General features: G+C 42.6%; 4 protein-coding genes and 1 long non-coding RNA gene across 14 annotated transcripts; 2 read left to right on the forward strand and 3 right to left on the reverse strand.

Moving 5' to 3' along the window:
* The first annotated feature begins 7,294 nt into the window (after positions 1-7,294).
* kansl1l (KAT8 regulatory NSL complex subunit 1-like) lies at positions 7,295-107,405 on the forward strand. Of its 7 annotated transcripts, none has more exons than XM_073046363.1 (16): positions 7,295-7,376; positions 20,063-21,271; positions 53,682-53,823; positions 56,930-57,124; positions 57,398-57,510; positions 59,871-60,057; positions 80,480-80,624; positions 87,827-87,970; positions 90,665-90,817; positions 91,509-91,681; positions 92,879-93,003; positions 98,217-98,271; positions 101,844-101,956; positions 103,411-103,567; positions 104,994-105,442; positions 106,783-107,405. In XM_073046363.1, the coding sequence occupies exons 2-15, from the start codon at positions 20,106-20,108 to the stop codon at positions 105,219-105,221; spliced, it is 3,096 nt and encodes a 1,031-aa protein (XP_072902464.1). In that variant the 5' UTR covers positions 7,295-7,376; positions 20,063-20,105; the 3' UTR covers positions 105,222-105,442; positions 106,783-107,405. The 7 variants fall into 7 exon arrangements, with proteins under 7 accessions (XP_072902464.1, XP_072902470.1, XP_072902463.1 ...); XM_073046362.1 differs by lacking the exon at positions 7,295-7,376 and adding an exon at positions 12,141-12,465; XM_073046364.1 differs by lacking the exon at positions 7,295-7,376 and adding an exon at positions 12,141-12,465 and having other exon boundaries at positions 104,994-105,272.
* Positions 107,406-108,435: 1,030 nt separating this feature from the next.
* Positions 108,436-142,422, reverse strand: rpe (ribulose-5-phosphate-3-epimerase). 2 transcript variants are annotated; one of them, XM_073046370.1, is made up of 6 exons: positions 142,250-142,419; positions 135,717-135,796; positions 134,073-134,212; positions 121,691-121,825; positions 120,950-121,036; positions 108,436-108,737 (listed from the first exon to the last, which is right to left on the reverse strand). In XM_073046370.1, the coding sequence occupies exons 1-6, from the start codon at positions 142,369-142,371 to the stop codon at positions 108,615-108,617; spliced, it is 687 nt and encodes a 228-aa protein (XP_072902471.1). In that variant the 5' UTR covers positions 142,372-142,419; the 3' UTR covers positions 108,436-108,614. The 2 variants fall into 2 exon arrangements, with proteins under 2 accessions (XP_072902471.1, XP_072902472.1); XM_073046371.1 differs by lacking the exon at positions 120,950-121,036 and having other exon boundaries at positions 142,250-142,422.
* Positions 142,423-142,601: 179 nt separating this feature from the next.
* On the forward strand, positions 142,602-182,279 carry LOC140728142 (uncharacterized). Its single transcript, XR_012099005.1, has 2 exons — positions 142,602-142,720; positions 181,238-182,279. It is a non-coding gene; the product is annotated as an uncharacterized lncRNA (long non-coding RNA).
* Positions 149,116-200,824, reverse strand: ftcd (formimidoyltransferase cyclodeaminase). Of its 2 annotated transcripts, XM_073046372.1 has the most exons (14): positions 200,629-200,823; positions 187,039-187,222; positions 185,868-185,996; positions 183,264-183,352; positions 179,042-179,221; positions 173,593-173,730; positions 172,199-172,330; positions 167,753-167,814; positions 165,624-165,753; positions 163,321-163,482; positions 158,095-158,138; positions 156,419-156,557; positions 151,590-151,685; positions 149,116-149,367 (listed from the first exon to the last, which is right to left on the reverse strand). In XM_073046372.1, exons 1-14 carry the CDS (start codon positions 200,680-200,682, stop codon positions 149,269-149,271), a joined length of 1,638 nt encoding a protein of 545 aa, XP_072902473.1. In that variant the 5' UTR covers positions 200,683-200,823; the 3' UTR covers positions 149,116-149,268. The 2 variants fall into 2 exon arrangements, with proteins under 2 accessions (XP_072902473.1, XP_072902474.1); XM_073046373.1 differs by lacking the exon at positions 163,321-163,482 and having other exon boundaries at positions 200,629-200,824.
* A 9,563-nt stretch (positions 200,825-210,387) lies between these two features.
* Positions 210,388-228,904, reverse strand: LOC140727368 (uncharacterized). 2 transcript variants are annotated; one of them, XM_073044643.1, is made up of 4 exons: positions 228,703-228,904; positions 225,326-225,691; positions 211,720-211,871; positions 210,388-210,799 (listed from the first exon to the last, which is right to left on the reverse strand). In XM_073044643.1, exons 1-4 carry the CDS (start codon positions 228,902-228,904, stop codon positions 210,476-210,478), a joined length of 1,044 nt encoding a protein of 347 aa, XP_072900744.1. In that variant the 3' UTR covers positions 210,388-210,475. The 2 variants fall into 2 exon arrangements, 1 of the variants encoding a protein (XP_072900744.1); XR_012098831.1 differs by lacking the exons at positions 211,720-211,871; positions 228,703-228,904 and having other exon boundaries at positions 210,684-210,799; positions 225,326-225,441.
* Between the last annotated feature and the right edge of the window lie 215 nt (positions 228,905-229,119).

Raw genomic sequence — 229,119 nt, forward strand, 5'->3', positions numbered from 1 at the left:
TGACCATGTGCTCATCCAGACTCTCTACCACAGATTTCTCCAACTTTCTGTGATTTTTCTTTCCTTTCCCTCTTCCTTCTTCTTCAATACCACGTTCTGGCCTCCTACCACTTCTCCTCATCTGCCATCACCTCCTCCTGGTTCCGCTCTTCCTCCCCTTTCTCCCATGATCCGCTCCCCTCTCCTATCGAATTCCTCCTTTTCTAGCCCCTTGCCTTATCCATCTATCACCTCCCAGCTTTTTACTTTCTCCCCCTTCTCCACCCCCCTGATTTCACCTATCACTTTCTAGCTTGTCTTTCTTCCTCTCCCCCCACTTTCTGATTTTGGTATCGTCCCACTTACTTTCCAGTCCTGATGAAGGATCTCTGCCCGAAATGTCGACTGTGTATTCATTTCCATAGATGCTGCCTGACCTGTTAGGTTCCTCTAGCATTTTGTGTGTTTTGCTCTGGATTTCCTGCATCTGCAGAATCTTTTGTGTTTTATGAGTTGTATATATATTTGTATTTTTTTTAATGCTGCTTTGGATCCAGAGCAACGATCATTTTGTTCTCTTTTGCACTCATATTCTGAAAAATGACAAACTATTTTGAATATCAAATCTCCTCAAACTCTTAGTGAAACATAGCTTCTTTGTAATTGCATTAATATATCAGCTTCAGGATAGATCTGCTGAGTTGACCTCACTAGGAACTCAAAGCTGCTCACCCTTTCCACTGCTGACCCCTCAATGAGGACTGGTGTGTATACTTCTGATTTCCTTGTCCTGAAGTCTTTGGTCAACACATTCATTCTGCTGATGTTGAGTGCAAGGTGATTGTGACACCATTCAGCCAGCTGATCTATCTCGCTGCTGTATGCCTCTTCGTTGACTGGAGGAGCCTGCTACACATAAGGCAAGCTACACTCAATTTGTTAAGGACAGATCATGTTTCACCAATCCAATTTGATAGTTATATTTTGATGAAGTAAGAGATATATCAATGAGTATAATGTAGTTGAGATGGTGTCCATGGATATCCAGTAGGTTCTCATGTAATAGGCATATCAGCAAAGTTGAAGCCATAGTTGAAAAGGAATAGTAATGGCACAGATGCAATGATGGCTAAGTTACAGACACCAAAAGGACATGGTAAAGGATTGTTTCTTAGGCTGGGGGAATGTGAATAGTGGAGTTTCCCATGAATCATTGTCAGTACCATTACTTGCTTTGATTAACAGCTGGATTTTGGAGGGCAAACCACATTTCTTAACTTTGCAAGTGGCACAAATTTTGGCAGTACTGTGAACATCAGATATGATAAATTGCCGCACTATTTGAACCGGCTGGTGGAGTGAGCAAATGCATGGTAGATGAAAATTAATGCAGAGAATGGTGAGTTGATGTGTTTGACAGGATGAATGTTGGGGTGAAGTAGAATAAAAGATCCTGTTATAAAAGGGGTGCTGGAGCAGAGGGATCTGTGGGGATGATGCACTAGTGATTGAAAGTAACAAGATAGAGAATGTAGTTAAAAGGTATACACAATTACAGGCTTTATTGATAGAGGCAGAGTAGAAAGACAGGCAAGAAATGTTGAATCTTTATATGTCTGGCTTATCTACTCTGGCAGTCACAGCCTTTGTGACCTATCTTTGTAAATTAAATCATTATTTTCTCAAATCTTTTTTGGACTTCAACATTGCCACATCTCTCATGTAATGTGATGACTAGAAATGAAAACATTACTATAGTTGAGGCCAGAATTTTATTTTTATAAAAGTTCAGCATTCAGCTTTCTAGTCTGTGCCTCTTATCAACAACAACCACCACCATTTTGTGCAAAGAGTTTTTTACCTTTGATATCCATAAAATGCAAAGGTATGGAGTAATAAATACATCGTGGAAAAAGGTCCTTCTGCTCAATTTGTCCATGCCAGCCATAGTGCTCATTTGCCATTGTTTGGCCCATATCTCGCTAAATCCCTCCTATCCATATACTTATAGTCTTTTAAATGTTTTTATGGTACACTCTCTCTGGCAGCTCATTCCATAAACGCACCAGCCTCCGTGTGAAGAAGTTGCCCCTCAGGTCCTTTTAAATCCCTCACCTTTCACCTCAAATCTATATCCTTGAGTTTTTAGTTCCCCATCTCTGGGGGAAAAAACTGTGCTTTAATTAGTCTGGTGTATATTTCCCCCTCCATCTGTAGTATTTTTAATCTTCCAACAAGTGGATTCAACTGCTTTATTGGTGAATTGTGGCTGTCTTGGTCATCAATTTTCCTCACTGCCACAATGAGTCAATTACTGCCTTGTCACCATAAGATGTAGGAGCAGAATTGAGCCTTAATTCTGCTCTGCCATTTGATCATGGCTGATTTATTTTCCCTCACCACTGCTTTCTCATGCCTTCTCCTCGTAACCTTTGACAGCCTTTTTAAGCAAACCTATCAACCTCCACTTTAAATATACCTAATAATGTCCTCCACAGCCATTTGTGGCAATGAATTCCATAGATTTTCCACCCACTTGCTAAAGAAATCCCTCCTTACCTCATTTCTAAAGGAATGTTCTTGTATTCTGAGTAAGTTCCTCTGGTCCTAGACTCCCCCACTACAGGAAACATCCTCCCCCTGTCCATGCTGTCTAAGCCCTTCAGTATTTGGTATGTTTCAGTGAGATACTCTTCTCCCCCCCACCCCCATCATCTAGTGAGTACAGGCACCGGGCCACCAAATGCTCCTCATATGCTAACCCTTTCCTTCTCATGAACCTCCTCTGTACCCTCTCCAATGCCAGCACATCCTTTTTTTTAGATAAGGGGCCCAAAACTGCATACTCTGATACTCTAAATGTGGTCTTATAAAGGCTCAACATTACATCCTTGCTTTTATATTTTATTCCCTGAAATGAACACTAACATTGTATTTGCCTTCCTTACTACTGACTCAAATTCAAGTTAAACTTTAGGGAATCCTGCACTAGGACTCCCTAGTACCTTTCTCAGTTTCTGAATGCGTTCCCCATTTAGAAAATAGTCTATGCCTTTATTCCTTCTACCAAAGTGCGTGACCATACATGTCTATCTTCCACTTCTTTGCCCATTTCCTAATATGTCTAAGTCCTTCTGCAAATTATTCGCTTCCTCAGCACTGCCTGGCCCTCCACCTTTCTTTGTATCATCTCCAAACTTGGCTATAAATCCATCATTACCATCATCTAGTTTATTAGCATATGATATGAAAAGAGACACACACTGACCCCTGCAAAGCACCACTAGTCACCAACAGCCAATCAGAAAAGGACCCCTTTATTTTCCCCTCTTTGCCTCCTGATAGTCAGCCATCCCCTGTCCATGCTAGTATCTTTCCTGTAATACTTTTATCCTGCTACATGCGCAGCACCTTGTCAAAGGCCTTCTGAAAATCCAAGTAAACAACATCCACTGATCTGTCTATCCTGCCCATTATTTCATCGAAGAATTCCAGATTTTGTTAGGCAAGATTTTTCCTTAAGGAATCCATGCTGACTTTGGCCTATTTTATCACGTGCCTCCAAGTACCCCAAAATCTCATTCTTAAGAATGGACTCTTACATCTCACCAATCACTGAGGTCGGGCTAATTAGCCTGTAGTTTCCTGTCTTTTGCCTCCCTTTTTTTTAAGAGAGTGGAGTGATATTTGAATATTTCCAGTCCTCCGGAACCATTGCAGACTTTAGTGTTTCTTGAAAGATCGCATTTAATTCCTCCACAATCTCTCTAGCAACCTCTTTCAGAATGCTGGAGTGTAGTCTGTTTGGTCTAGGTGACTTACCTACCTTCAGACCTTTCAGCTTACCAAGCAATTTCTAAGTAATAGTGACTACTCACTAATGCCCCCCGATACTCTTAAATTTCTGACATACTGCTGGTATCTTTCATAGTGAAAACTGATGCAGAATACTTACTGAGTTTGTCTGCCATTTGCTTGTCCCCCATTACTACCACGCCAGCGTAATTTTCCAGTGCTGAGACCCAATATAGACTGGGGGACCTCTTTGTTCGGCACTTCGCTCTGTCCGTCACAAAAATAATGAGATTTCCTAGTGCCCACCTATTTAAATTCTACTTCCCATTCTGACGTGTTGATCCCTGGACTCAACAGTTACCATGAGACCACTCTCAGGTTGGAGAACCAGCACCTCATATTGCATTTGGGTAACCTCTAACCTGATGGCATGAGCACTGATTTCTCTAACTTTGGGTAATTCTCTACTCCTCCTCTCTTTTTACATTCTTTATTCTGGCACCCCTTTCCTCCGCACCTGCCCATCTCCCATGGTTCACTGCCCTCTCCTATCAGATTGCTTCTTCTGTATCCTTTTACCTCTTCCACCTATCACTTCCCAGCTTCTCACTTCATCCCCCTTCTTGCCCACACACCAATCGTCCCCCTCACTCGGTGTTACCTATAACCTGCCAGCATATATCCCTTCTCCTCTCCCCACCTTCTTATTCTGGCTTCTTTCCCCCTTCCTTTCCAGTTCTGATGAAGGGTCTTGACCTGAAGCATCCACTGTTTATTCCTCTCCATAGATGCTACCTGATCTGCTGAACACTGTTACATTACTTTGCTGATGATTGACAGTCAACTGATGGGCATTCATTTGAATTAACTGATGGGTTTTCTAAAGAAGCAGTCGTTTTCCCACTTTTACTCATCTTGGAAATGAAATGGAAGATCACCCCTTAACTTTTGGAATTGGAAGGTTAATTGATAAAAATCATTTTTCTCAAATGCATTGTTATTTTTGGCAGTCTAACTGTAAGTTGCTTTATGAAAGAACAAATTCCATTGTTTGCATCACTTTTGAAATCATTATTCTGTTGATTTTATGGAATATTCAATTGGAAGATTAGGTTTGAGTTATCTTTAAATGGAGATAGAATGCTTTAAAGTTTTTTAGACCTGTATTAGCCTTGAATTGTTGTTGAAGTTATAAACAGTTGGAGAGGGATATATCAGTCCGGCATGCCTGTGCATTTTGATAAGCAGTAACTCTCTGCCAGAAGTGCACATGTTAATGTTGAAGGACGAGATCAGACATGGTTACAGTGACCCTGTGCTCAGCCCGCCAGCATTTGTTCAGTTGAATACTTGGCTCAAGGTCTGAGGCGCTGGAGGGGTCCCAATGACCCAGCCCAGCAGCCTGCAACATCAGCAAGTGAGAAAAATTAGTACATATCCCATGTGCAGGTGGTTATTTCCTGCCAGGATGGAAGTGAGCATAATTATGGAAAGTTTCCCCTGCATTTGTTGAGCTTAACTTTCATGTTATAAACTTCAACACAGAAATGTCACTGGTGCTGAACCAATATCCACAAACAACTGTTTTTTTTAAATTAATGGTGTGATATGTCGTAAAGTGTCAGGGAACAATAACAGAAGAAAGCAATAGGCACAGTCGTTTACATAAATTATGTAAAGCATGATAGGCAGCATGGCCGTGTAATGGTTAGTGGAATGCTTTACAGCACCAGTGATCATTGATCAGGGTTCAAACCTCACCATTGCCTCTAAGGAGTTTCTGTATTCTCGCTGTGACTCTGTGGGTTTCTCTCGAGTGCTCTGGTTTCCTCCCACATCCCAAAGCTATATGGATAGGGTTGGTCATGGGCATGCTGTCAGTGCCAGAACACTTGCAGGCTTCTCCCAACACGATCCCCGGACTGTGTTTATCATCAACCCAAACTTACATATTGCACTGCATGTTTCGATGTACATATGGCAAAAAGCTAATCTGTATCTTAGATTATAAAGCTGATCTGCTAATTCTAAGTATGACACGAGTGTTGTAGGGTGGGATGCGAATGGCTGTACTCACAGGTCAGATTTGCATCACCAGAAGCAAATGAAATAAATCTATGATATCATTGGCATGGTCCAGACTGATATGATATTCAGAGGCCTAGGTTAGAAATTCAGAAAGCAATGATTCGAATCACAATCGAGCTGTTGGACCATTTGTGATTTATCTGGAATAGAATAATGTTGCTATCAATAAAACTGACCGTGGAGTAATCAGAGACTGCCAAAATAACAACTGCTGCGATTAGCACAGGGTAGCAAATAATTGCGGTCGTTGGTAATTTCTTAAATTATTCCTAGGGAGTATCCATACAATATCTGTGCCATGGTTCATTAGTTATGGAGATGATATGATCTGAACTTGTTGAAGCAGCCTAGCTGGATTAAGTGGTGCCCCAGCAACCAAAACAGCTGTACAGCCCAGGAACAGGATCTTTGTCCCTCATTGTCCGTGCCAACCGTGATGCCAAATGAAATTAATCCCCATCTGCCCTGCATATGGTCTATCACCCGCCGTTCCCTTCATGTTTATCTGCCTATTTAAGTGCCTCTTAAATGCCACTATCATATGTTTCCATCAGCACTCTGCATAAAGCAAAGCTTGTGCCATGCATCTCCTTTAAACTTACCCCCTCTCACTTTAAAGCAATGCCTCCACAGTAGTATTGGACATTTCTACCATGGGGCAGGAGAGCAAATGACCATGAATCATCCAAATAGTTTAATGCAAAAAAATGTTCAAATTGGTAAAGGCTGAACACACAGAAGAATGTAAAATAACTTATTCTATTTCTTGCCTAAAAAGATCTTTATTACGGCCTGAAACAGACTGCATAGTAAAGGCTTAGCTCTCAGAAATTCTACTTGACTAATGGGCCTTTGCTCTGTTGTAAGAGAGTGTCTATTTACAAGGAGGCACAAGAGACTGCAGGTGCTGGAATCTGGAATGACGCACAAAGCACTGGAGGAACCCAGCAGATTAGACAGCATTTTATGGAGGAAATAGCTAGTCACTGTTAAAGCTTGATACCCTTCATCTGGATTACTGAATATGAATAAAATGCAATCCGGATGAAGGGTCTCGACCAAAATGTTGACTGTCCATTTCCCTCCATAGAAGTTGCCTGACCTGAGTTTTCCCTGCACCCCGTGTTGATCGAGTTACTCCGTCTCCTTGTACTTGATGCAAAATATATTGTTGGTGCTGTTTTCAGTAACAGGAACACCTGTCCTGAAGGGATGACTTGGGCAACAGTTGATAGCTGAGCTGAATCACTTAAGTCATTTCAGAGATGAATTGTTTATCTAATACATCAAGTTTAATGATCCTATTTCATTCCACGGTTTCCACATAGTTCTTTTTCTCTTGTGCAACAGCCAGGCAGTTTGGCACTGGCATTGCCTTACACGATAAATAGAAGCAGGAGTCAGTCATGTGGTCTCTCAAATCTATCTACTATTCAGTAGGATCAGGGCAAGTCTGATCTTCATCTCAGCCCGGAACTCTTGACTCTTCAAATTTCAAAGTAAACTTAACTACGGTAAGTACAGAAAATGAATCTTGGTATATGGTGACAGATATGTACTTTGTAGTAAATTTACATTGAACTTCGAACAGCAGAATGGTTTTAAAATTGTAGTACAATATGAGGTAATCCAAAAAATGCTAAACATACAGGAATATGTCCTGTATGTACATACAGGAGAGGTAGGATTAAGGGTACAAGGATGTGGTGACACCACCAGGAAATAATATGAAAAGGATATTGTTTTGGAAGTTTGATGGCAGCGGGGAAGTTCAAGTTCTCAAGTTCCTGCATCTATTTCCAGAAGGCAGAAGAGAGAAAAGGGAGTGGTATGAGAGAGGACTTCTAAAGTGGATTCATATGACAGGGTAACAAGCCTTTAACCCAACTCGTCCATACTCACCAGAGTGCCTTCCTGAGCTAGTCTCATTTGCCTACACTTTACCCATGTCCTTATGATGCTCAGAGACGGGTCAGTAGATATTCAAACAAATGAACTTGTAGCATATCTAGATTTTCAAAGATTATTTGATAAGGTGCCACTTAAGAAATAGGTGCATAAATTAAAAGTCCATAGTCTTGGAGACAGTGTGTTAGAATGGTTTTAAAAACTGTCTTATATAAAACAGAGAATTGGAACAAATAGGCCCTTTTCAGACTAAAAGGAGGTAGCTAGTGGAGTACCATAGAGATCAGTTCTTGGACTGCATTTAGTTCGCTATTTACATTAATGAACCAGAGGAAGGAACCGTCTGAGAAGTTTCTATATTGGTCAAAGCACGTTGTGAAATGGAAATTATGATTCTGCAACAGGAGATAAATTGAGTGAACGAGTGGGCAAGTGGAGCATAATGTGGGAGGGTAAGGTCATGCAGGTTATTATCCAGCTGGAGGCTGATTGCAGATAAATGAATTTAGGTGTCCTAATGCAGGAATCACAAAAATCTGGCAGGCAGATCTAACAAGTAATTAAGACTACAGATGACATTTTGGCCTATGTTGCAAAACGGTTGGATTTTTTAAATCCATTAACTAAAAAGTTAGTAACATTGGAGCAGTATAAGGGAGAGCCCTGGGATGGTACCAAGAGACAGTAGTTTGAACCTGCATTCAAGATTGTTTAATGTCATTTCCTGAACATAAGTGTAAAAGAGAACAAAATAATTATTACTCCGGATCCGATGCAGCACAAGTAAAAACACAATGAACAGAAAAATACTAATTAAAATATTAAATATAAATACATGTGATAGCTTATATACTTTGACTGTATGTCTATAAAGTGACGCTAGGAACAGGAGTGTTTGTACATAAGGATATGATAAAGTAGTGGTTGGGAGCATCTACCATAAACGCTGCCTGGGCAGGGCGTAAAGCATTATCAAGGATGCATCTCACCCTAACCATGGGCTTTTTATTCTCCTCCCATCCGGTAGGCGCTACAGGAGCCTCTGCTCCCGCACCAACAGGCACAGGAAGAGTTTCTTCCCTGAGGCTGTGACCCTGCTGAACCTCACATCACGGTGCTAAGCAGTATTGCACCCAGATTGTACTGTCTCAGTACTTTTATATTTGTGTGCTGTAACACTTACTTTTTATTCACAGTTATTTTGTAAATAACACTATTCTTTGCATTTCTTTTGGCTTTGTATCTGTACTCAGCACAATGACAGTAAAGTTAAATCTAATCTAATGGAGGGGTGGGTTAGTGGGTGGAGGTGTTTATCAGCCTTGCTGCTTGGGGAAAGTAGCTGTTTTTGAGTCTGGTGGTCTTGATGTGGATGCTACATAGCTTCCCCACCCCCACCCCGCAATGGGAGCAGGCCAAACAATTCATGAGCAGGGTGAGTGAGATCCATCATGATATTACTGGCCCTTTTTCAGCACTTTTCTGTGTATATGTCCTTAATAGCAGGTAGGCTGGTGCTGGTGATGTGATGGGGAGTTTTGACTACTCAATGTACAGCCTTCCTGTCTGCAGCAGTGCAGTTTCCTTACTGTACAGTGGTGCAGCTTGTTAGGATGTTCTTTACTGCACATCTGCTGAATGATATGACTATAGATGTACATAGTCAAGCTCTCTTCAGCATCCTCAGAAAGTGGAGGCATTGGTGAGCTCTCCTGACAGTGGAACTTGTATTTTAGAAAAATGTTGGGTGACCTTATCCAAAGCTTATAAGACTGTGAGCGAGCTTCACGAGGTAGCATTTGGTGTTTTCACTAGTGGCTGTGTTGAACAAAGGGACACGCGTACAAGATAAGGGGCCGATCGTTTAAAACTGAGGGACACAAAAATTTCTTCTCGTGGAGGGTGCTGAATCTCTGGAATTCCCTGTCCTATTGGGGGGTGGAAGCTGGATGATTAAAAGTATTTACATTGGATGGAGAAATAGGGGTGTGGAGAGGTAGAGTCGATATCAGCATAGGTCAGCCATGATCAAATTAAATTGTGGGCTTGCCTGAAGGACTGGATCGCTGACTCCTGCCGCTATTTTCTTGAGCTTCCGTTCTTCTGAACTCCAAAAAGTACAGGCAGAACCTTTCTTATGAAGAACAGCCTTTAATCCCAAGTGTGTACACCTAGTGTGTATTCTCCCAGCAGCCTCCAATGAAAGCCTGTACTTCCTTAAATAAACCAACACTGGGTGTCTCACCACTGTACAGTGCCACCTTCTTTACCTAAGCCATAGTAGGCCTTCCTAGTTACTTGCTAAAACATGAACTACATAGAACATTACAGTATAGTATAGTACAGGCCCTTCAGCCCACAAAGCTCTGCCGACTTTTTAACCTACTCCAAGATCAACCTTGTGTTTCCTCCCACATAGCCCTCCATTTCTCTATCATCCACGTGCCTTTCTAAGAGTTTCTTAAATGCCCCTAGTGGGTTTACCTATAACACCAACCCTGGCAGGGCATTCCTTGCACCCATCATACTCTGTTTAAATAATTTACCTTTGGCATCCCTCCCTCTTATACTTTCCATCAATCACCTTAAAATTGTCCTGCCTTGTATTAGCCATTTCCACTCGGGGAGTGGGGGGGGGGGGGGTGGAGGCTCTATCTATGCCTCTTATTACCTTATGCACCTCTATCAAGTCACCTCTCATCCTCCTTCACTCTAAAGAGAAAAGTCCTGGCTTGTACAATCTATATTCATAAGACATGCTCTCTAATCCAGGCAGCATCCTGGTAAATATCTGCATCTTCTTTTAAAGCTTTCACATCCTTTTTATAATGCCTCTAGTGAGGCTAGCAGAACTGCACACAAAAAAAATCTATTCAGGATTTTATGGGGCTGTTTCCGTCAATGGCACCAAGATCTTCATGTATCCAGCATCTCTCCTTTCAGTTCTCCTACTAAATGGAAGATTAAATCGTTAGACTTCACTCTACTGCTCCATAGGTCGACCGTGTGCGTCAGATAGATCGGCAGATTAGAATGCTCCCATCGATATTTTAGAGAAAGTAAAATCGTTGTAGTCACGAGATCCTGGGAATGGAGAGAGAGAGAGTCCTTTGTTTCCGTGGTGGAAGATTTTACATGGTTTTTGATGTGATTATGTTGGTCGGGTGTTAAGAACCAGAAGATGGAACGAAAGATTTGAACGGATTTTAAAGATCCATTAGGTGTTTAACGGAATTCACCGAAATCCGTTGGGGATCAACCGAACGCAATTTCTACAGCCAAGATGATAAATTAAAGTCAAACTCAACTTTTCCCGATTCTCGTTTCTAGTGACCTCTAATATTTTCAACATTTTTTATTTGTAAGAAGACCTGAACTTCGACAATAAGTTTTAAAAATTCGTCATTTTTGTGTCTCGGCGGCTCAATTTGAACTTCATATTGCTTCTGATAAGAAAAAAATATCGAATTTTTTTGGGGGGAGGGAAGTGGCTTCCATCAGTGTGAAAGCGAGTTGAGTGAAAGTGAAGCACTTCCACACGGAGGCGGTGAGATAGAGAAGAAATGTCGTCAAACCTTTTAAAAATGAAATATTCATCTGAACTTTTTCACTGCAAGTATACAGAATCTGTTTTTGTCTCGTAATAAAATTATATATTCTGTATGTGCGTCGTATTACTTTATGAAATGTAATACTTTACAATTGTAATTAAGGGATTGTTACTTTTAGTATCACAGTGCGTTTGAAGTTGTGAAAATCACATCACGAACAAATTTAGTGGATTTGTCGCTAATTTTGTAAATTAAAAGTGGTCAACCAGTCACGTTGTTACTGCCGTTCTGTTTTACAGGTGAATTTATTTTGAGTATAAGCATGCTTATACTCAATAACATATTGTAATAACATATATTAGAAAATGTGCAATTTGGGAGAGTATTGCCTTTTTTTCACCCACGCATACAAGTTCTAGTTGTTGGGTAAGGTTAACTTCCGAAAATGCAAAACAAATCCTCGACGTGGTTTTTCTAAATTGTATTTTAAGTTGAAAACCGCCAACGGTTGCTTAACACGGAGCGTGCAGAGATGGTGGGGGGGGGGGGGGGGGGTATTGTTAATGTTATTGAATAGTGTTGTCAAGTGCAGCTCCACCTGTGCAGTTCATTAACGCTGCAAGTCATAGAGGGCGGGGTTGAGTGGAGTGCTGTCATTCGCCGGTAACTGGCTCTGAGGGCGGTGATTGACGGCTTAACGTTCCGCCTTGTCGGCGACAATTGGGCGATTTGTAGCATCATGTGGCGGGGTGGTGTCTCCCTACTGGACGGCGCGGCGCATCAATCGGTGGCGTCATGGCTGGCTGCTCCGCCCCCTAGTAAAGCGCGGTGACGAGGAGAAGGTGATGATAACGACGGGCGCTGGCGGCAAAGGACGGCACGGCAGGCGCCATTGCTGTCCGCTCAGCAACATCGGACTGCCCTCGCCACTGGGTCCTCCAAACGGGCATGGATAGCGTCGTTGTGTAGCCGAGGGGTCTTCCCGCAAAAGAATTATCTTGTGGGGGTCGGCGGAGACCGAAGTGCCTGCGTGTTTATGAGCCGAGGAGCCGAAGGCGAGCGCGGCACGTCCGTTTTTTTTCGACTCTGCTGCTCGCCGTGTGAAGCCCGGAGGGCGGGGCCTGGCCGCGCGCCGTGTCACGTGGTAAGGTTTATCTGCGCTCGCTCGGGTCGCCGCCTTCAGTCCGTCGCGGTGCAGTCGTGAAAAGGTTTGTTTTGCTAGACTTGGGGCGGCACTCTGCGATGTTCCTCACACTGATAATTACTTCCCAAATGCAGTGGAGATCGGGAGAGACACTGGCTAGGAAGCATATTCCTCTTGCAGTCTTCAAAATCAGGTTGCATGATAAAATAACGAGATAGAAATACTGTAAATCCTGCTTCCAATTATAAATGTATAGGTTCCCAGTGATCTTGCGTTACTGAAACAAGAAATATTAAATTCCTTTAGAGTTAATTGTTTTTACTTTGTACCTTATACTCGTAGGGTAGAATTACACCTTTTAATTTTGTGAAATATCATTGAGTAATTACATTAAGAAGTTTGATTTTTACATATCAGTTCAAGTCAAGTCACTTTTTATTGTCATTTCGACCATAACTGCTGGTACAGTACATAGTAAAAATGAGACAACGTTTTTTTCAGGACCATGGTGTTACATGACACAGTACAAAAACTACACTGAACTCCGTAAAAAAAAACACAGAAAAAAATTACACTAGACTACAGACCTACCCAGGACAGTTTAGGAAGTATAAAGGGCAAGTTGGGACCAGAATAGGTAGGTTGTCACTGGAGCTGTCTCATGAAGGAGGATGAGTTCTACAAAGATCTCAGTGGAACACTGAGCTTGGGAACTTTGACAGGGCTGGTACTGAGTGACTTTTACTTGTGCTTGTGAGTCTAGAGCTGGTGGGGGGGTGGTCATAACCTGAAATAAGAAATTACCTTATACAGATGTTTAAAATCATCTGCTGTAGAGGAAGGTATATGTATAGTATGGATTAATTTGAAGATTGAGACTGAATCAACTGGGAGGAGTGAAGGAAAGTTGAGCCAAGGTCGTTTGACTAATGATTGATATAGAAGTACAGTATTGAAATGTTGATTAAGCGGCGTCTTTATTTCGTATAGGAAGTATCAAACGGTGGTTGAAAAGGTTGGGATGAATATCTTCTGGAACAGAAAGCACACAGATAATAGTTCTGTTGTGAGGTTTCAGTAAATGAGTTAAATTGCTAGCATAATGGCATATTATAGAAGCACAGCTCTAGTGACCCAAAATTAATGTTGACTGTTGCTGCTGTCTGTGTGGAGATAGAACTTATTCCCCTGACAGCATGCGTTGTTTCCCTGCACTCCCATTTTTCTCCCACTCCCTATAAATGTATTGGTGGTTAGGTCATTTCACTGCTGTAAATTATCTCTAATGCAGGTGGATGGGGGATGGTGGAAGAGTTGTCCACCATGTGAGAGGGAAAGAGGTTACAGCAATATAAGTGGAATTTCTTAGAGCTAGGTTAAATGATGTTGAGAAATGAGAATTTTACTTTAGGAAAACAGTAGCAGGCCTTTCAGGCACGTTCTGTCATAGTGTTGGACCGTGGCTATTGTGTATCTGTTAACCAATCATATACAGTATGAATACAGGCCCTTAGGCCCAATCAACTTATGTTGTCCACCCAACTCATCCCAATTTCCTGCATTTGTCCTATTTTTTAAAAAACCCTATCCCACTGTGTACACATCGAAGTACCTTTTAAATTATGTTATTGTACCTGCCTCAACCAATTTTTCTAGCAGCTCATTACACACTGTGAAAGTGTTGCATCTCAGATCCCTTTTAAATAATTTTCTCTCTGACCCTAAACCTATTCCCCCTAGTTTTGCACCTTGGAGAAAAGGGTGTTACCATTCACATTATCTGTCCTCCTCATCATTGGGTGCCACAGTAGCTTAGCGGTTAGTGTGACGATATTGCAGCTCGGTGCGTTTCAGAGTCAATTTGAGCATTGTTCTATAAGGAGTCTGGCATCCCACCTGTAGAATGTGTGGGTTTTCCCCGGATGCTCTGGTCTCTTCTCACAGTTGGGTAGGCTAACTGATCATTGTAAATTGTCCCGTAATTAGCTAAGAGTTAATCAGGCTTGTTAGGAGTGGCTTGAAAGGCCAGAAAGAGATGAGATTGCTGGGCCCTTGACCAGTATCTTTGTGTTCTCTCTAGCCACAGGTCAGGTCCCAGAGGACTGGCAAGTGGCTCATGTTTGAGAAGAGAAGGGAAAATCCTGGGAATTATAGAGCAGAGAGTCTCAGGTCAGTTGAAGGTAAATTGCTGGAGAAAATTCTTAAGGATAGGAAATTCAAACATTTGGAAACCCATGGTCTAATGAGCAGGAGCTAGTATGGCTTTGTGCGTGGCAAGTCGTGCCTTACCAACTTGATTGAGTTTTTTGACAAGGTGACGAAAGAGATTGAAGAGGGTAGGGCAGTGGATGTTGTCCACATGGATTTTAATAAGACCATAAGACATGGGTGCAGAATTAGGCCATTGACTCTGCTCTGCAATTCCATCATGGCTGATCCCGGATCTCACTCAACCCCATACACCTTCTCGCCATATCCTTTGATGCCCTCACCAATCAGGAAACGGTCAACTTCTGCCTTAAATATACACCCGGACTTGAACTCCACTACAGTCTGTGGCAGAACATTCCACAGATTTACTACCCTCTGAATAAAAAAATTCCTCCTTACCTCTTCGGAAGGGTCACGCCTCAATTTTGAGGCTGTGCCCTCTAGTTCTGGATACCCCACCATAGGAAAAACCATCTCCACATCAACCATATCTAGTCCTTTCAACATTCGGTAGGTTTCAATGAGATCCCCTGCATTCGTCTAAATTCCAATGAGTACAGGCCCAAAGTTGCCAAACACTTCTCACATTAACTCCTTCTTTCCTGGAATCATCCTCGTGAACCTCCTCTGGACTCTCTCCAATGACATCCTTTCTGAGATATGGGGCCAAAAACTGTTGACAATACTCCAAATGCAGCCTGACTAGCGTCTTATAAAGACTCAGCATTATCTCCTTGTTTTTATGTCCTATTCCCCTTGAAATAAATGCCAACATTCCATTTGCCTTCTTTACCACAGACTCAAACTGGGTTGTTTTTGTTTTCTGGAGGCTAAGGGGAGATCTGATAGAGGTTTACAAGATTATGAGGGGCATAAATAGAGTGGACAGAGAGTTTCTGTTTCCTAGGATTGAAATACCAGAGAGCATGCATTGAAGATGAGAGGGGTTAGGTTCAAGAGGGATGTGAGGGGTAATTTTTTTTTTACTCAGAGTCATGGATGCTTCAAATGTGCTGCCTGGTGTGGTGGTAGAGGCAAATACATTAGAGGATTTTAAGAGACATTTGGGTAGGCACATGATGTAAGGAAGATGGAAGGATATGGAGATGGTGTAGGTTGGAGGGATTAGTGTTTGGGTGTTTTTGATTTGCTTTTTAGTTGGTTCAGCACAGCATTATTGTCCAATGCTGTACTTGTTCTATGTTCTAGCCTGGCAGACCTCTCACAATAACTCAAGCTCTCTAGTCTTGACAACATCTTTGTGAACCTTTTCTGCACTCTTTCCAGTTCAACATCTTTCCTGTAACAGGATGAGTAAAACTTTACACAGTACACCCATTGCAGCCTCACCAATGATTTGTACAATTGCCACATAATGTTCCAGCTCCTATACTCAGTGCCTTAACTGATGAAGGCCAGTGTGCTAACCACCCTGTCGGTCTATACCGCGCCCTTCAATGAACTGTGCAACTGTTCAGTTCCGTTACAATTCCTAGTAACATACCATTCATTGTATAAGTCCTACACTGGTTTGAGAGTCCAGCGTTTTTCACCTCACACTTATCTGTATTGAAATCCATTTGCCACTCCCTGGCCCACTTCCTGAACTGATCACCATTTCTCTGTAATCTAATTTTGTGACATCTGCAAACAAGCCTTGTGTGTATTCGTATCTAAAAAATTTCTTATCAATAACATATAAGAAGGGTCTCAACACCAACCCCTGAAGCAGACCAGCTTCCATTTGGAGAAGTGACCTTCCATCATCAGCCTCTGCTTCCTATATTTCAAATCCATTCAATTAGCTTTCCCTGGATTCTATGTTTGCCATGTGGGACCTTGTCAAAGGCCTTGCTAGAGTCCAAATACACACCTTTGATTACCTTGCCCTTCTTTAAAGAACACTGAAACGTTTGTGAAAAACAAATTCCCATGCACAAAGCCATACTGACTCCTAATTAAATTGTCTATTCAAATACCAGTAGATTCTGTGCCTCAGAATTCTCTCTAGTAACTTCACCACTGAAGACTGTCCTGTGATTCCCTGACTCTTAAACAGTGGAATGGTTAGGGTAACATAGCAGCTAGCTTAACACTTTACATTACTAGCTGTAACAACAGAGTTTAATTCTAGTTGGTGTCTGTAAAGTGTTTGTACTTACTTCCTCCCACATTCCAAAAATGTGTGAGTTCGGGTTAATAAGTTGTAGGCATGCTATGTTAGCAACAAAAACACAGTGACACTTGCGGGTTGCCCCCAGTACAGCTTGGAATGTGTTGGTTATTGACACAAGCAACATATTTCACTGTATGCTTCAAATTACACATGACAAATAAAGTTATTCTTTCTTTAAATAATTAAGTTAGGCATATTCCAGTCTTTGGGAACTTCACCAATGGCCAGTGATGAAGCAAGTCCATAAGGGTGTCCATAATTTTTTCTCTAGTCTCCCACGAAGTCCAAAGCTGTACTTGGTTCAACTCGGAGGATTTATCCACTTAATACCTTCTCCCTATTAATATGAATGTTCTGTTTTCCAAAACATCTACACTTGTTTCACTTTTCTCTTGAGTAACCATGATTTTCACTTCACTAAATACAGAGAAGAAATATTTGTTTAAAGTCCCACCCATCTCCTGTGCTTAGATATTACACCCTGTGGCCTCTTTATCAGGTACCATCTACACCTAATAAAGTGGTCATTGAGCATATCTTTGTTTTCTTTTGTGGATGTAGCGCATCCAATTCAAGGTGTAATGTGTTGTGCATTCAGAGATGCTCTTCTGCATGCAATTGTTATAATGTGTGATTATTTGAGTTACTGTTGCCTTCCTGTCAGCTTGAATCAGTCTTGAATCCTCTTGACCCCTCTCATCAACAAGGCATTTTCACCTACAGAACTGCTGTTTGCTGGATGTTTTTGTGCAACATTCTCTGTAAACACTAGAGACTGTTGAGCATGAAAATCCTAGAAGATTAGCAGTTTTGGAGATCCTCAAACTACCCCATCTGGCACCAACAATCAGATGCATGGTCTGTCACTTTGATCACGTGTCTTTCCCATTCTGATGTTTGGTCAGAACAACTGAACCCCTTACTGTATGCATTGAGTTGCTGCCACATGATTGGCTGATCAGATATTTGCACTAACGAGCGTGTACCTAATAAAATGACCACCGAGTGTAGGTGGCTGTGCTGATTACTAAGGGGGCCTACTCTCTCCCTAGTAACCCTTGTAATATATCTGTAGAACCTCCTGGGATTTTCCTTAATGCTTTTAGATCCTCCACAGTCACTTTGATTCCCTCAAATGTATTCTTAATCTTTTTATAGTCACAAAAGGTTTACTCCTCTGACCTCCCAAATCTAGTCTATCTGGTGCAATCCAAGTACAAAGTTCAAAGTAAACTTATCAAAGTACCTTAATTTGTTACTATATACTAGCTTGAGGTCCGTTTTCTTGCAGGAATTTACAGGAAAAATAAAATGCCTTAGAATTTATGCAATACTATATATGAACAGACAAAGACTGAGAAACAGTCAATGTGCAAATAAAAGATACTACTAAGAACATAGTAAGTAAAGAGTCCTTGAAAGGGAGTCTTTAGAGAATCAGTTCAAAGAAGCACTGATTTGAAGTTGGCCAAACTGGTTCAGGAGCTTGATGGTTGTAGTGTAGTAACTGTTCCTGAACCAATTGGTGAGGGAACTCAGGCTTCTGTACCTTCTGCCTGATGGTAGTGGCGAGAAGATGTCATGGCCTATATAGTGGGGATTTTTGATGGATGCTGCTTTCTTGGGCAGCGCCCCATGCAAAGGTATTCAGTGGTGGAGAGGGCTTTGCTTATGATTGACTGGGTTTTGCAGTTTCTGCAGCCTTTTCTATTCCTGGGCATTGGTGTTTACATGCCAGGCCATAATGCACCTGTTAGGATGCTCTCCACTGTGTACCTATAGAAGTTTGTCAAAGTTTTTGGTGACAAAATCATTGCAAATTTCTGAGAAAGTAGAGTTGCTGTCATGCCTTCTTTATGTTGACACGAGCTTGTCCCAGGACAGGTCCACTGATATGTTAGCGCCAAGAAATTTAAAAATACTGATACTCTCCACCCCTATTCCCCTAATAAGGACTAGCTCATGCACCTCCGCTAGTCCATAATCATATCATTGATTTCGCTGATGTTTTGTGAGAGGGGATTGTTGTGGCACCATTCAACCAGATGTTCACTCTTTCCTTTGTGACAATTTGCATACCACCTTTAATTTAGCCAACAATAGTGGTGTCAATTTAAATATGTCATTAGAGCAATACTTGGCCTCACAGTCGTAGGTGTAAAGGGAGTAGATTGTGTATTCAGAGTGTTAAGTTTTTAGCTGATCTTCTTGCATGTTTTTTGCAGTGTCGTTCCAGATTTAATCTCAGGTCAATGTTTTGTTTGCCCTCTGATTCTAAATGGTAGCTCTGGATGTGAGGGATATCTAAACAGATTCAGTAGCTCATCTAATGCTCTTTTAATATAGCTCAGGGGCAGGCTTCATACATCATTTTAGCTTATGTAAGATACCACATACTTCTAATTGTCACTGGATTGGAAGTTTATTTTTACTTTTTTTTAGACTAGAGAATTATTCAGTTTGCTCATTAATCCTTTCTCCATTATTGAGCAGCGTAAACTGGACGTGTATGTTGACTGCACCACCTATTTGACCATTCAGAGGTGATTCACTTCAGAAGTGTAAAAACTGATTTTACAGTACAGTCGGCCCTCCTTATCCACGGATTCAACCAGCTGCGGATCGGGAAAACCTGGAAGTTCTCTCTCCAGCACTTGTTGTTTGAGCATGTACAGACTTTTTTTTCTTGTCATTATTCCCTAAACAATACTGTATAACAACTATATACATAGCATTTACACTGTATTAGGTATTATAAGTAATCTAGAGATGATTTAACGTATACAGGAGGATGTGCATAGGTTACTCCAGATCGGGAATCGAAAAAAAAGCAGAAGTTCTCTTAAGTCGGAACAGGTACATCCGGTATTATTTAGTGTCAGTTAGTCAAACGTTTGTCTTAATATATAGTGTATATTTTACCTTTCTATGCATAATAAAACACTTAAGAAACGTATGTATTTCAATAATTAAACCACTGCATTGCTTAGTAATAATTGTAGCTTTCATCGGGGCTGGGCCTTCACATGCTCCATTATTCTCACTTATTGACTTGAGATAAACAAATCCAAGTATTAAGCAATTAAAGTTGTGTTGATTGGCACAATGTTTATAAAGAACAGTTTTGAGACAAGTTTAAAGTTTGCTCGCCAAGAAATTGAATAGTTTTGCTGTATCATTGAGGTTTTATTTCCTTTGGTTGTTTTTTAGGGGCAACTTTGCGGCTGCAGTAGGGCTGGTGAGGTAACACTGCATGGCTGCAATGGCTCCTGCTCTGACAGAAACGGCTACAGAAGGACATGGATTCCAGCTCTCTTCATCATCTTTACCATCCAGTTCCATGGAACCTGACACATTCATGCACAAAGATGATGCTAGTGTAGAACAGAAGCTCAATGGTAACATTGACACACAGGCTGCTTGGTGTCATTTGGCATATCCCTGTGTGGCACCCGGGCACGGCCATGATGCAACTGAATTGAAGAATGTACCTTATGGATCTACAATAGTGCACTCCTCAACCCCTCATAATACACCCTTGTTAACCAGTGCTAATTCTCTATTGGACAGATTGTCCTTAAACTTAAATCTTCCTAGTAAGAAGTTGTTCAACAAAGACTCACCGAACATCATTACCAAAAATAACTCATCTTGTGACAGAATTAAGCAAGCATCTGGTTTTAATACTGGCAAAACATATGCTGTACCTGAAGCAAAGCTAAGTAGTAATAAAAATGGCATGACAGGGTTGAGCTGCCAGAAAACCAGCCCTTTGAAGTGTAAGAGAACTTTAACTGAAGTCGGGGAGATGAATAAAACTTGTGTCTCTGCTTCACTAAACTTTACTGGTCAAAATGACATAACTTCAAATCAAAAGGCAGAGTTGAAACCAGCCAAACGAAATTCTGTATCAGCAGCGAATGCTGTTCATGCTGAAAAGTTCATGAGTTGTTCCAGGCAGTCATTGCAAGAAGAAAACCAACTCATTAGTTTCACAAGTGTATGGAAAACTGAAAGAAATGCTCAGCTGCTTGAGTGCCTTGACAGGCAGCAAAAACTAGCTAAAAAGGCCAGCAGACTCAAAAAATGTTTGCAGATAATACAAGCAAAACACATTACACACCATATTAAACAGAGAATGCAGCAGTTGATAGAATCAGATTCCCAAAGGCAGGAGCCACGTGGCAAATTAGATGGTTCAATACCCAAACTTGCCTATTTGGATGGAATAAAGTGTGATGACAGTGTGCAGACTGGATTAGATCCAAAACCTGTCATTTCTGAACTTTGCAAGTATACACGTTTTTCTAAAGCACTGCTTTCGCACATAGAAGAAAATGTGGATTCAGATGCAACGTGTAGTAGCACAGATGAGGATTCAGATATGGAAGATACTTCATCAAGGAGGAATATCTCTGTGTAAGTAGAATTGCTAACACTAATTTTAGTCATGAATTCCAGCAGAATGGGTCAGCTGCAACTCACAGGAAAAATAAAGTTGGTTTTTATCATCACTTCAAACAACTTGTTGAATCTCATGAGTAGTTACAGACATTTGAATAATTTTAAATGTTGAGATATTGGATGTGGGTGGTTGCCTTATGTTGCTAGGTGCCAAAAATCCCATTTAACTGATCCTGATGGCAGCTGACATACAGAGAAAGGAAAATCCATGACTTAAGATAGTTAGGTCTATGTAGGCAGCTATATGGAAGCTTAAAGCAGGCATTGTCACTTCAGTGCAGTCAGTAAAATCTGAGCTTTTAAAAAACGTAGTTCGCTACAGCACAGGAACTGGCCCTTCGGCTCAACGTTGTAGAAATAATTGAGAATGACACCTCATTCTTTTTGTCTGCACATGATTCATATCCCTCCATTCTCTAAGTATTTTATGTGCCCATCTAAGAGGCTTTCAAATGCCTCTATTGTATCAGTCTCTACCACCACACCCGGTAGCACACCCACCATTCTACTTTCCAAATCATCTTTGAACCTACACCTGTGTCACCTTAAAGAAATGTCCTCTAATGTTAGACATCTTCACTTTGAGGAAGAGGCTACCAACTGCCTATCCATGCCTCCTTTCAGGTATCTGCTCAGCCACCTTTGTTCCAGAGGAAACAACCACATTGACCTGAAATCCGAGCAGCATCCTGGCAAATCTATTCTGCACCCTCTCCAAAGCCTCCGCATCCTTCCTATGAAGGGGTGATCAGAATTGAATGCAATACTCCAGATGCAGCCTAACCAGAGTTTTATAAAGCTGCAACACATCTTCCTCACTCTTGAACCCAGTGCCTTGACTTAAAAGGCAAGCTTGTCATACCACATATTGTGCGGCCACTTTCAGGGAGCTAAGGACTTGCACCCCAAGATCTCTCCATACATCAATGCTGTTAAGGGTCCTACTATTAACTATGTATTTTTACCTTTACATTTGGTTTCCCCAAGTGCAGCAACTCACACTTGACTGGATTAAACCCCATCTTCTATTTCTCTGCTGCTTATATCTGTAACTTCTATACCCTACTGTGTCCTTCGGCAATCCTCTGTACAGTCTACAGCATTGCCAATCTTTGTGTCATTAGCAAGCTTACTAACTCACCCAACCTTTTTTTTCATCCAAGTTATTAACATGCGCATGTACTGAATATTACAAACAAAGGAGGTGCCTGCGGAACAGCACTAGTTATGGACCTCTAGCTGGAATAAGAAACATTGACCACTACCTTATGTCTTCTATGGGAGAGCCAATTCTGAATCCCAACAGTCAAATCACCATAGATTCCTTGTATTCGTAATCTTCTGAATGAGACTACCTGAATGCCTTACTAAAATCCATGTCAACAAAATCGAGTGCTTTATCTTCATCACCTCCTGGAAAAACTCAAATCACATTACTAAGATGTTACCTGCCCCACAGAAACCCATGTTGGCTAAACCTAATTGGATCATGCTTTTCAAATGCTCATAAATCCTATCCCTGAGAATCCTCTCCAATAGATTCCCTGGCATTGACACAAGGAAATGTAGTTTTCAGGATTATCCCCAGTTCCCTTCCTGTATACAAGTGGTCCTCATTTTCCGAACGTTTGCTTTACGACACCTCGCTTTTATGAAAGACCTACATTAGTTACCTCTTTTCGCTTTTACGAAAAAATGCAGCACACACCCCGAGCAGCCTGGCTCCTTCCCCAGAACTGCATTCAGCATCAAGCCGCCATAGCTTAAACATGTGTCTGTGGGTATCTGCTTTATCTCGATTTATTTTGTGCATCCGTTAGCAAGATGTGTCCTAAGGTATTGGAAAAGCCTAGGAGAGCTCGTAAGGGTGTTACGCTTAGCATAAAACTGGACGTGATTAAGCATTTCGATCATGGTCGACGAAGTAAGGACATTGTCCGCACATTGAACTTGCCTGTGTACGCCATTTGCAATATTTACACGCAGAATGAAAGAATCTTGAAAGCTGCCGATATTACTATTAGTTCTGCTTGTAGCAAAGTGGTCTCTCTTAGTCTGCTGGGAACTTTTCAGCAGCTTCATAGTTTAATGTTTACTGGAGAGAGTGCTTCGGCTGATACTGAAGCTGCAGAAAACTTCCCAGCAGAACTGAAGAAAATAATTACAGAAGGTGGTTATTCGTATAAGCAAGTGTTTAACTGTGACGAAACTGCAACTTATTGGAAAAAAATTCACTGAGCACCCCAACCTCCAATGACTCAGCCTAACATATCATCATCAGTGTGCTCACTGTCTTCCCGATTCTGGTAAGTGAAACTACACTGTACATACATTATTTCTACTTTATATAGGCTGTGTATTTTTATGTGTTATTTGATATGATTTGGCAGCTTCATAGCTTAAAGGTTACTGGAGAGAGTTCTTCAGCTGAGAGTGCTTCCACTACGCTAGTAGCACTACGTAGTGAGATTTTCACTAAGCTAGACAGTGCTGCAATGATTGCAGGAAAGTATTTCTACTTTATATAGGCTGTGTATTTATCATATCATTCCTGCTTTTACTATATGTTACTGTTATTTTTGGTTTTATGTGTTTTTTGGCATGATTTTTGTAGGTTATTTTTTGGGGTCTGGGAACACTCTCAAATTTCTCCCATATTAATAAATGGTAATTGCTTATTCACTTTACGACATTCCGGCTTGCAAACCGTTTTATAGGAACACTTTATCTTCAGATAGTGGGGCAAACCTGTAATGGAATGTTACTTGCTAGTCCTCTGGAACCTCGCCTGTGGCTAGAGAGGACCAGAGACCTTGATGAAGGTCTCTGCAACCTGAGGTATATTCCACCAGGCCTTGAGGACTTATTCATCTTAATCAAGAGACACAACATTACTTTCTCCTTTTGTCTGAAAATGCTCTAGCATAATAGCATGATCCATGCTGATTTCACTATCCTTCATTCCTTGCTCCTTGGTGAATACCATTGCACGGTACTCATTTAGGGTCTTGCCCACATCCTCTGCCTATAAGCAGGTGTTCTTGAGTGGTCCAAGCTTTTCCCTGGTTATCTTTTTGCTGTTGACATACGTATCCCTTCTTGAGTTCTTATCATGCTTCTGGAGATCCTCAAAGGCTGTCTGATTTTAGCTTCATGAACCTTGCATAAAATTCTTCTTGACTAAATTTACAAACTCTTTCGTAATGCAAGGTTCCCTTACCTTGCCTTACTGGATCTTACCTGCCTTGAGATCTGTGCAGTTAGTCTTTAAACACACTGCATATGTAAGAAATGGATGCCCAAAAACAGCTGTTCCCAATTAAATTTTGCTAGTTCCTGCCTAAACGCTCATAATTTGCTGTTCCCTAATTTAATACATTCCCACTATGCCCATGCTTCTCTTTATTTGAAGCCATATTAGAACTTAAGGAGTTGTGATCACTGTTTCAATGTGACCTCAACGAAACGTCAGTCACTTGCTTAGGCTGATTTACTAACATTAGGTCTGGTATTCTCCCCCGACCCATAGTTGGACTTCCTACATTCTGATTTAAGAAACCTACTTAACAAAGTCTGCCTTGTCTAACTCTCTTGCACTAAGGAGGTCTCAGTCTACATTGTTAAAGTCACCTGTTGTTTTCACATCCTTCATTTGCCTGTATATCTGATCTTCAGTGTCCTGATAACTAGTCAAGATTCGAAATTGTTTATTGTAATTTGTCAGTGCACAAAGGTAAAGGAGAAAATGTATGATTGTTACTCCTGATCTAATGCATCATTTAAAAAACAGTAGAAAGAATACAATAAAAAGCAATAAATATAAATACATAAGATAGCTACTATATATAGACTATGTACATAAAGTGACGCTAGGTACAGGAGTATCTGTGACTGATAGGAAACAATAAAGTTGTGATGGGGTGGGTTAAAGGTTCAAGGTGTTGATCTGCCTGACAGCTTAGGGAGAAGTAACTGTTTTTACAGTACTTTTTTTTTCCCTTGTTCATCATACATTTTTTGTTGATTTTATTGATAGTCAAATGAATTCATCAGTTCATTCCTGTGAATATAAAGGGAATGCTATTTCAGATTATGCTCCTGTATTTCTATATTTAAATCTCCCTGGTCTTCCTCAAGCAAACAGAATTTGGCATTTTAATACAAATTTGTTATCTGATAAGGAATTTTTAAAATTTCTAGAGAGGCATATTATTTTGTTTTTTGAAGAGAATACAAAGGAAGAGACTTCTAATCTTACTGTATGGGATACTTTCAAGGCCTATATTAAAGGACAAATTATTTCTTATATTGCGAGTGTTAAGAATAAAGCTAATAAAGGAAGAATTGAATTAGCCAAACAATTGAAACAATTAGATCAAAAATATGCTATAGCTCCAGATCCTGTTTTATATAAAAGACGTGTTGAAGTTAAAACTAAATATGATCTTCTGTTAACATATCCCATTGAAACTCAACTTCTTAAAGATAAAACTCAATTTTATATTCATGGAGATAAATCAGGCAAAGTATTGGCCAACCAATTAAAAACTTCTGTAGTTAAACGACAAATTAAAGAAACTTGCAAAACTAATGGTGATAGGACAACTGATCACTCTGAAATAAATATCTTTAAAAAATTCTATTCTAAACTTTATAGTTCTGATTCCCCTAAAGATAATACTGTAATGAATAATTTTCTAGATCAATTAAATATCCCTGCACTTTCTGCAGATAATTGTAAACAGATGGATCAACCTATTTCTTATGAGGAAATTGCTGAGGCTATACATTCATTACAGTTGGGGAAGGCTCCAGGTCCAGATGGATTTTCTGGAGAATTTTATAAGGCTTTTTCTTCATAATATGCCTCAATCTTTCTATGAAGCCTCTATTTCGCTTATCCTGAAGAAGAACAAGGACCCAACTGTATGCTCTTCATATAGGCCAATTTCATTAAATGTTGATACTAAAATCCTTTCTAAAGTTCTGGCTTGTAGGATTGAAAATATTCTACCTTCTATTATTTCTGATGATCAGACTGGATTTATTAAAACCTGACATTCCCATTTTAATATATGCTGTGTATTAAATGTTATTTACTCTCCCTCCCAGGAGATATCGAAATGTGTGATATCCTTAGATGCTAAGAAGGCCTTCGATCGGGTTGAATGGAATTATTTATTTAAAACCTTAGAAAAATTTAATTTTGGACCAGATTTTATTCAATGGATTAAATTACTTTATATATCTCCTTCTGCTCGGGTTCTTACTAATTTTCAAAATTCCAAACCATTTAAACTTCATCGCAGAACTAGACAAGGCTGTCCGTTGATCCCTTTGCTCTTTGACCTAGCTTTAGAACCCCTTGTCAAAGCTTTTCGAGAATCTAATGATATCTGTGATATTTTAAGGAGAGGTATTACTCACAAGATTTCGCTTTATGCTGATGATATATTGCTTTTTATCTCTAATGTTGAGACCTCGTTACCTTGTATACTTACTCTCCCGTTTTAGCCATTTTCAGGATATAAATTGAACCTACATAAGAGTGAATTATTTCCTTTAATAATTTGGTATCAATTAATCTCCCTTTTAAAGTTGTAAGGAATCAATTTACTTATTTGGGTGTAACAGTCACTAAGTTACAAACACCTGTATAAAGAAAACTCTTACTTTATTGATTCATGTAAAAAGGATATCATTACATTGGTCACCTCTTTCAATATCGTTGATTGGATGAATTAATTCTATTAAAATGAATATTCTACCTAAATTTATATAGTTTTTTCAGGCTTTATCCATTTTTATTCCCAAATCCTTTTTTGACTCTCTAGATTCTATTTTATCCTCTTATATATGGAAAAATAAACATCCTCGTTTAAATAAAGTTCATCTTCAAAAATCTAAAAAGTCTGAAGGTTTAGCCTCACCTAATTTTAGGTTTTATTACTGGGCAGTTAATATACGATATCTTTCATTTTGGCTATATTATATTAATTGTGTAGACTGTCTGGTCTCTTTAGAAGCTAACTCTTAATAAATTTTCTATTATTTCTCTTCTCGGATCCTCACTTCCTTTATCTGTAAGTAAACTAACTGATAATTTAATAGTTAAACATACTCTGAGGATCTGGATACAATTTAGAAAACACTTTGGTTTATTGAGATTTTCCCTTTCAAGTCCCATTTATTCTAATTTTTTAAAAATCCTCCATGATTGATTTAGTTTTTAAAGAATGGGACAGGTTAGGTATTAAATGTTTTTGGGATCTATTTGTTGGAGGAAACCTTTTTTCGTTTGAGCAATTGTCAGCTAAATATAGCTTACCCAAAACTCACTTTTTTAGATATTTACAAATCAGATTTTTTAAGACCTCAATTATGCACATTTCCTATAAACTCAGATAAGAATTTACTAGATGTAATTTTTAGTTTGACACCTTTTCATAATGGTTCAATATCTAATATTTATGGTATGTTACTGGAGATGAATGTTCCTTTAGACAAAATTAAGAATCACTGGGAATAAGATTTACAGACATCAATATCTGAGGAAACTTGGAATGAAATTTTTAAACTGGTTAATACTTCATTGCTATGTGCTTGTCATTCCCTCATACAATTTAAGGTGGTACATAGAGCTCATATGACTAAGGATAAGCTATCTTATTTTTATTCGGATATATCTCCCTACTGTGACAGATGTAATAATGGACAAGCTTCATTAATTCATATGTTTTGGACTTCTCTGAATCTTGAAAAACATTGGAAGGAAGTTTTTCAAACTTTTTCCTTACTTTTTTGAAGTCAATTTTAAGCCTAACCCTCTGATGGCCCTATTCGGTATTGTTACAGGACAAGATATTAAGCTGAAGGCATCTGATTTACAGATTTTGGCCTTTAGCTCTCTTATAGCTAGGAGGATGCTTTTGTTTAAATGGAAAGATGTTTTCCTCCTACTCGTACTCAATGGTTATGCGACGTTATGTCATGTTTCGATTTAGAAAAGATTCGTTGTTCAATTTCTGAATCTCATCAAGACTTTCAAACATTGTGGGGACCTTTTCTGAATTATTTTCAAAGCCTTTAATTCATTGTTTAAACTCAGATGTTGGCTAATATTAATTTTTATTATATGAGAAGACATTTTACCTTCTTTTCTCCTTAATGAACAGCTTCAGTCTTGGTAGGGGTTAGATTCTTTTTTTGTAATAAATTAGTATATTTCAATATAACTATTGATGAACTTATATGAATGTGGGGTAATGAGATTGTTATTATGAATAGATATAATGTAATTGGTAATTTAAAAAAATCTTTTTTTGACCTTTTATACACTTTCTTGTACTCTGTATTCTTCTATGTAGAGGCTAATAAAAAAAAATTGGGAAGTACTCAATACCCTGACTGTTCACGACCAGCATGACAAACATAACTTTAAGTGAACTTTGTTTTGTACTCGTATATCCCTTTGTTACAAAGCACTCCCCAGGATCCTTGGATAGAAAATGTTTAAAATCCTCAATTAGTTAAACCTAAACTAAATAGGATAACCAAACGTAAATGCAGTGAAGTAAAATTAAGATTTAACGTCAGGATGACATTCTTTATACAACATGTTCTCAATTTCTGAAATTTTTTTTTACTAGAGCAGTGTAGCTAAACTTCTGCAATTATTAGTGGTCACTAAATCATGTGCAAGTGGGCATTGTGGAACACCCATTGCCATTGGTATAGCTTTTTTTAAATAAGGATTTCCACTTCAATGACTTTCCAATACTAATATCTGGTTATAACCTATCATAAATAAACACTATTTCCAGTTCATTACACAAAGTAATTATTTGGAAAATAAAGCATAAACAGATTGAGTTTTCTTATTCAATACTTTAGTGAAGTTGATATTTCTCTGTCAAACATCTACATTTATACTACACCTTTCTTCAATAATTCAGTTTGCAACAAGTGCACGACTGTATTTAATAAACAATGCTGCATCCTAGCTCATATTTTGTTTTTTATATGTAACACTTCTATGCACTGGATTTTAAATATTATCCAACATTGCACAGTTCAAGCACAGCTATACATGGCATAAACTAGTGCTGTAAATGGTTGGAACAAAAGAATAAATGAGTCCATGTGTTTACAGTAAATGCTTTTTCTCTACTGTTATCTATAATATGTACGTACTCCTTATCCATGAGAATAGTCAAGGACCAACACCCATCTGTGTCATTAACAAAAAGTTATTTGTGTCTTGTAAAAGTAATAATATGCCAACTCCTATGCACCATTTAACAAAGAAATTTTACTTTAACCATCTCCAATATGAAATTTATTTTGTAAAATTAATTTAGTAAATGTTTTCCATTCCTAGCAATAAATGTGCCCTATATTCTTTGTTTAATGTACAGTTTTATATGGTTAACTCAGTTTTATGGTAGAGTATTTGTGTGATCAAATTACTTGAATTTTACAAACAATGCAAAATTAAACAAAAATGTAGTAGTGCTTAGGGAAAATCAGTCAATGATCTTTGGGTTTGCATTTTTTTCCAAACAGACCATGATATTTTCTTTAACTATTATACATATAAAAGGTGGAATTTTTTGTGTTCTGTACTTTTATGTGCTAATCATACAACAGTCATAGAAAATTAACTCAATTAACATCCTACATTTGACTCTTGATAATTGTGCCAAGCAGCTATAGCTTCTTTTAAAGTCAATGTAAAGTTTATTGTCATTTGCACAACTATACCTTTGTAAAGGTGAAATGAAAAATTTAAAATTAAAACTATTTTTACAAGTCTCTGCTCATCCGGCAAGCAATATCTAATGGCGAGATGCTGCCCCTACTACTAGCCATGGGAATTCACTTGCACTATCCTGACAACAGTCTATGTTCTACCCCAGGCAAATGTGAACCCTGCACTCAATGAACTATCCTCTATTGAAAACAACCTTGAAACATGACACTCCGTAATCGTAGTTGATGGCTTCAACCAGGCCAACTTCAGAAGCCTGCTACCACAATACAGTGGATCCTGGTTAATTGGTTCATTGATTAATCGGGGCAGCCACTTATTTGGGACACTTTGCTTTATTGCGACAGGACTATTGCCGAACAGTTTTAACTAGTGTCAGTTGCATGCACGTGTGTGGCACTACACCACGCTTAAATGGTGTCAGTTGTATGTGTATTCAAAAAGCAGTGATTTTTATCACTGATAGTTGGCAACAAATAAGCAGTTAGACAATTCGGAACTGTTTTGCTCATCGTGGTTTCAAGCATTCAGACTCAGAAATGCCATGAACAGCCAAGAGTGAACATGAAATAATTTCTCTACTTCAACAAATTAGGACCTACAAAGATTTTTAAGGTATTGTCGATCATCTTGAATGTTACCTTTGGTACCCACTGGGCACTCAGCTCTCACCTGTGGCTCCAAGTAGCTGTTAGCGTGTGACAGTGGCCACATCCCAGTACACCACTTCAACGGATGAGCTAAACCAGGTGAAAGTAACTTGTGAGTCTCATACCCTGGTGAGATCCTAGCATGCAGAGTTAGCTCTGGCAGTCTAGATATATGAGATGTACAGTGAGATCAAATGGCCAGGATGGCGATTCTGCAATGCTACATGAAGAGCAAAGGGCATTACGAGACTAAGTAGTAGTCATGGTCATGTACTGGATCCTTACATCTAAGGTTGAGAGAGTAGAACTGCCCCAGTGCAACAGCACAGTTTCCAAAAAAACCTGCACAGGTTTTCTGTCATTGTCAGATATGACAAACATTCACCAACAATATTGGTAGTGTTCTAATTTGTTCTACGTTTCATTTAAATATATAATTTATTACTCAGTTAAACCATAGTTTGTCATTTTTACACCTTTTTTAACCATTCCCATGAAACATCAGCTAATTGGGATAGTTGCTTAATTTGGCCAAAATATACTGGTCCCAATGTGTCCCAATTAACTGGAATCCACTGTACGTATAATATATCTCCTGTCCCACTAGGAGTTCAAATACCTTTGATTGTTTCCACATAACCATAGGAGACTTCCATTAATCCATTCCCTACCCACATTTTGATAAATCAGACCATCAAGCTGTGCTTCTTCTACCTGTGTACAAACAGAAATTGAAATTCAAGGACCCAGTCAAGAAATCGCTCAGTGCTAGTCTGAGGAAATAGATTACCTTACACGTGACTGTTTTGAGTAGCTAGGTTGATTCATATTCATTTAGGTTGGTGACCAATCTAAATGAATATGTCACCACTGTAATGGACTTCTTCAACAAGTATGTAAGTATGGACTTCAGCGAACTGACAGTTCGCTGAAGTGCCCATGCAGATAGATAGGGTTGTGTTCTCTTTCATTCACCTGCTATAGGAGAGACATTGTTAAGCTGGAGAGGGTGCACAAGAATATGCTGCCTGGTCCGAAGGGCCTGAATTATAGGAAGAGCTTGACCATGCTGCATCTTTATTCCTTGGAGCTTAGGAGAATGAGAAGTGACCTCATAGAAGCTTATAAAATCATAAGGTGTATAGATAGGGTGGATAGTTTTTTCTCCAAAACAAGAGGGCACAGATGCAAGATTACAAAGGAGAGATTTGAAACAGATAGTTTCTTTACACCAAGTGAGCAACTGGAATGAGCTACTAGGGGAAGTGGCCAAGATAGGTATACTTGCAAAGTTTAGAAGGGTATTTGGATAGGCACATTGAGGGAAGGGTTTAGAGGGTTATGAGCTGAATACAGGCAACTAGGACTAGCAGGAAGGATGCTGTGGTCAGCGTGGGCCAGTTGTGCCGAAGGGCCTGTTTCCATGTCTCTGACTATAGGAGAAATCAGTGTCAGTAATGACTTAAGAAAACAAGGTGGTGTACATGTCCCTGTATATATCAATCTTGCTGAGGTAGTCATAGCTGAGAGCTTCAGGTTCCTCAGTGTAAATGTCACCATATTTGTCCTAGCCCAACCACGTTGATGCCAGGGCCAAGAAAGGACACAGTGCCTCTACTTCCTCAGAAGGCTAAAGAAATTCAACATCCCCATTGACCCTTATCTATTTTTGTAGATGCTCCATAGAAAATATCCTACCTGGATGCATCAGAGCTTGGTATGGCAAAACAAGAAGCTGCAGAGAGTTGTGGGCACAGTTCAGCGCATCACAAAGCCAACCGCCTACACTTCTTGCTGTGCCAGAAAAGCAGCCAAAGTAATTAAACATCCCTCCTAACCCAGTCATTCTCTTGTTCTCCCACTCCCATCAGGTCGAAGATACAAAAGCCTAATAAAAGCACGTATCACCATGCTTATCCCATGGATACAGGACTCTTGAATGGGGCCTTTTGTGCAATGAAGATAAACTCGTGACTTGACAATCTACCTTATCGTGGCCCTTGCACCTTAGTATCTGCTTGCACTTTCTCTTTAACTATAACACTATATTCTGCATTGTATTATATTTCTCTGTACCACCTATATGTACTTTTGTTCAGAAATGGTCTGCATGACTGACATGCAAAACAAATTTTCACATTGTATCTCAGTACATTCAGACCATAACAGAATAAAAGTCCACCATGTGGGTCAAAAACAGTGAAGCCTCTCTTCCTGATAGGCTGAATGTCTTCTGTGTATGATTTGATGCATGGAACGATGTGCCGGCAAGGAAGACTCTTGCCCCCCTCCCCAGTGCCTGAGGAGCAGGTACTCTTGGCCGTTGCTGATGTGAGGAAGACCCTAGCCAGGGTCAACCAACATAATGCTGCAAGGCCTGATAGTGTACCTGGATGGATGCTGAGAGACTGTGCAGCCCAACTAACAGAGGTTCTGACAGGCATCTTCAGCACCTCTCTGAAACAGTCCACTGTCCTTGTGGGCTTCAAAGAAGCCAGCATCATCTCGGTATCCAGAGAGTGATAGTAACCTACTTCAGCAACTACCGTCCAGTGGCACTGACCTTAACAATAATGAAGAGCTTTGAATGGCTGGGTTATGAATTACATTAAATCCAATCTTCCTGTAACATTGGATCATTTCTAGTTTGTTTATCATTTAAATCACTCCACCAATGATCCCATATCCTCTCCCCTCCATTCCATCCTGTCACACCAGGAGAAAGGTGCCTTATATTCCAAGATACTGTTTATTGGCTTCAGCTTGGTGTATTATACAGTTATCCCTCAGAAGCTGGTGGTTAACCTGCCTTCATTGGATCTCAGCACCTCTCTCTGTAACTGAATCTTGAACTTCTTGACAGAAAGACCTCTCAGTCAGTCAGTGTTGGAAACAACATCTCTAGCTCCATCACACTAAGCACTGGCCCCTGCAGGGCTGTGTGCTCCATCAGCTGATGATGCATAACTACTGCTAGATCCAGCTCAAACCAAATCATCAAGTTCTCTGACATAACAGTCATAAACAATGATGGTGTACGGAGATGAGAGAGAGTGGCTTATAGAATAGTGTGAGCACAACAAGATAGTTTGAGATGGGTTAAGATGGTGCTACTCTGAACATGGGCAATAGCTTACTGGTGGATTTCAAAGCAAGAAATTCGACTAAATACTCTATTAATAATACTTTTTAATATGGAAAATTTTGGTAAATGATCACCGCAAACAGTGAAGAGGTGAGCAAAGGAAAGGCTGATCCAAGGGTAGAGGCGTGCAGTGAGAAACAGAGCCAGAGTGATGTGAGGGTGTGTTCCAGGAGAAGATGGAGTCTGAGTCTGAATCGGAGGCATAGTTGGAGTGAGTAAAGTGGAGAATAGCTGAAGTGGAGCTGCTTTAGAGCCCATCCACTTAAACCAAGAGCGAGGTTTGATCCATCTAAGCTGATCTGGAAAGGTCGAGTATGGGTTGGAAGCGGCCCACAGTGTATTCAGGCCTGAGTTCAGGGGACGGCCTGGTGTTTGGACAATTTAAATGCCAGGCCAGATTGACTGAAAAGGCAGTGTGTTGAGACCGGAGGCAGGGTCAAGCTGGTTCTGCTCCATGACGTTTTTCTCTGCTCTTCTCAGTCCTGAGGTGGTGGTGTGCCCTGGCTGCTGTGGGCTTAGTGTCCGTGAGCTTCGGGCGATTTTCCTCTGTTATGAATTTAGACTATGCACCCACTCTAACTGCTCTTGGCTTTGGGTTTGTGGACTCAGTTTTGTTCTGAATGCTGATGCTTGCTTTATTATGATTTGATTTGATTTGTTTTTTTCTCTCTCGCTCTCTCTCTCTCTGCACATTGGGTGTTTGCCTTTTTAAATTGGGTTCTTTTAGGTTTCTTGTTTTGTGACTGCCTGTTAAACAGAAGAATCTCAAGGTAGTATAACTTGTACATCCTTGATGATAAAATGTACTTTGAACATGGACAGGACTAAAGAGATGATTGTGGACTTTAGGAAGGTACAGGCTGACCATCCTCACAGCACATAAATGGCTCCCGTGGAGAAAGTTAGGAGCACCAGGTTTCTAAGAGTGCACATAATGGACACCATCTCTGGAATAAAGAAAGCACAGACTAGGAACAGTTTTACAGTGGCAAATTAACCTACCAACCTGCACAGCTTGAAACATGCTGCATCAACCTAAAGCATTTTTTTTTCTTTTCATAGATACTGCCTGACCCGCTGAATGTTTCCAACATATTTTACAGCATTGCAAGTCTACAACTTGCCTCCATTTCCTTTGGTTACGGTGAAAACAGTTGCCCACATTTACTCTTTTCAAAACCTATTATAATTTTGAGCATCTACTAGATCTTCACTTAACCTTTACTATATGAAGATGGGCTGTGTCTATTACTCCAACTGGGACAAATTTGCATCTTTTTAGGGAACAGCAGCTGACTCATGCTGTGGCTCTCTCCTGTGCTGCCTGCAGCCTAGGAATATCTCCACTGTTTTTCTGCAAAACACAACAGGCATTGACACATTCCAGGAAAGTACCTGACTGAGGAAAGAATGGGATTTCTTGGTAGGGTAAGATCAAAATCCTATTTTTCACTCTGTTCCTATCACTACTGAAATTAGGATTGTCTGCTGTTGGCAGACTTTGTAAAAATATGCTTTTGATTAACATTTTTCATTATTCTCATTCTGGGAGCTAGAGGTTGAAAGTTTGCAGCTAAATTAAGTTCCAGTTCAGTTTATTGTCATTCAACCGTGTACTTGTATACTTCAAATGAAACAACGTACCTCCAGACCAAGGTGTACAACGCAATATATGCTCGTAACCTCACATACACACAACAGAAAATAATATTGCCACAAATGAATTGACAAATAATAAGATACATTTACGATACAAGTTTAAAAAGTAAGCAGTGTAACACTAATGGTGCTTCATATGTGATAAGACCTGGGTGGTGGCTGGGAGTTCAAAAGAAGCTGTTGGCCTTGGAAGAAGCTGTGCCCTATCCTAATCATTCTTGTTTTAATGCTGCAGTACCTCCTACCTGACAGTGGGGGGGTGGGGTCAAAGAGATTGTTGGACTGTTGGGAGGGATCATTGACTATGCATATGCAGCACTCCTAATAAATAACTCTAATGAACAAAAAGAGAGACCCTGATTATTTTTTCTCAGCAGTTCTCGCAATCCTTTACAGGGACTTGCGGTCAGGTGCCTTTCAATCCCTATATCAGACAAGTGATGCAGTTGGTCAGGACACTCAATGGTGCTCTTGTAAAAATTGGTTAAAATGGTTGCAGGGGCCTCACTTGCCTCAATCTCCTCAGGAAGTGGAGATGTGCTTTCTGGACCAAAGAGTGGTGTTGAGGAACCATGTGAGATCAATGATTATGTGCACTCTCAGAAACTAGGTGTTCCTAACTCTTTCCATAGAGGATCCATATGTGTACTGAGGGATGGACATCCTGCACCTTCCTAAAGTCCACAATCATCTCTTTGGTCTTATCGATGTTGAGGCTGAAATTGTTGTGTTCGCACCATTCTGCTGTTGCGTGAACAAATTCACCGGAGAGCTTGTGGATATAGGAATGTTTTATTCAGCAAAAATGAACAATGGACATCATATTGAGACACTCTTTGAAGAAGAGGCCTGGTTGACCTAATGTTACATGACATTTTTATATGCTAACAATCAAAGGTAGCAGGGCAATTTTATAGTTACAATATATCTACAATGCTTCCTTTGAATTACATACAGTTTTCAAGCACCTCCCTACGACCGTGTCTTCAAAATAATCCTGTAATGTTGAGGATGCACCTACTAGCCAGGGCTCTATCTCCCTTTGAACTTGTTTGACATGTTTAATCAGTGGTTGGTTTGCAGGAATTAGCATAACAGATTAGTAGCCGGAGAATCTGATGTGAGCAGCTTTGTATGCACCAGGATGTTGGTATAAACCAGGTCTAATGTGTTCTCACCTCTGAAGGCAAGGTCAACATGCTGAGAGAATTTAGGCAGGACTGATTTTAAGTTAGCATGGTTGATGTCACCAGCAACGGTAAAATTCGGGTGGGATGTATACAGCCACAATCACCAATGGAAGTGAGCTCCCTCAGTAAATAGAAGGACCTGCACTTCACCATTGGCGAACAGTAGATCGTCACTAAACGAAGCATTCATACACTGGTTCTTATTAACATACAAACGCCATTTCCAGAAAAGTTGAGATATTTTCCAAAATGCAATAAAAACAAAATTCTGTGATATGTTAATTCATGTGAACCCTTATTTAACTGACAAAGGTACAAAGAAAAGATTTTCAATAGTTTTACTGACCAACTTAATTGTATTTTGTAAATATACACAAATTTAGAATTTGACGGCTACAACACACTCAACAAAAGTTGGGACAGAGGCATGTTTACCATTGTGTTACATCACCTTTCCTTTTAATGACACTTTTTAATTATTTTGGAACTGAGGATACTAATTGTAGTAGATTTGCAATTGGAAATTGATGCACCATCAATAACTCCGAGACGTGAGGCCGGGCTCAGTCTCCAATTGCCTTTATACCGGGGTCCATGGGAGGAGCCACAGGAGCAGGTATATGTAGTTCACCACAGAAATTTTGTCCATTCTTGCTTGATATAAGACTTCAGCTCCTCAACAGTCCGTGGTCTCCGTTGTCTGATTCTCCTCTTCATGATGCGCCATACATTTTCAATAGGAGATGGATCTGGACTGGCAGCAGGCCAGTCAAGCACACGCACTCTGTGTCTACAAAGCCACGCTGTTGTAGCCCATGCAGAATGTGGTCTGGCATTGTCCTGCTGAAATAAGCATGGACGTCCCGGGAAGAGACGTCACCTTGATGGCAACACATCTCTCTAAAATCCTAATATATGCCTCAGAGTCAATGATCCCTTCACATACATGCAACTCACCCATGCCGTGGGCACTGATGCACCCCTATACCATCACAGATGCTGACTTGTGCACCTTTCGCTGATAACAATCAGGATGGTCGTTTTCATCTTTGGCACGGAGAACTCGACGCCCGTTTTTTCTGAAAACTAGCCGAAATGTGGACTCATCTGACCACAGCACACGGTTCTACAATCTTTCGGTCCATCTGAGATGAGCTCAGGCCCAGAGAACTTGCCGGCGTTTCTGCATAGAATCGACGTATGGCTTCCTCCTTGCGTAATACAGTTTCAAGTTTCAAGTTGCATTTCTGGATGCAGCGACGAACTGTGTTAAGTGACAATGGTTTTCTGAAGTACTCCCGAGCCCAGGTGGCTATAATTGTCACAGTAGCATGACAGTTTCTTAGGCATGCCACCTGAGGGCTCAAAGATCACGTGCATTCAACAGTGGTTTCCGACCTTGCCCTTCAGATGTCTCTGAATTCTCTGAATCTTTTCACAATATTATGTACCGTAGATGTTGAAAGACCTAAATTCTCTGCAATCTTGTGTTGGAAAATGTTCCTTTTGAACTGACAAACAATTCTCTCACGAATTTTGGCACAAAGGGGTGAGCCATGACCCATCCTTGCTTGCAAAGACTGAGCCTTTGATGGACGCTACTTTTATACCTCGTAATGATACCTCTCCTGCTACCAATTAGCCTGCTTAATGTGGAGTCTTCCAAACCGCTGTTACTTGAATATTCTGTGCACTTTCCAATCTTATTTTAACTCTGTCCCAACTTTTGTTGAGTGTGTTGCAGCCATCAAATTCTAAATTTGTGTATATTTACAAAATACAATTAAAAATCACAGATTTTTGTTTTTATTGCATTTTGGAAAATATCCCAACTTTTCTGGAAATGGGTTTGTAGATACATACAACTCCACTGTGGGCCTTGCCAGAGATTGCAGGAATTCTGTTGACCTGAAAAGAAATGAAGCCTTCTCACTGTGTGTCCGCTTCAGCGATGATATCCTGGAGCCATGTTTCTGTCAGAATGAGTGTGCAGCTGTTCTTCATGTCATGCTGATTCAGTCTCAGGCGCAGGTAATCTAGTTTATTTTCTAGCGATCGAACATTTCAAATCAGAATCAACAGGAGAGCTGGCCTGAAGGGTTTCGTCCTTATTCTTGCACGAATACCTACGTTCTTTCCTCACCTTTGCATCCTTGCACACTGCTTCTGATGATGTCTCCTTGTGTGGCTGTAGCAGGCCACAACACAGTGTGCAGTAGTCCCATGTTGCAAAACTTATTTGCTATCGAGCAACTTATTAGTGAGGTAGACTTGCAATAGTTGGAGTTCTTAATATCCAGCAGTGTCATGTGGTCATGAGAAAGAAATAAAGGTCAAGAAATTACACCATTAATTGGAGCCAGAGTGGCCACTTCATCTGGAGCACTGTCATCTTTGGTTGCCTAGTGACATCTTTAAGGAAGGTTTATGCTAATTTATATTCATTGGCATGTTAAGACTTTTAAAATCTCAGAATTTACAGGACTGTGATGATTCAGAAAAACTGGAATTATAAATAGATAAGTTTAGAATAATATTTTTAAGTTCAGTCAAATTTTTGTAAGGAAATATTAGGCTCCTTTAACATTGCTATATGCTCTGCAAGATTAATCAATTTTTCCAAGATTATTACAGAGATTAGCAGTGATTTTGTTGGAATCCTGCCCCAATTTATAATGTCCTCAATTGAGCATCTGACACAAAATATGAGGAATACACAATATTTTTAATGAAAAAATTACTTCCATTAAGGAGAGTATAGCTACAGATACTGGTAACCTCTACAGCCCTTCGTAAGATGACGGCAACTACGTCAACATTTACAAGTATTTCTAATTCAGAACTTTATAAGATTGTAACAAAGAGTAAACCATCTACTTGATATCTTGACCCTGTCCCTACCACACTTTTTAAAGACTCTTAATAGTGTTTTCAATTCTGTTGGGAAAATTATTAACACTTCTTTGAAACTGGAGTTTTCCAGATACCTTCAAAACTGTGGCTGTCAAACTCCTACTTAAAAAGCCAAACCTCGATAGTGATGTACTATCTTATTACAGGCCTATCTCGAATCTTACCTTCCTGGACAAAAATCTTAAAGTCAGTTTCATCCAACTGTACTTTCTGAAGGAGAATAATACTGTAGAAAAGTTTCAGTCAAGTTTTAGAGAAAACCACAGCGTTGAGACAGTCAAAATTATTAGTGACCTTAGGCTTAGCACTGTTGCCAATAGAGTTTTAATTCTTCTAGATCTAAATGCTGCCTTCAACACAGTTGACCACAACATTCTCTTAAGTTGCCTTGAGAACTGTGTTGGCCTCTCTGGTAGTGCCTTTAATTGGTTTTGTTTATATCTCTTAGAGAAATTTTGTTTGTCTTGGAAACCAATTTTCTAAAAGATACAGTGTACCTTTTGATATTGCTCAAGGAAGCTGGCTTGATCTCCTTCTCTTCTCCTTGTACATGCTTCCCTTGGGAGCCATAATTAGAGAGCATAAACTTGAATTCCACAGTATTGGCGCGTGGCCAAGTGGTTAAGGCGTTCATCTAGTGATCTGAAAGTCACTAGTTCAAGCCTTGGCTGAGGCTGCGTGTGTGTCCTTGAGCAACACATTACTCTGCTTCAACACTGGTGCCAAGCTGTATGGGTCCTAATGCCCTTCCCTTGAACAATATCGGTGGCATGGAGAGGGGAGGCTTGCAGCTTGGGCAACTGCCGGTCTTCCATAAAAAAACTTGCCCAGGCTTGCGCCCTGAAAACTTTCCAAGGCGCAAATCCATGGTCTATCGAGACTTAACGGAGGCCTACTACAGTAGCAGATGACACACAATTGCATATCTTGATGGTAACACCCTATTTTCTCTGACTTCTGCTATGGCTGGAATAAACAAGTGGATGAACAATAATTTCTTGAAGCTAAATGAAGATAAAACTGAAATACTTTTGGTTGGTCCTAAAGCCAAAAGAGAGAAACTTCTTGATAAACTTGGGAACTTGGCTCTCCTTGTAAAATCAGAAGTAACTAGCCTGGGTGTTATCCTTGATTCAGATTTGAATTTTAAATCCCACATAAAGAAACTAACCAGAGCACCATTTCTACAGTAAGAAATATTGCAAATGTATGTTTGTTTCTGTCACGTAATGATGCTGCACAAGTATTTCATGTTATAATGAATAAACTAGATTACTGCAGTGTACTTTTTATTGCCCTTCCAAAGCAATCTATTGACGAATATCAGCTCTTTCACGCTGCTGCTAGACTTTTAGCCAAAACCAGAATGAAGGAACATATTACTCCCATACTACCTACTCTGCATTGACTGTGTGTGTTAGAATTGATTTAAAAGTTGTTTTAAAAGGTCTTCGTGGTCTGGGGAAAGAGTATATCACAGAATCATTTTCATTTTATAATCCTGCTCTAGCAGTTACACCTGTAAGGATGCAGACTGAGTTGACACCAGCTCAAAACCTATTTGTTTAACCTTGCTTTTAACTATCATCTTATTGTCTTTTATTTTCATGTTTCATTTTATTTTTATATTTATGCATTTATCCTATTGTAAAGCACTTTGAACTACACCATCTGTATGAAAAGTGTTCTATAAATAAAGTTGTTATTATTATAAATAGAAACCATGTGGTGCTGGAAAATTCTGGAATGCCTGAGTATGGAAACCTAGTACATAGTATGTTGAAAATCATTTTTCAAAGTTGGAAAAGGACTCAGATGATTATTTTAACACTTTGACCTCATTTTGTAATGTGAAGAAAATAAGAGCTTGGATTTAAATTTGTTGATATTTAAATGCTTTTAAAAATTAAAATGTGACTGTACCCAATAACTGAATGTTTTTTTTCATTGAGAGCACAGAAAATAAGTGGTTTCTCTTATTCATTCCAGTCAGTGTTACACCATTGTCTTCCACCACTTCTGTCCCAATCTCTTCAGGTCAGACCTCCATCAATCCTCCTGCCATTTCCAGGTTTCTTGATTACATTGTGCCTCTGGTTGACACCCTTATCTTTCATATTGTCCAGATCCTATTTTATATTTCACCTTTCCATTCCTATAACTGCAGTCATTAGTGCTTTTTCCTCTTTACATCACACAAAAGGTAGCCTTGCTTTTATCCAACATTGCTTCATGTCCTGTCTAAACCCCCTTGCCTTGACCTTTTATATTTAAAAGTAAATTTGGAATTGAGCTCCAAACTCCGAAGTCCCGAGCTGTAATATTGTGTTTTGTTCAAACAGTAGATTTGCAGATCCAACTTGACGAGACAGAAAGACCCCAATACCAGTTATCTACTTATAACTACAAAACTACGTTTATTAGGATAGAACAGAGCAAGCATTAAAACTAGTTGTGTATGGACCCCTCCCACTGCAGCACTCCTCCCATTCTGCTGATCTGCGGGGCTGTTCACGACTAGCCCATCAATGAAGCCCTTAGAAACTATCCCAAGCCCTGCAAATGCTCTATTTTTATACCCTTTGCACCAATATGAAATGCTGCAGCAACTAGACCAATACATAGCACCATTTCAAGCCACTGGATTAGAACAACAATTGGTTCTAATTGTCATCGCTCTTCGCAAGTCCCACCCCTGCGATCACCGTGTTTCCATGGCTATTCCCATATTATTGCATTCTCGTGGTGTATTCTCATAGTAGTAGTCGAAGCTCCTGCAGCCAACCAGTTCCTTTACATTGCAGGCCACAGTAGTGGTGAGACATTTGACAAGCATAAAGATTAACCCTTTAAAATACATAGCATGCCATTGTTTGATGTCCACTTATCCTAGCCAGTATGGTAAGTATAATATCATACTTATGACCTGTAGATGCTGGAAGCACTTTCGAGCATCAAGAGGTGAATCATTTGATCTGGGATTCCCCAGTTACTGATCTGTTCTTGTAGCCTCTTGTTTCTGACAAGTAACAACTAATCCCTCATCCAGCCAATTCTCGGGATGTTGATAATGAACTGAAGGCAATTCAAATGAATGCAATTGCAGTATGAAGGGAGAGTTCGCTTAAAGTGGAATGCAGATTAAAAGCCAGATGGTGAATAACTAGTGGCAGACTAGTTATCATAATTCTTAGCAAAGACACGTTGCATTTTAAAATAAAGATCATGAGGAGATGATCCATTGAGGCTAATTAAGGAAGTCAAGGATGGTATCAAATTCAAAGTAAAGACATAATGTTGCTAAGATTATAATAGCCCAGAAGCTGGTAAATTTTAGAACCTAATAAATTAATGTCCAAAAAAAGGGGAAACAGAGATTTAAATTATTGAGCAAAAATGAAGACCGGCGTTAGTAGCTTCTGCTTAACGATGCATGGTTTGTGCTGCTGCCTTAGAGTTCCAGTGACCCACTTAATCCTGACCATGGGTGCTGTCTGTGTGAATCTTGAACTTGCTCGTTATGACCATATGGGTTTCTACCAGATCTCTTGTTTCCTCTTGTATCCTGGAAATGTGTTTGGGAAGTAAGCACAAGAGATTCTGCAGATGCTGGAAATGCTGAGCAACACACATCCAAAATGATGGAGGAACTAAGGAACTCAGCAGCTCAGGCAGTATGTGTGGAGGGGAATAGGGCTCACATTTTTGGCTGAAACCCTTCATTAGGATGTTCTGTAGCTGAATTCCTGCAGCATTTTATGTTATTGGTAATTGAGTTATTTGCTGCATGTCTCTTCATTCACCTATTGGCTACCCACATTACTGGTACAGCAATGGGCAATGGGCAAATGGGGGGGAGCTGATGGGCACGTGAGAGAGAGTGGAATTGAGGTATATTAGTGGAGGGATGGTATAGTTCTGAGAGCAAAGACTTAGTAGACTGAATTGCCTCTTGTGCTGTAAGGAAATATGAGAAATATCAGTATATGAAAAGAGTACCTAAAATGCTAAGATAGCAATCTCAATGGATAGCAGTGCCTCCCAATAGCAATAGAAAATCAAGGGTTGAAAGGGAAGGACAAGAGGAAAGGTGCTAGGCAACTTAATGGGGCTAAAGTTTGACTTGGGAAGATTGGGCAGGATAAGTGACTAAGATGATAGTGGGGGAGCACTTTGGGACCAATGGCATAATTTTATTAGTTCTAAATTAGTCATGGAAAGGAACAAAACTAGTCCATAGTCTGAAGTTCCAAATTGTGGCTAGGCAGATTTTGGCAGTATTGGGCAAGGACTTGCAAGACGTGATTGGAATGTCAAAAATGAGAAAATCTGCAAATGCTGTAATTCAAAGTAATACACACAAAATGCTAGAGGGACTTAGTAGGCCAGACTGCATGTATGGAAAAGAGTAAATAGTTGATGTTTCATAGATGTTGTCTGACCTGCTGAGTTCCTCCAGCATTTTGTGTTGATTGGAGTATTTTGTTTACAGGAACAGGGGTGTCTGGCAATTGGAAGGCTTTTAAAAGTGAGGTGATGAGAGTTCAAGGTCTGTATGTTCCTGTTAGAATGGAGTACCAAGCTGGAACACTGGATGACAAAAGATATTGAGCTACTAATCAGGAAAAAGGATTGAAGCAGACAGCTGGATTAGGTGAATCCCTGAAGGGTGCAGGAATATACTTAAGGAAATAAGAAAGGCAAACAAGGGGCATAAGGTATCTTTGGCAGAGAAGGTTAAGGAGAATCCAAAGAGGTTTCATAAATATTTTATGGAAAAAAGAGAAACAAGGGAGAGATCAGTGCCCCCCAAAGACCAAAGTGGACATCTGTATGTGGAGTCCCAGAGGTCCTTAATAAATACTACTCTGTTTCTACCCTGGAGAATTACATGGCAACTTTGGAACTTGAGATAGTTAATGGGGATGATTTGTGTGGTAGTTCAGGACTTTCTCTGCTGTAATGTGGATGTTTTAAAATCTATGAAGGTAAATAAATTGACAGGACCTAACCAGGTATATCCAAGAATACTATTGGAAGCTAGAGAAATTGTGGGAGTGCTAACTGAGGTGTGTGTTTGTTTGTTTATTTATTTATTTGTTTACGGGATATAGGTGTTGCCAGCTAAGCCAACATTTATTGCCCATCCGTAGTTGCCCTTGAGAAGGTGGTGATGAGCTGTCTTCTTGAACTGCTGCATCCCTGAGGTGTAGGTACACCCACAGTGCTGTTAGGGAGGGAATTCCATGATTTTGATCCAGCAACGGTGAAGAAATGATGATATTTTTCCAAGTAAGGATGGTGAGTGACTTGGAGGGGTATTTCCAAATGATGGTGTTCCCAGAAATCTGCAGTTCTTGCCTTTCTAGGTGATAGTGGGAGTGAGTCTGGGAGGTGTTGCCATGGGAATTTTATGCATCATCATTACCAGCAATGGAAGTCTTGATAATGGCTAATATTGTGTCTTATTTAAGGAGGACTGAAAACAAAAACTTGAAATCTAAGCTCAGTAAGCCTAACTTCTTTGGTAAACACAAGGAAATCTGCAGATGCTGGAAATTCAAGCAACACACACAAAATGCTGGTGGAACGCAGCAGGCCAGGCAGCGTCTATAGGGAGAAGCGCTGTCGACGTTTCGGGCTGAGACTCTTCGTCAGGACTGACAAAGGGTCTCGGCCCGAAACGTCGACAGCGCTTCTCCCTATAGACGCTGCCTGGCCTGCTGCGTTCCACCAGCATTTTGTGTGTGTTGCTAACTTCTTTGGTAGTTAGTTACTATTGGTGATTCTGAGGGATTAGATATACATGCACTTGAAAGTACATTTGCATGGGAGATCATGGCTCATGAATTTGAGTGTTATTTTTTGATGTCACCAAGAAAGCAATGAGGGTAGAGTGGTAAATGTGGTTTATATTATCTTCTGTAAAAACTTTGATAAGATTCCATCAAGTAGGATTCTATGGAAAGTTAGATTACATAGGATCCAGTGAGAGATAGCTAATTGGATCCACAATAGGTAGGAAACGGTAGGTCGTGGTGGAAGGCTGTTTTTCATACTGGAGAGAGCTGTGACTAGGGATATTTCACAGTGCTCAGTGCTTGGTCATGTGTATCAGTAATTTAGAAGAGGATGTACAAGACATGATTTGCAATTTTGCAGAGATACTAAATCGGGCAGTGTCAGAGACGGTGAACATGATTATCAAAATTAACAGTGGAATATTAATCAGCTGAGTAAGTGGGCCAACTAGTAACAAACAGAACTTAATTCAGATAAGTGCGAGGTCTTGCATTGTGGGAAGACGAATTGGAGGAGGACTCTCACAGTGAATGGTAGGACCTTATAGAATAGAAGGATCTAGGAGTACAAATACATGGCTACATTAAAGTGGCATCACAGGTAGACAGGTTGGTGAGAAGACTCTAGGCACACCATCCTTTATCACTGAGTACATGAATATAGAAATTGGGATGTTATGTAGCAGTTGTATAGGATGTTGAACTTTTTTTTCTCAGCCTTTGGTCACTATCTACAGGAGAGATTACAGAGATTTCCAAGAATGTTGTCAGGTTGCCAGGACTTGAGGCATAGGATTATAAAGAGAGAAGCTAAGTGGATTGGGACTTTTTTTGAGTGTAGGAGAATGAGGCTTGATCTTATTGAAGTGTATAAAATGTACACAGTCTCCCCCACCCCAGTTGTGGTATCAAGAACTAGACATGTTTAAAGTGATATTTGAAAGATATGATAGGAACCTGAAGGCAACTTTTTCATTCAGAGGGTGGTCTGCATGTGAAATAAGTAGTCAGAGGAAGTGATGAAGGTGTGTACATTAGCAGTATATAAAGGCACTTGGACAGATACATGGATAGGAAAGGTTCAGATGGATTTGCAGGCAAATGGGACCAGCTTAGATGGGCATCTTGATCGGCATGAATCATTTGGGCTGAAAGGCCTGTTTATGAGCTGGATGGCTCTATGGTTAATTCTCCTGGACTGGATGGCCTATGTCTAGGGAAATTGCAGGGATAATGAATACACTGATTGTAATCTTGCAAAATTTCCTGCGTTCTGGAGGGGTTAGGCTTGGACTGTCTCAAATTACCCCATTCTAGAAAATAGGAAGTTGGAAGAAGCATAGGCCAACTACCCTATCTTGTCACTTAACTCAGCGTGTATTTCCAGAGACAAAAATGTAAATGGAATCTGTGCTAAACAGAGTCATTCTAACATATTTAGAAAAGTATTGCCAACAGAACTGCTGGCTAGGAACTTGTTGTGATATACTACCCTCCCTTCTGCTGCAAGCTACTCTGCTAGGAATGTTTAATGAACCCCAAGAAAAAGCGTTGCTGGGCATGGCAACAGCAGTGTCTAATGTTGATTGGGCTCTTGGATGTCATTGGTGCCTGCCCTTCTCTTTGTTTGGCTGTGTAGTTCTCCCTGAATGGAGATTTCTCTATGGTAAAAAGCACAAACTGAAAAGAAATCTCAGGCTGGGTCATATGCTCAGCCAAAAAACTCCAATTTTCATTATCTCCAAAAGCAATTGAGAGAGACCATTGTACCTACAGTGCATGGAAATGGTTGTGAGGAGTGGTACGTTTAAATACACAGGAGCTGCTGGGTGTGTGGAAGGCAGAGGTCAAAACTGTGTTTGTCATATACAGTACACAAATACACATGCGATGTGCACAAGAGCAATGAAAAACTTAACTTTCAGCAGCATCACAGGCATATAATGTCATATAAGCAGCATTCACAGGATAACATAAATTAAAAATAGATTGTACACAATTTTTATGAAAAAGAATACAATTGTGGCAAAACAGCATGCAACCTAGAATCAAAACAAGTGTCTGGTTTTTAAAGTGCAAAGTGTGACTAGAGAACCAAGGGCACCAGAATGAATTAGAACTTCAGGGGCACTGCTGAGCATGGTACCGATGCGCTGAGAAAGTAGTAACAAGACCTATAGAAAATTGGAGGAGAATTTTGGTCAACAAGGTTTTAGGGAGAGGGAGATGGTGTTGGACAACTGACAATGTGAATAAAGGAACTGGTTGATGTGTGCTTGGAGTTTCACAACCCATTCTGTAACTGTCCACACCAGAGAAAATTGCATGAGATGAAGAAGTGTTGGAGCAGGTAGCATAATAAAGTCTGAGAGTAATAACAGCACAGAAACAGACCCTTGAACAAACTTGTCAATGCCAATTATGGTGCCCACCAAACCAGTCCCACTTGCTTGCATTTGGCCCATATCCCTCTAAACCCTTCCTATTTGTGTTCTTAATATCCAAATGTCTTTTAAATGTTACTGTTGTATCTGCTTCAACTGCTTCCTCTGGCAGCTCATTCCACGTACGCACCACCTTCTGCATGAAGAGGTTGTCTCCTAGGTCCCTATTAGTTTGTTCATGTCTCATCTTCGCTCTATGCTCTCTATCTTTTAGTTCCCCTTCACTGGAAAAGAAAAGTATGTTCACCCTATCTATGACATTCATGATTTTAAACATCTCTATATAAGGTGTTTGATGGATCTATAGCTCATCCTCTACGTATCAATGAATAAACGTTTAGCCTGCCCAACCTCTCATTGTAGCAGTCCCTCGAATCCTGCTAGCATCCTCATTAGTCTTCTCTACATTGTTTCCTGTTTAATGTTATCTTTCCAAAAACAAGGTGACCAAAATGGACCATTTTGTACAGCTGTAATCATGCCTGGACAACTGGCTAATGAAACCATCAATATTTGACTGTTGAATCTGTGTTGGGACCTCAGTTGCTTGCCAGCCATACAAAAGACCTAGTTGAAGTGAGTGGATGTATTGTGGCCAGATTTGCTGATGACATAAAAATAAGATTTGTAGTATATTTATTATCAAAGTATGTATGCAGTATACAACCCCAAAGATTCATTTTCCCGCAGACAGTTATGAATCAGAAATCCCACAGGACCTGTTCAAAGAAAGCATCAAACACCCAACACACACAAAAAAAGAACAAATCATGAAAACGGCAAAAAACAAGTGAAAAACAGAAAATAAAACATTAGACATCATCACTGAAACAATTTTGGGATGTTCAGAGTAGTTCAGTTCAATTTAGCACTGTGTTGTTTGTTGACTACAGGCTGCAGAGCCAATATAAAAAAAGGTGTGACCAGAAACTAGAACTAGAGTCCAATCCACAAACCACATTGACTAAACCTTGCCCAAGACCACTTTCAGCATCGAGTGAGAGACTGGTCAAACACAGTCACAATTAGGAATGAAAGCATATTGTTAAGTAGTGAGTTTCAAAGGGGTCAGAGATGGATAAAGTTAATGGACAAAAAATGAGCAGATGGAGTACTAGGTGCTATGATAGTAAGAAACCTGATTGTGCAGGGTTGTCATATTTTAATGGGAATAACGTTCGATCTACATGAACAATAAGGCATAGGTTTAAGGTAAGAGGAAGGAGTTTTCAAGAGGATTTGATGGGGGAGTTTTTTATGCAGAAAATTGTTGATATCTGAAATTAATCGCAGAGAAGGTGGTGGAATATGATTCAATCACTGATAAACATTTAGACAGGCACTTCAGTAGTCAAAATATAGAAATTTACAGACCTAATGCAAGCATTTGGAATTAAGTGTCAAAAAGTATTGTATCTCTGGATCTATAAATATTATCTCTCACAGTGTATTTATGAAGTACTCATCTTCAGTGATTGCCAGCAGCTTTTGAGTCTGTTTTTACACAAAAATATAGGTACTTCATAATGGAAAAACCTAAAGCTTCATGTAATCCAAAAATTAAAAACACTTCACACCTAGGAAAGTGATAGATCAAAGATTTATTTCTTTATATTTTATTTTGACTGATACATCTGAATTTTTGAATTAATATATTTAATATGGAGGTTTGTGTATTTTTGTCCATGTGTATGACCTTATCGTATTGATAAAGAGTCATAGAGCAATACAGCGTGGATAACAGGCTCTTTGGCACAACGAGTCTAGACCGAACATGGTATCCACCAGCTAGTCTCAATTTCCTGTGTTTGGCTCATATTCTTCTAAGTTCTGCCCTTCCCTGTACCTATCCCTCTTAAATAATACTATTATACCTGCCTCAACCACTTCTGGTAGATCATTCCATATACAGGTTTCCCCTGCTATCCGAAGGTACAGCGTTCCCATGAAAAGGTTCGTAAGCCGGAATGTCGTAAAGTGAATAAGCAATTACCATTTATTCATGTGGAAAAAATTTGTGAGCATTCCCAAACCCAAAAAATAACCTACAAAATCATGCCAAATAACAGGTAAAACCTAATAGTAACATATAGTAAAAGCAGGAATGATATGATAAATACACAGCCTCTATAAAGTAGAAATACTTTTTTGCAATCATTGCTGCACTGTCTAGTGTAGTGCTCTCGGCGGAAGCACTCTCTCCAGTAACATAGCTGCCAAATCATACTGAATAACCCATAAAAATACACAGCCTATATAAAGTAGAAATAATATATGTACAGTGTAGTTTCACTTACCGGAATCGGGAAGACAGCTGTCACACTGATGATGGTGTGTTAGGCTGAGTCATCAGGTTGGGGTGGTGGGAGGTACAGGAGACTGGGGTGTCATCTCATTGTCATCTGTGTCCTTCAGGGCAGGCAGATCACTAACATCTTCTGTCTGCCTGCCTCGATGTCAAAGGCCGAGGTTCGTCGTCTGCTGTGGCTGATGTGGAAGGCTTGAAAAATGACAGGATGGTTGACTGCTTAGCCTCGCGCATTTTTCTTTCATACAGTTCTTTGTAAGCATTCAAACCATCCTGCAAATATGCCCTAAACCTACGTACCCTTTCAAAACTAACGTCATAATTTTCTGCAGTCATTGCAGCGTTGTCAATCGCAGCAAAAATCTCATGCAATTGCTTCATGTTCAGTTCCTGGACAACTTCACTTTCGGGCCGTTTGTTACTGCGTTCGGTTTCAATTGGTATCCTTTCCTCTTGCAATTACATCAGCTCTTCATCTGTCAGTTCTTGGTCATGGGGTGCGAAAACCTCTTCAACATCATCTTCGTCAACTTCCACAAACCCAGCCTCCTTAGCCAAACTCATTATTGCCGTATTTATTGTTGATGGTTCGGGACGTAGTTTCCTCCAAACACCATTTCTCATCAAGACTGTTAGCCTATCAAGAGCATCTCCAATGTTGCCGATTGCCAGTTTTATATTGTACTCTTTCCAGATCTCTTGCAAAGATGCTTTGGAGTTGCCCTCTCTGTCAATGGTGCTTACAATAAAATGCATCACATTTTGCTTATAGTAAGCCTTAATTGTGGCGATTAGGCACATGTTTAAGCTATGGCAGTTAGAATGCAGTTCTGGGGGAGGAGCTGCCTTTTTTCATTAAAAGTGAAAACATTCTTCAGTTAGCAAAAACAAATAACTAATGTAGGTCTTTCATAACAACGAGCTGTTGTAAAGCAAACATTTGAAAAACAGGGGCCACCTGTACTCATCATCCTCTGTATGAAAAAATTGCCCCTCAGGTCCTTTTTAAATGTTGCCCCCCCCCCCCCCACCCACCCTTAATCTGTGCCTTCAAGTTTTGGCCCCCTCTATCTTGGAGAAAAGATTTACCAATCCCATTATCTATGCCTCTCATTATTTTTAAAATTTCAATAGGGTTGCCCTTCATTCTATTAAGTTTCATGGAATGAAGTCCTAGCCTGACCAACCATTCCCTATAATTCAGTCCCTCTAGTTCTAGTAACATCTTAGTTAATCTTTCCAGTTTAACTACATTTTTCCTGTAACAGACTGACCAAAACTGTACACAGTACTCCTATCAACGTTCCCTCTAACTTTTTTTTTGCAGCTGCGTGGACCAGCCATTGCTCTGAGCAGGAAATTTTTACATGGCCTGAAAACTGCACGTCACTTTAATATGCATATAATGAATATTTAAAATGAAAATTGAAAAATCACATACTTTTTTATTTATTGATTGAAGGATATAATATAATACAGTATAACAAAAATAGTCTTTCATGTTTCGTAAACTTTTAAACTTAGATGTCGTTCGGCAGGCCGGAGGTTTATTAACAATGAGCTATTGACTTCCATTCTGTGTTTATTGTTACAATTTGTAACAGTGGTGTAACTTGAGACACTGTAAATACATTGATGAAGCTCTAAGATGATTCAGAGATTGTGTTATGTATATTTAGAAAATTTATGGATTATATTCATTAATATATAATTAATTACAGGGTATTTCACTATTATCTTAGCATTATATAAAAGAAAATTCCAACAACAAAGGCTTTCTGCGTGGGAACGATCAGAAGTGGGGAGAGTGAGCAGCTTTAAGTCCCTAGATGTCAAGCTCTCTGACTGATCTAACCTGGTCCCAGCATATCAATGTAGTTATAAAGAAGGCAAGACAGCGCCATACTTTATTAGGAGTTTGAAGAGATTTAGCATGTCAACAAATACACTCAAAAACTTCTATAGTTATACAGTGGAAAGCATTCTGACAGGCTGTATCACAGTCTGGTATGGAGGGATTACTGCACAGGACCGAAAGAAGCTGCAGAAGGTTATAAATCTAGTCAGCTCCATTTTGGGTACTAGCCTACAAAGTACCCAGGACACCTTCAGGGAGCAGTGTCTCAGAAAGACGGTGTCCATTATTAAGGACCTCTAGCACCCAGGGCATGCCCTTTTCTCACTGTTACCATCAGGTAGGAAGGACAGAAGCCTGAATGCACACACTCAGCGATTCAGGATCAGCTTCTTCCCCTCTGCCATCCAATTCCTAAATGGACATTGAACCCTTGAACATTACCTCACTTTTTAAATATATATTATTTGGTTTTTGCATGATTTTTAATCTATTCAATATACATAATTGATTTACTTGTTTATTATTATATTATTTATTATTTTTTCTCTGCTAGATTATGTATTGCATTGAACTGCTGCTGCTAAGTTAACAAATTTCATGTCACTTGCCAGTGATAATGGCTGCACACACGCGCAACTTAGAGGGAACAGTACTCCAATACAACCTCACCAATGACTTATACAACTGCAACATAAAACAAAATCGTTTAATTCAATTCAATTCACTTTATTTTACGTATTTATGTGAGGAACTTTGTGCAGTGTTAAGGACAACATCACTGAACTTAAGATGCACAATACCACACTATGTATAGTTAAACATTCACGATAGATAATAAATTCTCAGAATGAATGCATGTGATTTAAACTACAAATACAGATAATAAAACTGTTTTTACTGTCAAAGGTGCTATGCATACTATATATTCAAAATTGAGTGTTGAGGCGAATGGAGGAAGGCACAAAACCTGGAAGAAGGCTCTTCTGGTAATGATGGGCAGGGACCTGTAGCGGCATCCAGATGGCATGAGAGTGTAGTACACATAATGTATGTGTAATGCTCTCTGCTATTTGTTGAGCCTTCTTTATTGTCCGTCTCTTATGGATGCTGCTGAATGTTTCTTGTTCCTGACCAATGATTTTACTACTTTTTCTGACAATTCTGTTGAGTGGGTTGAGGTTGATAGTGTTCATTTCTCCAAACCATGTCGTGATGCTGTAGGTTAATATTGATTCACTGAAACATTTATAAAAATGTCTGGAGAATTGATGGCTGGGAAACTGGAAAAATAGCTGTTCTTGGCACTTGGAGATTATTAACCCACCATTGGTCTTAAAGGTGATTTTGTTATCTATAGTTGTGCCAAGGTACTTCTAGTCTCCAACACGCTCTATTGACCGACCACTTATTTCCAGGGTTGAGACAGTGTACTGTTGTTACCATTTCCTTTACTTTTATTAGGATTCAGATCCAGATAGTTGTTTGTGCACCATCCAGCAAATTTATTGATTTCTTCATTGATGCAGTCATTGGGAGCTTTAAACTGAAATAAATACAATGTTGTGAAGTGAGTTGCAAAATATAAGTTACAGATAAGTAAAAGGATTCAAAATATCTTGTTTTACAGCAAGCACAGAGCAGAATTGGGATGGGCTGTTGATCGTGCCAAAATTGCAAGTCGATGGACATGGCTTCAAGCACAGATATCAGAGCTGGAGTACAGAATACGACACATGAATGAAATCTACAGGCACATACGCTCTACCAAGGTACAGATCATGTGAAAAACATGGTTTTTAATTCAACAAATATGAAGAAAATAGCTGATGTGATATATGCTAGTCCATTTAAGAACATGATTTTATTCACTTGCTTCACTGGCATGCTGCCATTTTGTCTCTTTATTAAATTCAAATGCTGTGCAATGTTATTGACCCCACTAGGCACAACGGCTAGATGTAAAATGAAGCTTCTTTCACTTTGCCCTTGCCTCACCTTATATCCCACATTAGTCATCGTGTTATTGTCAATTATTTCCAAATGATTTGACAAAAGGTCCTTGCCCAATATGATAAAGTGGGATTTCTAAATTTTTTTCTCTCCGCATTTTATTTTCATTTTTGACATAAGATTGCCAAGTACTTTGTTTTAAATCTATTTCAGCAGTGTTCTTCTTCCAAAGTAAATTCATCGTACTTTCATTGATGGAGCAATTTTATTATTTAGAGTTGCACACAGGTGTTTGTGGCCCAATGAGCTTGCTCCACCCAATTACATCCATTGATCAAGTAAACTAGTAACCCATACGTCTTTGGATTAGGAGAGGAAGCGGGAGTACCTGGTTGAAACCCACAAACTCCTTGTAGACAGTGATGGGATTTAACCCAGGTCACTGGCATTGTAATAGCATTATGCTAATCACTATGCACCATGCCACCATCAGAAAAAAAAGGTGGTGGGTACAAAGGGCAGGGACAATCAGCGTCAGCTTATGATTCACACTGGGAACTCCTTGTCCATAGGATATAAATGCAACTACTGATCATTACTGACATTTGGCAGCATAACGAGGGGACACTGATCCATTCACTGTAGTGTGGTTGTATGCCACTTACCTCTCTTAAGAAGTTGGATGCTGACTGTTCAGAGGTTGAGTAACTATTTAGCATGTGGAATTCTCATTTGTCAATTGAAATTAACCAGACAAACTGCACCACCAATTTACTTCATTAACAGTTTTGATTTCTAACTCTCACTATGTCAAAGGTTCAGATGAGCATTATTGAAACCAATTTTGTCGAACCACATATGTGATATTATGGGTTATTGCCAAAACCTTGGCTAGAGAGGATGGTTTAAAGAATGGAAGATATAAAAGCATTCCAGAGCATTTGGATATCGCACCCTGCAGTATTGATGAAGCGATTGAGGTGGGGAATAAACTTAAGGCCAGAACTGAAAAGTGCAGTCATCTCCAGTCTCAGGCTTGAGGAGAATAGAGTTAGGATAGGAACTTGAAAACATGGGTGAGAACTTTAATATCGAACCATTACTTACCTAAGAGCCAATGTAAGTCAGCAGCCACCAACATAAAGGGTGATTCACATTTTGTTTGTGTAAGTTGAGTATTCTGAAGAATATCAGTTTACTCAAAGAGGAAATTGAGAATCTGCCTAGCAGTGTGTTGGGGTTATTTTGGTGATCCATTAATCCCATTGGAAAGCAGATTTTTGATGAGGATAAGGTGGGACATGTTTGTCCTACAGTCACAAAAAAAGTTGTGAACCCTTTGCAATTACCTGGTTTTCTGCATTCATTACACATAAAATATGGTCTGATCTTCATCTGTCACGTTTTTAAACAAACATTATCTGTCTAGACTATAAAACACAAACAATTGTACTTTTCACATCTTTATTGAACACATTGTTACAGTCCAGGCTGGAAAAAGTATGTGAACCCTTGTATTTAATAACTGGTAGAATCTTCTTTATCAGCAATAACCTTCACCAAACATTTCCTGTAGCTGCTGATCAGACTTGCACAATGGCGAGGTGGAATTTTAGATCATTCCTCCATACAAAACTGTTTCAGTTCATCAATATTTCTGGGATACTTTGCATTAACAGCCTTCTTTAGGTCATGCTGCAGCATCTTATTTGGGTTAAGGTCATGACTCTGATTTGGCCATTCCAAAACACGTTTTTTTTTCTTCTTAAACCATTCTGTTCTTGATTTACTCTTGTGTTTCAGATCATCATCTTGTTTCATCATCCAACTTCTATTAACCTTCACGTTAAGGACTGCTGCCTTGACATTCTCCTGTAAAATGTCTTGATACAATTTTGAATTCATTGTTCCCTCAACCATTACAAGCTGCCCAGGCCCCAAGGCAGCAAAGCAGCTCTAAACCCTGTGCTTCTTCCACCTTGCTTCACAGTTGGGATGAGATTTTGGTGTTGGTGTACAGTGCCCTATTTCCTTCAAACATAATGGTGTGCATTTCTGCTAAGAAGTTCAACTTTTGTCTTATCTGTCTATAGAACATTGTCCCAGAAGCATTGTGGAACATCCAGGTGGTCTTTTGCAAGCTTGAGACGTACAGCAGTGTTTTTTTGTTTTGGAGAGCAGTGGTTTCCTCCATGGTTGCCTTCCATGAACACCATTCTTCTTCAGTGTTTTTCTTATAGTGGACACATGAACAGAGACTTTAGCAAGTTCTAGAAATTTCTGCAGATTACCCTTGCGTTCTTTTTCATCTCCTTCAGCTTCATGCATCTCTACAATTCTTCTTCTAAGACCCTCTGAAAGTTGTTTTGTCCAAGGCATGGTGCACATAAACAGATCTTTCTTGAGAAGAGCAGACTGACAGTAACCTGACTTAGTATGTCTTTTTTATAGGGCAAGGCACTTCTACAACCCACACCTCCAATCTCATCTCATTGATTGGAGTACCAGACTCCAAATAGCTTTTGTAGAAGGCAATACCCCAGGGGGTCACATACTTTTTGAACCTAGATTGTTGTTGTTTAAATGGTGAACTCAGTATTGACAAGAATTACAATTGTTTATGTGTTATTAGTTTAGGCAGATTGTATATGTCTATTATTGTGACTTAGATGAAGATCAGACCTCATTTTATGAGTAAATCATGCAGAAAACCAGGTAATTGCAAAAGGTTCACAAACCTTTCCTTGCAACTGTAATCCATTGGCTGGGATCTCATTTCCAGAAGATCAACTAGGCAATGGAAACTATAATATTTAATTTGTGTCGCCTTGAAAATAACCTGAAGATCAGTCTACTGGCTGTTGAAGACATTTGATAAGCCAAATGCTTTCTAACACCAGCTTTTTTTTTGTAATTGTTGTCTAGGGAATGGTAGTCCTGGATGATTCTCAGCCTTCCAAAGGCATTCTCAAACAGCAGATGCAGTTGACAGAAGCAGCTGTTTCATTAGTCGCAGCAGATAATAAAACTCCTGCAGAGATAACGTATTCAACCCTGGATTCCAATCTGGAAATGTCACCAAGCAGCCCTTCACTTCTTCTAAAGAATATAGATAAGCAGGTAGAAAGAAAATGTCTAAAAGTTTAAAACTGGTGCCATTTGATTACATGCACTGCCAGGAGTGTTCTGTTATAATTTGTCCCAGTCTGTTTATGCAAAAACATATTGAATAAATGAGGTCAAGAAAGTGTTTTGTAAAAATTGTATCTGGTTCAAGATGTATGTTAAGGCTTGTTCAACCTAGAAAACTGCTGTTTAGATATTTGCTTCAGATTCACCGAATTGTGCTCTTAGAGGCAGAAGTTGAAAGGATTGTTTATTAATTGCCTACAGAGTGCACAGCTAACAGAATCAGTCAACAGTTTGATTCCTCCACTCAATTTATCTCCTGCTTCTTCTCCTGTATCCTGTAAGGCATGCAGCCGTCTTGAGGCCCCCGTCTGCAGGTAGGGCATGTGTTTTTTTCATCTTTTTAACTCTCATATTAATGATTTATTTTACTTTTCCTATGTAAGAATAGGTATCACAGATGATTAATAAATTCCAGTCTCAAATTGATTATGGTTGTCAATGTAGTATGACTAGAACTAGAGCTCATGGGTTAAGAGTGAAGGTTGAAATGTTTAAGGGGAACAAACTGACAGTGGAAGTGGTTGATGCAGGTTTGATTTCAATATTTAGGAGAAATTTAGATAGGTACATGGATGGGAGGGGTATGGAGGGCTATGATCCAAATGCAGATCGATGGGATTAGTCACTATGATAGTTTGGCACAGACTTGATGGGCAGCATAAAGGGTCATCAAGTAGTGTTGTAGTGTTCTGTGACTATGACTAGCACTGATCAAGTGCAACTCTGATTTTAAATGGTATCTGAGTTGGAGGTATAAAATGCATTGAAAAGGTACATAAATAAATTTATACTGTCTAGTTCTTTTTGATCTCCTTGAATTCAAGTTCTTCTGAGTTATGATGGTGTCTTTAGAGACTGCTACGTTGGTCCTGAGATTGTAGTGCTGTGATTAGATTTGTCATCATAATTAGTACATCTTCCTTAAACTATATATCCATAATCCATTTCAAAATGCAATCTGTGACAATAGAAATCATTGTATACCTATCATAAATCTAATCACATTTAGCAAGTATTTGAACTGTTTAATTTACTCTCAATCACTATAGCTTCTGAAAGGCAAGGAGTTCAAAAGACAACAATAATAATTAATGCACTTAGATCATCCAGCTGTTGCTCAGTTTCTGGGTGATAAGACTGAAAGAAAAATTATCATGAACCTAATTTAAGTTTGACATGTGAAGTGAATTGGAGTAGAAGTTAGAATGTGTTTTGGTCAGTTTCCCAGGTAAGTAGAATAATGAAATGCATCTCAGCTTCACTTATCTTAAAATTGATTATCACTGTGCATCATATTCTGTCCCCAATTCACCATTATTACATTGTCAGCTTTGGGGTATCTGCAGGGAGCTCACTTAACAAGAATTTCAGGTGTTCACAAGAAAGTCTTTCTGTAAAACACTGTAAAATGTTATATATTATTGCATTAGATTTGAGAGCTTTTAATAATATACTAACTATAATTTCTCTGGCCTGGTAAAACCTCTTTATGAATGTAGATTGTAAATTTTTCATTTACTTTGGAAAATAATTAATACTTTGTTTCTGTCCAAATCTGTATTTAAGTTCCAGTCTTTTATTAATTTTTTTTCAAAAAGCTACTTGTGTCTCATTTTTATTTGTTTATGGGAATTAGTTAAAATGGTTAACCTGTCAATTAGTTTAATAACTTAGCAGTTGCTGAATTGGAAGGTTCCTACTTTGAAGCTGAGCAGTTTTGCAGGAGAAGCTGTGCCACAGAGATTACCAATTCTTTTTAACTAGAAATCTTTGCACTCAGATGCTACCATCTTTGCTTCACTGCTAACCGCAAAATCCAGGCCTATGAGTCATGGCCCTAGGCTACAGTCAGTACAGCATGTTTCTGAACCCAGAAAGGCCAGTGATCACATTCAAGTTTTAGCTAATAAGACTGCTGCATTTAATTACATCTTTTCTAGAACAAGAGTGAGTTGGAGTTTTCTCAGCTTAAATTATGGTGACGTTTGCACCAGCCTCTCTAACAAATTATTCAATGGCATCATGTAGAAACTTCTTAGGAACCTTGTTACTTAGCACCTAAATCTACAAATAAGTATCATTTAAACATCCAGAGATTCAGGGTTGCACTTTAAATTCCTCTTCATTTGTTTTAATATTATGAAAGCTAAGGTTTGAAGACAAACTGATCATTTGTATGCATTAGTTTATGTTTATAAAAATGTACTTGGGAGATTTTTAATTTTTTCATTGTAACAAATTCTGATGCAACATGAATTGTATACACACTACAGTGTCTATTTCAGTAAGCATAAAGGAAACAAGCTGACAATGAAACTTGTATAACATTGCAGATCAGGATCTCCTGATCATGGAAATGAAAGCAAATCATGCATCATTTATAAAATTTCACTTATTGAGATTGCTTGCTTTCAAATATTGCAAAATGTTAAACCTGACCTCATCAATTCAGTCCTGCTGTGTGTAAATATGCTTACTTTCAAATTTGTACCTATTAGAGCCATGGTGTAGTTTTATCATTCATCATAAATAGGGTGAAAACAATCACTCCTGTAATTGATGTAAGTACATCCAAACCTTTAGCTTTTGCATTAATTGTATCTTTTTAAAGTATAGAAATAAAATAATCTCTTGTGTATAAATTACAATGCTCAAAAATAACTGTGGCTTTTAGCATTTTAGGTGATGGTAAACCTAATTGTTCAAAGAGTCCTGGTTCTGAGGAAATTCTGTTCAAGAAAAGGCAGCTAAGGAAGACTGAGCAACAACTTTCTCCACATGACACATCAGCAAGAGTTAGGCCTCTCCGAGCGCACAATAAACGGAGACTTTTCTTTTCTGTTTCTAACGCGAGTAGAAAGGTAAGCTGAACTACTTAAATATAGCAGGAAAAAATTGATTTGTGGTCAAAACTTCAATATTTTTAATAGGAATTTTATATTTATGAAAACAGCCCTAGGATTGGAATTCCTCCTGTTTTGGTGTCAAAAAATAAATTATAGATAGTTTTCAGAAGTTGGCCACACTCTGTAGGTACAAGAGCAAAACATATTTTAATTGGGACAGAGGCAGGAATCATTTGCAACAAACCTAGGGCCTATAAGTAAACATCAGTGTGTAAATCACCATGTCATTCTTCATCTTTCAAACTTCTCTGTTTTTTCAGAAACTGTTTATCTAATTTACTTAATTATTATCATTAATACTTTTTTGTATTTGAAGTTTGTCAGTTTTTGTGTATAGTTTTTCATTGTTTCTATTATATTTCTTTGTTCTATTGTGAATGCCTGCAAGAAAATTAATCTCAGGGTAGTATATGGTGACATATACTGTTGGTACTTCAATAATAAGTTTACTTTAAACTTTGAAACTTAAAATTCTGCCCATTCTTTCTCATTGAAAGCCTCACTTGTTTACTCTTATCCACACTCAGTGAAATCACTCACTACTCCTGAATAATGCTTCTTGTAAGGAGCGTGGGCTGTCCTGGGTGGAGCGGATGTCTGCTGTCTGTTAGCAGCATTGCAGCCAGCCTGTAAAGTATTTATTTTACTTGTACATTTTATATATATGGATGTAGATGGTAAAATTAATGTTCACAGGTGATATGAAGATTGATGGAATTGTTGACAGTATGATGAATAGATGTGGAGTGATAGCAATATGTTGGTGCTATGGTCTGAGAATTGGCAGGTGGTGTTTATTCTAGATCAGTGTGAGGAGGTATTGCACTTTGGGAGTACTAACGAGGTTAGGACATACACCAAGAATGGTCATGTCCTGGTGAGTATTGAGGAACAGAGGGACTGTGGTGTGCAAGTCTAAAGATCCTTGAAGGTTACAGTGCAAGTAGACAGCCTGGTAATAAAATCACGTGAGATGCTGGCCACCATTGGTTGGGACAATGAACATAGAGTGGTGGTGGGGAGGGCGGGGGGGATGATGCTTCAACTTTATAAAACAGAGGTCAGATCTCTGTTGGACTACTGTGTGCACCACATGACATGAAGGATGTGGTAGTGCTGAAGACAGTGCCAAAGAGATTCATCAGGATGTTGCCTGGGATGGAGCATTTCAGTTATTGAGAGGAGGAGCAGGAAGTTGAGGGAAATAATATAAAATTGAGGGATGTAGATGGGGAAGAGTGCAGGAATCTCAGGTGGCATGGTAGTGCAGTAATTAGTGATGTGCTATTACAGTGCCAGTGTCCAGTCACTGTCTATAAGGAGTTTGCATGTTCTCCCTGTATCAGTGTGGATTTCCTCTAGGTGCTCCCATTTCCTCCCACATTCCAAAGACCTATGACTTAGTAGGTTGATTGATCAGATGGATGGAGTTGCATGGGACATGCTCATTGGGCCAGAAGGACCTGTTATGTGCTTATTAACTAAATATAAACAAATTATCAGAGCTAGTAGAACTAGAGGACTTGAATTTAGGTTAATGGTAAGAGATTTTAAAGGGATTTGAAAGGAATTTTCACCCAGAGTAGTGAGTACCTGGAATGATGTAATGAAGAGTTTAGTGGGAACAGAGTCACTAACAGCAGTTATGAAATGTCTGTGCATGCACCTGAATCATCCAATCATAGGAGGGTATGGGCCAAATACTGAAAGATGGGATTGATCTAGATCGGTGTCCACCTGGTGGTGTCTTTTGGAAGACTATGGAATCAATACCTTGTTTCTTGAAGCATCATCAAAATGGAGAATGTGCTGTTCATCCGAGCCAGCTGGTGGTGTAGTGGCATCAGTACTAGACTTGGAGATATATGGTCCAGAGTTCGAATCCGGTTGGGTCCCAACCTGGGTAGCAGCAATATCTGCATGGAAGAAAGGCCTGGCAATCTACTTCCATATCTTGCCATGAAAACACTGTGAACAACTACACTATCCATAGGGTCGCCATGAGTCAACGATGACTTGATGACACTCAGCAATAACTGTTCTTCCACTGAATAGTCTGGACTTAAAGTCTAGTTTCTTTTGAGGTAGCCCAATTTACTTTAATAATTACATCTATTGCATAATGTAAATTTCTCAACCGCTTTAATCAGTTGGGGAAGGAAATACAGATAATTCAGGTTCAATAGAATATTTTAGTAGGCCTTATGTTAAAATTACCCTGATTACATCTTTAGTATCAAAGCAGCAATTATTAGGAGTGGGAACTCCCAACAGCACATCCTTATTCACAATATTTAACATTTGCGCAGACTCCCATTGTATCCCTTACCTTCTCCATGAAGGTATTCTGAACATTCCATCAGCCTACACTGGTGATTCATTCAAAAGCCTATTAAATGTTAAATACACCAGAAAGGATTTCTTGACTTCCCTCATTCTCCAAGAAAGATGCTGTTGTCACAACTCATGGATAGTCAAAAGTGAGTAGAAATATAGCCACCAAGGTATTAAGTTTGCCACTGTTGCGATGTTTAATGTGCTATATTATTTTAGAACTATTGGGACATTGTGTTTTCTCTGGATCAGTGAACTTGTTCACTATGTACCATGTAGAACAAAAAAAATAATGAATCCATAGTCTCCTCTGAAGTGAAAATTTTAAAAAAACTGGGTGCTGGAAATGTGAAGTAAAAATACTACTGGAAGTAACACAGCAGTTACAGAGGGACAGAATGGATTAGCATTTCAGATGTTTTGTCTCTAACACTGGGAGGTGCTTTCATGAGAGCTTAGGAGAATGAGGAATGATCTTACAAATGTGTATAAAATCTTAAGACCACAAGAGATAGGCAGAATTAGGCCACTCAGCTCATAGCAACTGCTCCGACATTCCATCACGTCTGATTTCAGATCCCACTCAACTGCATACACCATCTCGCCATATCCTATAATGCCCTCACTGATCAGGAAACTATCAAATTCCGTCTTAAATATACAGATGAATGGCTTCCACCACCGTCTGTGGCAGAGCATTTCACAGATTTACTACTCCCTGGCTAAAAAAATTCTCCTTACCTCTGTTCTACAAGGTTGCCCCTCAACTTTGAGGCTGTGCCCTCCAGTTCTGGATAACTCCCAACATAAGAAACATCCTCTCTACATCCACCCTAACTAGTCTTTTCAAACTTCGGTAGGTTTCAATGAAATTCCCCCACCCCCCCCCCCCCCCATTCTTCTAAATTCCGGTGAGTATAGGCCCAAAGCTGTTAAATGCTCCTCATGCATTAACCTCTTCATTCCTGGAATCATCCTTGTGAACCTCCTCTGGACTCTCTCCAATGAGAACACATCCTTTCTGAGATATGGGGCCCAAAACTTGACAATACTCCAATTGCGGCCTGACTAGTGTCTTATAGAGGCTCAGCATTATCTCTTTGTTTTTATATTCTACTCCCCTTTAAATAAATGCCAACATTGCATTTGCCTTCTTTAGCACAGACTCAACCTGTAAATTAACCTTCTGGGAGTCTGCACCTCTGATGTTTGAACCTTCTCCCCATTTAGGTAAATTCACATTATTGTTTCTTTTACCAAAAGGCATTATTATACATTTTCCAACACTGTATTCCATCTGCCACTTTTTTGCCCTCTCTTCTAAATTGTCTAAATCCTGCTGCAATTGCATTGCTTCCTCTGCACTACCTACTCTCTCCACCTATCTTTGTATCATCCACAAACTTTGCCACAAAGCTATCAATTCCATTATCTAAATCATTGCCAATGTGAAAATTAGTGGTCCAATACTGCACTCTAAGGAACTCCAAGGCCCTTTTTATTCCCACTTGCTGCCTCCTGTCCATCAGCCATTCCACTATCCATGCCGGTATCTTTCCTGTAATGCCATAGGATCTTATCTTGTTCAGCGGGCTTATGTGTGGCACCTGATCAATCGCCTTCTCGAAATCCAAATAAATGGCATCACAACCACCAAGGTTAGGCTAACTGGCCTATAATTTTCTTTCTTTTGCCTTACTCCCTTCTTAAAGAGTGGAGTGACATTCTGGCACTACAGTATGATGCTGGGTGACAATTCAGCCGTCATCTCCTCTGTAGTTGAATAATCTGCTGACATATGGGGATACTGGGAATGGGGGCATAGCACAAAAGAAGCTGAGAAGTGGCAGGGGTTCTTTATAACTGTTCGTGAGGTGCCCGTGTAAGCATGATTCAACAGGATGTTGCCTGGAATGGAGGGTTTTACATAAGGAAATTTGAAGAGGCTGGAATGTAGGAAACTGAGGGATGACCTTGCAGAAATTTGTAAAATTGAGGGGCATAGATGGTCTTCTTCCTCTGATGTGAAATCTCCAACTCGAGGGTTAGGGTGAAAATTAGGTGATCAGAGGGATACGTTTGTCATATAGTGTGTGTGGGTATCTGGAATGAGCTGCCAGGGGACCCGATAGAGACAGGTACAAAAGTAGCACTTAAAGACATTTGGACAAGTACTAGGGTAGGAAAGGAGTAGACAAGTACAGGCTCAATGACGGTAAATGGGATTAGTGTCAGTGAGCATTACAGTCAGCATGGATGAAATAAGCCAAAAGCTCCCTTCTGGACTGGAAGGCTCAGAATCAGAATTAGGTTTATTATCACTGACATATGTCATGACATTTGTTGTTCTCTGTGCCTAACTGTATGATTTTTATGTTGAATGTACAGAGTAGGTTGCAACTGGGAGGTGGGTAATCGTCATGTCTTAAATGGTAATTTTACAATTTTCCAATTTTAATTTATGTTTGGGTTATTTCTGGTGGATAAATGATATAAAACAAGCAACTTTAGAATTTTTGTTGAGGTTGTGTACTGAAGTGTAGTTTGGAAACTAATGGATATTTGTGTACTAGCGCTGGCCTGTTTAGAGATACTATATATATACAGCCTAACTCATATGTAACTGATCAGGGCTCTGATTGATGTCATGGGTAAGCTCCTATTTGAAAATGAGCTGGTGGCAATATAACTAGAGTACAGGCTTGTGTTGCTTGCTTATTTGATGGCAGCTGCTACAGAAAGGCAATATTAACCATCGGGGTATGACTCATTGTCATTGATTTTTAGCAGAATCATATCCTGTGCATGAAAACTTTAGAAAGATGAGGCAATACATGGATATGTTCACTTTCAGTGGTGTGATAAGGAGATAGGTACTGACTTTCACATTCTCTGTATGCTGTACTCTTTCACAATGAGTGAATGTGTTTTGAAGCGCAGTCATAATTGTCATTTGGGAATATGGGGCAAGAGTTCAGTATGTAACTTCGTCTCTGAATGGAGTTCATATCCACAGTTTTTTATACTTCACCATAGGGAATAACCTTTGTTCATGATTATAATCTCTTCCTGCCCCATCTCAGTGGTTTGAATTTCATATAAATTAAGTGTAACCTACATCCACATCTGGAAGGAGTTTAATTTCTTGGTGGCAGAGCACTAAATGTGCCACTGAGCATTACTTTTTGCATTATTTTAATATAATCCTGAGAAGGTACAGTGAATCAGAGGAAATGGAGCTACACCAGAATAGCAAATTAAAATCCCTCTTGTGTTTAACGTAAATCAACATGGCAGAGCATTGCTTAAAGTTCTTTTCATAAAGATATTATCTAGTATCAAAGCCTGTTTCCTCAATGAGAAACATATGGGCCCATTGCTGGCCTGGTAACTTCTAATGGCCATTTTACTATATTGTATTTGGAAAGCATCTCACTGCAGAGCTAACAAAATTCACTGTTGAGTCTTGAGTTAGAAAAGCACCGATCAAAGGAATTTGGAGTTCCAATTTATTTCTTTATTTCCACCACAAAGTGATTGCCAGTATTTATTAATTTCTTTATTCAGTGATATAGTGCAGTAACAAGCCTTTCTGGCCCAACAAGCTTCTTGCCACCCAATTAACCTACTAACCCATACATCTTTGGAATATGGGAGAAAAGTGGAGCACCCAGAGGAAACCCAAATGGTCATGCGGAGTACATACAAACTCCTTCTAGACAGCGTGGAAGTGAACTGGGGTCACTGGCGCTGTAATAGCATTACACTACCATGCTGCTCAGTGTTATGAAATTTGTAACAAAATATTGCGACTACTTTGAAACTGATCCCATGGTACATTCGCTCTACTGGTCCTTTAGAAACTGGACTTTCTGAAGTTGGCAGCCAAAATATAAACTTCAAAAGAAAATGTCCTGCAGATTTAGAGAAAGCCATTTGAGCCTGTATTTCACCCAGTTAGTCATTACCTGCAAAAGAAAGTGGGAGAAAAAGGTAGTATTCAGGTTCTGCTCCTGAAATGATTTGGGTTCTTTGTCTGAATCATCTATGAAGGGCTTTCAGCACTTTTTCCTCTCCTTTTTAAGTAAATAAAATTCATCAACTTTGAATATAATAAGTGTATTATGATTACTGCCAACTGTGAGAAACCAGCATGTCAGCCTCCAGTTGTACCAATCCATTAAAAAAATACTGTTTCCTCTATTCATTGAACTGACATGTTCAATTTACTGTAACTGCTATTTATCTGTAAGCTCACTAGAATGGAATATGTAGATACTTGAATACTGTGCACTTACTCTTGCTATCTACAATTGCTATTGTCTATAGTAACAGTACAGGCAGTCCCTGGGTTACGAATGGGTTCCGTTCCTGAGTCCTTCTTTAAGTCAGATTTGTATATAAGTCAGAACAAGTACATCCGGTATTATTTAGTGTCAGTTCGTCAAACATTTGTCTTGGGTATATAGTATATATTTTATTTTTCTATGCATATAAAACACTTAAGAACGTATGTATTCCAATAATTAAACCACTGCGTTACTTAGTAATAGCTTTCATCGGGGCAGGGCCTTTCACATGCTCCATTATTCTCACTTTATCCTTTAAAATTATTCTGATCATTGACCGACTGTAGCCTAACGCTTTTCCAGTGACCATGACGTTTCACCTCTTTCCAAACGCTTTATTATTTTCACTTTATTTTGAATCGTGATCACTTCCTGTCAACAGAACAGAAACACTGTGAGCGGCGGGTCCCGAGCTCTGCGGGGTCATAAGGACCATCTCACTGAATTCCCTGGGTCCTAAAGTCTACCGCACCGAGACAGGTTAAATGGGACAAGTGGGGGCTGTGCTGGGTTTGGGTATTTGATCCTCCACGATATAAACTGGAGGTGGCAGTGTTTTTTTTTTACGAGGTCGAGTTGCGAGCTCGACATCAATCCCTGGCACGGATGGAGAGCACGCTCAGGAGCGGTCTGACTGGATCAAACTCAGGAACCACCATTCTCGAGCCCAGCACTGATCTCACTGTGCCACCAGCTGACCAGAAAAGTGTGTGTGGGGGGGGGGGGGGGGGGGGTCATGGTGAATCTTGCTAAGAAAAATATAAGCCAAATACAAAGTTACACACTCAACACAGTGTCAACGGTAACGACTTAAAATAACGGACGGCATTCTCCTTCCTCAGTTCGTAAGTACAAGTTGTTTGTAAGTCGGACGTTCGTAGCTCGGGGTCTACCTGTAATTAATACATGTACAATTGTTAGTGCTTTCCAGAGTTGTTTAAAGCTGTCACTGTGTGGACGTTATGTTGCAATTATGAGACCTCATTGGTGAGACCATACTTGGAATATTGTGACAACAACACACACAAAATGCTGGTGGAACACAGCAGGCCAGGCAGCATCTATAGGGAGAAGCGCTGTCGACGTTTCGGGCCGAGACGTCGACAGCGCTTCTCCCTATAGATGCTGCCTGGCCTGCTGTGTTCCACCAGCATTTTGTGTGTGTTGTTGTTTGAATTTCCAGCATCTGCAGATTTCCTCGTGTTTGCTCTTGGAATATTGTGTATAGTTTTGAGAGTGTAGAAGGGATTTTCAATGATGCTGCCTGGACAAGAAGGCCTGAGTTATAGGGAGAGGTTGGCCACATTGGATCTTTATTCCTTGGACCACAGAATGAAAGGAGACCTCATAGAAATTTATATAATCATGTGAGGCATCGATAGAGTGGATTGTCATCAACTTTTTGGCAGTGTTTTGGGGTCCAAAATTAGCGGGCAGGGCATAAGTACAAGCTAAGAGAGGAGAGATTTAAAAGAGGCCTGAGTGGTAAACAGTTCAACACAGACTAGATGGGCTGAATGGATTGTTTCTGTCTTTAATACTCTGTGACTTCTTTACACCAGGAATAGTGAGTACCTGGAATGAGTTACCAGGAGAAATGGCCATAGTAGGTGCAAATGCGACATTTAAGAGACAGTTGGACAGGTATGTGGAGGGGAGAGGCTTGGAGAGTATGGATCAAACTTGGGAAATTGGGACTCACAGGGAAGATGTTGTGGTTGGCATGGACTAGTTGGACCAAAGAACCTGTTTCTCTGCTATTTTACTCTTGACTCTAGTCTTACATATAAGGTTATGCTATTTGTAGCATACCAGCATGTCTGGCAGGGAAGGATTATTTAAACATGCTGGTGATCTACTTTAACAAGTGTGACAGAAAGATTTTCACTGTGAGGCTGTTGCTCAAGTGGATTGCACAACAAATTTATGATTCTTTTCCCATGTCTGGATTGTATAACAAATGCCTAAGTCACGTCGTCAGCTGACAGTAATATTCTTTTATCATTAGAGATGCCAGAGTAGACAGCCTTTGTCTGAAGGTATCATGATTCCTGTCCATAGTGACCTGTAGAGTTTGTTGCCGTTGCTGAATAAGGCAGAACAGGTGTGGAATCCTGTCAGATTTGATCTACTGTGTTAGCAATACTATGGGGAAGTCAGAAACCTTCATGAAGTCTCATGCAGTCTACAGCCCTTTGTGTTCTTTGCACTGAGTGCATCAGTACAATATGATACGAGATTGAATTATGTGCTTAGAACACATAATGATGAAATGTGCAGGCACAAGTTCAGACAACTTCCACAATATTCTTCATAGATGTTGGAGTAGGTAATTTATTTTGTATATCTCAGGTAATACATCTCTTCATTCTAAGTGGCCTTCTGGAAGTTTGCCTACTATCTCTGATACGATGTATTCTAAGGGGGCCTCCTCCTAGTGCATAGTAATGCACACAAAATGCTGGAGGAATTGAGCAGTCAGATAACATCCATGGAAAGGAATAATGAGTTGACATTTCAGGCCAAGACCCTTCATCAGGACTGGAAAGGAAGGGGGGAAAAGCCAGAATGAGGTGGGGGAGGTGAAAGAGTACAAGCTGATGGGTGAAGCCGGGTGGGGTTGTGAAGTGAGATGCTGGAAGGTGATAGATGGAGAGTTCAAAGTAGAATTTATTATCAGAGTGCATACATGTTACCACATACAACGCTGAGTTACTTTTTTTACTGGCATACTATAGAACCAATCTGTAGAACAGTAACTGAACTATAAACTGTGAACAAGCTGAAAATGCAGATATAAATAAATATCAATAAATAACAAGCATGAAAAAGCAATATAGCAGAGTCCTTAAATGAGTGTAGCTATCCCCTTTTGTTCAAGAGTCCGATGGTTGAGGGGTAATAACTGTTCTTGAACCTGGTGGTGCAAGTCCAGAGACACCTGTACCTTCTACCTGATGGCAGCAGTGAGAAAAGAGCATGGCCTGGATGGTGAGGATCTTTGGATGATGCTTTTCTACGGCAATGCTTCATCTAGATGTGCTCAATGGTTAGGAGGATTTTACCCATATGTACTGGGCTGAATCCATTACCTTTTGTAGGATTTTCCACTTAAACACATCGGTGTTCCCATACCAGGCCGTAATGCAGCTTACTACCACACATCCATAGAAATTTGCCAAGCCTCTGCTATCATGCTTTCTTCACAATAATATTTATATAATGGATCCAGGACCGGTCCTCTGAGATGGTGACACCCAAGAATTTAAAGTTGCTGACCCTCTCCACCTTTGATCCTCCAATGGTTACTGGCTCATGGTCCTCCAGTTTCCTTCTGAAATCTACAATCAATTCCTTGGTCTAACTGACATTGAGTAAGAGGTTGTTGTTATTACACCACTCAGCCAAGTTTTCATTCTCCTTCCTGTATGCTGATACATCACCCCCTTTGATATAGCACACACAATATCACAAACTTGTGACGATATGGTGTTGGAGCTGTACTTAGCCACATAGTCATAGGTGTAAAGCGAGTACAGCAGGGGGCTATAAGTACACAAGCCTGCAGTCCCCCTGTACTGATGGAGATTATGGAGGAGATATTTTTAAGGAAATCCGGGATCCAATTGCATAAGGGGGGTACTGAAGTCCAGGTCTTGGCATTTATTGATTAGTTTTGGAAGGATGATGGCATTAAATGCCGAGCTGTAATTTATAAAGAGCATCCTGATGTCTGCATCTTTGCTGTCCAGATGTTCCAGGGTTGTGTGAAGAGCCAATGAGATAGCAGAAGGAATTTGATAGGAGATGACAGTGGACCGTTGAAGAAAGGGAAGAAGGAGAGGGGAATCAGAAGGTGGTGATAGGCAGGTAAGAAGAGGAGGGCGGCTAAGGGAGGAGCCAGAATGGGAAGGGGAGAGAGAAATTAGAAGTTTGAAAAATCATGCTGTCAGGTTGGAGACTACCCAAACAGCATATGAAGTGTTGCTCCTCCAACCTGAGAGTGGCCTCATTGTGGCAGTAGAAGCCTTGGACAGACATGTCAGAATGGTTCATTCATGTCAAGTAGCATCTGGTTTGTCCAGAAGCTTTAATATCAAAACTCATGTGACTTCATTTCCTGTGGACCTGGGAAGCTTTGAACCCACTCTGGAAACCACTAACACCTACATAATTGAAAAAACAGATATTCAGTGTGGCATGCCTGTTCCTCATACTCCAGATTTTAAGTGGAGTGGACTTCATCTTATTTTCAAACTGTGTGCTATGGTTCTTAATCTTTAGTTCCATTAGATCTGGAGATGATGTTGTCCAGTAGGTTCTTCAGAAGTCAAGAATGAGGTGAAAATCTCATGGTTACAGCTGTTTTATTAGATGTTGATTGATTTCAAATACAGCATTTGAATCGGTACATCTGAAAATTTAGAGGTAGAAAAAATTGCAGTACCAACGTTGAGTATAAGACTTAACCAACCTTGAGTTATTAATGCAGCTATGTCATTATCAGGTAGATTGTCCTTGTTGGTAGGGAGGCTCATATGAGGTTGAACAGCTCTATTAATGAATGGCCCTTAAATGATTAATTAACATATATAAAATACAATAAAGCATACCAGAGTTAACAGAAAACATAACAAGTCATAACATTAAGTAGCTCCAGCGCCCTGGAGTTGATCTGATCCACTTGGAAAAAATATCACCTGTTGGATAGATGTATTTTTACTACTTCCTTATGAATATGTTCAGGCAAATTAGATATGGCTTCAGACTCAACAACACTCTACAAACTGCACACTAACTAATGGCTCATAGAAACTCCAATGCCATACAGTTTTGAAGAGCCATTTGATGTATTGAAGCCATTCCAGCAATGTCATTGCTTGCCCGATCTAAAGCAGCAACATTTTAATTGCAATACCATACATTGGAAATAGGATTGCTGTAAATCAATTTCCTATCTAGATGTCACATTTGTATCTGGATTCAGGTTAGTAAGATAAGGTTTGTGTGTGTATCAAAGCAGGGAAGACATAACCCAAACTAAGACCATAAGACATGGGAGCAGAATAAGGCCATTTGGCCCATCAAGTCTGCACCGCCATTCAATTATGTGCGAATGGGTAACTATGCTGTTGTTGGGATAACGGAGACATGGCTGCAGGGAGATCAGACCTGGGAAATGAATTACAAGGGTATACGTGCTATCGTAGGGACAGAAATGTGGGCAGAGGGGGTGGGGTGGCCCTGCTAGTGAGGAATGAGATTCAGTCCTTTGCAAGGGGGGACATAGGGTCAGGAGAAGTAGAGTCTGTGTGGATAGAACTGAGGAACAGTAAGGGCAAAAGGACCCAAATGGGTGTTGTCTACAGGCCACCAAACAGTAGCATGGATATTGGGTGCAAGTTGAATAGGGAGTTAACATTGGCATGTGGCAAAGGTAATGTCGCAGTAGTTATGGGGGATTTCAACATGCAGGTGAACTGGGAGAATCAGGTTGGTGCTGGACCACAGGATAGGGAGTTTGTAGAGTGCCTACGGGATGCATTCTTGGAACAGCTTGTACGAGAGCCGACCAGGGGCAAGACTATTCTGGATCTAGTGTTATGTAATGAACAGGATTTGATAAGCTATCTTGCAGTAAAGGAGCCATTAGGAGGTAGTGATCATAATATGATAAGCTTTTATCTGCAGTTTGAGAAGGATAAGGGCAGATCGGAGGTGTCAGTGTTGCAGATGAACAGGGGAAACTATGGAGCCATGAGGGAGGAGCTGGCCAAAGTTGACTGGACGGATATCCTAGCAGAAAAGACAGTGGAACAGCAATGGCAGGTATTCTTGGGAATAATGCACAAGGTGCAAAATCAGTTCATCCCCCAGAGAAGGAAGGATTCAAAGGGGGGAAAGAGACCACAGTGGTTGACAAAGGAAGTCAGAGATTGCGTAGCATTAAAAAAAAGGAAATATGACAGAGCTAAGGTGAGTGGGAGGACAGATGATTGGGAAGTTTTTAAGGAACAACAGAACTTAACTAAAAAGACAATACGGGGAGAAAAAATGAGGTACAAACACAAGCTAGCCAGGAATATAAAGGAAGATAGCAAAAGCTTTTTTAGGTATATGAAGAGAAAGAAGATAGTTAAGAACAATGTTGGGCCCTTGAAGAATGAATTGGGTGAAATTGTTATGGGAAACAGAGAAATGGCAGAAGAATTTAATGAGTACTTTAGATCTGTTTTCACTAAGGAAGACACAAGCAATCTCCCAGATGTATGGATGGGCCAAGGACATAGGGTAACAGCGGAAATGAAACAGATTGACATTCGGAAGGAAACGGTGATGAGAAGACTGATGGGACTGAAGGCTGACAAATCCCCAGGTCCAGATGGTCTGCACCCTAGGGTACTAAAGGAGGTGGCCCTGGAAATTGCGGATGCATTGGTAATCATTTTCCAATGTTCCTTAGATTCAGGATCAGTTCCTGAGGATTGGAGAATGGCTAATGTTATCCCACTTTTTAAGAAAGGAGGGAGGGAGAAAACAGAGAACTATCGACCTGTCAGCCTGACATCGGTGGTGGGAATGATGCTAGAGTCCATTATTAAGGATGAAATAGTGGCATATCTAGATAGCAGTGATAGGATTGGGCCGAGCCAGCATGGATTTACCAAGGGTAAACATGCTTGACTAATCTGTTGGAGTTTTTCGAGGATGTAACCAGGAAGTTAGACGGGGGAGATCCAGTCGATGTAGTGTACCTCGATTTTCAGAAGGCATTTGATAAGGTCCCACATAGAAGATTGGTGGGTAAAATCAAAGCTCAGGGCATCGGGGGGGAAGGCATTGACATGGATAGAAAACTGGTTGGCAGATAGAAAGCAAAGGGTAGCGGTGAATGGGTGTTTCTCAGAATGGCAGGTGGTGACTAGTGGGGTGCCGCAGGGCTCGGTGTTGGGACCACAGCTGTTTACCATTTACGTTAACGATTTGGATGAAGGCATAGAAAATAACATCAGCAAATTTGCTGATGATACTAAGCTGGGTGGCAGTGTGACATGTGATGAGGATGTTAGGAGAATTCAGGGTGACTTGGATAGGCTGGGTGAGTGGGCAGATACTTGGCAGATGGCGTTTAATGTGAATAAGTGTGAGGTTATCCACTTTGGGAGTAAGAACAGGAAGGCAGATTATTATCTGAACGGTGTAGAGTTGGGTAAGGGAGAAATACAAAGAGATCTCGGAGTCCTTGTTCATCAGTCACTGAGGGTGAATGAGCAAGTGCAGCAGGCGGTGAAGAAGGCTAATGGAATGTTGGCCTTTATTACAAAGGGAATTGAGTACAAGAGCAAGGAAATCCTTTTGCATTTGTACAGAGCCCTGGTGAGACCACACCTGGAGTATTGTGTACAGTTTTGGTCTCCAGGGTTAAGGAAGGACATCCTGGCTGTAGAGGAAGTGCAGCATAGATTCACGAGGTTAATTCCTGGGATGTCTGGACTGTCTTACGCAGAGAGGTTAGAGAGACTGGGCTTGTACACGCTGGAATTAAGGAGATTGAGAGGGGATCTGATTGAAACATATAAGATTATTAAGGGATTGGACAAGATAGAGGCAGGAAATATGTTCCAGATGCTGGGAGAGTCCAGTGCAAGAGGGCATGGTTTGAGAATAAGGGGTAGGTCATTTAGGACAGAGTTAAGGAAAAACTTCTTCTCCCAGAGAGTTGTGGGGGTCTGGAATGCACTGCCTCGGAAGGTAGTGGAGGCCAATTCTCTGGATGCTTTCAAGAAGGAGCTAGATAGGTATCTTATGGATAGGGGAATCAAGGGATATGGGGACAAGGCAGGAACCGGGTATTGATAGTAATTGATCAGCCATGATCTCAAAATGGCGGTGCAGGCTCAAAGGGCCGAATGGTCTACTTCTGCACCTATTGTCTATTGTCTATTATGACCACTCCTTTTATCCCCTCCTCAGCCCCACTCCCTGGCCTTCTCCCCATAGCTATCAATGCCATGGCCAATCAATTTCTGCCTTAAACACATGCAACGACCTGGCCTTCACAGCTGCCTGTTGTACCAAATTCCACAAATTCACCACCCTCTGGCTAAAGAAATTTCTCTGCATCTGTTTTAAATGCATGCCCCTCTATCCTGAGGCTGTGCCCTTTTGTTGTAGACTCTCCCACCATGGGAAACATTCTTTTCACATCTACTCTGTCAAAGCCTTTTAACATTCAAAAGGTTTCAATGAGATCGCTCCTCATCCTTCAAGCCCAGAACCATCAAACATTCCTCATATGATAACACTTTCATTCCCGGAATCATCCTTGTGAACCTCCTCTGAACCCTCTCCAATGCCAGCGCATTTTTATGTGCAAGGGCTCCATCTCCACGGATAAAGTATGTGTTGTTCCATGAAATAAAGCTGATTCTAAATGATTGAGAAGAACTTGCTGGATTGTGGTATTCTTATAATGAGCATTGTCAATGAAAATACCAGATACATTCTTACATTTAGGACAGTATAGTTACATGAACTATACCCAAGTGGAAGGATATACATAAAGGCATTAAAGACCGGGAAAAGGCAAGAGAATGGGGTTGAGGGGGATACTAAATCAGTAGACTCAATGGGCCAAATGGCCTAATTATGCTCCTATGTCTTACAATACCTTCTGAAGTGATGCAAAAGGTAGTCATTACAGTGAACTCCTGAAAGGACTTGACTGCCTGATTTGTCACAGACTCCAAGTTTAGATGTAGATGTCCCAGGTGAAAACATGGGTAAATTGTTAGATCTGGAGATGATGCTCTCTAGAAGGTTCTTTGGAAATCAAAATTGAGGCAAATATCTTACGGTTACAGCCATTCTATTAGATGTTCATTATGGGCACCATGGTAGCGTAGCGATTAGCACAACACTACTACAGCTCAGAGTGTCGAAGTTTAATTCAACGTCATCTGTAAGCAGTCTGTATGTCCTCCACATGGAATGCATGAGTTTTCTCAGGTGCTCCGGTTACGTCCCATAGTCCAAAGAAGTACCAGTTAGTAGGTTATTGATCTGAATGGACTTTAATACTTCATTCTTCGTATACATGAGCAAAAATCTTTACGCTACGTTTCCATCTAAATGTGCAATTTATAGTAATTTATAATAAATAGTATGTAGAACAGGACAGTCAATATAACATAGAAACACAGTTGTGTCAGCATGAGTTAAGCAGTCTGATGGCCTGGTGGAAGAAGCTGTCCCAGAGCTTGTTAGTCCTGGCTTTTATGCTGTGGTACCATTTCCAGGATGGTAACAGCTGGAACAGTTTGTGTTTGGGGTGACTCGGGTCCTCAATAATCCTTGGGGCCCTTCTTACACACCTGTCTTTGTAAATGTCCTGAATAGATGCGATTGAGAGAAGTACAGTTCCCATACCATGCAGTAATGCAGCCAGTCAGGATGCTCTCAATTGTGCCCCAAAAGAAAGTTCTTAGAATTTGGGGTCCATACCAAACTTCCTCAACTGTCTGAGTTGAAAGAGGCACTGTTGTGGCTAGCCTGTCTCCATTCCTCCTATAAGTCCACAACCAGCTCCTTTGTTTTTGCGACATTGAGGGAGAGGTTGTTTGCTTGACACCACTGTGTCAAGGTGATGACTTTTTCTCTGTAGGCTGCCGTGGTGACAGTGTCATGAGTATACAGAGAGTAAAGGAGAGGTTGTAAGTTGTTCAGTAGTTAGGCTAGGGTTAAATTGGGGGTTGGGGGTTGCTGGTTCGAAGGGCCAGAAGGGCCTATTCTGCGCTGTATCTCAATAAAATAAATACAAACAAGTGATTATTCAAACAAAAACACAAAATGCTGGCAGAACTCAGCAGGCCAGACAGCATCTATGGGAGAAGGTAGTGACGACGTTTTGGGCCGAAACCCTTCATCAGGGGTGAAGTAACATGGGATGGTGGAGAGGGGATAAGAAGTGGGGGGAGGGATGAAGTAGAGAGCTGGGAAGTGATAGGCTGGAGGGAAATGGGCTAGGGGGAAGGTGGAGAATTATGGGAAATAAAAGAGAAAGAAAGGTAGGGTGGGGTGGAGATTATAGTGAGGGGGGAAAAAAGAGAGAAAGAGAACCAGACTAAAATAATAGATAGGGATGGGGGTAAGGGGGGGCAGGGGTATCAACGGAGGTCTGTGAGTTGGATGTTCATGCCGGCAGGTAGGAAGCTACCTAGGCGGGAGATAAGGTATTGCTCCATCGACCTGCGTGTGGCCGCATCTTGACAGTAGAGGAGGCCATGGACAGACATGTCGGAGTGGGAGTGGTCTGTGGAATTGAAGTGTGTGGCCGCAGGGAGATCCCGCCACTGCTGGAGGACTGAGCGCCAGTGTTCGGCAAAACGGTCTCCCAGTCTGCGGCGGGTCTCCCCAATGTATAAATGGCCACATCGGGAGCACCGGATACAGTATATCACCCCAGTTGACTCGCAGGTGAAGTGGTGCCTCACCTGAAAGGACTGTCTGTGACTGGGATGGTGGTGAGGGAAGAAGTGTGGGGGCAGGTGTAGCACTTCTTCCGTTTGCAGGGATGAGTGCCCGGAGGGAGGTCGGTGGGGAGGGATGGGGGGGAATGAATGGACAAGGGAGTCGTGTAGGGAGCGATCCCTGCGGAAAGCCGAGAGTGGGGGGGAGGGGAAGATGTGGCTGGTGGTGGGATCACATAGGAGGTGGCGGAAGTTACGGAGGATTATACGTTGGATCTGTAGGCTGGTAGGGTGATGGGTGAGGACCAGGGGGACTCTATCCCTGGTGGGCTGGCAGGGGGATGGGGTGAGAGCAGAGGTGCATGAAATACGGGAGACGCGATGGAGGGTAGAGTTGATAGTGGATGAAGGGAAGCCCCTTTCTTTAAAGAAGGAAGACATCTCCTTTGTCCTAGAATGAAAGGCCTCATCCTGAGAGCAGATGCGGCGGAGGCGGAGGAATTGAGAGAAAGGGATAGCATTTTTGCAGGAGACAGGGTGGGAGTTAGTAGGTTTGTAGTAGATGTCGGTGGATAGGCTGCCTCCAGAGATACAAACAGAGAGATCTAGAAAGGGGAGGGAGGTGTTGGAAATATACCAGGTGAATTTGAGGGCGGGGTGAAAGTTGAATGCGAAGTTAATGAAGTCGACGAGCTCAGCATGTGCAGGAAGCAGCACCGATGCAGTCGTTGATATAACGCAAGAAAAGAGGAGGACAGATACCGGTGTAGGCTTGGAACATAGATTGCTCCACATGGCTGACAAAAAGGCAGGCATAGCTAGGACCCATGCGGATGCCCATGGCTACACCTGTAGTTTGGAGGAAGTGGGAGGAGCCAAAGGAGAAATTGTTAAGGGTGAGGACTAATTCCGCGAGGCGGAGAAGAGTGGTGGTAGAAGGTGACTGGCTGGGTCTGGAATCCAGGAAGAAACGGAGAGCTTGGAGACCTTCCTGGTGGGGGATAGAGGTTTATAGGGACTGGACATCCATGGTGAAAATGAGGCGGTGGGGGCCAGGGAACTTGAAATCTTTGAAGAGATGTAAAGCATGGGAAGTATCACAGACATAGGTGGGAAGGGATTGAACAAGGGGAGATAAAACAGAGTCGAGATAGGCAGAAATGAGTTCAGTGGGGCAGGAGCAAGCAGAGACAATGGATCTGCCTGGACAGGCAGATTTGTGAATCTTAGGTAGGAGGTAGAAATGGGAAGTGCGGGGTGTGGGAACTATAAGTTTGGTGGCCGTGGATGGGAGATCCGAGCTGATGAGATCGAAAATGGTTTGGGAGACAATGGACTGGTGCTCCCTAGTAGGGTCATTGTCCAGGGGTAGATAAGAGGAAGTGTCAGCAAGTTGTCGTCGTGCCTCCGCTATGTACAGGTCGGTGCGCCAGACGACAACAGCACCCCCCTTATCAGCGGCTTTGATGGTAAAGTTGGGATTGTTGCAGAGGGAATGGAGAGCAGAGCGTTCAGAGGGGGTAAGGTTGGAATTGGAGCAAGGGGTGGTGAAGTCGAGATGGTTAATGTCCCGACGGCAATTAGAGATGAACAGATCCAGGGCAGGTAGAAGTCCTGGGCGAGGAGTCCATGAGGAGGAGGAGGAGGGTTGGAGACGGGAGAATGGGTCATCAGTGGGGGTGGGAGAGTCCCTACCGAAGAAGTGGGCTTGAAGACGGAGCCGGCAGAAGAAGAGCTCCACGCCCTGGTGCACGCGGAACTCACTAAGGTGAGGGCGAAGGGGGACAAAGGTGAGGCCCTTACTAAGGACAGAGCGCTCAGCCTCAGATAGAGGAAGGTCGGAGGGGATGGTGAAGACCCGGCAGGGTTATGTATTATTCAAACATATAAGCAAGCACATAGGGATGAATGCATCATTTTGATACCACCTGTTTTTATTCCTGTTTTTCCAGTGCAGTATTGCATTGTTGGAAGTGCTGGCTTTTTGCATTAAATGCTCAGCTGAGGGTCCTCTTTGCATATTCAGGTGAACATGTTTAGAATTCATATTGAAGTTTTGCTTAAGTCTTAGCTAGTTAAAGATTAACTGTAATTGTCAGATCTACAGTGTAAAGACACAATGCAGCATGACAGTTACAGGCCCTTTAGCGCTATGAGCCTATGCCAACTATGGTGCCCACCCAGCTAGTCCCAAGTTCTTGCATTTGTCCCATTTCCCTCTAAGCCCTGCCCCTCCATGTACTGTACATAACAAATACTTCTTAAATGATACATTGTATCTACTTCAACAATTTGCTCTGGCAACTCATTCCATACAGTCACCACCAGCCTCAGTGTACAGAAGTTGTCCCTCTGGTCTCTTTTAAATCTTGCCCCTCTCACCCTAAACCTATATCCCTAATTTGAGACTTCCCTACCCTAAGGAAAAGAATGTTGCCACTCAGCCACTCATAATTTTAGACTTTTCTATAAGTTTATCCCTCATTTTCCCACACCTGTCAAATGATCATCTCCCTAAATCTCAAGCCCTCTAGTTCTGCAAACATCCTCGTAAATCTTTTTTGACCTCTTTCCTTTAACAGGGTGATCAAAACTGCACAATACTCCCAAGTGTTTAAATGTAATCAAATAATTCATTCATGACTAAATAGTGAGCTCCTGAAGATAGGGGCATCTTTAATGTGTAAGTAATGAACGAAGAGCAGTCTGGAAGGAAAATGCTGTAAGGACTTGGTATCCAGAGATGTAATCTATAGTATGCCCATTGTCCATACAATATGGGTAGATTCATTGAGAATTTGTTTAGTTACTGAATTATTGGAATGTCATTTATACATCAAACTAATTGTTTCCTTCTTTGTGTTAAACTAATTTAAGCATTTGATTGCATGGTAACGTGGTAGAAAACATGTACCATTAGGCTCAAGGACAGCTTCTACCCTGCTGTTATAGGACTATTGAATGGTTCCTTAGTACAACAAGATGGACATTTGACCTCCTAATTTAGCTTATGCATCTTATTGTTTACCTGTTTTTACCTCAAGGCACTGCATAATGATTTGATCTGTAGAAGCGATGTGCAAGACAAGCCTTTTTTATTTCCATACATGTGACAATAGTAAACCAATTGCAATTCCAATTCTAATTCCAAATTAATGTTGGCTATAACTATAGTGAAGCCAAAGTTTACGGATTTGTTTTTTAACATAGCAATTGTATTTCCAGGATCCAGCTGATGCTCTGCACTGCCAACATACCTCGCCAGTAAGCTGCAAAATATGTAATGTGGTGGGCCCAAGGACACTGACACGAGAAGATCAAGTGGCTCTACTGGACCCATGCTTTCACCCAGTATTGTCACTAAATTATGGTATGATTAGTTGTATATTTTTTAGTAGTTTTTGTTTGCAGAAATAAATCTGAATTTTTTTATTGTTATCTTCTGTTACATTTCTGTTTCCCCCCCCCCCCCCCCTTTCTCTGCTAAATAAAGTGGCTCTGCCTGTGGTTCTTGACTAGCAGCCTTCTGGTACGCCATCCAGAAATGATGGGGTATTTGAGTGTGAATGCTGCCATGAGCTCTATTTGCTATTTATGAGTCATGATAGGAATCATGAGCAGAAATCCTGGCTTTTTCCCCTTATCCTTTGCCTCTCTAAAAGTATTTATCCCCTGTGAGGAAGTGAAATCGTACAGTACCCAAGGATTCTGCTTCAAATTTCTAACATGCACTCCAACTCCCATGTCTGGGGTGAACTATATCAGCACCAAACCAAAAGTTAGACAAGTATTCTGTGCCTCAGTGCTACAGAGATAATACTTTTAGTCAGTTTGCTATCTGAACTTGATATATAGTGGTTAATTTGTCCATTGGTTAATTGGAGCAGCCGCTTATTTAAGACAGCTCTTTAAGAACAATAATTGAGAAAATAACCAGGATTCCCTTCATAACTTGAGACACTATGCCACATAACTGGTACAGGTGACTTGCTGAACAGTTTCTAGCTAGTGTCAGTCACGTGAAATTATGTAGCTGTTAAACACCTCACCTCACCACTTTTTAATTTTTAATGGCATCAGTTGTGTGTGTTTGCATCACTGATAGTTGGTGAGAAATAAGTAGTAAGAGGCTAGAGTGGGGAATAGAAGAGGGAAAGGGAAAAAAATTACTGGAAGGGGAAGATGATGTTCATGCCATCAGGTTGAAGGCTACTTAGACGGAATCTGGGGTGTTGTTCCTCCACCCTGAGAGTGACCCCATCGTGATAAAAGGGAAGACCATGGACCGACATGCCAGAGTGGGAATGGGGATTGGAATTAAAATGGTTGATCTCTGGGAAATTCCACTTTTGGCGGATGGATCCTTCCCCCAATTTACATCAGTCTCATCAATGTAGAGGAGGCCACATTAGGAGTAGTGGAGACAATTCACAGCTGAAGTGTTGTCTCACCTGGAAGGACTGTTCAGGACCCAGAATTGAGATAAGGGAGGAGGTAAATGGGCAGTTGTAGCATTTCTTTCACTTGCAGGGATATGTGCTGGGGGAGATTAGTGGAAGGGATGGATCAATTAGAGTAGGGGGAGGTAAAGATGTGTTTGGTGGTATGATCCCGTTGAAGATGGTGGAAGTTGTGCAGAATGATGTGTTGGATGTAGAGGCTTATGGGTGGTAAGTGAGGACAAGTGGAACTCTATTCTAGTTAAGGCAGCAGGGAGATGGAATGAGAGTGGATATCCAAGAAATAGAGCAGATGCAGGTGAGGGGCAGTGTCAGTAGTCGAAGAAGGGAAACCCGTTCTTGAATCATAGTCATTAAGACAAGTTACTACATTCTTCTTGGGCCTATGATTGAAGCCTGTTTGAAGCAGCCATTTTGCTCAGACAGCCAAAGCAAATAATTAGATACTTGTCTTCATTAGTCAGAACATAGAGTACAAAAGCACATAGGTTATAGTACAACATTATAAAACATTGGTTAGGTCACAACTGGAGTTGTGTACAATTCTGGTCTTGACGCTTTAGGAAGAAGGTGGTTGCAGAGGATATTCAACAAAATGGTTGCTGGGAGGCAGTGCCTCTACTATGAGGAGAGATTGGATGGGTTGTTTTTTTTCCTTAGAGTGGAAGAGGCTGGAGGAAGAACCTGACTGAGATAAACATGAGGAACATAGACAGGATAGATAGAAATTCTCCTATACCGAAGATGTGTACAACCAGAAGCCATGGGTTTGAAACACAGAAAACCTACAGCACAATGCAGGCTCTTCGACCCACAGAGCTGTGCCGAACATATCCTTACCTGAGAAATTACCTAGGTTACCCATAGCCCTCTATTCTGAGTTCCATCTACCTGTCCAGCAGTCCCTTAAAAGACCCTATCATATCCACCTCTACTACCGTTGCTAGCAGCCCATTCCACACACTCACCACTCTCTGCATAAAAAACTTACCCCTGATATCTCCTCGGTACTTACTTCCAAGCACCTTAAAACTGTGCCCTCTCATGCTAGCCATTACAGCCCTGGGAAAAAGCCTCTTGACTATCCAAAAAAATCAATGCCTCTCATCATCTTATACACATCTGTCAAGTCACTCCATCGCTCCAAGGAAAAAAAAAGCCGAGTTCACTCAACCTATTCTCATAAGGCATGCTCCCCAATCCAGGCAACATCCTTGTAAATCTCCTCTGCACCAGCACCCTTTCTATCATATCCACATCCTTCCTATAGTGAGGCGACTAGAACTGAGCACAGAACTCCAAGTGGGGTCTGACCAGGGTCCTATATAGCTGCAATATTACCTCTCAGCTCCTAAACTCAATCCCATGATTGATGAAGGCTAATGCACCATATGCTTTCTTAACCACCGGGTCAATCTGCGCAGCAGCCTTTGAGTGCCCTATGGACTCGGACCCCAAGATCCCTCTGATCCTCCATACTGCCAAGAGTCTTACCATTGCTATATTCTGTCATCATATTTGACCTACCAAAATGAACCATCTCACACTTATCTAGGTTGAACGCCATCTGTCACTTCTCAGCCCATTTTTGCATCCTATCAATGTCCTGCTGAAACTTCTGACAGCCTATCCACACCTCCAACCTTTGTGTCATCAGTAAATTTACTAACCCATCCCTCCACTTCTTCATCCAGGTTTCTTCTTACTGCCCGTTATGCCTACTGGCACGTAGGGCAGCAACAAAGGTCCTCCACTCCTGTTTGTTCTGGGCTAGCTTCTGAATGGTATCCCAGGTGTAGTTCAGGGTCTTCAGCTCTCCCTCTACAGTTCAATGCCAGGTATTCTTGGGTCTTCCTCTTTTCCTCTTTCCTTCTGGTGTCCAATGAAGGGCTATATGTGTGATGTTATCAGGGTCCCTTCTAAGCATATGCCCGATCCAGCTCCATCGCCTTCTCATGAGGATGGTTTCAATGCTGTCTTGATGGCATTGAGCAAGTAGTTCGTCATTTGAGATGATGTTTGGCCAAAATATTAAGATTCTTCTCATGTTCTTTGTGTGGAAGACTGACAACTTAGTGAGGTCACTTCCTGTCATTCTCCAGCATTCTGATCCATAGAGGAGGGTAGAAAGAACACAGCTCTGATACATTTTTAGCTTGGTCTTGATGTTGTACTGTTGGGACCTCCATACATTGCTGAGCATTCCGAAGGCATTTCTGGCCTTGCTTAGATGGTTCTTGATGTCGTTGCCTGCTACTCCATCATGTCTGACAGTGCTGCCCAGGTAGGTGAACTCCTCTGTTGTAGAAAGGTCTTCTCCATTTACTTGGATTGTTGAGGGGTTTGGAGAGATTTTAAAATGGTTGAGATCTGGAATGTATTCTGTGAGGTGATGTTGGAGGTAGATACACTGTCATTTTAATTCCACTCTGGTTAAGAATTTAATTATGTTTTTTCTAAATTCAATTAAAATGAAAAGATTGAAAATAGTTCAGTAAAAATGATAAACCCATAGTTTATCACTTAACTTCAGTAATTGTTATACTTGTGTGGAGAGAATTCAGTGAAGGTTCACCTAACTGATATCTGGGACAGCATTACTGTCATATGAAAAGAGTTTGAGACAATAGCCTTGAATTCACTAGAGTCATACATAGAAAATAGGTGCAGGAGTAGGCCATTTGTGATCATCCAACTCAGAACCCTGTACCTGCTTTCTCTCCGTACCCCCGATCCCTTTAGCTGCAAGGGCCATATCTAACTCTCTCTTAAATATAGCCAATGAACTAGCCTCAACTCTTTCCTGTGGCAGAGAATTCCACAGATTCACCACACTCTGCGTGAAGAAGTTTTTCCTCATCTCGGTCCTAAAAGGCTTCCCCTTTATCCTTAAACTGTGACCCCTCGTTCTGGACTTTCCCAACATCAGAAACAACCTTCCTGCATCTAGCCTGTCCAACCCCTATAGAATTTTATACGTTTCAATAAGATCCCCACTCAATCTTCTAAATTCCAGCGAGTATAAGCCTAGTCAACCCAATCTTTCTTCATATGAAAGTCCTGCCATCCCAGGAATCAACCTGGTGAACCTTCTTTGTACTCCCTCTATGGCAAGAATGTCTTTCCTCAGATTAGGGGACCAAAACTGCACACAATACTCCAGGTGTACTCCAAGGCCTTGTACAACTGCAGTAGAACCTCCCTGCTCCTGTACTCGAATCCTCTTGCTATGAATGCCAACATACCATTTGCCTTTTTCACCACCTGCTGTACCTGCATGCCCACTTTCAATGACTGGTGTACAATGACACCCAGGTCTCGTTGCACCTCCCCTTTTCCTAATCGGCCACCATTCAGATAATAATCTGTTTTCCTGTTCTTGCAACCAAAGTGGATAACCTCATATTTCTCCACATTAAATTGCATCTGCCATGAATTTGCCCACTCACCTAACCTATCTAAGTCACCCTGCATCCTCTTAGCATCCTCCTCACAGCTAACACCACCGCCCAGCTTCGTATGATCCGCAAACTTGGAGATGCTGCATTTAATTCCCTCATCTAAATCATTAATATATATTGTAAACAACTGGGATCCCAGCACTGAGCCTTGCGGTACCCCACTAGTTACTGCCTGCCATTCTGAAAAGGTCCCGTTTATTCCCACTCTTTGCTTCCTGTTTGCCAACCAATTCTCTATCCACATCAATACCATACCCCCAATACCGTGTAATACCGTGTGTTTTAAGTTTGTACACTAATCTCCTGTGTGGGACCTTGTCAAAAGCCTTTTGAAAAACCAAATATACCACATCCACTGGTTCTCCCCTATCCACTCTACTAGTTACATCTTCAAAAAATTCTTTAAGATTCGTCAGACATGATTTTCCTTTCACAAATCCATGCTGACTTTGTCCGATGATTTCACCTCTTTCCAAATGTGCTGTTATCACATCTTTGATAACCGACTCTAGTATTTTCCCCACCACCAATGTCAGGCTAACCGGTCTATAATTCCCCGGTTTCTCTCCTTCCTTTTTTAAAAAGTGGGGTTACATTAGCCACCCTCCAATCCTCAGGAACTAATCCAGAATCTAAGGAATTTTGAAAAATTATCACTAATGCATCCACTATTTCTTGGGCTACTTTCTTAAGCACTCTGGGATGCAGACCATCTGGCCCTGGGGACTTATCTGCCTTTAATCCCTTCAATTTACCTAACACTACTTCCCTACTAACATGTATTTCCCTCAGTCCCTTCATCTCACTAGACCCTTGGTCCCCTACTATTTCCGGAAGATTATTTATGTCCTCCTTACTGAAGACAGAACCAAAGTAGTTATTCAATTGGTCTGCCATGTCCTTGTTCCCCATGATCAATTCACCTGTTTCTGACTGTAAGGGACCTACATTTGTCTTAACCAATCTTTTTCTTTTCACATATCTATAAAAGCTTTTACAGTCTGTTCTTATGTTCCCTGCCAGTTTTCTCTCATAATCTTTTTTCCCTTTCCTAATTAAGCCCTTTGTCCTCCTCTGCTGGACTCTGAATTTCTCCCAGTCCTCAGGTGTGCCGCTTTTTCTGGCTAATTTGTATGTTTCTTTTTTGGAATTGATACTATCCCTAATTTCCCTTGTCAGCCACGGGTGCGCTACCTTCCCTGGTTTATTCTTTTGCCAAACTGGGATGAACACTTCTTGTAGTTCATCCATGCGTTCTTTAAATGCTTGCCATTGCATATCCACTATCAGCCCTTTAAGCATACATTTACATTTGCCAGTCTATCTTAGCTAATTTACGTCTCATATCTTCAAAGTTACCCTTCTTTAAGTTCAGAACCTTTGTTTCTGAATTAACCTTGTCACTCTCCATCTTAATGAAGATTTCCACCATATTATGGTCACTCTTACCCAAGGGGCCTCGCACGACAAGATTGCTAACTAACCCTTCCTCATTGCTCAATACCCAATCTAGAATGGCCTGCTGTCTAGTTGGTTCCTCGACATGTTGGTTCAGAAAACCATCCCGCATACATTCCAAGAAAATCCTCTTCCTTAGCACCCTTACCAATTTGGTTCACCCAACCTATATGTAGACTGAAGTCATCCATTATAACTGCTGTTCCTTTATTGGATGCATTTCTAATTTCCTGTTTAATGCCATCCCCAACCTCACTACTACTGTTAGGTGACCTGTACACAACTCCCACCAGCGTTTTCTGTCCCTTAGTGTTATGCAGCTCTACCCATACCGATTCCACATCCTCCAGGCTAACGTCCTTCCTTTCTATTGCATTAATCTCCTCTCTAACCAGCAACGCTACCCCACCTCCTTTTCTTTCCTGTCTATCCCTCCTGAATATTGACTATCCCTGGATGTTGAGCTCCCATCCTTGGTCACCCTGGAGCCATGTTTCTGTGATCCCAACTATATCATATTCATTAATAACTATCTGCACATTCAATTCATCCACCTTGTTATGAATGCTCCTCGCATACAAAACTGGGTTTGTAGGGCTGGACAAACTGGAAACAGTAAAGATGTTCCTGATGGCATGGGACCCAGATTGAGGGATCTCTGCAAGAGGTTAAAGAGGTAAACCTTTTAGGACTGCGATGAAAAGGAATTTCCTCTCCCAAAGAGTGGTGCAGTTGGGGAATCCTTGAACATGGAAAGCAATTTAATGTATTCAGGGAGGAGTCAGGTTATGATCCTGGGCTAGAAAGATCATGTGATGCGGGAGAAAAAAAGTCAGAACAGGGTACAGAATTTGAATGGCATATTCAAAAGACCAAGATGGCTACTTCAATTTTCTATATTTTTTTATATTTAGCAATTGACTTATTCATGTCTAATGGTACTTTTGGATTTTTTTAAGAATAGCCTCTCCATTTTAGCCATATGATCCAAGCTTGACTAAAAATGGATATTAACGCAACATTACATACTATTACAATTACTTGAATTTTACTTTATTTGGCTCATTTATATACTTTACCTAAACCAAGTGATGGATACATGGGTGGAGAAATTAAGGATTTCAAATAAATACATGTTTTTATGCCCGCTAGTAGTGATGTTGCGCTGAAGATATAACTTCTATTTTCTGCAGATGTCCCTCTAAATGTCCACTTTCAAGCCTTATTGAAAGAGGAAGAATGGAACCAAGGACTCTTTTCCCCAATAATGAATGCTTCCTTAACAAATAGTGCGCTGTATAAAAGACATCCACGTGAGAGCAATTTGGATTCAGTGGGTAAGTGATACTAATTAAGGAATCGTTTTTGTAAGAAAGTGCACAGTATCTGAGCTATACTACTTTGTTTCACAAAAATTGATAAGCATTTCATGTTATATAGCAGGCCTTGATCTATTATTATTAAACTACAAATATTTTGTACATGTTGTAATATTTTTGATTGAATTACAAAATATGGTTATTTAGAACACAGGTAAGCTGACTGATGGCCACCTGTAATTTGTCCAACAGTAGTGTCTGTAGCAAATTTGAAGATGGCATTTGAACTGTGCCTCACCACACAGTCGTATGTATAGAGAGCAGAGCATGGGTTAAGCATGCAGACTTGAGCTGCACCTGTGTTGATGATTAAGGTCTGCTGATAAGGTTGAGTAACCAGTTGCAGAGGGAGGTACGTTGAGCTTAGATGAAATGATTGAATTTAACGCCAAGCTGTAGTCAATGAACAGCAGCATGATATACATGTTCCTGTTATCCAAGTTGTCCAGAGCAGAGTGAAGAGCCAGAGAAATCTGCTCATGCCCTGTCGTGATGGTAGGCAATCCAGGTAATCTCTTAGGCAGGATTTAATTTATTTAATTACCAATCTCTCACAGCACTTCATTTGAGTTGAACATAGAACACAGCACACTGCAGCAAAGTACAGGCTCTTCAGGACACAGTTTTATGTCGACCTACACTATGATCAGTCCAACCCTTCCCTCCCCTCCAACATAGCCCTCAATTTTTCTATCGTCCATGTGTCTATCTAAGACTTCCTTAAATGTCCCTAATGTATCTACCTCTACCATCACACCTGACAGGGCATTCCACACACTTACCTGTGACATCATCCCTATACTTTCCTCCAAACTCCTTAAAATTATGCACCTATATTAGCCATTTGCACCCTGAGAAAAAGCTTTTGGCTATCCACCTGATAGAAACATAGAAAATAGGTGCAGGAGTAGGCCATTCGGCCCTTCAAGCCTGCACCGCCATTCAGTATGATCATGGCTGATCATCCAACTCTGAACCCTGTACCTGCTTTCTCTCCATACCCCCTGATCCCTTTAGCCACAAGGGCCATATCTAACTCCCTCTTAAATATAGCCAATGAACTAGCCTCAACTGTTCCCTGTGGCAGAGAATTCCACAGATTCACCACTCTCTGTGTGAAGAAGTTTTTCCTCATCTCGGTCCTAAAAGGCTTCCCCTTTATCCTTAAACTGTGACCCCTCGTTCTGGACTTCCCCAACATCGGGAACAATCTTCCTGCATCTAGCCTGTCCAATCCCTTTAGAATTTTATACGTTTCAACAAGATCCCCCCTCAATCTTCTAAATTCCAGCAAGTATAAGCCTAGTCGATCCAGTCTTTCTTCATATGACAGTCCTGCCATCCCAGGAATCAATCTGGTGAACCTTCTTTGTACTCCCTCTATGGCAAGAATGTCTTTCCTCAGATTAGGGGACCAAAACTGCACACAATACTCCAGGTGTGGTCTCACCAAGGCCTTGTACAACTGCAGTAGAACCTCCCTGCTCCAGTACTCGAATCCTCTTGCTATGAATGCCAACATACCATTTGCCTTTTTCACCACCTGCTGTACCTCCATGCCCACTTTCAATGACTGGTGTACAATGACACCCAGGTCTCGTTGCACCTCCCCTTTTCCTAATCGGCCACCATTCAGATAATAATCTGTTTTCCTGTTCTTTTCCTGTTCCCGATCTATGCCTCTTTTCATCTTGCACACCTTCATTAGTCGCCCTCTGTTCCAGATACATGGGAAGAAACCTGAAATGCAATAAAATAATCCTTGGTATCAGAAAGTGGTGAAAGAGTCAAAAAGGAGAGTTGATGGGCAAGTGATGGCATTTACTTCTGATCACTCCATTACAGACAATGTTAAGGCTTTGGAGTGGGTGCAGATGAAACTTATAAGGATCCTGTCTGGATTAGAGGGCATGTACTATAAGGAGAGGTTGGACAAACTTGGGTTGTTTTCTGTGGATCTGTAGAGACTGAGGGGAAATCTGATAGGTTTATAGATTATGAGAAACATACATAGAGTAGATAGTCACCATCATTTTCCAAGGGTTGGTATATCTAATATCACTGAGGGCATGGATTTAAGAAGAGAGGGGCTAAGTTCAAAAAGAATTGCGTGTCATGATATTTTTACACAGAGTTGTGGGTTCGTAAAAAATGTTGTCTAGGAGGTTTCTGGGGGCAAATAAAATAGAGCCATTCAGGAGGGTTTTCGATAAGCACATGAATGTGCCAGAAATGGAAGAATATAAACATTGTGTAGGCAAAAGGGACTAGTTTAATTGGACATTTGATTACTAATTTAATTAGTTCAGCACAGCCAAAGGGTATGTTCCTATTCTGTTCTGTTCTGTAAATGATGATAATTTGCAGGCAGTACAGATGAGTGAGACTGTTGGGATTGCTCTGCAGGGAGCTTGCATGGATCCAATAAGCTGTAACACCTCCTCCTATGCCATAGTAAAGAAAATTAGATGCAAGCAACTGGGTAGGCGTCTTGGTCAGCTTGCAAGAGTTGTCTAAAGGGCCTGTTGACTGTGATCACCCAATCCTTGCCAGGTTTGTCAGTAATTATGTATGGATTTTTATTTTGATTGAACTTGTGTTTATTTGAACACAATCCAAGATCTTTATGTTTATCATCAAATTAATCCTCAGGTTGCAACGTTAATAAAGACCACAGTGTAAAGGCACTGGGACAACACTGGAACCAGTCATCTTGTACCTCTGAGCTAGACACTCCAACAGAAGCATCACAGAAGCCCTTCAGAGAGTTAAGGAAAAGAAGGCATTCAAATGAAAAAACTGCCGGTGAGCACATGACAGTGTTTCTGGGAGATCCTTTCTGTGGACCTAACAGCATTGTTTATGAATTCTCTAGTGATGACGTTGCTCCCAATTGACATTATTGCATTTTCAGATTTACTTGTCTCATCAACTTCTCCTCCAGGTATAGATGTTGTGTGAACCACATTGTAAGAGAAACATTGTAGTCATCCCTCCCTGCTGTGAAAGATTTTTATAAAATGTAGTTCAGATTGATATGGTTATTTTTGCAGTATTCCTCAAATGAAACTGCTTCTCTCTTGTCTTTGTCACCACTGATTCCCATTACACTATGGATATTTTCTACTGCCAGCCCCTACCCAGATCCGTTTCTTACACTGCTTCTTCTATACATGTTCCACTTATTTTGCACTGCATAATTTTAGTCTCAGTGCTATCATCATGAATTTGCATTTTTCAACAGATGAACAACATCTTCAACTTGTTATTCCAGTTTTTTTTTTAAACTTGTTGAGATCTCTTTCTACTGTTCACTGCCTTCCCAATTTGATGTGATGGCAAAGAGCAAAATAAATCACAGCTAAAGATCACAAAATGGGCATTTGAACAGTTTTTAGCACTACTACTTGAAATCAAATACATTAAATTGCCTTGGAGAGAATCTTACCTAGATGTTGTCTTCCACAAGATTCTGCATATTTATTTTCTATTTCAGTTGTAAATAAAAGACACTGCACTCTGCTGAACTGTGGTGATTCGCCTTCTGGATCTTCGGTGAAAATATTACAGATGCCAGGCCTTGGTCAACAAACTCAATGTTCCAATTCAACAGACAGCTGGGTGGCCAAATCAACTCCATTGCAAAGAGCACTTTCGCAGACAAAAGATGTAAGATGTAATTGACAAGATTCAGTAACTTATTGCATTAATCTGAACCTATCTTTATGCAGTTGTTCAGTTCTTAGTGGTTTATTTATGAAAGGTTTTTCACTGTATTCTTCCCTGCAGTGGATTGATGAGAGGAAGACAATAACCAGTCTCTTAAGGTTATAGATATGTTTAGTTCTGTGTTTTCAAAATAGCATGGAAAGAGATTTACTTAGTGATATGGGTATTTTCTATATTGATAATGTTTGCTATTTTGTTTTTATTCTTTGTCTATGAAAATTTCTCCTTGTTAAAAAAATGCTGTCATCTGACTTGGGAAATGGGAGGGGTATGGAATGGTTTGATAAAAGCACCCTCTTCAAATACCCAGCAGCACTATTTGTCAATAAACTGCAAAGTACAGGATTAATGGGGAGCAGTTAGGTTGTACCTGTGAACTCTTCTGAATATATGTTTTTACAGAATGATACAATAAAACTTATTGTGACTGTGTGATATTTGTGTAACCTAAAGTCTGTATCAGCTAAGTCTTTGTTGATTTACTGGAGTGGGTCATGATAATAAGGAAGGACAGATTGTCAATCCCATCACTTTTGTCAAAACTTTGTGTCACTGGCCATCTCAGTGCATAATAATATTTGAAATGTGATGTACTGAGGCTGGCTTGGTGATATGGGTAGCATTCCAACTCACTTCTGAACACTCCCAGAGACTACAGTATCACAAAACCTATGACCTATAACCTCTGTAATCTAGATCATTCCAGTAGATCAACAAAGACTCAGCTGACACGGCTTTTAAGTGACATGAATGTCATGCAGTCATGTATGTGACATGTTGTGGGGCGTCTAGTGTAGCAGTTAGCATGGCATTATTACAGCTCAGGGTGTCAGACTTCAGTTTCAGTGTCCTCTGTATGCAAATTTATACATTCCTTCCATGTGCACATGGGTCCTCCAGTTGTTCCAATTTCCTCCCACAGTCCAAAGAGATACCTGTTAGTAGGTAAATTGGTCATTGTAAAATATTGTCCTGGGATTAGGCTAGAGTTTAAATCAGTGGATTACCAGGCAGTGGTACAAGGGCCTATTCCACGCTATATCTCTAAATAACATAAATTTTTAAAATGAGTTGTTAATGTAGATTTCTAACTCAAGCCACCATAATAAAAGATTGTAATATATTATATATTTCTAGATTCCTTTACGGCAGAGGCAGCAGAGTGAATGTTGTTATGATATTGATAATATTGTGGTGCCCATGTCATTAGTTGCCACTTCCAAGATTGAGAAGCTCCAGTATAAAGAAATAATTACACCAAGGTACAGAATTTCTTCATGATTCCATCTCAAGGTATTTTTTTTGCATGCACAGCAGCCTTAAGGTAATATACATGCTTATGGAGTTGTGCAGTGACAACTTAATTCCTAATGTAACTTTAGTAAGATCCTAGATTAATATGTCTTACAAATAATATATGAAACAATAATAAAATTATTCAGGACATGATTTGGTCAATAAGTAAACTATATGGTAAGGAGCATTATTTAATTGAAATGCATTTGCAGTTATTGAAAGATTTGCAGTCATTTTATTATTGATGCACATTTTTCAACAAGAAAAGTTGGGTTACTGAATCTTGTTCATAAAAAAAATGCTTTGGGGAACTGAGTTCTCATATTATCTCATTATGGGTAGTCTCAAAGTGCAGTATCATCATTCAAAGCAGTTGTGCCAAACATTTCTATCTTCACAAATGAATCAGAATCAAATTACTGAATCTCCACAGCTGTGAGGAAAGTTTAAAACAATTTTCCTGCCAATGTGCAAGTGCATCTTGTTAAATATTGTATGTGAGAGTCACTGGGTAAAGTCAAGGGTTTGAGCTCTGCCATGGTCTCTGCAGAATCCTGACAGAATCAGGGAACTGAACAGCAGAGGAGCTTGCTCCAGATCATCAAAGAACTTTTCACTTTGTGCCATTCACCTTATCCTTCATTCTAGCTCTGCAATCCTTTCCACGTATGTGTTTCATTTCCTTTTGAAGTTACTATTGAACCTGCTTGTCCCATTTTCAATGTTTCCAAATCATGTCTTAGTCCTCATCTCCTCGTTGGTAAAACTGAGAGTCTATTTCCTCTAGTTAACAACCCTCCTGCCTGTGCCCATCTGAAGAAGGCAAGCAGACCATATACACCATCAATTTGTCTACCTGAGGCACTAATTTCAGGGAACTTTGTCCTTATACCCTCAAGTACCTGTTATTCACTGTATGCCCTACCCAGGTTTAACTTTCCAAAAATGCATCAGTTCACAGTTGTGTTGAATTCCACCTGCTGTTCCTTTCCCACTTTCCCAAATGATATAAAGCATGTTTTAAATTAGACAACCACCTTCACTCTCTATCACACCACCAATGTTGGTGTCATCCTCAAACTCACTAATCATACCACTTACATTCTGATCCCTGTGATGATTAATTCTCTTTAGCTGTATGATATTTGTGAATGATAGGCAGACAGGTAATAAGTAGGGGGCACAGTTTTAAGTGGTTGGTCCAGGATTAGAAAGTTAATGTGGTGGAAAAAGAAAGAGCAACCTCATCACATTTACAAGGTACCCTGGTGAACATATGAAGAGCTATAACGTAAAGAACCTGGCACTGAGACAGTGGCAGTATCCAAGCACAGATCTGAGTTCAGCTCAAGGCTACTTTTCTAGTTTCCAGTAACATCCTTGGAACAATGTACAAGTCAAGCCTCATTTGTCTGACCTTGGTGGTGATGATGATCAGATCATTCAGAGCCCACGTGATTTTCATTATTACTCCTGATCCTGCCTACCACTGCAGTTCTTTCTCATTCTGTATAAATACAAAACTGCTGAGTGTCCTGCCATTTTTGTTTTGTCTGAGAGTTTGGAGTCCTCCCAGATTCGTGTGGTGTTCCAGCTTTTCCAATGGTCTTGTCAATTTCTGTGTCCAAGGAGAGGTTGCCCCTGATGATGGACCCCAGGTATGTGAACTGATGAACATCATCCAGTTCCTATTTATCAATGGTAATTATTGGGGGTGCCTCTCCATTTTGTCCAAAGACATTTGTCTTTTACAATTTGTCAGACCAAATTCCTTGGAGGTCTGGGAAAAGTCATCCACCAAGTTCTGGAGGTTACAACTGCTGCATCATCAACAAACAGTACGTCTCTGATCATAGCCTCACACATTTTGGTTTTGTCTCTTTGGCGGGTGAGGTTAAAAAGCCTGCACATCTGATCTAGTGTGGAGATAGCTCCCCTCTGTTGCAATGCCAAATGCAAGAGAAAGGCAAATAAGATCCCAAAAAGCATTGGGGTGCAAACACACCCTTGCTTGGCGTCACTCTTCATGTTAAAAGGCTATGAAGAGCTGTGGTTGTACTGTATAGTCCCCTTCATGTTGTGGAAGGATTCGATTATGCTCTGTAGTCTTGGCAGAAGAGGATCTGAAAGAACCTGTCTTTGCTGACTGAGTCAGATGCCTTGGTGAAACCAATAAACACAATGTAGAGGTGCTTCTTCTCTGCTCTTCTGGAGTTAGCGGAGGGAGAAATTCATGTCTGGAATGGACCTTCCAGCACAAAAGCCACTCTGGGTAGACACATTCAGCCATCTTCAGGGTGAAGACTGTGGTTATGCAGTGCTTGATCAGGTGTACGGCTATCTCATCAGTGCCCAGTACCTTTTTGAGGCCATGTTGTCAATAGCCTTGCTGAGCTCCTCTAGGGTCGGCTCTGCATCTAGTTCTTCCATTGGCAGCAGACACTCAATGGCATCCAAGTTTTCAGTATTCACTCTGGTGTAGAGGTCAGAGTAATGTTCTCCCATCTCACTCGCTGTTTGCTGCTGTTTGTGATTACTCTCCCATTGATGATTTTTAGGAGAACCATCTTGCTCTGAGAGGAGCCAAGGGCTTTCCTGACACTTTGATACATACCTGTCTGTGCTCCGATCTGGTTGTCTTCATTGAGCTGCATCCAGTAATCGGTACAGTGCTTGGCAGTCTGCTGATCATTACTTCTAGCAGCCCTGAGGATCTGTATGTTCCTCTCAACTGGTGAATACTTATACTCAGCTAGGGCAGCATTTTGACTTCATTATTCAAAAGAGGACACTCCTTTACCTCATGGCGTTGACACAACACAGAAAACAGTTACCAGTTATAAACCACTGTGCTCGATTAATGTAGAGCACAGTGCCAGTATTTGCTTCTGAAAGTGGGAGAGGTTCTTGGATCTCACTGGACAGCTACCCACCCCTGCCTTAAGCTGAGCAATCCCCAATCAAAAAGGTGTGGTCCTGCCACAGTCTGCTTTCCTTATTGGGTACATGGAGATTAGGTATTATTCAAACTGAAAACACTGCACCAGGCAAAACAGCACAACAGGAAAGAACTGCTCTAAAACTGGGATGTTGGAATGTTCAGACAATTATGACTGGCCTCTCTGATGATCTCCAAGACATCAGTGATGTCAGGAAGACAGCTGTAATAAATGTGGAGCTCAAGTGACTTCACTTGGACACAGCCATCCCCTAGTCCTGCTGAAGTGTCTCGGCCCAAAATGTCAACAGTACTCTATTCCATAAATGCTGCCTGGCTCGTTGAGTTTCTCCAGCATTTTGTGTGCGTTGCTTGGATTTCCAGCATCTGCAGATTTTCGCTTGTTTGTGCTCTAGGAGACGCTGACTTGGGCATATTAAAGGAGAAAGACTATACTTTTACCTGACAAGGGACACACTGCTGAAGATGGTGGAACCAGGCAGCAGTGGATCTGACTAACATCTTACCTCTTTGCCCCAACACCACCAAAGGTCCAGTTACTCTTGTCATGTGTGTACTGCCATGCTGTGCTCCACATCTGAAGCAAAGGATGAGATTTATGAGAACCTTGCAACCACCATCAGGAATACTCCCAGCAAGGAACATCTTGTTCTCCTGGGTGACTTCAATGCCAGATGGGTGCAGATCATGACTCGTAGCCCTCCTGCCCAGGTCACTTTTGCATGGGCAAGATGAACATGAACGGATAGCGACTGCTGGATCTGTACCTATCATAATCTATGTATAACCAGCTCATACTTCCAGAGTAGTTTCAATACAAGGTTTCCTGGAGACACCCTCGCTCCAGACACTGGCAGCAGCTGGATATGATCCTGGTCAGGCTCCTTCTTCAGCAGCATACTTTTCCATTGTTCCTACCATTGTGTTGACTGCGACACAGACGACTCACCAGTGTGTAACACACAATCAAACTGCAGTCAAAGGAATTCCATCACGCAAAATAAGAAGGAATCCTCGCATTGATGTCAGCAAGATGTCTCACCCAGGCCTGCTAGAGCAGTTTGCTAGGTCCTTTGAGAAAAAACTGAGTGCCCAACAGTCCAGAAACTTTGTTACAAAGAACATCTGCAGAATGCAATCTACAGCACAGCCATAGCTACCTTTCAGAAGAAGACCTTGAAAACGAATGATTGGTACGAAGCCAAATCTAGCAAGATGACTGATTTGTATGATAGCAAACTGAGAACCACAGAACAGTACTGTGCATAGACCCTTTGACTCATGGAGTTTGCTAAACTAATTAAACTACTAGTTAAATGCTTAACAAAACTGATCCCTTCTGCATATAGTGTCCATATCCCTCCATTCTCTACACATCCATGTGCCCTTCTAAGAGGCTCTTAAATGCTCTAGTACCTGTCTCCACCACCACCACCCCTGGCAGTACATTCCAGACATCCACTACTTTCTGTAAAATAAAGCTTGCCCCCTCACCTTAAATACAGGCCGTCCACTATTTGACATTTTGACCGTGGGTAAAAGATATTGACTGTGCCTCTCATAATCTTATAAACTTCTGTCAGGTCTTCCCGGAACTGGAACAGCTGGTTTTCTGAAATTGTTGAGTCCTGAGAATTGTAACATGCTGAGTTTGAAGATAAGACACTTTCCCCTGTAATGTTAACTGTTTCTTTCTCCGCTGATTTTGCACCTCAGTTCGAGCTTTTCTTGATTCTTATTCCCTCTCCCAACAGTAACTGCGACTAACGTTTCCACCAAACTTCCTTGGTTAGCACCATACTTGTATGTGTCTGCACCCCATCACAAACATTCCTGTTTTCTTTGCAACTTTAAAAGATAATTTCCAACATTTCTTTGACCATTAATGCTGCTTGACCTGCTTTTCTGTTTTATTGCCAGATTCCCAGCATTTGTAATGTTATTACTTTGCAAGTTTTGATAGAGCAGACAGGGATAAACTTCCCAGTGATACCAGTCTGTAACCACAGGGTAGCTGGTGAAAGAACACAGTTAAGATGGGCTTTCTTGTGATCTGACTTGAATGCACAAAGGTAGTTGCAATAAATTTAATAGTATCTTCCAACATTTGATGGGAAAGTGTTTAAGGAAAGATCTAGAAGGTGGAATTGGAAAGTTTGAGCTCAGTTGAGAAAAAGGATCATTCGGTGAGTAACATCAAATTTTCCATTGCTTCAACAGCTGGCGAATTATGACCTTCCAACCAATAATGGAATTACACTTGCAAGAAAATGAGGTAGGTTTGAGGTGGCATTACTGGTGACTCTTTAATCATGCTTACGGGTTTCTATTATCAAATTGACCTGTTCATATTTTCCATATGTCACACTAAGTCATTTTGTACTGGCACACCCCTGGTTTAGCTTGCAGCTCACTGCCCCATCTTGCAAGAACAATGGGTCAGGCAACATCTGGAGGAATATGGACAGTCGATATTTCAGGTCGGACCCCTCATCTGGACTGAAAAGGAAGAGGGGAGATAGCCTGTATAGAAAGGTAAGAGGAAGAGGCAAAGCAAGAGCTAGGTGAAAATGGGTGGTGGGGCAGATGATGAAATCTCATGGGAAAGGAAGATGGAGAGTGGAGCTACAGTTGCAAGAAAGTTTGTGACCCTTTGCAATTACCTGGATTTCTACATTAATTACAGGTGTCCGCCCTTTACAAAGGTAGAGCATTCCTATGAAACTTTTCTTAAGCCAAAATGGTGTAAAGCGAAGAACCATTAACTTATATGGGAAAAATTCTCATAAAAGCGAAGTGGCGTAAAGCGAACATTCGTAAAGCAGGGAACACCTGTACTCATGAAATGTATTCTTATCTTCATCTAAATCACAATAATAGACAAACACGATCTGCCTAAACTAATAACACACAAACAATTGTACTTCTCCTTGTCAATACTGAGTGCACTATTTAAACAATCAAAGACCAGGTTCAAATAAGTAACGTGCACCTCTGGGTTAATGTCTTCTACAAAAACTACTTAGAGTCAGGTGTTCCAATCAATGAGATAAGACTGGAGGTGTGGGTTGTAGATGTGCCCTGCCCTGCAAAAAAAGACACACAAAGTCAGGTTACTGACAATCTGCTCTTCTGAAGAAAAATCTGTTTATGTGCAACATGCCTCGATCAAAACAACTTTCAGAGGACCTTAGAATTGTAGAGATGCATGAAGCTGGAAAGGGCTACAAAAACATTTCTAAAGACCTGACTGTTCATCAGTCAAGAGAAATTGTGTACAAATGAAGGAATTCAGAACTGTTGCTACTCTCCCGAGGAGTAGGAGTCCTGTAAAGAGCACTACGTGCAATGCTGAAGGAGGTGAAAAAGAACCCAAGGATAACAGCAAAAGACCTGCATAAATCTCTAGAACTTGCTAAAATCTCTGTTCATGTGTCCACTATAAACTGAACAAGAATGATGTTCATGGAAGGATACCACGGAGGAAATCACTGCTCTCCAAAAAAATCATTGCTGCACATCTCAAGTTTGCAAAAGACCATCTGGATGTTCCGCAACACTTCTGGGACAATGTTCTGTGGACAGAGGAGACAAAAGGTGAACTTTTTGGCAGAAATGCATACTGCTGTGTTTGGAGGAAAAAGGGCACTGTACACCAACATCCCAGCTGTGAAGCATGGTGGAAGGAGCATCAGGGTTTGGGGCTGCTTTGCTGCCTCGGGGCCTGACAGCTTACAATCATTGAGGGAATCATTAATTCAAAATTGTATCAAGACAATGTCAGTGTAGTAGGCTGACACCTGAAGCTGATAGAAGCTGGATGATGCAATAAGATAATGATCCAAAACACAAGAGTAAATCAACAACAGAATGGTTTAAAAAGAAAATTTGTGTTTTGGAAAGGCCAAGTCAGAGCCCAAACCTTAAGCCAATTGTGGTGCTGTGGCACGACCTGAAGATGGCTGTTCATGCAAGGCATCCCAGAAATGTTGATGAACTGAAAGTTTTTAATGGAGGAATAGTAAAAAAATTCCTCCTCACTGTTGTGCAAGTCTGGTCAGCAGCTACAGTTATTAAATACAAAGGCTCACATTTTTTCAGCCTGGACTGAATAATTAAACAATATGTTCAATAAAGACATGAAAAGAACAATTGTGTGTTATTAGTTTAGGCAGATTGTATTTATTATTGTGACTTAGATAAAGTTCAGACCACATTTTTAGAGTAATTAATGCAGAAAACCAGGTAATTGTAAAGGGTTCACAAACTTTCTCTTGCAACCATATACAAGGAAGGTAGAGGTGGGACATTCCTTATTTATTTGTCATCTGTATTAATGATCTGGATGAGAATATCATTGGCATGGTTAGCAAGTTTGCAATTGACACCAAAATTGGCAGTATAGTGGACTGGTCGGCTAGGATTACAATGGGATCTTGATAAAGTGGGCCGTGGAATGACAATTTCAGATAAATAAGGTGTTGCATTTTTGAAAGACATACCACAGCAGGTTTTGCACAGTGCATGGTAGGATCCTGTGGAGTGTTACAGAACAGAGAGCTGAGGGTCCAGATACATTGTTAGTTGTAAGTGGTGACACCGGGCATTGAAAACATTTGGCACGCTTGCCTTCGTTATGCAAGGCATTAAGTACAGGAGCTGGAACAGCATGTTACAGCTGTACAAGACATTGGTGGGACCAGATTTGGAGTACTGTGTGTTGTTCTGGTCCTCCTTTTGTTGGAAGGATGTCACTAAACTGGAAAGGCTGCAAAAAATTTTTACAAAGATGTTATTGAGACTGGAGGGTTTGAGGAAAGGTTAGATAGACTGAGACTTCTTTCCCTCTAGAGCATAGGAGGCTGAAGGGTGACTTTACCATAAGGGGCAGAGGTGAGGTGGATGGCCATGGTTTTTCCCCCAGAGTTGAGGGGTCAAAAATTAGAGGGTGTTGGTTGAAAGTAAGAGGAGAACTTAAAAGTTCCCAGAGGAGCAACTGGGGGTGTGTGGAACAAAGTGGCAGAGAAAGATACAATTATGACATTTAAAAGAGATTTGGATAAGTACATGGATCAGTAATGTTGAAGGGGATTCAGGCTAAATACAGGCAAATATGATTAGCTCAGATAGGCATTTTGGTCACCACAGATGAGTTGGGCCAAAAAGCCTGTTTTCTGCAATATACAATAGCTCTATGTCTCTATCTGCCCATCACCCCTCGTAACCTGCTGTTTGCTAGCTCTTGCCTCACCCCTATATACAATCTTCCCTTTGTCTTGTAGTCCAAGCAGGAAGGATCTGAGCCTGAAACATTGACTGTCCATTTCTTTCCCTCCATAAATGCTGCCTGACCTGCTGAGTTCCTCCAGGTTTGCTTTATTTATGCAGCAGACTCCAGTATCTGTAGTCTCATGTCCACTGCCCCACCTTATTTTCTGTCATTGATGTTGGATAAGCAGTCCATTTAATAATTATAAAACACTGATTCATAAGCATCTGACCATATAGATCTTTTAAGATCTTATGATCTCTGTAAATGATGCTAATAAGAGGAGGGTTGGCAATGAGGTGGTTTTTAAAAAAAGGTGGGGAGGGGTAACTTGCCAGGTGCTAAAGAATGATAATATGGTTCTGACAGTATTCACAAAATACCTCTACTCCCCGTCCATACCATGTTCTTAAGCTTATTGCACTCTTCATGTCCTTCTCAACACAAGTTTCATATACAAAAAAACATTTTCTGTATCTTCCCTCTTTAAAAAATTCTCCAGTGGATTTCTGAAAAGGCTTTAAATAGGTTCTACTTCAGAACAAGATACCAATTCTATTGGTCACTCTGTTTTACAGTTAGAGGACACTTCAGATGAAGCATTTGCTTTACGACATAAAAAGCACGAACTAAAGGAGCAAGCGAGGTGGCTGTTGTGGGAACAAAGCAGATGTCATCGAAGGGGCAACAGGCAGGTGTACTGATCCATTAAGTATGCCTCTCTCTCCCACCTTACAATATTGTGGAACAAATGTTTTTGGAGAGTGAGAATTAAATCAAGTCGTGTTTAGTGCTGCTCTGAATTGTTGGTAATATAAAAGAAATGTACATCTTTTTTGTTTACTGTATTTCCTTAGACTATACAGTCAGCCCTCCTTATCCACGGGGGATTGGTTCCGGGACCTCCCACGGATACCAAAAAATGCTGATGCTCAAGTCCCTGATTTAACCTGTCACAGTGCAGTGGTCTTTAGGACCCGGCGGAACCCCGGACTTTATTTAACCTGTTTCAGTGCAATGGACTTTAGGAGCAGGCGCAGCTCTGATGTTTCTGTTCACGAAAATAATCATGATCACGATTGAAAATAAGGTGGAAGTAATAAAGCGATCAGAAAGAGGTGAAACGCCATCAGTCATTGGAAAAACGTTAGGCTACAGTTGGTCGACGATCAGAACAATTTTAATGGAGCACGTAAAAGGCCCCGCCCCAGTGAAAGCTGCAATTATTACTAAGCAATGCAGTGGTTTAATTATTGAAATACATATGTTTCTTAAGTGTTTTATATGCATAGAAAGATAAAATACTATATACTAAGAAAAACATTTTACTAACTGATGCTAAATAATACCAGATGTACCTGTTCCAACTTCAAATCCGACTTAAAGATGAACTCAGGAACAGAACTCATTCATAACCCGGGGCCTGCCTGTACTTTTAAATCATCTCTAGATTACTTTTAATACCTAATACAATGTAAATGCTATGTAAATAGTTGTTATACTGTATTGTTTAGGGAATAATGACAAGAAAAAATAGTCTGTATATGCTCAAACAACGAGTGCTGGAGAGAGAACTTCCGGGTTTTCCCGATCTGCGGTTGGTTGAATCCGCGGATAAGGAGGGCCGACTGTAGTCATTGATCTGCCACAAGTTTATACTTAGCACAATCATACTGTGAGTTTTCTTCATAAACTTTCACTATATTGTGGTTGCCTAAGTTTGCTATTCCAATCAGTTGGCCGCTTCTGTGCAAGCTACACTAAATGCCAGTGCAGTTTTGGTGTACAGATCCATATTTATATATTTAGTTTTGAATGATTGTAGATTACAAAATATGATTATCTGGAAATCTGAATACCTTATGTCATTGTAAAAATGAGACAAGCTCCTGTGGTTTCGTATCCAGCTAGCTTACATTATTTAGGTGCACTCCATAGTCACTTTAAATTATAATGTAATTTCTTCTTCACAAAGGGGGGAAACTTATCTCAAATGAGGTGATCTGCAGTCTTTCAATCTCTGATTTAAAGCAATAAATGCATAGGATGTAGCGTGTGCTGGAAGCCACAAGACTTCAAATTTTGAAATTCTCTATAATTTTTTTTGTTAGCAGTTCAGCTTTTTACCTCAGTGTTTCCCTTTAGGTTATCATCATTCACAAAGAATAATGAGGAGCATCTGAATCCTCATCTTTCACCTTCAGAAACTGAAAAACCTCACAGTTCCATTAATTGCTTTTCTGAACTGGCACAAAATGAAGAGATTCAGGAGTTACTCGTGGAGAGGGAACCTAGTACAAAGGTAAGGAAAGTAATTGCGTGAGCATTTGCTTGTAGAAAATGTTACTCCTTTAGTGCACTAATGTAATGCTTTTGTTGTATATCTGTGCTGTGTAGCTAGTTCACATTTTGAACTGGTGTGTGGGCAATATACAAGGTTGACTAAACAAGCTGTGGCAAATTCACAATTTACTTCAGTTGTACTTTGAAAGCATTAAAATTATAGGCAGTACATACAGCACAAAGATGCAGCCCTGTAGGCCAAAAGTTAATGGTCCACACAAGTGTCCAGCCACTAGGCAATTCAGATCCAGCCAATTGGGATCAAGCATTAAGCCCAGCCCACACCTTGCTTACTTGAGAGGGTATATTAGGAAGTGTTTCTAGGGGGACTTGTCATCTGACTAACTTGTGCCTCAGGAAGCCTGTCTGGTTTACCGTTGAAACTTTGGAAGTATGTGACTGTTAAGGCCGAAGGATAGTATGGATGATTTGGTAATCAATCACAAAACTTCCATAGCCAGCCACCTTGGTCAAGATGGTCTCTTTCTCCTTTGTTATTCAGCTTCCTTTTCTATATCTGCACTATTCTCCAGCAGTGACCACAAGGCACAAATGCAGAATTACACCATTTAGCCTATCAAGTCTGCTACACCATTTGATCATGGTGGATTTATTCTCCCTCTCAACCCCAGTACCCTGCCTTCTTTCTGTACTCTGATGCCCTTCCTGTTCAAGAACCTATTAGTCTACTCTATATACCCAATAATTTGGCCTCCACAGCCATCTGTGGCAATGAATTCCACTGATTCACTACGCTCTGGCCAAAGAAATTCCTCCTTAAAGGGATATCCTTCCATTCTGAAGCTTATAGGAAACATCCTCTCCACAGACCCCTTGGTTAATGGCAGAAGTATAAATCCTTGATGATGATTACTGCTTTCCTTTGACAGCAACTCAATACATAAAAACAGGCAGATATAGTAAAGAGGTTCGGTTGTTCAGACCCTCAGAATGAAGATGAAATCTGTGACTTGGTGCCAGACTGTGCGGTTTGAGTATTTCAGAAATTGCCGATCTGAGATTTTCATGCACAACAGGCTCTAGATCAAGAGTTCACAACCTTTTTTATTCTATGGACCACAGGTTGAGTTACCCTCCTCTACAATTATAGAGGATGGTTTAAATAAAAAAGATACAACCAGTGAGCAAAAACCTCACGTGTGAGATCAGAGAAAAATGGCTAGACTAATTCAAACTGACAGGAAGGTGACAATCTCAAATAACCACGTGTTTAAACAATGGTGTGCAGAAGAGCACACTGTGCTCCACTCCTGTACACTAATGAAGTGGCTACTGACTGTATATATATTCTGTGATATTTCCGCAGCACCAGTCAAATATGGAAATCAAATAAATCTGCCTGTTTTTGCTTTACTTTATTGCAGGTTGTTCTACCATGGAATTCTCGTACATTCCCTCTGTGTGAGGAAGAAATGAAACACTTAAACCATTCAGAGGAAGGGTCTGCAGTTGAGAAAGGTGCTTCAAGACCTCTCACCAGATTATACTCAGCAGTCAGTGAAAATGGCCAGGCAGCTTCAGAGCAAGTGCCATCTTCTGGAGAAGAACAGTGTAAACTCTCAGCCTGGGGACAGAACAATGCAAAGCAGTAGTGCCAATGAATCTGGGGTTGTTTAGAAACAAGCTTAAAGAATTATCATAAGGTGATTTTACAATAATTTTACATTTTCTTTTTGAATATCTTCATAGTTCTAGCCAAATCTTCGTCAGTATTGTGATGCAGGTTGCCTGAGAAGTTGTAGCAGGACTAAAGAAAACCTCAGAATCAATACCAAAGTCAAGATCCTGACCTTTATCTCTTCTGGGGTTGAAAGTAAGATTCTACGTTTCATTCCTGTCTGAATTAAGTGTGCAAAACCATACTAAGACGTGGCTCCTGTCTGCTCAGTGTATCCTGCTTTGTGTGGATGTTAGTAAAAGCAGAATTCTATCTCTATTTTCAGAATGAATAGAAACAAAGACCTGTTTTTTAAAACAAAACTATGAAAATACTATCAAAGTTGAAAACCATTTTGTGATACTAAAATATGCATAAACCTAGTGCCCCAGTTTGCTTTAGAGCTCCAAATTCTCTAAATGCTTCAATGGAGAAAAAGGATCAAGTTACTTTTTAACATACTACAAACCCAGCATTGTAATATCAGACTGTTATGTAGTTTATTAGTTGGCACAACTTAAGGTTTCTAATTTGTTGGTGTTATTTAAAAACCATGGATTTGTTGAACATCCAGTTAAAATCAGTTGTGTAAGTAGCACACATTGAGAAATTCAGAGCCTGCAGACAATCCTCCTGCACGAACATAATCCCCAAACTACACATTGGAAAAGATCAGAAAGATTTTAAAATGGATTCTGTAATTACGGAGACCACATAAATGTCTCCTTCCTACTGATTTTTATCCCTTCCTTTCCTAACGGTATTGATTCTTGGTGTACTGTTAAAGGACACTGGAAGCCTTCTATCATTTTGACCTTACAGCCATGGGGCAAGCAAATATGTAACAGTAGACTATAATACCAAAAGACATAGGAGCAGAATTAGGCCATTTGGCCCATCAAGTCTTCACCACCCTTCCCTTTATGGCTGATTTCCCTTTCAACCCCATTCTTCAGCCTTCTCATAACTTCTGACACCCTTACTAATTCAAAAACCTATCAAACTCCACTTTAAATATATCCAGATGACTTGACTTCCAAAGCCATCTGTGCCAATGAATTCCATAGATTCACTGCTCTAGTCACTGGAGTTTGTATGTTTTCCTTGTGACTGCATGAGTTTCCTCTCACAATCCAAAGATGTACCGGTTGGTAAGTTAATTTGTCATTGTAAATTGTCCCGTGATCAGGCTAGGATTAAATCGAGGGATTGCTAGTTGGCGTGGCTCAAAGGGCCGATTCCTGGAGCTGCAGCTCCTGGTCCCAGATTCCCTACTATTGGAAACATCCCCACATCCATCATCTAGAGATTCTAGATTATTCTATTGTTAAAAGAACCTGCTGTATTGGCCTTTCTAACTGAGTGGAATGCGTGACTGATTTATTCACTACTTTCATTTTTGTATGTGGAATTAACTGCAGGCTCAAATTGTTAAATAGCATTTCTTGTTTAATTATGTCAAATTCAACTAATGCCTTGCATGTTATTTCCATCAGGTGTTCATTTGAAGCCATTCACTTCAATAAACCATCCTATGGTATTGACTGACACCTCAAAATCTTTAAGCAAACTGCACAAAGAAGATCAACAGTTGCAGGAGTATCGCAGCAAAGCCCTGGAAGTTTGCACTTGGGGAATCAACATAGACTGTGTTAACAGACTGCACCCTGATTTTGCAACATTGCTCAATCCATGAGACATTCTATATCCCAAGATCATTTGACCAACAGCTGGCTGAGGTCTTAATAATTTGATCATATGATGTTAAGAATTGTTCTAAAATTGCTCATTTTCTTTTTCACACCCAATTGCCTTTATAAAAAGTAAAATTATTTTAGTAAAATGCTTCTCTTATTGGCCTGACTTGTGCACAAGAGATTTAGATCCTCAGCAGCTGTGCTGCAAATCTGAAGGGGGGGGGGGGGGTGGTGACTGGTCAAATAAACAATACCTTGAGCACAACAGGTAGGCCCTGATGTTCAAGGTCAGATCCAGTCAGCGGTTGAAACCTTAACAACAACTACTGTGTACTTTAAGCACATTTTATGTTTACTACTTTACTATAAAAAAATCCATTTGTAAGTTAGTTTGGAATTATATTCCTCGTTACAGATTGAAACTATTGTTGTGCCACTTCATTATTGGAAATGTTACTATGTACCATGAGCTTTCATTCATGGCTAACATACAAAGCAGAAATTATTTTCTGTGGGTGGGACTATTGTTTCAAACTGAACCAGCCTTCATACACTGCATATTATTTATGTCCACAATACACTCTGCAAGAAAGAACAATTTACGGATGGCTGTTATTTCGACTACATTTTTTTTTTAAATAGTGGGCACCTTTCTTGAGCAGACCAGAGAGGAAATCAATCACAGATTCCTACTTTCCAACCACCTGATGACAGTAGCATTCAGCTAGGAACATGCTTAAATAGAAGTAAGCAATTCAGGTTGTAACTGGTCTGTACTGCAACCCATACCCCCTGTCCTGCCCCCACTTCACTAAGCACTTAATGACAGGTTTAATTTGGATTGATTTTATTGCAGGAAAAAAACAAGCTTGTCATTCGAAGAATACAAATTGATTAAATCAATCAATTTAGAAACTAATTTATTAAGAAACAATTTCATAAATTAGAAACATCTATTTGAGCATTCATTTTCTAAATCGGTTCACTTCACCCATGGGGCTCAATTTAAAAACTCCACTTTCAGTACTACAACCTTAGCATTTCTGAACTTTATGGGCATATAAACAAAAAAACTGTTTGTCAGCCTTCTTGTCACTGTTGATAGCAGTTCAACTGGTATAACTGTGAATGTATCCCTAAGAAACATTCTTTTTGTTCAGTTACTTTATAAGGAAGCAACATGGTTGAATACTGATTCGTGCCGAATTAACAAAATTTCCATGAGCCAAGGAGGTAACAAATATGAAGCCCCAGCATCACACAGCAGGCTTCTGCATTCTGCCGTGAATGTTTTCTTTAAACCTTGCCCGAAAACTAAACCCTTGAATGAATTGTGACACGTTGCTACTAGCAAACCAAAAATTGCATCAATATTTAAAGAAAAATTATTTTGTATGCTCCTGCCACAAGACAATGAATACTAACTCACATATTTTACTCTTCAAAATATAATGTGGTACTAGAGAGACGTTTATTCAAACCAGCAAAAAAACTCAGGGCCAGCCACAGAGTATTAGTAAGTATTGCAAAGTACCAAATGAACAATGATCAAAAGCTGGTCACATTGTGAGAACAGCATTAATACCCTCCACCACAAGCAGCAGGCATTGCGTTCTTGCCCTGCTGAGATATCACCTGTCCAGACATCGCTTTTGAATAGCTTCCACGCAAACGTTTCGAAGGAGGTTAATCACTGATCTGGGATCATCACTCTTCATGACAGCGCTGCCAGACACAATCATGTTTGCTCCAGCCTGAAAAACCATTAAAATGTAAGTCAATAAAGCGTTACAGTTCCTTCTTCAAAGCTGTATTCTACAGTTGGTTGAACACCATTAATGGGGGGGTATTAACTTAATATAAGCAGCACTGTATCCTAGGAATGAGCACTGACGTGTCATCAGTTCAACAGAATGGAGAGAAATGCAGTTATTTAAAGCATAGCTTTGTTAAGTGCAAGTGACTTGCAGGAAAACAAGAGCAGGATATCCTAGAATGCTGAGCTGATGAAGTACCTTTGAAGTTTTGCCACTTTTTTTAAAGGAGGAAATTTTGCAGTTTACAGCAAAGTCCCATACAGCAACAAAATATGCGCTCTCCACCTTTTCTAGTAGGAAGAAACGTGATTAGCATAGATTAATTTCACTCTGATATAATGCAATTAAATCTTTTTACACCCAACTGAGGGATTGATTAATTTTGTTTAACATCTCACCCATTTTTGACTAATGTTTTAAATAAAATCAGCCAATCATGAATTGAAAAGTCATAAAATGTTGCACCAAAGGAGTTCAGAGTCAGTGGTTGGGCACAGCTCTCTGATATAGCTATGTGGAAAGGCACTATGAGTAAGCAGAAAACCATAAAGGTTAATCAGTTCTCGCTAAATGCACAAATGGCTCATCTTGGCCACCTCAAGTTCAGGAAACAAACATCCATCAGCCAAATACAACCCTATCATTTTGGGGCAGCTAATGCAGGCTGGAGCATCATAGTAAAAATAGTGATTATATCTGTAGTAAGTGCTGTCATCTTGAGGAACTTCATTTTGGAGTTAGTGACCTAGAGTTTGTTACTGCACATATCGAAGGAGGGAAAATTACCTGGATGTTATTTCAGGAGAGAGTCATGCACCTTAGATGAGAGACAAATGATCTGAAGAAGAGGCAGGGAGAGGAATCCAGAGGATCAGGTGGGCTGTTTTCAGGCAAAGGTGTATTTGGAAAGTGGAAGGCTTCAAAAGCAAAATTTTTAGAGTACAAAGCTTGTATGTGCCTGTCAAATAAAAGGTAAAGGTAACAGGTTTAGGGAACCTTGGTTTTCAAAAGATAATGAGGCCCTGGTTAAGAAAAGGAGGAGTTCCTATCGGCAGGTAGGAACAAATGAGTTGCATATGGAGTGTAAGAAATGCAAGGGAGCAATTAAAGAATTTAGGAAGACTAAAAGAAGACACGAGGTTGTCTTAGCAGACAAGGTGAAGGAAAACTCTCATCGATTCTACCAGCAGATTAGGAGCAAAAGGATTGCAAGGGACAAAATTGATCTTCTGGAAGATCAAAATGGTAATCCATACATAAAGCCCAAAGAGATGGAGGAGATCTTAAATGAATTTTTTGCATCTGTATTTACTCAGGAGATGGACAAAGTATATAGTAGTGAGGCAAATTAGGGTTCACTTCATGAACCCTACACAGATTACAAGAGGAAGAGGTATTTTGCTGTCTTGAGGCAAATTAGGGTGGATAAGTGTCCAGGGCCTAATGATGTGTTCCCTCAGCCCCTATGGGAGGCAAGAGCAGAAATTGCAGGGGCCATAGCAGAGATGTTTAAATTATCCTTAGTGATAGGTGAGTTACTGAAAGATAGCCAATGTTGTGCTGTTTGAGAAAGGCTCCAAAAAAAACAGGTGGGGAAATATTCTAAGGAACCGGATATGAGTACTTGGACTGATTACAGATGTCATAGTGGGTGGTAGGTTATGTCTAACCAATTTTATAGAGTTTTGAGGAAGTTAACAGGGAAGGTGATGAAAGCAAGGTAATGGATGTCTACCAAGGACTTTAACAAGGCATTTGACAAGGTCTGGCGTGGGAGACTGGTCATGAAGATTCAGTCGCTTGGCATTCAACATGAGGTAGTAAACCGGATTAGACATTGGCTTTGTGGGAGAAGTCAAGAGTATGGTGGTAGAGGGTTGTCTCTCTGACTGAAGTGCCACAAGGGGATCAGTGTTAAGTCCACTGTTTATCATCCAGATTGTTGATATAGATGACAATGTGGATAACTGGATCAGAAAATTTGTGCATGACACCAAGACTGGGGATGTAGTAGACAGCAAGTAAGACTATCATGGTCTATCATGCCTTACTGAAATCCATATATACGACACCCTTCACTGCTCTTCCTTCAATGTGTTTTGTTATTTTCACAGAAGATTCAATCCGGCTCGTAAGGCACAACCTGCCCTTGACAAAGCCATGCTGACCATCCCTAATCAGATTATATCACGGCAAATGCTCATAAATCTTGCCTCCCAGGATATTCAACAACTTGCCCACCACTGAAGTCAGACTCACTGGTCTATAGTTTCCTAGGTTATCTCTACCCCGTTTCTTGAACAAAATTTGCAAACCTCCTTTCCTCTGGTACTTCTCCTGTCCCTATTGATGACACAAAGATCATTGCAAGAGACTCCGCAATCTCCTCCTTCGCTTCCCACAGTAGCCTGGGTATATCTCATCTGGTCCTGGTGACTTAAACTTTATGGTTTTCAAAAGCTCCAGCACATCCTCTTTCGTAATGTCCATATGCTCAAGCATTTCAGTCTGCTGTAAGTCATCCCAACAACCGCCAAGGTCTTTTTCCCTGGTGAATACTGAAGCAAAGTACCGATCAAGTACCTCCGGTACCTCCTCCAATTCCATGCACACCTTTCCACTATTGCATCTGATGGTCCTATTCCCACACAGCTCATCCTCCTTGCTCTTCACATATTCACAGAATGTTTTAGGGTTTTCCTTAATCCTACTCAGCAAGGCCTTCTCATGGCCCCTTCTGGCTCTCCTAATTCCATTCTTAAGCTCCTTCCTAGCAATCTTGTAATTTTCTAAAGTTTAACAGTAGTTTCTTGAACCTTTTGTAAGCTTTTCTTCTTAACTAGATTTTCCACATCCTTTGTACACCATGGTTCTTTAACCCTAGCATTCTTTCCCTGCAACCATGGAACATACCTATGCAGAACTCCATTTACCACATTTCCCTGAGCACATCTGCTCCCAATTTATGCTCCCAAGTTCTTACCTAATAGCAACGTATTTCCTCATACCCCAATTAAATGCTTTCCCAAACTGTCTGCCCCTATCCCTCTCCAGCACTATGATGAAGGAGATAACAGTTGTGATCACTACATCCAAAATGCTCTCCCACCGAGATCCGACAACTGATCAGGTTCATTTCCCAATACCAGATCAAGTACAGCCTCTCCTTTAGTTGGCTTATCTACATATTGTGCCAGGAAATTTTCCTGAACACACCTAACAAACTCCACCCCATCTAAACCCTTTGTACTAAGGAGATGCCAAGCAATATTAGGAAAGTTAAAATCTCCCATCACAACAACCTTATTATTATAGCACCATTCCAGAATCTGCCTCCCTATCTGCTTCTTGATATCCCTGTTATTATTGGGGGTCTAATAAAAAAACACCCAGTAGTTATTGCCCCTTTCCTGTTTCTGACTTCCACCCACACTGACTCAGTAGACCATCTCTCACTTACTTCCTCCTTTTCTGCAGCCATGACACTATCCCTAATTAGCAATGCCATACCCCCACCACTTTTGCCTCCGTCTCTGTTCTTTTTAAAACATCGAAAGTCTGGTACATTCAGCAGCCATTCCTGCTCCTGAGACATCCAAGTCTCTGTAATGACCACATCATAGTTCCATGGATTGATTCATGCTCTAAGTTCATCCGCCTTGTTTACGATACTCCTTGCATTAAAATAGACACATCTCAAACCATCAGGCTGAGTGCACTTTTGCTCTAACATCTGCCTATCCTTCCTCACAAGCTCCCTAAAAGCTGTCTATACTTGTGCACCAACCTTCCCATCCTCTGCCTCTTCACTTCGGTTCCCACCCCTCTGCAAATCTAATTAAAACCCTCCCCGACAGCATTAGCCAACCTCCCAGCCAGGATATTGGTCCCCCTTGGATTCAGGTGCAATCTGTCCTTTTTGTACAGGTCACACCTGCCCCAGAAGAGGTTGCCAATGATCCAAAAATCTGAATCCCTGCCCCCTGCTCCAATCCTTCAGCCACACGTTTACCCTCCACCTCACTCTATACCTATACAATGTCACGTGGCAAAGGCAGCAATCTTGAGATTACTAACTTTGAGGTCCTGTTTCTCAACTTCCTAACTCCCTTTATTCTGCTTTCAGGACCTCCACCCTTTTTCTACCTATGTTGTTGGTACCAATATGTACCATGACCTCTGGCTGTTCACCCTCCCATTTCAGGATATTGTGGCCACACTCAGAAACAACATGAACCCTGGCATCTGGGAGGCAAACTACTATCCTTGTTCTTTTTCACACCCACAGAATCGCCTGTTCTCGTAACTATAGAGTCCCCTATTACCACTGCCCTCCTCTTCCATTCCCTACCCTTCTGAGCCACAGGGACAGATTCAGTGCCAGAGGCACAGTCACTGTTGCTTCTCCCAGGTAGGTTTCCCCCACCACCAAACCACTCAAAATGGAGTACTTCTTGTTAAGGGGGACAGCCACAAGGGTGCTCTCCACTACCTGACGCCCTCCCTTCCCTTTCCTGACAGTCATCCACTTACCTGTCTCCTGTGGCCCGGAGTGACCACCTGCCTGTAGCTCCCGTCTATCACACTGGCCTTCACAAATCAAAGTATTGAGTACAGGAAATAGAATGCTATGTTTTACTTGTGTAAGACATTAAGGTTAGGGGAACCCAAACCCCAATACCCAATTTGTAGTGTTGGGTGCAGTTTTGGTCACCTATCTACAGGAAAGATGTAAGTAAGGTAAAAAGAGTACAGAGAAAATTTACAAGGATGTTGCTGGTACTGGAGATCGTGAGTTATAAGGAAAGACTGAATAGGTTAGGACTTTATTCCTTGGAATGTAGAAGATTGAGCAGAGATTTGATAGAGGCATACAAAATAATGAGGGTTACGGATAGGGTAAATGCAAGCAGGGTTTTTCCACTGAGGTTGGGTGAGATTGCAACTAGAGGTCATGGATTAAAGGTGAAAAGTTTATGGGGAAATTGAGAAGATACATCTTCACTCATGGTGATGAGTGTACGGAATGAGCTGCAGTGCAAATGATGATGCAAACTCGATTGCAGCATTTAAGAAAGGTTTAAATAGGTATATGGATGATAAGGGTATGGAGGGCTAAGGTCCCTATGCAGGTCAATGGGAGTAGCCAGCTTAAATGGTTTGGCATGGACTATGGGCCAAAGGGCCTGTTTCTGTGTGGTACTTTTCTATGACAGTTACAGAAGAGCCTTGGTCCTTTACCTTGTTCAAACATTGAGGTTTTTGCTTCCTAGAGGGTGAAGACGAGGGATAATGTGTGAACTGTATAGCAATAAGGCATACAGAGCCACTCAAACAGACAAGGAAAACATGTAATAGTCATAAGGGACTGCATAGTTATAGGAACAGATACTGTTCTCTACAGCAAAGATGGGGTCCCAAAGGCTGTGCTGTTTGTCTGATTCGAGGCTTCAAGGACATCTCTTCTGGACTGGAGAAGAACTGGAGGATCCAGTGGTCATGGTCCATGTAAGTACTTACAACATAGCTAGGATGAAGAGGGATTATGAGAAGCACAGTACAAAGATGAAAAGCAGAACCACAGGGGTGATGATCACATTATTATCTGAGTCACGTGCAAATTGACAAAGGGTGAATCAGATGAGTTACAATGTTCAGAGAAGTTGATGCATTGCTTAAAGGCTGGTGTGAGAGTAGTGTGTTCTAGTCCAGGGACACTGGCACCAGTACTGGGGAAGGAGGGAGCTGCTCCCTTGGGATAGGTTCCACCTGAACTTTGCTGGGACCAGCGTCCCAGCGAATCCCATAACTAGGGTTGTAAACAGGACTTCGACTAGGACGGAGGAGAGACCAGTGAAAGGAAAGTTTAATAAATTAAGGAATGAAAAAGCAGTGGTACAGAATAGAGAGTAAAACTGACAGTTCTAGACTAAGACATAGGAGCAGAATCAGTTCATTTAGCCCATCGATTCTGCTCTCTCATTCCATCATGCTTGATCTATTATACCCTTCTAACCTATTCTCCTGTCTTCTCGCCATAACCTTTGATGGCCTTTACTAATCAAGAAACTTATCAACCTCTGATTTAAATATACCCAATGATTTGGTCTGCACAGCTGTTCGTGGCAATGAATTCCAAAGATTCATCACCCTCTAGCTAAAGAAATTTCTCCTTACCTGTTCTAAAGGAACGTCCTTGTATTCTGAGGTTTTGCCCACTGGTCCTAGACTCCCCCACTACAGGAAACATACTCTCCATATCCACTCCTTCAAGGCCTTTCAATATTCAACACATTTTAGTTGAGATCTCTGCCCTCATTCTTCTAAACTCCAGAGCAATTAAACGCTCCTCTTGCATTAACCCTTCATTCCAGGGATTATTCTCATGAACCTCCTCTGGATCTACTCCAATGCCAGCACATTCTTTCTTAGATAAGGACCAAAAACTGCTCGCAATACTCTGTGCAGTCTGATCAATGCCTTATAAAGCCTCACTATTACATTCTTGCTTTTTATATTTTAGACCTCTCGAAATGAATGCTAACATTGCATTTGCCTTCCTACTTTTCCTTGCTTCTGACTTAACCTCCAAGTCCCTTTGCACCTCTGATTTCTGAATTTGCTCCCCGTTTAGAAAAATAGTCTACACTTTTATTCCTTCTACGAAAGTGAAAAGTAATAGAGTAGGTCAAGGCAGAAGGCAAACAAAAATATGCAAAAGAGCAAATTTAGTGTTGTAAATATCTGTGTGTAAAAAAAAATCAATCTTAATGTTCTTTACATAATGCACATGGCATTTGCAACTAGATGGCATGAATAACAATATACAAATAGTATGTAATGGCTATAACAAAAACATTAGTGCAGGGTGACCAGGACTGGGTGCTCAATATTCCACTGTTCCACAAGAATAGGTAAAGGGGCAAGGAGAGCAGCAGAGCACTGCTGAGTGCAAGACATAAAGGTACTGGATCGTCTGCAGGCAAGACAAATGGGAGTGCTCTACAAACCACAAAGTGTGTCCTCTCAGTAGCACAGAACATAAATGGGCAAATATCAAGCACATTTGAAGGGAACTGCAATTATCAGTTGCTTCAAAGTGGCACAGTTATAAACTGGAATATATTAGGCTTGCATTATACATCAGGGTGCTTCCCTTTTGTTAACTGTTAAAGTAACTGTAGACTTCAGTCAGGAGCAGATGTCGTCAGGTGGTGCCCAAGTGTTTCAACCCCTAACCAATACATTCTCCAGTTGCAGGGTCAGCAGTGATGGCAAGTCCCTGCCCATCTGCTCCTGTCTTCCAGTTCAACTCCCTCACCTGCTCCATAACCAGCAAGAGGTTCTTTCTACTTCCTCCCCCATCCTGCGAGCTGCTTGGTTCTTGCTCTTTTCATCAAGGCCCAGCGCAGACAGCAACCTCCATGCCGATCTTGCCAGGAGCCCTCTACAGCCAATCTCCATGGGATCTAATGCTTGGGAAGGTCCCATATTGTCCAGGCGCCCTATGACCCCAACTCCACTGCCTTCAATATTCACCTTTAGTCCTCAGGGTTCTGTGCCCCTGCCTGGACTATGTCACACCTATCCCTTGCACTTGCACTCCCCCATTGTTGGAAATGTGCAGAGCCGACGCACGGGTTGCCGATAATGTCTCTCAATTGCAAGGAGCTCACTACCTGGTCCATGGCTGTGTGTCGTGATCTTGTTGTGTCTCCTGTTTGGTTTCTTAGCTTGTCATCGGAGCCCCTCAGTGTTAACACAACTCTATACTTATCCACCTTGAACTCCTCCACTACAGGAGCTGTAGCTGGCCTGATCTTACGTAGAGCCCCACTGAAGAAAAACTAGTTGGGGGGGGATCCTCAGCCATCTCCACAGGTGCTTGTCAACTGTCCTCCCTTTGCCTTCTACAGTGGTCATGGGGAACTCGTACACCATGAAAAGCCAGAGCAGCCTCGGCAGAAGGCCTTGTTCGTACAACCATGTCTTAAATGTACCAGTTTTGTCGATCCTCTTCAGCCGCTTGTCAGTCTACTTTACAGTGTTGGCGATGTTGGTACTGTCACTGCTGCATTAAACTACCTTCCAAGACACTGTACTGGGCTGTCCTCTATGGATCCAATGACTTCTCCCTGTACTTGAGACTGACCTTGCTAGTAACCTTGCCCTTTCTGATCACCATGCATCTGGACTTCTTGGCCTTGAAGGTCATCCTAGCCCAGTTAGTTATGTTGTCCAGGGTTTCCAATACACATCTTGCTTGGACATGGGTTACAGTGGTTACTGTGATGTCATCCATGAACCCTGCATTGCCGGTTGTCGGATCCCGGGCTCCAACGCTGGGCCTAGGGTTACATCTACTGCTGCTGTTCACACCCATGACAAATAAGATGGGGGAGATGATTCAGCCGATTGGAATCACTTTTTGGAGGTCTTGCCAACTGGTTGTAAAGTGGACTGAAGTGAAGCGTAGCTTGAATCCTCCTAGGTAGCTAGTGATCATATCCTGCATTACTGGCAGGATGTGTTAGTGGTTCAGGCCATGTGGAATTGATCTGTAGGCTTTGGCTATGTCTAACCAGATGACTGTTAGGTCACCTTTCTTCTGCCTTGCCTCACGAATCAATTGGCTGATTATTGAGGTGTGTTCAAGATACCCAGAAAAACCTGGGATGCCACCTTTCTGGATGGATGTGTTGATATAGTGGTTTTCCATTAACTAAGTGGTCAGCCTCCATGCAAGCACCGAGAAGAATATCTTGCAATCCACACTAAGGAGGGAGATTGTCCTAAACTGGGTGATTGTAGAAAAATCTTCTTCGTTGGGAACAGAGCCATTTTCTAGCTTGGTGGGATAGAGGCTTTGGTCTAAATCTTCCACAACCTCCAGAGGAGTTTTAGGCATTTCTTATATACCCTTATAGGGTATACCACTTGGCCCTGGGGTGGCAGATAACTTTGCTCGCTTGATGTGGCAAATCCCCCTCTCCCTCCTGTTTGGTTGCCATTATGGTTTAAGATCCCCTTTTTTCTCCATTGGACTGAATCACTCTTTAGCAAAGCTGAACACAATGGCTGTGAGGGATCGACTTTCCTGCAGACAGGACCTGCCCATGTAGCTTCCAAGATGCAATCCAGGTGGTCATCGAACTGCTTCCAAAATACACTGATGATCTAGGCCATCTGATCCTCTCTTTCCTTGATGAATGGATTAGGTGTCCGAGGGGGCACTCACTTGATCTCTTCTTTGGCACTGGGGCGGCACACAGTGCAGAGAGATCTTAAGCTCTGTGGGGTGCTGGAGTTCTCCATCAGCTAACTGGATGCTGAGTCCATGTGTTGCACTTGAGTGGCCTTTGTTCCGCAGCTGGACCTGCTTTGGTGTATCGAGGCCGTCGACGTTCTTGTAGATTTTGCCGCAACGGCACTTTGCAATGAATGCCTCCCTGGTCAGCATTGTTTGCCTGAGCCTTCTTGTTATCGTATTTCCAGTCCTGGCCATTGCCATTACATCCGTCCTACTGAGTCTCTCATCCTCCCCACCTCTCGGGAGACTCTGGGGGTATTGTGTAGTTAGCTCATAGCTCATCTGTAGCTTGCATGGTGCCCTCTTGTAAGTGCTACACACAAGGTTGCTAGCTTTGTGTGCCCGTGCCAGTCTTTCCTGGTGGTCAGCTGTCTGCCCAGCATCACCGACCTTTCCTGGTTGCCATCCAGTTTTTCCTGGAAGTCACCAGTGAACGAGAATGGCTTTTGAAGTATATTGCAGAACCTACCCGGAAACGGGCTGATTTAGATTTGATCTTATATAATGAGGGCTTAATCAGGGTCACGGTGATTATAAATATAATTCCAAATGTATTTTGAGCATGAACACCATGGATCCATAATCGGTACCATCTATTGACACAAGAGCAATCATGCAATAAGGGAGGACTGATCTAGGGCAGACTGGGTACACAAGTGAGAGAGAATTCATTAGATGGTCAATGGCAAATATTTAAACAGTTGGTCTATATGTTGAGAGATTTCATGAGACACACAATCTGGGGTTAACATAGGGAGTGAAGGAAAATGTTTAATTGAAAAGTATGGTATATTTTCCAGAGCCAGCAGTAAATTAAAGGACTGGAAAGTTTGAAGATCTAGCATAAGACTATAAAGAATTTTGAGAGAAAACCTGCATGTAGTTTGAAAACAATACAAGTGTCTAATGATATAAAAGTAGGAAGAGACTGCCTACAGTAATAGTGGAGCCTCTAGAAAATAAGGCTGGTGAATCAATAACAGCAAAGAAATGGCAGATGTGTGTTTTGTTTTTGAACGAGTCTTCACCGTGGAGGATGTTGCTAATATCCATATCAGGCATTCTAATTGCAAAAAAATTGTCAACTTACAAAGATCCCAATTACAAAGGATAAATTATTGGAAAAACTCAGGCGAGGTGCCAGAGAATTGCTAACATTGTTCTGTTGTTTAAGCTGGGTAACTATAGATGGGTAAACTTGATGTCAGTCGTGGATAGGTTTTTGGAAGATATTCTAAGGGACCGAATTTATAAGTACGGTATTTGGATAGACAGGGCCTGGTCTATATGGCTTTATAGTCAATATGGCTTTTTGTATGTGGTAGGTTAAGTCTAACCAACTACTGAGGAAAGTTGATGAAGGAAAGGCAGTGATGGACTTTAGCAAAGCCTTTGACAAGGTCCCACAGGAGTGTTTGGTCAAGATGATACAATGGCTTGGCATTAAGGAAGAGGTAGTAATTGGATTAGATTTTCAATTCAAAGGAGAAGCCAGAGAGAGGCAGTAGACTGTTGTCTCTCTGACTGGAGATCTGTGGCATGCCACAAGAATTCGTACTGGATCCATTGCTTTTATCAATGATCTGGATGATAATGTAGTAAACTAGCTCAGCAAATTTGCAGATGACACCAAGATTGGGGTCGTAGGGGACAGCAAACAAGGCTATCAAAACTTGCAGTGGGATCTGCACCAACTGGAAAATGGGTTGAAAATGGCAGATGAAAGTTAATGCAGACAATTATAAGGTTTTCAAATTTGGAAGGACAAAACAGCTTAGGACTTACAGAGTGAATGGTGGGGCATCTAGGAGTGCAGTAGAACAGAGGAATCTGGGAATACAGTTCCATAATTCCTGAAAATGGCGGCACAGGGAAATGGTGTCATAAAGACAGCTTTTGGTATGCTGGCCTTCATACATCAAGGTACTGAGTACAGGAATTAGATGTTATGTTGAAGTTGTACAAGACATTGGTGAGGCCTAATTTGGAGTATTGCATGCAGTTCTGGTCACCTATCTACATGAAAGACATTAATAAGATTGAAAGAGTGCAGAGAAAATTTACAAGGATGTTGCCAAGACCTGAGTTATAGGAAAAGATTGAATAGGTTGGGAGTTTTTTTTTCCCCTCTGGAACATAGAATGAGGGGAAATTGATAGAGATAAACAAAATTATCAGGGGTATAAAGACAGTAAATGCAGGCAGGCTTTCTCCACTGAGGTTGAGCAACACTAGAACTGCTTTCAAGAAAGAGTTAGATAGAGCTGTTAAAGATAGCGGAGTCAAGGGATATGGGGAGAAGGCATGAACAGGTTACTGATTGTGGATGATCAGCCATGATCACATTGAATGGCGGTGCTGGCTCAAAGGGCCGAATGGCCTACTCCTGCGCCTATTGTCTATTGTCCAACTGGAGGTCATGGAGTAAGAGAGAAACATGAAATATTTAAAGAGAACCTGAAGGGGGAGGGGATTTCTTCATGGAATGAGATGCCAGCAGAAGCGGTGGATACAGGCCTGTTTCTGTGCTGTAGTATTCTATGACTCTATGATACAAACATAGGCTGAAGAATATGAGATATGTATGCTGTGCTTCTGCAACAAGATATAGACAGAGTGGGTGAGTAGGCAAGACTGATAAGTGTAGTTCATGTGGGAAAGTGTGCGGATATGAACTTCAGCAGATTATCTACACTCACATCCAGCTACCCAACCCTGGTCCGAGGCATAGAAGACCTGTGTGGTTGCAGTGAAAATGAGTAAAGTAGAGAAGAGTGGAATTTATTTGAAGCTATTGATCAACCATATATCTGGATTTCATTAGTTAAGGGTGAAATACCTCTGCACATTTGTGAATAGTGTCTGGTCCTACACCTCCATCAACTTCAATATCCAGAGAGGGAAACTGTGTCCTCAACCAGTGCACCTGAAACAAAATTTAAAGTTGTTTTTTATGTCCCAAAGCTATTTCATAATTTTTCAGCAAAGGATGGCTAGATAAGGAAAGAAATATCCCACGTGACCCAACGCCAAACAGGAAGACCTGCAAATGGTGTATCAAGTTGTATCACAACTGAACTTGGTTCATTTTAGTAGTTACAAATTAACCCGTGTTGTGTAAAACATAGAACAGTACAACACAGGAACAGACCATTCAGCCCACAGTGTTGTACCAAATCAACTAAATTAGTAAAATGGGCAAGTAAACTAATCTCTTGCCTATACAATGTTCAGATCCTTCCATTTTCCTCACATTAATGTATCTATCTCTTTATAGTCCCTTATGCATCTGCCTCTACCATCACCCCAGGCAACACATTCCAGACACCCACCACTCTACAAAAAAGTGCCCCTCACATCTCCTTTAAAGTTACCCCCTCACCTTAAATGCATGCTTTCTGGTATTAGACACTTCAACCCTGAGGGGAAAAAAAAAATCACCATATTGTCTCAACATATATTTCTATGCTTACGTAACAAACCTAACCCACAGAAATGTTGCTCATCTACATTTTGAGTACTCTTCACTGTTTAAACAGCACAGCAACCTGCTAAATATCTTAAAAACATAGCAAAATACCTTTGGCATCATATCACTCATGAACTTCTGACCACCGAATCCTGGCTCCACAGTCATTACCAGAGCCATATCGATCTGATTTGCCCACGGAGCCAATTCTTCCACAGATGTTCCTGGTTTAATCGCCAGTCCCACCTGAAGAGGAAACATACATTATTGCATTACGACACCCAGGTCACAGCCTCGGTTATGGTATGTCTGGGCAGTAGTCAAAGAACGAAAACTTGTGGAAACAGGTAGTAGTTATCCTTCACTTTTGGATTGAGAAACACCTCATATACATGCACAGTGATGGAATGGGTCTCCTGTGGCAAGAAATGCAGAGGATGGATTTGGGCACTTACCCGTTAACACCAGACAACAAAGATTGTGCTTCCTGAATACTTTTGGGTATATCTTATGGATTTTGGGCTGCTGATCATGAAAATCACCATGAAATTCCCCTATCGCGCACTATTTTTGAAATTGCCTATGTTTGGTATTTCAATTCAGAATAATTGATGGCAAGCAAGGCATTTTTACTGATCCACAAATCTAACAATGCACTCTTCTCGCTACTACCATTGGGGAGGAGGTACAGGAGTCTTAAGTCCCACACCACCAGGTTCAAGCAGACAGACATACTTTATTGATCCCGAGGGAAATTGGGTTTCATTACAGTCACACCAACTAAGGATAGTGTAGAAATATAGCAATATAAAACCATAAATAATTAAGTAATAATAAGTAAATTATGCCAAGTTCAGGACCAGCCTATTGGCTCAGGGTGTCTGACACTCCGAGGGAGGAGTTGTAAAGTTTGATGGCCACAGGCAGGAATGACTTCCTATGATGCTCAGTGTTGCACCTCGGTTCAAGAACAGTTATTACCTTTCAACAATCACACATTCTGAAATAGCATGGTTAACTTCACTCAGCTCCATTCTGAACCAATTCCACAACCTGCAGACTCACTTTCAAGGACTTGACAACTGCTGTCCTCACTATTTATTTATTTTATAATTTGCACTGTGTCCACTTTTGCACGTTGCTTGGTTTGTCAGTTTCTTTTTATTATATAGTTTTTCACAAATTTTATTGTATTTCTTTATCTCCCTGTAATTGCCTGCAAGAAACTAATTTCAAAGTAGTATGCGTTCTTTAATAAATTTACTTCGAACTTTGAAAAAATTCACAAAACAGTGCAATCCCTCAGCATCTTACCAGGCTGTGATGCACCTGTTGGGTCACTCTTAAGTATGCATCTGTTACGGCCCCGTAACTGGGTCACTTACCAGCAAAGATAGAGAGGTCCGTTGAAGTCTGATGGTACTATTTTTAACAGTATTTATTGATAGAAATACACAAAAATAATATCAATGCAAACACACAGATAATATACGTCGTCAATACTAAATCTAAAAGCGCGGGTATAATAATAATCAGTAAGAAATAGCTCTATCGTTGTCTAGGGGATAATGTATTGTCCGATGGAAATATAAAAGTCACTTTAGTTCAGTCAAGCTGTAGGCTGCAGCCTTTGGTTGGAGAGAGAGACGGGTTAAAACTTGCCCCATTCCTTTTATGATGTCAATCCTTCGAGAGTCGTTGGAAGTTGATTTCCCCGTTGTTAGCTAAAAACCGTTCTTCCATGGTAAAGGCCACCGATTCTGGGGCAAATGGAAACGGACACACGTGGCCTTCCACTGGTTTTTGCTATTACGGGATCGCTAGCGTTTCTTCTGGTGCGTCTGAGGGGTTGTTCCCACAGACCCTCTTTTTATCCTGACTCACAGGGTCTCAGGTGTCAATCAGGTTGGGATGATGCAATCCTTCCACCAACCTCCTCCTTGGTTCATTGCCTGGGGCTTCGATTGCATCGTACTGGATGCAATACACAAGTCCGTCTCCAAGAGACAATAGCCGGTATTAATGGGTCCGCCTTTTGGAGGCCAGGACACATTCCAACCCTTTTGTGGATTCTGCATGTCTTTCTCTCATTTCCTGTGTCCCCTGAACTGACTTAATAGTGATCTTGCGATTCTCACAAAGGAGGGGGCTACCCCGCACCCTTCGGCCCCTCAGAGCTGTGGCACATTCATAACACATCTAAAAGTTTGCTGACGTTTAATCAATGCAAACTTTTAAAGAAATAAAGGCATCAAAGGCTTCTTTATGATGGCCCCAGGATAGATCCTCTGATAAGATAACACCAAGGAATTTAAAGTTACTGATCCTCTCCACCTCTGATCCTATCACGAGGACTGGCCCGTGAATTTGACAAGTTACCACACAACAGGCTGCTAAACAAGAGGCCCTAGTATTACAGGAAAGATATGAGCATGGATAGAAGATTGGCTGATTGGCAGAAGGGAGCCTTTTCTGGTTGGCTGCTGGTCAATAACAGTGTTCCGCAGAGGCCAGTGTTGGGACTGCTTCTTTTCACTTTAAATGTCAATGATTCAAATGATGGAATTGACGGCTTTGTGATCAGCTTTCCAGATGGCCTCCAAGTGGCCTCACTTGGCGTACTATGAGCAGTTTGGGCCCCGTATTTAAGAACACATATGCTGGCATTGGAGAGGGTTCAAAAGAGACTTACGAGAATGGTATCCGGAATGAAAGGGTTATATCATACAAGCAGCAATTGACGGCTCTGGCGCTGTACTCACTGGAACTTAGAAGAATAAAGGGCAATCTCAATGAAATCTATTGAACGTTGAAAGGCCTAGATAGAGTGGATGTGGAGAGGATATTTCCTTTTGAGGTTATGACCAGAGGGCATAGCCTCAAAATAGAGGTACATCTAGATAGAACAGAGACAAGGAGGAATTTCTTCAGCCAGAGGATGGTGAATCTGTGGAATTCGTTGCCACAGGCAGCTGTGGAAGTCAAGTCACTGGGTGCATTTAAGGCGGAGGTTGATAGGTTCTTGATTAGTCAGGGCATGAAAGGTTATGGGGAAAAGGCGGGGAAAAGGCAGGAAAATGCGGTTGAGAAAGATTTGGATCAGCCATGATGAAATGGCAGAACATATTCAATGGGCCAAATGGCCTGACTGCTATTTTTATCGTCTTATGATATAAAGATAGGTGGAGGGATAAGTTGTGTTAAGGAAGCAGGGAATCTGGAAAAGGACTTAGATTAGGACAAGGGACAAAGAAGAGGCAGATGAAATACAGAGTTGGGAAGTGTAATTCACTTTAGTAGAATGAATAAAGGGGTATATCATTTTCAATAGAGGGAGAAAATTCAGAAATCAGAGGTGCAAAGGGACTTGGGACGTGTAACCTGCAAGTCGAGTCTGGTAAGGAAGGCAAACGCAATGTTAGCATTCAGTTAGAGAACAGAAGAGCAAGGATGCAATGCTGAGGGTTTATAAGGCATTGGTCAGATTGCACTTGGGAGTATCGAGAAGAGTTCTGACCCACTATCCAAGAAAGGACGTGCTGGTATGGAGAAGGTCCAGAGCAGGGTAACGAGGATTTACAGGAATGAAAGGGTTAACGTTTAAGGAGCATTTGAAGGCTCTGTGCCTGTACTCAGAGGAGTTTAGAAGAATGGGGGGGGGGGGGGGGGGAATTTCATTGACACTTATTGAATATTAAAAACCTAGACAGAATGGAATGGAGAGGATGTTTCTTACAGCGGGGAGTTTAGGACCAGAGGGGACAGCCTCAGAATAAATGGACATTCCTTTAGAAAAGAGATGAGGACAAATTTCCTTAGCCAGAGAATTGTGAACTTGTGGAAATCACTGCCACAGACAGCTGCGGAGGCCCTTACTGGGTATATTTAAAGAGGAACTGATTAGAAAGGTGACAAGGTGGTGGCAGGAGAAGGGGGTTGAGAGGGATAATAAACCAGCTATGATGGAAAGGCTGAACGGACTTGATGGGCTGAATGGCCTGATTTTGTTCCTATGCCTTAATGTCACGCTGACTGCTAGGCTACTGTGCCACCTGCAATCAAGAAAACTAATTGAGAACATAAGAATATCTTTAGTGTTCTAAGACAAAGACTGGTTGGTCTCTTACCAAATTTCATAGTCACAAGGGCATCGCTGGACTGACGGCTGGAGTTAAAAGGAAAGACAGGATAAGCTGAGGCTGTTTTCCCTGGATTGAAGGAGACTATGATGGTGACCTTGTACAGGCTTCTAAAATAAGGGGTGTAGAGATGGTGGATGACCAGTTTTTTTCCTAGAGTAGGGGAGTTTAAAACTAAAGGGCATAGGTTTAAGGATAGGAGAAATATTGAAAGGGAATCAAGAGATTTTCCAGAGAGCAGAGTGGGTATATGGAATGAGCCACCAGATCAGGTGATAGAGGTAGGAACTATTACAATATTTAAGATATTGGACAGGTACATGGATACAAAGGCTTTATAGCAATATGGGCCAAACACACCTAAGTGGGATTAACATAGAACATAGAATAGGTCAGCACATTACAGGCCCTTCAGCCCACAATGTTGTGCCGGCCCTCAAAACCTGCCTTCCATATAACCCCCTACCTTAAATTCCTCCATATACCTGTCTAGTAGTTTCTTAAACTTCACTAGTGTAGCTGCCTCCACCACTGACTCAGGCAGTGCATTCCATGCACCAACCACTCTGAGTAAAAAACCTTCCTCTAATATCCCCCTTGAACTTCCCTCCCCTTACCTTAAAGCCATGTCCTCTTGTACTCAGCAGTGGTGCCCTGGGGAAGAGGCGCTGGCTGTCCACTCTGTCTATTCCTCTTAATATCTTGTACACCTTTATCATGTCTCCTCTCATCCTCCTTCTCTCCAAAGAGTAAAGCCCTAGCTCCCTTAATCTCTGATCATAATCCATACTCTCTAAACCAGGCAGCATCCTGGTAAATCTCCGTACCCTTTCCAATGCTTCCACATCCTTCCTATACTGAGGTGACCAGAACTGGACACAGTACTCCAAGTGTGGCCTAACTAGAGTTTTATAGAGCTGCGTCATTACATCACATCGCTTAAACTCTATCCCTCGACTTATGAAAGCTAACACCCCATAAGCTTTCTTAACTACCCTATCTACCTGTGAGGCAACTTTCTGTGGACATGTACCCCCAGATCCCTCTGCTCCATCAAACTACCAAGTACCCAGCCACTTACTTTGTACTCTGCCTTGGAGATTGTCCTTCCAAAGTGTACAACCTCACACTTCTCGGGGTTGAACTCCATCTGCCACTTCTCAGCCCACTTCTGCATCCTATCAATGTCTGTCTGCAATCTTTGACAATCCTCAACACTATCTACAACACCACCAACATTTGTGTCGTCTGCAAACTTGCCAACCCACCCTTCTACCCCCACATGCAGGTTGTTAATAAAAATCACAAAAAGTAGAGGTCCCAGAACAGATCCTTGTGGGACACCACTAGTCACAACCCTCCAATCTGAATGTACTCTCTCCACCACGACCCTCTGCCTTCAGCAGCAAGCCAATTCTGAATCCACCTGGCCAAACTTCCCTGGATCCCATGCCTTCTGACTTTCTGAATAAGCCTACCATGTGGAACCTTGTCAAATGCCTTACTAAAATCCATGTAGATCACCGTGAGGCGAGATATAGGCTTTTATTGACCAGAAGAAAGAACAAGCAGTGAGTGACCACCATACTACATCCTGGAGACTGAGACCAGGGCTCAGGGTCCAATCGCCTTTATACCGGGGTCCATGGGAGGAGCCACGGTCAGTGGGAGGAGCCACAGGAGCAGTCAGCAGAGGGGCGTGTCCAAACAGGTATATGTAGTTCACCACATTCACCCCCCCCTTGTTTTAAAAGAGAGTCTCCATGGGGCGAAGTTTCTTACAAGTATATTTACAGGTTAAGTCTATCAGGTGGTCCAATCTGTCGCTGCGATCTACGTAGCACCGGCTGTGATTGCACAGGTGCCGGTGGTGATTGCACTGGAGACGGTGGTTGTGCTGGTTCCGGCCTAACTGGAGGTATCAGCCCACTAGGCGTCAGTGATCCCTCATGCGTGTGCGAGGCGCCTGGTATATGCCCAGTATAGGAGTGTCGTGAGGGGTCTGTGTAGGGCTTGGTGTGCGCGGTGTCACCTCGGGTACAGCGTTCATAGTTACCGTGGAGTGTTCGGGGTAGTGGTCTGCTGCTCCAGCGGGCGCCAGGTCGCGGACGGATACCGTGTCCTCCCGCCCATCAGGTAAGACCACGCAGGCATACTGGGGGTTCGCATGTAGAAGGTGAACCTCACATCCACTGCACTACCCTCATCTATATGCCTGGTCACCTCCTCAAAGAACTCTATCAGGCTTGTTAGGCACGATCTGCCCTTCACAGAGCCATGCTGACTGTTCCTGATCAGACCATGATTCTCTAAATGCCTATAGATCCTATCTCTAAGAATCTTTTCCAACAGCTTTCCCACCACAGACATAAGGCTCACTGGTCTATAATTGCCTGGACTATCCCTACTACCTTTTTTGAACAAGGGGACAACATTCGCCTCCCTCCAATCCTCTGGTACCATTCCCGTGGACAACGAGGACAAAGATCCTAGCCAGAGGTTCAGCAATCTCTTCCCTTGCCTCGTGAAGCAATCTGGGGAATATTCCGTCAGGCCCCGGGGACTTATCCGTCCTAATGTATTTTAACAACTCCAACACCTCCTCTCCCTTAATATCAACATGCTCCAGAACATCAACCTCACTCATATTGTCCTCACCGTCATCAAGTTCCCTCTCAGTGGTGAATACCGAAAAGAAGTATTCATTAGGACCTCGCCCACTTCCACAGCCTCCAGGCACATCTTCCCACTTTTATCTCTAATCGGTCCTACCTTCACTCCTGTCATCCTTTTGTTCTTCACATAATTGAAGAATGCCTTGGGGTTTTCCTTTACCCTACTCGCCAAGGCCTTCTCATGCCCCCTTCTTGCTCTCCTCAGCTCCTTTCTTGCTACCCTATATTCCTCAATAGACCCATCTGATCCTTGCTTCCTAAACCTCACGTATGCTGCCTTCTTTCACCTGACTAGATTTTCCACTTCACTTGTCACCCATGGTTCCTTCACCCTACCATTCTTTATCTTCCTCAGCGGGACAAATTTATCCCTAACATCCAGCAAGAGATCCTTAAACATCAACCACATGTCCATAGTACATTTCCCTGCAAAAACATCATCCCAATTCACACCTGCAAGTTCTAGCCTTATAGCCTCATAATCTGCCCTTCCCCAATTAAAAATTTTCCTGTCCTCTCTGATTCTATCCTTTTCCATGATAATGCTAAAGGTCAGGGAGCGGTGATCACTGTCCTCACCGCTGCTCACCCACTGACAGATCTGTATGGCATTCCTAGATACTATAGATCTAGTATGGCATTCCTCCTAGTCAGCCTGTCAACATACTGTGACAGGAATCCATCCTGGACACACTTAACAAACTCTGCCCCATCTAAACCCTTGGAACTAATCAAGTGCCAATCAATATTAGGGAAGTTAAAGTCACCCATGATAACAACCCTGTTATTTTTGCACCTTTCCAAAATCTGCCTCCCAATCTGCTCCTCGGTATCTCTGCTGCTACCAGGGGGCCTATAGAATACCCCCAGTAGAGTAACCGCTCCCTTCCTGTTCCTGACTTCCACCCATACTGACTCAAAAGAGGATCCTGCTACATTACCTACCCTTTCTGCAGCTGTAATAGTATCCCTGACCAGAGAGAGGAGAAATGGGCTAAAAATTCTATATCTGAATGCACTAAGTGTCAGAAATAAGGCGGATGAGCTTGAAGCCCAGGTGCGAATGGGTAACTATGATGTTGTTGGGATAACGGAGACATGGCTGCAGGGAGATCAGACCTGGGAAATGAATGTACAAGGGTATACGTGCTACCATAGGGACAGAAATGTGGGCAGAGGGGGTGGGGTGGCCCTGCTAGTGAGGAATGAGATTCAGTCCTTTGCAAGGGGGGACATAGGGTCAGGAGAAGTAGAGTCTGTGTGGATAGAACTGAGGAACAGTAAGGGCAAAAGGACCCAAATAGGTGTTGTCTACAGGCCACCAAACAGTAGCATGGATATTGGGTGCAAGTTGAATTGGGAGTTAACATTGGCATGTGGCAAAGGTAATGCCGCAGTAGTTATGGGGGATTTCAACATGCAGGTGAACTGGGAGAATCAGGTTGGTGCTGGACCACAGGATAGGGAGTTTGTAGAGTGCCTACAGGATGCATTCTTGGAACAGCTTGTACGAGAGCCGACCAGAGGCAAGACTATTCTGGATCTAGTGTTATGTAATGAACAGGATTTGATAAGCGATCTTGCAGTAAAGGAGCCATTAGGAGGTAGTGATCATAATATGATAAGTTTTTATCTGCAATTTGAGAAGGATAAGGGCAGCTCGGAGGTGTCAGTGTTGCAGCTGAACAGGGGAAACTATGGAGCCATGAGGGAGGAGCTGGCCAAAGTTGACTAGACGGATAGCCTAGCAGAAAAGACAGTGGAACAGCAATGGCAGGTATTCTTGGGAATAATGCACAAGGTGCAAAATCAGTTCATCCCCCAGAGAAGGAAGGATTCAAAGGGGGGAAAGGGGCCACAGTGGTTGACAAAGGAAGTGAGAGATTGCATAGCATTAAAAAAAAGGAAGTATGACAGAGCTAAGGTGAGTGGGAGGACAGATGATTGGGAAGTTTTTAAAGGAACAACAGAACTTAACTAAGAAGGCAATACGGGGAGAAAAAATGAGGTACGGACACAAGCTAGCCAGGAATATAAAGGAAGATAGCAAAAGCTTTTTTAGGTATGTGAAGAGAAAGAAGATAGTTAAGAACAATGTTGGACCCTTGAAGAATGAATTGGGTGAAATTGTTATGGGAAACAGAGAAATGGCAGAAGAATTTAATGAGTACTTCAGATCTGTCTTCACTAAGGAAGACACAAGCAATCTCCCAGATGTATGAATGGGCCAAGGACATAGGGTAACAGAGGAAATGAAACAGATTGACATTCGGAAGGAAACGGTGATGAGAAGACTGATGGGACTGAAGGCTGACAGATCCCCAGGTCCAGATGGTCTGCATCCTAGGGTACTAAAGGAGGTGGCCCTGGAAATTGCGGATGCATTGGTAATCATTTTCCAATGTTCCTTAGATTCAGGATCAGTTCCTGAGGATTGGACAATGGCTAATGTTATCCCACTTTTTAAGAAAGGAGGGAGGGAGAAAACAAAGAACTATCGACCTGTCAGCCTGACATCGGTGGTGGGAAAGATGCTAGAGTTCATTATTAAGGATGAAATAGTGGCATATCTAGATAGCAGTGATAGGATTGGGCCGAGCCAGCATGGATTTACCAAGAGTAAATCACGCTTGACTAATCTGATGGAGTTTTTCGAGGATGTAACCAGGAAGTTAGATGGAGATCCAGTGGATGTAGTGTACCTCGATTTTCAGAAGGCATTTGATAAGGTTCCACATAGGAGATTGGTGGGTAAAATCAAAGCTCAGGGCATCGGGAGGAAGACATTGACATGGATAGAAAACTGGTTGGCAGATAGAAAGCAAAGGGTAGCGGTGAATGGGTGTTTCTCGGAATGGCAGGTGGTGACTAGTGGGGTGCCACAGGGCTCGGTGTTGGGACCACAGCTGTTTAAGATTTACATCAATGATTTAGATGAAGGCATTGAGAATAACATCAGCAAATTTGCTGATGATACTAAGCTGGGTGGCAGTGTGACATGTGATGAGGATGTTAGGAGAATTCAGGGTGACTTGGATAGGCTGGGCGAGTGGGCAGATACTTGGCAGATGACGTTTAATGTGAATAAGTGTGAGGTTATCCACTTTGGGAGTAAGAACAGGAAGGCAGATTATTATCTGAATGGTGTAGAGTTAGGTAAGGGAGAAATACAAAGAGATCTAGGAGTCCTTGTTCATCAGTCACTGAGGGTGAATGAGCAAGTGCAGCAGGCGGTGAAGAAGGCTAATGGAATGTTGGCCTTTATTACAAAAGGAATTGAGTACAAGAGCAAGGAAATCCTCTTGCATTTTGTACAGAGCCCTGGTGAGACCACACCTGGAGTATTGTGTACAGTTTTGGTCTCCAGGGTTAAGGAAGGACATCCTGGCTGTAGAGGAAGTGCAGCGTAGATTCACGAGGTTAATTCCTGGGATGTCTGGACTGTCTTACGCAGAGAGGTTAGAGAGACTGGACTTGTACAGGCTGGAATTAAGGAGATTGAGAGGGGATCTGATTGAAACATATAAGAGTATTAAGGGATTGGACAAGATAGAGGCAGGAAATATGTTCCAGATGCTGGGAGAGTCCAGTACCAGAGGGCATGGTTTGAGAATAAGGGGTAGGTCATTTAGGACAGAGTTAAGGAAAAACTTCTTCTCCCAGAGAGTTGTGGGGGTCTGGAATGCACTGCCTCGGAAGGTAGTGGAGGCCAATTCTCTGGATGCTTTCAAGAAGGAGCTAGATAGGTATCTTATGGACAGGGGAATCAAGGGATATGGGGACAAGGCAGGAACCGGGTATTGATAGTAGATGATCAGCCATGATCTCAAAATGGCGGTGCAGGCTCAAAGGGCCGAATGGTCTACTTCTGCACCTATTGTCTATTGTCAAAGAACAAATCACAATGGAATGTCATTTTTTTCCCAGAAGTACCTACAACAAAGATTGGATAATGTATATTGGATAAAGATTGGAGCTAAGGAGCTAATGCTGACTCCTTTGCTTGCATCATTAGAAACAGCTCTATTTCTATCTTTAATATCTCTATTTTTCCCTTTCAGGTTCTTTTGAAGACCCTGACCTGGAGTTACATATTGACTTCGGTTCCTTGTGGGAATGGGATCCGCTCACGGGGTCCCATGACTGGCCGTTATTCGAGATAGCAAGGATGCGGCCTAGAAGATTAGCTTGCCTTCAGAGTTCTGAGATTTCGTAGCTCTGAAGGTGAGCGAACTCATAGTTGGTGCCTCTGCAGGAAATTGGTGTGTCATGGGAGATGTTAGATCGAAAGCAGCAAGCTGGCTGCTGGCTGTCTGCCCAGAGACCCGAGTTCTTTGGACACAGAGCTTGGAAAAAGCGATGCAACGGACTTTTAACATCACAAATCAGTGAGTTGTTTGTTATGTCTCCCCTCTTGCTGTGATAACAGAGACACCTCTTTCTCCCTTATTAGGGGGAGAGAGAGAGAGTCTGTGACATGTCGAATTACCGGGTGAACGAGTAGTCTTTGGGGTACTGCAAGTCTGTGTCTTTATTGATGCTTTGCTGCACGCTTCAGTGCTCGGTGGGGGATGCCAGTGCTTTTTTTCTTGCTGGTGGGGGTGGGGTCATTGCTTTGCCGCTACTTAGACATAGGAGGGGGGAGCTGGGGGTGTGCTTTGGGGTTCTAACATCTGTCATTCATTATTTGGGGCACTCCTCTGTTTTTGTGGATGTTTGCAAAGAAAAAGCATTTCAGGATGTATATTGTATACACTTCTCTGACATTAAATGTACCTTTGAAACCTTTGGTTTTAGTTTGCACTGACTTTCAGCAAACATTAAGGTTCCGGAAAGGAGATAGAAAACAAAGGCTCCTGGTATCAATTGAAGTTCACATAAACGAAATCATTGTATCGACACACTGGAAAGCAGAAAGTACAGATGACAATATAACACATTGAAAGGAAGAGATTACAGATCGGTGCCAAGGCCTCAATTACTCACTGTGTTAAATGAATTCAAAAACACAATATATTCAAGACTATTGATAACACAATGATCAAGACGTGACGAGTTCAGAGGCACAAACACTTTCAGCACTGAAGCCAGGTTGATTTTATTCAGATCACATGGATTGAATGGAATTGGCTGCTGGTTGTGTTCTACTATTCGCCACAGAAGATGTAATTACTTTCAAAAGACCACAAGACATGAAAGCAGAATTAGGAACATTGTGCTAATTGATATTTCATTAACATGTAAAGCAATTAGCAACTTTTCCCTGAATGTCAGCAAAGTGCTGGTTATGGACTTCAGGAAGGGAGGCAGTGCATATGCTTCTGTCTACATCAATGGTGTAATACAGTGACAGACATGTCCCCACCCTACGGCACATCCCCTCCTGTGAAAACAGACCTGTCTTAGGTACCTATACAGTACCTATTCTCTGGAACAACTTAAAATGCTGGCAATACATAACCAGTTCAGAAGGACACATTCCAGGGCATTATTCCAACTGTTATTCCACAGTAGGGAACACGACCAGCAACCAATTCCATTCAATCCATGTGATCTGAAACTAACAGCTAGCTACACAAACAAAATACTCTGAAGAACAGCAATTCATCAAACTCACGTGCGCGCGCGCGCACACACACACACACACACCGCTGCAAATAGCATTTCCTCTCATCTTACCTTCATACAGTTTTCTCTGATGTCTTTGATGAGTGGACCTGGGTTGTCTGTAGCTTCCAGGTGGAATGTGTACTGATTTGCCCCAGCTACTGCCATCGGTTTCACCCATTGCTCTGGCTTTGAGACCATCATGTGCATGTCTGGAAAGCAAACAGTAGCTGGTAACACTTCTCCAAAAAAACATTTCTTATCACTAGCGTTTGTGAAGATCAGATCTACAAAACTCAGGTCCTGCAAATATAAATAGCAATTGCTCTGCAAATGATAAGCACCATTTTCACTCTACATCCACAAAGTTCATAAAAGTTATTCACTCAATATGCACAACCCACATGCACTCAATCACAGCTGGGTTTTAAGGGGAGTCTTAAAGAAGAACCTTCTTTACGATGACCACAACCTTGTCATGGGTGCCTTAACGCCCAGAGAGCTATGTTGGCTAGAGTCAAGAACTTGTGCTTTGGCTCTCGGTAGAGTCACCCATGCCAAGCAGGTCATAGGGTAGAGGCCAGACAAAGAGTGGTCCACCAGTCCTTCAGGTTCAGGGGTTCAGGACAGGACTAACAACCCTGACTGGTAAAACAAAGCTGTTATGGAACAGCAATGAAGAATCCTTCTACGTCTGTGTGTGACTGTATCTCCAACCCAGGACTTGCATGGCTGACAGTAGTGAAAATTGAGAGGAAGCTACTGGAAGCTAGTGCGTCCTTGTATTCTGTGCCCTCTGGTCCTAGACTCCTCCACTATAAGAAACATACTCTCCATGTCCACACTATCTCAGCCTTTTAATATTTGATCAGTTTCAATGAAATGTCTCATCTCTGTTCTAAAACAGATTTATTTTTTACAATCATTCTTCTCTGTATCTCTAACCTCCTTTAACTTGCTGCTCATTCTGCTGCTGAATCTCTGTCCGGTGTTCAGCCTGAACATTGCAGAGATTGAGGAGATTGTGGAAGATGGAAGGGCCCATGCAAGTCTTTGGCAAATAAGAGTAAAGGGAATTCCCACGCATTCTATACATCAAAGGCAAGAAGATAACCATGGAAAGAGTAGGCCCGCTCTACCTGTGATAGAGTGGACAATGACAGCACATTTCCTACAGTGAGGGATTCTGGGACCAGAGAGCACAGCCTCAGAAAATAAGGGTGTCCCTTTAAGAACAGAGATGAGGAGGAATTTCTTTAGATAGAAATTGGTAAATCTATGGAATTCATTGCCATAGATGGCTGTGGAGGCCAAGTCATTGGGTTATTTAAAGTGGAGACTGATAGGTTCTTGATGTCAAAGGTTACAGAGAGAAGGCAGCAGAATAGGGTTCAGAGGGATAATAAATCAGCTATAATGGAATAGCAGAGCAAACGCAATAGGCCTATTGACCTAATTCTGCTCCTATGTCTTATGGCCATATGTACTTGTGCACATGACAATAAGCTCAATTTTAATTTTGGGCACCCCAACCCTCACAACACAAACAGGGCTATAATTTACAATAAGTTGATCAATTGGAAGTGTGTGGCTGCATTACCTACTGCTTGCAATGGAAATGCCACTTATCATTTTGGTCTGTGTCACCATTTCATGAACTTCACTTACACAACCAAGCATAACTGCACATCGAGACACTGCTGGTGCAAGTCTTACCAAAGAAGGGCTCTTGTCCAAGTTCCTTCCGAAGACATTCTACCACAGGGTGACCGAAGGTGATGTTGGGCACAAAGTGGCTAGAAGAATGAGTACAGAAAGTTTTCAGATATAAAGTTTGAATCATGACATTTCCTGGAATCAGACTATTACAATACACATTGAAACCATTCAGAATCAAAGTCATGGAATACTACAGCACAGAAACAGGCCCTCTGCCCATCTTCCATTTCTACTCCCACTGACCTGCAGCTGGACCATGGCCCGCCATACCCTCCAATCCATATAATTATCCAAATTTCTCTTAAAGGATGTTGAACACGCATTCACCACTTCCACTGGCAGCACGTTTCATACCCACTCACTCTGAGTGAAGTAGTTCTCCCTCGTGTTCCCCTTAGACATTTCACGTTTCACACTTAACCCAAGACTTCTTGTCCTAGTCTCAACCAGCCTCAGTGGACAAAGCCTACTTCTGTTTACACTTTCTATACCACTCATAATCTTTTACACCTCTATCAAATCTCCCTGTCTCCTTCACTCCGGGGAATAAAGTCTTGGCCTAGTCAACCTTTCCTTATAACTCTACACTCCAGTCCTGGCAACATCCTTGTAAAATTTCTTGTAAGTAGATGACCAGAACTGCACAAAATACTCCAAATTAGGCCTCACCACCATCTTATACAACTTCAACATAACATCTCAACTACTGTATTCAATACTTATGAAGGCCAATGTGCCAAAATTTTTTCTCTTTACAACTTATCTACCTGTGATGACACTTTCAAGGAATTATGGACCTGTATTGCCAGATCCCTCTGCTCTACTGCACTCCTCAGTGTTCTACCGCTTACTCTGGCGTGTTCTTTCGAAGAGCAATACCTCACACTTGTCTGTATTAAATCCCATCTGCCATTTTTCCAGCTGGTCCAGATCCCACTGCAGCACTGATACCTTCCTCACTGCCCTCAATCTTGGTGTCATCTGCAAACATGCTGATCCAGTTTAACACAGTATTATTCAAATCGTTGATATAGATGGCAAACAACAACGGACCCAGCACTGATCCGTGCAGGACTCCATTTACCACAGTCCTCCAGTCAGAGAGCCAACTATCGACTATTGTGAAGCCAGTGCTGAATCCAATTTACTGCCTCATCCATAATGCAAAGCAACTGAACCTTCTTGACTAGGTTCCACAACGGGACCCTGTCAAAGGCCTTGCAAAAGTCCATGTAGGCGACATCCACTGCCCTTCCTTCAATTTCCTCAAAAATCTCTAAAATTGTTCAGACATGATCTACCTTGAACAAGGCCCTTGTTGACTATCCCTTATCAGTCCAAATTGGTCTCACATCCCAGCTCTGCGTTTCAGACCAGGAAGCACACATCCCCTCCTCCGGAGCCTGCATCCACTGCCCATCGGATGATGCATTCCACACACCAACTTCCTTTGCTTTGCTGGGAAAAGGAATCTATTTTTGCTGTCTTCTACAATCATCTCTCTGTTTTCAAGCTTGGTTTCTGAGCAAACAGTTTCTCAAGAGTTAACACAAAAATGCTCCTCTAGATCTCCCACCTCACTTTTGTGGTCACTCCTAGAATATTAGAACGTTTAAAGCTCTACAGCAGCGGAACAAGTTCTGACATCCTTGGAATCAAACCTGCAGAATCCAACTAAGACCCAAATAGTGTGTTGTAAAGATTTAGTGTTAAACCATCTACAAGCATGTTCCCTTACAGCATATATGTCAAACTCAAGGCCCGCGGTGGAATTATCTTTGGCCCGCGAGATAATATCTAATTACTATTAAAGCTGGCCCCAGTAATCGAAGCGCCTATGGCGTATGATATGGCTAATGCTGAGTTTATTCAGGTACCAGGTTTTCAAGGTTTTTAGTGTTTATTCGGCAGTCTTCTTCATAAGAAACGGAATTTGTAAAGTGAAACACTTTGTAGTTATAGCAGAGACTGAGACACATGACAGCAGGCTGAAAAAACGGAGGCAACGAAAGCTGCGTTCGCACGCGTCCGACTGATCCAGCCCGCATGAAGCTGCATTTTGCTCAATCCGGCCCGTGACCTAAAATGAGTTTGACACCCCTGCCTTACAGCCTCCCCATCAAATGCTATCATTTACATCAACTGATTACCCACGTTTATCAGATTGCCCCATCCCCCTGAATTTTGTAATGATCCAGTTTACTTCCTTTCTGTTAAAAGTTGTACTTCACTCAACCCTCAAACCTGTATTCCCTACACGCTAGTCCATGGTAGGCCATCTAAAACATGGCCAGTACTACAACAAACCCTACGCGGAAGGAGTGCAAACCTCTGCCCAGTCACAAAGTACTTATTCATTGCTAGTCTACTGCATTTTGTTCAATTATGTAGTAACAAGGTTAATTTAAATGTGGAGATGCAGCACTGGCCTTCCAGAGCAACAAGCTCGTGCCCCCCAATTACACCCACGTGACCTATTAACTTACTAATCCATATGACTTTGAAATGTGGGAGGAAACTAGAGCACCCACTGGAAACCCTTGTACAAACTCTTAACAAACAGTAGCAGGTATTGAACCCGGATTGCTGGCACCATAATAGCATTGCACTAACCGCTACACTACCTTGTCACCCCTAGATAGGGTAAACGTAAGCAGGCTTTTTTGACTGAGAATGGGTGAGACTAGAACTAGAGGTCAAGGGTTATGGATGAAAGATAAAATGTTTAGGGGAATATGAGGAGGGACTCCTTCACTCAGAGGGTGGATTGAGCTGTCGGCAGATGTGCCTGATGCAAGTTTGATTTCAACATTTAAGAGAATTTGGATAAGCACAAGGACAGGAGGGCTATGGTCCAGGTGTGGATCAATGAGACTAGGCAGAATTACAGTTTGCACAGACTGGCAGAGGGCCTGTTTCTGTGTCATAGTGCTCTATAACTATGTTACCACCTATAACTAATACCAGGGGATTCTCTAACACTGGTGGGAAGTACCGTACAGATCTGAATCACTACAGCAGAGTCACTTGTACAGTCCCCCACCAAATACAAGTGTGCCTTGCTTGTCGGCCCACGTCTGTCCCCATATAACACAGGTAAACTAAGGACAGTGAGTTCCATATAGCCAGCTGATCTGGACAATAAGATTACATGGGACTCAGGATGGGATCACCATAACTAGCTTGTTGGGAGCTGTTAGTGGTTTGGAGTGGAGGGCTGTTTGGCTCATGAGCAGAGGGCAGAGAGGGAAAGGGACCTGGGGAGACAGGAGGAAGGGAAGGAAAATGAGATCAAAATCCAGGAGTGTTTTGTTAGGGGTTATTGAGGAGTTGAAGAAATGTGGATAGAAGGCATGAATCCTGTCATCAATAAAACCTGTTCTACTGTAAGATGCAAGAAATAATCAGTTATAATCAGACTCAAGATGGTTTGCAAGTTCACAAAACTGTGAAATGCTCTCGGACGTGCCAGCCAAACACAAGACAAAGGGGCTACTTTAATTGGCCTACAGCACACCAGGCAGCAGATACCAGTTCAGTTATAGAACACTACAGCACAGTACAGATGCTTCAGACCACAATGTTGTGCCAAATTTATAACCTACTCTAAATTTAATCTAACCCTTCCTTCCTACACAGCCCTGTTTTCCGATCATCCATGTGCCTGTACAAGAGACTGTTAAGTATCCATAACATATCTACCTGTACATCCTGAAACACCCTGCACATCCAACATTTGCCCCCCCCCCCCTTACAAGCTAATGTTGTTCCATTGTCAGCAAGTTCAAGGGAGTTTCTATGCCAGACTGATTTCATCACTCAGCACATCAAATCAGCTCATGAGCATTATGCTCCATCAATAATTGGGATGAACCAGCCATGTTTTGGTGTCTGGGTTCGCAGAAGCTTTTAGAACTTCCGCGTGAATTACTTTGTCACAGCAAAGGCGTCTTCTCGTCTGTTAATACTGTGTTCCCATTGTAAAAATGTAGATGAATGAAACTATTTGTCAGATATCTAAGTAAACAGTATCATTATAGCTATTAAATTGTATTGAATCACATGCTCTTTGTTCTTAAAATACAAATATCTTGATGTACTTTGAATTCAGGAAGATTCCACTGGGATGCTCTCCAAGAGAAATTCTGCTTGTCATGATGAATAAGGACTTGTATCTACCTGCTTCAGTGTCCCCAACCAGTTCAGTCACAACAGTTTAAATAAATACAGTGCCTATACAAAGTATTCACCGCTTGGATGTTTTCATGTTTTATTCTCTTAAAATACAGAATCACAGTGGATTTACTTTGCTTTTTTTGACACTGATCAACAGAAAAAGACTCTTATATACTGAGGTATACTGAAAAGCTTGTCTTGCACACAGATCGAATCATTACACTGTGTTTTGAGGTAGAACACAGTAAGACAATAACAGCACGCAGAGTAAAGTGGAACTGCTACAGATAAATTGCAGAGAAGGCAGACAATAAGATGCGGGGGGGGGGAAAAGGTTAATTGTATGGTTAAGAGTCAGTCTTGATGTATTAGGGAACCATTCAATAGTCTTTTAAAAAAAACAAGAAACTGCAGAGAGTTGTAGACACGGCTCAGCACACCATGAAAACCAGCCACCCGTCCATGCACTCTATATACATTACTGCCTCAGTAAAGCAGCCAATGTGGCCTGACCCATCCTGGACATTCCCTCTTTTCACATCTCCCATCGAGAAGATACAAAAGCCTGAAAACACGTGGAGTGACTGGAAAGGAGGAAGGGCTTTAGAACCCATTCTCAGGAAGGTTAAATAAATGCCAGAGCTGGAACCGATGTCCTTGAGCAGCGGTTCACTAGTGCAGTGGGATTGACCTCAAATAATTTCACGGGGATGGGGAGGTGGAGGTGAGTTTAGAAAAGTAACACTGGAAAAGGGAAAGGGGTCGGAGGAAAGTACTGTGGGGATTTGCAGACTCCAGCATCCACATTAGTTGTGTGACTGAAACCATCAATAGTTAAAGGCCGAGTCTGGAGGGATGAATGGGAAACAGACCATTGCAGACAATCAGAAGGCAGGGAAGCACGTCTGGAAGCAGCAGCAGCATCAAGCCACCCTCTAAACTGCAACCGCCACATCCTTTACCTCCCGAACGCAATCCGCCCACCCCTGTTGTTGTGTCCTGGGACGCACACACACTTCTCTCCCCCTCCCCTATGTCCAGCAAAGACCCCTCATCCTCTTCTAACCCAGGGGACACACCACCCCACCCCCTTCCAACCCGGGGACAACCCCATCCCCCAACCCCTTCCAACCCAGTGGTAACCCCATCCCCCACCCCCTTCCAACCCAGTGGTAACCCCATCCCCCACCCCCTTCCAACCTGGGGACAACCCCATCCCCCACCCCCTTCCAACCCGGGGACAACCCCATCCCCCACCCCCTTCAAACCCGGGGACAACCCCATCCCCCAACCCCTTCCAACCCGGGGACAACCCCATCCCCCACCCCCTTCCAACCCAGTGGTAACCCCATCCCCCACCCCCTTCAAACCCGAGGACAACCCCATCCCCCACCCCCTTCCAACCCGGGGACAACCCCATCCCCCACCCCCTTCCAACCCAGTGGTAACCCCATCCCCCACCCCCTTCAAACCCGAGGACAACCCCATCCCCCACCCCCTTCCAACCCAGTGGTAACCCCATCCCCCACCCCCTTCAAACCCGAGGACAACCCCATCCCCCACCCCCTTCCAACCCGGGGACAACCCCATCCCCCACCCCCTTCCAACCCAGTGGTAACCCCATCCCCCACCCCCTTCAAACCTGGGGACAACCCCATCCCCCACCCCCTTCAAACCCGGGGAAAACCCCATCCCCCACCCCCTTCCAACCCAGTGGTAACCCCATCCCCCAACCCCTTCCAACCCGGGGACAACCCCATCCCCCACCCCCTTCCAACCCAGTGGTAACCCCATCCCCCACCCCCTTCAAACCCGGGGACAACCCCATCCCCCAACCCCTTCCAACCCAGTGGTAACCCCATCCCCCACCCCCTTCCAACCCGGGGACAACCCCATCCCCCAACCCCTTCCAACCCGGCGACAACCCCATCCCCCACCCCCTTCCAACCCCATCCCCCACCCCCTTCCAACCCCATCCCCCACCCCCTTCAAACCCGGGGACAACCCCATCCCCCAACCCCTTCCAACCCGGGGACAACCCCATCCCCCACCCCCTTCCAACCCAGTGGTAACCCCATCCCCCACCCCCTTCAAACCCGGGGACAACCCCATCCCCCAACCCCTTCCAACCCGGGGACAACCCCATCCCCCACCCCAGCAACTCGGGGGCCTCCACCGTCTACTCTCTTCCAGCCCGGGCGAACCCCCACCTTCTTCTCTCGTACAGGGGGACCCCACTCTTCTTGCCTTTTACAGCCCAGGGAGATCCCCTTCTAACTTCCCTTCCCAACCACATTCCCAGTCCCTTCACCGCTCCGACTCCCTGTTGCCGTCGGCCACAAATCGCTCTTTACCCATCCATCACGTCCAGGTGCAGGTAATCGGCCCCACACCCCAACATGCGGCGGCACTCGGAGCCCAGACAAGACAGGTCACTATTGAGGATGGACGGTCCGATCCGGCAGCCCTGCGCCATCCTGAAGCCTATCCGCGCGCCGCCTTCACTAACGAACTACAACTCCCGACGTACCGCGGCAGCCAACCACCTTCTGGAATACCACCCTCCCCCCTCACAACTACTCCCGGCCTAACCAATGGCCGCGCTCCGCCTACAGGGATAGCTTCGAACTACAAATCCCGGCGTTCCCCGCGACCGCGCGCATGCTTGGTACCTGCGCAGCCGTCGGGTCATTGATTGATCAGATATATTAAGGCTCTGGTAAAGAAAATGAGGGAAACGTACAATGGATCAAGGATAAATGAATTCCTTGATAACTAAAGATATTACAAGGGAGATCAGGCGAACAAAGAGATGGATCTAGCAGGTAAGGTTAAGGAAAGTCTAGGAAGTTCTATCTCTATTTTAAGAGTAAAAGGATGGCCAGAACAAGAGAATATTTGCCCTTAGCAGGTCTTCCTATGTCTCGAGCTGCCTGAAGTGGTTGGAATTTTTAACGACTTTGTATGCACTGAGGGAGCAAATCGTGGTTGTTGAAGAGATAGGGGTACAAGTGGAGATGTTTTGGAGAACGTTCATATCAGGGAGGAGGAATAGGCAGCCTCACAGCATATTAAGTAGGATAAATCACCAGACCTGACAGAGTGCATCCTCAGACCTTGTGGGAAGTACAGAAAAAAGGTGGAGATACCTGTTTTATTGTTAACCTCTGGTGAAATGCCAAAAACTGCTAATGACATGCCAGGGGACTACAGAATGATCAGCCTGCCACTAGTGGTGGGCAAGTTACTGGGGGAAATTCTGAGGGACAGGATCTACCAGCATTTGGATAAACAATTTCTGACCAGGAGTCAGCATGGTTCTGTGAGAGGCGTCATATGTGACAAAGCGTTTATAGTTCTTTGAAGAGTTAGCCAAAATGGCAGATGAGGGTAGGGAAGTGAATGTTGTCTATTTGTAACTCGGCAACCTTCTGCATGGTAAGCTAGTCTGGAAGGTCAGGTCCCATGGAATTCAGGGAGAGCTGGTTAGGTGGATCCAAAATTGTCTTGAAGTTAGGAAGCAGAAGCTAGTGACTGAAGGATGTTTCTCATATTAGAGACCAGTGACTAGTTGTGTGCCGAAGCAATCGGGACTCTTTTTTTGTTTTTTTTACATAAAGGATTTGGCTGTGAATGCACAGCAGGTTGCCAGATTTGTTTCCACAAAATCCACAAAAAGTTGTTGTTAATAGTGACAAGCGTTGTACAAGGCAAAGCCTAACATCATGAATGGCTGTGATGCTTCACTCCCAGATGAACTCACATGGAAAGGGAGAATAAAACTACACTTGTGCAAATCCCTGCAGCATCTGGTGACCCTGCGATCTGTTTCGGAGGCCGACGTCAGAATATCATTCAAGGGGATGAACCCTCGCAAGGCCTCAGGCCCTGGCGGCGTACCTGGTAGGGAACCGAAAACCTGTGGCAACCAACTAGCTGGAGTGTTCAAGGACATCTTCTGTCTCTCACTGCTGCAGTCGGAGGTTCCCACCTGCTTCAAAAGGGCGACAATCATACCAGTGCCCAAGAAGAGCAGGGTGAGTTGCCTCAATAACTATCACCAGTTCCACTCACATCTATTGTGATGAAGTGCTTTGGGAGGTTGGTCATGGCTGGAATTGACTCCTGACTGAACGAGGACCTCAACCCGCTGTGGTTTGCCTACCTCCACAATAGGTCTACAGCAGATGCAACCTTACTGGCTCTCCATTCAGCACTGGATCACCTGGACAACAGCAATACCTAATTTAGGCTGCTGTGTATTGACTACAGTTCAGTATTCAACACCATCGTGCCCTCCATACTATTCAACAAGCTCCGAACCCTGGGCCTCTCTACCTCCCTCTGCAACTGGATCCTTGACGTCCTCATCTTCCTTGGAGACCACAGTCAGCATGGATCAGAAATAACATCTTCTCGTTGACAATCAACAGTGGGACACTTTCAAGGATGTGTGCTTATCCCACTGCTATAATCTTTCGACTCCCATGACTGTGTGGCAAGGCACAGCTCAAACACCGTCGATAACGTCATGTGGATTTTCTGGTGTAGTCTATTTTGTCATGTGCTTTGTTGATATCATTCTGGAGGAACGTTGTCTCATTTTTTTAACTGCATTGCATTTGTGGTTTTTAAATGACAATAATCTGAATCTGATAAATTTGCCAATAACACAACTGTTAGCTGAATTTCAGATAGTGACGAAGATGTGTACTGAAATACGATAGATCAGCTGTTTGAGTGGTGTCTCAGCATCAGTAAGACCGAGGATTGTGGACTTCAGGAAGGGAAAGTCAAGGAAACACACTAGTTCTCATTAAAGGTGAGCAGTTTTCACAGCGTAGGGGAGTCCAAAACTAGAGGGCAAAGATTTAGGGTGAGAGGGAAAGAGTTAAAAAGGACTTAAAGAGGCAACTTTTTCATGTAGATATTGGTGAACGTATGCAATGAGCTGCTAGAGGAACAGGTTGAGGTGGGTGTAACAGTATCATTTAAAAATCAAATGGAGAGGACTGGCGCAGAGGGATAAGGGCCAAATACAGGAAATTGGGACTAACTGGGTGGACAGCAGGGGCTCATTTGGTCGGGGGAGAGAGGGTGAAAAGGAGTAGGTTCAGATAAGGCCCGAATTTTTCTGTTGCATCGGCGCAGTAAGTGTTCGTGTCGCAGGCTTAAACTCAATGGCAAATAAAAGGAAGGTAGGGTCAAATGGAGAGGCCATTGTTGGAGTGGGCCAATGACAGAGTGAGAAGGCTTTGCCTTAATAGGCTTCATCGAGAATAGGCGGAGGCACGGATAAGAAGTGGTAAGCCTTTTTTTTAGTAGAGAGTAGTCAGGATGGAACGCTCCTCCTGTCAGATGTGGGAACTCAGGTGGGAATGCCTGTTTCCCTGACGACTACATCTGTGGGAAATGCACCCAACTTCAGTTCCTGACCGATCAGGTCAGTGAGTCGGAGCTGGAGTTGGATGTACTCATGATCATCCAGAAAGCCGAAGACATTATAGATGAGGCTTTTGAAGAGGTGGTCACACCCAGAGTACAGGCTTTAGACAGCAGATGGGTGACCACCAGGAGAGGGAAGGGGCTTAGAAAGCCGGTGCAGGGTTCCCCTGTGGCCATTCCCCTCTTTGTATACTGCGTGGGCGGACGACCCATCCTGGCACAGCAGCAGGAGCCAGGCCAGTGGCATGGTGGCCGGCTCTGAGGCTCAGCAGGGCAGAGTGATAGTGATAGGAGGCTTGATAGTTAGGAGGGCAGACAGAAGATTCTGTGGCCACAAAAGAGACACCAGGATGGTGTGTTGCCTCCCAGGTGCCGGGGTCCAGGATGTATCGGAGCAGCTGCAGGATATTCTCAAGGGGGTGTGTGAACAGCCAGAGGTCACGGTGCATATTGGCATCAATTGCATAGTCAGAAAAGGGGAAGAGGTCCTATACAGTGAGTATATAGAGTTAGAAAAGAGGCTGAAGAGAAGGACCTCCAAAGTAGTAATCTCCAGATTACTCACGGTGCTAGAGGCGAGTGCAGGTAGGAATGAGGTGATGGCACGAATGGCTGAGGAGATGGTGCAGGGGGCAGGGTTTCTTGGATCATTGGAACCTTACTAGGGAAGGGGGTGACCTGTACAAGAGGGATGGGTTGCACCAAAATTTGGTGGAAACCAATATACTGGCCTGAAGGTTTGCTGATGCTACTTGGGAGAGTTTAAACTAGTTTTGCAGGGGTCTAGGAACTGAACACCAGGTCAGTAAGTGAAGGATTGGACAGGAAGGTAGATGTCAGGGTAAATATTGAAAGGCAAAATTGAAATAACAGGTATGGTGGGTCGGATAGTTTGAAGTGTGTGTATTTCAGTGCTAGGAGTTTTATGGGTAAAGGTGATGAACTTAGAGCATGGAACTACGACTTTGCCGCTATTACAGAGACTTGATTGAGAGAGGAACAGGAATGGGTGATTAATGTACCAGTTTTTGAAGTTTTAGAAATGGAGAAGGAGGTAAAAGAGGAGGGAGATGGAGTTGAACTGCTGATCAGAGACAATATCACAGCTGGGTCAGACAGTGAGTCCATTTAGGTGGAACTCAGGAATAGGAAGGGTGTAATCACACTAATGGGGTTGTACTACAGATCCCCCCCCCCCCCCCCCATAGACACTGGGACATTGAGGAACAGATACGTCATCAGGTTAAGGGAATGTGTGAAAATAATAGAGTTGTTGTCATGGAGAATTTCAACTTCCCTAATATAAACTGGGACCTTCTTAGTGTAAGGGGTTTAGATGGGGCAGAGTTTGTCAAGTATATCCAGAAAAGTTTCTTAAATCAATATGTGGATGGTCCAGTGAGAGGAGGGGCTGTACCAGACATTGGGTAATGAGCCTGGCCAGGTGACTGACCTTTCCGTGGGTCTACAGTGAGGGAACAGTGACCAGAACCCATTAACTTTCAGGATAGCTATAGATAAGGATAGGCATGGTCTTTGTGGGAGAGTTTTAAATTGGAGTAGGGCAAATTATGAGGGCATTAGGCACAAACTAAGAAGCATTAATTGGGATCACCTTTTTTTTCTGATAAGTTCCCATCAGCCACGAGGACTACGACTTTAAAGATAATCGCACAGAGTGCAGGGAAGTTATGCTCCTATTAGAAGGAAGGAAAGGGATGGAAAAATTTCGAGAACCTTGGATGTCCAGAGAGGTGATGTATTTAATCAAGAAGAAAAAGGAAAAATATGTAAAGCTTCAGAAGTTATGATCAAATGAAGTACGTGAGGATTATAAAGAAGCCAGAAAAGAACTAAGGAAGGGAATTAGGGAAGCCTGGAGGGGCCATGAAAAGTCATTGGCAAGTAGGGTTCAGGTGAATTCCAAGGCATCCTATGCATATATCAACAGCAAGAGAATAACTAAGGAGATGATGGGACCACTCAAGGATAAAGGGGGGAATATTTACTAGAATACAGAGAATGTGAGTGAGGTACTTACTGAGTGCTTTGCTTCAGTGTTTACCAAGGAGAAGGACACGGGGGAACAGGAGATCAGTGCAGAGTGTATAAATATGTAAGGGTGTTTAGAGGTCAAGAAAGAGGAAGGCACAGGTGAGGTCGCAGTGGACTGGTGAGTGGCTAATATTGTATCTCTATTTAAAAAGGAAACAATGGAAAATCCTGGGAACTATCGACTAGTGAGCCTCACGTCAGTTGCGGGGAAATTACTGGAGTAAGTTTTTAGGGATAGGATATGTGAGCATTTGGAAACCTGTGGCCTAATTAGGCAGGTCGTGTCTTACCAGCTTGATTGAGTTTTTTTTTGACAAAGTGATGAGGGTGATTGATGAAGATATGGTAATGGATGTTAGTAAGGCATTTGACAGAGTCCCTCATGGAGGCTAATTCAGAAGATTAGGATGCATGGGATCCATGGCGAATTGGCTGTTTGGATTCAGGTCTGGCTTATACACAGAAGGCAGAGGGTGGTGGTTGAAGGGACTTTTTCAAGCTGGAGGTCTGTAATTAGTGGTGTTCTGCAGAGATCTGTCCTGGGACCTCTGCTGTTTATGATGTATATAAATTACTTGGATGAAAACGTAGATGGGTGGGTTTGTAAGTTTGCAGATGATACCAGGATTGGTGGAGTTGTGGATAGTGTAAAAGACTGGCAAAGAATACAGCGTGATATAGATCAGTTGCAGTAATGGGCAGAGAAATGGCAGATGGAGCTTAACCCAGATAAATGGGAGGTTTTGTACCTCAGTAGGGCAAATGCAAGGAGACAGTACAGTCTTAAGGGCAAGATCCTCAACAGTGTTGCTGAGCAGGGATCTTGGGATCCAAGTTCATAGCTCATTGAAAGTGGCTACACAGGTGGACAGAGTGGTTAAGAAAGCTTATGGAATGCCTGCTTTTATTAGTTGAGGCACTGAGGTCAAAAGTCAAGAGGTTATGTTGCAATTTTATAAAACTCTACTTAGGCCACATCTGGAGTATTGCATACCGTTCTGGTCGCCCCACTATAGGAGGGATGTTGAGGCTTTGGAGAGGGTGCAGAAGAGGTTTACTAGGATGCTGCCTGGTTTAGAGGGCATGCACCATCATGAGAGACTGGATAAACTTGGATTGTTTTCTTTGGAGTGACAGAGGGTGAGGGGAGATCAGTTGGGGTTTAATAGGTTATGAGAAGCCAAGATAGAGTAGGCAGGGAGTCTCTTTTTCCCAAGAGTAAAAATGTCTAATACAAGAGGGCATGCATAGAAGGTGAGGAGGAGTAGGTTCAAAGGAGTTGTGAGGGGTAAGTTTTTTTACTCAGAGTGGTGAAATGCTGGAATGCTCTGCCTGGTATGGTGGTAAAGGCAAATACGTTAGAGACTTTTAAGAGACACTTGGATAGGCACATGGATGTGAGGAAGATGGAAGAATATGGACATTGTGTAGTAGTTCTTGGGCTTTTTTTTTGGATTTGCTTTTTAGCTGTTTCAGCACAACATTGTGGGCTTAAGGGCCTGTTCCTGTGCTGTACTGTTCTAAGTTCTATGAATATATGAACATAGTCAGGAGAGAGAGATATGGAGGATATCTGGCACCTGTAGCACTCCTCTTCTGTAAAGGATCAAAGCTGTCGAGAAAATATAAAAATGGACCTTCTCAAGACACTTCCTGCATTCTCTGCACCAAATGTTTGAAGTTAATATGTCCTTTGAGGCTGAACACACTTCACACACACTGTGAGTAATATTATTCTTTATTCACCTCTGCTGATGCACACAGACACTTCAGTTGGGGACATATGCAGTTCAGTAGGGCAGCTACTGAAGAAAGCTTCAGTGAATTCACTGCAGGTGTCTCGAAGAGTCTCAGCAGCTGCAGTCTGATCTTCTTACTCTTTTCCCGTCTCTTTCCGTTTATCGATCAGCTCCAAAACTTGCACTGTGTTCCTCTTTGCCTGTTCCAGGAGGTCATAGGCTCTCTGCCGAGTCTGTGAACAGGCAGAGAGAAATGTCAGTGTAAGAAAGTGTAACTGTCCTATATCAGTCTGTACGTGGAGTCTTCGAAGCTAAAAGAGAGTCAGAAAAGTTTGCATCTGCTTAACAAGATAAAATCTCATGGCGTTACAGGAAAAATTCTGGCATGGAGAGAGGAATGGTTGACAGGCAGGAGGCAGTGAGTGGGAATAAAGGAGGCCTTTTCTGGTTGTCTGCCAGTGACTAGTGGTGTTCCTCAGGGTCAGTATTGGGCCTGCTACTTTTCACATTGTTCGTCAATAATTTGGATAATGGAATTGATGGCTTTGTGGCAAAGTTAGCGGATTATAAAAGGTAGGTGGAGGGGTAGGTAGTGCTGAGGAAGCAATGCGATTACAGCAGGACTTAGACACATTAGGTGAATGGGCAAAAAGGTGTCAGATGGAATACAGTGTTGGGACCACTAATCACCGGCAGCCAGTCAGAAAAGACTCCCTTTTTCCCCACTCTTTGTCTCCTGCCAATCAGCTACTGCTTTATCCGTGCTAGAATCTTTCCTGTAATACCGTGGGCTCAGAGCTTGTTAAGCAGCCTCATGTGTGGCACCTTGTCAAATGCCTTCTGAAAATCCAAGTACACAACATCAACTGATTCTCCTTTCTCTATCCTACTTTTTCCTTCAAAGGTTCCAACAGATTTGTCAGGCAAGGTTTTCCCTTGAGGAAACCATGCTGACTACGGCCTATTTTATCATGTGCCTCCAAGTACCCTGAGACCTCATCCTTTATAATCAACTCCAACATATTCCCAACCACTGTGGTCAGACGAACTGGCCTGTAGTTTCCTCCCTTTTACCTCTCTGCCTTCTTGAAGATTGGAGTGACATTTGCAATTTTCCAATTTTCCAGAACCATTCCAGAATCTAGTGATTCCTGAAAGATTATTACTAAAGCCTTCATGATCTCTTCAACCACTTCTTTCAGAACTCTAGGGTGTACAGCATCTGGTACAGGTGATTTATCTACCTTCAGACTTTTCAGTTTCCCAAGAACCTTCTCTCTAGTTATGGTAACTTCACAAACTTCATACCCCCTGTTACCTGGAACTTCCACCAAACTGCTAGCACCTTCCACAGTGAAGACTGATGCAAAATACTTACTCAGTTCATCCGCTATTTTATTGTTCCCTCATTACTACCTCTCAGGTTTTGTTTTCCAGCAGTCCGATATCCACTCTTGCCTCTCTTTTATACTTCATGTATCTGAAGAAACTTCTGGTATCCTCTTTAATATTATTGTCTAGCTTACTTTCGCATTCCATCTTTACCTTCTTAGTGACTTTTTTAGTTGCCTTCTGTTGGTTTTTAAAGGCTTCCGGATCCTCTAACTTCCCTCTAATTTTTGTTCTAATATATACCCTCTCTTTGGCTTTTATGTTGGGTTTGACTTCTCTTGTTAACCATGGTTGTGTCATCTTCCTCTTTGGGATATATATATCCTGTGCCTTCTGAATTGATTCCAGAAATTCCACCCATTGCTGATCTGCCGTCATCCCTGCCAGTGTTCTTTTCTAATCAATTCTGGCCAACTCCTCTCTCATACCTTTGTAATTCCCTTTACTCCACTGTAATATTGATACATCTGACTTTAGCTTCTCTTTCTCAAATTTCAGAGTGAATTTGATCATATAATGATCACTTTTCCCGAAGGGTTCTTTTACCTTAAGCTCTCTAATCAATTTCCAATCCAGAATAGTTGATCCTCCAGTGAGTTGCTCTAAAAAAGCCATCCTGTTGGCACACTACAACCTCCCCCTCCTGTAATCCAACACCAACCTAATTTTCTCAATCTACCTGCATATTGAAGTCCCTCATGCCTATTTAACGTTGCCTTTTTGGCATGTATTTTCTATCTCCCATTGCAATTTTTGGCCGCGTCCTTACTACTGTTTGGGGATCTGTATACAACTCCCATCAGGGTCTTTTTACCATTGCAGTTCCTTAGACATGTTACAACAGTGGTGTGCAGAAGAACATCTCTGAATGCACAGCACCTCAACTTTGAAGTGAATGGGCTACAGCAGCAGAAGGTCACAAGCATACCCCCTGTACCTGATAAAGTGGCCACTGAGTGTATAAACCTACGAACTGTTCATGTTCTCCTATACTCTGTAACTGTCCTCCATCGTTCCTATCCATCTCACATCCCAACCCTGTGACCTCCACTCAATCCAATACCTTGGCATTGAACTCTTCCTCTTTGATGTCCTTGAGGTTTGTCATGATGTTGTAAAAGGCCCCATATACTCCCAACTCCAGGGCTTTGGCAGCAACCTGGAAACAGACAGACATCTTAGAATGGAGAACTGCCAAGTGTCATTCCAATGGTTTGAATATTTGTTACTGGATAACCAAACATCCACAATAAAATTCAAAATTCAAGATTGTCAGTCTTCAGTACTTGAGTGTAAGGGAGGATGAATTGATTGTTATTCCGGATCCAATGCAGCATAAAAAAACACAGTAAGCATAAAGTACAATATAAAAAACACAATGTAGGAGTCACTAGAAACACAAGAGATTATGCAGGTGCTGGATATCTAGAATAATACACACTAAACGCTGGGGGAGCTCCGCAGACATTTCAGGCTGAGACCCTCCATCAGGTCCTCATGAAACATCAACTCTTTATTCCACTCCATACCGTAGATGCTGCCTGACCTGCTGAGTAAATGTTGAGTGTGGCCACATACACATTAGATTAGCTTATATACATAGAATGAGTGTGTGTATATAACGTGACGCTAGCTTCATGCATATCTGTACATACAGTGACTCTGACAGGAAATGATTAAGTGACAGAGTGACACTTGGCAAGAGTAACTTTTCTAGGTAGCAGCAGGGCATATGAAATCAGAGTAGGACAGTGACTGTGTCAGTGTAGGTGTGAGGTGTAGAGTGTAAGCGTAAACTGGTCGTGCACGGGGGGGAATGAATGGTGCCGAAGGGCTGTGGAAAGGAATGGACTTGTGTTGGTGGTATGACCAGTCTGACAGTGTGGGGGAGCTAACTTTTTGAGCCTGGTGGTCCTGGTGTGGATGCTGCACAGCCTCTTCCCTGATGGGAGTGGGACTAACAGTCCATAAGCAGGGTGGGTGGGATCCTTCACAATATTGCCAGCCTTTTCCCGGCACCTTTCTGTTCATACGTCCCTGCTGGGTGCCGGTGATACATGGGGCAATTGTAACTATCCGCAGCAGAGCCCTCCTGTCTCGCGTACCAACCAAAGCTAGGGCTAGGGCCATACTGGGGCATGAGCCCAGCCCAGTGATCAAAGTTTCAATGGGAGAGCATTCTAGAAGAAACAATTACATAAATATTAAGATTTATATGGATCAGAATAAAAGTAGTCCTCAGGTGAAAATGCTGATAAGGAGGGAGGTTAATTACAGAGACAAGTAATGGAAAAAGCAGATTGTGAGCTGCATTTTGAGTTCTTCAAAGGCTAATTAATTAGCGTTCAGGGCAATCATGTCCCTGTAAGAATGACAGCATTCTTTACAAGAGATATTGTAAATTTAGTCTAAATGAAAAGAAGAAACATATGCAAGGTTTAGGAAACTGAAATTAGACAAAGTCCTCAAGGATTATAGAGGAACCAGGAGAGAATGTAAAATAAGAAGGAGCTGGGCTGAAAGAGGCCACCAGATTTACTAGACAGGTAGTGTTAAGGGGAATCACAAGGCATTTCATACCTATATCAGCAGCAAGAGAATAGCTAAGGAAAGTGCAGGTCTGCTCAGGAATGTTAGGATGGAATTTGTACATGGAGCCAGACAAAATGGGTGAGGCCCTTAAAGTAAATAAATTCTCAGGGTATGGTTGAATCGCTCCTAAAGTACTGAGGGAGACAAGAGAGGAGATTGCTGGGGCCTTATCAGAGATATTTGTATCCTCATTAGTCATGGCCAAATTCACGGAAGCCAAAGATGATCCATTGTTTAAGGAAAGTCATAGAGAAAGTGCAAAAAATCATAGACTGGTGAGCCTTACATCAGTTGTGGGGAAATTACAGGAAAAGATTTTTAGAGAGAGAATTTCCTTGTGTTTAGAATAGTATGTACTTATCCAAGATAGTCATCATGGCTTTGTGTAGGGGAGGTTCTGTCTCACAAATCTGCTTTGGAGGTGTTGAAGGTGATTGAGGGTAGGGCAATACATGTTGTCACTTTAGTAACCTGTTTAACAAGATCCCTTATAGTGGACTGCTGCAAAAGATTAATTCACATGGTGAGTTAGATAAGAAATTGTTTGGTCGTGGAAAACAGGGTTAGGGTGGAGGGGTAATATTCTGGCTGGGGGTCTATGACCAGTGGTGTTCTGCATGGATCAGTGCTGAGACCTCTCTCTTTCAATCCACATAAATGAATGGAAGAGGAAGGCAAAGCACAATGTGGCTGGATAACATCAAGTATTGGACCAAGCCGGACAAGACTGGGGATGTAGTGGACAAGTGTCGGGGCAGAGCGGCATGGAGGGAAATCATCCACCAACTGGAAGTTCCAGATGTGACCTAACGATGACGATAAATGATTTGGATTGAAATGTAGATGGTCTGATTAGTAAATTTGCAAGTGACACACACGTTGGTGGAGTTGCAGATTGTGAACATAGTTGTCAAGCCAGTTTGAAATGCAAGTGGAGAAAAGGCAGGTGAAGTTTTTTTCTATTTAATGATACGGCATAGTAACAGGATTTTCCAGCCCAACAAACCCACGCCTCCCAATTACAGCCATGTAACTAATTAAGCTACTAATTCATAGATCTTTGGAATGTGGGAGGAAATCTACATGGTCACTGGGAAAATGTACCAACTCCTTACAGACAGTGGCAGGAATTGAACCTGGATCACTGACATTGTGATAGCAATACACTAACTGCTACACTACCATGCCGCCCCAGCATGGGACCTCATACACGTGGAAGGCACGAGCTCTTCCACTGAGCTACATTCCCACTCCCAGTCTGGATAAGTGTGAGATATGCATTTTCGGAGGTGGAACACAGTAGGAAACTATACAGTGAATGGCAGGACCCTTAGGAGCACCGGTGTGAAGAGGGTTCTTGGAGTGAAAGCCCATAAGCTTTCTGAAAGTGGTAAACCAAGTGAATATGGTGATGCAGGCAGCATCTGACATGCTTGCCTTTATTGATCAGAGCATTTAGTGTGGAAGTTAGTGAGTCATGGTTTGATTAGACCATATTTGGAGTAGTGTTGGCACGTGGCCAAGTGGTTAAGGCATATATGTCAAACTCAAGGCCCGCAGTGGAATTATCTTTGGCCCGCGAGATAATATCTAATTACTATTAAAGCTGGCCCCAGTAATCGAAGCGCCTATGGCGTATGATATGGCTAATGCTGAGTTTATTCAGGTACCAGGTTTTCAGGGTTTTTAGTGTTTATTCGGCAGTCTTGCTCGGCAGTCTTCTTCATAAGAAACGGAATTTGTAAAGTGAAACGCTTTGTAGTTATAGCAGAGACTGAGACACACGAGAGCAGGCTGAAAAAACGGAGGCAACGAAAGCTGCGTTCGCACGCGTACGACTGATCCGGCCTGCATGAAGCTGCATTTTGCTCAATCCGGCCCGTGACCTAAAATGAGTTTGACACCCCTGGGTTAAGGCGTTCGTCTAGTGATCTGAAGGTCACTAGTTCGAGCTTTGACTGAGGCTGCGTGTGTGTCCTTGAGCAAGGCACTTAACCACACATCGCTCTGCCACGACACCGGTGCCAAGCTGTACGGGTCCTAATGCCCTTCCCTTGGACAACATCGGTGGCGTGGAGTGGGGAGACTTGCAGCTTGGGCAACTGCTGGTCTTCCATACAACCTTACTCAGGCTTGCGTCCTGGAAACTCTCCAAGGCGCAAATCCATGGTCTATCAAGACTAACGGAAGCCTACACATTTGGAGTAATGTGTGGAGGTCTGGTCACCCTATTGCAGGAAGAATGAGGAGGTGCAGAAGAAGTTTATCAGGATGTTGCCCAAATTGGAGAATATTTACTCTAAGGAGAACTTGGTTTGTTTTCTCTGGAGCAGCAGAGGCTGAGGGGTGACCTGAATGAAGGAAACAAAATGGTGAGATAGGATAGATACAGCCAGTCTTTTCCCCAGGATGGAGATGTCAAATTCTCAAGGACATCAGGTTAAGGTGAGAGAGGGAAGTTTAAAGGAGAGTTGTAAGGTAAGTTTTCTTTTTAAACAGAGTGGTAGGTGTTTGGAATGTGCCACATGGGGAGATGGTAAAACAGAAATGACAGATTACAGTAGCAATGTGTAGCAGACATTTAGACAGGCAAATGATCAAATGCTGTTCGATTAGCATAATGACCGATGCAGGCACATTGTCTGAAACTTTGACAATCTCCTATAGATGCACAGTGGAAAGTATCCTACCAGGCAATGGAAACACCATTGCCCAGTAACAGGAAAGTGTTGGATACTGCCCAGTCCTTCACAGGCAAAGCGCTCCCCACCAACGGGCGCGCCTACAAGGAGTGCTGCCACAAGAAAGCAGCGTCCATCATCAAGAATTCCCACCATCCAGGGCATGCTCCCTTCTTGCTGCCGTCATCGGGCAGGAGGTACAGGAACCTCACGTCCCACACACTTATTACCAGGCCCCTACCTTCACTCACCTCAACTCTGAATTAACTCCACAATTTACAGACTCACTCTGCAACTTTTGCTCATTGCTTGGTTTGCTAGTCTTAGATTATGTACAATCTTCCATAAATTCTATTGTACTTTATTTTCCTGTAAATGCCTGCAAGAAAATGAATTTCAAGGTAGTATACGATGACCTATATGTACTTTGATAATCTACTTTGAGTTAAACCTCGAGGTCCTGTTCCGGTGTTGTACTGCTCTGTATTCGTTGTTCTATAATAGAATTGGTTCTCCCATTATATTTGCAGCTGCCTCAGGAACAGGACCACTGGCTCTATGGGCTGTGGGCTGAGAACTACCACCCCACTCAAAGTTTTGTGCCCCTGAGCACGTCTACCTGCAGATCAGATTTGCAGCCGATGTTTCCGAACGTTGCCATCTCTCGTAGGTGTGGCCAGAGGCTGGTCACTCTCTCTGCCAACGTCAGTGGCACCAGGACGGCCTCCTTCAAGCCTTTCTGCATTGCTTCTTGGCGCCTGCAATAGGACAAAAGGTGAAGGTCCTGTCACTAGGAACCATGCTGAACAGTCAGAATGGGGCTGGCGGATTATCCTCGGTGTTCAGGATGGTGTGGGCAGTGGGGATTGTGTCTGAGAGAGGGACGCCTAGAGGGGTGCAAGTGATTAAGTAGATGAAGTGGATCCTTACTGACTTGGGATTCTATTATTGGCTGGGAACTGTTCACGGTGATCTCCTTTATGTCAAGCTATAGTACGTGCAAGAATACTTGCTCTGTAAAAGTAACGAGCAAAACATCTAAAAAGTCAATTGTGCAAGGAATGAGATGGCATGAGACTGATGCTGAAACACCTGAACAGAATCAGGGTCCGCACACCAGCAAGGAGGTTAACTTAACGCTATTGAAGTACCAACGACCCAGGTTCAGTTCCCGCCACAGTCTGTAAGGAGTTGGTCCCTGAGACCCCTGGGTTTCCTCCCACATTTAAAAGATGTTCTGGTTAGTAGGTTAATTGGTCACATGGTATAATCGGGCGGCACAGGCTCATTGGGCCAGAAGGGCCCGTTACTCTGCTGTATCTATTTTAAAAAAATTAAAGAGAGAATAACTGAATCTTCAAACCACTGCAGGGCCCTCAGCTTTGATAAATGGAGGCAATCTCTCTGGGATTGAGTTTCTCGAGCATCTCTTTTTCTCTCGCCTCTGCTGAAGATCTGTTACTCCACTGATTTCCATTAACTACCATTTACACGTGTGCCCACTCTCCTAGTTCATGCCCACCTCCATAGAGAACATAGAACATTAAATAGTACATGCCCTCAGCCCATGATGTTGTGCCAACATTTTTAGCCTACTCTTAAGATCAATCTAACCCTTCCCTCCCATATAACCCTCCATTTTTCTATCATCCACATGCCTACAAAGGGATTTCTTAAGTACCCCTAATGTATTTGCCTCTATCACAACTCCCGGCAGTGCGTTCCACACATCCACCAATCTCCATGTAAAAAAAACCTCTTACCCCTGATACGCCCCTCTACCTTCCTCCAATCTGCTTAATAAGAAACCATGTTTTCCGCGGCAACCGAACGGTGACACGGGGAGCTGAGGGCAGCAGCGCACGGCACCCCGTGGCTTGCGGCATCTTGTCACCGCTGTGTCCGGGACGCCACAGGAGTGCAGGCCGGCGACAGTGAAGGACAGCGTCCTGGCGGTGAGTTCCCTGTGCTGCCCTCGTCACAGGTCACTGTGTGCAAGGGAGCACAAGGTCAGGGATGCAGAGCTGCAGGATACTGAGCACTGTCCGGGTGATGCGAGTGTGCAACGAGCTGGCAGAGGAAGCGGCGGATGCGGGTACAATCTCAACATCTAATTTGGGTATTTGGATGGGGTGGGTATGGAGAACTATGGTCCAGGTGTTGGTGAAGGGACTGGGCAGGGTAAGAGATTGTCGGGGACTAGATGGGCCAAAGGGTCTGCTTCTGTGCTGTCGTTCCCTGTGACTAACAGTCTGGAGGGCCATACGTGTCATGAATCTGGATAGTATGGCTCACCTTCCTTGTTCCTCTGATGTTGATTTGGGCATTTTGAGGGCAGCCTGAAGAAAGAAAAAACACGAGACCAGTCTGATGATGCAAACATATTCACTCAGTGGATGAAAGCACAGGTCACTGAGGGGCAAATAGTAACCCACCAAATATTGAAAAGCCATCTCCTCATCGGTTAAAGAAGGTCACCAACATTGTAATGGAAATGTTAGACGTGTAGTTTCGGATCCACCACACTGTGATCCTCCTTCATTCTCTCTTATACCTGGTAACACACTGCCCATGCTGCGAAAGGTGTTGCCTACACTAAGGCTGCCTCTCGTTTTATACTCAGGGGCCACTTTATTAGGTACCTCTTATATCTGCTGAAGTGGCCACTGAGTGTATGGTATGTCTGTGGTCTATCCACTTCAAGATTCAATGTGTTTTTGTGCGTTCAGAGATGTTCTTGTACACACCTCTCTTTTAACACACAGTTTTTTGAATTACTGTCACTTTCCTGTTAGCTCGAACCATTCTGGCCATTCTCCTCTGACCACAGAACAGCCACTCAGTGGTTGTTTTTTTGCTTTTCACACCATTGTCTGTAAACTCTAGAGACCATTGTGTGTGAAAATCCCAGGAGGTCAGAGATTTCTGAGATACTCAAAAACTCTATCAGTCAGTCCATGGTCGAAATCACTTAGATCACATTTCTTCCCAATTCTGATGTTTGGTCTGAACAACAACTGAATCTCTTGACCATGTCTGCATGCTTTTTCGCATTGAGTTGCTGCTACATGATAGGCTGATTAGATAATTGCATTAACAAGCAGGTGTACCTCATAAAGTGGCCACTGAATGTGTGAGATGAAGTGCTATACATTAGAACATAGAGACGAGTCTTTGATCCAGCCTGTGTGTGCTCCATCTCAACTTATTTATTTAGAGCCAAACAGCTAAAGAGCAGAGATGCTCTTCCTCCCTGACATTTTTTTTTTATCCAGCTGTGAGTAAACATACTTCTTTTGGATCCTTGACTGGATTTATTCCAAAGATAGAAGCCTGAAGTAGTCATGAAATCCAAGCCTCAAGAATGCTTTGGGCTTCAACTTTGCAGCCTCTACCTCAGGACTCGCTGTTCTCTGGACTTCATTTTCACCTTTGCCCTTTGGACTCTGCCAAATCTCTGTATCAACCTTAAGAGTCGCCAGTCTCAGTTTTGACCTTCTGGCCTCAACATTGGGACTTGCACGGATCTCCAACCCTGGGTTCTTTGGCCATCCCCTTAGACTTTGCTTTTCCAGAGTAAAGAGCTTAAAACCTATCCAATCTTTTCCAGATTTGCTTAATGTCTCACTTCCAGTGTTATCCTTGTAACGCCATTTTGCATCTTCTCCATTGACTCTACCATTTTTAGATCCACTGTTGTTTGTAATAAGGGAAGACAGGTCGAGTAGGTTGGACATACATTCTTTGGAGTTCAGAAGAATGAGAGATGATCTTATGGGGTGTGTTGGGAGAACGTTTCTCCTAACAGGGGTCCAATCTCTGGAATTGTCAGCCATAGAGTTCTGGAGGCTGAAGTGTTATCTATATTCAAGGCCACAAGAGACACATTTTCAATCTAAAGGATAGTGAAGACTTCAGGGGAGCAAGCTGGAGTTGGAGCTGAGGTCAAGATTATGTCAATCAAAAAGGAAAATAGAACCTGCTGAAAATACTCAGCAGGTCGGGCAGCATTTGTGGAAAGAGGAACTGGGTTAATGATGAGTACTCATTTATCGGGTCACACATGATCATTTGAAATGGCAGAGCAAACCCAGTGGGGTGTAAAGCTTTGTTTCATTTCTTGTGCCCTTGTATTGCATTTTCACAGCACCACTCACATCCCTTTTGCTGCATTTTAAACCCTGTGATGAAGATGTCATGCTTTTGAAATAATATGATCATTCTGAAACATGCTGCCAATTTATACACAACCAGCTCCAATAAACAACATAGTAACTAATGAGCATTTAACATGGTTGACAAATGCTGATTAGCCAGGGCAGGGGAATAACTGTCTTGCTGTTTAGAATAGTGCTATGGGATCTTCTATCAACATCAGGTTAGATCAGGCATGGGCAAACTACGGCCCGGGGGCCATATGCAGCCCGTTAACGTTTTTTTTCCCCGCAATTCTGGCGTTTTCACCACAACAAAACTAAATCCGGACTTTGATGCGCTGGCTAAAAAGGGAGACCAACAACACTGTTCCCACTGAAATTTAAAATAAGTTTCTTCGTTGTGTTATGTAAAAAATGCATTTGAAAATATTTTTCTCAATAAGCCTTACATGTTACATGTCATTTCTGTTAAGTGATGGACATGAGTAGTGCGCAGGTGCACGTACGTTCTCAAAATAAAAAATGCGCTCCAGATCAAATAACGCGCTCGGCATACTGGCGCGCTGTCACTGTTCTGTCCTTGTGCTGGTCGTTGTTGAGTTTTGGCACAGGGGACAATTGAATAAGAAGGAGCAGGACAAGTAGACCTGCATCTCCTACCGTTTTTGAAATAAAGACAGTCAGGAGGAGAGTGATGATGATAATATCTTGAAGGATAACAGAATTTTCAGTGCTTTAAAATAATAACTGTTACTATTAAAAAAAGCTGTATTTTATTCATTTAATTTTCAGTGTTTTAAAAGTCATTTCAATAAATAGCTAAATACCATGGGACTTCAAAGACAGATATTTTGTTGTAATGCATTTGTTCATTTTCAATTGAAATTAAAGCACATGTTTTCTACATATCCCATGATATTTTATTTTCTCTTATGAGGTGTATTACCAAAACACACCGTCCATCTGCTCCTGGTCTGGCCCCCCTGTCAAATTTTAGAACCCTTTGTGGCCCACAAGTCAAAACGTTTGCCCACCCCTGGGTTAGATGGTTTAAACGTCATGTGACACAAGTACAACAAAACTCTTGACTTCTTTCAAGGTTCTCACCCTTTTCACTGCTCTGGACCTCCTCCTATGGGAAAATTCAGATAGACTCAGCTTGTATCCTTGGAAGAGTAAGACAACGTTCAAGGATACAGTTAGGGCAGTGCCATAGCGTAGTGGTTAGCACAATGTTTTACAGTACCAGCAACCCATGTTCAATTCTCACCACTGTCTGGAAGGAGTTTGTACGTTCTCCCCATGACCATGTGGGTTCCATTTAGGTGCTCTGGTTTTCTCCCACATGGTTGGTAGGTTAATTGGTCATTGTAAATTGTCCCGCGATTAGGCTAGGGTTAAATCGGAGGATTGCAGGGTGCTGCAGCTTGAAGGGCTGGAAGGGGCTGTTCTGCACCGTCTCTCAATAAATAGAAATAAATAAACTTGATTAAAATATATAGTGGGGAAGTCTAGAACCGAAGGGCGTAGCCTCACAATACAGAGATATCCCTTTAGAACAGAGATGAGGAAGAATTTCTCTAGCCAGAGGGTGGTGAATCTGTGGACTTCATTGCCCCGTAATTGGGTAATTTTAAGTGGAGGCTGATAGGTACTTGATTGAACAGGGTGTCAAAGGTTACGGGAAGAACATGGAAGAATGGGGTTGAGAGGGTTAATAAATCAGCCATGATGGAATGACAGAGCAGACATGATGGGCCAAATGGCCCAATTCTGCTCCTATATTCCTATAAGGAATCGTGACAGGATGAATGTGATGAGGATGTTTGTTCCTGCAGAAGAATCTAGAACTGGGGGTGTCTGTTTAAAAATAAGGGATCGTCCCTTTAAAACACTTTAAGGTAAAATATTTCCTCTTACTGGGTGCCAAGTCTCAGAGCACTGGAAGCAACAATATCCTTAAGGTAGAGGTATAGAGGTATTGTAAATAGACTCCTGATAAGCAAGAGAGTGACACATTATCTCATACCTTATATCTACTTTTGCTTCTGCCTTCAGGGATCTTTGAACATGTGCAGCAAGATCCTTCTGTCCTCAGTATTTGGAGGGTTCTCTTTAATATATTAGACTCATTGGTCTTTCCAACATACAGTATATCACCTCACGTTTTTCAGGATTGAATTCTCCCTACCATTTCTCTGTCCATCTTACCAACTCATCAGTGCTGTTTCATAGCTGAGGTTGACTCTCTCACTATAAACATCATCATCAATTTTCTTGTCATCTGGGAACTTATGATTCAAATCTCCTACATTCAGATCCTCAATGTAGTGTATCTAACAATTGTAAGGGTCCCAGTGATCCCTGCAGTAGACCACTGTTTACAGGCTTCCAATCTCAACATCAACCTTCCTCTTATCACCAAGCCCTTATGGTTCTTATATTTTGGACCCCTACTTTCTCAGGAGGCTAAAAATATTTGGTGCGTCTGTTTAAATCCTCACCAATTTTTATAAATGCACCTTAGAAATTATCCAAGTTGGATGCATCATCACTTGGTAAAGAACTGTTCTGCCTGAGACAGCAAGAAACTACAGAAAGTTATGGATACAGCTCAGCACATCACGGAAACCAACCTCTCCTCCATGGACTCCATTTTCCACAGCTTTGGTAAAATAGTCAACATAATTAAAAGTCCCACCCGCCTGAGACATTCCCTCTTCTGCCCCCTTCCATCGGGCAGAAAGTATAAAGCCCTGAAAACACATACCACAACTTTCATCAGATGAGTATTCAGACAGGATTTCCTCTGAACAAACACTTGCTTGGGTTTCTGGGTAGGCTTATGGCACTTCTAGGTGTTCTGGATAGGTTTGTCCCTTTGAGGCAGGGAAGGGTGGTAGGGTGAGGGAACCGTGGTTGACAGAAGATGTAGAAATCCAGTCAAGAGGAAGAAAGAAGCTTTCTTATGGCTTAGGAGGCAAGGATCAGACAAGGCTCTACAGTTTTACAGGGTAGCCAGGAAGGAGCTGAACAATGGACTTAGGAGAGCTAGAAGGGGGCATGAGAAGACCTTGGCACTTTAAATAAGAAAAGCCCCAAGGTGTTCTACGTGTATGTGAAGGACAGGGCAACTGCCAGAGTGAGGGTAGAATCGATAAGTGATAACAGAAAAAATGTGTCTGGAGTCAGAGGAGGTACGAGAGGTCCTTAATGAATACTTCGCTTCAGTATTCCCCAGTGAGACGGATCTTGACAATTGTGAGGACTGCATAAATCAAGCAGATATGCTTGAACATGTTGATGTTATCCTGATGCGCCTGCCGAACTGCAAACTCTTTATCACTTTATCAACATCACTCACCATGTAGCTGTTGAATGCATTGGAGTCATCATCCACCATAGAGATAAGCTCGCTCATGACGTGATGGAATGGAGCTATCAGTCTTCTCATTGTTCCATCCAGATTTTCAAACTGCCGCTTCCCGTAGGTCATTAGTCCGACCATGGAGCCCAGTGCTGCGCCCTGGTGTAACACATTGCAACAAGGAGCAGTGAGTGGCAGCTATACCCTGACATAGTACCCAAACTTCATCACAGAGGGATTTCTGGGGTTACACAGCCAGACAGGTGAAGGGGAACAGGACCCTCACTTATAAGATGGTGCCAGCGAACAACAGTACCACAGGCGACATCCTCAAGATGGGTGACGAAGCAACTCCTTTCACTTCTTTTACATCTTTTTATTTCGGATGTGGTTCTGCTACTTTTGGAGTTTGTTATCTGTATTCTGGCTGTGTGTCAGTCAGTTGATCTGTCTCCGAGAGGGTTCCACAGTGCGGCAAGCGAAGTGTGCATTATGGAGACCAGGAAGTCAGGAGACGGGGCATGAGCCCATGATCGACTCCGTCTCTTGCCAAGGAAAGCGCTGAGGAAGATTGAAATCGTCAAAGCGGGTGCAGTGGGCGAGCGAGTGTTTAGCATCGTCTCCCAGCCTCGCGCTCGCTGCTGCCGGAACAACGTGTCTGTGTGTGTGAGACGGTCTCCCTCACCCTCCCAGTCACTGCTCCTGAGGGAAGATCCTTGTGCTTAAATGATCTCTCTCCCTCCATCGATGCAGTCGGAGGATGGTGCCAGAGCAAGGTCTGGATTGTGGACTCTAATTCAAGTACGATATGTTTCTGGTTTCTGCATGCTCCTATTTTTGTTGCTGGTTTGGTTGATTTTGAATCAGGGTGGCCTGGTGACAACGAACACTGAGCTGAACTGAATATGCCTTTTAATCTTGTGTTTTTTATACTCTATGTTTTCACTCATGATTATTTGTTATTTTTTGCACATGGGAGGGGAAGTTTTTTTTGGCAACACGAGTGAATCTGCAGATGCTGGAAATAAATAAAAACACAAAATGCTGGCAGAACTCAGCAGGCCAGACAGCATCAATGGGAGGAGGTAGTGACGACGTTTCGGGCCAAAACTCTTCATCAGGAGTGAAGGAACATGGGATGGTTGAGGGGGGATAAGAAGTGGGGAGAGGGATGAAGTAGAGAGCTGGGAAGTGATAGGCTGAAGGGAAAATTTGTTCAATGGACAAATCACACATACATTAGATGCAGCTATCGATAACTTTCGGATAAAATCACACCCATTGAACAACCGACAGAGTCACTTTCAGGCCCAGTTCACCTGAGTATGCGTGACACCTGCTCTGTGTCAGTCAGGAACTCCTCTTGTTACCACCATCAGAGAGGAGGTACAGGAGCCTGAAGAGACACACTCAATGTTTTAGGAACAACTTCTTCCGCTCTGTCATCAGATTTCTGAAAGAACAATAAACCAACCCATGAACACTACCTCACAATTTTTGCTCTCTTTGTGCACTAATTTAATTACATTTCTTATTGCAATTTATACTATATTTTATGTATTTGCACTGTATTGCTGCCACAAAACAACAAATTTCATGACGTGTCAGTGATAATAAACCTGATTCTGACATCATAGGTTATGTTCTCCCCTTGCTTGCTCATGTTGGAGCTTCTGGACAAACCACCAAGTGCTTTTGAGAAGACTATGCGCGTATTGTGCTAAGCCTGACAAATGGTTGCTAGTTATAGGGTCCACATCTTGTTCAGTGTCCACCACCCTTGTCACTGGCTGCATCCTCTCCATACTACACACACCTGCGGCTTGGGACCAACAATCACACGGGGGGAGGGGGGGTCTTATGCACACAAGGGAGCTCCGAACCTTCCCCAATCTCCCACCCTCCTGCATTTCCCCTGAAATCCAGGGAGTTCCTTCAACGTGTGACAGCCTCCTAGGGATCAAGATAGGCAAGTTACTGCAGCTGGCAACTACGCAGAGCCAATTTTGTGTGTAAACTACCAAAACAGTGTTCGATCTATGATTTTTTTTTCGCAGGAGATCTGATGGATCTGACTAGGAAGTACACGTTGTGCACAACCCACATCCACAGAAACGGGGTGACAAACAAGTTCTAGAGAGGCATGTGTTCTAAAATCATCATTCCCCATTCATGAATCATACAGCTAGACTATCGCGAGATTAAACAGATCATAAAAATGACATTGTCCTTTGGAGATACATAAACCCAAATGCACCAGTCGCATGTAATTTTCAGCCCATCTGAAACAATGTACCAACCATGGCGGCCACAGCAGCAGCGACGGAGCCCCCCCCAGGGGCCGCAGTCCGTGCTCCAACGCTCCGGATAAATTCCCGCAGAGGCAGAGAAACCAGCCTGCCCTCCTCCTTCTCATCTGGCACCATGTATCTGACAAAGATAATAAAAACAAGAAACAGGAATACAATAAAAACTGAAGGTAAACAAAAGACTCAGCAGCTGTGGAAAGGAAAACGGGGTTAGTTTTCTCTCTCCACGGATGCTGCCTGACCTGCTGAGTATTTCTAAAATTCTCTTTTTCTTAGGGTTTTCAACATCTGCAGTTATCTTTGCTCTTCAATAAACTTAGAAGCCATCGCTTCCTCCACCAGTCATGACTGATTTTTATCTTAGTGCACTTTCCTATGCTAATTTCATGTTGGAGACATAAGAGACTGCAGATGCTGGAATAAGGAGGAGCTCAGCAGGCCAGGCATCCTTCAGGCAGGTGAAGTCACGGACAGCGGACACGAGAGCATACAACAGGAGAGTGAACACATGGGAAGTATCTGGCCCAGGTGGCGTACCTGGCTGAGTACTGAAGACCTGTGCTAAGCAACTGTCATCTTCAACATCTTGCTTCAGCAGTCTGAGGCACCCACCTGCTTTAAGCAGTCTTCACTCACACTGGTGCCCAAGAAGAACGTGATTATCTGCCTCAAGGACAATTATCCAGCAGCCCTTACATCCATTATGGTGAAGTACTTTGACAGGTTGGTTATGAAGCACATCAACCTCCTGCCTGAAGAATGACTTAAATCCATTCCAATTTCCCTGCTGTCACAGCAAGTCAACAGCAGACACCATTTCACTGGCTCTTCACTCAGCTCTGGAACATCTGGACAGTGAAGATGCATACACCAGGATGCTCTTCATTGACTACAGCTCAACATTCAACATTATCATCCCCTCGAAACTAATCACTAAGCTACAAGACCTAGACCTTGATACCTCCTTGTGACACACTTGCTTCAATAATAAATATACTTTGAAGTACTCTGAACTTTGAAATGGACGTCAGTGTTTTGGGTCAAGACCCAGCAGACCAGATGAAGACTGAAGTTCCTCCAGCTTCTTGTATGTTACTCAACTTATATCCTTTGATTCCCTTAATATTTGAAACCCTATCATTGTCTTGAATATATACTCAGCAACTAAGCTTCCACAGTCATCTTGGTAGAAAATTGCTGAGATTCACCACCCTCATGGGGATGAAGTTTCTTACCTTCACTGTCCTGAATGATCATCGTACACAGTAAATGAATGGGCACTAAGGAGTATGATAGGACAGAAGGATCTGGGATCCATCATTCCTTGAAAGTGGTGTCACAGGTAATTGCTGTTGTAAAGAGAGCTTAGGCACATTGCCTTTATAAATCAAAGTTCTGAGTACAGCAGTTGAGATGTTATTTATTTTGAAGTTGTATAAGACGTTGGTGAGGCTTATTTGGAGTATTGTGTGAAATTTTGGTCACTTACCTATAGGAAAGATGTAAATAAGATTGAAAGAGTACAGATAAAATTCATAACAATTTTGCCAGGATTTGAGGACTTGAGTTATAGGGAAAGGTTGAATAGGTTAGGACTTCATTCTCTGGATCATAGGAAAATTTGACAGAGGTATACAAAACTATGAGGAGTATAGATAGAGCAAATGCAAGCAGGCTTTTTCCACTGAGGTTGAGTGAGATTAGAACTGGAGGTCATAGGTTAAGGGTGAAATATTAAAGGGGAACTTGAGTGGGAACCTTGTCACTCAGCGGGTAGTGTTAGTGTTGAATGAGCTGCTAGTGGAAGTTGTGGATGTGGGTTTAATGGCTACATTTAAGAGATGTTTGAATAAAAACATGGATAGGAGGGGTTTGTAGGGCTATGGACCAGGTGCAGGTCGTTGGCACTAGGCAGAGTAACAGTTCAGCATGGACTAGATGGACCAAAGGGCCTGTTTTAGTGCTGTGGTGCTCTATGACTCCATGACCAGCCCCTTACTGTGACTTTTTAAAGACAACAATCGTACAAGAATTTCTTTCATTTCCGTGGTTGTCCATTGGATGTTTGAAGAAAGAATGTGTATCAGACATACATCAGTGATTTCCTGTACAAAACTTACTCAATTATTCTTTCCTTGGCATTGAAAGGAGTAAGAGAATCCAGCCCCAGACGGCTTATGACCTGCAGTAAAATAGATAAGGCAATGTTAACAGACCACAGGAAATTGACATAGCTATGCAACCTCTCAAACCGATTCTTTCAGTTCAGTAAATAGCTATTCTGTACTTTAACAATCTTACTTTAACATCATGGTGTAACTTTTAATACCTCAGCCTAATAACAAGTTTAAATGGTTGAAAATATAGCTGTATATTAGCAGCACTGATGTCACCAGTCATTCAGTACTGAAACAGACCATTTGGCCCCAACTGTCTGGTGGGCACGCCTCTGTGTTAACCCCATGTCCCAACACTTGGCTCATAGCATAGTATTGGGAGTTTGATGAGATTCGGTATGCTACCAAAGACCCTTACAAATTCCTACAGTGGTACTGTGGGGAGCAGAGTAGTTGCAGAATAGTTCTGCCTGTTACAGAGACTCCAATGCACCAGATCACAGGAGGCTGCAGAGGGCTCCAACTCAGGCATAACCCTCCCCGCCATCTTCAAGAGATGGTGCCTCAAGAAGGCGGGATCCATCATTAAAGAGTCCCACCGTTCGGGACAAGCCGTCTTCTGATTACTACAATCAGGGAAGAACCCGAAGACCCACACTCATTGTCTTAAGGTCAGCTTCTTCCCCTCTGCTATCAGATTTCTGAACAGTCCATCAACACACAAACACTGCTTCACTATTATTTTGCTCTATTTATTTTATTTAGAGTAATTCTGTTATGTCGTGTACTGCTGCCACAAAAACAACAAATTTCATGACACATGTCCATGATAATAAACTTGATTCGGATTCCTTTATCATGGTGACTAGAATTGCACACTGTACTATGGCTGAGGTCTGACTAAGGCTTTATTTAAGGCAGAGCATAACTTCTTTGCTCTTATATTCATTGCCCCATCTAATAAAGAACAATATCCCAATCTTCTCCTCAGCAAATTATCTGTCAGTGTTGCCACTTTCACATATCTACTGAGTATTTCCAATATTTTCTGTTTTAACTTCAAATCTTCACCACTTGTTATTTTACAATAATACAGATGGAAACAGGCCTTTCAGGCCAACATATCCATGCCAACCATAGTGACCACCAAACAAATCTAATTTTCCTGCATTTGGCCTATATATCTCCAAAACATGCATCCAAATGATTTTTAAATGTTGTTTTGTACCTACTTCAACAACCTCCTCTGGCAGCTTTTTCCATATACAAACCACCCTCTGCATGAAGAAGCTGCCCTCCCACCCACCTATGTCCCTTTTAAAACTTTCCTCATTCATCTTAAACCTATACCCTTCAGTTTTTAGTTCCCTCTCCCAAGGAAAAAGGTTATGTGCATTAACTCTATCTATACCCTTATGATTTTATACACATCTGTAATGTCTCCCCTTGACCTCCTTGTTCTCCAAGGAATAAAGTTCCAGCCTGTCCAACCTCTCCCTGTTTCTCAGACCCTCAAGGCCTGGCAACATTCTTGAAAATCTTCTTTACACCCTTTCTGGTTTAATAATGTCTTTCCTACAAGAGGGCAAGCAAAACTGTACACAATACTCCCAAGAATGGTCTCACCAACATCTTGTACAACTGCAGTATAATGTCCCAACTCCTGTACTCAGTGCCCTGTCTAATGAAGGCCATCGTGCCAAAATCTTCTTCACCCACCCTGTGTACCTGTGTGCTGCTTTCAGCAAAGTATATACAGTGGATTCCGGTTAATTGGGCAGCCGGTTATTTGGGACAACTCTTAAAGAACAAAAACAAATTGATCAATTGTCAGGATTTCTTTCATTTATTTGGGACACTATGCCGCTTAATTGGGGCAGGAACTTTGCCGAACAGGTTCTAACTAGCATCAGTCGTGCGCCCCTGTGTGGCCGTTAGATGCTACACTGTGCTTAGAGTGAACAGTTCGTAACTAGCATCAGTTGTGTGCCTTTGTGTTCAAAAATAAGTGATTTTTGTCACTGATAGAAGATGAGAAATAAGCAATAAGAAAATTCAGAGCTGTTTTGCTCACTGCGGTTTCAAGCATTCAGGTGTGGAGTTGCCAGAAATGGCTGGGAGTCAAAATGCAGCAATTTTACTACTTCAAGTTGGGAACTATGAACAATATGAAGGTATCAATGACCATTTTAAATGTTAGAATGAAAATGAAGATTTGGAGGACGTAATTATCGATAGCATTGTATGAAGGCAGTCCATTATCTGCACTTGGTGCCTGAGTTCATTTTGTTCATTGTATGCACTGGATCAATTCCTCTGTCAATAACTATTAGAAACTAATACACAGTTTTGTAGTACTGTAATACAATTGATAGTGTTCTAATTTGTTCTGTATTTTATTTAAATACATAATTTGGTACTCAGTTCACCTTTTTTATACCTTTTTGACTATTTCCATGAAACTTTGGCTAATTGGGGCAGGTATTTAATTGGTTCAAAATGTATTGGCCCCAATGTGTCCCATTTAACTGGAATCCACTGAATTCATACTCATCGCTCCCTCTGCCCAGGGCCTGACTATTCACTGTGTAAGCCCTACCATAGTTTGTCTTCCCAAAATGCAGAACTTCACACTTATCTAAATTGAAAGCCATTTGCCAGTCTTCTGCCATTTACCTAGCTAATCAAGATCCACCTTTAATTTTTGATGTCTTTGCTGTCGATGATACCACCTTTCTCAATATTATCTGCAAGCTGGAAACACGCCTTGTACATTCATATATTTACATAAATTACAAACGATAAAGGTCCCAGCACCAGCTCCTGTGGCTCTCCATTAGTGGCAGGCCTCCAGTCTGAGAAACAACCTTCACACAGTACTCTCTGCTCCTGCCTTCGAGCCCATTATGAATCCAATGATTAAGTTTCATTATCTGTCTTTCGTAGATCCTGTGAAATCTAACCTTCCGTAGTAGCCTGTCATGCAGGACCTTGTCAAAGGCCTTCAGAATGTCCATACACAGTAGATACCCTCTATTGCCCTGACCTCATCTATCATCTTGATTACCTCTCCGAAAAACCCTGAGGTTTGTCAGACATGATTTTCTGTGCTGACTATCCCTAGTCAAACTGTGTTGATCCAAATGCTGGTAGATCCTGCCTCTCCGAGTTCCCTCCAATAACTTACCCACCTTGTGGGTGTGCTCGTGTTTATGAGATAATAAATTGCTTAATTTCGATCAGTGTTACAACTTCTACAGAACTTCATTCTGTTGTTTTTGCAAACCTGTGAACCTGTTTGTTTTGTTTGAAAAGCAAAACTAGTTACCAAACTATTTTGATGAGAACTAAAATCATCAGCCCTGAGTTTTGGGAGCCCACAAAACAACCTGGCATCAAAAGTTAATCTCAGGATGGTAAGTGTGGCAGACGTTGGACAATGGGAGGTTCTGTAGTGTAACTCTGTGCCTGATGTTCAGACACATTCCCAGCACAGAACAGCAGGTAGGTACTACGTGTTACACCTGACCGAGGGGTAACTGAAGTTGAAAGGGTCAGCAAGGGGTCAATGCCCTGAAAATCCACACGTAACTATGATGCATCCACCCTGCATCATTGTAGCCCTCCCAGCCATTGTGCGCTGCCACAAGAAAGCAGCATCCATCGTCAAGGACCCTCACCATCCAGGCCATACTCTCTTCTCGCTGCTGCCATCAGGAAGGAGGTACAAGAGCCGAAGGTCCCACACAACCAGGGCCAGGAACAGTTCTTACCCTTCAACCATCAGGCTCCTGAACCAGAGTGGATAACTTCACTCATCTCAACACAAAACTGATTCCATAACCTAGTGAATCACCTTCAAGGGCTCTGCAACCCATGTTTTTAGTGACCGTTATTTACCTATCATTTGCACAGTTTGCCTTCTTTTGCAAATTGGTTATTTGTGATTCTATTGCATTTCTTTGTTCTACTTTGAATGCCTGAAAGAAAATGAATCCCTAGTATATGGTGACATTTGCATATTTTTGATAATACATTTACTTTAAACTTTAATTTACATCACACTTCTAAAGACACACAGAGTAGGCCATCCAGCCCATCAAGTCTGTGACAATTCCAAGGAGCCTCTTTCATCTCATTCCTCCCTCTTTACCTGGTTCTACCCCTCACTCGTTTTCTGCCTCACTCGTCCATCAATTCGCCTTTTATTTTACTGTTAATCTGCACTGTTTTATGAAAATGAGAACTAGGGCGTTTTCTGTACACGCTCCCAACATAATGACCAGCTGTTGTTAGAGCCTTGGAAACACGTTGTTCTATCCAAGGACTGGAGTCAGGAGTTGACTGTGTGGAACAGTTTGATCCGCAGTACAAATATCCCTAACATTAATATGTGGTTGAGTTGTAAAACTCCATCGCAGTGAAAGGGATTCAAGTTGACACACGTACCAGTCGAATCTTGTGCTCCTCCTCCAGAATAAACAAGTTTTCCTTCTTCATGTAAAACTCTGCAGCATCCATCATGGCTTTCAGTGGGACGAGGCCTACAAGCTGAGAGCCCACCACAGGCAAGTTCAGATCCTAGGGGGCAAGCACCATTTATCCACCGTGAAAATCAATTAGAAAATAATGCCATAAATCTCTGACTTGGAGTTGAAACTCAAGTATGGCTCCAGTTGTTAAACTAATATCAGAACATTGTGTTGGATTTGGGCATAAAATTGTTATTTTTCTGATATTTTCCTTGTAATTTAACATTACAGAGAACTGTACTGTAATTGTATTTGTACATATGTATTCACCTTATATACATGTAGAGATGGCACATGATGATATGGATGTAATTGTTCATTAAATTTTCTAGCAATTGCAGTACAGTTGTTACCGTATTTTTCTAGAAGCTTCTTAGTGTACTGCAGTAGGTGTCACACCACTTGAATCTGGCTATTTTATAGGTTAATTGTTATCACTGGAATTCTGTTATCTCTAGTCTGAGGTTTCTTGAAGCTCCTACTAACATGGCCCAAGGCATCAAATTTTAAGTCTTGATCTTGAGTGTCTTTTGATCACAAAAGCACCATGATCCAACAACTGAGACCGCAATCATCAGCTATTAGGCAATCGAGCTACAGTAGATTGTCTAATAGGAAGCGTGATTAAGCTGGAAAGGTACACTGAGGATGTTGCTGGAACCTGAGGGCTTGAGTGGGAAGAAGGCCGTTGAGGTGTGATCATAGAGGTGTATAGAATTATGAGGGACATAGATAAAAGTATGCTCACAGACTTTTCCCAGATAGAGCAGTCCAATACTCAATAAGAGTTCAAAGTGTGTTGGTTTATGTTGAGAGGGGAAGATTTAAGGTGGACCTGAAGTGCAGGTTTTTAACACGGAGGGTGGTGCATAAGTAGAATGAAGTGTTGGGCAGTAGAATGAGGGTCTGGGCAGTGTGGTGGTTAGCACACTAATACAGCTCAGGGCAGGCCCATCTCCCCGTGGTCATGTGGCTTTCCTCCGAGCACTCTGGTTGCCTCCCACATTCCAAAGACGAACGGGTTAGGAAGGATGAGTGGGCGTAAGTGTTGGCACCACAAGTGTGTTGACGCTTGTAGGCATACGTGACGCTTCTGTACAGAAAGAAGTGGGAGAAGAGGGTACAATCACAATGTTTAAAAGACATTGGGACAGGTCAAAGGATAGAAAAGGTTTAGAGGGATATGGGCCAAATGTCGGCAACTGCAATCAGCTCAGGAAGATACCTTGGTCAACATGGGTGAACTGGGACAAAGAGCCTGTTTCCATGAGCCTACACGACAGCAAGTATGTGCAAGTATTTCCACAGTACCTCAGCATCCTTGCGGACTTCTTCAAATACCGTGTGCAGTGCAGTCACTTCGAAGTCAAGCAGGTTAGTGGACACCTGGGCAATATTGGCCTCTTCCAAGTACCAGCCAATAGCTTGCACTTTGCTCAGACGTCCTGGCTGCACAAAGCAAAAGAACATGTCACTGAAAGAGGGTCAGCATAGGTGCAGGATAAACCTTAGTCTCCATATAAATGAAATCTGGGTTCAGGTGACAAGAAGGTGTACCGGAGTGAGATAAATCAGCTGGTTGAGTGGTGCCATAATAACAATCTTGCACTCAATGTCAGTAAGACCAAGGAATTGATTGTGAACTTCAGGAAGGGGAAGTCAAGGGAACACACCCCAGTCCTCATCAAGGGATCAGTAGTAAAAGGGTGAGCGTTTCAAGTTTCTGGGTGTCAACATCGCTGAGGATCTATCGTGGGCCCAACGTATTGATGCAATTACAAAGAAGGCACGCCAGTGGCTATATTTCATTAGGAGTTTGAGGAGATTTGGTATGTACCAAAGACTCTAGCAAATTTCTACAGGTGTACCATGGAGAGCATTCTAACTGGTTGCGTCACCATCTGGTATGGAGGGACCACTGCACAGGATTGGAAAAAACTGCAGAGGTTTGAAAAATCGGCCATTTCCATCAAGGACACCAGCCTCCCCACAATCAACAACTTCTTCAAAAGGTGATGCTTCATCACCAGGACGTACCCTCTTCTCATTGCTACCATCAGAGAGGAAGCACAGGAGCCTGAAGACACACACTCAACATTTTAGGAACACCTTCTCCCCCTCCGCCATCAGATTTCTGAATGGACATTGAACTAACACATGAACAGTATCTCACTATTTTTGCTCTTTTTTGGACTAGTTATTTAATTTATATTTACATATATATTTCTTATTGTAATTTAGAGTTTTTAATGTGTTGCACTGTACTGCTGCTGCAAAACTACAAATTTCATGCCATACATCGGTAATATTGAAAGCGATTCTGATTCTGATATTTCAGAGCCACCACCTCAACTTCACCAGTACTGGCATTCCCTTTACATCTGGAGCGTATCAAGTGAGTGGGCAAGGACATGGCAGAGTGCAACTTCATCCATTTTGATTTACACAATCGAAATGTGTATTACTTGTTAAATTGCTAGAAATTGGGTCTTGCTGGGGGCCCAGATGGGCTTGTGCACAAGTCACTGAAGACCCACAGGAAGGTGCAGTAAGTGCGTGGTTGATTAATAAAGTCTGTGGCAGTGTGGGATTGGGATGACATCTGCCTACATCAATACAGACCTGGAAGGCTGAAGGATCCGTTAGCATAACTCCTCTATTCGCGGGTATCTTGAGTATTATAGCTCAGCATTCATGAGGGTATGCACTGTAAACAGTGTAATATTAACAGGTAGTGAAGGGGGGATTAAATTACATTATTACTGAGTATTTGAGGGGTTAAAAGAAGGAGTGAATCTCTGGAATTTATTGCCACAGACAGCTGTGGAGGCCAAGTTATTACAGTAGTTATATTTAAAGCAAGGTTGATAGGTTCTTGATTAATCAGGGTATCAAAGAATATGGGGAGAAAGCAGGAGAATGGGGTTGAGAGGGATAATAAATCAGCCATGATGGAACGGCGAAGCAGGTTCAATGAACTGAATTGCCCCTGTGTCATATGGTCTTATAATACAGTATTAATGAATATTTGGGAGTTATTGGCCGGTATTCGTAGGATTCTAGGGTCTATTGTACATTACTGGGATTTTCATGGGGATCTGAGAGTTATATTATTAGTGGCCATCTGGGAGTTAAAGTACAGTAATACCAGGGGAAATAATTTTAAGGTCTTTGGACAAACGTAAAGGGGGCATGGCAGACATAAATTCTTTACACAGAGAGCAGTGGGCGTATGGGACATCCTGCCAGGCCTGTGATAGAGGCAGATACATTAGGGATCTTTGAGAAACTCTTAGATAGGTAATGAAAGATAGACAAATGGAGGGTTAAGCAGATTGTCTCAGAGTAGGTTGTGGGCTAAAGGGTATGTGGGCTATGGTGCTGTGGTGTTCTGTGTTCTAATACTGGCTGTTGGGGCTATATTCTACTACTGGCTATCCAGTGTTACTGGGTACTGGGGGTTATGCTACAATGTTTCTGGATAAATGGAGGTTACAGTAGTTGGTATCTGGAGTTATAATCCAATATTAGTAAATAGCTGGAAGCTATAGTCCAGTATCTCTTGATATCGCAGGGTTAGAGTACAGTTTTACTGGCCATCTGGAAGTTATCATGCATTTTACTGAATATCTGTCCGCTATGTTACAGGATTAGTGAATATCTGGAAATTATAATGCAATAGCTGTATATCATAGGATTATGCTCCCATGTACATTGGTAAAGGGAGTTATAACACCACATTACTGGATATCTAAATGCTACAGTCCGGTATCTGTGGATATCGCAGGGTTAGAGTACAGTTTTACTAGCCATCTGGAAGTCATCGTGCATTTTAGCGAATACTTATATTCACTAAATTTCAGGATTAGTGAATATCTGGAAGTTATAATCCAGAAGCTGTGTATCATAGGATGATGCTCCCATGTAGGTAGGTAAAGGGAGCTATAACACCACCTTACTGGATATCTAAAGGTTATAGTCCAGTATCTGTGGGTGTCTGCAGGCTCTAATACTGTATCAGGGGATATCCAGGAGCTGTGGTAGAGTTTCTGAGAGTAACTGGGGGTTATAGTTCAATAGTACTAGGTACATGGGGGCTGGGGTTATAGTGGTGTGTTACACAGTATATAGGAGGTGGGGTATATCGTTCAGTATTACTGGGTATTTGATGATTATACACACAAGAGATTTTGCAAATGCTGGAAATCCGGAGGAACACACACAAAATGCTGGAGCAATTCAACAGATCAGGCAGCACCTATGGAGAAGTATAAACAGTTGACCTTTCGGATAAAGATCCATCATCAAGTTAGTTCTGATGAAGGATCTCTGCCCAAAACATCGACTGTCAATAGACGCTACCTGACTTGCTGAGTTCCTTCATCATTTTGTGTGAGTTGCTCTGATGGTTATAGCACAGACTTTGTGTCTGCGACCCACATAGTTCAGCTAAGCCAGCCATCCATATGGTATGGACATGGTTTGGGTTGCATTTACTCTCATAAAGATCGGTATAGGTGTTAGCAGATCCCTTGGAGCTGTAATTTCATCCTGGATGCAAATTATTCTTCTGGGTGTTGAAACCAAAGGCATTGGACAAAGTGAAGACAGAAGAGGCTGGAGATGCTGGAATCAGGATGAGCATACAAGATAATGTGGGAACTGAATGGCTCGAATAGCATCTGTAGGCCAAGCACAGCTTCAGTGACATACTCAACTTTGCTGACGACACCACTCTCACAGGCCGAATCGAAAGTGGCGATGAATCAGCATGTGGAAGGGAGATTGAAAATCTAGCTGAGTGCTGCCATAACAACAACCTCTTACTCAATCTCAGCAAGACCAAAGAGGAAACCAGAGGGCCATGAGCCAGTCCTCATCGGAGGATCAGAGGTGGAGAGGGTCAGCAACTTTAAATTCCTCAGTGTAATTATTTTGGAGGACATGTCCTGGGCCCGGCATGTAAGTGCAATTACAAAGAAAGCACATCAGTGTCTCCAATTCCTTAGAAGTTTGGATAGATTCAGCATGATATCTAAAACTTTGACAAACTTCTATAGATGGGGAATGGAGAGAATATTGACTGGCTGCATCACTGCCTGGTATGGAAACACCAATACCTTGAACAGAAAGTCCTACAAAAAGCAGTGGATTTGGCCCAGTCCATCGCAGGTAAAGCCCTCCCCACCACTGAGCACATCCACATGAAATGTTCTCTCGGGAAAGCAGCATCCATCATCAGGGACCCACACCACCCAGGACATACTCTCTTTTGGCTGCTAACATCACGAAAAAGGTACAGGAGCCTCAGGATTCACACCACTAGATCAGGAACAGTTGTTACTCAACCATTAGGCTCCTGAACCAAAGGGGAAATTTCATTCAACTTCATTTGCCTCATCATTGAAATGTTCCCACAATCTATGGACTCAACTTTCAGGGACTTCCTATCTCATGTTCTTGATATTTCTTGCTTATTTGTTTTTTTATTATTATTTTTATATTTGCACAGTTTGTTGTCTTTTACACATTCATTGAACACCCTGTTGGTGCAGTCTTTCCCTGATTGATGGATTGATTTATTGAGCATGCTCACAAGAAACTGAATCTCAGGGTTGTGTATGGTGACAGATATGTACTTAGATAATAAATTTACTTTGAACTTGGAAATGGACACTTCAAATTTCAGATTGAAATCCTTTATCCAGTGAAGGGTCTTGACCCAAAACATACAGTCCAATTCTGCCCAGAGATACTGCCTGACCTGCTGAGACCTCCGGCATCTTGCTAGTTACATTGGGTTCAATGAAACCACTTGCTGCAACTTTTCTTCGATATTAATGGAAAAAATGAAGCAGGTGGTAGAATTGATGTCCTTGCCAGTGTCACCAGCTTCCTATATGACCATAAGACCACAAGATATAGGAGCAGAATTAGGCCATTCAGCCCATCAAATCTGTTCTGCCATTTCATCTTGGCTGATTTATTATTCTTCTCAATCCTATTCTCCTGACTTCTCTCCATAATCTTTGCCCCTCCCCCTTACTAATCAAGAACCTATCAACCTCTGCTTTAAATATACCTAAAGACTTCACCTCCACAGCTGCCTGTGGCAATGAATTCCACAGATTCAGCACCCTCTGGCTAAAGAAATTCCTCATCATTTCTGTTCTAAAGGGATGTTCTTCTATTCTGAGGCTGTCCTCGCTGGTCCTACCCCACCCTCATCCCACTATAGGAAACATCTAGGCATTTTAATATTCGATAGGTTTCAATGAGATCCCCCTTCATTCTTTGAAACTCCAACAAGAACAGGCCCAGATCCACGAAATGCTGCTCATACGTTAACCCTTTCGTGACTTGGATCATTCCTGAGAATCTCCTCTAGGCCCTCTCTAATGCCAGAACATTCTTTCTTAGATAAGGGGCACAAAACTGCTCACAATACTCCAAGTGTGATCTGACCAGTGCCTTATAAAGCCTCAACCTCAGAACTTACCAGTGTCTTATAAACCTCAGCTTTATAAAGCCCATCCTGCACTACAGGTTGGTTTAACATTGATTTAGATAAACTGATCAGCTGCAGACTGGTTAAGAGGTGAACCTGTTAAACATTCTCTTTTGCTGCTCAGAAGGTTGTTGATTTGTTGCCAACAAACCAGAACTTCCCAGCTATCGTCTGGAGAAAGCCATGGCTGAGTAGATTTGCTTTAAAGAATGGCCTCAAGCAGCGACTGAGTTTTCACTGAAGAGTACCAACCTGGCCCTTCCCTCGGCCCTGCTCGCGGATATCGAGTGCGAGGCGGTGAGCTTGCTCCTTTGTGCTCAAGAGGTTGATGTTGTATGCAATGAGGAAATTCCGCGCTCCGGTTACGGTGGCTCCCCAGTGTGGAACAAAGGTTGCTGTACCAAAATCGGGAGCCCATTCAGGATCCTGTAACTGGAACACAACAGGATGGGTTTAGTAGCACATAGAACATGGAACACTACGGCAACAGACAACCCTTCGGCCCATGATGTTGTGCCAATCTTTTAACCTACTCTAAGATCAATCTAAGCCCTTCTTCCCCCATTGCCTTCCATTTTTCTGTCATCCATTATACACAAGCTGTTGAAAATTGTGGCTTTTCCAGAATGGCACACGCCAGTTGAAGCTAAATTGCATTGCTTTATGTCCATATCCAAGAGACTTCCAGACCCAAACGTCACCCTGCCCCTCTCCCACCTTACCCGGTCTGTAAAGAGGACCACAAACTTTAGTAGGTGCTGCCTGACCGGCTGAGTTCCTCCAGCACTTTGTGTGTTTTACTTTAAGTCTGAAAAGTAATTTCTAAGGGTACTGTGGTGGAAAGGGCTGGGATATTGGAGGGAAGCAAACACAGGAGTAGTGTGGAGTGAAAGACTATTCGGTGTGATTGCTTATACAGTGTTATGGTTATCTTGTCTCAATATTGTCATAGTGACATTCCCCAGGGCTCGGATTTGAACGAAGGGCCCATAATTAAAAAGTTTGGAAAACTGACTCTGAGGAGAGTTCTCTCTGTGCAGGAAGAAGCCATTGGACTGGTCAGGTGAGAACAACAGTGACAAACAGAATGTGGAGAAGTGTGAGGTGATGGAGGCAAAAAAGGCCAGTGAATGTACAACAAATGGTGGGATACTGAGAGCTGCTGGGGACAGAGGATCTTGGAGTCCAGTTCCACAGATCTGCTCAGTAGTGGGACTGGTAGATAAGATGGCTCAGGAGGCAGACAGGACATTTCCCTGGTCAGCTCCTGAGCCATCCCTAGAGCGACGAAGGTGCTTTGTCAAGCAACTTTGCTCTGTCCGCTGCAACGGCAAAACCTTCCAGTGGCTACCCACTTCATTTCCACTTCCACTTCCCATTCCTAAACGGATGTATCTGTCGAAGGCTTTCTCTATTGCAATGATGAGGCCAAACTCAGGTTTGAGGAGCAACACCTCATATTCTGTGTCCCTTCCAACCTAATGGCATGAACGTCGATTTTCGATAAATTCTGATAATTTTTCACTCCTTCCCCTTCTTTCTTTTTCCCATTCCCCATTCTGGCTTCCATCTTAATCCTGCCCTTCTCCTCATCACCTCCCTGTGGCTCCCCTTCCCTTTATTCCATGGTCTATTGCCCTCCAATTAGGTTCCTCCTTTAACACTTCCATCCATCAACTCCCAGAGCATGCCCCTACTATCCCCCTCACCGGGCTTCACCTATCACCTCCCAGTTTGTCCTCATCCCCCCTCCCCCACCTTCTGGCTTCTGCCCCCCTTCCTTTCCAGTCCAAAATGTTCACTCCATAGGTGCTGCCTGCCCTGCCGAGCTCCCCCAGCATTTTGTGTGCATTGCTCAAGATACCCAGCATCTGCAGGATCTCGTGTTTACATGGGGCATCTTGTCAGAATACAGGCGCAGTGAGGTTCTGCTCGGCCACATGTGCACAACTTTGGTCACTGCACCAGGGGAAGAATATGTCAGGATTAAAGAGGATACCAAGGAGATTTACTGAGGCAGGGCTGAAGAATCATAGCTATGAGGAAAGTCTGTCTCAGCTGGGGTTCTCGCTGGAACAAAGGAGACCAAGGGGAGACTTAACTGAAGCAGATAAATTGATGAGAACCCCTGATAGAGTGAAAAGAAAGACATTCATGTCCATAGAGGCAAAAGTTTTAATTAATTCTCAACCATCAGGCTGATTAACATCTCCACCCATTAACACACCCCACCCCTCTTCCCACCACCACTCCTATATTATTTCCTGTCAGCCACCTTATGTACAGACACTCCTGCACCTAGTATCACTTTATGTACGTACAATCGGTCTATGTATATAAGCTAATCTTATGTATTTATATTTATTGTTTTTTAATTGTATTCTTTATTGTGTTTCTTTATGCAGCACAGGATCCAGAGTAACAATCATTTCTTTCTCCTTACTGCAGAATGACACTAAGCAGTCTCAAATCTTGAAAAGATTAGTGTGGAGTTGTAGAAATATTATTCACAACAAAATGGTATAGCACACAAGAACTGAGAAGAGGAAGTAACCAAAATAGCTCTATTTTTAGCCGGCAAGATACAATGAGCCAAATAGTTGCTGTAGCCTCAGTCAGTCCGCCACCCCCGAACGACACGGCAGCTGGTTCCCTCTGTTGCCAACGAAAGGAAGTCTGGATAACAACACCTGCTCGTTAATGCAAATGTCTGATCAGCCAATCATGCGGCAGCAACTCAATGCATAAATGCTTACAGACACGGTCAAGAGGTTCATTTGTTGTATAGACCAGACATCAGAGTGGGGGAGAAATGTGATCTAAGTGACCTCGACTGTGGAATAATTGTTGATGCCAGACGGGGTGGTTTGAGTATCTCTGAAACTTCAGATTTCCTGAGATTATCACGCACAGCAGTCTCTAGAGTTTAGAGAAGAACGGTGTGAGAAACAAAAAACATCCAGTGAGCGGCAGTTCTGTTGGCAAAAGTGCTTTGTTCATAAGTGAGGTCAGAGGAGAATGGCTGGACTATATCAAACTGACAGAAAAGCAACAGTAATTCCAATAACCACATGTTACAACAGTGGTGTGAGGAAGAGCATCCCTGAACACAGAACACGTCGAATCTTGGATGGTTGCAGGAGCTACCTAATAAAGGATCACTGAGTGTATGGCAGCACTTGTTCTAATCCAACTCTGCCAGCTGCATTCACCAACCTTCCCTTACACTGATACTGACATCTTCAAGGAGTGATGACTTAGGAAGATGGCATTCATTAAGGATCTCCACTGCCCAGGACATGCCCTCTTCACACTGTTACTGTCGGGAAGGAGGTACAGAAGCCTGAAGACACACACTCAGTGATTCAGGAACAGCTTCTTCCCCTCCACCATCTGATTTTGAAATGGACACCACCTCACTACTTTGTTATTTCTGTTATTTTGTACTACTTATTCTAGCTTTAATTAATAATTAAACTTAATGTAACTCCGTTTTTTCTTTATATTTATTTATCATGTTTTTAATTGTGCTGCTGCCTTGAAGTTAACGAATTTCACAACAAATGCCAGTGATAGTCAATCTGATTCTGATGTTGGCACAACCAGACATGAGTGCCGTTCTCTTCATTCACAGTTTAGCTAATCACTTCCCTTTTCAGGCTTTGATCCCAGCCAGTGTTTAGAATGATGGAGATTGTGGAAAAAAAGTGGCAGTGTTTACTCAGCACCTTAATATGTCTGCTTAAAAAACTCCAAAGCACGATGATGCTTTATAAGACGTTGATCAGATCACACTTACAGCACTGTATGCAGTTTTGGGCCCCTCTTCTAAGGAAAGATGTGCTGGCGTTGGAGAGGGTCCAGCAGAAATTCACAAGAATGATCCCAGGAATTAACAGGTTAACAAATAAAGAGCATTTGATGTTTCTGGGCCTGTACTCACTGAAGTTCAGAAGAATGCGGCAAGATCTTATTGAATCCTATTGAATATTGAAAGACCTAGACAGAGTGGATGTGGAAAGGATGTTTCCTATAGTGGGAGAGTCTAGGACCAGAGAGCACAGTCTCAGAAAAGAGGAACATACAATTAGAACAGCGATGAAGAGGAAATCTTTTTAGCCAGAGGGTTGTGAATCTGTGGAATTCATTGCTACAAATGGCTGTAGAGGCCGGGTGATTGAGTATTTTTAAAGCAGAGCTTGATAGGTTCTTGATTAGAAAGGGCATCAAAGGTTAAAAGGAGAATGGGGTTGAGAGGGATAATTATCACTCCAATGCCAGCATACCTTTGTCGACAGGCATTCTCAGTGGGAGGAAAGGAATTGTTGATGTTTCAGGTTGAAACCTTGCCAGAGGTCCTTGACAGTTCCTTTCTCCCCTACAGATGCTGCTTGACCCACTGAGTAGATTGCATATTGCTCCTGATTCCAGCATCTCCTGTGCCTCTAAATACCGTCGATCCTCCTTTGCCTACCTTTCCCTGTAGCCCTTCGTATTCACCAGCTCGAATGCTGGGCAGTGCTCTGCGACGCTCCTTTCGCGCTGCTTCTCCGTATAAATAGACTGTAAGAAGAGTAACAGTGTTATTCAATCAGACACGAACAAGCTGGGTAATTAAAGAAACTGCAGAGAGGGTTTTCCAGGATGCTGCCTGGATCAAGCTATCTCTCTGGAACAAAGGAAGGTAAGAGGTGACTTAATAGGCATGTACAAGAGTCATAGGTCAAGAGGGCAGCCAGAGACATTTCCCCAGGGCAAAAAATGGGTAATACAAGTGGACATAATTTTAAGATGATTGGAGGAAAGTATAAGGAAGGTGACAGAGGTACGTTTTTTTACACAGAGTGGTTTCTGTGTAATGTCCCGCCAGAGCTGGTGGTAAAAGCATTTAGGTAAGCACATGGATGATAGAAAAATGGAGGGCTGTGTAGGAGAGAAGGGTTAGATTGATTTTAGAGTAGGTTAAAAGGTCAGCACAACATCGTGGGCCTGTACTGTGCTGTAGTGTTTTATGTTCTCTGAACACTGGAGAATGATAAGCCTGGTCCTTCGGCTGAGATATCTAAATTGGAGGAAGGCCAATTTTGATGGCCTGTACAGTGCTGTAGTGTTTTGTGCTCCACATGTTCTTCAGGACGCTGCCTTGAGTTCTGGTCACGCTAAGTAAGTATCACCTAATGGTGAGTGGGTCAAAAACGTGGAGAACAGAGCTCCAGGTGATAGCTGGGTCCACAAATGGCCAGGCACACTTTTTAACTGCTGACAAGTGGAGAATTCAGAGGAAGAAGGAGATATGACAGCCTGTGGAGAAAAATCACTAAATGTAAATGCACAACTAATTAAAGGCAGTTGAGAAGGTTGACATAACGTTTGGTGTCAAGAAGGCTAAAGACTCAGTCTAAAGTGATGGTTCCATCACACAGCCACTGCCACACCCATCTCGAGGACCACGTTCTGCTGTGGCACAGAGGCTGTGGCGGAAACGGAACAACACCAGAAATTTCAGAGGAACTCAGCAGGTCAGGTAGCATTGCAGGAGAGGAATAAAGAATCAACCTTTCAGACCGAGACCCTTCGTCCAATTCCGATGAAGGGTCTCAACCCAAAATGTAATTTCTCTCCCTAGATGCTGCCTGACCTGCTGAGTTCCTCCAGCATTTTGTGTGTGTTGCTCTGGATTTCCAACATCTGCAGAATATTTTGTGTTTATGAGCAGTATTTAGGGACTTGAATGATGAGGTCAGGTTCTGTGGCCCAAGTTGCCTGTTCCTCTGAATTCTCTGTTCCTCAACAGTTAAGTAGATTTCCCAGCCCTCAGTGATCCCAGCTGTCATTTGCCCACAGAGCTCCCTCCACCTTTTGCCTCTCGCCAATGAGTGATATTTTAAATAGTGCAATCAAAATCCAGGCAACAGCAGATGTTTGGTGTTCAACCTAAATGGGGTTTTATTAAAACGGAAAAAGGACATGGAATTGAAGCTGCAATAAAGTATTTTCTTTAGTTGCTGAAGTAATGCACAGAGCCATAATCTTAAACACTTGAGGAGGGAAACATTTCTTCATACGAAGATCAGCACGACATAAATGAGTTCCCTCCCTAAGCCCACCTCCCCCCAAGTCGCCCAAACCCCTTCCCCCATTCCCTCCAAAAGCTCCAGAGGTGTTCACGCTGGAGAGGCTGCGGGGGAGAGGATGGAGTTGGAGATTTCATTAACGGGCAGAGGTGGGGTAGTCTGGTCTTGTTTTTGCCGGGGCAAGGTAGAAAATATGGCTGATCTCTGGAACATGCTGCCAGGGGAGGTGGTGAAATCAGATACAATAACTGTTTAAAAGGCAAGGCATAGAAGGATAGTGCCCTATTGTGGGCATGTTAGGTAAAAAGGGCAGCACAGCAATGGTGGTTGAGGGGCTTGTTGAGTGCTGCTTAACTTTTTGACTCTCAATTGGGATGTGAAACATTCACATCTTGAACTGGGGGCTTTCTGTTAGGCAAGTTACCGATCGGCCACCAAGTAATCTTGTTCTATTGACCACAGCCTTTGGTCTTCATAAATCAAAGTATTGAGTATAGGAGTTGGGATGTTATGTTGAAGTTGTATAAGACATGGGTGGGGCCTAATTTGGAGTATTGTGTGCAGTTTTGGTTAGCCACCTACAGGAAATATATCAATAAGATCAAAAGAGTGCAGAGAAAATTTACAAGAATCCTTGTAAGGACTTCAGGACTTGAGTTATAGGAAAAGTTTGAATAAGTTTGGACTTTATTCCCTAGAGTGTGGAAGGCTGAGGGGAGTTCTGATAGCGGTATACAAAATTAGGAGTGGTATAGATAGGCTTTTTCCACCGAGGTTGGGTGGAACTAGAACTAAAGGTCATGGGTTAAGGGTGAAAGGTGAAATATTTAAGGGAAACATGAGAGGCTACTTCTTCACTCAGAGGGTGGTAAGGTGCGCTCAGGGACCAGGTTGTGTGCCCATCCCTCTCAGACACCCACAGGGACCTGATTGTATGCAACTACCCTCTTTCCAACAGGGTCCTAAAGTTCCTCTCATGGTTCGTCCAAGCAGTATTCACTCACCAGGTACCTCCAGCTTCTTCGCAAGCCGTTTCCCAAACTCAGTTGCACACTGGACACATTCCTCCATGCGGACGTTACGCACTGGGATGAAGGGACACACATCCAGAGCTCCCAGCCTGGGATGTTCACCTGCCGGTAAAACTCAACATATTAAGACGAGAGCTGAACATCTCTCAAAGCCACCACAAAGTCTTATGAAGATACGTTGAGCAAGCTGGGGTTTCTCTCTCTGAAGTGGAGGAGGAGAGGTGACTTATAGAGATAAGAGGCATAGATTGAGTAACTCTTAGATAGGCACATGGATGAAAGATTAAGTATGAAAGATTAAGGATGAAAGAGGGGAGGGTATGAGACCACAATCACAGAACACAGAACATTGTACAGCACAGAAACCCTTCACCCCACTATGCCTGTGCCATGTTTAATACCAAATTAAATTAATTCCTTCTGCCTTTGTATGATCCTGTGCTCATAGAAAACCTACAGCACAATACAGGCCCTTTGACCCACAGAGTTGTGCAGAACATGTCCCTACCTTAGAAATTACTAGGCTTACCCATAGCTTTCTAATTTACTAAGCTCCATGTACCTGTCTAAAAGTTTCTTAGAAGACCCTATCGTATCTGCCGGCAGCCCATTCCATGCACTCACCGCTCTCTGAGTAAAAAACTTACCCCTGACATCCCCTCTGTACCTACTCCCCAGCACCTTAAACCTGTGTCCTCTTGTGGCAACCATTTCAGCCCTGGGAAAAAGCCTCTGACTCTCCACACAATCAATGCCTCTCATCATCTGATACACCTCTATCAGGTCACCTCTCATCCTCCATCGCTCCAAGGAGAAAAGGCCGAGTTCACTCAACCTGTTCTCATCAGGCATGCTCCCCAATCCAGGCAACATCCTTGTAAATCTCCTCTGCACCCTTCCTATGGCTTCCACATCCTTACTAGAGTGAGGCAACCAGAACTGAGCACAGTACTCCAAGTGGGGTCTGACCAGGGAAAAACAAATTCCAGCCTCTCCATGTAACTCGAGCCCTCGTTGTGAATCTTTTCAGCACCCATTCCTGCTTACTGGAATGCCACACACAGAGTTCTCTGTGTCGGCATCACACAATCCCCACGAGTACACCGATCCCGAAGCTTTATACAATAAACCAGCATCCACCTACCTCGGTGTGTTACCATGTCAATGAGCTGATAGGCCACCTCAGCAGCGTTCAGCGCTCCGTTCACTACAGCCTCTGGAGAGCCAACGAATGTGTACACTGTCCGATTCGTGGACTGGCCAGGGTCCACATCCAACAGCGAGCAGCCCTTGGTTTGTGAAATGGCGTCAGCAATGGCATCAATGACCTACCAGGAAAACAATTCACGGAGCCGTCTGAGTTCCTGAATTCATTCTTCACAACGGTATCCACCAAGGAGAAGGACATGGGCAACGGTGCGATGAGGTAGAGCTATGTTGATACTTAACACATGTTGATGTTAAGAAGGAAGAGGTGTTGTGTGCATTAAGACACATGAAAATAGATAAATCACCAGGACATGATAGGATATGTGCCAGGATACTGAAGGAGGCAAGGTGGGAGATTCCTGGTGTCCTGACAGAGATCCTTGTATCCTCTAGCTCCAGGCAAGTTTCCAAAAAGCTGGAGAACAGCCAATATTGTCCCACTATCCCTACAATCTTCCTCCAGTGTTCCAGTTTTTTTCTCTGTTCCTGCCATCCCCCTCCCCTCCCAGCCTGTCCGTCACCCATTCCATCCCCCTCCCCTCCCAGCCTGTCCGTCACCCATTCCATCCCCCTCCCCTCCCAGCCTGTCCGTCACCCATTCCGTCCCCCTCCCCTCCCAGCCTGTCCATCACCCATTCCATCCCCCTCCCCTCCCAGCCTGTCCGTCACCCATTCCGTCCCCCTCTCCTCCCAGCCTGTCCGTCACCCATTCCGTCCCCCTCCCTTCCCAGCCTGTCTGTCACCCATTCCGTTCCCCTCCCCTCCCAGCCTGTCCGTCACCCATTCCATCCCCCTCCCCTCCCAGCCTGTCCGTCACCCATTCGTGGTTCTGTACACCTACTACCCACACATTTCACCCCTTGGATCCACCCACCATAAACCTCTCCCCTGATGGTTCCCATTATCACCTTTCTCACTTTCCAGACTTAGACATTTATCATATAGGTGGTGGGTGGAGATACATCTCCACCAAAGGAGGTGTAAGACACTCCGTCCCTCTGCTAGCCTGCAGTTCACCCTTGGGCAAGGTGTAGCACCTGCTTCTCCCTCCAATCAGGGCCACGTGAAGCCATGGAGGCAGGAGGTGGATGGTCATATGAGGAGCTGGCGCCTATCACAAGTCCTGGTTATGTGACCACTGAAGCCAGGCAGACAACCTCTGAAGAATATTAATAATGGCAGGGGCCACCCCCTCTTGTAAACACATTACCCAGAAGAAGGCAATGGCAAATCACTTCTGTAGAAAATTTTTCCAAGAACAGTCATGGTCATGGATAGAGAATGCCATGGATATGACATGGCATATAATGATGACATTCAGCATTGCTGCTTTTCACCTCCAATATTCCCCCTCCCCACCACCTAACTCTATTTGCCCCTTTGACTGATCTACATCTATCATCCACCTGCCATTGTCTCAAATCCTCCTCCACTCCCCTCTCCTACCTGGCACAACCTGCCAGTCATCTTACGCCCCTCCTCAGTCCACCAGTCATCTCGGACTACCATCTCACGCCAATATTGGTCATCTTCCCTCTCCACACTCAGTCCTAATGCAGATTCTCGACCCCAAAAGTTCAAGGTAAATTAACACCACCGTATACTACCCTGAGATCTGTCAGGGTATAAAGTTGACAGTAGATAAGGTCATAAAGAGGTGTTCTGGCACATTGACCTTCATAAGCCAATACTTTGAGAACTGGAGTTGAATGTTACGTTTAAAGTTGCATAAGATATGTGAGGACTAATTTGGAGTATTATGTGCATTTCTGGGTCACCTACCTACAGGAAAGACAGAAACATAGAAAACCTACAGCACAATCCTGGCCCTTTGGCCCACAAAGCTGTGCCGAACATGCTTTGCCTGAGAAATTACCTAGGGTTACCCATAGCCCTTTATTTTTCTGAGCTCCACATATCTGTCCAGGAGTCTCTTAAAAGACCCTACTGTGTTTGGCTCCACCACCATCGCTGGCAGCCCATTCCACGCACTCACCACTCTCTGCAAAAAAAACTTAACCCCGACATCTCCTCTGTACCTACTTCCAAACACCTCAAAACCATGCCCTCTCATGCTAACCATTTCCACCCTGGGAGAAAGCCTCTGACTATCCACACAATCAATGCTTCTCATCATCTTATTCACCTCTATCAGATCACCTCTCATCCTCAGTTGCTCCAAGGAGAGTTCACTCAACCTATTTTCATAAGGAATGCTCCCCAATCCAGGCAACATCCTTGTAAATCTCCTCTGCACCCTTTCTATGGTTTCCACATTCTTCCTATAGTGAGGCAACCAGAACTGAGCACAGTACTCCAAGTGGGGTCTGACCAGGGTCCTGTATAGCTGCAACATTACCTCTCAGCTCCTAAACTGAATTCCATGATTGATGAAGGCCAATACACCGTATGCTTTCTTAACCACAGATTCAACCTGCGCAGCAGCTTTGAGTGTCCTATGGACTCAGACCCCAAGATCCCTCTGATCCTCCGATCCCTCTGATCCTCCACACTACCAAGAGTCTTACCATTAATACTATATTCTGTTATCGTCTTATCCTCTTGCTCTTCACATACTTGTAGAATGCCTTGGGGTTTTCCTTAATCCTGTCCGCCAAGGCCTTCTCATGGCCCCTTCTGCCTCTCCTAATTTCTTCCTTGAGCTCCTTCCCGCTAGCATAATCTTCTAGATCTCTATCATTACCTAGCTTTTTGAACCTTTCGTAAGCTCTTCTTCTTGACTAGATTTACAACAGCCTTTGTACACCACGGTTCCTGTACCCTACCATCCTTTCCCTGTCTCATTGGAATGTACTTATGCAGAACTCCACGCAAATATCCCCTAAACATTTGCCACATTTCTTCCGTACATTTCCCTGAAAACATCTGTTTCCAACTTATGCTTCCAAGTTCATGCCTGATAGCCTCATAATTCCCCTTACTCCAATTAAACGCTTTCCTAACTTGTCTGTTCTTATCCCTCTCCAATGCGATGGTAAAGGAGATAGAATTGTGATCACTATCTCCAAAATGCTCTCCCACCGAGAGATCTGACGTCTGACCAGGTTCATTTCCCAATACCAGATCAAGTACAGCCTCTCCTCTTGTAGGCTTCTCTACATATTGTGTCAAGAAACCTTCCTGCACCCACCTAACAAACTCCACCCGATCTAAACCCCTCGGTCTAGGGGCATGCCAATTGATGTTTGGGAAATTAAAATCTCCCATCATGACAACCCTGTTATTATTACACCTTTCCAGAATCTGTCTCCCTATCTGCTCCTCAATGTCCCTATTACTATTGGGTGGTCTATAAAAACACCCAGTAGAGTTATTGACCCCTTCCTGTTCCTAACCTCCACCCACAGAGACTCCGTAGACAACCCATCCATGACTTCCTCCTTTTCTGCAGCCGTGACACTATCTCCGATCAACAGTGCCACATCCCCACCTCTTTTGCCTCCTTCCCTGTCCTTTCTGACACATCTAAAATCCAGCGCTTGAAGTAACCGTTACTGTCCCTGAGCCATCCAAGTCTCTGTAATGGCCACCACATCATAGCTCCAAGTACTGATCCACCCTCTAAGCTCATCCGCTTTGTTCACAATACTCCTTGCAGTAAAATAGACACATTTCAAACCATCAGTCTGAGCGCGTCCCTTCTCTATCACCTGCCTATCCTCCCTCAGACACTGTCTCCAAGCTTTCTCTATTTGTCGGCCAATCACCTCTTCCTCCGTCTCTTCAGTTTGGTTCCCACCCCCCAGCAATTCTAGTTTAAACTCTCCCTATTAGCCTTAGCAAACCTTCCCACCAGGATATTGGATTCACGTGCAACTCGTCCTTTTTGTACAGGTCACTACCTTTATGGTCCTGCTTCTCAACTTCCTTCCTAACTCTCTGTAGTCTGTTTTCAGGACCTCCTCCCTTTTCCTGCCTATGTCGTTGGTATCAATATGTACCATGACCTCTGGCTGTTCTCCTTCCCACTTCAGGATATCGTGAATGTGATGAGAAACATCCCAGACCCTGGCACCTGGGAGGCAAACTACCATCGTGCCTCTTTCCTGTGTCCACGGAATCGCCTGTCTGACTCCCTAACTATAGAGTCCCCTACCACTGCTGCCATCCTCCTCCTTTCCCTACCCTTCTGAGACACAGGGCCGGACTCTGTGTCAGAGGCGTGACCACTGTTGCTTCCCCCAGGTAGGCCGCCCCCCCAACAGTACTCAAGCAGGAGTACTTATTGTCAAGAAAGAATACTGAGAAAATTTACAAGGATGTTGCCAGGACTTGAGGACCTGATTTTTAGGGAAAGTTTGTAAAGGTTAGGACTTTATTCCCTAGAACATAGAAGAATGAGGGAAGATTTGATAAAAGTATACAGAATTAGGTGGGTTGTAGATAGGGTACATACAGGCTTTTTCCACTGAGGTTGGATGGGACTAGAACCAGAGGTTGTGACTCTAACTCTTCCCCCCCCCCCCCCCACAGAACCTGCTGGACCCCCTGAGTTCCTCCAGCAGATTAAGGTGCTGCAGACTCCTCCTATCCAAACACGAGATATCTCAGACCTCGATCAAAGGCCGGGCTGCTTGTCGCTTTGTCCAAACATAATTCCCCAACGAGGATGATAAAATCATTCAGGCAAACATGATTGCCGCACTTGTCCAATGTAGGAGATCTCAATGGGGCAGATTATCTAAGTTGTTGTTTGTTTGTGTCCAATCTTCAATTCCTTTTCAGGCCCTCAAAGTCAGGCCCCTATTTAATGTTTTGTTTAAAACATAGAACAGTACAGCACAGGAACAGACCCCACACCTCGACAATTAATACAATGCCAAATTAGTCTATTTAGTTCTGTCTGTGTATGATCCATGTCTCTCATGTGTCTATCCAAGAGCCTCTATCGTATTTGCCGAGACCAACAACCCAGCGGCACATTCCAGGCACCCAATCCTCTCTAAAACACTCGAGCACACAGCTTTGAACTTTGAACTTACCCCCCTTATCTTAACTGGAGGCCCTCTGATTTAACATTTCTACCCTTCGACAGAGATGCTGACTATCTATTCTGACTGCCTTTATCCAGAACAGTAACAAAGGGTAAAGCATTTGACTTGGAGTCTAATGAGCTCGGGGCCTCAACTCTGAACTGATTTTATAACCTATGGACTCACTTTCAGAGACTTGGCAGCTCATGCTCTCAGTATTATTTATTTAGTTCTTTTGTACAGTTTGTCCTCTTTTGCACATTGATCGTTTGGCAGTCATCGTGTGTAGCTTTTCATTTATTCCGTTGTATTTTGCTGTTCTCCTGTGAATGCTTGCAAAAAATGAATCTCGTGATGGCATATTTTGATAATATATTTATTTTGAACTTTGACATTTGTTCTCCATCCCCTGCGAAGCCCATAGGCCCTGAGAGCCCTTCAGCGAGCTAGTGGACACCATGTGCTCTTTCTCCAGGGATAAGCCAGCACCAACATATCCTCAGATTGTGGGAGAGGGGTCACCTCAGACAGACACTTTGATGACCTGCTGCCTGGACCTGTGAATTGCTACCGTGCCCAGGCCCAGGACCAGATGAAGAGGGCCTCCCCTAAGTGACTCACTCTCTGCCACATGGGTTGGCCAAAGGTCAGGAGCATGGGACAGAAGTGCAACCAGTAATCTCAAGTCAAGTCACTTTTTATTGTCATTTCGACCATAACTGCTGGTACAGTACACAGTAAAAACAAGACAACGTTTTTCAGGACCATGGTGTTACATGACACAGTACAAAAACTAGACCGAACTATGTAAAAAACAACACAGAAAAAAACTACACTGGACTACAGACCTACCCAGGACTGCATAAAGTGCACAAAAACAGTGCAGGCATTACAATAAATAGTAAACAAGACAATAGGGCAGTAAGTTGTCAGTCCAGGCTCTGGGTATTGAGGAGTCTGATAGCTTGGGGGAAGAAACTGTTACATAGTCTGGTCGTGAGAGCCCAAATGCTTTGGTTCCTTTTCCCAGACGGCAGGAGGGAGAAGAGTCTGTATGTGGGGTGCGTGGGGTCCTTCATAATGCTGTTTCCTTTGCGGATGCAGCGTGTTGTGTTAATGTCCGTAATGACGGGAAGAGAGACCCCGATGATCTTCTCAGCTGTCCTCACTATCTACTGCAGGGTCTTGCGATCCGAGATGGTGCAATTTCCAAAGATCTGAAGAGCACTTCCCACAAACACTGAAACAGGAGCCGTAATCTCTCACTCACCATTGGCACATGAAGCACTGACTCCTCCAGGCCGTGAATGAAACAACGTCAGGGACTTAATGCAGGGCAGTGCCCAGAGCACCATTCCCCACCCCCTGTCCCCAAATGTAAAGTTGAGTCCAAGAGCCAGCACATAATGTTGGAGCTATATCACACCCTGGTTAGACCACACCTGGAATAGTGTGCTCAGTTCTGGTCGCCTCATTATAGAAAGGATGTGGAAGCCTTAGAGAGGGTGCAGAGGAGATTTACCAGGACTGGAGGGCATGTCTTATGAGGATAGGTCGAGCAAGCTAGGGCTTATCTCTTTGGAGCAAAGAAGGGTGAGCGATGACCTGACAGAGGTGTACAAGATGATAAGCATAGATAGAGTGGAGACCCAGAGACCCTTTTCCAGGGTGGAAGTGGCTAATACATGAGGGCTTAATTTTAAGCTGAGTGGAGAAAAATATAGGGGGGGATGTCACAGGTAAGTTCTAAACACAGAGAGTGGTGGTACCTAGAATGCTGTACCGGGGGTGATGGTAAAGGCAGATACATAAGGAGCATTTACTAGTCTCTTAGAAAGGCACATGGATAATAGAAAGCAAACACAAGGAAATCTGCAGCTGCTGGAAATTCAAACAACACATACAAAATGCTGGTGGAACACAGCAGGCCAGGCAGCATCTATAGGGAGAAGCACGGTCGACGTTTCGGGCCAAGACCCTTCATCAGGACAGATGATAGAAAAATGGGTTATGTAGGAGTTAAGATTGAGCTTAGAGTAAATTAAAATATGGTGGGTGAGGAAAATTGGAGAATGGTCTGTTCAGGAATCGTCTTCAAACAGGCCACTTCTGACAGACGTGGTGGGTAACTGGTTCTTGAAGGAGAGTTTCCGACAGATGTGGTGGGTAACTGGTTTTTGAAGGGGAGTTTCCGACAGATATGGTGGGTAACTGATTCTTGAAGGGGAGTTTCCGACAGATGTGGTGGGTAACTGGTTCTTGAAGAGGAGTTTCTGACAGACATGGTGGGTAACTGGTTCTTGAAGAGGAATTTCCGACAGACATGGTGGGTAACTGGTTCTTGAAGAGGAGTTTCTGACAGACATGGTGGGTAACTGGTTCTTGAAGAGGAGTTTCTGACAGACATGGTGGGTAACTGATTCTTGAAGGGGAGTTTCCGACAGACATGGTGGGTAACTGGTTCTTGAAGGGGAGTTTCCGACAGATGTTGTGGGTAACTGGTTTTTGAAGGGGAGTTTCCGACAGATATGGTGGGTAACTGGTTCTTGAAGAGGAATTTCCGACAGACATGGTGGGTAACTGGTTCTTGAAGAGGAGTTTCTGACAGACATGGTGGGTAACTGGTTCTTGAAGGGGAGTTTCAGGGTCAGGATCCAGTGAGCGACTGGGCGCAGTCAATCTCAGCCCAAACCCACGAGCCCCCATGTATCGAGACTGCAGGAAGCTTCCGGCATGGGTTCTGAGTAGAGTAGCGTTCAGCACGTCACTTTACAGCACCAGCAATGACCGATGCCCACCGCTGTCAGTAGGGAGTTTGTAAATTCTTCCCGTGACCAAGTGGGTTTCCTTCAGGAGTCCAGTTTCTCCCACATTTCAGACATACAGATGGGGTTAGTGAGTTGAGGGCATGCTCTGTTGGTGCGGGAAGTCTGGCCACACCTACAGGCTGCCCCCTGAACAATCCTCGCTGAGATGACGCAAAATCACACATTTCACCGCATGTTGCAATGTTTCAACATACGTGTTGCAAATAAAGCTGATCTTTAATAATGAATCTTAACTCACCCCTTCCCTGTCCAGTCTGCCACTTTGTCTTGCTATCTGAGCAGCCAGAACGTCTCACTGTGCTGTTGGGTTGGGGTTTGGGGGTTCTGACTGGAGCTGATCATGTGCCAGACCCTGAAAAGGCCCCAATAAAAGACAGGCAACTCCTGAAGAACAACATGGCTAATGCCTGCCACTGAGAAACGCAGGCCTTCCTTCCCCGCACAGCATCTGGGAGGATAGTTAATGTGCAGTGTGTAAACATCAGCCACGTGGACCTGTGGCTGAGAAAAGGCACCCAGTGCCTCTGCCACCTCAGAAAGCTGATGACCTTCACCAACTTTTATCGATGCACCATGGAAAATCCTATTGCATCACAGCTTGGGATAGCAACAGCTCTGCCCATGATAGCAAGAAACTGCAGAGTTGTGAACACAGCTCTCTGCAGAAGTCTTAACCAAAAAAAAGAAAACCTGAGCACAGTTCACTGGTTTGGCATCATTACGCTGGCTGCCTGTGTCCTTTAGGATCAGTGTTAAAATATTCTTGATTATATATACAGCTCTGAATAATACAACTCCTCAGTGTATTTTGGAGAGTCTAACCCCTTACATTCCTTATCTTAAACTGAGATCCATGAATACTGATTTACATGGTGTTCCTAGAGCCAAGCATATAAAAACTGCTGATGTGGCCCTTTGCTCTTGTGGACCAGAAATTTGGAATATTCTCCTGGCTGAAATATGCCAGACTAGTACTGCGGAACATTTCAAAACACTTCCAAAGGCCTACTTTTTAATTTGGCCCAGTTATAGGATTACTTAATGCCCCGAGGGTTGATTACATTTATCTAATTTGGTATATTCAATTACATTTTATTCTATATAATGTTTGTCTTATGATTTTTACTTTTGTATTTTTATGACTATATTGATTTATCTTTACACTCTATGTAAAGCACTTTGAACTTGCATCTTAATGTATGGTACTATATAAATAAAATTATTATTGTATTTTTGTTTTTTCTTAGCTCAAGCTGGTAAAACCTGAGGTATGGGCGTAGCCAAATGCACTCAATTGCTAGGAACTTTTGGACTATTCTGGTGGTGTTTAGTATTGTGGCTTTCTGAAGATTTACATAAATATTGCTGCGTTGGCCTAATTGTTTAATGCTATTGTGTAGTGAGTTTGGGATGACACCAGTTGTAGATATTACTAATAAGACAATGTACACCCTATTCATGTTCCATGGTCTTTCAATTTCCTCTTTTAATTCAGTATTTTTCTGGTGCTTTTCACTTACAGATTTCTGTATGTTGTGTGTGTTTGGAATGGCTAAATCTATTAAGTAAGTTGTTTTTGTTTGTTTTTCCTGTATTGTTATATCCAGACAGTTATTATGGATTGTCCTATCTGTAATGTCTGATTGGTCGTAATATAATTTTGAGAGTCTCTGACTGTAAACTGGACCAGGCTTGTATTTATTGTAAGGTACGGTTTCTTTTATGAGTTTGTATTTTAAAGTAAGATTTTGGTGAATAGTGTTTGCCATTTGATTGTGCCTGTTTAAGTAATCAGATTGAGTTAAACTGCTACAGGAACCTGTAATGCTTTGGATAGTTCCTGGTTCTCCTGGCATTTTCTGTGTTCATTGTCTTGAATTTGTTGGTCTTTTATTATGTATTTTTGATTATTTTTTTGTATTAACCACCTGGTCCTGTATTACCACAAGGAATTCCTCTGTTTCTGGGAAGAGGTCTCCAACTCTGAGCCAGGTGTTCCTTGTTGACACCTAGTCTGCTCAGATTGTGGGGATGTCTTCCATGGAGGCTCATTGGTTAACTTTTCCTTCAATAGTGATAATTTCTTCATTTTTCTGATTTGTGCTTTCATTTAAGTTTAGTGGTGAGTACTTCTCACCAGAATTGCAGATGTTCACATGGAGTGCTGAATCCTGTTTTGGTTGATGAAAATATATCCTTAGGACTTTTATCTGACTGTTGTGTAAATTTTTTATATCTGTTATTCTTCTTGCTCCTCCTGTCCTAGGTAGTGTTAATAAAAGTGCATTCGAGTGTACATAGTGTTTTTTAAAATTTGTTATTTCTGGTCTTATTTTTCTTTGTGAATTTTCCAGATCAGTTTCAGACCAAGATATTATGCCAAAAGAATACATCATTATGCGTATAACAAAAGTGTTTATTGCCTTGATTATATTTTTACTGTTGAGCTCTGTTTGCCAGATTTTCTTAAGCCTTGAGGTAAATTCTGTTGAAAATTTTCCTTTCATCACACTATATCTATTTTCTTTGCTTGTCTCCTGCTGCTCTGTTTTGTGTTCTGTTAGCTCTATTGCACCTTTATGTTTAATGTTCTGCACTTACTCAGTACAAAGCTCATGTTTATATCTTTTAAAAATAGTTCTACTATTTGAATTAATTGCTTTAGTTTTACTGACGAAGGAGCGTGTAATTTCTAATTGTCCGTGTATAGAAGATGTGTCAAGGAGCAGTTCGTTTTGTTGTTTCTAATTTGATGTCCGGTTTTTGTTTGATGCAGGAAATTAGAGAGGTGGTTTAAAGCTAGACAGAACCATAGTGGGCTTAGCGAGTTGTCCCGGAAAATGCCTCGGGTTATTTTGGTAATCGTGGTTGTTCTTTTTTTGGTTGCTAATAGATAGGGTGATTATAGTACACCAATGCTTCTTTAGATGTTGAAGGAATTTCACAAGTATTGGGTGTAGTTTATATATATTAAGAACTTCTGTTAACTAAGAGTGTGAAACAGAGTCAAGTGCTTTTTGGTAGTCAATAAAACAAATTGAAGGATTTCTGCTTTTCCACTGGGCTTGATTTAGAATTATAGAATCTATTATCAGTTGTTCTTTACATCTGCTCTTCTCTAAGTACTGTATATTGTGGTATCTAAGTCAGTGGTGGTTAGTTGTGAGATACGTGATGTTACAATTTTATATACAGTTTGTAATCAAGTAATAGGATGATATTTTGATGGATTACTTGTGATTTCTCCTTCCTGTGAACAAATAAAGGGAGGACCAGAGCCTCAGTGTCCCTCCTTTAGCCACTAGTCTTCTCCTCCAACAGCAATTTTTCTTGCTTTCCTCATTCTCTATCTCCTCTCCTACATGTTAACACCACAGTTTTCCAGACTCGACACAATGAAAGGCTCCTTTCATTGTAGCTCCTTGGCCACTTGTAGGGATAATTGCCAGGAGGGAGGTTAGCAGGGAGGGATGAACGGACAAGGGAATCATATAGGAGCATTCTCTGCAGAAAGTGGTGGAGCAGGGGGAGAGGTAAAGGTATGTTCAGTTGTGGGACCCCTTTGGAGATGGCGGTAGTTGCAGAGGATGATGTGTTGGATACGGAGGCTGATTGGTTGGTAGGTAAGGACATGGGGAACTCTATCACTGTTACAGTGGATGTGGAGAGGATGGTTCCTACAATGAGGGGGTCCAGACCAGGCACAGCTTCAAAATAGAGGGATGTCCATTTAGAATAGAGGTAAGGAGGAATTTCTTTAGCCAGAGAGTGGTGAATCTTGCCACAGACAGCTGTGGAGGCCAGGCCATTGGGTATATTTAAAGCAGAGGTTGATAGGTTCTTGAATAGTCAGGGTGTCAAAGGTTATGGAAGGAAGGCAGGAGAATGGAGTAGAGAAGGTTAATAAATCAGCCATGATGGGGAATGATGGAGCAGACCACATGGGCTGAGTGGCCTAATTTTGCTCTTCTGCCTTATTGTCTTGTGGTTCCACAGTATCAGAACTAGCAGTTCCACTGTAGGTCACCTATTGAGAATATTACCTCATTTCTTCTCTCTTCCCTGACGAATATTGACGTGCTGGGAACTTCCTACTGTTGTAACCAATCTGAAGGAACAGATGGCACCATGGCAACATTTGCAAATGGATGGAAGGGCAAACAGTGTCACAGAAGCAGAGAGTCTGAAGAAGGACTTGTGCTGGTCGGGAGAGTGAGCGAAGCGACAGATCAAAGTTCAACGTAAATTTATTATCAAGGTACATACAGTATGTCACCATATGCTACCCTGAGATTCATTTCCTTGCAGGCATTCACAGTAGGAGAAAGAAATACAATAGAATCAATGCACAAACAGCCAATACGCTAAAGAAGGGAAGCCGTGCACGATGCTGCACGACACCTTACAGTGCCAGCGACCTGGGTTCAATTCCTGCTGCTGTGTGGGTTTCCTCTGGGTGCTCCTGTTTCCTTGCAGAGTCCAAAGACCTACCAGTTGGTGGTCTTTGTAAATTGTCCCGTGTTTAGGCCCGGGTTGCTGAGCGGTGCAGTTTGCAGGGCCGGAAGGGCCAATTCCGTGCTGTATCTCAATAAGTAAACACCTACATATACAAGTGAAAAAATAATACCGAGAACAGGAGCTGCAGAGTCCTTGAAAATGAGTCCACAGGTTGGAATACAGTGTGGGGTGATGCACTTTGGTAGGAAGAATAAAGGTGTGGACTGTTCTCTAACTGGGGAAAGAATTCAGAAATCAGAAGTGCAAAGGGACTTGGGAGGCCTCGTTCAGGATTCTCACGAGGTTAGCTGGTTGAGTCATTAGTCAAGAAGTCAGATGTAATATTAGCATCCATTTTGAGAGGGCTCGAACAAGGATGTACAGCTGAGGCTTTGATCAGACCACACATGGACGTTGTGAGCAGTTTTGGGCCCTGTTTTTAAGATGTTCAGCTCCTGGAGAAGGTGTAAGTGAAGGTTCACGCGGATGACCCCTGGGTGAATTGCTTAATGTAGGAGGAGCCTACATTTGATGTCCTGTACTCGATGGAGTTCAGAAGGATGAGGGGGGACCTCACTGAAACCTTCAGGGTTCTGCAATGTCTAGGTTCCAAGGGCACAGTCCCAGAATAAAGGGACATCCCTTTACAACGGAGAAGAGGAGGAATGTGTTCAGCCAGAGGGTGGCGAATATGTAGGATTTGTTGCTGCAGAGGACAGTGGAGGTCAAGTCATTGGGTGTATTTAAGACAGGAATTGATAGGCTCTTGAATGGTAAGGGGGTTAAGGGTTACAGGGAGAAGGCAGAGGAATAGGGTTGAAAAAAATGGGGCGATATCCATTTAAATAATTGAAATTCCGCAGATGCTGGAAGCCCTAAGCAACTAACAGAAAGTGCTGCAGAAGTCAGTAAGGCAGGCAGCATCGAAGGAGGGGAATAAGTCATCGATGCTTCAGGCCAAGGTCCTCCACCAGACCTCCTGATAAATCCTGATGAAGAGACCCGGCTCGAAATGTCGACTGTTTATTCCCCTTGTATGACTGATTTCCCCCTCAGCATGAATTACAAGATGTTCACCTGGATACTACTTATCCATCTGGGCTCCATGCTGACGGCTGCTTCATTCATTTGGATCAGTTATTTCTACTATTTACCCTTCTATGAGGTGTAAACACACTGCCAGTCACTCACCAGGCACATCCTTACCATTTTGTCCTGCCCATTGGAAAAATTTGGCACACACTCCACCAGCTGGGCCATGTTCCTTCAAACAGAAGTCAAATAACACTTCAATTAAATAAAATGTGGAAGCAGTCCCCTCGGTAACTCAGGACACAGTGGACCTGAAGCTGATCACAATCACAGCTCTCAACTGGAGGGTATCAGAGCTCAAATTCCAGCCTCATTGGACTTTCCACAGTCTGTCAATCAATTACTCGGAAGGACAGGACCCTGCTGTACCACATGACACACAAGCTAGTACAGGACAGCAGATCTTAAAGGTACACAGATATCAAACACATCTTAAAGCAAATAAATAGTTCCACCCTACAAACATGACGTCAATATAACCATTTCTTTTCTCCTAGGCTCAGCAGCTACACAATTTTATTCTGCATCAGCTCAGGGCAAAGCCAGAATCACCGAGGAACTCTCCAAATTCTGTCTTTTAACTTCACCACACTATTTCACTATTCACACCGTCCAGTTCACCTTGCTTCTTACTTGACACAGGTCAGGAGGGTTTCACAAATAGCTACTTGGGCAGCACTCCCGCTGCCTTGGCTGGAGAGCTCTGTCACATCGTTGCCAATGTCCGTGTGACATTCAGCTCAATTATTGTCCTAGAACAAGGAACATAGACAGCCCAGGAACAGGCCATTTTACTAATTAAATTAGTACTCAAATGCCTAACTGAACTAATTCCTTCTGTCTACACAATGCTCATATCCCTCCATTCTCAGCATATTCATAGAACATAGACCAGTTCAGCACAAGAACAGGCCATTCAGTCAACAGTGTTGTGCTGAACCAATTAAATTAGTACTCAAATGGCCAACTAAACAAACCTCTTCTCCCCACACAATGTCCATATCTTTCCATTTTCCTCTCATTCATGCACCTATCTAAACATCGGAAGTCCCTAATGTTTCTACCTTTACCACCAGCCCAGGCAGCTCATTCCAGGCACTCACCACTCTCTGTGTAAAAAACATGCCCCTCACCTTAAATGCAAGCCCTTTGCTATTGAACATTTCAACCCTGGGATAAAGATACTGTTTGCCTAATCCATCTTATAAACCCCTATCAGATCTCCTTTTAGTCTCCCCCGCTCCAAAGAAAGCAACCCAATTGTCCAACCTCTCGTTATAGCACACACCCTCTAAACCAGGCAGCTTCCTGGTAAACCTCTTCTGCACCCTCTCCAAAACCTCCACATCCTTCCCATCATGGGGTGACCAGAACTGTCTGGTCAATACTCCAAATGCTGCCCAACTGGGGTTTAATAGATCTGCAACAGAACTTCCTGACTTTTGAACTCGATGCCTCAACTAATAAAGGCAAGCATGCCATAAGCTTTCTTAACCACTCTATCAACCTATCTAGCCACTTTCAGGGAGCTATGAACTTGGACCCCAAGATCCCTCTGCTCTTCAACACTGTTAAGTATCTTTCCCTCAACAATGTATGGTCTCTTTACATTTGACCTACCAAGGAGCAACACTTCACATTTTGCCGGGTTAAACTCCATCTGCCATTTCCCCGCCCATCTCTGCAAATGATCTGTATCTCACTATATCCTTTGCCAAATTTCTATACTATCCACGGCACCATTAATCTTTGTATTATCTTCAAACTTTCAAACCAAACCCATCTACATTTTCAGCCAGGTCATTTATATACATCATAAACAGCAGAAGTCCCACAGATCCCTGCAGAATACCACTAATCACAGATCCCCGCAGAATACCACTAATCACAGATCCCCACAGAATACCACTAATCACAGATCCCCGCAGAATACCACTAATCACAGATCCCCGCAGAATACCACTAATCACAGACCCCCGCAGAATACCACTAATCACAGATCCCTGCAGAATACCACTAATCACAGATCCCCGCAGAATACCACTAATCACAGATCCCCACAGAATACCACTAATCACAGATCCCCGCAGAATACCACTAATCACAGATCCCCGCAGAATACCACTAATCACAGACCCCCGCAGAATACCACTAATCACAGATCCCTGCAGAATACCACTAATCACAGATCCCCACAGAATACCACTAATCACAGATCCCCGCAGAATACCACTAATCACAGATCCCCAGCTAGAATAAGAGCTTCCCATGAGGGACTTTGTCAAACACCTTATTAAAATCCATATGGACAACATCCACAGCTACATCAATCACCCTCATCACCTCTAATCCAAAAGATTAGGATGCATGGGGGTCTGCATCAAACTGGTTGTTTGGATTCAGATCTGGCTTGTGCATAGAAGAGAGAAGGTTGTGGTCGAAGGTACTTATTTGAGCTGGAGATCTATAATCAGTGCTGTTCTGCAGGGATCTGTGCTGGGATCTCTGCCGTTTGTGACGTATATAAATGACCTGGATGAAAGAGTAGATGGGTGGGTTAGTAATTTTGCGGATGATACCAAGATCTGTGGAGTTGTGTCGAAGACTGGCAAAGAATACATGGCAATGTAGATCAGTTGCCGATTCGGGGCAGAGAAATGGCAAATGCAGTTTAACCCAGATAAATGTGAAGTGTTGCATCTTGGTAGAGCAAATGCAAGGAGACAGTACACTGTCAAGGCCAAGGTCCTTAACAGTGTTGCTGAGCAGAGAGATCTTGGGGTCCAAGTTCATAGTTCTTTGAAAGTGGCTACACAGGTTGATAAGGTGGTTAAGAAGGCTAATGGAATGCTTGCTTTTGTTAGTCAAAGCATTGAATTCATAAGTCAGGATGTTATGTTGCAACTTAATAGAACTCTGGTTCGGGCACACCTGGTGTATTCCACACAGTTCTGGTTGCTCCACTATAGGAAGGATGTTGAGGCTTTGTAGAGTTCACCAGGATGTGGTTATCATGAGAGGCTGGACATCTTGCTTTGTTTTCTCTGGACGGATAGAAGCTGAGAGGAGATCTGATTGAGGTTTATAAGATTATGAGAGGCATAGAGAATATCTTTTTCCCAGAGAAGAAGTATCTAACACCAGAGGGCATGAATTGAAGGTGAGAGGGGGGTAGGTTCAAAGGGGATGTGAGGGGTACATGTTTACTTAGAGACTAGTGATGCCTGGAATTCATTTCCTGCTGTGGTGGTAGAGGCAAACACATTAGAGGCTTTTAAGAGGTGTTTGGATAGACAGATGGATATGACAAAGATGGAGGGATATGGACATGGTGCAGGTAGGACAGATTAGTTTCTGGGGTTTTTTGATTTACTTTTTACCTGGTTCAACGCAGCCTTGTGGGCTGAAGGGCCTGTTCCTGTGCTGTACTGTTCGATGTTCTATGTTCTAATACTCTCCGCATTAAAGTACACACACTTCAAACTATCCATCCCATTGTATCTATTACTTTGTTCCTGCCAGTTTTTACTGGCCCTGACATCTACCTTCCCCTTCATCCCTCCTGTGTTAAAATCTTGCCACACACATCTCCTTTGAACTTACCGTCATCCCCCCGACACACACACACACACTCACACTCACACAAACACACACACATTCACACACACACACAAACACACACACACACACACACACACTCACACAAACACTCACACAAACACACACACACACACACACACACACACACACACACACACACACACACACACACACACTTTAAGTGCAAGCTTTCAAGTGTTAGATACTTTAATCCTTGGAAAAGGGTTCTGACTGTTTGCTCTACCTATGTTTCTCTTAATAAGATATAGAAGCAGAATTAGGACATTTGGCTCATCGAGTCTGGTCTGCCATTTCAGCATGACTGATCCAATTTTCCTCTCAACCCCATCCCCTGCCTTCTCTCCGTATCTCTTCATGCTTTGACCAGTCAAGAATCTATCAACCGCATCCTTAAATTTCCATTAAAACTTGGCCTTCTCATCTGCCTGTGACAATGAATTCCAGAGATTCGCCACTCTCCAGCTAAAGAAATTCCCCCTCATCTCCATTCTAAAAGGATATCCCTCTATTCTGAGATAGTGTCCTCAGGTCCTAGACACTCCCACCAAAGAAAACATCCTCTCCACATCCACTCTATCAAGACCTTTCACCACTCGATAGGTTTCAATTAGGTCACCCCTCATTTTTCAAAATTCTAGTGAATACAGACCCAGAACCATCAAACGCTCTTCATATTAGAAACATAGAAAACCTGCAGCACAATACAGGCCATTCAGCCCACAACGCTGTGCCAAACATGTACATACTTTAGAAATTACCTATGGTTACCCATAGCCCTCTATTTTTCTAAGCTCCATGTACCTATCCAGGAGTCTCTTAAAAGACCAAGCCATTCAACCCTGCAATCATTTTCGTGAACCTCCTTTGAACCATTTTGGCATGCATTGTAATTTGTAGGCCACTTCTTTATTACTGTTTTGGGGTCTGTATACAACAGAGCCACACCGTCCCCTCTGCCTACCTGTCTGCCCTTTTGATACAGTGTGTGTCCTCGGACATTAAGCCCCCAGCTATAATCTTCTTTCAGCCACGATTCAGTGATGCCGACAACATCATACCCACCAATCTGCAACTGTGCTACAGGGTCATCTGCACACGTTCAAAAATAACACCTGCAGTCCAGTATTCACCCTTTTCGACTTTGTCCGCCTTTTAACCTTATAATCTCTGTCAGGTCCCCCCTCAGCCTCCATTGTGCAGAGAACATAAACCGATAGCCTGGCTAACCTCACTTTATAGCACGATACCTTTTCAGTGCTTGCCTTCTGCCACCCTCAATCGTTATATAAAGTAATTCCACTTGTCGTTCCCCTAACGTGGCTGCACAAGTTGATTTGGTGGTTAAGGTGTATGGCATACTTGCCTTTATTATTCAAGGCATTGAGTTCCGGAGTCAGCAAGTAATGTTGAAAATTTATAAAATTCTGGTAGGCCACATTTAGATGACTGCATTTCACTCTGGTTGCCACATTATAGGAGGGACATGGAGAGGCTGCAGAATCGGTTTATGAGGATGCCGTCTGGATTAGAGGGATGTACTTTAAGGAGAAATCCTAATTTTGTTTCTTGTATAATATTGTATAATTTATTTTTTTTGTTTTGTATTTATCTCTCAAATCCCCTTGTCCTTCTCTCCTAAATCTGTGCTCTCTAGTTCTACCATAAGAAGCTGATATCTCCAATCATTTTATATACCTCCCATCATGTCATGCCTCCTTCACTACAGGGATAAGAGACCCAGTTTATCCAATCTATCACCATAACTAAACACAAAGTACACTGCAGATGCTGTGGTCAAATCAACACGTACAAAAGCTGGATGAGTTCAGCCGGTCGGGCAGCATCTGTTGAAAGGAGCAGTCAACATTTCGGGCCGAGACCCTTCGTCAGGACTGAAGAGGGAGGGGGCAGGGGCCCTATAAAGAAGGTGGGGGGAGGGGGGAAGGTGCCAGGTGAAAAACTAATCAGAGAAAAGATCAAGGGGTGGGGGAGGGGATAGGCAAGAGAGGTGAAGAAGGAATGTAAGAGGAAAGCACTATGGGTTGTAGAAGGCGGCAGAATCATGAGAGAGGTGATAGGCAGCTGGAAGAGGAGGCAGAGTGAAGGTGCGATGGGGTAAGGGGGAGGGAGGGAATTACCGGAAGTTGGAGAATTCGATGTTCATACTAAGGGGCTGGAGACTACCCAGACGGTAGACCATAACTTGTGTCTCCAAGTTCTCTGGTTTCTTCCCATGTCTCAAGGGCATGCAGTTTGGTAGGTTAATTGATCATTGTAAATGGCCTGTAGTGTGTAGGTGAGTGTAGAATCTGGGGCTGTTGATGAGAATGTGGGGAGAATTTAAAAATAGAATTAATGTAGAATTGGTATAAATGGGTAGTTGATGATTGACATGGGCTCCATGGGGATAAAGGCTTGTTTCTGTGCTGCATCTCCCGATGACTCTACATGTCCTTATGTAGCTCAGTGGACAGTGTGTGATATTTGTTCCATGTAGGTGCTTGGTTCCTGATGTAACCTGTGCCTTGTATCCTCACTGGTTAGTATTTTATATTGCTCTTTATATAATGTAAGAGTTAGGATGATGTCAGCTGAAAGTTGAGGAACTAGTTCAATTAAACTTTCTGGATCTATCTAGGACCATTGCCTGCACCTCTGGGCAGGAAATACAGCCACAATTTATGTGGAAAGTTAGCTTTGGTAAATCAATCGGGTTGATGAGCCAATACAAAAACTGTTGTAATTTTTGTATTTGATGGTGACCAACGATTTGTACTTGAGGGGATTTCCATTGAAATACGTGTTTGATAGGAAGTGTTGTACATGAGTAAACCAAAGCATCAACTTTCCAATCATCATTTAAAATCTGGATTTTCTTTTAGATTTTAAAGACCTGTTCTGCTCAGCTGAATGATTTCAATGTGCATGTTGTTTTGAGGAGTGTTTGATGGCTCTGGGCCTGCATTCACTGGAGGGTCCTGACGAAGGGTCTCGGCCTGAAACATCGACAGTGCTTCTCCCTGTGGATGCTGCCTGGCCTGCAGCATTTTCCACCAGCACTTTGTGTGTGTTGCTCTTTCAGAACAGAGATGAGGAGGAATTTCTTTAGCCAGAAGGTGGTGAATCTGTGAAATTTATTACCATAGACAGCTGTGGAGGCCAAATCATTGGGTATATTTAAAGTGGAGGTTGACAGATTCTTAATTAGTAAGGGTGTCAAAGGTTACAGGGAGAAGGCAGGATAATGGGGTTGAGAGGGATAATAAATCAGCCATGATGGAATGGTGGAGCAGAAATGATGGGCCGAATCACCCAATTCTGCTCTGATGTCTAACTGTTTTCAGGAATATAAAGGAGCCAGAAGGGAACTCAGGAAAGAATTTAGGAAAACTAAAGTGGTCATGAAAAGTTGTCAGCAAGTCGGAGAATCCCAAGTCATTCTACACATTAGTCAGGAGCAAGAGGATAACTAGGGAGAGGACAGGACCACTCGAGGCTAAAGGAGGGTGCATGTGCTCGGAGGCAGAGGGCATGGGCAAGTTCCTAAATGAGTAATATGTGCCCGAGGAGAAGAATGTGTGGGATAGTGAGATCACAGCGGAGCATACCAAGGTGCTGCGGCATTTCAAGATCCGGAAAGTGGTAGGCTGGGTCTCGGAAAACATGCAGGTTACTCAGTCCTCATGACCTGATGGGATCTAGCCTAGTTTATTGGGAGGAGCAAGAGATGAATTTGCTGGGGTCTTGATATTTCTATCTTTGCTTGCCTCAGGCGTGACGCTGGAGGACTGGTGGACAGCTTTTGTTGTTCCTTTGTTTAAGAAGGGAAGTAGGGACAATTCTGGAAATTATAGACCGAGTCTCATGGCAATATGGGGAAAATAATGGCGAGGAGTTTAGTGCAAGGATTTATGAGCATTGGAAGAAGCTTGACCTAATTAGGGGCAATCAGTGAGGCTGTGTGCGGGGCAGGTTACGTCTGCCTAATCTGATTGAGCTTTCCGAGGAAGTGAAGTGGATATTGTATACATGGATTTTAGTAAGAAATTCAAAACGGTCCACATGGTAGGTTCATGCAGGAAACTGGGATGCATGGGATCCATGGTGATTTGGCTGATTGGATCCAAAATTGCCTTGCCTATAGAAGATATATATACTGTATATATATGATTTGGATGAAAATGTGGCGGGATGGGTGAATACGTTTGCAGATGGCACAAAGATTGGTGTTGTAGGATGCATAGACGATCGCAAAAGGACATAGTGGGATAGGGATCAACATGGGCAGAGAAGTGGCAAATGGAGGGTAATCCATACAAGTGCGAGGTGTTGCACTTTGAAAGATAAAGGGAGACTACACAGATAATGGCAGCATCCTTCACAGCATTGATCTCGGGAACCAGCTACATGGCTCCCTTTAAGTGGCCACATTTAGTGTGTGGTACAGAAGGTACATGGTACACTTGCCTTCAACAGTCACGGTAGGTAGTTATGTTCCAGATTCGTGATAGTCTGATTAGGGCAGATTTAGAGTTTCGTGTGTGATTCTGATCACCTCATTAAAAGAAGGTGCAGAAGAGGTTTACCAGGATGCTGTCTGGTTTGGAAGACCTGTGCTTTGAGGAGAGGCTGTACAAGCTGGAGCTGCTTTCTCTGGATTGGCAGAGGCTGAGGGGGAGATTTAATAGGAGTTTTTAAAATCATACAAGGCACCAACGGAGTACACAGCCAATATATTTTTCCCAGGATTGAAATGTCTAGTTCTCGAGGACGTGTTTTTAAGTTGAGCGGGAGTAAGTACAACCTAGAAAAGTGTGAGGAGATTCACTTTGGAAGATCGAATTTGAAGGCAGGATTCTTAGCAATGTGGAGGAAGAGCGGGACCTCGGTGGCCACATCCACAGATCCCTCAGAATTGCGTTCAAGTTGTTAGTGTGGTTAAAAAGGAGTATGGTGCGTTGGCCTTCATTAATCAGGGGACTGAGTCCAAGAGCAGTGAGGTAATGCTGCAGCTCTCTAAACCCTGGTTAGACCACACTTGGAATATTGTGTTGAGTCTGCTCACCTCATTCATGGAAGCTTTAGAGAGGGTGTAGAGGAGATTTACCAGGATGTGCCTGGACTAGACGGCATGTGTTAGAATCAGTATCAGAATCAGGTTTAATAACACCCGTGCATGTTTTGAAATTTGTTGTTTTGCGGCAGCAGTACATAGTCATAAATAACAATAAGTAGTATAGTTAAAAGTACATTAAGTAACGAGTGCAAAATGAGAGGGAAGGAAATGAAATACTGAAGTGTTCATGGGCTCATTGTCCATTCAGAAATCTGATGGCGTAGGGGAAGAAGCTGTTCCTGAAACATTAAAGATAGGTTGAACAAGCTAGGACCTTTCTCTTCAGAGGACGAGAGGTGACTGAATAGAGATGTACAAGATGATAAGAGGCCTAGATAGAGTGGATCATCAGAGCGATTTCCCAGGGCAGAAATGGCTAATACAAGGGGGCATAATTTTAAGGTGATTGGAGGACACTATAAGGGATGTCAGAGGTAAGATTTTAATTTTTTTTTATAAACACAGTGAATGGTGGGGGTGTGGAACACCCCGCCAGGGGTGGTGGTAGAGACAGATACATCAGGGACATTTAAGAAACTCTTAGATAGGCACACGGATGGGATGGATGGCTGAGTAGGAGGGAAGGATTAGATTGCTCCTAGAGTGGTTTAAAAGGCCGTACAGAGGTCAAAAGCCCAATGGTCCAATACTGTTCTGTAATGTTCTATGTTCTGTATTCTATGCCCCTACAGAGCAAATGCACAAGGCAAGTTGTTTTTTTTTTTTTTTTACACAGAACCTGGTGAGGCCTGGAATGCACTGCTATGATTGGAGGCAGAGGTAGACAGCATTTAAGAGACTCACATGAATATGCAGAGAAGGGAGGGATATGGTCAACGTGTGGGGAAGAGGGGTAAGATGAATTGGGAGGCGTTGGTTTATCTAGTTTGGCACAACAAAAGAGTCTGTCCTGTTTCGTTTTCCATGTTCTATGTAATTTGTCTCCAAAATGGCTACGAAACACAAAGATACAAATGTAAAGGCTCTTGGGTCAATTTGGACTGAATGCACGTTAAAAGCTATTGAATCATACCCCCTCAGATTTGGCAAAAACGTTTCTTTCTAAATGCATAGATTTATTTATAACTTCTACACTTCAAGTGCTAAGCACACATACAAAAGAGTAAAATGGGACATTATTTCAATAGATATATATTTTAAAATAACATAATCACAATACAAGTTTTAATTTAATCTTATCAATAGCATTAGCTGCTGTGGTGGTCACCATGCAAGCAGAGGTTTCTTGTCATTGTGGGATAGCTGGCATAGACAATTGAGCAGGATTAGGGCATCCTGGAGGAACTTGGCAGGCACCATATCAATGAACAGCCTGCGTAGGACCACAGGGTTGCATGTGTTGTTGGAGTAGGTGTTGGGACGTTGCTTGAGAATTCCATAGGTGTTCACCAAGAATTCACTGAAGCCTGCGTGGATGCCTGGTTTGTAGCTGAGCTTTTCCAGTTTTGCTAATAGAGCTGTGTAACGCTGTATCATTTCCTTCCACTTCGCCTGGTTCATTGTTCCATCGAGGGGGTTAATAGCAGTCTGTGAGGAATACACACGGAATTAATGTGCTATCCTCTCTCTTAACTTACGTGCAAATGACCCCCAGTGAGTCAGTACATCAGTGGGCACAAGCAGGTCTTTAGAATCACACAGTCATAGAACACTACAGCAGAGAAACAGGCCATTCAACCCATCCAGTCCATGCCAAACTGTTCTTCTGTCCAAACCCATTAACCCCCACCTGCACCACAGCCTTCCATACCCATCCCATCCGTGTACCTATCCAACCTTCTCTTAAATGCTGAAATCGAACCCGCATCCACCTCTTCCACCGGCAGTGCGTTCCACACTCTCCCCACCCTCTGAGTGAAGTTGTTCCCCTCAGGATCCCCGTAAATATTTCACCTTTCACCCTTAACCCACGACCTCTAGTTCTAGTTTCACCCAACCTCAGTGGGAAAGCTTGCTTCCATTAATCGTATCTGTTTATGTACAGAACAGTCCGTTCTGACCCATTGAATCTCACTGCCCACCGATTTAACTCTAGACAAATCACAGGGCAATTTTACAATGGCCACTTAACACACACACACTTTGTACAGACTTTCTTACAGAACATACCGGAATTGAACCCCGAACTTCAACACCCTGAGCTGTGATAGCACGTGTTACCGTGGTGACTCTAATACCCCTCATAATTCTGTATTCCTCTGTCAAATCTTCCCTCATTCTCCTACTCTCCAGGGAATAACATTCTAATCTATTCCACTTTTCCCTATAACTTGGGTTCTGAAGTACCAGCAATATCCATGTAACATCCTTGTAAGATATTCATCCTATTACAATGTTACAATTCCACTAAAGTATTCTTGGAATGTACAACCCAAGTTCTAATTTCTTTAATCAGATCAAACTTTCTCTGTGAGACATGACGTGTAAAGGTGGACAGGCGGAAGTACCTGTTTGATTTTCGATGGAATGTTGGATACCGTGTATCCATACAGCCTGGTTAGCTCTGGGAAGACGTGCATCAGGATCCTCCGATCCAGCTGGAATGCTATCTCCCCGATCATTCGACCGTTCCTCTCCTGGCCTGAGAAGGAGTTCACCTCTGCAAGAGTCGCCTGCTGTAAGTGCGGATTCAATGGAGGGATGGCCTTCAGAGGACACAGCCATATTAATGAAGTAGGTGGAGACACGACAGTGAAGCTCCAATGCAGGAGTGGGCCATTTGGCTCCTCCTGGCTGCTGTGCCATTCGATAAGGTCACGGCTTATCCTCACCACCATTTCCTTGCACTGACCATGTATAGAACATAGCCCATCAAATGCAGAATATATGGTAGACCGTTACAGCACAGGAACAGACCCTTGGCTCAAAACATTGTGCCAAACTAATTGAGCTCTCGACACCGAATCCACTCGGTCTGCACCCCTCCATTCTCTGCATGTTCACGTGCCTTTCCTAACCACTTTATCCCTTAGTGCATGGGTCACTGAAGGGGGACATGGATTATGAATGCACACAGTAGTTTTCTGCCCCCACAGAGAAAGTGCATCAGAAACCAGATTTAGGGGGAGAGGGGAAAGATTTAACAGGGTACCTGAGGGATAAGCTTTTCACCTAGAAGGAACAAGCTGCCAGAATACAGCAGGAAGGGACAACAACAATGTTTAAAGGACACATGGAAAGATACATGGGCTGGAAAGGTTTAGAGGGAAATTGGCCAAATGTGAGCAAATGGGACTAGTTTAGATGTGTGTCTTGACAGCATGGACAAGTTAGGCCGAAGGGCCTGTTCCATGCTGTATGTCTCTATAACTCTAAAATTCCACAGGTTCACCATTCTCTGCATCTCAGTCCTAATTGTTTTTCCATGCATCTTGAGACAGTAGCCCTTTTTTCAAGACCCCCAACCAGGGAAAACAAGCTTTCTGCAAACCGTCTATCAAGCTCCATCAAAGTTTTGTGTAATTCATTGAGGTGGCCTTTCATTCTTTGCAGAACACAGGAGTCAATTCAATCTCTTGCTGCCTTCCCAGGGTTCAATCCAGTGAACATTTGTTGTATTCCCTCTATAGCAAGTGCAAACCCACAGTAAGGCCTAATATAATCATAGCAAAATGTAATTGCTCCTGAACTTAAAGCTTTTTGCAATGAAGACTAACGTATTCTGTGCTTTCTTAACTGCTAATTGCGTATGCATGCTTTGTTTCAATGACAGGAACATACAGAACACCCAGGACGTGTTGTACACCTAGAAACAGCAAGAACTAGAGCACAGAGGCCTAAGGTGAGAAGAGAATGAGTCTTTAGGAACGTCAGGGGCATTCTTTTTTATCCCAGAGGGTGGTCACTATATGGAATGAGCTGCCAGTGGATGTGGTTGAGGCAAATACATTACAACATTTAAAAGGAACTTGGATGGGTATATCCCCAGGAGAGGTGTAGAGGGATACGGAGATATAGGACCGGGTCAGATGGACATCTTGGTCAGTGTTGACTGGTTAGTCTGAAGGACCTGCTTCTGTGCTGTATGATCCTTTGACTCTGTTTACCAACCTCTCGCCTTCACCATTTAAAAAACACACCGCCTGATGCACCAGACGTAGGAAGCGAGGTATCGGCTTTTATACAGGGGTCTGTGGGAGGAGCCAGACAGGTATATGTAGTTCACCACACCGCCTTGCTGCATTTCTTACAGCCTTTTCTGCCTCTCTCTCGCAACTCACAATCCAAACTAGTTTTGTGCTGTTGACAAATTTTAAAACTTGACATTCAGCCTCCTCGACCAAATCACTGTGAACTGGGGCCTGATCACTGATCCTTGCATTTCCCTACTCAACAGCAGCTGCCACCCAAGAAAAATGCATTTATTCCTCTCTCTCTTTCCAGTTTGTTAATAAATGTTCAGTTCTGGCCAATACCTTATACTCAGTCCTCTGAACTTTGCACACGTTCCTCATCAAAAGTCCTCTGAAAATTCAAATGCACCAATAGTTATTTCTTATCTATTCTACACACTTTTTCCTCTAAAGGATCTCCACTAATTTTGTCAAACCCAGTTCTTTATGAAGGATCTCAGCCCAAAATGCTGACTCCTTATTACTCTCCATAGGTGCTGCCTGATCTGCTGAGTTCCTCCAGCATTTTGTGTGTGTTACTCCAGATGATCAGCATCTGCAGAATCTATAGTGTTCTTCTTCAGAACTCATGTTGACTTTATCTAACTCTTTATAAAGGATATGTTCGTACAACAGCCTTTTTAATAGAATCCAATCTGTTCCAAAATGTGTAGAATGTTGGAGGATAGGAAGTTTCAATACCTTCATGGCTACCTCTTTTAGTAATTATGAAATACTGGGGATTTATTATTCTTTAATGTCACGCAGTTTTTAATGAAGACTTGTTTCTTTTAGTTCTTCCTTTTCATTGGATTCTTAAAAGTGTGAAGTGATTCACTTTGGAAAATTGAATTTGAAGGCAGAATATGAGGTTAATGCCAGGATTTATGTCAGTGTGGAGGAACAGAGGGATCTTGGGCTCCATATCCACAGATACCACAAAGTAGCCACACAAATTGATACGGTTGTTAAGAAGGTGTATGGTGTGTTGGCTTTCATTAGACAAGGGATTGAGTTTGAGAGCAGCAAGGTAATGTTGCAGCTCTATAAAACCCTAGTTAGACCACACAGAGTTTTGTGTTCAGTTCTGGTCCCCTCATTATAGGAAGGCCTTAGAAGCTTTAGAGAGGGTGCAGAGGAGATTGACCAGGATTAGAGGGCATGTCTTTTGAGAATAGGATGAGCAAACTAGGGCTTTTCTCAGTGGAGCGAAGGAAGATGGGAGGTGACTTGATAGAGGTATACAAGATGATAAGAGAAATAGAGCAAATGGACCACCAGAGACAGGGCAAAAAATGGTTAATACAAGGGGCATAATTTTAAAGTGATTCGAGGAAAGTATAGGGAGATGTTGGAGGTAGGTTTTTTTTAACCCAGAGAATCGTGAGTGCATGGAACACCTTGCTGGGGGTGGTGATAGAGGCAGATACATTAGGGGCATTTAAGAGACTCCAGCAACCATTCAGTCTTTTATCTTTTTCTTGTCTCCACAGACCCACAATTTCATCCCTTCCTCTCCTATTACTGGGCACAACCTGCCCATCACCTAACACCCCTCCTCAGTCTACCAGTCGAACTCCTACCTCATCTGGGTATGTACATTACACGGAGCGTGGATGTGCCAGGATGGTGGTGGAGATCTCAGAGTAGGTTAAAAGGATGGCAGAATATCCTGTGCCAATGTGCCTGTACTGTGCTGTAATATTCTATGTCCTATATTCCCAAGCATTTCTGGCAAGTTATTTGTGTCAACTTCCACAAAGTCAAAACCAAAGTATGTGCTTAGTTTGCACAACCATATCTTCCTCGCTGCTAGGTTCTACGTTTATCTTCACAGAAATACTCCTTGTGCACACTCAGAGCAGCTGTTAACATCAACTTTTATGTTTCTTACAAGCTTACTCCATACTTCCTCTCCTAACCAAACTCTTGGTCCCTTTCAGCCAAACTCCGAACTTGCTCCTAGACCTTAAAACACAAAACCATAAGATTATAGAAGCAGAATTAGGCCATTTGGCCCATCCTGATCTGCCTCTCTGACTTGGTTCCCTCTTATCTCAATTCTCCTTCTTTTGACTTTCTTAATATTCAATAAACTATTAACTTCCACTTTATATATACCCAATGACTTGGCCTGCACAGCCGTCTACAGCAATGAAGTCCACAAATTCACCGTCCACTGGTTGAAGAAATTCCTCCTTTGTTCTGAAGGGATGACCTTATATTCTGAGGCTGTGCCCTCTGGCCCTTGACCTCTATAGGAAAACATTCTCTCCATGTCTGCTCTTTGTAGGCCTTTCAATATTCAATAGGTTTCAATGAGATTCTCCTCTCGTTCTCCTAAACAATGAGTACAGGCCCAGAGCTATCAAACACACCTCTAAGTTAACCCTTTCATTCCCTGGGATCATTGTCATGAACTTCCTTTGGTCTCTCTCTAATGCCTGCACATCCTTTCCTAGATAAGGGGTCTATAACTGCTCACAATACTCCAAGTGCGGTCTGACCAGTGCCTTATAAAGCCTCAACATTACATGAACACAAGATAATCTGCCGATGCCGGAAATCCAGAGTAACACATACAAAATGCTGGAGGAACTTGGCAGCTCAGTCAGCATTGATGAAAAGAAATAAACAAATAAATGTATCCCTTTCCATAGATGTTGCCTGAACAGCTGAATTCCTCCCACATTTTGTATCGTTACTCAGCATTACATCCTTGCTTTTTATATTCTAGTTCTCTCTAAACCTCAACCTGAAACTTTAATTTCCACCTTTCTGTGTCTCTCTGCTGTGGCTCCGGCAGAGAATTTATTATCTTCATTAGTCCCAGATAGGGTTCTGGAAGACATGGTTAATGCCATGCCTTTATTTCAGAAGAGCACTAGAGACATTTAAGAGACTCTTAGACAGGCACATGGATGATAGAAAGGTGGAGGGCTATGTGGGAGAAGCATTCGATTGATCTTAGTGTGGGTTAAAAGATCAGAAAACCAACGTGGGCTGAATGGCTGGTTCAGTGCTGTAATCTTCGCAAGAGATTGTGCCTTGATGAGGCAGTGTGAGGTTTAAAAAGAGCTCAGGGATTTTCGGAACTTTTTGGTAGCTTGCAATCCTCACAAGAAGCCATTCATTGGTGAGGCAGCGTGAGGTTTAAAAAGTGCTCAGGGACTTTCGCAACTTTTTGCAGGCTTGGGCTCGATGGGGTTCAGAAAGAACAGGTGCAGGCTAGAACTTAAGGTTGAGAAGTTTTAGAAGCATAACGAGTGTAGTTAAGGCAGTGTAATCCTCTCCTGTGAGAGGTGGGATTTCATGTTACCTGGCTGTCTCCCTGAGGACTCCATCTGCAGGGAGTACCCAACTTCAGCTCCTCACTGACCAGGTCAAGGAAACGGACGGAGCAGGAGCTGGAAGCTCTTAGGATCATGCCGGAGGCAGATCCAGGACATGAGACTCTTACTGAGGAGGTCACACATAGTAGACGGGTGACCACCAGGAGAAGTGAGGGGAATAAGCAGTCAGTGCAGGGCTCCCCTGCAGCCATCCCCCTCAGCAACAAATATACCTCTTTGGATACTGCTGGGGGTGGGTGAAATGACCCATCCGGGCTGGTTACACTGTGGTTGGCTCCAAGGCTCAGCAGGGAAGGATGATTCAGGTAGAACGATAGTGATAGGACACTCAGTAGTTAAGGGGACAGACAGGAGATTCTGTGGCCATGAAAGAGATGCTAGGATGGTGTGTTGCCTCCTGGGTGCTAGGGTCTAAGGTGTCTCAGAGCGGCAGCAGAAGATTCTCAAGAGGGAAGGTGAGCAGCCAGGTGCTGTGGTGCACATTGGCACCAATGGCAGATGTAGAAAGGGGAGGAGGTCCTGTGCAGTGAGTTAGTGAAAAGATTGAAGAGAAGAACCCTCAAGATAATCTCTGGACTACTCCCAGTACCACATGTTAGGGCAGGAATAAGATGATAATATGGATGAATATGTGGCTGAGGAAATGGTGCAGGGGACAGGGTTTCAGATTTCTGGATCATTGGGATCTCTTCTGGTGAAAGGTGTGATCTTCAAAAAGGATTGGTTCCCCTGGACTAAAGCGGGAACCAATACCCTTGCAGGCAGGTTTACTACAGCTGTTGGTTGGGGAGGGTTTAAACTAGTTTGGCAGGGCGATGGGAACCAAAGTGATAGAGCTGAGGATGGGACATTTGGTATACAAATAGGTGAAACTGTGAGGAAGGACAGGCAGATGACAGGTCAAAATTCAGTCAATATGATGAGTTGAATTAAACATGGGGGAGAAAAATCGAGTAGGGTAATGAATACAGAACTGAAGCTGTTACATTTGAGTGCATGCAGTATACAGAATAAGGTAGATGATCTTGTAGCGCAGTTAGAGATTAACAGGTAAAATGTTGCAGGCATCACTGAATCGTGGCTGAAAGGAATCACAGTTGGCAGCTTAACAGCCAAGGATACGCATTGTATCGAAAGGACAGGCAGGGAGCTCTATTGGTAACAAATGAAATCAACTCCTTAGGAAGAGGTGACATAGGATTGGAAGATATAAAATACTTGTGGGTAAAGAAAAGAAACTGCAAGGGTAAAAAGACCCTGATGCCTCCAAACAGTAGCCAGGATGTGAGATATAAATTACAATGCGAGATAGAATAAGGACAATGTTACAAAGGACATGGGGGATTTCAATGAGCAGATAGATTGGCAAAATTGGGTTGGTGCTAGATCCCAGGAGAGGGAGTGATTAGGAAGCTTAAGGTAAAGGAACCCTTAGGAGGCTGTGATCATAATACAATGGAATTTGCAGTGCAGTTTGAGAACGAGAAGATGAAGTCAGATGTATCATTTTTACTTTGGAGAAAATGGAATGACAGAGGCATGAGAGAGGAGCTGCCAAAATTGATTGGAAAGAGACATTAGCAGGGATGACGATAGAACAGCAATGACTGGAGTTCCTGGAGGCAATTCTTCATCCCAAAGATGAAGAAGTATTCTAGAGGCAACCATGACTGACAACGGCGGTCAAAGACAGCATAAACGCAAAAGAGCGGGCATATGGTGTTAGAAAAATTAGTGGTAAATTAGAGGATTGGGAAGCTTTTAAAGACCAACAGAAGACAACCAAAAAAAGCCATAAGGAGAGAACAGATGAAATATTAAGATGAACTAGCCAATAATATAAAAGGAATACCAAAAATTTTTCAGGTATATAAAGAGTAAAAGAGAGGTGAAAGTGGATATCAGGCCACTGGAAAATCACGCTGGACAGGTCGTTTTGGGGGACAAAGAAATAGCTGAAGATCTTAAGAAGTATCTTGCATTAGTCTTCACTATGGAAGCTACTAGCAGTATGCCGGGGCCAGAAGTTGCTGTTACTAAGGAGAAGATACGTGGGAAGCTGAAAGGTCTGAAAGTAGATATGCCACCTGGACTACACCCTAGGGTTCTGAAAGAGATGGCTGAAGAGACTGTGGAGGCATTAGTAATGATCTTTCAAGAGTCTCTAGATTCTGGAATAATTCTTAAGAAATGGAAACTTGCAAATGTCACGTTGCTCTTTAAGAAGGAAGATAGGCAGAAGAAAGGAAATTATAGGCCATTTAGCCTGATTTCAGTGTTTGGGAAGATGTTGGAGTCCATTATTATGGATGTCCCTCTATTCTCAGGCTGTGCCTTTTAATCCTAGACTCACCCACTACAGCAAACTTCTCTATGCCCATTCTATCTAGGCCTTTCAATACTTGGTAGGTTTCAATGAGATCCTCTGTCATTTTTCTAAACTCCAGTGAATATAGGCCCAGAGCTATCAAATGCTTCTCATACGTTAACCCTTTTGTTCTTGGAATCATTCTAGTGAATCTCCTCTAGACTTTCTCCAGTGCCAGCTTATCCCTTTTTAGATAAGGGAGCCAAATTTGCTCACAATACTCCAGGTACAGTCTAACCAGTGCCGCAGCACCATATCCTTGCTCTTAAATTCTAGTTCTCTCACAGTGAATGCTAACATTGCAAATGCCTTCCTTATCACTGACTCAATCTGCAAGTTAACCTTTAGGGAATCCTGTCTATAGACTCCCAATTCCCTTTGCACCTCTAATTTTTGACATTTCTCCAAGTTTAGAAAATAATCTGTGCCTTTATTCCTTCTACTAAAGTGCATGACCATGCACTTCCCTTCATTGTATTCCATCTGCCACTTATTTGCCCATTGTCCAGATCTGTCTACGTCCTTCTGCAGATTTCCTGCTTCCTCAACATGACCTGCCCTCCACCTATTTTTGTATCATCCGCAAACTTGGCCACAAAGCCAACAATTCCAAATTGTTGACAAATAATGCGAAAAGAAGTGGTCCCAATACCAACCCCTACTGAAGACCATTAGTCACTGGCAGTCAACCCCCATTATTCCCACAAATGTACGTGGTATGATTAGGACGTCTTTAGGTGGCACAAAAACTTGCTGGTGTGACGTACAGGGAACAAGGTCGCCTGGGGTTACAAGAAGATGTAAATCATCTGGGGGGAAAGGACAAGGCAATGGTGGTCACTCTCTCCAGGTCTGGATCTACTTGCCCGAGAGGGGAGCAAGTAGAGGTTCATTGGACAAGTTCTAAGGATTGATGCATGAGATGAGAACAGATTGGGTTGGTACCTCTAGAGTTCAAATGCTCAAAAAGAGACCTCTTCAAAACTTCAGAGCTTCCAGAATAGTTAAAGAGCTTAACACACTGGATGCAACTAGATAGACAAATTGAGTGGGTGACAAATAGTATAGCAGTTGGCGTAAGGCTATTACAACACCATCGACCCCGGTTCAATTCCCACCGCTGTCTATAAGGAGTTTGTACGTTCTCCCTGCGACTGCATGAACTTCCTCCGGGGGCTTTGGTTTCCTTCCACATTCCAAAGACCTACGGGTGAGTAGATTAATTGGTCACATGGGTGCAACAGGGTGGCTCATTAGGTTGGAAAGACCTGTTACTGTGCTGTATCTCAAAAATAAAAACAGATGTTTCCATTGAATGAGAAGTCTAGAAGCAAGGGGCCAGGTCACCTAGGATGGAGAAAAGGTTTTCCCCACCATCCATAAGATCATAAAACATCAGAGCAGAATTAGGCCATTTGGCCCATTGAGTCTACTCTACCATTCCATCAAGGCTTATTTATTGCCCCTCTCGACCCCATCTCCTGCCTTCTCCCTGTGACCTTAGACCCCTTACTAATTAAGACCCTATCAACCTCCACTTTAAATACATCTAAGCCACCCAGGCCACTCCCTGCTGTTGGTGCTGTAGGCAGTACAGCCTTCAGGTCTCATGCTCCTGGCTGCAGTGGACACTGATCACCTCCCCCAGCTACAGCATCTTACTGTCCTTCCCTCTCTCCAGCCTTCTTGTCCATCCAAGTTGCCCACTCATGTACCAAGGGCTGCAAGAATTTCAAATCCTTCAGACAAGAGCAGGGACTGAGGCTCCTCTCAGATCCCTGTTATCTAATTCACTGACAGGCACGCCTTCCTGCCCCTGATGATGTGTAAATTCTGAAGAATCTAATCCAAGGTGAAATGTTTAAGGGGAACATGAGGGGGTTTTTCTTCACTCAGACAGTGATGAGAGTGTGGAATGAGCTGCCAGTGGAAGTGCTAGATATGGATTCAATTTCAACACTTAAAGGAAATTGGGACGAGTACATCGATGGGAGGGCTATAGAGAGTTAAGGTCAGGGTGCAGATTGATGGGACCAGGCAGGGTAATAGTTCAGCATGCGCTAGGTGGACCGAAGGGTCTGTTTCTGTGATGTAGTGCTCTGTAACTCTAAGGGGTAGAAGGTCAGGATGACTTTTTCCTTTATATCTGTCACTCCCCATAGCTCTAACTCCTGCTTCACAATTCTATTTATTATTCAGTGTGGAGTAGACCCTTCCGACCCTTTGAGCCACGTCACCCAACAACCCCCGATAACCTCAGTTTTTAACCCTAACCCAACCATGGACAAGTTTACAATGATCAGTTAACTGACCTCAGTACGTCTCTGAACTGTGCAAGGAAACGGGATCCAGCGAGGAAAAGCCAAACGTTCCTCTGTATAGAGATTCTGTACAGAGGATGCCGAGATTGAACTCTGTATGCCGACGCTTTGAGCTGGAATAGCTTAGCGCTAACTGCTACACTACCGTGGTGCTCTGTCTGTTTCATGATTGGTCATTTTTCCAATAAAGACATTTTCCCTCCACTATTAGCACACGTCGCACTTCATTGTCATTTTCCATCTGTCCCCACTAACACAGCGACCCTGGCCTTAACTTGTCAGAGGTATTTCCTATTTGTACATAAAATGCTGGAGGAACTCAGCAAGTTAGGCAGCATCCATGGAGGTGTGAGACCCTTCATCAGGACTGGAAGGGAAGGGAGCAGAAGCTAGAATAAGAAGGACGGGGAGAGAGGTCCCTCCAAAGATGCTGCCTGACTTGCTGAGTTTCTCTAGCATTTTGTGTGTGTTGCTCAAAATTTCCAGGATCTGCAGAATCCCTTATGTTTATTATTTCACATCCATAGCCATAAATCTATACAATGCAAAAACAGGACCTTTGGCCCATCACATCAAGGCTGACGAGGTTAGTTAGCAGTACTTGTTCCATTTACCGAATTCGGTCTACCACCATCTGTATCTTGGCAATTGAAGTGTTTGTCCAGGTGCTTCTTTAATATTGTGGGATTTTTTTTCCATCTAAATCTACCTCTCTTTCCCAATTCTGATGAAAAGTCTGTGACCTGAACACATTAACTCCATTTTCTCTTTCCATGGACGCTGCCGGTCTGCTGTTTGTAGCATTTGATAAACCGATATATTATTGTCTCATGTCCCAAAGTATCATGGAAAACTTGTCATACATACCATCCAAGCAGATCGATTCATTATAACAGTGTAGAGGTGGTACAAGGGAAAAACGATAACAGAATATACACTCAGTGGTCACTTTATTAGGTACCTCCTGAGTGTATGTTCATGGTCTTCTGCTGCTGTAACCCATCCACTTCAAGTTTCAATGTGTTGTGTGTTCAGAGATGCTCTTCTGCACACCGCTGTTGTAACACATGGTTATTTGAGTTATTGTTGCCTTCCTGTCAGCTTGAAGCAACCTGTTCATTCTCCTCTGAACTCTCTCATTAACAAGGAGTTTTCGCCCACAAAACTGCCGCTCACTGGATTTTTTTTTGTTGCTTTTTTTCATCATTCTCTGTAAATTTCTTTCACACAAACAATCATTCCATGGCCAAAGACACTTTTGATCACAGTTCTTCCACATTCTGATGTTTAGTCTGAACAGCAACTGAACCTCTTGACCACATCTATGTGCTTTTATGTATTGAGTTGCTGCCACATGATTGGCTGATTAGATATTTGCATTAACGAGAAGGTGTACCTAATGAACTGACCACTAAGAGGAATGTTGCAGTTCCAGAGGAAGTGCACTGCAGGAAGATAATAAGGTGCAATGTCATGACAAGGTAGATTGTGAGATCAGGAATCCATTTGCTGTACTAGAGGACCTCTTGATAGTCGTAGAGCGGCAGGACAGAAGCATTGGAGTGTTTTCAAGCTTTTCTATCTTCTGCTCAATGGGAGTGAATGCCTTTTAACATGCTCTGGCTCAGCCTCAGAATAGAGGGATGTCCATTTGGACCAGAGTTGAGGAGGAATTTCTTTAGCCAGAGAGTAGTGAATCTCTAGAATTCATGTCCGCAGATGGCTGTGGAGGCCAAGTCATTGGGGATACGTAAAGAGGAGGTTGATAGTGTTTTGTTTAGTCTGGGTGTCAAAGGTTACAGACAGAAGGCAGGAGAATGGGGTTGAGAGGAAAAAAATCGTCCATGATGGAATGGCAGAGTGGAAATGGCCTAATTCTGCTCCTATTTCTAATGCCTAGGGTGGATGGGGTCTTGCTGTCTGATTTACTGAGGCAATGAGAAGTGTGGAAACTGGTAACCCAATGCAGAGACCACTAGGGACTGTTCGGCAGGAAGAGATTACAGGGGAGGAGATGCGAAGGTTTTGATGGATTTTCATGCACAGGTAAGAAATTTAAGTTTGTGGTAATGTCAGTTCAGGTCAAAGGATATGAGTGAATGGGATTTGGTGTTAGATACAGGGAACAAAATCTTGATGAGTTGAATTTTTCAGAAGGTGGAATGCGAGTGTGAGGTGCCAGGCTAAGAACAAGTATTCTCACTCCACCGTGTATCTTCCCCCGTACAATTGTTAGAGCACACAAAGAAAGTGGGTTTCACAGGGAACATCGGTGTTGCACAAATTATCACGGACAGCTATCCAGATCTCTCAGTCTACAGAGACTTACGGGTCTTCCCATGGCCTCCCAGAAACCTTTCATGGGGCATGTACAAACCCTGATGGAGTTGCAGAGACATACAGCAAGAAACAGGCCCTTTGGCCCAACTGGTCCATGCTGAGCAGGACACCCATGTAAGCTGGTCCCACTGGGCTGCATTCATCTATGCCCAAGTACATTTTAATGCTGTTAATGTTAATTGTTGACAGGACAGAGAAACACAGACGTGTGTAGGGTGGCGTGAAAATAACCTCAAATAAAGATCTAACCTCCAACCCAATAGAAAGGTTTTTGACAATGTACAAGATTGAGGAGTTCCAAATCAGATCAGAGCCAGGTATGGCCACTGAACTCACCTGCTGTACAAATGCCCTATTAGGAGTTCTGCAATATACAACTGTGATAACCTTGAACAAATGTTGGACAGGATTGTCTTTTTATGAATGTTAGATGGTAACACTGACTTTACTTTGACAAAAACATGAAGGCGTGTACCAACAGTCTCGAGGGCAGCTTCTATCCCCTTTCTATCAGACTCTCAAATTGTCCTCTCATATGCTAGAAGTAAATTTGATATCTCTATCTGCCTTACTGTGGCCCTTGCACTTCGTTTGTCTCTACAATACACGCTTTCTGCAACACTATATTCTGCATTCTGTTTATTGTATTACCTCGATGTTCTTATGCATGGGGTGATCGTATGGATGGCACAAAAACAAAGCTTTTCACTGCATAGAACACTACAACACAGTACAGGCCCTTTGGCCCACAACATTATGCTGACCTTTTAACCTACTCCAACATCAATTTCCCCTCCTACATAGCCCTCCATTTTCCTATCATCCACATGCCTATCTTAGAGTTTCTTAAATGCCCCCAGTGTATCTGCCTCTACCACTACCCATGGCAGGGCATTCGATGCACTTCCTATGTAAGCAACTCACCTCTGACATCCCTCATCCAATTCCTCCGATTGTCTTAAAATTATGTACCCTGACATGAGTCATTTCCACCATGTGAAAAAGTCCCTGGCTCTCCATTCTATCTATGCCTGCTATCATCTTGTACATCTCTATCAAGTCACCTTTCATCCTCCTCCAGTCTAGAGAAATGCTCTTGGTTGCTCGACCTATCCTCATGCTCTCTAATGCAGGCAACATCTTGGTGAATCTCCTCTGCACCCTCTCTAAAGCTTCCATCTCTTTCCTATAATGAGGTGACCAGAAATGAACATAACGTTCCAAGTGTGGTCTAACCATGGTTTTATAGAAGCGCAAAATTACCTCGTGGCTCTTGAAATCAATCCCCCAACTAAAGGCGGCCAACATTCCCTCCACCTTCTTAACCACCCTATCAACTTTGAGGGATCTATAGACCCAGAACACACAATCTATCTGTTCCTCCACACTGCCAGGATCCTGCCAATAACCTTGTAATCTGCCTTCAAATTCAACCTGCTGGTCCTGTATGTACATGTGACATTAATAAAGCAATACACCCCCTCTAGAGAATTGACTGGTTAACTAATCTTCAACTGAAGTAGTAGTTCATGCTCAAAGCTAGCCATACAAAGACTTACCGTTCATGTAAAACACTTGTGTCTTGTTTCCTTCCTCAAGCATCAGCTTTGTAGATTTGTCAGATGTTTCTGTTTCTGAGAGCAGGAGCTTCTCGATCGTGGGTTGGGCCTTGGAGTCGGAGAGCTGGCTATTCATAGTTTCACGGTAGGGGACACAGGAGACGTTGGGATGACTGCTTTCGAACAGCTCAGCCGTGCGACAGTAACTGAGGACTTTAGCTGGCTCTGGTCGGCCGAGGGTAGATTTGTAGCCCTCTGTGGGGGAGTCATCGGACAGTGAAAGTCTGAGAAAAATCTCCAGGGTTGGACTTAGCTGCCGGTTATCACGGGGGCTGGACTGCTCTGCTGAATGGCTCAATGGGGCACCTATGCAACATGAGTCATAAACATGGGGAGAGGTTATCAGCTCCCAGCTTCAACCCTGAATCCCATCCTTTTGTATCGAACTTGCATGCTCTCCTTGTGACACTTAGGTGTTCCCATTTCCCAATTTCCTCCCACGTCCCAAAGACATGCAGGCTGTTCAATTAAATGGCCACTGAAATTGTCGTCTGATGGAGGGTGGGGTGGAGGGGAGTTCATGGAAATGAGAGGGGGTTACAGGAAGATTACATAGGAAGACCATAAGACATAGAAGCAGAATTAGGCCATTCGGCCTTTCGAGTCTGTTCCACCATTTCATCAGGGCTGGTTTATTTTCCTGCTCGTCCCCATTCTCCTGCCTTCTTCCCATAATCTTTGAAGCCCTTACTAATCAAGAACTGAATATACCCAAATGGTCTCCACAGCTGTCTGTGGCAATGAATTCCACACAGATTCTTCATCCTCTGGCTAAAGAAATTCCTCCTCCTCATCTCTGGACATTCCTCTTTTCTGAGGCTGTGCTCTCCGGTCCTAGACACCTCCACTTATAGGAAACAGCCTCCCCATGTCCACTCTATCCAGGCCTTTCAAAAGAACAAAAGAGATTGCTCTACATAGATGCGGTGGGCTGAAAAGTCCTCCTTGCGTGGTCACAAGGAATGGTGTAAATCCTCTATTGTATGGTGTGCTTTGAGTCATACAGCACAGAAACAGGCCCTTTGGGCCATCTGGTCAATACTAAGATAGTCCCATATGCCCACGTTTGACCCGTCTCTCTCTAAACCTTTTCTATCCCTGTAGCATCCAGGGGCATTTTGAATGTTGTTTTTATAGCTGCCTCAGCCACTTCCTCTAGTAGCTCGTTCCACATACTGACCACATTCTGGGTGAAAACATTGCCCCTCAGCTTCTTATTAAATCCCTTCCCTTTCACCTTAAACCTATGCCCTCTAGTTCTGGGGAAAAATCTGTGCATTCACCCTACCAGTGCCCTTAGTGATTTCATACATCTCGATAACACCATCCCTCATTCTCCTATACTCCAAGAAGGTCCTAGCTTGCCCAACCTCTCACTGTAACCCATCCAGGCCTGATAGAGATCAGATTAGTCTCCAGCAGGGGCACTGATATCACCATCAGACACCTTAGAACGGTAACTTGTCATTTTACTGACGTGTTGTTTAAGGAGACAGGGTGTTAACATGTATTACCACAGAGCTCAGCTCGTGAGAGGAAACTGCAATGGAAATTCTGCTACAAGTATCACTGCCAAGGGATCACAACACGTTCAGAGACCGCACCTCTATATATTTTCATACCACACAATCATTTTTTAGTCCATTTATTTGTAATGGGGTGCACGGGCTGTCCTGGGAGGTTAGACCCTCTGGTGAAGGGGCTTGTTGTGTCCACCTGGGGCAGCTCGCTCTCCTTTGGTTCCCCACCAGACACTCGGCTCTCACCTGTGGACCCTGTTTGCCTGTGTCAGCAGGATAGGCAGGCTAAACCCGGTGAGGGTAGCTGGCGGGCCTCAGACCCTGGTGAGATAAGGACATGCCTGCCCTAGCGCGCGAGGCAAGCTCCAGTGGCCTGGATGGACGAGCTCCACAGTGAGAGCCAACAGCCAGGAAGGTGGTTCTGCAACGCTTGACGGAGAGCGAAGGGCATAACTAGGCACAAAAGAAGTCATGGGCACCCCTGCCTTAGATGCTGCCTGACCCGCTGAGCTCCTCCAGCATCTTGTGCGTGTTATGCTGGATTTTCTGCATCTGCAGAATCTCTTGTGTTAAAGGTCCCAGGAAGCACTGTGGAAGTATTTTCACCAGAGCTCACATCATTGCAGATTCAAGGGCAGGAAGAAGAAGAAGAAAGCCTTTAACTCCGAGTGGAGTCATCAGTACGCCGTCGTGACAGCGTTTTTTAGCAGGCTTTCTTATTCTTACAAGACCGAGTTGCTAGCTCGACGCTCAACCCAGCGCGGATGGAAAGCGCGCAAGGGAGCCGGCTGGATTCGAACTCAGGATCCTTCGCTCCGAAGTCCGGCACTGATGCCACCATGCCACCAGCCGGCTCAAGGGCAGGAAGGGATGGGTACTAAAGTCTGGGCCTTGACAGCAACCTATAACTGCTTTGAAGAAGCAGGAAGCACCCCAGGAACTCAGTGGGCCGGGCAGCTTCTGGGGAGGGAAAGTAACAGTCACCGTTTCAGGCCAAAACACTGGATGTTCAGTTCCCTCCATAGATGCTGCCTGGCCCACCGATTCCTTCCAGCGTGCTGTCTGTGTTGATACAAATCTCCAGCAACTGCGGTCTCACTTGTGTCACCAAATTGAAGACTGGTTGGTCCTGAGTCACTGAAAAGTGGCCACATTTCCTCCGGTATGGGGGAGGATAATCCCCTTAGTGCACAGTGTAATGTTCTCCAACAACTCCAGAAGGAAGCATGTGAGGTTACACCAATACCCAGAATGAAACTTCAACAGATTGCAGACATGGGAATTTGGTGCAGCAGGCAAGTCCCTTAAAAGTCCTGCAGCAGATGAAAAGGTAGATAGATAAATGTAAGTTAACACAGAGAAACTCTTAGTGGGTAAGTGAATGAAATAGAAACAAAGTGAGTATCAAATAATCAGAAACCACAACTAACGAATTAGTCTGAGTAACTGTGGCTTGACAGGGCATGTGGAAAACCCAAGGACAATTCCCTTAGCATTAAGTGTCGTCACTTTGCTGGTCAAAAAAAACACGAAGACAGGAAAGAGAATTAAAGTTCAAAAATGATTTAACTCACTTGTAGAATCCAAATCCTAATATGAAAATTAAGAAGTTGTGCCGCAGTTGTGTCATTCATCTTGGGGACAAATTTATTTCAGATCTGAACCCTGCCACCCCCCCCCCCCCCCCCCCCACCCCCACATTTCCTTTTTGCCTATGGAATAACCTGAAGTACTTTGCAAAGTAAAAATCCCAAGGGAAGTCCAAATGGCAGCCAAAAGCCCAACAGTGTGAATTACCTCGTTCTGCTGAACCTGTGGTGGAGAGACCAGAAGTTGGGGAACTGTTTGGCTTCTGTCCGTGTTCAGGTGCAGAATGGGAGCACTTGAGACTACGCAGTTCTTCAATTTCTTTGAGGACTGTAAGCTGGTGCTTTAAAGCTTTGTTCTCAGCGGTGAGCTTCACATTATCCCGGCAAATCTTTTCGCTGTCATCGCACATGGTCAGGAGGTGAGAGAAATGAGCAGGGGAGGATGCTGGGGTGTCCATAACAATGTAGGCCCAAGAAGCCGCATTGTGACGTCACGACACTAGAACATGTCACCAAGGGCAACAGTGACCCAGAGCAGAACCCAAGACCCAACATTGCCTCCACAGAGCACCTGCTTGTCAGAATGGCTAAGAGCTCTTCTGATGTCAGTGCATGGTGTGTGGAT

The sequence above is a fragment of the Hemitrygon akajei genome, chromosome 5 (assembly GCF_048418815.1).
Source record: "Hemitrygon akajei chromosome 5, sHemAka1.3, whole genome shotgun sequence".
NCBI lineage: Eukaryota > Metazoa > Chordata > Chondrichthyes > Myliobatiformes > Dasyatidae > Hemitrygon > Hemitrygon akajei.

What these genes read in the sequence shown, in the direction of transcription:
- kansl1l (XM_073046363.1), top strand. Translation starts at nt 20,106, where the DNA reads ATGGCTGCAATGGCTCCTGCTCTGACAGAAACGGCTACAGAAGGACAT. An exon ending in TTTCTAACGCGAGTAGAAAG is followed by an intron (nt 60,058 to 80,479) that starts GTAAGCTGAACT and finishes TTGTATTTCCAG; the next exon opens with GATCCAGCTGATGCTCTGCA. An exon ending in TGTCATCGAAGGGGCAACAG is followed by an intron (nt 101,957 to 103,410) that starts GCAGGTGTACTG and finishes GTTTCCCTTTAG; the next exon opens with GTTATCATCATTCACAAAGA.
- rpe (XM_073046370.1), bottom strand. Translation starts at nt 142,371, where the DNA reads ATGGCGCAGGGCTGCCGGATCGGACCGTCCATCCTCAATAGTGACCTG. An exon ending in TGAGTGATATGATGCCAAAG is followed by an intron (nt 121,037 to 121,690) that starts GTATTTTGCTAT and finishes ATTTTGTTTCAG; the next exon opens with GTGCACTGGTTGAGGACACA. An exon ending in CTATTCACAAATGTGCAGAG is followed by an intron (nt 108,738 to 120,949) that starts GTATTTCACCCT and finishes ATGGTTTTTCAG; the next exon opens with GCTGGAGCAAACATGATTGT.
- ftcd (XM_073046372.1), bottom strand. Translation starts at nt 200,682, where the DNA reads ATGGCCCAGCTGGTGGAGTGTGTGCCAAATTTTTCCAATGGGCAGGAC. An exon ending in CCAATGGGCAGGACAAAATG is followed by an intron (nt 187,223 to 200,628) that starts GTAAGGATGTGC and finishes TTTTCCTGGTAG; the next exon opens with GTCATTGATGCCATTGCTGA. An exon ending in GAAGAAGCTGGAGGTACCTG is followed by an intron (nt 183,353 to 185,867) that starts GTGAGTGAATAC and finishes CTCTTCTTACAG; the next exon opens with TCTATTTATACGGAGAAGCA.
- LOC140727368 (XM_073044643.1), bottom strand. Translation starts at nt 228,904, where the DNA reads ATGTGCGATGACAGCGAAAAGATTTGCCGGGATAATGTGAAGCTCACC. An exon ending in CACAGGTTCAGCAGAACGAG is followed by an intron (nt 225,692 to 228,702) that starts GTAATTCACACT and finishes CATGTTGCATAG; the next exon opens with GTGCCCCATTGAGCCATTCA. An exon ending in TTCCATCGAAAATCAAACAG is followed by an intron (nt 210,800 to 211,719) that starts GTACTTCCGCCT and finishes TATTCCTCACAG; the next exon opens with ACTGCTATTAACCCCCTCGA.